The 288,358-nt window shown below is 45.3% G+C and overlaps 4 protein-coding genes and 2 long non-coding RNA genes across 12 annotated transcripts; 3 read left to right on the forward strand and 3 right to left on the reverse strand.

The window, feature by feature from the left end:
* The first annotated feature begins 39,404 nt into the window (after positions 1-39,404).
* LOC138812053 (probable G-protein coupled receptor 149) lies at positions 39,405-77,352 on the forward strand. The gene is made up of 4 exons (XM_070000003.1): positions 39,405-40,319; positions 41,327-41,519; positions 42,583-43,094; positions 76,702-77,352. The coding sequence occupies exons 1-4, from the start codon at positions 39,405-39,407 to the stop codon at positions 77,317-77,319; spliced, it is 2,238 nt and encodes a 745-aa protein (XP_069856104.1). The 3' UTR covers positions 77,320-77,352.
* A 6,165-nt stretch (positions 77,353-83,517) lies between these two features.
* Positions 83,518-118,905, forward strand: LOC138812154 (ATP-dependent DNA/RNA helicase DHX36). 2 transcript variants are annotated; one of them, XR_011367555.1, is made up of 26 exons: positions 83,518-83,812; positions 89,361-89,485; positions 90,156-90,390; positions 91,115-91,153; positions 92,638-92,808; positions 94,917-94,996; positions 96,283-96,357; positions 96,478-96,644; positions 98,091-98,172; positions 100,830-100,970; positions 101,191-101,293; positions 101,904-101,991; positions 102,603-102,658; positions 103,668-103,732; positions 104,344-104,487; positions 105,933-106,050; positions 106,791-106,889; positions 110,232-110,405; positions 110,558-110,644; positions 113,113-113,196; positions 114,570-114,669; positions 114,754-114,844; positions 117,156-117,276; positions 117,901-118,053; positions 118,305-118,563; positions 118,735-118,905. XR_011367555.1 is itself a non-coding variant. In XM_070000083.1 (25 exons), the coding sequence occupies exons 1-25, from the start codon at positions 83,600-83,602 to the stop codon at positions 118,488-118,490; spliced, it is 2,997 nt and encodes a 998-aa protein (XP_069856184.1). In that variant the 5' UTR covers positions 83,518-83,599; the 3' UTR covers positions 118,491-118,905. The 2 variants fall into 2 exon arrangements, 1 of the variants encoding a protein (XP_069856184.1); XM_070000083.1 differs by having other exon boundaries at positions 118,305-118,905.
* Positions 113,353-192,445, reverse strand: LOC138812155 (rho guanine nucleotide exchange factor 26-like). 6 transcript variants are annotated; one of them, XR_011367557.1, is made up of 15 exons: positions 191,039-192,444; positions 190,304-190,343; positions 187,027-187,175; positions 167,233-167,289; positions 165,121-165,281; positions 154,132-154,284; positions 150,298-150,427; positions 149,913-149,987; positions 147,378-147,467; positions 140,939-141,093; positions 132,822-133,028; positions 124,804-124,889; positions 124,427-124,531; positions 123,802-124,276; positions 113,353-113,744 (listed from the first exon to the last, which is right to left on the reverse strand). XR_011367557.1 is itself a non-coding variant. In XM_070000086.1 (14 exons), exons 1-14 carry the CDS (start codon positions 191,981-191,983, stop codon positions 124,134-124,136), a joined length of 2,487 nt encoding a protein of 828 aa, XP_069856187.1. In that variant the 5' UTR covers positions 191,984-192,445; the 3' UTR covers positions 123,361-124,133. The 6 variants fall into 6 exon arrangements, 4 of the variants coding, with proteins under 4 accessions (XP_069856187.1, XP_069856185.1, XP_069856186.1 ...); XR_011367556.1 differs by lacking the exon at positions 113,353-113,744 and adding an exon at positions 119,000-120,085; XM_070000086.1 differs by lacking the exon at positions 113,353-113,744 and having other exon boundaries at positions 123,361-124,276; positions 149,922-149,987; positions 191,039-192,445.
* Positions 168,394-168,718, reverse strand: LOC138812148 (small nuclear ribonucleoprotein E-like). Its single transcript, XM_070000074.1, has one exon. The coding sequence runs from the start codon at positions 168,700-168,702 to the stop codon at positions 168,394-168,396; it is 309 nt and encodes a 102-aa protein (XP_069856175.1). The 5' UTR covers positions 168,703-168,718.
* Positions 192,446-201,277: 8,832 nt separating the features above from the next.
* On the reverse strand, positions 201,278-205,702 carry LOC138812156 (uncharacterized). The gene is made up of 3 exons (XR_011367558.1): positions 205,572-205,702; positions 202,199-202,418; positions 201,278-201,365 (listed from the first exon to the last, which is right to left on the reverse strand). It is a non-coding gene; the product is annotated as an uncharacterized lncRNA (long non-coding RNA).
* Positions 205,703-215,563: 9,861 nt separating this feature from the next.
* Positions 215,564-216,503, forward strand: LOC138812091 (uncharacterized). Its single transcript, XR_011367547.1, has 3 exons — positions 215,564-215,664; positions 215,777-215,954; positions 216,044-216,503. It is a non-coding gene; the product is annotated as an uncharacterized lncRNA (long non-coding RNA).
* The last annotated feature ends 71,855 nt before the right edge of the window (positions 216,504-288,358 follow it).

The following is a 288,358-nucleotide window of genomic DNA, read 5'->3' on the forward strand; positions in this document are numbered from 1 at the left end:
GTGGCTGTGGCTGGTTGTGGCTGGGCCTGTGGCTGTGGTCTGTGGCCATAGTCTGTGCCTGTGGCTGTGGTCTGTGGCCATCGCTGGGCTGTGGCTGTGGTCTGTGGCTGTGGCTGGTTGTGGCTGGGCCTGTGGCTGTGGTCTGTGGCCATCGCTGGGCTGTGGCTGTGGTCTGTGGCTGTGGTCTGTGGCCGTGGCTGTGGTCCTGGCTGGCTGTGGCTGTGGTCGTGGCTGGTGTGGGTGTGACTATGGCTGTGGCTGTGGCTGTGACTGGGCAGTGGCAGTGGCTGTGACTATGGCTGTGGCTGGGCAGTGTCTGGGCAATGTCTGGGCAGTGGCTGTGGTCTGTGACAGTGGCTGTGGTCTGTGACAGTGGCTGGGCAGTGGCTGTGGCTGGTTTTGTCTGTGGCTGGTCTGTGGCTGTGGCTGTGGATGGGCTGGACAGTGCCATGCTATCAGGCCAGAGCTCTCTGGGAACACCAGGGTGTTCTCCTCTGTCCAGGCCACAGGATGGCACATGCTTTGGCACTTGAGTGTTCCTGGCTGTTTTGCCAGCGGTGCCTTTGTTTACAAAGATTTTGTGCTTTAGGTTGATGTTGGGGCAAGACTCCTCCCTCTCCGAGGGCTGGGGCAGAGGACGGGCTCCTCTTCCTCCCAGAGCTCCTGCTTCCCCTTGTGGCCAGGAGTCTCCTCATTCTGCCATAGGGCCACGAGGGATAAAGCGGAGGGGAACCTCCCATGGTGCCCTGGCCACTGCAGTTATTCCAGTCTGCCGCAGGGTGCGAAGTCACAATCTCTCCAGGCTCCCGGTGCCTCCCTACGAACGCCAGCCTGCGGAGCAACCTCCCAGGGGAGGAAGATGCCATTTCTGCTTTAACCCAGATCCAGACATACTGTCCTGTACATTCAGATAGTGCACCCAGAGAAATGAGGTTCCGTGTGCTCCAAGTCTGAGAACACCCGGCTCCTGGGTCAACACGTGACACTGGGTATCAAGAAGAAAATGGCTAAAAATGTTTCCCCGACATACTTAAGCTCTCCTCCTATAGCTACAAACCCAAGCCACAAGGATTTGGGGTGACACGTATTTTCCCTCAAGTTGGTAAGTTTAAAAAAAAAGAAGAAGAAAAAAGCATGAATTCTCTCAAGATGTTTCCTTGAGGAAACCAGGGCAAAGTCATTTATGCCAGTGAGAAGAATTCTTGGCAGATGAAGACCATTTTCCCCAGGAAACAGACGCACTATGTTTTCTTTTGCATTTTCTTTAACTTGTATTAATGTATGAAGTTTAATCCACTTTGAAAATGGTCCTAAAATGTATGGAAGCCCATCTTGGGTGAATTTGCTTTCCTAGCCACTTGTTTAATTTCCTCTTTCAAGATGATTGATTCTTCAATTTTCCAGCCCCAATATGAATGAAGAAAGTAAGAAAGTAAAGAAAGAAAGAAAGAAAGAAAGAAAGAAAGAAAGAAAGAAAGAAAGAAAGAAAGAAAGAAAGAAAGAAAGAAAGAAAGAAAGAAAGGCCAGTTGGCCAACACTGAGTTTTTTTCCCTGAAAATATTCTTCTAGGAAGAAATAAAGGCATTGAAAGGCACTGTCCTAAAGGCACAGTCACACAGTGTGTGACCCTGGCCTGGGAAGCCCAGCTTTTAGAAGAAAGCCCTGGTGCATGAATTGGGGACACTGTGGTTTCTGTGGAAGGCGCCCCACAGGGCTCTTCCAAGTGGCCTCTCTCAGCCATCTTCTCAGCTAGCACCAGAAATAGAGCATCTTCATTTGGAGGCCCCCAAATGGGATTTAATGCTTTGGAATTGGACAGACCCATTTCCCCTGCACAATGCTTTATTTCAGATGAGGCTTTCCAGCCCAGCACTCCATTATCCAAGCTCCATTTAGACCTGGGGAGGTGCAGGGGAACAGCCCAGAGAGGACCGCTACTGGAGCACCTCCTCACAGGCACCATGTGCCAGATGCCCAGCAGTCTAGCTGCGGGGCGCACACATCACCAGAGACCTAGAGGGAAAAGTCCTTTTAAAAAGTTAGTTTACAGATTAATTTTCGTCAACAACCCTGTAAGTAAACAATTGTATGGATACATCTCATTTTTCCTAAATGGTAATTTCAGAAAAGGCACGGGTTTGTGTTCCCATGGAAATGAAATCACCACGGAATAACATTTTCCATCATTTCACCCACCAGGTGCTTCTAGAATTTGTGATTGTGCCTTGTCCCATGACAATGATTAGGTAAGTCACAGGACACATGGGAAATGAGAGGCTGAAAAGAAAAATTATTCGCAGTTTACAATTAGTAGTGACTAAGGCACCCAGACACACGTATAGGTACACACTTCTTGTTATTTATTGCTTCTCCTTCGGCCACTTGCTATGCCAACGGCGGGCCCCTCCCTTGAGATTACTGACACCAGAGTGTAGTCTATCCTGATTCTGCCCAGATGCTGCGTTCAGCTGTCCTTCAAGCCATTGTCCTTGATGCCACTGTTTACCAAAGGCTGAAACATTCATGGGAAAAAAATCCTCGGTGATCATGGTACAGTAAGTCATTTGTTTTGTATTTGAAAGAAAGAGAAGCAAAATGGAATGTACATTTTGCACAGAATTATCAAATATGTGTATATAAATACAAAAATGGGTAATGTCATTCTTGAAGTGTAGAATAGAGAGGGAGAGCTGTTGTGAAACTTGATTAGGAGATGAAAATCAATTCTGTTACTTAATATCTTGTCCAATGGGACATATGACCCTTTCTCCATAGCTAAGACTTGGAACTTGAATTTTCCTTAACACACTAATAAACTCCTTTACCAAAAGGAGAATCTCTACATTCTGTTCCATGCTTTTCCTCTTTTGCTTGCTAGAGTCAGCCTCTATCCGAGTTCCATTCCTCAGCAGGCAGAAGACTTTGCTGTTCAGCCGACTGTTCATGCACAACTCACCAGCCTCTTCACAGAAGTGTGGTGTCATAGAACTTCAAGGGTTAGAAACAACAGCAAAGTCTACCAGAGGTAGAAATCCCTCCTTGTCTTGAGCACCATTTACTGATAGCCATCAAGTCAATTCCAACAACAGGAGCAGGAAACGGGAAGCAGGTTCTAGTTCACGTGAGGGTCTTTGCTTGCCTGCTAACTGCGTAACAGTGCAGCTTGCTAGCCGATGGCTCCATCACTTATTTGTCAGATAGAAATGAAAGCACAGTTACCTAGACACTTACTAAAACTCTTGTGTCAAGTTCTGCACTGTATGCGACATGATTTAGTTCCTTATTATTTCATGGTCCACATCACCCACTTCTCTTAACCTCTACGAATTGTCAGCCTCTCTTCCACTCTCTGAAAGAGCCAACACATTCTCCCCAAACTTGACCTTGACCGGTACAGACCAGTTCACTGCCACCGTGGCTCTGGCTGGCCTGCAGTGTGTCTTGATGTCAGCAAGAGCAGGCAGCTACAGCTCCACCAGGAGCGACACCTGCCAGAGAGCAGTGAGTTGTGGACCTGTTTCAAAGCTGGGGCGACACATTACAGACTGTGCTAATATGTAGATGTCTTTTGTCTCCTGATTTCGTTTCCTAAGATTGAACATAGAGGTTTAAAATAAGGAAGGCTACAAACGCGGCAGGAGTTGGGGCCGGATACCCACACCTTTGACCACTGTGTTGTGGATTGTGCCATGATGTTAAGTTTCCCAATACATCAGAACGACCTCTGGAGATACCTCTGCCTATCTCCCATCTGTATTCACTACGATGAACAAGGTTGGAACACTCTCAGTAGCAGATTGGTGGTGGTTCAAATCCTGCCAATCCATTGGCCTACGTGCCAATGCTCCTTCCTCTAGGAGTTCTGCTCCATCCTCCACTCCGGCTTTCTCCAGTGCTGAAGTGAGCCATTGGCTTGCCTGTCTTTCCCAATGAGTCACACACACCCTGGGTCCTTGATGACATCATACATGGCAATGCAAAGAGTACTTCTTCTTTTCTCTCTGCTGGGTCGTATTTCCAACCTTCTGTGCCCTCTGAATGAGATAATATTCCTGATCCTGGCTGGCTCATCAATACATCTAAATTTATTAATACTTATTTTAATTTTAGGGTCAAAATTCAACTCAGGAAATGGTTACACATTTTTTATGTAAGGAAGCATTAGAGACACTCAAAGTTAAAAAATGATTTTTGTTTTCTTCTGGAAATGATCAGTTGTTGAAGAGATATACTTTAGTGCATATTTTTCAGAGTTAAAGAGTATAAAAATTCATAGGATAGGGGCTGGGAAGGTGGCTCAGTGGTAGAGCACTTGCCTTGCATGCCAGAGGCCCTGAGTTCGATTCCTCAGCACCACATAAGCAAAAAGAAAAAAGCCGGAAGTGGCGCTGTGGCTCTAAGTGGTAGAGCGCTAGCCTTGAGCTGAAGAGCTGAGGGACAGTGCCCAGGCCCAGAGTTCAGGCCCCACGACCTGACCCCCCCCCAAAAAAATTCATAGGATAAATACATTGGATATGACTGGGTGATCTATTTACAGACTTCAGAACAATCATGTTTATAATTAAATAAGCATGAAGAAATCACAGGCTCGTGTACTATATATGTTGTGTTTATAATAAAAATGAGCAAAAGAAAGGCAGTTTCTTGTTATTTTACAATTACAGAACATACAAAAATCACACCTCTGACCATCACCAAGAACAATCTTTTGGTTTCTGGAAACTCTTGTTCCTTCTTGCCTGCAGTTTGGTAGAAAGTTGTAGGTCTATAAAAACCATTGAAAGTGCAAACAGAAGCTGGTCATTGGCACCCCTAAAGAAGCTAGCTCTCCACGTGTGATTGTTAAGAAGTAACCTTGTCCCTGTCCTCAGCCCTTTGCTTTCCTTCCTGAACTTGAACTTGGGGTTGGTGCACTGAGCAGACAGTGAACACACAGAGATACCTTCAACATGGCTGCTGGCTGAGCAACCAGGAAGTCATGATGGGCATGTGCTCAGATACCAAGATACAGTGCCACAGTGGGCAGGCCCAGGAAAGAGCGCTCAGAACCAGGTTCCTGTAGCAAATAGGTATACATTGCACTTTGGGATTTTAAAATTGAAAAATTTGGGGGAAAAAAAACATGAATTCTAAAGTCAGTTCCAGAGAAATCTTGTTCTGAGTTTCCAAACCTGTCTTGTGCAAATATTCAGCAGTTGCTCTGTGAGATGAGGGTTTTGTCAATAAATCTGGAGGTGGCTTCATTTGCATTGTGTTCTGGCAGAAGCAGTAAAGCTCAGAGAGATACTGGCAGCCACTGGCCCTGATAAGAGTAGCCCTGGGTTTTCAAACATCCACAGGCCACTGAGAAAATGGATTCAAATTCTGTAGTGCTTATTTTAAGAGCCATAGCAACCACAGAACAATTGGGGAAACAAAATATTTCAAGTTCTCTCCTTATCTCTCTCTGTATATACTGTGTATATTATATATATGTACATAGGTATGTACATATATATAATATATTCACATGGATTTATATTAAATCCAGTGCTGTGGATTTAAGACCTCTTATTAAATACATTACATCAAAAAAAAAAAAAGAAATACAGCATTAAATTTAAGATTACACTTAGGGTACTAAAAACCCGAAACAAGACCTTTTTTCAAGAGTCACTGGTAACTTCAAATGGAATCGGATTTTTACATGCTTATTGTTTTCAAAGTATTTATAATACTTTCAGGGGGAAAAAAGCCATTAGACATGGAGACATGTCAGTTGTTTGTCTAGATTGAGTTCCATAGGTTATGAGGGATAAGAAGATAAATCACATGAATAGACCTCACTAGGAAAAATTACCTGGATTTTTCCTGGATACTCGAATACCACAGACGAAACTCCCCCACAGCCAGAAATACTGCTGATACTCCAGCTTCTGTGGTCTCGTTCAAAGCATGAGCATTATGCTTTCATCATTCAAACTAAAGGTCAAAATAGATTCTCATTCTGAACAATTCTGTAGGATTTAATGCTATAATATTAAATCATTCAGTGTCCTTTTTATTCACATGGGAAGGAAGAAGAGTGAATTCTCAAAATATAATTTAAAAAGGAGGATTCTGCTTTCCTTAAAAACACATACACACACACACACATACACACACAAAGGCTAAATGACATATGGGTAATTATACATTGGCTCACCACTAACAACTACAATGTGTGCGTGCCAGTCAGCTTTTAGTAGAATTGTAGATTACTCAGGGCACTGTGTACATAAATTTGATTATTAATAATTTTGACATCACCAAAATCAATGTACTAGTCCTGGGAAAATGATGGCTTAAAATAAGTTTAGAAAATGATTCAGTTGGAAGATGATTATATCTAAACAAAACCTCTAAGTACTGGTGGAGCATGAGTCACAATACTTTTTCAGTCACAAGTGATCCTTTTCCCTCCCAGCCTGCATGGTAGCAGCAAGATGGAGCCGAGGCCTGAGAAAGCACCAGTCCTGTGCTTGTGCTCTGTGCTGTCCCGCATGCAGGCGGGAGAGTTCCAACGTGGTCTGCACACAGCGATAACCGCAGCTCATCGGGAGAATCCCCATGCTGCCCCCAGTGCTGCTGGTCTCCCTGGAGGGACCACCTCATTGCGAGTACTGAGGGCCTGCTCCACAGATGGGGCCCACACCACAGCTCCTGCCTTTCCTTCCTCCTCACCAGACAGCGACGCCTCTGTTTACTGTTTTGGTGTGACTATCATTCCAAAACAAAACCAATGTTATTTACACAGGATGCTGCTAGTCATCAACCTTGAAACACAAATCACAAACTCAGAATTGGTGGTCTGTGAGCAGCGGCTCACAAGGCACGGGAGCCAGACAATGAAGCCAGCACTGCCCTTCTTGTTAACTGTACTGAGTATCGGTCCGATAAACAGGTGTTTGTAAAATAAGACTTAACTGTTACTCTGGCATATTGACATAAAACAGGACAGGCACTGAGAAGAACTTACTATCTGTCCTTCCTCCAAGTTCCTACAAAACTCAGCTAAAAGCACAAAGGGAAGTTTGTGCTGCCTAATGGTGCAGACCTGTGATTTATTCTCTTCTCTTCTTTATAATTCAGTTTCTTTTTCCTTTCCTTTTATCTGGTGGTGCTGGGATGTGAGCCCATGCTTTGCGCTTGCTAGGCAGACTCTCTGGCTCTGAGCTTGGCCTCTGTCTTTTAATGGGGCCAGAAACCTAAAGAGAGCAACGTTTCTGACAGATGTTTCCAGACAACTATGAAATCAATAAGTCAGCTCAGGTGAGGGCATAGCGTGGCAACACCACGTCTGTCTGACTGTCTGACCTGGTCAAGGCCCTGGGTTTGATCTCCAGCACTAGAAGAAAAAATAAGAAGAGCAAATGCCCAGTAAATAAATCCAGGTTGATATGTGATAGTCTATTCCCAAAGTTATTCTTTTATACTCTCCACAGTTCAGTAAGTGAATTTGAAACTTACTATAAAAACAATCTCTTAACTATATAATAGAATATATATCCTATTAAGATTGATCAGACTGTGATTATTTTAAAGGTCTTCAGCATAGAAGGATAACTTTCAAGAGCAGATTCTTGGAGCACAGTGATGTGAATACAATTCCTTTCTCTCCTCTCCCAACTTAAAGCTGTTTGTCTTTGCTGGCCAAAAGCCTCATGGTATCCAGGACTCCAGGGATGTTTGGCCTTCTCCTGGCATGAAGGACGGTGAAGTGCTTTCTCCAAGTCTCAGCCGCAAGGTGAGGAATGGACCTGACCAGGAACTGAGGAGGTTTCAGTGCTTAGTTTCCAAGTAGGGCTGCTGAGGGACTCTTACCAGTCCTGGAAGGGCAGAGACAGCATGAACGGGAGAGGAGACTTCCAGGGGCCCCGGGTTTGGAGTGGGCACAGCACAATCACAAAGGGGTCTCATCAGGTGTGTCAGCAGGTGAGGGACAGCCATCCTGCCACAGTGCCACCATGTCACCATGTCACAGAGGGTCACAGTAGGAACCTCTACCTCTGAAATCCAGGAGAGATCTGAAGCCAGACCTAAGTCAACAGAGGGAAACCACAAGCCCCCAAAGGAACCTCAGAAGGAATTTCCAGTGAATGGAGAAAGGGCTCTCCCACAAGACAACAAAGAGAGACCTTAAGGAGACCCCAAGATGTGGTCCCCTCTCCCTAGTCCACGGCATCTACCGTGACCCCCACAGCCCACTTCCCCAAGGCCGGCCATCAGAGTCTGCTGCTCTCCGCTCACCCCTTCTGCGAGGACAAGCCAGATCCTCCTACAGAAAAATGGAAGATTCCGGAAGGTTTGGGCACTCAACATTTAGGTTATAAATCCCTCAAAACCCTCAGAAAAGCAGAGCAATTAGGAGTGTCAACACAAAAGCCCACAGAGAACATCTCTAACAGAGATGCCGGAAGCCGCAGGGATCTCTGCATGGGAGGAGGTGGTGAGGACTACTGAAGCCCGTGGGGCCGGCCCGCGTCAGCCGCAGTTCAGAGAGTGGGGGGGGGGGGCCGAGGCCCCGGGGAGACCAGGGGCTTCTGGGAGCTCTGAGGATCTGACTCAAGAGCCCTTCGGGAGCACTGCAGCTCCATCTAGAAACCACGGGGAAACCAGCACCTGACCACCACTCTGGAGAAGTCTGTGTCTTACAAATGTTGACGCTTAGCACCCAGCGCTTCTCAGGGCCAAGCCTGGCCTAGGGCCTCTCACAGGAAGGACAGGGGTGTGTGGAGAGGAAAAGGTGAGTCGCCCAGCAGCAGAGGGCAAAGTGATGAACACACGTTGAAATCACTGCCCAAAGGAGGGAGACCACACCACACCCTCGGGACTATAGTCCATGTGCTTTTATTTGCTGAACTTGGTTAGAGGTCTGCAAACTACAGCCCAAGGGTCAGTTGTGGGCCTGTGACCTATTTGTAATGGCCATAGGAATGGGGGAGGAGGAGGAAGCAGAAAGAGGAAGAGGAAGAAGAAGAAAGGAAAACTAAAGAGGAGAGACAAGAAGAGGAAAGGATAGAAACAGAGAAGGGCAGAAATAGGGGGAAGGAGAAGATGGAGAACTATGTGGCCAGGAAATATAAAAGATTTACTATGTCACCCTTCACGTGAACATAAACCTATGACTTGCACACAGCAGTTGTGAGCAATTTCCGACCCGAGTTAGTGCAATACTGCCCGCGAGTTCCATTATCAGTCTGCTGGACAGACACATTCTGTGCCTCCATTTGCTACCTGAGAGGAAACTGGATCATTGCCATTACCTGGTTATGAGAATAAAGGTGCCAGGTGCTGGTGGCTCATGCCTGTAATCCTCACTACTCAGGAGGCTGAGATCTGAGGATCATGGTTCAAAGCCAGCCCAGACAGGAAAGTCCATGAGACTCTTATCTCCAATAAACCACCAGAAAACTGGAAGTGGAGGTGTGGTTCAAGCGGTAGAGCACTTGCCTTGAGCTGAAGAGCTGAGGGATAGCGCCCGGGCTGAGTTCAAGCCCCACGACCAACCAAAAAAAAAGATATATAGAGAGAATAAAGGTGAAGTGAGCACTCATGTGCAAGTGGTGTGTGTGTGTGTGTGTGTGTGTGTGTGTGTGTGTGTGTGTGTGCGCCCATCTGTGTTGGTCCTGAGACTTGAACTCAGGGCCCAAGCACTGTCTCTGAGCTTCTTTGCTAAAGACTAGTGCTTGAGCCACAGTGTTACTTTTGACTTTTTGGTGGTTCACTAGAGATAAGAGTCTCATGAACCTCCCTGCCTGGACTGGCTTTGAACCACAAACCTCATATCTCAGCCTCCTGAGTAGCTACAATGACAGGTGTGAGCCTCCAGTGCCCAGCTCCAATGTGGTATTTTTAATTTACTTGAATTTATAAGGATGTGATCCCATCATGGGGTGAAGACATCTATATTTGTGAAGAAGAAGCTGAATGAAAAAGTGAGAATTGAATGGTGTTTGAATCAGTAATTACCAAGAAAACAAACAAGAGCGCTTATCACATTGATGAACATTGCAGCGCTTATCACATAGACCTGCACTTTCTACCATCTGTCTTCCACCATTGGCTCCAGAGAAGACAGACAGTGTGAAGGAAGTGTGCAGAAACAGGTCCCATCCTGACTGACTTAGCTGTAACCTGCAGGAGTCCAGCAGCAGGTCCAGCTCACCCTTGTTCTGCACTGTTGTGGGACTGCAAACGCAGCCTGAGGGCAGTCAGATGTGATCCTTGAAAATAACCAGAAAGTTACAGCAGATGCTCAAGACACCATTAGGAAATCTTCTGCCTGGCAGAGAAGAGATTCAAAGGGGCAGAGTTGTGAGCACTCGTTTGGAAAGAATCGCATTCTGGTGTGTCTCTGTTTACCCTGGCTCCTCCACAAACAGTCAGAACTGCTTCAGAGTGGGTTCTGCCAGTTTTGGGAAAGCAGCCCCGGGCATACCCAACTTCCTAGCGTCTGGTCCACTGGCGTCCTCACCAGACACTCGAGACACCACTATTTGCTGCAGCAGTACTTATGAAGTTGTGAAGGCTTAAAAGCAATCTTAGTGCTCGTGGGAGGTGATGGGTAAACATTGTGGGAGGTGATGAGCAACACACTCAAATAAATGGATAGAACGGCAGATCTGCTGGGAAGAAAAAGCGTAAAATATACATCAGTCTATGAAGTCTTGTAAATGTCTTAATACTAAGGAAGATGTGTACTCTGCCGTTGCTCAGCATGTATGTTACAACAGAAGCAGAAAAATATGGCTGGAGCCATGTACTCCAAAGAGGAGGGAGGGGTGAGAAAGGACTGAAACTTTAGTGTGCACCATTAAAAACAGCAGCAACAGCAAACGTGAAAATAAACCAATAATGCAAAATCAAGGCTATTTAGGGAAAAGTAAAGCAATTCCTTGCTCTCAGAGATACCTAATGTCCTAACTGCTCAAACAGCATCCCACGCACTTTCCGAACACTATAAGAACATGGGTTCCATCTTGGTCACTGTGAGGCCATCTTCCTAAGACAATGGTTTTCTCCAGCCCACAGCTGCTAAGCAACCTTCTGCCTGCCTGTGTGTGATTCAAGGCCAGCTCAATAGAAGGCAACGCATGCGTGTGGCTTCATTACGCAATTATTGTAAGAGACTTGCTTGAGGAGATTCTGATATTCATAATACTCCATGTGACTGGATGGAGGCTTGCCTCTGCTCTCCAAATGGACAGTGTAACTTGACACAACACCAATTTGCTTTCCTTGTGGAGAGACTCTTTCACTGAAGGGTATGTGGATAAGAAATATGCATGGAGGGTTCTGAATTTAGAATTAGGCTCTCAACATGTCTGCTTCTCCATTGGAATAGCCCAGAAGCCATGGGCTAACACACTAGCCATGGGCCTCTCAGATACTGGCAAAACAGCCATTCGCTGGAACGGAAGGCCAATTACTTCCCAATTTGCACTGGGTCAGATTTCTTAAAGTAGTTTTTAATGTAATTTAAGATTCTTTTAATGAGGGCAAACAACATTTTTGAAAAGTAACATGAGCAAGTTTCTCCACTAGCAAACTCACTGGAAAGTTCCCAGAATTCAATTTCTCTTGGAAATTGCACTGCCAGGAAGGTTTAAAAAAAATCCCTAAACTCGATAGCCCCAAGCATTATAATGGAACATTCATGCCTGTCCTTCTTAAAATGCAGCGACGTACACAAATTTGAAACTCATCTCTTGGGATTATCCAGTCATAAAAGAGAAAACAATCAAAAAAGACAAGAATTAGAGATTAGGAAAATATCCTAAATTAATGCAATTTTAAAGACAAGGGAACTTCAATTTATTTTGTTGATTTTCAAAAATAAAATAGATAAATATTTATTTTGTTAGGTATGAAAATACATTAAGGTGTTCAATTTTTATAAATCATGAAATCTTTATAAAAACAAATACTTATGGCATGATCTCAAGGAAGGAAGGAAGGAAAGAAGGAAGGAAGGAAGGAAAGAAGGAAGGAAGGAAGGAAGGAAGAAAGAAAGAGAAAGAAATGAAGGAAGAAAGAAAGAAAGAGGAGGGAGGGAGGGAAGAAAGGGAGGAAGGGAGGGAGGGAGGGAGGGAAAGAAAATTATTTTTACATAAAGTAATTTGGTGAGATTTTTTTCTCATGATTCCATTTTTTACCTTTGACCAATAGAATTGTTTTATCTTGTTACTAACCAGAAAAGAAGTAAGGAATACATCATTATAATAGAAGTGATTTCCATGCACCAAGCCAGTATACAGAATTGTTGCAAATACATCACAAATTTTTAAAAGCTCTAATGCTTTCAGTACCCAAGGGTTTTATTCATGCACAAAACCTCTCAGGTTACAATATAGAATAAGTGCTTTTAAATTCTGTTTTTCTTAGCTGGTTATGTGTTGGTGAAGGCAATGCAGGATATCATAATACCTAAACTAATGATCACTGATCGCTGAAAGATGATGTGATTGCTTCCACTCTGTCACTTGGGGTCGAATCCAGAGAGGAAAATCAGAGAGAGAAAACACAACATAGAGAATTCCAGAGACTAGAAAGATGATCATTGAGGGCTGCAAAGCAACAGAGAGGGCTGGGGGAGGGAGAGGAAGGAACTCCAGCAAGGCTGTGTCCTGAGCTTGCTGTGGAGTGGCCCTGGCTCACTGTTGGCAAAAGTAACCATACATTTGTGGCAGGAGAGCTGCGGGGCAATGTGATTATCCTAAGAGCGTGAGTCAGGTCCCACAGGGACCAAGCAGCCAAGAACAGGAGCAGAGGAGGAAGCTTGTGCTGCTGTACTCGCAGCTCCTACACCCCAGCTCTCCTCCTGCAGGCTCCTAGGCTCTTCCTGACCCACACTCCTCCCTCTGCCCACACTGCCCTTCCCCATGTCCCCAGGAGTCCTGAGTCCTCCCAAGAACCCTCTTTCCTGGCAGCACATGCACTACCCCACCTTAGACTCTCATCACTACTGTTTTGGATCCCCTCGGCCAAAGGTATAATTGGTTACAAACACATTTTACAAGACACCAGCACTGCCAGTGACCTTTCTCATCTCTTCTGGACCTGACATGATGACATAGTTTTTTTTTTTGCTCAAGTTGAGCACCTTTTTGGGGGGTGGTGGTTATGGGGCTTGAACTCTGGACCTGAGTGCTGTCCCTCAGCTCTTCAGCTCAAGGCGAGCACTCTACCACTTGAGCTATGGCGCCACTTCCAAGTTGAGTGAATGACTGGTGAATGCAAGGATAAAAATATTTCAAATGACAAATACTAGTGAGCACCACAATATACTTCTGAATACTGTCATCAAGTCCTAGGTGCGTGATCGTATCCATTGTAAAGTGTTTTGAAAAGCATAAAGCAGGACTTGCGTACAGTCAATCTTTAGTCTTTAGTATTTCCTGTTGCTCTCAGAAGAAGATTTCTGCTCTATTTGAGAATGTGGGCTATTGAAATGAATGTATATTGAATTCTCATTCTTTCTCTGATAAATTAATTTTGATCAGTAGAGTTTTCTTTAGAAACTGCAAGCAGTGGTTGTATGATTAATGGTAGATTAGTCACTTCTGTGAATTTCAATGTGATATCCTAATGAATGCATGCCAGAAAAAAAAATGAGTCTTTCTTTCTTACAGGAATCATGGGTCCCATTAAAAATATAACAAAAGAAAATTCTCTCCACATGGTGAAAGCCAACTACATTAGGATGGAAGTCCCAAGTCCATAACAAATGACAGAAGATAGACAGCCATAGGTAGAAATGCACTGGTGTGTTGGTTGAAATCTGATTTGGTGACAGAGAAAAAGTCAAAAGGAAAACCAGACCCATCACTAAGCAAAGTAGAAGACTTTCTACAGCTAAGGAATCAAAGACTGATGGATTTCTTCACACGAGATCTGCCGTTGCGTTCTTGACCCTTCTTTGTTTCACCAGCCTGGGGAAGAAGAGTCTTCTAACTCCACCTATGAATCTGCATCTCTGCAGGGAATGGGGAGGGGGAAGCTCTGCTCCTCGAATCCATTGTCTCCAGTGGGGTTTTCACTGGTGACTTGGCCCACTCCTGCTGGCGACACTGTGCCCGTGGTCCTGGTGGCTGCTCTTTCCTGTCCCAATGTGCTGTTTTGTCAGATCTCCTAAGATCAAGAGTTTACTAATCCCAGGCCTTTCTAACACACACCTGCTTTTCTTATGTGCCTTTGTTTTAGGTTCTGTTGAGCTAAAGACCAGGCCTTACCCACAAGGAGTTCATTCCTGCTGTGGCCATCTCTCTTTGGAAATGTTTATCTTTTCAGCCTCTCTACTTGATGACTTTCCACTGCTCTCAGATGAAACCCACTTCTAAGAGCTTGCCGGGCCTCTCCTCCCACTCCCCACCCCACCAGCCTCTGGGCCTTATTAGAGATCAGCCCCTGATGCTGCATAAGCCCAGGCTTTATCTTGGTGATCTGTAATTAAGCACATATTTATTTATAAAATTATCTAGTTTATATTAGCCATGGGATGGGGCATGGTGTGTGGAATGGACAGGGTGCGGTGCATTGAATGGACGACGGGGCGTGGAATGGGACTGAGAGCTGTGATCAGCCAGATGTCCGCACCCTTTGCCTGTCAGGTGACCATGGAAGATGGGGCTCAGTGACCATGGTGCCATTCAGCCACCCAGGAAGCTGGGGAGGGACTGCGGGCTCCAGGCCCTCATCTTGGGGGCAATTGGGACCCGAGAGATGCAGTGCTCAGACCAGGACGGCTCAAGGCAACGGCATTGGCGCAGGAGTGACCATGGCTGGTGACAGCAACACTGCTCAGCCATTACCCGCATGTGACAGTGTCCCAGTGACAGTGTTCAGGTGACAGTGTACAGGTGACAGTGTCCTGGTGACAGTGTACAAGTGACAGTATTCCGGTGACAGTATACAGGTGACAATGTCCAGTTGACAGTATCCCAGTGACAGTATTCCGGTGACAGTGTACAGGTGACAGTGTCCTGGTGACTGACAGTATACAGATGAACAGTGTACAGGTGAACAGTATACTGGTGAGCAGTGTACAGATGTCAGTGTATAGGTGAACGGTGTTCTGGTGACAGTGTACCAGTGACAGCATCCCAGTCACTGACAGTGTACAGGTGAACAAGCTGTGGCCCAAAGGAGTTATGTAAGACTTTCAGGTCGAGAAGGCCATTGAGACAGCACTAGGCCTCAAGCCAGCCCTGAGGTTTCCCTGCTTGCTACCCCCTGCCCCACTGCCCCAGGCCACACCTATGCTCACAGGGATGACTCCGGGCTAGGCACAGCCGCTGTCTCCCATTTCCTGCATGGCCACCCACTGGCCTGGCCCTCTAGGCCACTTGGCCAGCCTGAACCCTTCACTGACACCAGATGTCTGGAAAGAGCACCCTTGAAACCACACTGGTACCTTTCCCTCCGAAACCTCCATGACTATGTATAGTAATATATATTATATATAATAAAATGTAAATATGTATTTATTTCCAAAGGAAACAGTTTTAAAAAATCCAGAAGAAATCGGCCATCTCCAAATAATTGATCACCCTTAGGCTTTAGCCACTTGCATGACAACATGCCCCGGCATCCGTTTCCTAGCTAAACGTGAACCACTCTCCACAGGCAGGTTTAATGTTTTATACTGATTTTTTTTAATATAAATTATGGTTTCAGCACCCAGGACATTTTCTGAGATCAGTATCAACTCTACTCTGCACATGAAATCCAATGTTCTCCAATTTACAATTTAATAAGAAATCATGGAGACAGTGTTCTCCATCTTTGTTCCCTCTCCTACATTTTTTATTAACACTTGGCATCTGATATAAATCTGTAGCAGAATCGAGCGTGAGGGGACCCTGGGAAACTGGTAGGGCCAGTGAGCCTGGACAGGACGTGAAGCCAGACTGAATGTCTCCCTAGCATCACCCAGGGTCTGGCCTCCTTAACACAGCCACCTCAGCCAGGTTGTGAGCAGGAAAGACCACAGGGCACCACAGGGCATCACAGGGTGGGGAGTAAGAATAAGTCATCAACCTCACTGTGGAAAGCATGGGAGGCTAGAACTGGGAGAGGCTGCTCCACTTCCTACTGAAGAGACGGAGGCCATAGGGAAGTGGAGAGTCCCGCAGCTGTAATCCTAGTTAGCTGGGCTGAGATCAGTGGGGTCATGGTTTGAGACTGGGCTGGGCAAAGACCCATGTCGACAGGAAAAGGTAAGCTGAGCTCAGTGAAGGGCATCTGTCATTCCAATGATGGGGTCATAAATAGGAGGATGTGGTACAGGTGAACCTGTCAAAAGTGAGGCCCTGTCACAAAACAACCAGTGCAGAAAGGGCTGAGTGGTACCGCATCTGCCGAGCAAGCATAAGGTCCCACGTTCAAACCCAGTATCAGTGATTTGCTGTGGCTCCCTATCAGAGAGGGGTGCCTTCACAAGGAGCGGCAGGAAGCAGAGCAAGAATCAAGCCAATAGACAGAGAAGAGGGAAAGGACATGCAGGATCCAGAAGTGAAGAAGAGAAAGGACTGGGATGTTTTGAAAGCAAGTCGCCGTGTTTTGGAACACTACCCCAAAATAATGAGGGGATTGGGGGGTGGAACTTCTTCTACTTCACAAAGCCTCCTTCCAAGCCCACAAGAAGATCTCACAAGATTTTTTTAAGACAAACTGAAGAGTGCTAGAGATAAATTTTTGAGTGGTAGGAAGGCATGCTTGTAAAGCATCCCAAATGACTGGTTTTCTATTTTAAGCAGAGCTAGAACACATTAAGAAAATTATAGAAAAACAGTCAGAGGATAATATAAATTATTATCAGAAAAACCTCAGAAATGAAATCACAGAGCTTGGAAACAACATAAATAAAACCAAGAAGAAACCAGAGAGGAACACAACAGGGACCAAAGATACAAGAATCACTTTATGAGGGAAAGCGGTAATACAAATCGGAATTATGATATACAAAAGAATTTGGGAGAAAGTGATAAATACTGGGTAGGTTCAAAAGAATCCAACATTGAAGCTGGGCACTGCTGGCTCATGTCTGCAATCCTAGCTACTGAGAATCACAGTTCAAAGCCAGTCCAGGCAGGAAAGTCTGTGAGACTTTTATCTCCAATGAACCACCAAAGAAGCGGGAAGAGGATGTGTGGCTTGAGTGGTAGAGCACTAGCCTTGAGCAAAAACACTCAGGGAAAGCACTCAGGCCCCGAATTCAAGACCCAGGACTGGAACAAAAAAAAATCTGAATTTAATGAAGATGAAAAAAATCTCTGTCTACATAGGCAAAAGTAAGTAACAGATGACTTGCAAACATGAAAATATGGGCAGACTTCTTTAGAGTGCCACTTTTTTTTCATAACAAAATGCAAGACATATAAGGAGAGAAAACCTCAGCCAAGGGGTTTGGATACAGACAAATAGTCATCAACATGGAAATTTTCAACCAATACCATCACATAATCCCTTCCTGATGAATGGAGTGGAGAATGACCATCAGATAGCCAAAATGATTGAAGATAATTAAACTCATAGCAGTGACTTTGAGACACACGAGGTGCTAGTGATAAGTTCAGGCAATGCAGATACAACAGCCAAAGCAGTGGAGAGTGAGGTGATCATATACAGAAAGTATTGTAATTATTCTCAGTAACCGTGGCGGTGATGACGGGTAATGTGACGAAGAACAATGAAGAGTAACTGGGGAGGCTGGCTTTCCCACACAAACAGGGAGCTTTTAGAACAGGACCAATGGATGACCCCAACACCAAGGCTGGAAGGGACTGACACTACCGTCTTCTGGTGCTGGACCAGATGGCTCTGCCACTGAGCTGCTTGCCAGCCCTGACCCCTGGTGTGAGGCCCAGCCGAGCTCCCTAGGATGCTGCCCCTGCCGAAGAGTATGGTTTCCTTCTGCACAGGCATCCTGCCTGGGTCACTGCTTAGATGACCACACCACCTGCACCTCAGAACCTGGGAATGAAAATGGGAGTCCTCTGCTTACTCCCGTGACTCTCCAGGGCTTGAGCAGTTTGAGAAACAGTCTCTTCCTGCCTTCCTTTCAACACATGGAGTCAGAATTTAGTCTGGGAGAGGATTTCTTGCGACTGGGAGCACGGTAAATTGTCACTTGAAGCCCCTCCTCCTCAGGGCTGTCACTCTGATGAAGCCGCTCCCACCCCGAGCTGTCACCTGAAGCCCCTCCCACTCTGAGCTGTCAATGAAGTTTCTCCCACTCTGAGCTGGCGGTTACCTTTGCCTCTCCTGCAACATTCAGTATATTCTGGGCCCAGATTATATGGCAAGGTTCAGTAAATGTTCTGACCAGGTGGATGGATGCGTGGAGGGGTGAGTATGGTGAACCGAACCACGGGTTTGGTTGTCGTGTTCAACTTCATCTTCACAATACGTGGATTGTATCCAGGCAAGACAAAACCAAAACCATGTGTGTTCTGTTTCATATTACTTAACAGAATTAGAAGACTTCCCAGGAAGCCAACTGCAGCAACTACAGTTAAGTTTGTGCATAAACACAGCCCTGGCAGGATGGTAAAGAGATTCTCTAGAGTGAGAAAACCAAACACTTGTAGTTAGATCTTCAAAATATTTCCAGCTCCACAAGGTGCTGCCTGTATTTCATTAGTCTTGTTAACTTTTCGTTCCAAGATTAGTCTATTCATCTGTCCCTGTCCTATCCTCCCTCTCTCTCATTAATTCCCTGTAGTGTCCATACTCTACCATTCATCCTCCTCCTGAGAACAGGATGTAGGGGCCCTGCCGCTTATTGTACCACCCCTGTGGCTTGTCTCTCTCTCTCGTCTCGATGAGCAGACACCATTCTCCACTAATTCTCTTGCTCCTCTTCCCTTCACCTCCCTTTCAGAAACCCTAATGCTGGCTTGTTCACCTCTTTTTACCCATCAGATGGCCAAAGCAGAAGACAGACACGCCACTGAGGTCTCTTTTTAAATGTGAAAATACAAGTGGGTGTTCACCACATTGCCCTGCAATTTTGCTCCATTCTCCCGGAAAATTAGCTTTCTTCTTCTCTTAGAAAACCAATTTACACCTTCTTTCTTACACTCCAATTTCCATTATCTCCTTGCCCTTTCTCACTCTCGCCTGATGCCTTGCCTTGTATTTTTCTGAGAAAACTATAAGGAAGGGGAAGGGGGACAGAGAGAAAGAGAGAAATGGGGGGGGAGGCACAGAGACAGAGATAGAGTCAGAGAAATTCTTCAATTTCAAACCAGAATCTGCTGAACTCCCTGCTTCTCACACACACACCATGCCTTCCCGTGTGGTAAAATGTGTACTCTCAGCTTTGGCATGCCGTGAGACCCTGAGCAGTTTGGTGACCTGTGTAGATTTTTCAGGAATATTGTTCTTAATGTATCAAATAATGTATTACAGTATAAGTTGTGAAATCATTTTATCTGATTTATAATAAATTCATAACAAAATGTTAGGTATCAGTTCGTTTAATGTAAGTAAATAATCATTACAAGCAATTATAGTTTCAAATGCAAAGTCAGAAAGGAAGTTTGGAAAACTGAAGGAAAGACGCTTTTGATATAAAAAGAATGAACAAAAATATACTCAAATAAAATAGAAGAAGGATAAGAAAAATCTCCCTAGTACAAGAGCAATCTGTTAAGAGGAACTTCTGATAACTTCCCATTCTAACCACAATTCTAGCTATGAGCCCTGGGATTATGGGGTATTAATGCAAATGAAAGTCAAACAGACAAAATACAGTGCTGACCAAAGACAAATATAGTCAGTGTAACAGGTACCTGAATAAACACTTCAGCATACTAACTCATTTCATTTGCAGCTATTCTAAATGCACATAAATATTCTAATAACTCATTTAAATGAAATGAAACTGTAAAGAAATCTTGAATCTTTAATAGATGATATTTAAACAAAATACTCAGTCCAAGTTTAAGTGGCAATAACCAGCCATCAAATCCAGGAAGATGGCTCTGTTTCCACACATTTAAAAAATCAGAATATAACTTTAGCCTGTAATAGTCAGCACTTTGCATCCTGGAAATGAGACTGGCCTCACTGTGCACCTGTGTACGGAAGCTGATGAATCATAGTACAGTGATATGGGGAATTTGCAGCTCACCTGGCAATGCCTTCCCTTTGTTGTTGGGGAAACTGAGGCCTGGGGAAAACAGAAATCTTCCCAGGATTCCCAAGCTAATTTATGGCTGAGTTGGCAGCAAATTACAGAACTCTCTCCCCTAGAACTATCCTTAATCACCTCAAATAGATACTTCATGGCTGTGTCTGTCATGTCCAACACTGCCTTTCAAAGAGCCCGCAATGCAGAGCCGTTGGGATAGGACGCCTGTCATGTCCCAAATGCTGGCCACTGTACTTCACGTCATGTGACCCCGCATAGCCAGCATCCTTGCACAACCAAAGGCCTGTGAGGGGGTGTGCTGTGAAGCTGTCCTCCTTGAGGAGGGCAGAAGAAACCCCAGCACACCATTACTCTCCCCGAAGACTCCCAGGGAGAGGCGCAAGCATGGTCAGCGGGCACAGAGTAGCGGAAAGACAGTGTCACTCACAGCAAAAGTGGTATAGGCCTGTCAAAGACTTGTGATGTCACATGAAGGCTGGCTGGTGCCGGGGTAAGATCAAGTGTGGAGCTGAGTCACTAGCTCAAGGCTGCCTGAGTCAACAGAGTAGCCTTGATATTTCCAGGTCATGGAATTCAGACATGGACCCCAACAGAATCATTTGGGAACCAGTTAAAGTTGCCCATTTTCAGAGCCTACCCAGGTTACTGGGAGCCTGGTAAGAAGAGGCCTCCGAAATAAATAAAGCTGAGTCAGTAAGCAAGGCAGGATAAATAGAAACTTTTAGGTAAAAGGCATGTACAAAAAAAAAAAAAAAGGATTTGGCAAGAGAACCAGCTGACCGTGGGGTTGTAGGGTATCTTCAGGAGCTGAGCAGAGGGACTGACAGATTTGCTGAAGACACATTGTTTCAATCTGATCCTTCTTATAGCTGCAAGTTGGTAAACCTCTTCTGGAAAGGGAAGATAGTAAATATCTTAAGATTTCTGTAGCCTCCATCACAGTAATGCTCCTATAATGCAAAGTGAAAGATGTGTTTGTGTTCCCATTCAACCTTAAAATCAGGTGACTATGTATGTATGTATGTATATATATATATATATATATATATATATATATATATATATAATTATTTTAGTCATTCAGTGTTTTCATTCTAGTTACCACAGTAAGGGAAACCATGCAGCCTAGGTTTCTTTGGTTCTGGCTTACTTTGTTCAATATAATTTTTCCAAATATATATATATATATATATATATATATATATATTTACACATACATGCACATACCCTGGGACATGATAAATTATACAGAGCTCTAGACATTCACACACTGAGGCCAAAGAGGATATACATAGGAGTGGTGGACAAAGACTCAACAGCTATGTGCAGATGATCATATAAAATAATATTCTATGCAATGAACTTGGAGAAAAGGAAACGAGACACTCTTTAGTTGCAATTGTTGATGTGTTTGTTTTCTTTTCCTTTTGTTTGTTAGTTTGTTTCTATGGGGAGGGGAAGGAAGGGTACATAAAAGGTAGAACAAGGATGAACAAATACAACAGTGATACTCACAATACACTGTGTGGAAAATGAACTGGATATCTTGTGAGTGGAGACAGGAAGGAAAAACCAGGAGAGATCAAAGGAAGGGAGACATGGTTCAAAAAGATTGTACTTGTTACTCATTGCCTGAATCGTGTGACTATCACCCCTCTGTGAACCAACTCTACAGTAACAATAAATAAAATGAAATATAATCAGGTAATGGTTGGTTCCTAGCATGGAGCTACTACCCTCCTCCCCATCTCTACTCCAGACTCATTCTTCCCAAGGTTTCATCTGCATTCCAGCAGCAGCCACAGTGAAACTAAACATTTGTGAGAAATGTAGACCCTCAGACTCTGCTGCAGATATCCTGGATGTAAATCCACATTTTATTATAACTGGCTCGTTGGTTTGATTGCATGTGCACAACCAAGTCTGAAAATCCACCTGAAAAACTCCAAGGTTTAAAGCACAGAAGCCGCCTGATGGCTTTGTTCCCAGCTGCAGTGCAAGTCTTTGTGACGATTCCCAGTGGGGTGTTCTTCACAGCTGCTGTCAACTGGGTGTCAGCGCTAGCTCAGATCTACCTCAACCATGAAGCCAACTGCCACCAACCTAAAATGATCAACTCCTTCTGTGTTTTCATTGCTTTTCCTGACTTTTCATAGGCAAAATAATCTGTACACAGATAAGAACTTTCTGTGCATCCTTTACACAAATCTAAACAATGCAAAGCATGTTTAGAACTTTCCAGCAAAGTGAATGCCTTGGGGAAGGTGAGTCTGGCCCAAAAGCTATAGACTGTGATTCTGGCTGCCTTAGGGGACACAATCTTGTGCCCCACAGAAGCCAATTATGAGGGCTCTTGTTATGGCTTGGATATGAAGTTCCTCCTCTCATGAACAGATCACATATTGAAAAATTGGTCCCCACGTGGGGACATTGGTTGAGGAGATTCTGAGCATGTCTGAAAGGAGGGCCTGGCTGGAGAAGATTCTCTGCTGGGTACTTCACTATGGCAATGGACTCCGAATAGCACACCTGGGCAATTTTCTAACAAGTACCCTGGAGGTTGTATCTTTTCTGGGCACTGTGTGCTCTCCATCTCTTCTGTCTCTGTCTCTCTTGCACTCTTCCCTTTTTCTCCTCCAACCTGGCCTGTTATGTCCCACCCTGTCAGATGCTCTGTCTCACCCTAGCCTAGTGTGAACCTGACCACGGTGGACTGAAACTTCTGAAACGAGGCCAGAAGAAACCTTTCCTCCTGGAGCTGCTGGGTACATTGCCCCAGTAATGAATTTTTAACATACCTGCAGAATTCTCATGGTCTGCCTCTAAGCCGTAAGTCTGTTTTTTATTTTTTGCTTTTTGCTGCAAGACTCTTCCACAGAGCTGCATGACCTGAGACAGACATGTTGACTGCTTGGAGGAAAATCTAAGCAGTAAACTCCCTGATGTGTGTAAGTCTGGCCACCAGACGCATCCTCAACATTTGGTCTCATCTTGTCAAGAGACCTATACATTTCCAAACCAAACCAGAAAGTATAGACTCAGTCTACCTGGGACAATTGTGGGGAGTTTGTTGTACTCCCATTAAGACAAGCCAAAACTCACATCTGGAATCCCAAGTCAGCTCCAGTTCTCTTGACCAGGGGCCACTGCTGTTTGGGCCTGAAGTGTCCCCCAGAGACCCAGGTGGGCCTGTTCCTAGAACGGCACCACTGCGGAGAGGCGGTGGGACCTGCATGAGTAGTGGGAGGGCTTTGATCATTGGTAACAGGCCCTTCAAGGAGACGGCAGCACCTCTACCTCTGCCTCTTCCTCTCTCAAGGTGAGGCAATTTGTTCAGCATAGTAGACTTAATATGCCACCGCTGACCCAAAGCAAAATGTCCACCTCTAAACAGGAACCCAAATAATCTGTGTCTCTATAAGTTTACTGCCTAAAGTATTTGTTACAGCAACAGAAGCTGACTAATACAAGTTCATCCTGGAGGTCTCATTCCTATAACCCCGAGTCACTCTATGTGGAAATAAACAAGAGCTCCTAGTTTTCTAGAAAAAGTCTCCTGATGGGTTTCCCAGTATTTGGGGACAGGCATGTGTCTGGGATGAGTTCCAAAAGCCATAGTTCTAGGAGGCAGAACAAAGCGTTAGGGTGCAGAACCCACAGAAGGAAGAAGTGAAAGAGAAACCATCGGAGGCTGAAACCAGAGGCTGACTAGAAGGTTCTGTACAGGAGATTCTGGTGGCTTCAGGAGTCAGGAAGCAGGGCAGCAGGGCAGGACTGAGGGAGGGTGAGCAGGGGCCAGATGTGTTTCGAGTTGTGAGATGGAGGTGTAGAACTTCTGGGGGAGGAAAAACGGTTACTGTGCTCTACATAATGAACAGAAGGACTGTGTGCTGCATGTAATTCCCAAGTCATTTCAGGGACTGAAGACTGGATGCTCCACACTTTACAGAGAAAACAGCAAAGAGGGTCTCAAAACTTTCCCATGAAGAGCTCTGGGCAGCTTAAACTCATTGCTGTTAAAGGAGGGAATAGTCACTTCTCCTCCTGTCTGCCAGGCTCAGCTAGAAAAGGCCCAGCCCCAGGCCCAGGGGCCTCCCTGTGGGCTGAGGGCTGCCAGGCTCCCTGCCACACACTGCTCCCATACCATCAGAGCTGCTGGACAGAAAGGCCATCGGGGAGGCATTAGGAAGCAATGGGGCTGGCATTGTAGAAACTGCCTGTAAAAATGATACCATAAATTGTGGTAATGGAATAAAAGTGACCTTTGATTGAACACTTAGACCAGGTCTGGGAGCTCAGCGAGAATGACTTCATCGATTACTTACAAACCCCTCTCTAAAGGGAAGTGTCGAAGTGTTTCTCATGTGATAGATGAGGAGATGGAGGCAGCAAATGGAAGGCTCACTGGGATCTTTGCAACACCGCTTCTCTCCTCCACACAGTGCCGTAGGCTCCTGCCTGGCCATCCTGGCTGCTGATACAACCATCTGTCTAATATCAAAGTCATAAGCAACCCTGTGCTAGTAAAATAAAATAGAAAGTATAACACTTTTAGTTAAATTGGCAAACTTTTCAGCTTTCAATGACAGACCATTTTTCTTATTAATCCAACATCCATGATGCAAACTGTTTTGAAACCAGCCAGGGGAGAAAAGTCGGCTAGACTCCATCCCCAAAAATAGAAACCAGCAAAAACACAGATGCCCAGTTACCAACACAGAGTCAGTACAGTTTCCTAATACATGCAATTATCAGGGAAAAGGTAAGTCATTTGCCAAATGTCACGGCTAATAGGTTTTGGAGCCAAAAATTGAGGCCAAAGCTTTCAGATCCCAAAGTCCGTTCTTGAACTCTGCATTCAACATTGATGTTAACATCAGTGCTGGGAGTGGAATGGCGGGCTCCACAAACACAGCTCTGTTTTCTTGACTTTGGAACCTGTGGCTGTGACCACAGTTGGAAAGAGGACTTTGCAACGAAGGTAGTCAAATAAGAATCTCAACATAAGGTGATCCTGGATCAATCAATCAATGGGGTGTTGAATCAATCACTGGGGCGTTGAATCAGTGCCACCTCTCCTCACAGGGGAGCACTGAGGATGGAGGTGCAGAGATGGACACAAGGATGAAAGCAGGGTGATATGGCCCCCAGCCAACCCCGGAACCACCAGAGCCCTGGAGCTCAGCCCAGTGATCTCTTCACATCATCTTCAGCTTCCAGACCTGCTTTAGATGCTGCCAAGTTTGTGGCAATTTTCATGGCAGTCCTGAAAACTAATATAATATAATAGCTCCCTGTCCCCAGGCCCTCCACCTAGGAGCACATTAAAAAAAAAAGAAAGAAAAAAGATCTTCCTGAGAAAATCAACTTAGAGTAATCAGACCAACTATTGTTCATAAAAATTTCTTGATGAATGGTATTTAACGAACTATTACTAAGAACATTTTAGAAGGTTAAAAATGGCATTTTCATTTGAACTCAATATCAAGATCTCATAAATAATGAGCAAGACCTCATAAATAATGATCAAAACAATGGCTTTCAAAGAAAGCATTTGATTACCATTTATAACAAATGCTTTTGCAGAAGCAGTACATTTTCTTCTGAAATTTCAATAGTCTATAGAAGCATTGTCTTCTTCAATTAGCTCTGGTAAAAGTTTTTCAAAAAAGTAATTTTATTCAGTCATATTGAGGGATGTTCTCTCCTCGGGTAAAGCCGACTCTAGTTTGGAAATGTGTTCGTGTTGTGATTCCAGAAGCGTCCTGTGGTTAGCCAGGCACCGGTGGCTCACACCTATAATCCTACTCAGGAGGCTGACATCTGAGGATCGTGTTTCAAAGCCAGCCCAGGCAGGAAAGTCTGTGAGACTCTTATCTCCAATAAATCACTAGGAAACTGGAAGTGACACTGTGGCCCAAGCGGTAGAGTGCTCGCCTTGAGCTGAAGAGCTGAGGGACAGCATCCAGGCCCAGAATTCAAGCCTCATGACCAACAACAACAAAAAAAAGTATCCTGTGGTGATCCTGACCAGGGCTTCCTCCACGGGTCACATGCAGGCTTTTACACATACCGAGGAAAGACTTGCCATCTTCAATATCTAAAGTTTACTTTTGTGTTCTTTTCGTAGGCCAGGGATATGTTTCTTTGGTGAGACACCGAAGGAAGTACCCATTCCCTCCTGAAGTCTTCCGACAGGCCAACTGCACTGTTCCAGATCATAAAGGGTCCATGATTTCTTGCATTGCATATGTGCTTGTCTTCTCTTTCCTTTTGTGATATTAAATATTATAACTCACGCAGTGTAATTATGCTTGGTTTTGCCATGTTGCAGTGGAAAAGTTGCTATTGTAAACTGAATACACTCACAGTGTGAGGACCTAAGGGGTGAGAAGGTGGAGGAGCTTGGGGAGAGGCGGAGAGGTCTGGGGAGAGTCGGAGAGGCTTGGGGAAGAGTTGGAGAGCCCCTCAGAGAGTCGGAGAGGCCCAGAGAGAGGCATAAAGCCCTAGGGAAGAGGCAGAAATGCCTGCAGAGAGGTGGAGAGGCCTGTGGGAAGATGGAGAGGCTTGTGGAGAGGTGAGGCCTATAGGAAGGAGGAAAAAAGGAAAAACAATTTGCCCCCCAGGAGGCTGCAGCTACTCCTGGTTCTGAGGTAACCCAGGGCAGGGTTGCATCCAACTAATAAAACTCCTGTGTCACCTTTAACTGTGCCTCCATGGGTTTTCTTGCTTGGGGTTATTATAATACACTGAACATGAACATGTCACCTGGTTAACAATGCTTCAGAAAAAGGATGGATGCGGCTTTTCAGAGGCTTGCATCCATCCATGGGGAAGCCTCCCTCAGCCACCTCCCCATGATGCTGTGGCCACTAGGTGTCCAGGCCTCCTATTCAGGGTCTCTGTGCCTCTTACCCAGGGTCTCTGTCTCTCCTACCTGGCATCCAGGCCTCCTACATGGGGTCTCTGGGCCTCATACCTGGGATCTCCAGGCCTTGTACCCGGGATCTCCACCTCTCCTATGCAGTGTCTGGGCCTCCTATCAAGCACGTGGCCCTGGGTTCTGGCCCCTAGGAGTCCAGCCTGGACAGCCCTTCCTGAGACTGCTGGGCACGGCCCCGTGGCAGCCTCCTGCCTGGAAGGTGCAGCCCTTCCCCCCCAGGACTAATCCATGGGGGACCTGCCTCAGATGTCACCAGGATGCCACACCCACGGCCACAGAGGCTCCCACTCCACACAGCCATGGCCAGGCCTCTGCGTCCTCAGCCATCCCGTCTCCTGCCTGGGACCCCTACCCCCCCAAAACCTGCATGGCCCTCACTTGGACTCTCCTCACAGTCAGAGAGGCTTGAAGGAAGCTCAAGGCCTCTGGAAGTTGGAGTTCCTGCATTTGAAAAGAAATGTCTACCACTGAGGAAAACACCTGAAATGCTTTCATGTGAAAAGACAGGGTGTCTGGACTCTGAACCAAGACAGGTTAAAGGGCTGGGCTTGGGGCTCAGCTGTCATCCTGACTACTCAGGGACTAGGTTCTGAGGATCAGGGTTCAATGCCAGCCTGGCCAGGAAAGCCTCTGAGATTCTCATCTCCAATAAACTACCAGAAAACTAGAAATGGTGCTGTGACTCAAGTGGTAGAGTGCTAGCCTTGAGCTGAAGAGCTGAGGGACAGTACCCAGGCCCTGAGTTCAAAGCCTAAGACTGGCATAAATAAATAAATAAATAAATAAATAAATAAATAAATAAATAAATAAATAAATGTTTAAAGGGAATTAGTACAACACAAGAAAACATCTTAGACCAGAATCTGATCATTGTCAAAGTTAGGTAATTCATTTCTACTTGTGAATGTATTTCTAAAATTTTCATAATAAAACTGTTTTTGCTTAAAGTTCTTTTTTTTTTTTTTTGCTGGTTGTGGGGCCTGAACTCTGGGCCTGGGTGCTGCCCCTCAGCTCTTCAGCTCAAGGCTAGATCTCTACCACATGAGCCACAGCACCACTTCTGGCTTTTTCTGCTTATGTGGTACTGAGGAATCAAACCCAGGGCCTCATGCATGCTAGGCAAGCACTCTACCACTAAGCCACCTTCCCAGCCCCTTATTTAAAGTTCTTAACCTTGTTGACTTCCTTTTGGAAAACCTGTATAGCTGGAAACACAATTCTAAGGATATTAAAAAGGCATTAAAATGAGAAAGTATTTCTATGACCCCTGATTCATAAAACTGACATGGGACTTGAAACAATACACATAAAAATGACTACATCAAGGGCTGGGAAGGTGGCTCAGCGGTACAGCACCTGCCTTGCATGCATGAGGCCCTGGGTTTGATTCCTCAGCACCACATAAGCAGAAAAAAGAAGCTGGAAGTAACACTGTGACTTAAGTTACCACTAGCCTTGAGCTGAAGAGCTGAGGGACAACACCGAGGCCCAGAGTTCAGGCCCCATGACCAGACCCCCCCCCACAAAAAGTGACTACATCAGATCTGTCCAATAAACAGGTATTTTAAAAATCTGCTTAAACTGTGTAGCCCACAATGAGTATAACAGAAAAGCAAAGCGGAATCCTACCGGATGGTGGAAAGTTGAGATACTGCCAGGGTCTCCAGACGTGCCCTCCTACTACATCTTAGCTAGTCAGGAAGGGTTGATGGCCATGACACAGGGACCACTCCAAACACATCGCCTTAGCTCACTGCCTCTCCCACCAGCCCCATGGTATGGATGTAGTCAGGTCCTTTCCAGAGCTGAGGAAACCCAGGAGCTGCTGACAGATACTGAGGGGAGATGTGGAGAGCCAGAGCTCTGTTCTTAACTGTTAACATCATATTGCTTCTCCAGCATGAGAGTAACTAAAGACATGAGAATCAAGTTGAAGTGAAGTTAGAAACAATTTCAAATTGTGCTGCGTTCAGATGTTTTCCTAATGAACAAGATGGGCAGTGGAAATATCGAGGCAATGTTAGTCAAGAATAATGTCAGTCCCTCATAGAAATCTCATCTGTATTGCCCAGAGTTGGTTTAGGAATGAATCTATAAGGCAGTTTTAGTCAATATTTTATGAGAAGACAAATCAATCTTTGATTACATACAAGAGTTTACTCCTGTGCAGGTAGATGGTTGTGTAACAGTTGCATGGTAGTATCTCAAGACCCTACAGCTCTAAGAGACAGGAACACACTGGGAATAGTAGAGCTGAGATGGGAAGGGCCTTGGGTCCAGAATAACGTGTTACAGGATGACGTGGAAGTGGTGACCCCCACCCCCACATGCCCTTAGATGAGTGGCCTTCAACAACTTCACTTCTTATTGTACATGGACCATGTTTCAGGATCCCACCAGCGAGCAGCCATAGTGTTCCATCCGTCTGTGCACTCAGATGTGGAGTAAAGCACTAGAAAAAAATATCAGGTGAACCAAAAGATAGCACAGGCTTCAAGCACTGTCTCAGAGTCTGGATTAGCCTCGTTTTGTTCCTGATTTTAGAGGAAATGATTTTATATTTTCTCTTATTAGTTTGTCAAATAGAGCCTTTAATGTGTTAAAGCATGTTCCTCCTGTTCCTAGTTTCTTCAGGGAAGTTGGATTTTGTCAGAGGCCTTTTTCTGCATCATTTAGATGATCATGTGACTCTTTATTTTTGCTTGTATGCTACATTTATTCTCCATTTATTGATGTGTATATTGAACCATCCTATTTCTGGGGGGGGGAAACTATGATTCTATATGATCTTTTCAATGCTTTGTTGAGTTCTAAGAAATTTTTGAGGATCTATATACTTATTCTGTTGTGACCTTATACTGGATGTGTAGAAGGAGCTTTGAAGCATTTTTTTCCATTTCTATTTCATATACTAGCTTGAGAAACTTGTTCATTTTTTGAAATCTAGTAGATTTAGCAGTAAAACCTGCTTTGTAAGGTGACCTTATTTCAAACATTGTTTATATTATATCTATTTAAAATTTTTATTTCCTCTTGCCTCAATTTTGGAAAGTCATATATGTCCAGAAACTTATGCATTTTTTTACAGATTTTCCAACTTCTTGGTGTGCAATTTTTCAAACCATTCCCTAATGGTGATCTGGATTTCAGTAGTACCCATCATCATATCCCCTTTGTCATCCCGGATTTTTTTTAAATTAATTCTGCTCTTCTTTCTTTGGTTTAATTCAGCTAAAGGTTGTCTTTATCTTTCTTAATTTAGTTGGTTCCCAAGAAACTGACTCTTTGTTTCATTGCTCTTTTGTGTTAGTCCTTTGGTTTCCATTGCACTGATTTTGGCTCCAATCTTTATTATTTCTTTCATTTTACTATTTGGGATTTGGTTTGCACTTGTCGTATGAAGGCCATGAAGTACATTGTTATTTCACATTGCTCTGATTTTTTAAATGTAAAAACTCATCGTTACAAGCTTCCCTCTTAGAACTCAACTGATTATGATAATTGGTACTTTTACATTTATTTGGTTCTAGAACATTTTTAATTTCTTCCATGATTTCTTTGGTGACCCACCGATTGTATAAATGTATAATGTTCAGCTTCCAGAGTGTTTTTTTGTATGTCCTGTAGTTTTGCTTGATGTTGACTTCTCGTTTTATCCCATTATGGCTTGATCTTCATTCTTAGGACTTGCTATCATTTTAATCTGTGGCTAAAATGTGATCTATTTTGGAGAGAGTTCATGGGCTGCTAGGAACAGTATGTGCTCTACCGCTGATGGGTGGACAGCCTTAACACTTTCAGTATCTGAGTCTTCTCAACGCAAATCCCAAAAAGCTTTATTGTCCTCCTTCTTTCTTTATCCCCACTACTACTAGAAGTGGAATTATCTGTGCTTTCTTGTCACTCAGGTGGTGGATACTCACCCAGGTCTCCTAAGTTCACACTACCAGTGTTTAGAACCTGATTCTCTCTGTCAGTTTAAACTAAAGAGCTCCCAGCTAGATGGCAAGCAAGTCATCTCTGTGTAACTACACCTTATTTTGGATCGGCAAACATTCAGGTAAGTCTGAGCCTGCAGGAGGGTTTACCACAGATTCAGGGTGAGCCAGAGGCAGGGAAATGAGATGTGGAGAGTCACTAGGAAAAGAGGGGCAAAGACATAAAGCATCAGCAAGTGGTTACTGACTTTCCATCAGCTGAGCAGAATAAAGAAATTTCATAAACCTCAAATGTTTGCCAAGAAATTAAAGCATTACTGAAAATCGACAAACTTGGAAATGAGGCCAGCTCTGCCATTAGCTGGCTCCTGGCCTCTCTGGGCCTTGATGTTTCTCTTCTCCACAATAAAGGCACTGCCTTGTGATTGCACAGGTCCTTCCCGGTGATGCAGTCATTGATTCTAGAGGCAGAGTGAGAAATGAAGCTCTTCAGAGGATAAGTAGAAGCTTCCTTGTTAATTTATTAAGCTATTACAGGAACCCTCTTTCTCACATTATATGCAATAACACTGTCTGACTTCTAAATTCATTCTGTGTTTAGTCTTTATTCATAATGATAGGCACACGTACATAATGTACCAAGGCAGTTATGCACTACTATTCTGTAGTAGCTACGACAATACTAAGAGTCCTTAAAGGGCTTTTTAAAATTTAATCTAGCCTGAAAATACTATAAGTGCTTATACAATTCCTGAACAATTTACCAGCAAAACCTCCTCTCTCCTCATCCGGGTGCAGTTGCTCTCAAGGCTTAAAAACAAACAATAAACCAATAAAACTGCAAACAAAACTCAGCCACTAACTGATGTAACAGATAATATTGCAGTGTTTTATATATATATATATATATATATATATATATATATATATATATATATATATATATATATATATACACACACACAGAGAGAGAGAGAGAGAGAGAGAGAGAGAGAGAGAGAGAGAGAGAGAGAGGGAGAGATTGGTGTCAAACTAGGTGTCAATGGTGGAAATATGTCTGTTTTACTGTCTCAACCTATCAGTCTCACTCTTTGCAATAACACATTATTTTATCAAAGTGTTTTACTATCAAGCTCACTCAGCCCATCCTGTGCTATGTCTTATTGTCCCTAAATGAAACTGTAATGGGCAGAAAAGTTCCCCACAGGAGGGCCCACACTTAGCTCCAGGGAAGTTTGTCATTGGATTTCAGACTCGAGTAGATCTCCAAACACAGGCAAACCTCCAGGGTCCCCGTCAACAATTAGTCACAGTCCAGCTTCTGCAGAGCCATAAAAGGCACAGTGTCAGAACCACAGGACGAAGGCAGAAACCAATTTTTTATGCTGTTCACTCCTCGAGGAACATTTTTCAAGTTGTCAAGATCTCTAACGCCCTGTAAAATTTCATGCATCTGTCAAAATCAATGATAAATCAATGGTCTGAACATGAAATGAGTTTCCAGAGACTGAAAGTCAGTTTTCTCCCATATGTACTTGGGGTTCATACTCCCAGTGTTGAGTATTTCTCAGAAGTACCAGAAGATCAAGGTCATTCATTAATTCCTTAGCAGCTGGGCCCAGTTGGCATACAACTCACATTAAGTGAATCTAACTCAACACACAGAATCCCAATCTCTACCCAGTTTTATTTGAAAGTATAGCTGAAATATTTTGTTTCTGAAATATCTGTACATGTGTTTTCATGACACCACTGTTCACACAGTAGTAGAAACCTCCCACATATCTGCCAGGGGAGTAAACAAATGTTGCATATATAAATAAAGCAATGGAACAAAAGCCTCGAAAAGGAGTAGACTGTCTCACAGCTACAGTGTGAGACAATGGGTTGAATTATGCAAGGTATCTATAAAAGGATGGAGGCTGTATGATCCCACTGACATGAAGAGTTTGCCTCCTTGGGAACTAGGATTCGGTGTGAGGCACCGTGCCCAGCTTGAAAACCTCTGGATTCAAAGTCTATGCTGACTGGCTAACCCTGTGCCTTTTGGCACCTGCTATTTGCATGGAATGCCTTTTTATAGGCACACAAATTAGTGTATCTGTAATCACAGAGAACTATAATTTGTAAAACTCATTTCTAATAATATACGGATGGGCTTGGTGCTGGTACTGGGACTTGAACTCAGAACCTTGTGCCTTTTCCTTGACTTTTTTTGCTCAAGGCTAGTGCCCTACAGCTTGAACCACACCTATACCTGCACAGAGATGGACTATGATAACAAAAGTTGTGGCACAATTCCCTCAAAATAAAGAGTAACACTAAGATTAAATATTCCTGTCCCAATTCTCTTCCATAACTCCAGAAACACTGGAACCTGTCAACCACAGGGTATTCCTTTGCTTTCTCTCAGAAAAACAAGGAAAACAACAGATCAAATGAATCATTTCTGGAATGAGGATGTAGTGTGTGCACCTAGCATGCGAGGCCTGGCATTCAATCTCAAACACCAAAACAATAGCAATTTCTACTTCAAGTAGTTTCTCCTTCTATGTCTCATCTTTGCTATAGAGCCCAGTAAGAGATTGCTTTGTAAGAACAGCACAGGCTTGCCTTGAGTGTCTTTTAAGAACAAAACATGGCTAATTGTTTGAGGTATGAGGCAGTGTGAGGTAGTGTGTGCAGGCTGTGAATGGGGCACAGACAGGATGGAGACCTGAGTAAGAAGGAGAAGCAGAACTGTCTGCCTGCTGCCAGATCCTGAAGTGCCTGCTCAGCGGCTACAGAAACAATGCCACTTTTCACCTCTGCCAGATTTTTATTTCTCAGCCGACACCTTCTTCTATTCAAGGTTTTAAAGTCCTTCATTCATTACCTTTGCACTTCAAACACACCCCAAACCCGTGGTGTCTCTCCTGCAGAGACACAGGGCCTGTGAGTAGAAGAGGAGTTAGGACACAGGGCGTTGAGGCGTAGTCCACCGTGGTGGCCGACCTCCAGCTCACTTCCCATGAGTGATTTGCTCTCATATGCTGACTTCTCAGCTTTAGGGAAACTGCACTGCCCCTGGGAGGTGAGAGCTACTGAGGTAATTTCCAGGAAGCCTTTGAAGCTTAGCGGCACTAGACAAACAGAGGGACTGGGGGGTTATCTTCATCATCCGGTGACGGATTTAGGGAGTAGAAATATGTAGAGTCTCGGTTCTCTTCCCCAGCAAGTCTTCTGATTTATTAAGGCAGACAGGATGTTGGCAAAGGGAAGACATCTAGAGAACAAACAGAAAAATGAAGTGTGCAGCCTTCTGCCACTGTAATCATGCCTGTCTCTTTATAACCAAGTTCAAACTCTCATCCCTTTGTTAGCTGGCAGGCTGACTGGATGTAGGGTTACTTTCTCTCTGCCTTTGCTGCTTCGTCTATGAACTGGCCTAAACCTGACATACATGCCATGAGATTGTGGGATTAAATCACTTAATCCACATAGGGACAGACTAACTAATAAATGTGAATCTAAGAATGTCAGCCCCATTGTAAGAATTCAATAAATGTTGGATGCTGTGGATATTTTCACCATTGATGTTACTATTCATAATTATTTATCATTTATAGCTAAGCATGTAGGATGTTTCTAGATAGCCTGAACATTCTACCAATGAGAGAAATAAATGTTATTGAAATGCTGCTTTTTAACTCAAATGTCAATATTTTTCTGAAAAAAAGAAGACTAAATAGAAAATCCTTTTGGTTTCCTGGCTCCTGTCTCTTTCATAACGACTCAGAATTCACTTGTTACTGAAACTGAACGCTGCTGTGTGAAGATGTCATGGGCAGGCTATGGCTGTGAGCCCTGAAAACTTCAATCAGACAAGATGGACTTGCAGGTTGCCAGCCCCTAAAATAAAAGCAAGGAACGTCTCAAAGCCAGCATTACTTTTACCTGGTGAGGGAAGCTACGAACTTAGTAAGAAAATGTCTGCGATCACGATGGTCCTGAGGAACGGTGGGCTGGCTTCTCCATGGACAGAGGCTCAGCCAGAAGCAAGACTGTAGCTCTGAGCACAGAGAGAAGAAGCGACACCGGAGCCCATGACTGGCACCCGTTGCAAACAGCAGCCATCTTTGAGACTACAGATGGTGAAGTTTGGGTGCTTACGTCCAGCATTGACTAGTAACGGAAGGAGAGACTAAGTCCCCAGTGAGAGCGCCAAGAAAAACTTTAAAGGGGACCAGCACCCAAGCCCGCAAGGGGCTGGGACAGTGGGAGGAGTGACACCTCAGAGAGGACCATGGTCACATGCCTGGACCACGCAGACTAAGAGAAAGCTGGCATAAGGCAGTAAAAGAACTATTCTCATAGCTTGGTAGGAGATTTCTGGAATCCCCCATGGATTTTAAAAAAAAAAGGACATCTAAAAACGAGTGTCATTTATAGTGATAGAAGTAAGTTGTAACAGTCTTTCATTGTTGGGAGAATGAGGTGTTGGGACTGATTTGTTTTTTCATTTGAACATTAATCATTTCGCCCTTGGGGAGAAAGGTTATTCCCAACTATACAAATGTAAGAAAGACAGTGGGTTCTAATGATTCAGCCGTAAGATTCAGAAGAACAGGAGCTATGCCATTCAGTGTACCCACTTACATACATTTCTGAACTTTAGGCCCTCAGGTGCTGAGTAGATGGGGAAATGTTCATGATACACATCTGTGTTTATGGGAACTCAATAGAAGTTATACTTCATTCTATGGAAAGGGTTCAGCCACTTTCAATCCATACAACAGCTTCGCATGGTGCTCTCTCTCCATCACCAATTGTCTTAAATCTATGATGGAATGGAAACCACATAGCTACCCATGCTCAGAGATCTGTTTGGAATGAGTAAAATCCAATAAATAGCAACTGCTGCAAACATACCCTTTCATCTCTAGCTGATCTACATTCACACAATTTACACACACACATTACAAGTACACAAAAATGCCTGATTTTCAATTGGCTTACCCATGGAACAGCCCAAAAATTTGTCTCAAATCTCCCTCTTGAGACCCTACTGAAAAGATTCCCAGTAATGTCCATGCTGCCTTCGGGTTGGCAGGTTTATCTGTTGGGTCCTAGAGAGTATATTTACCTAATTGGTCTCTCTGGCATAGAGACAAGTTAAATTGTCCCCTTCCTTGTAGTTATTAGACATTGCAAGGAATTATAGGACACTGCAGAGACAATGAAAAACAAGGCAATAAATCAGAGCATCTGAGTTCTTATGACACAAAATCAACAGTCTCTATCTTGGAACCCTATCCACTGATGCAGGGCATGGACACATGCTATTACAGGTTACATACAATTACATGCACTCAATATATACACTGATATATGTATTATGCATATTGTATGTTATCGTTTGTAATATATGTTATACTACATATGGTATTATAAATTTATTGGCTCATTATATACAATTAATTTTAAACCTTTATGTTTTGTAATGTATGTAATACACTGATATATGTGTATAGAATCATGAAGCCTTTGAATTTTAGATGAATATATACTATTTTATAGTACATAATGAATAAAGGATATATGAATAAAATAAATACAAAATAATAAAATGAATAATAATTTTAAAAAATAAATGAATATAAGATCTAGGTTAGCCTGGTGCTGGTGGCTCACCCTGTAATCCTATCTACTCAGGAGGCTGAGATCTGAGGATTGCGGTTCAAAGCCAGCCCGGGCAGCAAAGTCTGTGAGACTTTTATCTCCAATAAACCACCAGAAAACTGGAAGTAGTGCGGTGGCTCAAGTGGTAGAGCACTAGCTTTGAGCTGAAGAGCTGAGGGACAGCGCCCAGGCCCAGAGTTCAAGCCCCAGGACTGACCAAAAAAAAAAAAGATCTAGGTGTGATAATGATCTACTCCTGTGCCTTTGACAATCAGGATACTGAGGGTATAAGTTTGGAGCCTGAGAGAGAGATAGTTGATAGCTGGATATTAGATAATACACACTATTAATTATAAAGTCTAGTAAAATAAACTTTTAAACAAGGCATTTCACAGATGCTGCTCAGAAAAGGAGCAGGAACACCACCTTGTGCACCTTTCTATCCACTGGGAAGAAGCTGAGGATGGAGTGAGTGTGCTGTGACGGAATGCAGATGCAGCTGTGTGTGAAGACCTGGTCTGCCGGAGTGCCCATGAGCCCTGAACAGCTACGCACCCTGCTTGTGTCTGTGTTTCAATCAGTGACCTGTCCGCATCTGTGTTAGCCTAGCATGTGGATGGTTTGAGTCTTACCTCATTTATATATTGACAAAGGTTTCTAGTCCTTCGCAACCAAGAAAGAGCAGCATGGAGTCCACGAGCGCACATACACACGCTGCCACCTGTTATTAGATGACCTTGTTCATTACTGTGAAGTAGTCAGACAAGAAAATCAAAATAAAGTTAATCTGAACCTTTCAAAAAGAATCATGCAATTCAGAATTGGGAAGGTCTCTAAAACCCAGTCAGGGGCTGGGAAGGTGGCTCAGTGGTAGAGTGCTTGCCTTGCATGCATGAAACCCTGAGTTCGATTCCTCAGCACCGCATAAATACAAAAAGCCAGAAGTGGTGCTGTGGCTCAAGCGGTAGAGCACTAGTCTTGAGCTGAAGAGCCAAGGGACAGCACCCAGGCCCAGAGTTAAAAGCCCCATGACCAACCGAAAAAAAACAAAAAACAAAAAAACCAGTCAGGCCTCCTTGTAATACAGAAGCAGACATCCAGAGAAGAGATAGGGATTTTCACTTAGGTTAGCTAGCAGCAGGAGTGGAATGGAACTCAGCTGTCTTCTCCCACCCTTCCTGGCTTCTGTTCCACTTCCCACCTTTGGACACCATGGCTCACATATCTGTATGGTGCTGGAGGACAGCGCGGTGGCTGAGTCCCCTTTCCACTCCAAACCTGTGTTCACCAAAAACTCTATAAAGGGTGGCAGCAAGACCCGGAATGTTCCAGGCCGGGGATGCTATTCCTGCAGCTGCTGTTCAATACCCTCCTTCCCCCGCTCCCCCCTCCCCACCCCCCCCACCCCCAGCTTGCCGACGTGACTGAAAATCTAAGAGAAGCTACCATGATGAAGAGCATTCTTGCTCGGACCAGAAAGGGTAAGCCTCGTGGAAGAGACACAATGGCATGCTTCTCTAAAGTCATCTTAAAAGCCGGTGTGCTCTGGGGCTCTCTGGATCCATTTGGGGTGAGATTGCACCCGAAGCTCCTGCGCCCGCAGCAGGGCTCTGTATCCGTGACTGTCGGGTAAATGCGGACGGGGCTCGCGGCACAGCATGGGGTAAAAACGCACCGGGCCTCGCAGCACAGCGTCGGGTGGAAGCCGTGGGCCTCCCGGCACAGCCAGGGCCCCTGCAGCACAGGTCTTTTCCGCGGGCTCAAACTCAGGCTCAAAGTGCAGGAGCACTGGCCTTGCTCCACCGGGGCCGGCTCGGGAGAAGCCCCGGCTTCTAGTGTCCTGGGACACGAAAACACCCCACCAAAGGTGGGCCAGGCCGACTTCGAGCCAGATGAAATCCAAGACAAGACTAGCGTCCCACGCCCAAGCCGGGTAAAAAGGCCTGGCCAACGTTCCCCTCCTCCCCTCCCCGGCCCCGCCCTCCCCGGCCCCGCCCCGTCCTGCCTTTCCCTCCCCTGCGCTCCCCTCCCCGGCCCTTCCGCTCCCTGACCGCCTTGGGTGCTTGCAGATGCCGCGGATGCCCCACTCCGTGGGCGAAGGTCGCTGCTGGGACACCTGGAGGAGCAGCCGCGGAAGCCAGGGGTGTGGGAGCCGCCGGAGCCCTCCGGAGACGTGCGGGGCGGGCCGAGCGCCCACGCCGAGGGGAGCAGCGGGCGGGAAGTCGAGCGCCCCATCCTCCCCGGCCCCCTCCGCTCCCCACCCCGGCGCGGCCTGGCTCCTCCCCTCCGGCTCCCCGACGCGGCTCGGAGCCGCCGGGGCTGGGACCCGCACCCCACCGCCGCTCCCGCCCGCTCTCCGCCCGACCCCGCCCCGGCGCTGCTTGTCTGTCTGCCTCTCTCGCTAGCTAGCTCGCTCTGTAAAGCCCACTTGCCTTTGGCTCTGGACCCCGGCGTCTCTCGCTCTTAAAAGTGAACCCAGTCCAGCCGCCGGGCACCGGGGACGCAGGCCGCCGCCCTCGGGGCGCAGGGGCGCCGGGGCTGCTTCCCGCCGCGGAGGCGCTCCCGGCCGGTGTCCAGCGCGGACCAGTCGGTGCTCGGGCATGGGTTGAGCGGGGTCCGGCGGAGCCGCGCCTGGCGGTCTCGGGGGCGCGCGGGGGCGCGCGGGGTCCGCCGCCCGAGGACCATGGCTGCTCCGCACAGCAACTCCAGCAACGACTCGGACGCATGGCCCGAGGCGCTCAACTCCACGGCGGCGCGCGGCGCGCCGGGCGCCCCGGACGTCGCCCTCTTCTGCGTGACGGGCGCGCTGGCGCTGGCCGCGCTGGCAGGCGGCGTGGGCTCGCTGGCAGCGCTGCTGCCCGTGCCTCGCCGGGGCGCGCTGCCCGCGCTGGTGGCCGCCTGCTCCGTGGACGACCTTGTGGGCGCCGTGGCGGCCGGGCTCTTCCTGCGCCTGCAGTGGCCCCGCGACGCGCCCAGCCACGCGCGGCCCCTGTGCGCCGCCGCCGCGCTGCTCTACACCGGCCAGGGCCTCTCCGGGAACCTCAAGGCCGCCCTCCTGGTGGGGTATAGCTTTGTCAGCCTGCGCCGGGCGGCGGGGACGCCGGCGGGCTGCCGGGGCCGTGGCAGGGCGTTGGGCGCGGCGCTGGGCGCGGGCGCTGCGGGCCTGGGGCTGGCTGCGCTGCCGCTGGGCGGCTGGGGCGCCTTCGAGCGCACGGCCTGGGGCTGCCGCGTGGCGGGGCCCGCCGTGCCGCCGCTCTGCGCGCTCTACGCCGCCGCCCTCGCGCTGCTCGCTGGCCTGGCCGGGCCACTCGCGCCGCCGCTCCTGTGCTCCGAGGCACCGCCGCGAGCCCAGGCCCAGTACCGGGCGATCGCCGGCGGCGCGTCCGCCCCGGACTCCCCTCCGCCCGAGCGCCGCGCGGTCTCTGCCCCAGGGTCCCCGCCCGCGTCTCCGGGACCTGGCCCGCCCGACGCCCCTCAGGCCGGAGCCCGCGAGCGCCAGAACCCGTGGGACAGCCGGAGCTTCGAGCGCAGCGTGGCGCAGCGGCGCTTCGCCCTCATCCTGGCGCTGACCAAAGCTGTCCTGTGGCTGCCCATGATGGTAAAGGCTCGGGGAGGGCGCAGGCGGGGGGACCCGCGGCTGGAGCCCTTGGCCTGGGCGGAGGGGCGCGCTCGGGGCCCGAGGAGACTCGGTCTCCCCCGGGGTGCGGCGCTGCGGGGGATCCCATGCCCCTCGGGGGAGTTCCGCGCGCGTGGGGCGGGGAGGGAGCGCGCGGGCGCGGCGGTAACTCGCGGACGGCGCGGGCACGGGATGGCGAGCTCGGCCTCCCCGCCCCACCGAGTCCGCCCAGGCCCCTGTGAGCCCGCGGGCGGCCAGAGCAGAAGCCTGTCACCGCCACATAGGTAAGGGGCGGGCATGTGGCTCCACCTGCGATCCCAGCTCCTCGGGAAGCGGGGAGCCGAGTGTTGCACCCGGGCGGGGAGGTCTGAAGCTCCGGAAAGCCGCCCGAATCTGAAGCGGAGCTGTGGGTCAAGTGGTAGAGCGCCAGCCTTGAGCAAAGAAGCTCGGGAATGGTGTCCAGGTCCGGCGTTCAAGCCATAGGACACAGACAGAGACAGACCGACAGACAGATAGACGGACAAAATTAATGGGGAAAGCAAAGGAAAACAAAGATGGAAGGTTTTCCTTCCCGCCTCCTCTTGCCTCTTTCCCTCTGCCTGTTGAAGAAGCCCCAGCCCCCGCCGGAGGAGAGGCAGGGTAGGGGGGAGAAGACGTCCATGCCAGCCTTGGCCAGCCCTGGCCAGCCCGGGAGGGGGCGGCAGCGCCTGCGTGGGGATGAGGGCCACGTGGGGATGAGGGCCAGGGATGAAGGGGAATTTGGAGACGTGCGCAGTGCCCCTTCCCCGTGACCCCGGCTGGGGGAGGGGTGACCCCATCTGTGGGGGGGATGACCCTGGCTGGGTGGGGTGACCCTGGCTGGGGGCGGGGTGGACCGGCCCCCTTGCTGATGGAGTGACGGTACGGGCCGGGGTCGGGGGCGGAGAGCTCGGGGACCCTGGCACCGGGGCGCTGAGCCCCAGGCCGGCCTGACCGCCACGTGTCCGCAGGCGCACATGCTGGTGCAGCATGCGGCGGGGCTACGCAGCCCCGGCCTGGAGACGCTCGGCTTCCTGCTGACCCTGCTGGCCGCCTCCGTGACGCCGCTGTTCGCGCTGTCCGGGCGCTGGGCACACCTGCCCTGCGGCTGCGCCGTCGACTGCGGACGGAGCCCATACACCGCGGCCTCGGACGGGAGGACGGGTGAGTGCCCCAGCCTGGGGCCGGCCCAGGGGTGAGCACGGGGTGGCGCCACGGGAAACACGGGGTGGTCCCATGGGAAACACGGGGCGACCCCACGGGAAACACAGGGAACACGGGGCTGCCCCACAGGAAACACGGAGAACACGGGGTGGCCCCATGGGAAACACGGGGCGACCCCACGGGAAACACGGAGAACATAGGACCCCCACGCGAGGCAGAATGAGAATACAAGTGTCGTTCGCAGCGACTACGCGTGGCCAGCGGCAGGGTGGGTGGACTCCCCCGCGCGGAGCCCCCAAAGCTGCTCCCACATTAAAAATCTAGAATGTTCTTCGCTATGAGAACGCCATGGCCTAACACCAACCAGCCAAAAAAGTCCGCCTGGGTCTGAGGAAGGCTCGGAGGCCTTCGTTGTTCGGTTCACACGGAACCCAGCCAGGCTCCTCAGTCCGTCGTTTTGCGTTCTCAGGAGCCTGCTTAGCCTAGGACTAGGACAAAGCTCCACAGCGCGGCAGCCCAGGAACCCTAAACCTGGAAACCATTCCGCGAGCTGCGCACTTTTACCTGCTACCAGTCAGACAACCCGACAGAAGTTAGGAATTCCCAGATCTGGTCACTCACTGTGCTGCATTAACTGTCGCCTTCCTAGTCCTTTGCACAGCCGGGCACTGGCGGCTAGCGCCTGTTATCCCAGCTACTCAGGAGGCTGAGACACAAGGATCAAGGTTCAAAGCCAACCTGGGCAGGAAAGATCCAGAGATTCCTAGCTCCAGTTAACCACCAGAAAACCAGAAGTGGAGCTGTGACAGGGTGTCAGCCTTGAGCAAAAGAGCGCGGAGACAAGTGCCCATGCCTTGAGTTCGAGCCCCTCAACCTTTGCTCAGAATAAGCTAGTGCATGATTCTTGCACAAAGAAGATGAGATGAAAGCAGTTCACCCGGGGCCATTTTTCAGTTGTAGAAGTTAATATCCGTGTACAGTCAGCAATCAGCTTCATGGCAGAATTACTTTAGAAATTTTCATGACCCGCTGACCGCGCGGCTTGTTCCCTGTTCCCCCCTAGCCAAGAGGAGAGGCTTCGAGTTCAGCCTGTCCTTCCAGCAGAGCTACGGCATCTATCGGCTAGCGCGGGACGAGGACTGCGCCCAGCACGGCCCGGTCCCGCCCGGCGCCGGCGGCCCCGGGGCTGACTCCAGAACGCACGGCCACGCCGCGGGCCGCGCGAGCCCGGCGGGGATCAGCACCGGACCCGCGGACAGCGCCGCGCGGGAGGAGGTCAGCACCGGACCCGCGGACAGCGCCGCGCGGGATGAGGTCAGCACCGGGCCCGCGGACAGCGCCGCGCGGGAGGAGGTCAGCACCGGGCCCGCGGACAGCGCCGGGCCGGGCGGCCGCCCAGCGGACGCGCGGGAGCCCGGCAGCCGCCCGGGGGCAGGCGCGCTTCCCAATGAGGCCCACGGAGACGGCACCCCGCGAGACGGCCCGGAGAGACGACGGTCGCCCGAGGAGAGCCAGAGGCCCGGCCTATCCGACTGGGAGTGGAGCCGGAGCAGATCGGAGAGGACCCCGCGGCAGGTACGGTGCTGTGAGGGCGCGCGTGGCTGTGGCGTGGTGGAGGATATGCACGGCGCGGTGGGGGTGCTCACGGCACGGTAGGGGGCGCGCGGTGGGGGTGCGCACTGCGCTGTGGGCACAGCACGGCCGGAGCACCGCCTGCCCCACTGACCTCCGCCCTTGGTCTGACAATGCACGGCCCTGCGGTGGCGGTCCAGTCTTGGCGCGGCCCCAAGGCAGCAGTCCTGTGTTGCGCGGCCCCTGGGTGGGCCCACTTTTATGGCCGGTGGGACGATTCCCTTCCGGGTGTCGTCTTGGACTTGGCGCCATTAAGGGATCCTGCCGGGCGGACAGGTGCTGGCTTTGGTGTCACGCACCCTCCTGGACCAGACCAGACCCTCGGAACCCAGGCTTCGGGCTCAGCTGTATAGCTCCCAGGCTCTGCTCCTCTCCCGCCACCCTAAGACATCCAGGGAGTCCAGAGAGAGCCACCCTGAACAATCCTGGGAGTACAGAGAGGGCCACCCTGAGTCATGCGGGGAGTCCAGAGAGAGCCACCACAAACCATCCAGGGAGTCCAGAGAGAAGTTTTCTTTTTAACCCAAAGGGGAATATTCAAAAATCTCTGGTGGGGAGAGCTGGCATGTCCTCAGCCACAGCTCCCAACCCGCCTGTCTGTTGCTTCCAAAGCCAGATTTATTCCAGAATGCACCCTAGGGAGACACAGGTGCCCTGCCACTTAGCCCAACCTCTTAAGTAAGGGGACAGGGGCTGGTAGTGTTTCTTTCAAAAATGGAAAGGGTTTGCACATAGTTTTATCTCATTCTCCCTCAGATGCCAGCCTGCTGAGAGTGATCATGGCTCTTCCCTTTTTGCATTCAGTTTGCAGGGTGGTATTGATAGTATTTTTCTTTCCTGCTACCTTGGGTCTGGTCATTAAAGTTCCCCCTGTCTTCCTCACTACTGATTTTCTGGGTAAGAGAGGCTTTTACCACGTGATTGAGTGGCAGTCTGTGTCTCCTTCTACCTGCTCTGCAGGGTCAAGAATGTAATTCCAGAAGTATTAAGATGGGAAGAGGCATTCATTGATGAAGGGGTTGGCCACCCGTTACCAAGTAAGCGGAATGTGAAGAAGCGAAGTGCGCACGCGCGCGCACACACACACACACACACACACACACACACACACACACACACACACACACACACACACACACACACACACCACATTATTAGACAAGATGATGGTTATACTATTTAGCAGTTAGGAATTTCAGAAAATAACACTATTTGCCAGGGAAACTAGAAGTCAGATGTTGCATATTTTTAGAACAAGATGATTGGAGGAATTCCACTCCATCATCACCAACGTGGCTGGTGTCCTGATGGTGTCCTTGCCCTGCAAATCAATTGGTATTCACGTGGAAGGGGTTGCTCTTGGCAGGAGGGGGGGGGAGGCGGAAGGAGACTCTCCACCTGCAGCTGTGCGGTGCCCCCTTCCCTCTCCTGATCAGATCACAGTGATGGAAGATCTTGCTTCTCACTGATCAGGAGCACATGCAGTTCTACCCTCCCTTCCCCAAGATGGCGCTGCCCAGAGGCAGCCTCCGGGAATGTTGTTGAACTCAACATTGCTTAAAAATAACTCCATTTCCTAAAATGCATCTTGTCAGAGTATTGAGAATTGTCATTTAAGTTTGAGTTATGTTTGTAAAGTATGAACAATTGAATTTCACTAGAAGAATAAGACAGAATGCGTCAGAGTTCACTTACGTTATTCTGTTCTATGAGAATGGTGAACTATGGTTTGTTCCCATATCCTCCTAAACTAAAAAAGTGACTGTGTGTGGAACACATGAACTGCCCTCAATTGGGGCTTCCCTCCACCATAAATTCACTTTTCTAGTATTCTTCTACTGTAAAGTCTGATGAAACATTAATGTTTTAACCTCTGTGGTAAGCAATAGGTTAGGAAATTTATCCAACATGATAGCTATGAGAAAAATAACAAGTATTTAATATGATGTTTGAGAAAGATAGACTTGTATAAGAAAGTGGTTGAAAATAAATAGTATTTTTTAAGCAGTAGTAAGGAATCATTAAATCATGGAGTGTGTGTGTATGTATGTGAGTGCGTGTATGTGTGTGTGAGTGCATTGTGATTGCGTGCGTGCATGCGTGCGTGCATGCGTGTGTGTGTGTGTGTGTGTTATGTGTGTGTGTGTGCTATGTGTGTATGCCTGCCCTGGAGCTTGAACTCAGGGCCTGGCCACTGTTTCTGAGCTTTTTTTGCTCAAGGATAGCAGCTCTATCTCTTGAGCCATAGCTCCATATGTGGCTTTTGGGTGGTTAATTAGAGATAAGTCTCACATATTTTTTCCCCCTGGGCTGGCTTTGAACTGAGATCCTCAGATCTCAGTTTCCTGAGTAGCTGGGATTACAAATGTGACTCACGGCACTCAGCTTAAACCATGCATGTAATGAAGTTGTTGGCCTGATACAGCCCTGGCAAAACTGCTTGTGGTCTTTAAGGGTACCACTAAATAAAATTGCAAAGTATTATTATTTTTGTTTACAATGCAATGACACCTTTAAAATGATCCTAACATGTTAATGGAATGTATTTGGAGTTGACAAGCCTATGAGAGCCTTCCTTTAGCCAAACAGGCCTTCACTGGTAAATATGCCGACTCAGCACAGGCTATATGCAGCAGAAGTGGAGGAAAGTTTTTGCCCCTTTCTTCAAGGAGATGGAAGCCGTATTTTCTTCTGAAAAGTGTCAGCTCGTATAGCGGTAACAGTCCACACTTTAGAATATTGCAGTTGCAGTACGAAAGCCTTAGCTATTGGGTTTCTGTGGCTCTATTTCTAAACATTTAGTCTGTGTTTCTGAGCTTATGTCTAAGGATACTAGGTTGACTACTGTTATTTTTGTTCTTGTGGTGGTGGTTGTTTTGCTAGTACTGACATTTGAACTGAGGGCCTCATTCTTGCTCAGCTTCCTGGCTCAGCCAGCTCTCTACTTCTGCCATGCCTCCAGGTTAGCATTTTGCTGCTTATTTTGAAAATGAAGTCTATTGGACATTTTTTTTGCCTAAACTTCCTTTGAATTATGATCCTCTGGGTCTCAGTCTCTACATAGCTGGTATTACACATGGGAGCCACTAGTACCCAACAAGTAGTTTGTTTTTGTACTGAATATTTAAAAATTAATAGCTTTGATTTTAAGTGTATTTTATGAGCTCTAATTGATTTACACAACATCTTGCTTAATCTTTATTAAAGTTTATATTAGTCAGATTCTTTGTATCTTGACAGAACTTATGGTCAGAGTGAGAATGTCACATCAAAGTTAATGTGTATAAAATGATGTTATTATAATATAATCACTTTCAGAGATTTGAATAATGGCTGGTAGAATGCATGAATTGAGGGTGTTTGTAAGACTGGAATTCAGGACTAAACTTGAATGCATAATTCCTTCTTTAGGAAGAATAAATACTTCATGGTTCACTGTTGAAATGTCTGAACGAATTACTCAGAAATGTTTGTCAGTTTAAAAGGTTTGGTATAGTATGATCACTAATGTATGACTTTGCTTCTAAGAGAAATGATGGTTTAGAACCCCATGTGATTAATGATCATCTATGAGTGTGGAAAACTGAACTTAAGATAATTTATTTTTATTTTTGTATTTTTTGTGCATTCTGTGCTTGAACTCAGGTCCTTCGTGTTATTCTTGCACTTTTTTCTCAAGGAGAGCATTCTGCCTCTTGAGCCACAGCTTCACTTCTGTCTTTTTTTGTTTTTCATAGTTAATTAGAGATAAGAGTCTCAAGCGCTTTTCTGATTGGGCTGGCTTCAAATGTTCCTTGGATCTCAGCCTCCTAAGTAGCTAGGATTAACAGGTGTGAGCCACCATTGCCTGGTTGAACTTAAAATAATTTAAAATATTTTTTCCTGTTTCAGTGATAAACTCAAAATTATCCATGAATCTGAGTGAAGTGGTTTATGCCTATAATCTTAGGTACTGAGGAGTCTGAGATGGGAGAATCATGGTTCAAGCCCAGCCTTGGAAAAGTGCCCATGAAACTCCTTCTCAACCAAATAACTGAGTGGGGCATATGCAACGGTCATCCTTGATACAGCAGGAAGCCTAATAGGATGAGAGTCCACAGGGGCCCACGCAGGACATCATACCTTATCGTAAAAGCACCAGTGCAGAAAGGGCTGGGGGTATGGCTCAGAGGTAGAGTGCCGGACTCCCTGAGTTCAGATCTCCGCATCACCCATGTAAGTGCCAGGGGATGCCAATTGATTTTCTTTGGATATCTTCTCCTAGGGTTCTAAAATTCCATGCATCAGGAGCAGATACATTGCATCCCTGCCATGCAGATACATCTATACATGCACGATACATCTATACATGATGATACATGCGTGATTATGCCACCAGAAGTGTGAAAGAACTTCCTTCACCCTGACAGTAGAGTAGAGAACACAAACTCTGAAACGAAGCAGGAGAAAGTGGTTGTGTTTGAGTCTGACCACAGACACTCAGCCTTAGGAGTAAATAAAGCCAAAAGGAACATGCTTTTCACTCACTTGAGAATAAATCTTTTTTTTAATTTTGAGGAAAATGTTGTCTTTAAAAAAATAAGTTAACAAAGCAATTCATTGTCAGCATCTGTTTCTATAATTGCCTAGAAAGCACTATTATTTTCCTAATGAGTTTTCATGGAATAGTAAGTAAATAGCTTAAAGTTAGCTGGACTTTGTATGTTCATATGAGTTAAATGGTGATTATGAAAATACTTATAATCCTAGCTACTCAGGAGGCTGAGATCTGAGGATCGAGGTTTAAAGCCAGCTTTGGTGGGAAAAATTGGTGAGACTCTTATCTCCAATGAGCCACACAAAAGCTGGAAGTAGAACTGTGGTTCAAGTGGTAGAGCACTAGCCCTGAGCAAAAAAAGCTCAAGGACAGTACCCAGTTCTTGAGTTCAAGACTCTTGACTGGCACCAAAAAAAACAAAAAACACACACACACACAGAGAAAAAAGAAAATTTGGGTTTTGGTCCTACTGACTATTTAGCTGTAGTATAAGAACAAAATCAATTATTTCAATTATTTATCTTCTCAGATAAAACAGCTTCTTGTGCCTTTCTTTTTACTCTACTGGTACTGCATCTAGAAGAACAATTCTGTGTGCAACATAAAATAAAAATACAAACAGCCGTGCACTTCAGTGTTCATATCCCACTTTCTCCAAGTAGCAAAGCGAATGTGCTTTGTACTGAGACGCTGACACCATGCTTGGTTGTACTAAGGCACTGACACTGTGCTTGTTTATACTGATAAGCTGACACTGCACTTGGTTGTACTGAGATGCTGACACCGTGCTTGATTGTGCTGAGAAGCTGACACGATGCTTGGTTGTACTGAGAAGCAGACATTGTGCTTGGTTGTACTGAGACACTAACACTGTGCTTGGTTGTACTGATAAGCTGACACTGCCCTTGGTTGTACTGAGATGCTGACATTGTGCTTGATTGTACTGAGACACTGACACCATGCTTGGTTGTATTGGGATTCTGACACCGTGCTTGCTTGTGCTGAGAAGCTGACACCGTGCTTGGCTGTACTAAGGCACTGACACTGTGCTTGATTGTACTGAGACGCTGACACCATGCTTGATTGTACTGAGGCACTGACACCGTGCTTGGTTGTACTGAGAAGCAGACACTGTCCTTGGTTGTATTGAGATTCTGACACTGTACATGGTTGTACTGAGATGCTGACACCGTGCTTGGCTATAAGGCACTGACACTGTGCTTGATTGTACTGAGACACTGACACTGTGCTTGATTGTACTGAGGCACTGACACCATGCTTGGTTGTACTGAGATGCTGACACCGTGCTTGGTTGTACTGAGACATTAACACTGTGTTTGGTTGTACTGAGATGCAGACACCGTGCTTGGTTGTACTGAGACGCTGACGCTGTTGGGTGTGTTGAATGGTGGCAGCTCAGTCTTCAGCAGCAGCTGTGTGGTGCACTGGGCACAATGAAATAAGCACCCACCATGGATCACTCAATGGCCATGTCTGGCACCAGAGGCCCACAGATGCCTGGGGCTGCTCCTATTCCTAAGTGTTCCATCTTCCCTATTTTCACTACAAATGAAGCTTTCACTAGCATCACGGGTGTGACTGGCTCTCCTTGTGTGCTTTGAGGGGGTTTATTGTTGCCTAGTACTTTTATACCTAAATTATTTATTGCTAAATTAGTTTTGTACTATCAGTTTTGGAGGCATGGTATAACACTTGCAGAAGTGGAATGGAGACTACTTTTTTTTTTGTCACCAAGTCATACGGCTCCCTTTTCACTTTCCGCCTGACTGTACTGTGTTGGCTACTTCTAGACTGTGTATGCTCTGAGGGAAGCAGGCGGCATCTGTTCCCGGACCTTCGTGGGGAAAAGGCTCGCATGTGCTCCCATTAAGGAAGCTGCTGGCACTCTCTACCTGGGAGACGGCTAACTTAAACTTTTGGTTAAGATGATGCAGATAATCGTGACAATTGGTGATGAGATGGTGATTAGGTAATTACTATGTTTCACCAGAGATTCTAAATGCTCTGTATAATTGCTCATTTAGCATTCATGAGGACTCTGCGAGTTAGGCATGGCAGTTGAGTTTTATATGGGAAAAGCAGACACGGGGAGGTTAAGCCTGTGGTGTGTCAGATCCAAGGAGCAGACACCAGAGACAGTTGTCCTATTCACTAGTCTGTGACTTCAGAGAGAGTTCTGATGGCCAGCAAATCCTTCTACACTGAATTCAAATGCATTCCTGTCTCAGTAGATGAATATCACCTGGGAAACCTTTAAAACGGTCCTGACCCCATCAAAAATTCCTATTTCATTGAGATTTGGTTGTCTATATGTTTAAAATTCCACATGGATGAATATTTGCAACATATATAATCAACCGAGAACTTGGGTTTAGAAGGTGTACTCAAGCACCAGTAAGTAATAAAATGATCAATAAAATACAAGCAGAGCATTCAAATAGTCATGAATATGCAAAACTACACTTTGTCATTAATAATCAGGAGGTATTAATTAAAATAGACACTAAAATAGTTGAAGTTAAAACAGTCTGACAACTGTGGAAAAATGTAGGGGGCCTCCAAATGCTGGGGGCATAGTGCTGGAATCTGTTGTGGCACACAGGTGTTAACCATCCAATCTCCAAAAGTGAACATGAATGTGCCCTGAGCTTCCCAGGGCTGTGCAGAATCGCACTTTGCATTTTAGTAGCAACCTGTCCCACCGGTTATTTAAATCCAAACGGATTAAAGTGTTAATAGCAATTTCCTCAGTTGCAGTCCCTTAAGTCAAGGGCTCAGTCTCTGTCCATGGTGAGCAGAGGGGCTGTGGGGGCTTCTGCTGGGCTGAGCTGCAACACATTCCTGCTTCCGGTGGCGCTGCCCTTAACACCCCGACACTTCGACGTAGTCCAGCAGCGGACAGTGAAGTCACACTCTCGGTCTCCTGCTTCTTCCCACTCGCTCTTGCTGGCTGCTCTCTTGTGATGCATTCTTTGCACACATTTTGTAAAAGTAACCGGACAAAAAGATTTCTGAGTTCTTTTCCCCCCAAAAAACCCACAGTCATGGAAAACATCAAGTGTCTCAAAATCTGGCAATGAAGCTTAAACTGAACCCACAGCCCATAAAATGAGTTTCACAAATACAGTGATATATTCGTAACGGGAAATAAACATACCCTGTAATAGTGACTAAAGTATGAAAGCAGACACACTGGAATGGTGTAGGGATGTGAACACAAGTGACAGCGCTGGAGGGGCGGTCGGAGTGGAGAATGGATGAGCAAGCGCAGGGCGGGGAGCCCTGACACAGAGCCATGAAGCCTTCCCCTCCCACGGGGCTCTGGCTGCACCCTCATGACTCTGTGTTCCATTTCTCCATTTTCATCAAGTTAAAAATGAGTGCAAGTTGCCTAGATCATTCTGCAGCACACCGCTTGCCAGGACCGGCTTCTGCCTCCCAGCCCACGGAGACAACTCTGCTGCCGCTGCACCGCCTGCACAACCAGGTCCCAGGTTCCCTGAGACTCCAGGCCCTGGAGGCCCGGGCCCTACTGTCAGGCCCGAGGACACATTGCTCTTTGAGCTGTTGCTCCTATACCGTAGGTTGTCATTGACAAATCTAAATTCAGTTTCGGGGCACTATAGGCAAAGTCAGAGACGTGTCAAAACAGCTAGCAAATTAACATCACATACTAACAATTATTACTGATTTGTGATAGGCACCAATTTTAAGCTGTTGGAGGAATTAAAAGGAAGGAAAAGAATTTCTGAGAAGAATGATTTCGCATATCCTTCTCAGTAAAGATAATGCTTGAAGCTGGCCTTTCTTCCCGTGAATCATAGAACCGTAAGTGGTAAACTCATAACACATTTATCTGGCAAGAGAGTCGAAATTCTGTGGTATTTTTCTACCTCTTTATTAGCATCAATTAGTTATACAAGAGGCTTTCATCTGGGCACATCTGATCATACTTAGTCCTACATCACTCTGCCTTCTCCCCCTCTCCCTTCCAGGACAACCCCAGCAAGCTCCACAGTTCCGATCTCATGCTTGTACATGAAGCATTTTGGCCATATTCTCTCTCTCTCTCTCTTTCTCTCTCTCTCTCTCTCGTTCTCTCTTTCACACACACACACACACACACACACACACACACACACACACACACACACACACACACACACACACACACACACACACACACACACACACACACACACACACACCTTCTCTCGCTTCTTCCTCTCCCTTCCCACTAGTACCCAGGGCCAGAGTGGACTGTCATTCACTGTATTTAGGGTCTGTTAATTGTTTAAAGGATTTCACTGTGGCATTGTATGCATGCACATACAGACTTCAGTCCTCCCCTGCTCTCCACCTCCCATCACGCCCAACGCCATCATCCAAGGTCTTCCAAGGCATTTCATTTTGTTGTCCTCACTCACAGACACCTTTCAGTAATGCTCACTGTCTCATACTGTCTTTCTATGGCATTTTACTTTGTTGTTTTACGGAGCACTTTACAGATCTGTGTGCCACCCTTGGGCTGTGCTGATCTTCTCTGTGTGATTCCAGTCTTAGTTCACGTTCTGTAGTATTTTCATGTAACATTCCAGTGTATATCTTACCAACCTAGAATGCTTTAGGAATAAACATTAGCCTGGACAAAATGGCAATTAATGACCGTGTTGGGTCTTTTGACACTGTTACAAAATTCCTAAGAGAAGCCAGCGTACTTCCGGGAGGATTGCTGGTGTGGGCCTGCAGCTTCAGAGGGTGCAGTCCATGGCCTGCAGGCTCTGTGGCCTGGGGAAGGGGTGGAGTATTATGGAGGCCACCATGGTGGTGGAGGGCAGCCAGGAAGCAGAGAGAACATGCAGCTAAGGGCAAGATAAGCCTTTCATTTCACAGCGGCTCCCTCATTTCCTCCAGCCTCCTGACTCCACTACCTCTCACTAATGCCATCAGATGATGAGCCTGTGGATGAGTGACTCCATTGATGAGGCAGAGGCCCAGGATACGGTCACCTCTGGGTGGCTTGGATCCGACAGCTGCAGACCGAACCCTACCTGCACACACGCCCAGGAAGAGTCCAAGCGGATTCTAAACACGAAGTAATGTTTATTACCCCAAGTCATGACTGACAGTTTTCAAATACTGGTGAGAAACGAGAGGCCCAATTTAGCCATATTTATCTTTGAAACAGTAGTATCGTACAATAATATAGTTCCTTTTCAGTGTGACTTAAGCTCAACTTTCACATGAGGATCCGTTTTCTTTATAAAGAGAATAATAAAAATCACTGAGGCTCTACTCTTTTGCAAGATCTTCTGATTCTGGATGTGGCCTCTGGTGTATTTCTCATGAGTCTAATCTTGGGAGAAGAGGCTTCTAGAGGAACACATCCCACTATCTGGGCCTGTGAGTCCTGTCCCCTCCTGGACATTAACATTGTATGAGGAGCCTTGAGAAAGTGCACACTTCAGAAGCAGCAAATGAGAATCGGAGCAGGCTGGCGCTGGCATTTGATGGTTTTTAAGTAATTAATTCCAATGGGAAGCTTCAGCTGAGCATCACCAGCCCAGAAACCAAGGTGATAAAGCAGTGGTAAGAGGAGCCCTGGTGCTCCTCACACCACACCTGCTCAGTTCCCAGTGCTGGAGTCTCACTAGCCAGCCATGGGATGGATGAACGCCTTGCCATCCTCGGGTCTGGGCACAGGTGCATACCACAGGGCTGCCCTCAGTCTGCCCAGCATCCTGGGGCCAGGCCAGGAGCACCCCAGAACAGGGTCAGTTCCCACCCCAACGGGGTGCACGTGGCCCTGGTAATTGTGTGAGGTCAGGAACACCACGGAAGAGGCTCGTCACATCCTTTCCACTGGTGACTCCACGTGCTTCATTTCCCCCGTGACGCTCGAGGGGGCCATGTTTTCTTTTCTTAAAAGTTATGCCCGTCGACTGCTGTTCCCAGCTGTACATGTTCGAGACCACACTGGCTTCCGTTATAGGAACAACTGTTCTGATGGTGTTGCTTTGTGCCTGTGAGACGGGAGAATGAATGCTGAAAGCAAGAAAAATACCAGAGACAGGTGCGATTCATACACTGGCACTGACTTCCCCATGGAGCCTTGGAGGAGTCAAGGTTCTTGCCTTTTAAAGTCTTTGAGGAGAGTGCAGACTAGAAGAAATCAAGAGATTAGCATCTCCCCGCCATTGTGCTAACTGCTCTCTCCTTGGTGGTCAGGAGCCAGGTAGACAAACACTGCCACACAGCTGCGAATCACTGAGGACGCTTCCCCCGGCTCTTACCAATTGATGAAAACTCCACAAGTGTGACACTGGCCCTGTGGGAGCACCATTTACAAACAACATGAGACCTCTTTATTGTGATTTCCATATAGTCACTCGAAGTCTCAGTGACACCTGACCCAATTTTGACCAAAATCTTGCATCCTCAGACAACCCTGCAGAGCCAACTCATCACTTCTGTGCACTAATTCCTAAGACAAAACTCACAACCAAGACATGTGAAGTTCCTGCTTCAGGGACATGAGACTTCACTCCCATCAGATAATATCTCTCAAATTTTCATGTTCTATGCTATTCGTGAAGCAGTTCCTAACACGGGGCATGCTTTTACTTTTCACATGTTTTGTTCACATTTTTTTTTTTTGCATGACTTCCGAAACTCTTGGCTACCAGTAAAATGAATCAAGCTCCAATATGTAGCATTTGCTGCCTTTCTTGGTGTGCATGGTCTCCAGGGTTAGTTTCACAATGCCAGTGGGAACAGAGTGGAAAAGAGATATACAGTAACACTATAGACACAGTAGGGCAAAAAAATCCCAAAGTGCCAGACAATAACAGAATAGAATAAAGTGGAAGTTGTAGGTTTTGATTTCTTGTCTTTTTTTTGAATATAGTTTATTAATATAGGTATATATTATATGTATTCTATATTTTAACATACTCATTCGAACTTACAAAATGTAATGTGCAATCTGTATTATGTTAGTATAATATAATATATAACACATGTTTTATATTATGTATATAATATAACTTTTACAACTGGATTGCAGGATTCCCAAGAATGTTGTAAGCCAGGTGAGGCTCTAATACCGCTTTCTTTCATGTGGCTGAGCAGCACATTCAGTGTCTGGAGTAAGCACTAGGTGCAGTCCCTCTGTGGGCTGACCTGAGCCTCTCTCCCCTGACTCATCTGACACTTTCTGTGTTCCTGTGTGTTTACTGTCATGAAATGGGAGCGGTTATATTGTCCCCTCACTCAACAAATAGGAATAAGAAAGCAAGTCTGGTTCAAATAGAAGTTTTATATGCAATGTATAAATTGGAGTTTATCTAAGAAATATAAATGTTTTGCCTGGAATGCAATGATCTAGCGAGTACCCTTCAGCACCTAACTCATCTCAGTACTCGAGATGTACATTCAGAAGTACATTCAGAACTAAACTCCGTCATTCGCATACTTAACACTCTTGTTACTCCTAGCTGAGCCTAAGCAGTCTGGAAAAGTCTTCAGTGGTTCAAGAAGTTACAGATTTAAAATATTGAATAGTTGTGAAGTCCCTGTGTTTGCTTTCCTACCAAGAAATCACTTCTAATGATGCTTGCCTTCCCATGTCTGTTTCTTTTCTTCTCTTTTTGGTACCATCAATGCTCTGGAAACGTTGCCTTTTCTTCTTAGACTGTATACATTTTAGGGTGTCTATGGACAAGGCTTGCTATGGGAATTATTACCAGGCCTGGTCATAAAGGTGTTTCCCTAGCTACTCCTTCAGCAAGTGCCCTGTCTGCCATTTGTCAGCCTGGTGTCTCAATCTTCGAGCCTGCTCGGGCTTCCTGGCAAGTTAATGCTTGCTAACTCGGTAACCTTCCCACTTCAAATCACTTCTTCCTCATTTTTCACATATGTGAACTATAGACTCTTTCCTCTGTGATGGTATATTCCAGCCTTAAAATCTGCAAGGAATCAGTGATTATTCTTAAAAAACAAGAAGGGAGGAAGTCCACTTGAATGGTGGAGGATAAACAGAAGCCTTTCAGTGAGTGCCACAGAGAAGATAATTACCATCACATTCTAGTGCTTCATAGCTGTAAAATAGAATTTGTTTAAAGCACTTGTATTTGGGTTTAGGTGTGCTATGTCCAGTTATGTTCTAATATAACTTACTAACTTAGCTAATCCAAACTGGCTCTACCATCTCAGTTTTCTGCGACCAGCCTTATATACTCTAAACATATACTAATAATACAGTCATGAGCCATATATACCTGCTGCAGAATACTATTAAATTCACAAAACTTACCTAAAACATGCTGGACATCAGTGGCTCATGTCTGTAATCCTAGCTGCTCAGGAGGCTGAGATCTGAGGATCATGGTTCAAAGCCAGCCTGGGCAGGAAAATCCATGAGACTTATCTCCAATTAACCACCAGAAAACCAGAAATGACACTGTGGCTCAAAGTAGTAGAGCACTAGCATTGAGTGAAAGAGCTCAGGGACAGCACCCAGGCACGGAGTTCAAGCCCCACGGCTGACAAGAAAAAAAGAAAAAAATTATGCAAAACTTAAAAGTATTTCTTGTTTTATTATTTTAAAAAAGTGCTTGTTACCTTCCATGAAATTTGATTACAAATGTTCCAGATGGATCGAGATGTAGATGACAAAAACAGACTAGCCGTGATTTAAATTTTGAAAAACAGTTTTGTGATTGACAGAACAACCTTGTCATTTCCCTTACATATCTCATTTTAGGATAATTAAGAATGACGGCATTATGTCAGCACCACCACATTCTTCTTATTACAATTAGCAACTCTAGACACAAGCCTGAAAACCACTAGCATTGCTAGCAACTTGTTCTGGCAAGTTTTTCCCCCTACATTTTGCATTCGGTATTTGGGGAACATGAATACATTTAACACACAAAAAGGTCCGAAACAGCACCACAGCTATAGAAATGTGATTTATTAATTTAGTTTTTAACCTTTGGAGTGAAATTTTGGATTTTTGCACTAGCCACATTTCCAACACTCAGTGTTGCATGAGGCTGGTGGCTGGCAGCTGGGCCGTGAAGTGCATGCTTATCAGTGCAAAACACTCTGTTGACTGGTGTTGACTGGTATTGATTGGTGTTGACTGGTGTTGCTCAGTACCTTCTCTGTGATAAACTTCATTTGATTAGCGGAATTTTTTTCTCAACTCAAATTGTCAAAATTAAGAGGTCATTCAAGAAAATAGAGAGACCCAGGATTGAATTTCCCAGCCCTCCACAGCCCGTCCAGGCTTCACACCAAGGCTTCACACCTGGTGGCATCTTCAGAACTCTTGTTTTGTATGTAGTCATCCAGAGGCATCAGTATCACCTGTGTTTATCTACAGGTCTGTGTTTAACTACATGCCTGTGTTTATCTGCAGGTCTGTGTTTATCTGCATGCCTGTGTTTATCTGCATGCTTGTGTTTATGTGTGTACTTATATTTATCTGCATATATATGTTTATCTCTTAGGAGATAATGTCATTTCCTAAAATCATTTGGGTCCATTTTCCAGAAAACTTTGGTGAGTGTAGATTATCCTTAGCAAAGGCAATTGTTCTTTATGTGTTTATTTCTCAAAGACTAGTTGACCAGATATGTAGGAGTTTTCTTTCTTAGCTCTCTGTTTTGTTCTATTGGGGTACATGTTTTTCTTAATTCCAGTGCTATCCAAATTAGGTTATGGTAGAGATTTTAATATATTTTGAAATTAGGAAGCACGATGCATCCAGCTTCCTTATTTCTTTCGAGACTGTTTTGGCTTTGGGGATCCTTTGTGATTCCACATGAATCAGGATTCATTTTTCTATCCACGTATAAAGATACGCCATTGGGACTGGCGGAGGGGTTGCCTTGAATGTGTACCTTGCTTCGTGTAGTGCATAACAATGTAAAGTCTTACCATCCATGAGCATCAGGCGTCTTTTCATTTGTTTCTGTATTCCTTCATTTCTTTCAGCTGCATTTTGTAGTGTTCGGTTTACCTTTGAACCTCCTTAGTTAGGTTCATTTGTTAAGACTTCTGTTATGACCTAAAATGTGGTTTATGATGAAGACGCCCACATGCACTTGAGAACTTGCCTTCTGTTGTCGATGTCTGCGGGGCTTTGTGCAGGCCTACAAAGCCCTCATTTTCTACAGTATTCTTTATGTCCTCTGTTTTTCTTTTTTTGTCAGTCGTGGGGCTTGAACTCAGGGCCTGAGCACTGTCCCCGAGCTTCTTTGCTCAAGGCCAGAGTTCTACCACTTTGAGCCACAGCACCACTTCTGGTTTTCTGGTGGTTAAGTGGAGATAGGAGTCTCATGGACTGCGACCCTTAGATTTCAGCCTCCAGTTTAGCTAGGATCACAGGCATGAGCCACTGGTGCCTGGTGACTCTTATTCACATATTGTTCAAATATTTTACCCATTACTTGCTATAGAAATACAAGTCTCCCACTATCATCCCAGTGTCCATTTCTCTCTTCAGTTTTCTTAGTTCATGGAGGGCCTGGGATATCCAGTGCATATGTATTTATGATTGTTATTTTGCTCTGATAATTGACCCTCATGGTCATTTCCCTCATTCTAAAGGCAAACACTGCCCAGACTTTTTGTGATAACCATTCACCTCCCAGATCTTTATGATTTTGTTATATTTTCATATGTCTCTAAACTATGTAATTTCATTAAGTCTGTCTCAAGCTTTATTTATATAATCACTGAGCATGTATGCAGCAAAAATAGAGTGAATACCTTCCTGGTTTGGCTTGGTTTTTCTTCTCCGAGTAGATTTTCCAACATTCTGCAGCTTACTTGATGTGATGGTAACAATGTGCTACAAGGAAGTCTGGCTCATTAGGTTCCCATCATTCCTCTGAGGCAGGAAAAGGCACAACCTTTTGAAGTTTAATGAGTCAGCCAGAGATAGTAGACAGTTGAACCTGGGAAATAATTTAGGCTCACTCACTCAAACCCTTCCAAAGGTGTTTAATTTTGTGTTTCCCAGGAGTGATTTTCTCACATCGAATTCACACTCTCTGTCAGGCAAGTCCTGATGGAATCAAAGTGGGAAACGGTCTCTCCTGAGGAATAACACTCGGTGCCTGAGAGAACTGATTACACCACAGTGGCTTTCCTTTGCAATCAGATGAGCACAGGGTTGGCCTTAGAACCCTGGTGTTTTAGAAAATATTTGTGCCTACAGCTCTTTATTATGATTATGAAGTTACACTGTGGGACTGTCCCCTGTTCACCCTCAGCAGGGTGTGCTCGAAAGACCGGGTCTCCGGTGGGGTCTTGTCAGGCTGAGCTCATCCTGGTGTAAGCCAAGGTGCACAGGCACTCCGGATCTGTTGGCTGTTATGAAAGTTGTCATCCTGCACCTCTGAGATCCGACTTGGGTACTTCTAAGATGGTGCTTTGTGCTTCTGATTGACAGCTACTGCCCAACTTCTTTTTTTGTTTTTTGTTTTTTGTTCGTCGTGGGGCCTGAACTCTGGGTCTGGGCACTGTTCCTCAGCTCTTCAGCTCAAGGCTAGCACTCTCCCACTTGAGCCACAGTGCCACTTCCGGCTTTTTCTTCTTATGTGGTGCTGAGGAATTGAACCCAGGGCCTCATGCATGCAAGGCGAGCACTCTTCCACTGAGCCACCTTCCCAGACTCTGCCCGACTTCTTTATTCCGCTTATAGGGTATTGGGGGGTCAAACAAGTACCTTTTAGATATTGGGTTTTTGTACTCATTAAATATGTATTTACTCATGCTCAGTATTTTTGTGCTCTATTACTCATTCTCCTTATCTGCATTGGATGAGTCAGAGTTACTAGAATTATTGTATGAGGTATTGCAGTGAAGCTCACTCAAAACTTGACTGTTAGGAGCTGGTCCCTTAACCCAAGTTCACATGTATTCTTGGTGGTAAGCAAACAAATGAAAACAGAGGTCCCCTAAAACAACGCAGCTAGGAAACTGTGTCGTCATGATTCTACCCCAATGCACGCCGGGGCCTAGAACTCACTTGCAACTCTGTTATTACCCCCCTTTGTCACTTTGAAAAGACCAGGCGCTAATTCAGTAGGAGGACCTTGCTCATTGTGTCTAATTCAGATGAAGAGCTTACACCCCAGGGGCACGGCGCCCGGTTACTGGCTCTCTTCTCGGGTTTAAGCTTCTGGTGCTCACACCCATGACAAAAAACATGAAAGCCCACTCTGGATTCTCCATCCCAGGCATCCCCAGGGATTGGAGATGACAATCTGATTAATGGCCTCCAGACTTCACCGTCCTTGGCCCTGCCTTGCAGTAGTCCTCCTGCAAGCTTCTTTCCTGCAAATTCTCTCTCTAGGTCATAATAGGTAAACTCCACATCAACAAGAGACAAACTAGGCCAGATCGAGTTCACATGTCTGAATGTGCTGCACATGTGTATCCGGTAAGGACACACATGTGGTGTAAATGTGGGAAATGTAGTCCATTTCCCACAGTGAGGCATGTGCTCAGCCATAATCACAAAACAAAGGCTATCCCCGTGAAGGCCATGATCGGTTTGCATGTGCATTTGGGATGAGCTCATAGAAATCGCTTAGTGAGCAGGTGAAGAGTGTGTAGCATTACCTTACATATCTTCCTCTTTCACAAGTGGTCATCCTAGTGTGAAATTCCAAGAAGAGATAAAGAATTCGCTCTATTCTGGCATAGAATTAGTGCACAGTTAGGCACAGAAGCCCTCAAGCCTGATACGACTCTCTTGTTACTGTCCAGTAATTGGCCTTGCCACTGATTAGTTATGTGATATGTGGAAAGCTTGGGTTTTTGCTTGTTTGTTTGTTTGTTTTTGGACAGATGAGGCATTTGACATGAAAAGATCCTCCATGAAGGTAGGTCTTTATCATCCCCAAGTGCTGGGGTCTGTAATTCTCTCATGTATCGCACTGGTCTAGATGCCACCGCAGAGAAGCTCCGCTTCTCTGTGAAAACAGAATGAAAAACCTGTTGAAATTATTTTCAGAAAGTGAGGAAGAAGGAATGCTAGAGGGGCTGAGATTGTTTGGGATGTATTGTAAGTATATGTGGAATCCTAACAATGAAAGCCATTCTGTGCAGCTAAGGTCAGAGCATTAAAAAAAGGCTAAAGGATTGTCTCTTCCAGTTTCTCTTGCTACTATATCAACCAGCTCCTCACCTCTGTGCTAACTTCTCCAGCTGCCTGCGCTGGCATTTCTTCTGGAGCTGTTTGTATTTGTCATGGAGCTGTATACTCTAAGGTGGTGGCTGATGAAATAAATGGGTATTTGTTTGAAATAATTTTTACATTTGATATGTTCCTGGTTGCGTTTCAAAGTTACAGCATCTTGGAAATCCAGACTCATAGAAAAATGATGCTGCCATAGCTGGTGGCCTGGCTTACAAACTACGCCTCTGACCCTTCACACTGTTCTAAAATCCCTTGGAACTTTCAGCACGCCAAGGCACTCATCCAGAATCTTGTATGTGACTTTCTTTCTGTTTTACAGTGATTGGACTGCTGTAACAAAATGCCATAAATGAGGCAAATTTAGTTCTCCTGGTTCTGGCATCTGAGTGGTCCAGAAGGGAGACGCTGTATCTGCTGAGAGCCTGCTTGGGCTCCTAGCGACCAGCACCTCTCTTCCTTTGTAGGACGGAGGGCAGAGCTGCTCCTCCTAGCCCACCTGGTGAGGATTTGACTCTCCTGAGGGCAGATCATGCCCCAGGTGCCCCATCTCCCAACACCACCTGGAGAACTGCAGTTCTAGTGTGTCCAGGCAGCAAACGGTCACAGATCCGGGCATGGCTGCGCAATTCACCATGAGAGCAAAAATCAGAACTCTGTCCTTAGAGAGGCCATATCTGATTTAGAGAGAGCCCATGGGTAACTAAGCCATTAGCAGATTTCTTTCTCTCTCTTTTCTTTAAATCTGTTTCACTGTGCCCAACGCTCAACTCCAGAATCACAGTGAAGGACTCAGACAAAATCCAAGTTAGAAATACACTTCCTCCCTAGGGAAGAAATCTGTCAACAAACAGGGGTCAGCCCCAGCCAAAGGCTACTGGAGTTACCTCCTCCCAGGGCCCCTGTCCCACCCAGGACTTCCAGGGAGCCAAGACTACGGGCTGTGGCCAGAGACATGGTCTGCTCTGGGGGAGACCATCCTTGTGTCTACCTCCCTGGCCTCCCAGGCTGGGCTCATTCATGTCATCTCCTGCAGACACAGACTTGCTGTTTTGGGGGCTGTTTAGGACATAAATAAGTAGCCACGGCCCAGTGCTTCCATCTACACAGGCTTTTTATAGCCTCCCTTCTCCTGGCCCCACAAATAGGGCACAAGCCCTGTGTGTTGAGTCGCCCTGTCTACCGTCCAAACTGAGGCCATTCCTCACTCACTTCAGACCTTGTCACCCATTCCAGAATGAAACTTGGTGTACTCCCACCGCGAGGAGCACAGAACCAACCCATCTAAAGTCTAGTCCCCCAAGGAGCAAATCTTTGGACAGCTAGTTTACTGGATTTAATAAGTGTACCCATCTACCAGCAGTTTGTTTCAAGAAACTGGGGAAATTCCTATCCTTTTGGGTAGGCAAGAAAATAGATAATTTTAACAACCCATTGCATTGATTTGGATCAAGAATAATATTTTCCCTTATTCCTTCTATGAATGAATGTATATTTCTCTTGCTCTATGAAGCAATATTTTTTTTCTTCCTGCCCTAGAGTTTGAACTTTAGGCCTGGGCACTGTCCCTAAGCTTCTGTTGCTTTAGATGAGTGTGCTACCACTTGAGTCACAGCACTACTTCTGGACTTTTCTGAGTAGTTTATTGGAGATAAGAGTTTCATGGACTTAGCTGCCCAGGTTGAAGTGTGATCTTCAGCTCTTAGCCTCCTGAGCAGCTAGAATTACAGATATGACCACCAGCACCCAGCTCTAAAGGAATATTTCTTTTTAAATGATATATAACCCAATATTAAAATTTAATTATATACTTAATGTGACCTTACTGTTGTTCCATAATGTAATTGTAATTATAAGTATTTTTCTTCAATTAGACCTTGGTAAGTTATTAAGATATTTCTACAATGCATCTCAGTCTGTGTGATGTCCTATCTTCCACTTCTACCATCACAAAATGTAATGACTTACAGTAAATACAGTAAAGCAATTAAATATTTCTGTTGTGCTATTGACCATTTCAAAATAATTACTATTTAAGAGAACAGATTAAACCCTAAAAATTAGAAGACCAAAACTAAATTATTAATATGTCAAATCAAATCATAAGATCTTATTTTGTTATCACTCAAGGAGAATATTTGGTGAAAAAGAGATTCATCCAGGTGCCAGTGGCTCACACCTGTAATCCTAGCTACTTAGGAATATGAACTCAGAATTGTTCAAAGCCAGCCTGGGCAGAAAAGTCTGTGAAACTCCCATCTCCAATTAACACCAAAAATCTAGAAGCAGAGCCGTGGATCAAGTAGTAGAGCACACTAGCTTTGAGAAAAACAAAAACAAAACCTCAGGAACAGTGCCCACCCCTGAGTTCAAGCCCCAGGAGCAGCACAAACACATAGATACAGTCTTCTCTCTCTCTCTCTCTCTCTCCTCTCTCTCTCTCTCTCTCTCTCTCTCTCTCTCTCCCTCCCTCCCTCCCTCCCTCCCTCTCTCCCTCTCTCTCTCTCTCTCTCTCTCTCTCTCTCACACACACACACACACACACTCCCCCTCCTTCCATTTCTCAGATATGAACTTTTATTTGGAAAAATAGTCGCTTAAAATCACTAGTATATGTCTAGGACAAGAAGAAAATGTCAAAAGCTATGTACCTATGACCATATAAGATGATGCTAAGTGAAATGAACCCCAAGATAGAGACACAAGTGGTTTTTTTCTTTCTTGCTATTGTTTTTTATTATTCTTATTTTTTGAGGGGGGGGGGGTCCAGTTGTGGGGCCTGAACTCTGGGCCTGGGCGCTATCCCTCAGCTCTTCAGCTCAAAGCTAGCACTCTACCACTTGAGCCACAGCGCCACTTCCGGCTTTTTTCTTTTTGCTTATGTGGTGCTGAGGAATCGAACCCAGGGCCTCAGGCATGCAAGGCAAGTGCTCTACCACTGAGCCACCTTCCCAGCCCCTCTTGCTATTGTTTTTAACTTACTTATAATGTACTATGTGATTTTTTGTTTCTTTTATAGGTTCTTCCCCCACGGTATAACCTCTGTTTAAACTGTATTTGATGTCTGTGCCCTGCATCTTGTATATACATTTTTCTAATTTGGGGAGGGGAAAAGAAATAACAAAATGCTGAAATAAGGATACAGGTTGACTCATTGTAACAAGGAGATGTACAAGACACTATGTTGAAAACGAACTTTACAACTTGGGGGGGGGTAGGGAAGAGTTGGAGAGGTGAGGAGGGAAGGGAGGGTAGGAGAAAAACAAAGGAGGAGGTAACAATGCTCAATAGGAAATGTATTCATTACTTTACTCATGTAACTGTAACCCTACTGTACAGTATTAAAAAAAAAAAAAGAAGTGGCTTATGTTGACTGCAGGTTTAGAATTACCTGGAGCATCCAGTCCATACCAGCACTGATTATAGACACTCCCAGGATGGAATCCTGAAGTTCATAGGTTCAGGGATCCAGGAAAACTATTCATCATATTTGAAAACAAGGATTTATAACATAAGCTCTGTGACATCAAAAAAATCTACAGTTCTCCCTCAGCTCTCCCCCTGTCTCCTGAGCTCAGCCATTAGCTTTGATGCTCTTGTTTTTAAGATTCTGTCATTCGCTTATTATTCAGAAAAGCAGAGCTCATGTTTCCTTGAGATGTTGACACCTAACCTAATTGCAAGTGATGGACTTTGCATAACATACACACATACACACTACATACACACACATTACACACATACATCCACAGAAATACACAAACACACATACACATACATATATGCATGCACACACAAACACATGCACATATATGCACTACTCATACACACAGATACCCCCATCACACACATGTGCATAAGCACACATGCACACTCACAAACACACATACACATCTATACATAAGCATGCATCAAGGTTTACTCCATGTTTAAGCTTTGAATTTCTTTTCCTGGAAAGGAAGTTATAAGCCTACAAAAGGAAGAACAAGAGAACTTCAGGATTTAAGTCACCTGATTTTGAAAACTTACTACAGATAGAGTATCTACACACATACATACATGGATGGACAGAAAGAAACAAAAACAAGCAGGGACCTGGACAGAAGGCTGGATAGAGAGATGACTCACTACAAGAACCTGCCTGCACTGTTACATCAGGCTGAGAAGTCCCATGCTGTGCCATTGTATTGTGGAGAGCCTGGAAAACCTTTGGTGTAATTCAGTCCACGTCAAAAATCCCGACAACTACAGAAGACAAGAGTTTGGGTCCCATCCCGAGTCCAAAAGGCCTCAGAGCTGGACAGTCTGCGTACGTCCTGGTTCAAGTTCAAAGTTCCAAGACACAGGAATATAAAAGTGTAAAGGTAGTGGAAGGTGAATGTCACAGCAAAAGCAGGAGACAAATTGGTTCTTTCTTAGCTTCCTTGTTCTGCAGAAACACCCTGGTAGGTACCCCGACAAATAATGTTTTATGAGCTATGTGGGAAGTCCTTCATCAAGTGATAGATACTCGTCACATAAACATGAACATGCATCTGCTTTTAGCATCCATCGATAATGAGCTTTGTTAAGGCTGACAGCCACCGAGAAACATGAGTTATGACAAAATAAGATTTAATTCATGATACATTTCATTGTTAGGATTGGCTCATCATCTTAAAAGCTAATATTCTGATTAGTCCCATGGCAAAAATCGTGTTCTGATTTCAAGTTAAAACAAAATGACCAAAAAGCACTTTGGGCCACATTCTAAACAGATTTAATATTGAGGAGACCGTCCTGTGGCAGGCCGTGCTGACGGGCTTCACTTGGGAGAGTGCATACTCATAAGACGAGGAACATCATTTGGAAGATGACAACATTCACGAAGACAATGCTCTTGGCAGGGAGTTAAGGACAAAACACTCTCCAATCGTTTGTTCAATGTTTTAGGCTCATATTTCCTAGTTAACTCAAATAAAATTGCCTATTAAGACAGTATGCCTTGGTAGGAAAAAAAGGGGGGAGGAACAATATTAAAAAGTAGTTCTGAGGTGAACATTTGGATTAAAGTTTTATTACAAACATTTCCTAAGGAGCGCCTGATATTTGAATTTCAAAATGAACATCAAAAGCTGCTAAACGGCTAGTTTTAAATATTCAACTTTTCTCCAAGTGCACTGCACGATCGTGCTTGGAAAGCCATCCAGAGAACGCCGTGGCTGAGGCTATGGCAGGGTGGACTGTTGGGAAGCAGGGCTGACAGGCAGACATGCCCACGTGTGCCCATCCAGGGCCTCTCATGCTCAGAGCCTGCCGTCTAAGGCTGGTACCACGAAGACACCTTGCAGCTGGCAGTTGGCTGCCCATGTCTTCCCTTGCTCACTCACGCTTGTTAGGAATGACTTCTATAATATTCCCTCCCGCCTTTATATTTCTAATCCAAGTAATTCAACCAGTCAGCCTCCCTCTTGTTTGTTATTAATAGACTGAGATGTGACTCTTTGGCCAGCCCACCCTTGTCTGAGAGTGCAGAACAGCCCTCTGTCCTTAAGAGTCATGAGTCCTGGAGGCTTCCGCCACAGCCTGACCTGTGGCCGGGCTCTGGGAGTTATTAAGATTGTGACTAGTGCTTAGGAAACGGACAACACTGGCGCTTGTCAGGAATCCTGTCCTCATACCTGACTGGCATGTCTGTGAATGAACCAGGAGAGCATTCCCTCTGTGACATCTCAGCTTTGACCCTCTGCAGTGCTGGTTCTCAGATCCATGTTAGAAGCATCTGGAGAGAGATCTTCACAAATATGCATTCGTAGTTCTAATACTAAACCTACGAAATTTGAATCTTCCCAGAGTGATGACGGTGAACCTACATTTTACCCAGCTCAGCTCATAATCCTGTGGTTAGTTAAGCATCAATTCCAAGACTAGTGTTTAGAAACTGACTTAAAGAAGATGAGCTGTAAGCCTGGGTCCCTGAAGGAGGAAGTTGAACTCTATGCATTTAATTTTCTTCAAATACCTTTATCATCTACAAACCATTAGCTCTGAGAGCCTAGCTGCTCTGCTCCAGTTGCCTGAACTGCTTGCTCAAGAGAGTCACTGTACCCTGTCACCCTAACAATTTCTGATGAGAAAAGTCTGCTGCCATGGACTGGCCCAAATTTGAAACAACCAACAAAGCAGAATAAAACCACAGACTGCATAATACCAGTAGTTCCCCCCCACTGTGAAATTATTAACTGCATTTGCACATGGGGGTTTCTGTCCGTTATGCAAGTAACTAATGTGAATTTTTTTTAAAACATAGAAATTTTAAGTTACATATTCTAGAAATACCATCAGTTTACAAAACAAATGAATAACAACATCAGCAAACCACCACTATCAGTCGTACTATGAGGAGTCAATATTTCAGCCCAAGGACTTTATCCTAATGCTGTATTAAGTGTGCTTGATTCCTTTTTGCACAAATTTGCTTTCCAGAGTTTTCATGTTCTGCAGAAACCTCAGTGCAGAACATTCAGTGGAAATTGTAGAAAGAAACAGATGATACCAAGACGATTTAAATTGAGTGTTCCTCTGCGGAGTGATGAGGTCTGGGCCTCCCCTCCCGCCCTGTGTCCAGAACCCAAGCCACCTGGCCACCCAGTCCCTTAGGAGCCCTTCCTCCTCAGGCCCCATGCCCAGATCAAACTCATTTTATGTAGGAATGGCCCAAAGCACCCGGGTAGAGATACTGGTGATGGACGAGAAGCCCCACAGCACGCCCTTCAAAGGAAAAGGAGAATGTTCTCAAGGTAATGATGCAGAAATGCTGTGGTCCCTAAGGTCTGTGATAGGAGCAAATTGTGCAATTGAAACAAGGAAGACATCAGTGCTGGTTTTGCTCTCACACTTCAGCCTGTGAATATTAATGCCATAGGGAGCACTTGTGCTTTGGTAAAGATGGAAAAGCATTTGAGGTGTATAAATCTGAATAGGAAAAGCATGACAGAGGTTCAGGGTCCAGTACTTTCTGTAGGAGTCATGGGATGGGGCGAGGAGGGGCTTGGTTGGGAGACAGCTGCAGGCATCAGCTATGGTGGTTTTCAGAGCACTTGTTCTTGGCAGGCAAGCGCTTAATTTCTGAACACTGTGCATATGAATGATGGATAATTTTACCATTAGCATTTTTCTTTTTGAGATTTAATAATGTGAGTAAGCCTTGGAGTTCATTGTTTTTCCAAAGGTTATTTGTTCCCATGTATTTTAAAATAGGAATGCTTTAATATTTGCTGAGTAGTAAGGGAAGATTCTGAAGCCCTTGACTTGTAAATGAGTTTTAGAAAACAGTTCTCCACACGTCCTGTTTCTTGGGTGTGTAAGGAGTGGGAGGAATAGCATTTAAGAGTCAGAAGAAAGGGAGGAGGCAGCCTTTTCATCTTCTTTGAAGACCTGAAATTTTACTTTGCATTTTCTTCATAAGCGAAATGAGTTGCATTCAGTTTTGTCTTAAGACTTAATTGTTTTTATATGAAACAATGACTTAATTGTTTTATCTAAAAATAATGACATAATTGTTTTTGTATAAAAATAGCCTATCTTATTAACATCCAAACAGTACAAAAAGGTACTGAGAGAGACAATTGAACAAAAATTATGCTGCCAGAGACTCACACATCATTCTGCATGTAGCAGTGGGTGACGGATAGACAGAGGGACGGTCTCCTCTGCCAGCTCCTAGAACAGGGCCTGGCTTACAGTAGGAACTCAGTTAAAATGAATGTGTCACATTGTTACTTTTTTTTTCTTTGGTTCCTGGGGTTTGAACTCAGGGCTTGGGTACTGTTTGAGCTTTTGTGCTGAAGGCTGGTGCTCTACCACTTGAGCAACAAGGCTACTCCTGGCTTTTTGTTGTCATTGTTTTGGTTTAGTTAGTTTGTTTGGTAGTTAACTGGAGATAAGAATTTCATGGGCTTTCCTGCCTGGATGACTTTGCACCATGATCCTCAGATCTCAGCCTTCTGAGTAGCTAGGATTACAGGCGTGAGCCACCAGCACCCAGCTTCTTGTAATCATTTTAAATAAGATTTTCCAAAGTGATTCAACATTCCATGATGTGTGTCTGTGATTATGTATGAAAAATGTGTGCCCTTGGAGATTAGCCCTGGGCCTTGCACACACTGGGCAAGTGTGCCAACACTAAACACTAGACAAGTACTCTACCACAGCACAGCTGAGCTACACCCCAGTCCTGAAGAAAATGATTTCAATCCTTGGGATTCACTTATTTCTTGTGAAATCTTATTTTTCTAATTAGTGCATGTTTCTTTTCAAATTAATTTATTCTCTTTTATCTTGTTAGAAAAGCAGGAAAATGGATAATCCATGGAAATAAACTTGGGTATGCACACTAGCTAAGTTGTAATGTCACTTTAGAGGTGAGATTTAGTATTTTACTAGAGCAGCTTGCCTAATGAAAGAACAGACTTAAATTCAAACTTCCCATATGACTTCTCATACCCTCATATTGTGAGGTATGAGCTCATGCACCCAGTGTTATGAACTGAAAATGTAAGAAAGTGAATTTCCATCTAAAAAGTAATTTTAACAAAGTGATACATTTATTCCAGAGGTCCTATTTTAGCTGTAAGTCAGTGAAAATGAAGTTTCATGCTTTAAACTTGAACTTTTTTTATCTGAATGGTTTATCTCTTGCAACATAAGTGAAATTTTAATTAAGTTTTGGAATATATTGAAAATATTTGAAATATAAGATTTTTGGTTGCATTCCATTGAGCTTTAAGGTTGCTTCATGGATGATTTCTATATTCTTGCAATAAACATCTGTCTTTGTCTTCTCTAAATTATTAACACTATAAAATGTATTTATTTATGTACCTATGTGATTTTGGTACTGAGAAGAGTCAAACAGATTCTAAATCTCTGGCTTTCATTCTTTAACCAGCCACCTTAGCATCACTGGAGAGCTTTGAGTAATTGCAGAATTTTTAGGTCCCATCATAAGCTACTATGGAGTCAGGTTTCGTATTGGTGCCTAATAAAGGTACTGGTTGTGCAGTCTTGCTTAGATCAGTCATTAGTTCAGAGGGTTTTTTTTGTAGAGTCTTTGAGATTGATTTTATATGGACATGTCATCTGTACTTAGCTGCAGCTTTATTTCTCCATTGTGACTGATATTACTTGCTTCCTCTTCCAGGTTCTTTTTTTTTTTTTTTGCACTGGCCATAAACGTCCAGTACTATGTGGAATAAAAATGATAAGTTATGACGTCATTACCTTGCTTGACTTGGGGAGAAAGAGTTTTTACAGATGTTTGTTATGAACCTGAGGAAATATCCTTCTACTCCTACTTTTCTAAGTTTATTAAAAAATCATGAATGGATGTGGAATTTTGTTAAATACATTTTTGTGTCAATTGACATAACCATGCAGTTAGTTCTTTTGTTTATTCACATGAGGGATTATATCAATCACTGTTTGAATTATAAACAACCTTACATTTCTAGAGTAAATTTCACTTGGTTCCAGTGCATATTTATTTATTTATTTATTTATTTATTTAGGGTCCGGTCGTGGGGCCTGAACTCTGGGCCTGGGCGCTGTCCCTCAGCTCTTCAACTCAAGGCTAGCACTACCACTTGAGCCACAGCGCCACTTCTGGCTTTTTTTCTTTCTGCTTATGTGGTGCTGAAGAATCGAACCCAGGGCCTCAGGCATGCAAGGCAAGCGCTCTACCACTGAGCCACCTTCCCAGCCACATATTTATTTTTATAAATTGCTAAATTCCATTTGTTCAAGGTGCTTGCATCTATATTCATGGGTTATTCAATCTGTAGTTTTTTGTTTGTACTCTGTGTAGCTTTAGTACTAAGATCAAATCAAGTCTGTAACATGAAGAAGGGTGTTTCCTCTTGTATTTTCTATAAGAGAATATATAGAATTGAAACTTTTGTTCACTAAATATTTGATAGATTTCTTCATCCTAAAGATACCTTTCTCTTTTTTTTTCATTTTAAAATCATGATTTTAATTGTGCTAATAGTGACAGGGCTGTTTAAAATTTTTTTCATTTTGGATGCATTCTGGTAGCATTTGTGTTTTTCAGGGAGTCAGTCCATTTTGTCTAAATTGTCAGATTTCTACTCCAATTACTGAGGTTTGTGATTCTAAAATGCACTTCTCTCCCTGCTCCACTCTCTCCTAATTCCTCTTTTACATGATCTCCAGTTGTCTCTTGCACGGTAAGAAGATGATAGAAGGTGTGTTTAGATGAGGGTCCAGCCCTGACCTTCCCATGCAACCTGGGCAGGTTGTCTCACCTCTTCACACCTACCTGACATTACGTGTAAATGACTTCATACTCTCAGAATGCTCTTACACTAGACTTGCTATGCAATGTGCAGAGTGTGGACTGTGCACAAGGTGGAAGTCCACATGGCTTCCCTTCCTTCTCTTCCGTATCTGTGGAAGTGAACAACAGAGGCCTGCTGGGTTTCTGACATGCAAACACAACTTTTCCTACTGTTCTGGGCTCTCCGAGGAGTCTACCCTCTGTTTCTAGCTCCCTTTAGCTGCCTCTGGATTTCTCCAAACCCCCATTTACCTTTGCACTTCCTTATCCTGAAACACATTCTTCCCATCCTTCTCCCTACTGAGATTATCTTCTAGGGTTGTCTTAAGATTTTCTTTAACTACTTTCTTCTTCATGTAAATATGTCCCTTTTCTGGCCTTGTTTCCACAGGACCCTGCAAGGTTCTCACTGAAGTACAAGAGTGAAATGCTCTTCACCTTGGCTTCGGGCTTCTGGTTGGGTCTGGAGAGTCAAGTGTCATCCACATTTTTACTGTGCTGTAAGCTAGCATCATTCCTCAGACCAGTGGGTTTGAGACAGAGAAGCTTGGGTTTGGAATCGGCTCTGACGTGTACTGACTTCTGTCACCTCCTGCAACTCGATCAAACTGTCTATACACTTTGGATAACTTAGGTCTCCATTTATAAAATTAGTGTGATGTTAAATAGGAAACTCAGAAAGCCTAGTAAGAAATCTGAAACATGGCTCCTGCTCAGTAGTCTCAGTAAAGTCTTAGGAGGTCAGTCAAACCACAGGTTAGGCTTTGCACTGCTGGAAAACAGGCTTCATATACAGGCCTGAGTTCTGAGGAGCTTCAGTGTGACACACACCACACCCTTGTTCTCTTTGCCCACTATTGTCTTCTGTCTGGAGCAATTCTTGTGTCATCTGATTTTACCTCAGTAAACATTTAAATGAGAATGATCATACAAGGAATATCTTGGGAATTGGACGTAGGCAAATGTAGCAACCCCGTCATTTAATATATTGAGCAAAATTCTCCAGAATAAATTATTTTAAATCTACTTTTGCTTTATTCAGTGTTCTGTCTTTTTTAGTGTCATTTTCCAATCAAACCATTTTTAAGATGTTTTTCTTTGACTTAAGTTCTTCAATGTGTATACTTTTCAAGGCCTCGTTCTCAAAAAATCTACTAGAGGTCACCTGTATGCGTTTTACTAGTGCTTAAATTGCTGCTCACTGGTTTATACATGACTTAATGATAAAATTCTAGCTTTCAGCACAGAAAACCTTGACCTGCTCCACCATCTCTGATAAAGGCTCTGATCCTAAGAGCTGTAATGTTGTTTTTCCTGAGTGATTTAAATAATCAACAGAATAGCTAACCTTGTTAGGAGACAAAATTAGAGAGGCTCTTTATAATTTCACCCTGAATTCACCTTCAGACTTACACTGAAGAACTATAAAAAGCATTTGGTATGCCCAAGGCCAATGAGTTTGAATCAATTATCATAGCAGCTTATTTGTGCTAATGTGTTTATATGGTGAGCTCTCTTTCCCTGAAGTATTTGTGTGATCTAGAGACTGCTTTTCATTTCCAGATAGAAAAGCTCCTAGCCACCCACACTCAGGAATGCAGCAATAATGGATTATCATTATTCCTGGCAGCATATGCTAATTCATTGACTTTTAAATGGAAAGAAAACACACATTGAAATGGTTTTATGCTCTAAATACATCATTCTGACCATGCAGTAAACTTTCAGGTCCAATTAAGTCTCTTAGACTTTATATAAAAAGATTGTTTTAATATGACTTTAATGTACTTATAACTCTCATTACTTATTATATAGGGTTGTTAAAATATAAACATCAAAGCTGGGTGCTGGTGACCCAGGCCTGTAATCCTAGCTACTCAGGAGACTGAGATCTGAGGATTGTGGTTCAAAGGCAGCCCAGGCAGGCAAATCTGTAAGACTCTTTTTTTTGTGATTCACTAGTAATTTATTTTTATTTTATTTTATTTGTGAACATACTGTACAGAGGAGTTACAAAATCTGTAAGACTCTTATCTCCAAATACCACCAGAACACTGGAATTATGTGGCTCAAAGTGGTAGGGTGCTAGCCTTGAGCAAAAGAATTCAGGGACAGTGCCCAGGACCTGAAGTCAAACCGCAGGACCAAAAAAAAATCGAATGAAAATATTTTCAGAAGTAAAATATAGAATCTAAAAATATATAAGGTCAGTGATATGTATTCATTGATTCATATACACTGATCATTTAATGAATATTTTTGAGGTGCTTTTGAAAGTAAAATATAGAATCTAAAAATATATAAGGGTCAATTATATGGATTCATTGATTCATATATAATGATCATTTAATGAATATTTTTGTGGGCCTGTCATGTTAGGCACTTAAAAGTGGCAAGGAAAATAATTATCCACAAGAACTATTCTTCTCCTTTAAGATTATATTTTCTGTGTATTTGGCAAAACTGACCATAGACCTAGTCTCTGGTAGCAAATAGACACTTATAAGAATTTACAAAAATTCACTTTCATGTATATTTTTGTACTGTTTGCAGAAAACAGTGTACTGTGTTTGTCCCCTAGAGCTACTACTGCAAATTACTGTAAACATGGCTGTCATGCCACTGAATCTGTTCCAATGAAATCTATTTCCAATGAAATCAAAGTATCAGAGTGATGGGACAGGCTGGGTCAGGGCAGTCTCTCCAGGTTCTCGGGGTCTGATACTTCCTTGATTCTCAGGGATATCCTAGCAGTTCTGGAAATGGAGGCCTGACTACAGCCCTTGCTCCCTCTACCACAGATCAAACCCCCTCCACCTATGCCTGTCCAAACCATTCCCTCAGAAGGACACAGCAGGCAGTGAATTATGAACTAGGGAGTAGAATCTCATCTTAGTGTGACTATACCTGTGAAAACTACTTCCATATGAGCAAACATTCATGTCTGAATTTATATGGGTGACACTACTCAGTCAGTACAAATGTGAACCCAAACAAAACCAGTATTAGCATATGTTATATTATCTGCTTTTTTCTTATAAAAAACTTTTTTAAAAAATAGATCTTGAACTTTTGTATGATTTACACATCCATGTTACCATGTAGTTTGTGACTTAGCTTGTTTAACATTTCTTCCTCTATTTTCCCCCATGAGGGAAGACTCTAAATGATAAGTTCAGGTTTATATTGACTGTTGCTAGAACCATTTTTTTTTCCTGAGGAGCCTGCCTTGGAGACTCGGACCACTTTGATAGTGCTACAAATCTTTGTCTGACTAGAACTAGAGGACTATTTGAATACCTTTCCCTTTTGGATAATTTAAAAAAATGTACTAACATTTTCTAGTTTTGCACAATGCAAACAAGAAATTAAATTGTATACCAAACTGAAACTGTCATTCTGATCAACCAAGGTATGGAGGCCAAGTTTCTAGAATGCTCTTCTCTGCTCCATTTAGAAAAATGATATATCCCAAATATGGGATGAACTCCAGTATAGAACCCTGGAGCTCCGGACACAGGCGGTGCATGGCAGGTCCCCACGTCCCGAGGGCTTTCCTGGCAACACTGGGCCCTATCTTCCTACTACCAAATAAATATCTGCTGGCAAAATCCTGACAATAGGAAGAAAGCAGTAATAACAGTCATATGTCCAAACTGTTATATTTTTTAAATTTACTGTAGAGGTGATGAACACAGGGGTTATTACAGTTACATAAGGTAATGAGTACATTTCTTTTTGAACAGTGTTACCCTCTCCTTCATTTTCTCCCACTTTCTCCTCTCTGACTCCTCTTCCCCCCAAGTTGTATAGTTCATTTCCAATGTAGTGTCTAGTGAGAACCACTGTTACATTGGTTCACCCTTTGTCCCACCATTTCTGTAATTCCCTTTCCATTCCCCAAATCAGATGAACCTATATACAAGACAAAGGGTACAGGAAAAAAAAAAACCAGAAACAAAAACAGGGACAACAGGAAACCAAAAAAAGAAAGAACTGCAAACAGTATACTAATAAAAGCCTCAATTCCATTTCTTGGATTTCATGTTAATAAGCATCATTTTATAAAATGCAAACTGTATTTTCCATGGTCCCTCATTCAAGGCAGGAGTATAATGCAAAGACACTCTAGGGAAGTGCCTAGAGAAGTTCACTTCTCTCCAAGACTCATTTGCACAAAAGAGAGCTCCACTGCCCTGGTCCCAAGCCTTCCTCACATCTGGTAGGTCCAGATCTGAAATTCCCATGACAAACAGGGTGCTCAGCCTTTGAACCTTCATCTCTATGATCACCTGCTTGGGATTTGAGCATTTCAGTTCTCAACCTCAGAAACAGTCACTGGGAAATTGGGAAGGTTAATTACCCAATTAGTAACTAGAAATCCAGTAAGCAGCCCCAGGATTTCCAGGGAGGGGGGACATGTGTCTGTTAAAGCAACCCACTTCCCCACTTTTTCTGGACTACAACTTCTTTTTAAAATGAGAATAGCGTGTCTCAAATTTTATCACGTAACAGATTCACCCAGAGGGCTTTTATTTGAAATAAACTGTTGGCCATTGGGTCCAGAGTGTAAGTTTAAGTTGGGCTTAAAAAAAATCTGCATTTGTAACAAATTACCAAGTGACAGTACTCTAGTTGTTGGACTTGGTTTTGAGAACCACTACTGGGAGAAATTTTGCATTCTTTCTTCTGAGACCAGCAGGTTGGGGTCAGGGGGACTGTATGAAGGCACAAACAGCAATACAGAGAGACAAGGCATGAAACTCCACCTGCTTTTAAGGGTCTCCTGGTGGTGACTGTAGTTCTTAAATACAATCTACAGTGTGTGGTCAAGGCTCAAGGCTGGCAGCGGCGGCAGGGGTGTGGTGTTTCTGTCTGCTGTGGGGATTACTTTAATGTCTGATTCTCATGGGGAGGACAAGGGCACTGCAGTGCAGCTCCACTGGCCTTTTGTCCCCGTGTATGCTCAGATCTAACAGCTGAGATTTCCTTTGTACTTCATTTGAGTTACTTTCACACTATTATACTTTCTTGGAAGCAAAGTGTGTGCTGTGAATACAGGCTGCAGTTCTTTCCATCCATCCAAGCTTTTAAATTAAACTGGATAGGTGACAAAAATATAAAACCAATTTCAGATTGGGACAAAGAACTTCATTTTAGGCCCACATTCTGCCCTCGGAATCATCTGTTGCTTCCCCTCAGTACACACATTTTGGCTTTACCTGTGGAAATACTTCTCTTATTTTCGATGAATTGTTCTTCTTTTAGGTGTTGGATTTGATCTTGGAGAAACGGAGCTGTGGGGCTTTGGTGTCTGGATTTAAATCCATCTGAAAAGTTGCTGGGAAACGGATCTGAGAAGTTTACCATTCTAAGGGGTAACAGACTTCCCTGTCCCCCTCTCAGAACTGTCCATAACTATTTTGTTTTGTTCTAGCGTTCGGGCGGCAGCCTTGCCACACCCCTGTGTGCATTCCAGGGGATGGTGTCTCTCCAGGCACCCACCGGAAAAACCCTGTCCCTTTCTACCTATGAGGTCAGCGCAGAAGGGCAGAAAATAACCCCTGCCTCTAAGAAAATAGAAGTCTATCGATCTAAAAGTGTTGGCCACGAACCAAATACCGAGGATTCTCCTTCTACGTTTGCAGACACCAGTGTCAAAATACACTTGGAGGTTCTTGAAATTTGTGACAACGATGAGGCCTTGGACACTGTGTCGATTATCAGCAACATCAGCCAGTCCTCTACCCAAGTGAGATCACCATCGCTGCGCTACTCACGCAAAGAAAACAGGTTTGTGTCCTGTGACTTGGGGGAAACGGCCTCCTACTCCCTCTTTTTACCCACGAGTAACCCAGATGGGGACATCAGCATCTCCATCCCAGATACTGTGGAGGCACACAGACAGAACAGCAAGAGACAGCGTCAGGAGAAGGACGGCTACCAGGAGGAAATCCAGCTGTTAAATAAAGTTTACAGGAAGAAAGAGGAAGAGAGGAAGGGCAGCGAGGGGTCTGCTGGTCCAGGCGGAGCAAGAGAGGCCACACAGCCTTGACCTGGGAAAGGAGCGCCTTTGTGTTAAGACCATTTCCTTTTCTCTGTTGTTCACATGCCCTGCAGTGGTTTACTAGTTAGCTGTTTTCAGTGTGGATGGCTGGCCTTGTGTGGACACCAAGTGCATTCTATGTGTTACCTGAAGATCACACACTGGTAATTGAAAGATTTTGTGTCTTGTCCAATTTCTAAAAAAAAAAAAAAACCTTTCTAAAATGGATCTTGTCCTAGTTCACTCCCATTTCTGCCTGCAATTGTCAAATGAATATAAGCTTGCCATACACATTTCTACACAGTGTTGGCCTGCAAGGGGGAAACAAGTAGCAATGCTTGAACTATATTTAAAAAGGCTTGCCTACGTGTGGCTAGCAGTGAGTTCCTCCCAGCTGCTGCTTTAGCGTTACAAGTCTGCCTAGAGAACATTCTAGAAAAGGCAAATTCATTTCTCTAACTTGGAACACACATACCCCTAAGTCTTAGACACTCATTTCATTTGTAAAATATGCGATTTAACAAGTGGCTCTTCATTTCCTTAAGTATATCAACAATGCTGCTATCTCATCCTGACACCATGGCTCTTAAACATGCTGGGTGTTCCAAATGAGAAAGTTTCATTGCTAGCTTTCCTCCACGATAACCAACATCCAAGATAGTCAACTTGGCTCCTCCCATGGTGATCCAGGGAGTAGAAGAAAGTGGGGGATAGGGCAGGAGAGTGGGTGAGAGTCCCACCGGCCCTTCAGCAGTATACCCTAATGACCTGAAGAATTCCCAGCAAGCCACATCTCCAGAGGTCCTGACTTCTGGGGACCAAAACTTCACTAAGTGAACCTTTTGAGATCCAAACTACTGCAAGCCACATGGTACCCTGAACTCCCCCTAGGATTGTTTTACTTGAATAGAAATTTGGAGAAAGACCACCAGAGAAAGCCCTGAGGGGGCACAACCCTGAGGAGCAAGCTTTGGCAACACAGAGTAAAATCCTGAGACTAAAACAAAAGTGCCAAGATTCTGGTCTCTCCTCAGATCTTATCTTTCTTCTTTTCAAAGAAGAAGTGTCTTTCCTAAGGCTGCACTGGGCAGACTTTCTTATCCATTCTTGAGACACAGAAAAATTTATTTCACAAAGGATTTCATGAGTCAGTGTGCTTTTTGCTTCTTCCCCATGGGCACCTATGGGGAAGATGAATACGCAGTTCCATGTGCACTTTGTTAAACGACTGTGAGGAAATCATTTCAAGATTAATTTTAGAATGCATTGCATTGAAAACATGCAGGAATCACCTTGTAAGAATATTAGTCATGTATACTTGAAATTTTATTATTTTTCTTCAAACTGGTTCATTCTAATATTTCTGTACAGATATATTAAATATGTTACTTAAATGTTCAATGTTCATTTTCCAAAGTTATTGTTTTGTATGGTCTTAGACTTTGTATATCCCAACTCACACACCTTATTTAGTTAGTTATACATTGAGTGATTTTTAGAATAGTTGTTTTTCATTTCTAGTTCAATATACTGAATGAAAAGTCTAAGTCATTTTCAGATTGTTTCATCCTTAAAGTGTTTTTGCCACCAAGAAAAATCATTTTAAAATAATTATCTCAATGAACTTTCTTCATCTGTCATAACTCCTCAAATACCTCATCAATTTAGGAGATACATGTAATGTCATTCAGGATGTTGTGAAAGTAAGCCTCAAATAATGCATAATATGTAAACTCAAATTCATGCATTCTCTTTACAATATAGTTCATTCTAAAATATTATGTGTCACCAAAATTAAGAGATTTTAACACAATGATAAGCAAATCTGTTTGATGGTGAAAATCATTATGTACTAAATGTGTACATGTACAAAAGAAAATGGAAAGTAAATATTCTAATAATTCTTGTAAAATGTTTTGACAAATCTGGATCCATGATATTCTGAAAAGGAAGGTGACTGACACTGCAGCTTTTCTGGCAACAAAGGAAACAGGAACATAGCAAAACTAAGAGAACAGGAAAGAACTGGATGTAAGAAGTCTTAACCACACAGCCCTCTGGATCAGAGTAAGATGATAGAAACCAGGGTGCAAAGCGCATAGGATTACAACGCTCACAGCTGTAATCCTAGTTACTCAGGAGGCTGAGATCTGAGGATCATGGTTCTAAGCCATCTGGGCAGGAAAGTCCGTGCGACTCTTATCTCCAATAAAGCACTGAAAAAACTGGAAGTGGCACTGTGGCTCAAGTGGTAGAGCACTAGCCTTGAGCTGAAGAGCTCAGTACTGTACTGCCTAGCAATGCCTATCTTCCTGCTTGTCTTCATTTCTTTTCAGCAGATGTGGGCTAGGCTCAGGGAACTGGAAAATGACGCTCTATGTGCCCACTTCAAGCCCTGGCTTGCTGAACTACATAATAGACCTACTTTAAAATTCCACTGCATTAAAGCATTGCAGGGTTTCTTAGTCCAGAGATGTGGGTTGAGAGGTTAATCAGTATCATGCTACTAACTTAACACTTCAAACTCCATGCCTGAACATGAGTGTGTAACAAGAACTTGTGTGGGCAGTGTGTGCATGTGAATGGCTGCTTCAGTTCCTTGTAAAGAGAGGGAACGCTAACTGCAAGTTCATTTAGGTTTACTCCTTAGTGTGCTCCTAATGCTCAAATAGGAAATGGCCCTATATACACTTCATGCTATATCCGTATTTCTAACGGATATAGTTACACAGCTCTTTTTAATATAAACATTGCAGTTTTTTTCTTTATAGATTGATGTCTGAAGATAACATCTTGTTAAATTAAAAGATGTCACCATCTGGTGGTGACTCATGCAAACTGCAAACACAAAAGGCTCTCTTAAGAAAAATAATCCTTAAAACCTCCCAATTTGTTTTAAGACAGCAAGCAAAGATGTTTACTCAGACTTTAGTTAAACAAACAAACAAACTTGCCAGGTGCCAGTGGCTCACACCTGTAATCCTAGTTACTCAGGAGGCTGAGATCTGAGGATCACGGTTCTAAGCCAGCCCGGGCAGGAAAGTCTGTGCATGCTTATCTCCAATAAAGCACTGAAAAAACTGGAAGTGGCGCTGTGGCTCAAGTGGTAGACCGCTAGCCTTGAGCTGAAGAGCTCAGGGGCAGCACCCAGACCCAGAGTTCAAGCTCCACAACCAACAAAAAAACAACAACTTGATTTTACATTATCTATAGGCTCTCAACAAACTTCTGTAGTAGTTAATCTTATGAGCACATTTTCTCTTAATTTCTTATGCTTTTGATGATTTTCCTCTTGGTAGTACCAGGGCTTGAACTCAGGGCCTTAGACTCATGTAGCATGCTCATCTGGCACATTATCACTTGAACCATGAATCCAGTTTCCTTTTGCTCATTATTTTGGAGATGGAGTTGCACACTTTTCTACCAGGTTGACTTCAAACCATAATTCTCCAAGTCTTAGCCTCCTGAGCAGATAAGATTATAAACCATGAGCTATCACATCTAGCCCTAGTCACTCATTCATTACTATTTTATTTTAAATGACTAATTGTTTTAATTACTCCAAATTATAACTGAGAATGGAAGATAACACACCTATAAATATATACATCTTATGAGTTCAAGCAAACTACAAGGTTAGTAAACATAGTCCACTCAAGATTTCCTCACTCCTGGCACCAATTGCAATCAACTAGATGGGTTCAGGTACCTCGTGGAAAGCTGTGAACACATGGTTACACTTATACCAGGGGAAATAAACAGGATAATGCCAGCCAAGGGAAGCTCAGTAGAAAAGGGAGTTTTCTCAATGTGGAGTTTGTGCTGTGAGTCCAGGCAGTGTTACTTTCCTGGCGTAAGCGTGTGCCAGCTGGGAGATATTATGGGATCAGCTGGGGGAAATCACAGCCCAGCAAAGAAAGCATACATTTCCTGAAATAGAAACAGCCTGCTGAATGCTCCATTATCAAGGAAGTTGTAGGAAGGCAAAGGAGGGAAGAAGTAGCTGGAGACTCAAACACTCAAAATTATTGCTGCTGTACAGCAACAATTGCAACAGCACTCCAGAACTCTGTCAGTTATCACATAGCTGGGATGTAGAAACTTCTGTGTATTGCATCGGAGATAAGGATGTAAGTGATGAGTCTAGTGAGCATTCTTGGCACTGTTTATTACTGGGATGAAGCAAGGTGAGCCAGTATCTGACACCTTCGGGTGCCAATAAACCAACTGGGAATAATAGCTAACTAAAATGAGATCCCAAACACCAACTGCTGAGCTGAGCGGGATTGGCCATGGACATCTGCAAAGCTCTGATGGTCATAAGTTGAGTAGCATAGACTATTAAATCCATGCAACTCTAAAGTAGAAATAACTTCCCTCAATCTCCTACATCAAACTTCATCTTAGGGAAATAGGAAGAGATAGGAAAAGGCTAAGAGAGAATGGAACTTCATGATTAACTCAAACAAGACTGTCTTGAAGTGAACAAGAAAAAATTGCTGGCAATTTTAAGATATTTCTATTCCCTTGCCTAGCAAGGAGAGGACTTAAGAGATGTATCAGGGATGATACTAAACTTGAAAACCATACATTTTCCTTGTAAGCAAATGGAGACTTCACTATAACAATTATAGTCTGGGAAAGTTGTCCTTTATAACTCAAATTCACTTTCAAGATAACTAAAATTTTCCAGTTTGTTTCAAAATGGCATGATAGGACAGTAAGCGTTTCCATAATCTTCCTTATGTATATTTTACCATTCCTCCTTTTCTGTTCCCCTCCCACAAACAGCTTGACTTTGACATTCCAGACAGGTTCCGGATCACCCTTAGAGCCCTTCCTAGGTCTGATCCCCACTTCCAGAGGAAGTCAAGTCAATTAAGTTCCAGTGTCCACAGGGAGCACTAAAGATACTCAACACTCCGGGGCTTAGAAAATATTAACCCTCAAATAATTACTATTGTTAGGAAAATGGAGAATGGAAAAGGAATAGACTGGACTCCATCGTCAACAGGTTAGGACTGTTTATTGCCAGGAAGGGGCACAGACCTTTCCGCGGGTTTGTGGGTTGTGGGAGGACCTGGATCTGGGGCCAGGTTTATCTGGGGCTTTAACAAGGAAGCAGAAAATAAAAACTAGGCTAAGGTCTCCCGGGGTCCCAGGATGGTGTCCTTGGCTGGGCCCAGAGTAGAATGCTCTGCCTAGAGGGAGGGGCCTTTCGGCTGAGCCCCAGATGAGCGCCTACCTGGTACTTCGCTTGACCTGGGTGAATAAGGCAGGAGTCAGTCCTTCCATACGGTTATGTCTTGTCCTGAGAGGAAGAGTATGGAAAGCAGGCCAGGTGCTGGGGCTGATGCCTGTAATCCCCACTACTCAGCAGGCTGAGACCCAGCACATCCAAATATATACTTGTTGGGTCTTCATCAGTCCCGGAAGACAGACGGGGTAGAGGAGAGAGGTAAGTGCCCCACTTGCCCGTTCCCCAGCCTCCCTTAGCCTCGGAGACAGACACAGCGGGGAGTCAAGTCAAGCAGGAACTCGTTTATTACCACACAGCAAGCACTTTTTTAAAGCAAAAAACCATGCCTCATGGAAGGAGAGGAAAAGGAACCAACCAATCACTGCAGAGGTCACCCTATCGGTGCCTAAACTTTCTATACTTTCCCTGCTGTACATGAGGTGTTCAGCACTGACTTGCCTGGTTGTGGTATCCAGTCAGTTTAACATAAACAACTGGCGCACTGCCCACTCAACTCCCTCTCAGCGCCATCTTTGCTGCCCAAGTGCCCCACATATACTTGCGTAGACGTATATACAAATAGACATATGTATATATGATATCACAATTACGCGTGCATGTACCTCATTGTGTATATATGCACATATGTATGTATATATAATACTTGATTGTACATGAGGACGAGGCAGGAGAGGAACGAGTTCACCGCCGTGGACCCCGCGCCGAGGCACGGCCTCGGTGAAGTTGGTACCGACTGCCCTGCGCCGCCGCGTCCCGCGTCCCGCGTCCCGCGTCGGACCCACAAGCTCCGACGGCCTGCGCCCAGCCCACCACCCGCCCCGAAGGAGAAGCCACGAGCACCGCATTCCGGACCGCTTCCGTCCCCGGCGTGTGACGTCACCGGGAAGCGCGCGGGTGACGCCAAGCGGACCCGCCCCCTTGCGCTGGGCGCCGGAAGCGAGGCGGAAGTGGCCGCGCACCCGCTTCCGGGCCCAGACGCCATTTCCAGCGGCGGCGGCGGCTTCTCACAGCTTGCGGCGCGCGGGGACCATGAGCTTCGACTACCACCAGAGCTGGGGCCGCGAAGGGGGCACCCGCGGCTCGGGCGGCGGCCACGGAGGCGGCCGCGGCCCGGGCGGAGGGCGGGGCGGCGGCGGGAGAGGCGGCCGCGGCCCGCACCCCGGGCACCTGAAAGGCCGCGAGATCGGCCTGTGGTACGCGAAGAAGCAGATGCAGAGGAACCGGGAAGCCGAGCGGCAGGAGGTAACGGGGGCGGCGCGGGGTGGGGCCCGCGGGCCGCGGCCTCGGTCCCGGCCCGCTGCCTTGGCCGTGCCCGTGCTTTGTGAGGCGCGAGCCGGCGCGCGCGGCGCGAGTGCCCGGATGTGCGCGGGCCCGGAAGTGCGCGCTCCTCCGCTCAGTGCTTGTGGGAGCCGGGAGCGAAGGCGGTACTCGGGTTCCCGCCGCCGGCTCCGCCCTCCCCGCGGGGTGCGGTCGGGTTGGTTTTGATCTCCGCGTTGACCCGGGTTCGCGCCGCTGGCCCCCCGAATTCCGAGTCCGCTTCACCCTTCGCCTTTGGACCAGGCCCCGTGGGATGGGAGGTTCCCCCAGACACCGCGCACCAGGAGAGGAAGCGGCGATGGGACGCGACTCGGGGAGTCTGCGGGGCCTGGTCGGGCTGACCCGCGTCTTGCAAATCCGTAGTAGAGGACGCAGCAGTCCGAGGCCCATGCGGACCAATGATAGCATTAAACAGGCCCTCGGTGCGGCCTTATGCCGCTCTGAAGCCACCCGGAGAGCACTCGGGACAGTGGAGACCAAGCGCAGTTTTCTAGTTTAACTCTCCTTAAACCATGTGATTTTCGGTCACGTCTCCATGTTCATGGAAGCCATTGGAGACCTTTTTAAGTTTGTTTTCAGTTGGTCACATTCTCTTTGCAAAGCAGGGGAGACGGGGGTGCGGGGGGGGGTGCCGAGGCGTGGGGAGGAAGCATTTCCCCCGCCCGGCTGTGAGGTCCCTCTTCAGTACCCCTGTGCAAATAGATATCTGACAGCAACCAAATAAATTGTCCTATAAAAAAACATGGCTTGAAAGTCTGGGTAGGCACATCTAAATGTTACTGAAGGGGCTGGGGAAGGTGGCTCAGTGGTAGAGCGCTTGCCTTGCATGCATGAGGCTCTGCGTTCGATTCCTCAGCATCCCATAAGCAAAAAGAAAAAACCGGACGTGGCGCTGTGGCTCAAGTGGTAGAGCGCTAGCCTTGAGCTAAAGAGCTGAGGGACAGAGTTCAGGCCCCACGACCGGACCAAAAAAAAAAATGTTATTGAAATTAGAGGAGTATTTGTGTCATAGCTGAAAGGATGTAGACCGTAATCTTATCCACGTCTTTCCTTGCCCTGTTTTTAAGCAGTGCTGTGTGCAGGTCGCTGTAGGAATCTGAAGTGGGATATTCGGAGTGTACAGTCCAGTTGGGAAAAGACTGGAACAGATGGAGCGTTAAGTCAAGATGCTCATTGCTTTCACATAATAAGCCCTAGATAGTATGAACACAGCAAGATCTCAGCCTGCATCACCAAACCTCCATTTCAGTAAACGTTGCTACCATCTATTCACTTGGCCACATGTGATAAAAATCTTGACTACTTTTTCATTTAAGTAAATCTGTTCGACTTTCTGAATACTTCCCATATCCAAACATTTATCTCTGCGGAAATTTTCACAGAACAAGCTAGTGTTGTTTTGTGTTTAACAGCCTTTCTGACTAGTTTTTAACTTCCACTCCTGCATTCATTCCATTTTCTCTGTCAGTTATATAGAGCTACCCACATTGTAATCTTTTAAAAGGAGAAATTAGATCATTTGATTCCTGACCTCACTACTTGAGATTTGGAACTATGTCATTTCTTTTTATCACTTTACCTGTTTACTTATCTATTATTTATTTAGCTTGTCCTGGGCCTTGAACTCAGGGTCTGGGCACTATCCCTGAGCTTCTTTGTGCCCAAGGCTAGTGCTCTATCACTTGAGCCACAGTGCCACTTTTAGCTTTTTCTGAGTAGTTTATTGGAGATAAGAGTCTTATGTATTTTTCTGCCTGGACTGGCTTCAAACCACTATCCTCAGATCTCAGCCTCCTGAGTAACTATGATTATAGAACACTGGTTCCCAGCTCTTATTTTTATTGGAAGTGACATTTGAACTTAGGGCCTTTTGCTGGTTTGGCAAGGTACTGTGCCTCTGAGCCGCCATATTTTTTGCATTACTTATTTTTGAGATAGGTTCTAGCATCCTACAAGGATGTGCACAGTCCACCTTCTTTAGACTTCCTATTATAGCTGCCATGAAGAGGGCACCTCCAGGCCTACCTTTTCCCTTTGAAGTGGAGTCCTGAATTTTTTTTCACCTGGGCTCCTCTGGAACTGACGTTCTCCCGATCTCAGAATCTTATGACCTTTGGATGGCTGGTATGTGTCACCATACTTAGCTGTTAGTTGAAGGGGGTCTCATGTGCTTTGTCTTAGATGGCTTCTACTCTGATCCTTTAAATCTCGCCCCTGAGTAGCAGCTAGATGACCACTGTGAGCCACCCCTTCCTGGCTCATGTCTCATCTTAACACATTATGGTGTCACATTGCCTTGTTTTGGGGGAGTTTTGGTAATCTGGTTTCAGCACAGAAGGTTTTCCTTTATGGACTTATTTTTCCCAAATCTGATGTCACCTTTGTAAACATACTTTATTTTTGCTTTTGATTGAGTCACATCATTTGGCTGTCTGACATGAATCTATCCATCATTAAATAGGAAAAATTTTCTTTGTCTTATTCTCTTATCTCTTCCCTTGACTCCTTTTTAGCTTTGTAGGCTTATGTCTCAATCCATTTCCATAGATTTTACTTTAGAAATAATCTTGGTCTTTACAAAATCAATTCCAATGATAGCATTCTTTCAGCAAATAATTTATGGAGAATAGTATCTTATGCATTGTAAGATAGCTAGGTACCCACTTTACAGAGACATTGGATGTTTGGGTCTGTATCCAGAATGCAATGTTAAAACAGGATAAAGGGAATAAAGACTGCCACTAATTAAGTGATTTTTTTTCTTTTTGTCAGTTGTGGGGCTTGAACTCAGGTCCTCGGTGCTGTCCCTGAGCATTTTTGCTGAAGGCTAGCACTCTACCACTTTGAGCTACAGCTCTACTTTGGGTTTTCCGGTAGTTAAATTGGAGATAAGAGTTTCATGGACCTTCCTGCCCAGCTAGGCTTTGAACTGAGATCCTTAGATCTCAGCCTCCTGAATAGATACCATTACAGGCATGAGCCACCAGTACCCAGCAGATGAAGAGATTTTTTTGAAAAGGATTTTGGAGAGGCCTTCTTGTTAAAACTGAAGCTTGAAAAACAGTAAAATAACATTTTGGTCTGCGTATGTTGGAATTCTGGGGTTTGGGCTTTTTTTTTTCAGGCAAGCAGAAGCCCATGACACCACAGATATGGAAGAGTAGATTCTAGGGACTGGAAGATGAAAGCAGGTATGGAGTTTTGTGAGACCAGAGTAGTAGACCACTTTGGACATAAAGGGATATATTGTTTTCTTTGCATCCTATTTACCAAACAATACATAACTGCCTGTACATTACTGTGAGGTGGGTTATTTGTTTTCTTGTTATTTTTCTTTTCTATTCTTTTGTTAATGCAGGCTGTGAATCCTGTATTTTCACAATAACAATAGCTCTGGTAGAAAAATAATTACAGCCTTGAAATTAACAACTTTCCCCAAGAAACTTAGCAAGCCATTGAAGCATAGACAAAGAGTGAAAAGACTGGATTTTTAACTTAAGACTTATTTAGGTAGCAATGTAGAAAGTATATTGAAGAGAGGCAGTCGTGGGACAGCCCAGTTCCAAAGAGTCCTGTTAAGATGAGAAATGGCAGCTTGTGTTGAGTTGCTGGCAGTAGAGATGGCGAAAGTAGGCAGATAAAAGTAGACTCAAAGTAATTTAAGGATTGGTTTTGTCTGGGGATTTGAGGCTAGCAGGTCTTAAGAGGTGACACTTTGATGGGCATATAAAGATCATGTTTGTCAGGGGAGGATGCTGGGTTCAGCAAAGAACACTGAGTTCAGTAGTGTTACTGGGCATGCACGTGAGGATTTCAGGATGGATCTGATATCCAGAGAAAGGTACACAAGAGCTGAGCATTTGGCAGTATGGGCCCTGGTTTGTCTCTTCTGAGAATGGACTCAGGCCTGAGCTCTGTAGAACATTGCTGTTCTAAATAGAATATGTATAGGAGCCTCCAGCCCAAGGTAAAACATAGAGCTGGGATTTTCAAGTACTGGGCCTAGCAACCTCATTTGCCCTCTACTACTACCACTCACGTACACAGATGCACAGGGATACATGGCTTCTACCGCTGCCACTCATGTACTCAGACACAGGGACATGCACATGCACAGCCTCCTACACTACCACTCACGTACACAGATGCACAGGGACATGCACAACCTCCACTGCTACCACTCATGAACACAGACACACAGGGACATGCATGGTCTCTACCATTACCACTCATGTACACAGATGCACAGGAACATGCACAACGTCTACCACTGCCACTCATGTACACAGATGCACAGGGACATGCACAGCCTCCACTGCTACCACTCATGTACACAGACACAGGGACACGCATGGCCTCCTCCTGGTGACCTTTCTGGTCTTCTCTCAGCCTGCCAGGTACTGTGTTCAGGACAACTGTTTTGCTTTGGTCTTTTTTTTTTTTTTTTTTACTGCTTTCACCTTTCTCCCTCTGCATTTCTTTAATCTGTAGACTTAATTGTTACCATTCCCCTTGTGCCTCTCATTGCCTGTGGATTCAAACAAACATTAAGTCTGGATCATAAAGAGCCTGAGAATTTTATTGGCCCTTCGTGTTGGAACAATATTTTTAAACTTTCTGTATCTAAAAAAAAAACAAAAGTCTCTAAGAAGTGGTTTTGTCATTCTTTTTTTTTAACCTTGGCCTGTAGTTGTATCTTGTAGGTACATATGATTTAAAGTTCCTAAAAGTTTTCCTGGCTCCCTAAGGATCTTGAAGTGGTATCTGAGGGTGTTGGCCTGTTCCGTGGTCACATGTTTAGTGGATGCCTCACTTGCTTTCTGGTGGCCTGCTTTGTGATCAATCGTCTTCCCAACTGCTACTTGCAGTGTAAGACTTTCAAATGATCATGGCCACCAAGTGTCCACTCAAGGCTAGTGGCTCACCCCTGTAATCCTAACTACTCAGGAGGCTGAGATCTGAAGATTGCAGTTCAAAGCCAAGCAGTCCAAGCAGGAAAGGCTGTGAGACTCTTATCTCAAATTAGCTACCAGAAGTGGAGCCGTGGCTCAAAGTGATAGAGTGGTAGCCTGGTAGCCTTGAGTGAAAGAGTTCAGGGGCAGTGCCCAGGCTCTGAATTCAAGCCCCCCTTCTACCCCCCTTCCCCCCTGCCTTCCTCCTCCCCCTCCAAAAAAAAAACCTTAGAAGTCTTACAGGAGAACATATATAGTAGTACCTGAGAGCAGCAATAATGGAAGTTGTAAGAGGCAAATAAGCTTTACTGTCTTTATAGATCCCTGATGGGAAAAAAAATCTAGAAGGATATATACAAATGGTAATGTTAATTAGGTTTAGAATGTGGAACTGGGATAATGGGAAATTTTATCTTTTATACATGTACAGTCAAGATATATCTCTTTGCCTTTATTTTTCCTTGTAGTTATCAGATACTTTTATGGATGCTTATGAAGATCCTTTTTCTTTTGTATTATAGAGAGCTGTAGTGCATATGGATGAAAGACGAGAAGAGCAAATTGTGCAGCTGCTGAACTCTGTCCAAGCTAAGAGTGATAAAGACCCTGAAGCTCAGATTTCCTGGTTTGCTCCTGAGGATCATGGGTAAAACAGCAACAAAAACTGTTCTTTTAAGGAATAGGCAAAGAATAATACCGCTTATAGCATTGGCAAGAAAAATAGTTATAAGAAAAATACCATGATTAGGTTTTCCAGGGAATGAAAGTCAGTCTTGCCGGAGAAAAAATAAGAAGAATTTAGACTGCATGCAGTCTGTGTAGGTATGAGATGTATGTTACTTGTATTTTGTATTCACAATTTTTGGTATTTCTGAAATTCTGGTGGGAAGGGTTTCATAGTTAAATTGTGCTGTTTTAGTAAGGTTACTAGAACTATATCTTGTATAGGAAAAAATTAGCAGTATTTCAGGCACTATATAATGTGGTATCTTATTTATAGCTAAGAAAAGAATATCTGGAAGAAAAGATGTGAAATCCCACAAAATCAGAAAAAGAGAAAACATTAGATAGCTGCAATAGGGGAATGACTGTTGGATTTTTATTTTTTAAACCAACCCAAGGGTGTATGGCAATATTTGTGTATGAGGAGGGAAAAATTTGGCTCTCTTCTAAGAATATACATGCTTCATAGCTGCTTGGAGGAGCAGAGAATATAAGCTCTCCCTGGGCTGGTTTTCAGATACTTAGACAGGTAGTGGTTTGTTTTGGGCTTGAGTGGCTCTCACCTTTTTTCACTTTTAATATTGTCAAACTAGATATGGTGCTGAAGTTTCTGCTGCGAAAAAAACAAACTCAGAGAAGAAAGTTGACAAACAGGAAAAGAAATTGATGAGCCAAGAAAAAAAGATACTTAGAATTAGGGATAAATCCACCTTTGAACGAGATTCTGAGTATCTTTTGCAAGAAAATGAACCAGATTCAACCTTAGACCAAAAATTACTGGAAGATTTACAAAAGAAGAAAAGTGACGCTCGGTATATTGAGATGCAGGTAACAGAAAACTAGATCATTCACTACTTGTATGTGAGGGCTGAGCAGGTATATTGATGTATAGAGTTCCATTAAAATTTTCAAAATTAGTAGAAATCTGTTATAGAAATAAAGGAGTTAGTCCCTTTGTAATATTCTAGTTTAACCCATTGTAATGTCAATTGCTTAGTATCTGGTTTATGTCATAAAGTGTTACATGCTTTTTAGATGAAGGTTTTTTCATTGATGGAAGAATCTTTGAAGCCTTTTTGCTTGAGTCTGGCTTCCTTGACATTGCAGTTGTGAAGTGAGTTCTGGGTATTGAGCTTTCCCTTACTCTCCCAGGCAAGCACCCTAAAATTGTCTTCAGTCTTGATCCTGTGCCTGCTGCACCAGGAAATGGTACACTGATGAGTGGGGAGAGGAATATGATGAAGACCAAGTCTAGGGGACATACAAAACACATTCAAGAGTGATAAAGTAGTGAGTGGTGTATCACTGTTAGATGATAGTTCAGATTTAACTTTGAAGAAGAGTTTCTATTAGATATGATGGAACTGTATAAATATTTCAAAAATGTGATTGTTTTTTGTAAGGTTTTTTAAAAGTCTGATATGTTACATATTCCTTATGGTAATGAAAATACTTTTGGATTCTAGTACATCTAATATATCCTTTGATTGTCATTATTATAATCTGATTCCATTTATTTTGTGAAAGTTGAAAACTTCCTTTTAAATTTCAGCGTTTCAGAGAAAAGCTGCCTTCCTATGGAATGCAGAAGGTAAGTTGCTTTGTACTTGTTAGCTTGATGTGCAAAATAGAGCACTTTCTAGGAGAGCTCTGTGCCAGGAAAAAAAAGTGGATGTTAATGAACCTTAAACGGAAGTCAGTCTAATTTTAGTGGTTTTGGGGTAAAATGGAAAAAAAAAAAAAAAACAGTCATAAAACAGTTACCTGGAAGATTTCCGTAATTTTAAATCTTTAGAGTTTAGAAATAGAACTTTCTTACATGATAACATGAATACTTTGCTCTTAATTCACAACTGAACACTTGATGAAAATCAAAATGCTGCTAAGCTGTAGCACTTGAATTTATTAGTGACCCTTCATCATAGCTATTATATAGAATAATGTCCTCTGTGCTGCTCGGTCCTCCCAGTCTTATTTATTTTATTTTTCTTTGCTTTTCATAGCCCACTTATTGCCACCTGACATCTGTGTCTTCCCCTCATAGTCCAGTGTAAGTTCTTGCGGACAGGGTGTTTTGTTCTTTTTCTGTCTCTTGAATCAGCAGTACCTGGTGTTACGTAGACATCAGTAAATATTTGTGAGTGAATGCATTCTGCTTTGTAGCACAGCCATGCCCTGGTGTCCTTGCAGGCTGGCTCTAAAATCTCTTAAGTGAAATGAGAGTGTTTGTGTGACGCCCAGAATAGCCTCTTGCAGTCTTCAGGTCTTCGTTATTTTATTTGTACAGAAGTGCTTAGGAAATGATAACAAAAAGGGGTTGTACCCTACAGGTATTGGTTCATTGCTTCAAACTTGGTATGGAGGGCCAACTGCATGTACTGGCCATAGTGTCCGTGTTCCCACTGAAACTTCCTGGCACATACTTTGTTAAATGGATGAGAATTTTCTTTGTGTGTGTGCCAGTCCTGAGGCTTAAACTAAGAGCCTGGCCACTGTCCCTGAGCTTCTTTTGCTTAAGGCTAGCACTCTACCACTTGAGCCACAGCACCACTGAGGAAATGAACCCAGGGCTTCATGCATGCTAGGCAAGCACTCTACTGCTAAGCCACCTTCCCAGCCCTGAAGTAATCTTGAAAGCAGGTAGCAGTTGGTTGAGTTTCTCCTTGTTGAAACAGTTCAAAACTTGTCCAGCAGCAAAGCCGAATCTATGAAATATGTAATGACTAGTGACATGCGCAGAAGCTGCTCAGGCTGAGGATTTGTCTTCTGTCCCAGCATCTCAGGTCTCAACATATTTTCTAGTTTTGCATTAATATGATTGACAGAACTCAGGTTTTAACACTGTTGTTTTGAGTTAATACAACTGACTGCACAGGGGGTATCATCCTGGTCTTTTCAGGGCATTTTTCTTCAGCAGTATCTTAGTTCTGTGTTTCATAACTTCCTTATGTGAAGTAAATACTTAACTATTGAAAAGTGGTAGAGCTAGATATACAGCTGCCACCTATCATTGGATAGAACTCTGATTAGCACCTTTTATGACATAGTCAACGTGATATCTTTTGCTTATTTTAGGAGTTGGTGACTTTGATTGATAAGCATCAGGTAACCGTGATAAGTGGTGAAACTGGTTGTGGCAAAACCACCCAGGTCACTCAGTTCATCTTGGACAGCTACATTGAGCGGGGCATGGGCTCTGCATGCAGGATTGTCTGTACCCAGCCACGGAGGATCAGCGCCATCTCTGTGAGTAAGCCTGCACTCTCCATGTCCCCTCCCTGGAAGGGGTTTCACTAGAGCATACTCACTTTTAACATTTGGAACAAGTCTTAATGAGGGTTCGGATTTGTTCCTGTGTGAGCAAATAATTTGATAGTAAAGATCAAAAGATTGGAGTGTCATCTCTCACAGATTAACTTGAAAAATGTCAATGTAAATTCAAAAACAATGAAAAGTTAATATAAAAATGCTCATATTATTAATGACAAGCTCTAAATAATCTTAATCAGTAGATGCTTTAAATTCTGCTACCTTAGACTGAATGTGGTGGTGCATGCTTGAAATCCCAACTCACAGAGATTGGAAAGATTGTGGTTTGAAACCAGCCTGGCCATATGGTTAGTGATACTAGTTCTCAGCACAACAAGCGGGGCATGGTGGTGCGTGTCTATACTCCCAGCTGCGTGGGACTCATAGGTACGATGCTGACCAGGGCTGGGCCAGGGAATAAGCTGAAACAACCTGAAAAATAGTAAAGCACAAAGGATGAGGAGTTTAGAGAGCATGCTTTGAAAGCAGGGCTTCCTAGGTTCTAACCCCAGTACCACCAAACAGGAAAAAATGTTTTGCCATTTGGCTTATTGTTTTCATGTCTTTGATTTTCAACACATAATATACTGGGAGGAGCTAAAGTGAGAATCCTTTCTTTATTTATGAAAGGTACATTTTTATCCCCAGCAATAATTTAAAAAAAACTCCAACTGTGCAATAAGATTGCTTTTTTTTTTTTTCCCCTCTAACACCAGGGCTTGAACTCCAATTTTTACACTCACTTGACTTGCTTGCTCACAGCTGGCATACCTTCTGTTGGTTAATTGGAAATGAAGTCTCAGGACTTCTATACTAACTAGCTCTGAACTTCAGTCTTCCATATCTCAGCCTCCTAAACAGCTGGGATTACAGGTGTGAGCCACTAGATCTTGATTTCAGAAGTCTATTATAACAAAAACTAGACCATTGTTTATTTAAAATGATCAGCATCGCTGATCAGTGTTAATCCAAAATTTCAAAAGAAAGGCATAAGTTATAAGTACATGTTACACAAATAACCTTTTGATGGCCTTTTTGATACTTTAAAGTCTTCTAGTTTAATTGTAAGTTTTATACTGTAAAAATGTTTGAGGTTTTTTTAGGATACTCAGTGAATTTATAAGTCTTTCATAATTCCATGTGCATATAAATTATGAAGATTTTTGGTTGTTCTTATTTTTATTTTTTGCTGGTCCTGGGGCTTGAACTCAGGACCTGGGCACTCTCCCTGAGCTTTGTGCCCAAGGCTAGCACTCTACCACTTAAACCACAGTGCCACTTCCAGCTTTTTCTCAGTAGTTTATTGGAGATAAGAGTCTCACAGACTTTATTGTCCAGGCTGGCTTCAAACTGTGATCCTCAGATCTCAGCCCCCTGAGTAGCTAGGAGTATAGACCTAAGCCACCTGGCTAGTTATTTTATTCTAGTAATTGAGTATAGAATTTGTGGCTAGGAACTCCATTACTGATTATGGCAATAGACAGTATGCATATGCACAGTGTACATTAAGTAAACTAACAATCTAAGCATTGTTTGGGGGAGTCATGTACCTATAAAACACACAAGACCACAGAAATGTGAAAATTGTCAATAAGCAACTATATAGCTACATAAATATTTTCATTGGTGGTATGTGTGTGTCAATCATGTATTGATAGTGAAAAAATGCTACATAGATTGTTGTGATAATTTTTATGATGAGGTGGAGTATAATGGTACATACTTGTCCTTCCAGGTTTCAGGAGAGTATGTCAGCCCACGCAGAGTTAGGTAGAGCCTGTCTCCAGAGCAGAATGTGATCTAAAGGGCTAGGGCTGGTTCCAGTGGTAGCTAATGTGAGGCTCTGGGTTCAATTGACAGTATTTCCAGGAGGGAAAAAAATGAAAGAAGAAAATTCACACAGTTTGAGATATCTTAGATTTTAATAAGTATCTCTTTTTAAACTCTGAAAATCAGAACTTGCATTTCAGCAATTCAGGATTTTCATGAATACTCAGAATATTTGGCCTAAACAAGTTTATATTCATGTTTCACTGGAATTTCAGGTTGCAGAGCGAGTGGCTGCTGAGAGGGCAGAGTCCTGTGGCAATGGTAATAGCACTGGATACCAGATTCGTCTCCAGAGGTAAAGAACACCAGCTCCTGTAGACTGCACAGTCTATAGTTTCTGCACAGGAACACCACCTGTTCTCACTTTGATTGTTGATCTACAGTTAACCCTTACAAAAGCTGTACTGTAGGGAGAGAACTTGCTTCCACAAATGCATACCATAAGCTTTGCCCTTTTGATGACTAGAAAGGTTTCCTCTTTTTTGGGGGGCGGGGGTCTGGTCATGGGGCCTGAACTCTGGGCCTGGGCACTGTCCCTCAGCATTTCAGCTCAAGGCTAGAGCTCTACCACTCGAGCCACAGCGCCACTTCCGGCCTTTTCTTTTTTGTTTATGTGGTGCTGAGGAATCAAACTCAGGGCCTCATGCATGTAAGGCAAGCGCTCTACCACTGAGCCACCTTCTCACCCCAAGGTTTCCTCTTATAGAAGGTGGTGTTCAGGATTTCTTGTTACCACCCTGATTGGTTTTGTTGTCTTTCTCCCTCCATCCAGAAATAACATTCCCAAACGTATTTGTACTTCTTCAGTAAATACTACCTTTTTTTTTCTGTGTTTGTGCTGGTCCTGGGGTTGATTTCAGGGACTAGATGTTGTCCTTGAGCTTTTGTACTCAAGACTAGAGCTCCACCTCTTGAGTCACAGCCCACTTCTGGATTTTTTTGATAGTTATTTGGAGATGAGAGTCTCACAGGCTTTCCTGCAAAGGCTGGATTTGAACTGCCATCCTCAGATTTTTAAGCCTACTGAGTAGCTAGGATTATAAGCATGAACCATCAGTGCCCAACAATATTATTGTTTTGTGTGTTTTAATGACACTGTCTAAATTCTTTTGTGACATGGTCCCTCAAAATCATGTGTTAAAGAGCTAGCCACACTGGGTTATGACATTCATGTAGGAGGAGGAAATTTCTGGGTCATAGGGAAGGCAGTTCTAAGAGAGTACAGTACAGAAACAGTCAGTGTTCTGAGAACAAAAAGATTCTTGCAACTTGTGAGGTCTCTTGTATAATTCCTTAGTTCTTGAGCTCAAGATCCTTCTTACTTAAACTAGCAGACTTCGCAGTCACCAAACCAGAAGGTTAGAGCTTAGAAGTAGTGTTATGTTTTCTCTGAATGTTCTTGGTTGTACCTTCCAGAAGAAACCATTGTCCTTGTGTCGTGATGGAATGAATGCAGTATATAAAGAAACATCCCATCACTCCATTCTGTAGGTGGATGGTGTTGCAACTTAAAAAGAAAGTGTGAAGGTTCTTCAGTAAATTATTAGGAAAGAAAACTAAAAACCTATCTTTCATTCACAGTCGGTTGCCGAGAAAGCAGGGTTCCATCTTGTATTGTACCACAGGAATCATCCTGCAGTGGCTCCAGTCAGACTCGTGAGTATGTTTCAACTGAAGAATTCCCACACTATCCAGAGATGCGATGCCATTATTAAACAGAATCCTGCTAGTTTCAGGTTTATATTCTGGCTTAAAAACTTCACACTTCTCTTTCAGGCTTTTGTCCAGTGTTAGTCATATTGTACTTGATGAAATTCATGAAAGAAATCTGCAGTCAGACGTTTTAATGACTGTTGTTAAAGACGTTCTTAATTACCGATCTGACCTAAAAGTCATTTTGATGAGTGCAACATTGAATGCTGAGAAGTTCTCAGAATATTTTGGTAAGTAAAAACTGCACTATAGGGACTGGGAAGCGGGGCTCAGTGGTAGAGTGCTTGCCTCGCATGCATGAGGCCCTGGGTTCGATTCCTCAGCACCACATAAACAGAAAAGGCTGGAAGGGGTGCTGTGGCTCTAGTGGTAGAGCACTAGCCTTGATCTGAAGAGCTGAGGGACAGTGCCCAGGCCCAGAGGTCAGGCCCCATGATCGACAAAAACAAAAACAAAGCATGGTACTACTCAGAAAAAGCAAAAGAAAACTTTCTGGAAAACTGATAGGATACTCAGCGTAGGTGAGTCCAAAGAAGTGATTAGTAGTTGATTTTACTTCAACAGTACCTTGCCCACTAGTTTCCAGGGTTAGAGAACTGGGTTTTTTAATGGCTTCACCTTTGTCTCACAGTAGATAGGGGAGTGAGGTTATTCTTGGTGAAGCCATGAGGTAGTGAAGTGGTGCCACAGAAGTCAGAGTGACCTTGGATGAACCCCTGAGATTCCCTGTGGTTTTTTGTACTGTGGTCACAAGCAAGGCTGGCAGTGTGCTGCCAGTACTGCTGGTGATCAGGTAGGAAACTGCCAACTGTGCTGGGGAAGGGTGTTTGCCACTGTCTGCATTCGTTCTTGGAATGCCTGGCCAGGGAAGTCTTCTCCTTACCTGTCACCATGAGAAAGCAGCCTGGTGACTTACCCAGGAGGAGAGATGATTCCTGTCTTCGTGGTTCTAGTTTCAGTGATATAAGTGGGGAAAGAGGAAGGAAAGTATTAACATAGAATACACCTATGTTAATGATCTGATTTTTGGCTTTTCAAAAGTGTCTCAGTTAATCCTTAGAGATTATGAGATGAGTTGAGGCAGGTGTCCCATCCTTTTTAATGAGCCCTCCAGAACTAGCATGGAGATTTATACCAGATCAGTTTTATACAGATCATCATATTTATGCAGAGGCAAAGTTGTGGTAGTAGCTCAGGCATTTTGACCCAATGCTGTATTGTGTTTGTGTTGTGTGCTGCTTAAAAAAGTTTAAGGTAAAGTTAAAGTTTAAATAAAAGATGCTGAGACAGCCATATTTAGTTACTTTAAAGTAGTAGTAATTTAAGATTTGTTTGGGTCTTGTTTTGACCCGTTTTCCCCTGTGGGCTATGCACGAATGACACGCTTGATTCAGGTGTGCATTGTCATGGCAGCAGAAGGAAAGAAGGAGACTTGTGATGGTTTTCTGAGTTTAACTTAAAGTGGCTGCATTCTTTGACGTTCTGTGCTGTGTAAAACTATGAGATGTATGTATGGTTCAGAAGCAAAATCCTAAGTTAGGCAAGGCTGCTGATTTGTATTGCACTAGATAAGGAACAGTAGAGATAATGCTGCTGTTCATTATGCTGTTGATGGTGTGTTGATTTCTCCTTTGTCACCAGAGGTAACTGCAATGATTTCTTCTTTATCACCATAGGAAACTGTCCAATGATACACATTCCTGGTTTCACTTTCCCGGTTGTGGAATACCTTCTGGAGGATATCATTGAAAAAATAAGGTAAAAAGATTGGGAAATTAAAGAAATGAGGAAGTAATGGCATGTCACCTTTCTCGTCAGAAAGTCCCAACCTGAGTGTTAATCTTTTCCTTCATTATTTTTCTATGTATTGGCTTTGTGTTAAAGTTACCTCCAGTTTCAAAATTCCATTTCTTCACTTATACTCTATATTTTAACTGCTTTACAAAGTTGTATGAGTAACCAAGAATCAGGTTTTTGTTGTTTGTTTGCTAGTTTGTTTTGGATGAATGTTTGAGATTAAACTTAGGACCTTAATAGCCACAGTTCCAGTCTTTCTGTTTTTCACATAGGGTTTTGTGCTTGAGTCCAAGCTAGCCTAAGACCCAACATCCCTCTACCTCTACCTGCCGAGTAGCTAAGATTTCAGGGTACACGGCTATTTCCAGCTTCTTACCCAGGCCATCTTCAAACCTTATTTCTCCTCTTTCTGTCTCTCGAGTAGCTAGGATTATAAGTGTAAACAACCATGCCTGGCAGAAGAGAGTTTTTTTTTTTTTAAGGATACTTGAATAGGAAAGTTTGGGATCTGTCTTGGGTGCTCATACTTCTCGTTTGGCTGTCCTGCCTCATCTTCATTCTCTCTTGTTGGCTTTCATTGCCCACCCTAGAATTTTCATTCTTTTCTCCATTTTCACTGTTTTATGTTTTTCCTGTGACCTTGGTTCTGTTTCACAGCTCCTTAGTGCTGTGGCTTTAAGATGAATTCTGCTGAGTAGGGTGGCTCAGTCCTCTAATTCATAGTTAATTGGGAGATGGTGATGAGGTTAGTGAGTTAGGATTTGAGGCCAACCAAGAAGTGCTCATCTTCCAAGTTTACAAAACTTCATCTCAGCCAGTGGCCGAGCCTGTCATCCCTGGGACAATGAGCCATCTAGTGACAGGTACAGTGATGTGAGCCTGTCATCCCAGGGAAAATGAGCCATGGAGTGACAGGTACAGTGGTGTGAGCCTGTCATCCCAGGGAGAATGAGCTGTGCAGTGACAGGCACAATGGTGTGAGCCTGTCATCCTAGGGACAGTTGAGCCGTGCAGTGAAGGGTACAGTGTTGTGAACCTGTCATTCCAGGGACAGTGAGCCGCGTAGTGACAGGCACAGTGGTGAGAGAAGTACTCAGGCACGGTGGGCCTAGCGTGCACTCCCCCACTCTACCACCCTGCCTGACTGCTATAACAACCCTTCCCTTCCACTGTGAGGTCTGAGAAGCTAGGGCGAGGAAGACAGTGGGGCAGAGGAGAGGCAAAGGGAAAGGAAGCTGCTTGAACCGTGAAGCTTCTCGGTATCTGGGAGACCGGGCAGAGAACAGGCAAAGAATAGGCAGAGGGCGGGAGTATAAGGCAGGATGGTCTGGAGAATGGGCAGAGGGCAGGAGTATAGTACAGGATGGTCTGGAGAATGGGCAGAAGGCGGGAGTGTAGGGCAGGATGGTCTGGAGAATGGGCAGAGAATGGGCAGAGGGGTTTTGGGCAGGATGGTCTGGCAGGTGTGCCTAGGGCTGAGGTGATGGAGGTTACTTCTGGTGTATGGTGATGTGTGAGCTCTCTTGCTCGCTTGCTCTCTCTCACTCTCTCTCTCCCTCTCTCTCCTCTCTATCTCTTACTCCTGAGCTTGGTACCTTAGTGCTAGGGGAATGAGTAAGAGGGACTGACACTTTGTGATGTCTTCTGTGTATCAGGCACTGTTGCTGCTGCTTGTTATTGCTAGAAGAGCATTAATCACTCAATCACCAAAGGCTAGAAGTTGAATATTCATGTGGGTCGCACAGCCAGCCACTGGTATAGCTTGGGACATCTATCTGGCTCCAAAGCTCATGCTCCACCCCCACTGCCCATTCTCTGCCTGTTTCCTGCCCAGTCTCCCAGATGTTGAGGGGCTTCACGGTTCAAGCAGCTTCCTTTTCCTTTGCCTCTCCTCTGCCCACCTCTGTCTCCCCTGCCCCAGCTTCGCAGACCTCACTGTGGAAGGGAAGGGTTCTTATAGCAGTCAGGGAGGGTTGTGGAGTGAGGGAGTACGCACTAGGCCCACCATGCCTGAGATTAGGGTGCTGATTGTGATCTCCATTTGCTCTGATGGATGGACCTGTGAGCAGAAGGATGGTGCTTCAGCCTATGTCTCTAGGTCTGCAGTAGCACTGCATCTCCTGTATTGCTAGTAAGCAATCAAAAGCGAGCGAGAAATGCTGCCTCAGAGATTCTCATCTGCATTAAAATGCAGGTTTGGACAACTCCTGTTTGTAAAGTGTGAGTCTTTCTAGTAGGCAGGCATTAACTATCACTTTGGACCTAAATTAATACTTTTGCTTTTGAGCCTAAAGATGAAAATTACTATTTTTTAAATTTTTGCTGCCAAAGATGTTCTAAAAATTATCATATATTTCAGTAGAGAAATTATCTGAAATGTCAAGTTTTATGTACTAACAGAAACTTAGAAATAAGTTATTTTAACTACCATTCACTGGAAAGTATAGTAAAAGTATTCTTTATAATCTTTTCTTCAAAATTCTTAAGGTGAACATTTTTTAAGAACCTTGCTGGACAGGCTGGCACGTGCTGTGGCTCTAATCACTGCACTCAGGAGTGGAGGAAGCAATTTCGAGCAAAGTACTTTCTCAGGTTTTTTTTCTTTTGCTTTATTTTAGATATGTGCCAGAACAGAAAGAGCACAGATCCCAGTTTAAGAGGGGTTTCCTGCAAGGCCATGTAAATAGAAGAGAAAAAGAAGAAAAGGAAGCAATCTATAAGGAGCGCTGGCCAGACTATATACGAGAACTGAGAGGAAGGTAAGGCCACATTCCAGGTGAGAAAACCATGGTTGAAATAGACACTGTTGCCTTCCCAGTTCTGAATGTTCTCAATAGTGTTGTGCATCTGATTTCACCCTAATACACCACATTATCCCTGTAATCCTTCCCTCTGTAGATTCTATTTCTTGGTTTAAACTCTCATAGAGACTTAAGCAAAATTACAGAGTATTTGCTGGTTTTCTGATTAACTTGGCAGGTATTCTCCAAGTACTATCAGTGCTTTGGAAATGATGGATGATGATAAAGTTGATCTGAATTTGATTGCTGCTCTGATTCGACACATTGTTTTGAAAGAAGAGGTGGGTTGTTGCTTTGCTTTCTTTAGATAACGCAATTTTACTTTTATTACTGTATTAAAGTTGTGGAAAAAATGTTTTTTAAACCTTTTTTAAAAAACACATTAAAAAAAGCGGTGGGCTTGAGCCTGAGCTGGCCCATCTTTCTTAAAGTCTGCCTGATCACTTTCTGGCATGGCCACTTAAAAAAAAAACAAAACAGGAATAGATTGTGAAAGAATGGTTTTTGTTTTAATACTGAAGTAGCCTCACGATATTATTGTTATTTAGGCATTTTATATATTAACAAAAAAAAGACTAAACAGATGGAATCTCTGTGCTAAAACCTTACCTTTTTTAAAGTGCTCTGTACTCTCTTAGGTGATACCCAAAATTAGCAGAGTTGGAGTGCCCCTTCATGAGTCTGGTGTCTATTATGTGGCCATCTGAGCTGTTGTGACCCTCGGTTATATGGGCCTCTGAGCTGTTATGGCCCTTCATTACGTGATCTTCAGAGCCGTTGTGACCCTCTTATGTCATCCTCTGAGTTGGCCTGGCCCTCTATATGGTTCTCTGAGCTGGTGTGTCCCTCCATGAGTATTGTCCTTGGTGATAGTTATTTCCTCCCACGCAGGATGGAGCGATTCTAGTCTTCCTGCCTGGCTGGGACAACATCAGCAGTCTACATGATCTCCTGATGTCCCAGGTGATGTTTAAGTCAGGTACGTGTGAAGGTCTTGTACTGCAACCTTGGTGAGCAGTAACTGAACCATATGTAGTACATGCTGCTCCTCTTCCTGCTCCCATCATTTAAAATGATGAAGTGTTACTTCTGCGGCTGCCTCAGTATAGGAATTGGGTGGGCTAAGCCCAGCTATGGCTTTTCTGGAGGAGGGGTCTTCTGTGAGCTCTGAGTCCTAAATGAACATGGGAGGTAGGTTCTAGAGTGTTTACTTAGCAGTGTGAAGCTACCATATTACAGTGTACCTCTTACCTTTGAAAACTTGCCTAGTAAAATTGAGCCTTGTTGGCCTTTGTGATTTTTTTCATGTTTTTTACCCTGTAGTAGTTTAATAATGAGGATAGAGTAAGTGATTCTGCTGATGTGATCTTAAAAGATGGCCTGTTACTTGAGCACTCCTTAAGAATTTGGAGGAATTTGTAAAACAAAACTTGTTTTTTTTTAGAAAACCAAAACAATTTTAAGTTGTTGTTCTGATTGGGTATAGAAATGCAAATGAATGACTAGGGAGTTTAGCGAGTGTATTTATTGTCCATACCTGGTTAGGGAACTTTTCTCATCTATATCTTAAACGTTGTTTTTAATTTTCAGATAAGTTTATTATTATCCCTCTACATTCACTAATGCCAACGGTAAACCAGACACAGGTATGTATTAGATTTGTTTTTTTTTTCCCAAATGAGCCTAAATTTAAGGATTGTTTATTGTATTTTTCTTTGTTTCCTTTTATTTCTTAATGAATATTTCAAATAGGCATATAAAATATACTTCTTGGAAAATCCTTGTGAGGCTATAGGATGATTGTATAAAAACTTAACTAGCAAATACTCCACAAGTCATGTTAGTTTTGTTAGCATTAGGGAAATGCATGAATAATTGCTTAGAGATATTGAATTAAAGAGAAAGATATGTGACTATCACTAAAACAGTGTAATCCAGATTTTTTCTGTGACATTGGAATTTGATGTTAGAGATTGTGATTTACCACAATTAGTATATTATCAGCTGGTATTTGCTGCTTCATCGCTGATGCATTGTAAATATTTGGTTCTGTCAGTACATGATTTTCCTAATTAGCACAAGCATTTCAAGAAGGACAAAACGTATCAGAAAATCCACATTTCTTCTCTTTCAGTTTCTTCACTTTCGTTCCTATAAAAAAAGTTAGACGTTGTAATACTTATTTTGCTGCACCTTGTTCCTAACAAAGACCCAGTCAGTTGAAAAAGATACAGAGTATGTTTGTAGGGGACCTTGTATCTTTGACCTAAACCCATATAGAAAGAGAGAGAGAGTCTTGAAACTTGAACTCAGGGCATGGGCACTGTCCCTGAGTTTTTGGTGCAAGACTAGCACTCTACCATGTGAGCCCTAGCTCTACTTCTGGCTTTTTGGTGGTAAATTGGAGAGACGAGTCAAGATTTGCTACATAATCAGTTTGTATGAATCTCATTTATGTTATTTATGTTAAAATTGTGCTGTGTCATCTTGGGAGATGCTTTATCCAAAGGCAATGTTGAAATTGATGTATACTTTATAACTAGTAATTAACAGATACGTATGTCAACAAGTAAACACAGAATGCTAAAAGTGAATATTATCTGAAGTAATCAATAATTGTAATTGGGGACTTTGATGTATTTATTCTTACTACAGGTGTTTAAAAGAACTCCTCCTGGTGTTCGGAAAATAGTAATTGCTACCAATATTGCAGAGACTAGGTAAAAATGGTTATAAATATCAACTATTAATGATTACCCATTCATTAAAATATGACAGTCTTCTCTATGAGATGCTTCGTAATTTCTTAAAAATATTTTCTTTTTTTTTAACTAGCCATGATAGTAAACTTTTGTCTTTTTTTTTTTTTTTTAAACTGCTTTGGCCCACTTTGTCAATATGCCCTTTTAAATGCTTTCCAGAGCGTTCCTAACTTATGTGGAAGCTGGGGTGTCTGCTAGTAGGGTGGAGTGATGTGCCTAGCTACTTATGAATCACAGTTTCCTTCCCTCGATAGTGCCAATATGCGGTGCAATGTAGTCCCTGAAAGATTTTCTGGAAGCTGACAGTAAGCCATGGCCCTTGGGTCCTGCAGGGCTAGATACCAAAAGGCATCAGGAGAACAAAGCATTTTGGCTTGTAGGCAAATGATCCTTTAGTAGGAGATTTTTGTTGAGCACCATACTTCTGCCCTTTGGGGTATAGGAAAACCTCTGAATTGCACAGATGCTGTGATCAGTAACAGTGTACTAGAACCCCACTGTGGGCCCACTGTAAGTGAGGAGTGCTTTTTATGTGTATTTAGTATTTTTTTTGTCTACTTTCTCAACAGCATCACCATTGATGACGTAGTGTATGTGATAGATGGAGGAAAAATTAAAGAAACACATTTTGACACTCAGAACAACATCAGCACGATGGCTGCCGAGTGGGTCAGTAAAGCAAATGCCAAACAGAGGAAAGGCCGCGCTGGCAGGTAGGGTGGGGACTGCACAGAGCCTGCAGAACACCTCGGGGGGGGGGGGGGGGGGGGGGGGGGAGTAGCAAACCTGTCGCTATGACCTAATGATATTGTTTATTGGGAGCATTATTTTTCATACTTTGGTGAGCTTACCACACATTTTTAAATGGGAATTTAAAAAAATTATGGGACTGAAATTAGAATGTAGTAGGACTTGCTAGGCAAGTCTACCCCTTGAGCCATTCTTCCAGCTTGTTTGTTTTAGCCCTGGCTGGGCTGGATCAGAATCCTTCTATTTGTTTCCTTTGTAGCTGACTAACTGACTGAGATGGGAGCTCACTCATTGTTTTCCTGACCACTTTGAATGGTGGTCTTTTTCATCTCCTCCACCACCTGATTAGCTGGGATCACAGGTGCGAGCTACTGCATTGGGCTTCAGGTTTTGGTTTTTTTTTTTTTTTGAGACAAGAGTCTCACTTTGTAACTCCAGCTTCCTTCAACTCTTGACCTCATGGTCCTCTGGCCTCAGCCTCCCAAGCACTAAGATGATAGATGTGTGGGACCACCGGGCTTGTCATTAATCTATCTGCCAAGCTTTCTACTTCACCAGTGCTTGCTTCACCTGTTCATTAGGGCCAGCGTTTTTGGTTTCTTACATTACTATTCCTTCTTTGAAAATATGTATTGCCTAACAGTATTTGAGCATTGGCTTGTCTCCTGAAACTGTGAATTATCTTTGCTTAAGCCTTAGCACATGCTGTGAAGGGACCATGTTATCTCATTTAGGAGTCAGGAAACTAAGACATAAAGAAATGGTAAGCAGGGTGCCGGTGGCTCACGCCTTAATCCTAGCTGCTCAGGAGGCTGAGATCTGAGGATCACGGTTCAAAGCCAGCCCGGGCAGGAAAGTCCGTGAGACTCTTATCTCCAATAAACCACTAGAAAACTGGAAGTGGTGGCTGTGGCTCAAGCAGTAGAGCACTCGCCTTGAGCTGACAAGCTGAGGGACAGCACCCAAGCCCAGAGTTCAAGCCCCATGGCTGACCAAAAAAAAAAAAAAAAGCAATGGTAATATATCACATTTTATGGAAAGCTAAGAGTTTGCACACAAAGTGAGCAGATGGAAATGTTTGTTATCATTACACAGTACTTACATATATTACAATATCACACTGTGCTCTGTTATGTGCAATTATTATAAATTAATTGAACAAAAAGTTGAAAAACTGGGTCACAAAAAGCAAAGTAATTTTGAAGACATTGAGGTGGGATGTTCCTTTTCAAACAGGAAGAGAAGGAAATAGAATTATTTCGTTAAATCTCATAGAAATGAAGTGAATATATGTGATCATCATGTGGCTTGTGAGACTAGATGCTCTTTAATTTCCTGTGCTACTTGTTTTCTGAGTTTCTGCACCATGGGTCTTGGTGCTCATTGTTTCTGTCCTTTCATCTTGAAGAGTCCAGCCTGGTCACTGCTATCATCTGTATAATGGCCTTAGAGCCAGTCTTCTAGATGACTATCAGCTGCCAGAGATTCTAAGAACGCCTCTGGAAGAACTTTGTTTGCAAATAAAGGTAAATTAGGTGGGGAGGTTTAAAATCAGCATGGAATGGTGTTCTTATTTCTAACCTGTAGCCCTCTTACCACCAAAAATATCTGTTAATTTAAACATCTGTATATGTCTTGGTATAATTAATCCCATTTTGAAGACAATCAGTAATCAATTTTGTTGAGATTTTAACTAGCTACTTGTATTACCAGTAGAGTTGTTGGTTTAAAAAAAAAAAGTAGGAAGTGGCGCTGTAGCTCAAGTGGTAGAGCGCTCGCCTTGAGCTGAAGAGCTGAGGGACAGTGCCCAGGCCCAGAGTTCAAGCCCCGCGACCGACAAAAAAAAAAAAAAAAGTATATGGGAGTTAGGAGCCTGTGGCTCACACCTGTAATCCTAACTATTTAGCAGGCCAAAATTTGAGGATTGCCATTCAAAGCCATCCCAGGCAAGAAAGTTTGTGAAATTCTTATCTCCAATTAATCACAGAAAAAGCCAGAAGTGGCACTGTGGCTCAAGTGGTAGAGTGCTAACCTTGAGCAAAAGGAGCTAAGGGCCAGTACACAGGCCCAGGGTTCCAGCCCCAGGACCAGCCAAAAAAAAGCATATAGGCCTTTAAACGTGTTTTTATGAAATTACAAATATAATGTGGACTTACTTGTATAAGAGAACTAACTTGAAAATGCTGCGTTTAGGTGATGAGCACAGAGAGCCTGATGTTACTTTATTCTTAAGTATAGTTTGATTAACTATGTTTGTCTTCCCCAGATCTTAAGGCTTGGTGGAATTGCTCATTTTCTGAGTCGGTTAATGGACCCTCCGTCCAGCGAGGCAGTGCTGCTCTCCATAAAACACCTCATGGAGCTGGTAACTGATCCCTTCAAGTTCTGACTTGGACTAAGAGTGGTCAGGCGTGCAAAGCTGCACTACTTCATAGGAGGCCAGGGAGATGCTGTGTAGGATTTTATTCTTATTTGACCTCCAGCATAATGCATAAAAAGTGGTGACGATTCTTTTGTCATGTGCGAATTCTTTATATATCTATATCTATCTATAGATATCTATAGTTATCTAGAGATAGATAGAGATAGATATAGAAATTTTTCTTGAAATGAACTGAGTTGATTTATTCTCTTCTAATTGCGTACCATAGTATTTTTTGATAAAAGCAAGAAATTTAATGATGGCATGGACATTTAAAGGCCATATTTACACTTTATTTTTTGAGTGAATGCTAACAGGTATCCTCCCTCTGGAATGCTGTAATTCCTCAGGCTGTTATTCACTCTTGGCTTACTTCCTTAGGATGAGGTTTTTTTACCTCAGAGCATCCTAGAAGTGGCGGCATGGTGGCAGTCATTTCTGCACAAGAATTTGAGAGAAGCAACTGAATTCTTGCATAGAGTAGGGAGAAAGGCACAGGGATGAGCTTAGTGCAGCAAACATGTACCATTTAAATTAGAAATTAAAAATTCAGGGTCTCAGTTCCATTCATATTTCAGCTAGCAGGAAAGACTAAGATCCATGTTGGTTTTTAAAAATCTTTTCTTGGAAATAGGGCATATACATCCAGGAAGACTGAGCAGAGTGAAAGTGTGTAGCATCTGGACTTAGCCAACAGCAACTAGTGTCAGCCCCTCTTTGCCGCCTCCCCCTTTCCTAGTTTTGCAGTTGCTCCAGCTCCCCAGGTGCAAATGTGGCCTTGGTCACTACTTCCTCATAATCGCCTGCTGTGTTTGGGGTAATTTGCATCTCCCGGAGGCTTGAGTGGTTTGAGCTTTGCTTTGGGTAGACACACCCAGGCTGCAGTAGAGCATGCTCTGGTTTCTTTCACTAACTGGGATAGGCTCTGCATTGTTGCTTTTAGCTTCATTTATCACATTTTCTTTTGCAACTATTAAAAACATTTGTACCTGTTTGAGGCTGTTGAATATAATTCAGGTGTAAATATCTTTTACTGTTGCATGTTTCCTGGTGCACACAGTCAAGCATCTGGATGTGTGCTTGGTTGTGAATTGGCTGGGTCCAGAGGAGCATGTGTGATGGTTGGGGAGCCCGCCTGACAGTGCGAGGTGGCGAGTGTGGCAAGAGGACTCTCCCTGTCCTGTACCTGACCCACCTCGCTTGCATCTGTAGTTTCACCCACATTTCCAGGACTGCCATTGAATGTGTGAGCAGCTTTTTTTCCTCTCAATTGTTCATTTGTAAGGTTTCTTCCGTGCTTGTTTCTGTGAGATTGTAAATCATTACTCATTTCTTGAGTACTCTTCATCTGAGACCTCTGTCACTTGTAGATTACACATAACTATTTTTTCCTTTTTTCTTTTTGTTTCTTTTTGCACAGTCCTGGGGCTTGAACTCAGGATCTGGTTGCTGTCCCTTGAGCTTTTGTGCTCAAGGCTAGTGCTCTGCCACTTGAGCCACAGGTCTTCTGGCTTTGGGGGTAGTTAATTGGAGATTAGAGTCTCACAGGTTTTCTTGCTTGGGTTGCCTTCAAACCTTGATCCTCAGAGGATCTCAACTCAGGTATGAGCCACCAGCACTTGGTTCCTTTACTCTTTTTAGATTATTTTTTTAAACTATATTTTTTTGGTCTTCTTTCCCTTTTTTGGTGTAGATGATCAAACCTAGGGCATTACACTTACTAGGCACACACTTTTCCATTGAATTGCATCCCAGCAACTTTACTCTTTGTAAATGTCTCGAGAGAAATTTCCAATTTCATTGTCAGATATGTGGGTGTGAAAGGTTACTGCTCTTGCCCCTTATAAATCTATGCTAGTATCATAAAGGTTTTTTAAACTTGTTTTATTTTCCACACTTAACATGTATAATCTATCTGCATTTTGTTTTATGTGCATGTGTGTTGAGATCTACTAAGTAGATCTCTTCATGGAGTACAATTCTAGAAAAAAGTCACCTTGTTTCATTCTTCAGCCCTGTCACGTGTTTATATCACAGATTATGTGGTTCTGGATTTGGGTACATGAGGTTTGCTGTCCTGTCTTGGTCTGTCACAATACATCATCCTTTAGTTAGGTATTTTCTTGTAAGTCTAATACAGAAATGGGATCAGTTTTGAATACTGCCCTTATGTTCATTGATGTTGTAAAAGTGATTTACTCTAATAAGTGTACAGTTTTTCATTATACTTTTTTTTTGCTTATGTGGTGCTGGGGAATCGAACCCAGGGCCTCATGCATGCAAGGCAAGCGCTCTACCACTGAGCTACCTTCCCAGCCCCAGTTTTTCATTATAAATGTATCACATTGCATTGATGTTTCATATGTTAAGATATTTTAACTTTTGAAGTTGGGTGGTGGTGGCTCATACCTGTAATCCTAGCTACTCAGGAGGCTGAGTTCTGAGGATCACAGTCAAAGCCAGCCTGGGCAGGAAAGGCTGTGAAACTCATACTCCAATAAACCACTCAGAAAACCCAAAATGGCACTGTGGCTTAAGAGGTAGAGCATTCTTGAGTTGAAGAGCTGAGGGATAGCACCCAGGTCCAGAGTTCAAGCACAACTGACAAATAAATTTAACTTTGGAAATAAACCCAGTAGCAGAGATGTTTTAATTCTTGTTTTACATGTATAAAATAATAGTGTTTCTCAAATGCTCTTCTCAAAGTTAAATAACAAGATTAGGAAGTCAGAATTTTGTTCTTAAACAAAATAGACTGTGGGCATTTCCTCTATAAATGTTTTGAAACCTGTGTCTAATTGTACGTGCATAGCTCCTTTTGTTGTTATTATTGCTTTTATTGTTTCTTGTTTGGATCTTGGATATCTAGCATAGTTACTTTAATTGTGTACTAAATATTCTATGTACAGAATGACTTGTTGACAGAACCCAAAGCCTTGTCTGGTCTTCTTGCAAACAGCAGTTACCTCAGGTCTGCCAGGAAAAGACCCCTAATCTTGTAGTGGCCACCCACCCCTGAGTGGCTGTCCTTGCCCACATTCTGGTTTGGAGTTCATTGGTTGTTGTCCCTGAACTGCTGTTTTAGCTGTTCTCTGTATTGTAGTTGGACTATATTTCTCATTGTTCAGGGTTCTTAAAAAAGTTTTTAACCTTTGCTCACATTGAACTGGTGTTTTTATGAGGAAAACTAAAGGTAATATTGGGGTGTTTGGGCTTTTTAAAAAAAAAACTAAAATAGCTTCAAATGTAATGCCTTTGTATGCTTGTTTTCAAAAAACTCTACAGAATGCTTTGGACAAACAGGAAGAATTGACCCCTCTTGGTGTCCACTTGGCCCGATTGCCAGTTGAGCCACATATCGGGAAGATGATTCTCTTCGGAGCTCTTTTCTGTTGTTTAGACCCAGTGCTCACTATTGCGGCTAGTCTCAGCTTCAAAGATCCCTTCGTGATTCCATTGGTAAGAAAGACGCTCTCTTTCAGTTTTACGTGCTGAAAGTTGTTGATTTGATACATTTTTCCTGAGGTTTTTATTAGAGTGGTTTTATTTATTATAGTATGGTTCTATTTATTCTAGTGTCACAACAATTCATTTCACTTTCTGTCTTTTAGGGGAAAGAAAAGATTGCAGATGCCAGAAGAAAGGAACTGGCAAAGGAAACTAGAAGTGATCACCTGACAGTTGTAAATGCATTTGAGGTAAAAAAGAAAAGGCTTGTCCTAGATTGTGGCACATTATTATTCAGTTAGAAACCTGATAATAGAAAAAAGGAATGTAGTTGATCTTTTGAAGTACTATAAGGAATAAGTTGCAGGCAATGGTCAAAACAGGTGAGAAAATTCATTATCAGTTTTCTTTTACTTTTAATTTTTATACATGACTCAGACATGAGAGTTTCATTGTGGTAATTACTTTATAAGTTCACCCCTCTACTACAGTCTCTTTGACCTTGTCCCTCCTCCTCCATCTCTACAGTGTTTGTCGTGCTCTCTTCATTTGTTTATACACGTACATGAACACACATGTGTGTGCAGTGTGCCCCTACCACCAATACACTGCACATGTTCGTCTGTATGTCTCCTCATGGTAGGCACAGCCTCCATGTATACAGGTGGAAGTTTGACTTGTCCACTTGTATTTGATCCAGGGCCCCCACTCCATCCATTGTCTGTACAGCAGTTTCATTCTTCCTCTAACGAATGTTTCATGGTGTGATGATATACCATGTCTTTACTCATATATTGGTTACTGGTCACCTTGGCTGATGCCAGCATTTATTGTTGTGTTCAGTTCTGTGAAAGATGTAGTATGCAGGTGTTTTTCTGGTATATTTGCTCATCGTTAGTTTTAAGGTTATAAGGAAGGTTATAAAGAAGATATGTCTTTAGTCTTTTCAGAGACCTCCTTGCTGACTTCCATAAGTAGTCTATATTTCTCATTGAGAACACATGAAGTATCTTCCCTCTCCCCCCCAAAAAAATCTGGTTATTGTCCTGACTTTTCCTATCCTGCTTGTTGTGTATATACCAAAAAGCTATTGAGGTTTTTAAATATGTTAATTTTGTATCCTGCTGCATCACTAAAAATATTAATCAGGTCTAGGGTTTATTTATTTTGGGGTGGGGGCTTAATCTCTAGGTTCTTTTAAGTGTAGAATTATATCATTTGTAAATAGAGATGATTTGACTTCTTCCTTTTCTTTTCCTTCCTTATTGATCTTGCTAGGAATTCCAGTGCTGTATTGAAAAGGAGTGGAGACTCTTGTCTCAGTCCTGGCTTGAGCATATTTCAATTCTGTTTAGCTTAGTGTTAGCTATAAGTTTGTTGTGTGTGTATAAAATTTATTATATTGCAGGCTATCCCCCATCCTAGTTTCTTCAGAGCTTTTATTATGAAATGATACTGAATTTTGTCCAAGCTTTTCCTACATCACTTGGTGTGGTTATGTGATTTTTGTCCTTGATTCCATTTATATGCTGGCCTTATTGATTTGTGATGATGAATCATCCTGGCACCCTTGAATGAGATCAAATTTATTGTGATGTGTCATCTTTTAAATATATTTTGAATTCAGTTTGCAAGTAAATACTTGCAAATAAATACTTGAGAACTTTTAGTCTAGGATTTTTATTTTTGTGTATGTACTCATCTGGTTAAATATTGGGGTAGTACTGAATCATAATTTCACATTTCTTATTTTCAGAACCCTAGAGATTTGTATAAAACACTTAAGGCTCAAGATGGCAGCTATCTTATCACCTTGTAAGATGTGGAGACCAGCAGAATGTCCCTTAGGATTATAGGCATGAGCTGCGGTGCTCAGCATGATGCCACGTTTTAACATTACTAAAAATGGTTTATATCCAGTCAGGTACCAGTGGCTCATGCCTGTAGCTACTCAGGAGACAGAGCTGAGGATCACAGTTGGAAGCTAGCCCAGGCAGGAGGGCCAGGAGATTCTTTTGTCCACTTAATCACCAAAAAGTTGGGAGAGGACCTGTGGCTCAAGCAGTAGAGTGCTAGCCTTGAGTGAAGCAGCTAAGGGACAGCACCCAGGCCCTGAAATGCAAGCCTTAAGCCTCAGTGTTGGCACATGGACACACAGCACGCACACACACATCCATGTACATAATTCAGATCAGGAAGATATTTTCTGTTTTGAAGTGTAAGTAATTATTTCCATAAAACTGAACTGTAATTTGCAATTTATAGAGGCAGTGTCTTTAACTGTTCCTCTGTGTTTTGTACTTCATGTTGCTCAAAAGATTTTTTTTCCTTGGAATTTATTCAGTTTGTCTATTTTACCCTTTTTGATGCTTTCTGAGAAGAATAGTTATGAAACTGAAGATAACCCCATTGAAATTTAGCAATGTGCTTTGCTTTTTTGACCAATACATATGCAATATGATGTTACTCTGAATAAAATACTGTAGGCATATAATTTGTGCTCACCTATATAGAAATCTTGGGCATCATTCCTCTGTCCCTTTTTGCATTATTTTTATATAGGGTCTTGAGCCCTTTTGCCTAGGCCAGCCTTGGACTATAATCCTACATGCTGCCTCCTATGAAACTGGGTTACAGGCAGACACCATCATACTAGATGCACAGATGGAAAGTGGTACGCAGTCTCAATGGTATAAACAGATTTTCCTTTTTCCCATAGGGCTGGGAAGAAGCTAGGCGGCGTGGGTTCAGATACGAAAAGGATTACTGCTGGGAATATTTCCTCTCTTCAAACACACTGCAGGTACTGTAAAAATATTGAGTAATTTGTATATTGCTAGGTTAGTACAGATATAAATCTTTTCTACATCTGTATATGTCATGTAAAGTGAAAAATACACAAAATAGATATTATATGAAAAACACAACATCTAATAAATCTCAATGAAAGTACCTGCTCATTAGCAGACTGAAAAGTAAGGTTGCAGCTCTGAAAGATAACTGCAGCCAGAGGAAATGGAAGGGACACAGTTTCTCAGTAGAGGATGCCTTAGCTGCCCAGCAGGAGTGTTCCTTCAGGAACTAGTGGGAAGACAGGACTGCCGAACTCATATTAGCGGGACAACCAGGAGAAAGTGGTGGACATGTGGCAGTAAGTAGAAATGAGAGGAATCACGGAAATTAGGGCTGATCCATCATGGGGATGGTTGGCATCCCTGTGTGGTTTTGAGTAGTGATCCAGAGAGAGACAGAAACCATTCCAGTGATTGATCCAGAGACAGACAGTCCCTTCCAGTGATTGATTCACAGATAGAGACCATTCCAGTGATCCAGAGACAAGATGTCATTTCCCTGAAATGGAAAGGATAAAATGAACCAAAAGTATGAAAATGGCTGAACACAAGTGTCACTTGAGATGATCAATTTAGACAATTTAAGTGTAAAGAAATAGGACAAGTATTAAGAAAACACTTATGAAGCAGAGTTCTGAGTTGAAAAACTCACTGGCAGTGAAAATGCTGCCTATTAGAATATGAGAGGAATCAAAGAGAAAAAAATCTTAGATAGTGCATGATGAATCAATCAACTGATAGTATGCATGGGAATATTTAAATACTGTGCTAATTCAAAATGTGGAATTCACACATGCAGAATAGCATTGAAAATGATAGTAGTCCTAAAAGCAAGCAAAAGACCTCTTGTGGTTATAAAATGGAGATTATGTGGTCATTCACACTCATTTCTGCAACTAGAAATGAATTGACGTGGAGGTACTTTTTTGTATGGATCTCCTTGATAGGATACATTTTTTCTGAACTCATCTTTGTTTTATGTATGTATAAACAGTCTTGTTTAGTTGATGTTATTTCTCAAGATTTGAGGTGAGAGAAGGCTCAAAGGGCTTGTTCAGCAATTTTGAAAATTCTGTTTGTCAGTCTTAAGTATTGTTGCTTCTGACAAGGGGTTAACTTTTTCTGTGAAAGACCATTGATCTCTGGGATAGTGCAGAAGCCGCCATTGATGAATGGGTATAGTTGACAGAACAGTTTTCCAGTTTGCCAAACTTTTCCTTCCAGCATCTTGTGTTTCACAGTTCCCCTAAAGCAGCAAGGTGTGCCAGGTCGCCCTGTCCCCGGGCTTGCCTGTGCGACGCCTTCTCTTCTGCTTGCTCTGTAGATGCTGCATGACATGAAAGGGCAGTTTGCTGAGCACCTGCTTGGAGCTGGGTTTGTAAGCAGCAGGAGCCCCAAAGACCCCAAATCCAATATAAACTCAGGTAAAGCACACCATGGTTCAGAGATGGCCCTCACTGCCCACCCTCTCAGTTTTTTACTTTGTTTTCTCTGCCCACATCCAATAGATAATGAGAAGATAATCAAAGCTGTCATCTGTGCTGGCTTATATCCCAAAGTTGCTAAAATTCGACTAAATCTGGGTAAAAAAAGAAAAATGTAAGCATTGAAGATTATTAATGAATATTTGCATTTCTTTAACTTTGGAAATCCTCTAAGTGTACCAGGGTTCTTGCTGTAAATGTGTTTTTCCATTTAGAATAAGGCTGCCTTTTACCTCAGTGTAGCTGTGGAGTCTCCTCTGCGGTCACCTGTTTGTCCCAGAGTGTTAGTTTAAACATATGACCACCAGTGTTAAGTCAGCCGTTAGAAATCAGTAGAATTGGCTCAGGAGAAATTGATGTAGATTTTTTTTTCTTTCTGTCCTTGCAAAGTGGTTCTTTTGGCAACAGCTCCTTGAATAAATTACGGTAGTTTCATGGTTTTAAAAAGTAAAATATAACTAGTAAGTATGTATGCAAATGGTGTCTGATCATTGGAGACACAGTAGTGAGGTATATTTCTGCCTTGGAAATGAGCCCACACTGTTAAAGCTTATTCTGACAGAGAAGCTGTCAGAAGTAGCTACTCTTCAGAAAGCCATCATATGTTCATGTTATAGGAAAAGTGATTAAAATGGTCTCTGGTTCAGTTGCCTGATGTGTATACATTTGTGTGTAGGTGCGTGTGTGCGTGCATGTGTGTTGGTGGGTCCTAGAGCTTGCACTTGGGGCCTGAGTGCTGTTCCTGAGCTTTTGTGGTCAAGACTAGTGCTCTATTACATGAGCCATAGTTCCACTGCCAGAATTTTGGCTTTACTATCAGGCTAGCTTCGAACTGTGATCCTCAGATCTCAACCTCCTAATTAGCTAGGATTATAGGTGTGAGTCACTGGTGCCCTTCATTAGTGCACATTTTGACTTGAGAAGTTTATCCTAAGGAAGTATTTGCAAACAGTACAGCAGTCATTAGCTGCGGAATCGGTTGTGTAGTAACGTGAAGTATAGTTGGTAGATAGCCTGGGACTAAAAGCACAAGAAACACAGAGCCATGGAAGACATCTTTTCCTGGGCACCGGTGTTCAGCTTGGGTTGCCTGGAGATGTTATGGTTGCTGTATGTCAGGATAGACATGTGTTCTCAGAAACCTGGAGTGTCCTGCTACGTGTCATGCAGTGTGCAGGACAGCTCCCCAGGAATGAGGCCCAGACCCGTGTCTGCACTGCTGAGTGGGCCTGTTCCAGGGTGAGAGGTCATGGCTACATGGATGAATTCATTACTGTGGCTGGATTTCCATATCCTAAATGGTACACGTGGTTCACGTGCTTTGCTCTTGTGTCAGTATTTTATCAGGTTCTGTCTTTACATCTAACTTCATACAGATACCTGTTTGAATGCACTGTTGTCTTCCTTTGTCACCCTGGGAGGATGTGTGAAAAACAGGGTGCTTGGTTTTGTCCTAAGTAGAGGGTCACTGAGCCTCGTCTTGCAGACCAAAGCTGTTTTCAGTGGGTTTGTATCACTTGGTCCTGTTGTTGTCTGCCTGTTTCCATCCTACACTCTCAGAAGTGTTTGAGATCACAGGGTCCAGAACCTAAAACCTTGACTGCCCAGGCCTCCACAGTCTGCCACCCACCCATGTGGGCTATAGGATGGCATGGGTTACACTGACCGTGATAAAAAGAGAACTTCTTGTTCTATTATGTGTAATCAGTCTTAACTGGTTTTGGTGTAAGAAGTACAACTGCTTGAAAAACTTGAAAAGCTAATGCCAGTGGTTCATGTCTGTAGTCCTAGCTACTTACTCAGGAGGCTTAAATCTTACCATCGTGGTTTGAAGCTAGCCAAGGCAGTAAAGTCTGGAAACTCTTACCTTGTATTAGCTACAGAAAAGCCTGAAGTAAAGTGTTAGCCTTGAGCAAAAAAAGCTGATGGATAGTGTCCAGACTGAGTTTAAGCCCCAGGAATAGGTGTACTTTCGCACACACACAACCAATTTGGAGGGTTTATGGATTATTAGCATATATGTGCTTTCCTAATAGAAGAAGTTAACACAACTGTATAAAAGATCAGGCTACCAAACATCTCCCTGTTGCATAGTATTGAAGATTTAAAATAGACTGAATCACTTTATTTTGGGCAGTCTTATTTTCCCTTCTGTAGTATAGTTTATGTTAATACTCTGGTATGTTGAGTAACTCCACCTGTAAGAGAATTTGCTATATTGTTATTCAGATGCACTGGCAGTCTTAATGCCATCCTGAGATTTCTACTCTGCTCACATACTAACTTTTAAATTGATACAGTGAGCATACCTGTGAGGCTTTTGTGCTTGTTTGAATTTTATTAAAAACTTCTTAATCTTTGAAGTAGTGGACAAGAGAACCCTTAGGAGACTTCATTTTAAAATCTTGTTTTAACTTGTTTTAAAGGGTGAAAGTTCATACCAAGTCTGATGGTCTGGTTGCGATTCACCCCAAATCAGTGAACGTGGAGCAGACCGACTTCCGCTACAACTGGCTCATGTACCACCTCAAGATGAGGACCAGCAGTGTGAGTGCCTGCCGAGTGCTGCCTGCCCCAAGGCCCCATGTCTCACTCCCCACGTCCCACAGCCCATTGCTCAGTCTGTGGCTTTGGACTTAGAAACTTTGCAGAACGGTGGGCAAGATTTTCCTGTTAGGAATTGCAGCCTTTTGAGCAGATAAGCTGTACTTCAACATTGGTCTTTTACAATTAGCCTTTGTGTTTTTACCAAGTTGGAGGGTCATGAGGTTTGAGTCATATTCTCTTAGTCTCTGAAGAAACCTCAAGGGTGTAGTTGGTTAGCACATTTGTGTTTATGCATTCAAGAAAGTATTTAGTGGGTTCTGTTTGTTTTCTTTGGTAGCTAATTCATGTTTGTAAATTCTGAAAACATGGATAAAAACAGTTTCAGCTATATTAGTGTTTTTGATACTCAGGAAGTACTTTGTTCAAAGAATAGTGCTACACTTTAAATTAAAAACATGAAACCTTTTATGACTTAGCAGAGAATGGTCACATAAAATATTTCTTGTAAATCAGCCGGTGTAATTTGGCTCACATGCACACACGTCTCAGGAGGAAAGCACTGTGTGTGCTTCCTGTGGTGGGTGCGTAGCCTGCAGTGACCGGGCATCCCCTTTCCCCCCACAGATCTATTTGTATGACTGCACCGAGGTCTCCCCGTACTGCCTCTTGTTCTTCGGTGGCGATATCTCCATCCAGAAGGACAATGACCAGGAAACCATCGCTGTGGACGAATGGATTGTGTTCCAGTCCCCAGCCAGAATTGCCAACCTCGTGAAGGTGAGTCAGGAAGTGTTTCGTGTTCTATTTTGACAGCTGGTTATGTTGGAAAGCTAACGCGATTTTCCAGATTGTTTTTGTGGTGGTGGTAATACACTTTTCAATGGCTCGGTCTGATGAAAGCTTGCTTTCAACTTCCCTTGAGTGGTTTGCTCACCAAATGTGCATGTTGTTATAATAGCTTGTGGCACTCCTCGTACCAGTCAATAATGCATCTGTCCTTGCTGAACGTGTCACTTTTCCAACCTTAGGAGTTAAGGAAGGAACTGGACTTGCTGCTGCAGGAGAAGATCGAGAACCCTCACCCTGTGGACTGGAAGGACAAGGCATCCAGAGACTGTGCCGTGCTCTCTGCTATTCTGGACTTAATCAAAACCCAGGAGAAGGCGGTTCCCCGGAGCCTGCCTCCCCGCCACCAGGACGGATGGAGCAGCTGACAGCTTCGCAGCGCATGGTCTCTTCCTCACACTTTAACTCAGCCCAGAGCCCTGGAGCCTGCGCGTGGCCCTGGTAGGTCAGAACCTCGAGTAGGTAGTAAAGACGTAGTGTGCACGTGTCCTCCCCTCGCCCTCGTGAGTGCACAAACACAGTCTGTCATACTCCTGGCTGGGCTTGTCCATGGGGAGGTGGGGGGGCATCTCTGTGAGTGTTGTGCCCGAGAGGGTGTGTATTCTCTTACAGGAAATGAATCTTCCACCCATAATGATTAAGTGTAGAACTAGGAAAAGCAACGTGGTTAGCACAAAGCAGCATCAAGAATGTGAACACAACCACATTTTTAAGAATAAACTTCTTCTAGAAGTACATTTCTTGTAATTAAAGCCCAGTATTTAATAAAATATGTAAAGCTCAGCTAACTTCTTGGCTTAGTATCCACATGTCCACCTCTCCCTGGTTTCATGTTTTTACTTTTAAAGTATTGTTTCCATTTCTTCTGCAGCAGCATGAGCACCTGAGTCGAGTTAGCACCTGATGACCTGAAGTTCGGTCCCATTCTGATTGTTCCTAAATGTCTTGGGTGTGTTGCTCGTTTTGTGATTTACTTTTCCTTGTCTCTATCCCAGTGGGGACTGTGGGGCTGAAGTGTCAGTAGATGCAGAGCGCACAGGCTGCAGCTTGCTGCCACGTCGTGTCCTCAGTCTCACCAGTCGTCCCTGACAGCATTTTGCTGCATAATAGTCTGTGACATAGGACTTCAGTGCCGCATAGCCTCCGACTCCTCCGTGAGCAGATGTCCTCTGTCCAGTCCCATCCATCGTTGAGGTACTCTTGGTTGCCAGCACCACTTTGTCACTTTTTGTTGCTGTAGCGTCCCAGCCTCTGTCATGTCCTCAGCAGCTGGACCTGCTTCCTAAGAGCAAACCCTTGCATAGGCCGGGGTGCCTGCCCTTGCCTGTGTGATTTACAGGTGGGCTGCAAGGGGCGGGGAAGGTTCTCTCCTGAGTAGACTTCATAGACGGGACTTCACTGCAACGTCCTTCACCAGTACCAGAGTTGGGCTGGTGCTCCTGATCGTGTGGAGATGTACAGAGTGCCCAGGTCTAGTCCTGCCATCCATGTGAGCCTACTGTCATGGTTTAAGCCACCTTAAGTAGGCTTATTTTTACATTGGCAAAAAGCATATTCACTGAAACACACACTCTCCATCATTGAGTGACTCTGAGGCCTCTTTCTGATAATTACTTTATGACAGAACAGCTGGAGCCCTTCTGTGGGTTAAAAGTGATAGAACTGGACACTACTGCAAAAGGAAACACCCATCTGTCTCCTAAAAATGGAGATTTATTGTGCTTTCCAGTAAACGAAAGGGAGCCAAAGGAATGGGATACACGGGTGACAGTGCTGGTTCAGTAGCTCCTGTTTCTGGGGAGGTGTGTTCTGGCCGGCCCACCTGCCTTGCAGTGCTCGCAGCATGTTACGCCTCGTCACAGTGCTGAGGACGTACAGGCCATCTTTAGCAGTTCTCAAAGGTGCCTTTTGTATTTTTCTTGAATTCATTGTTTAATTTTCAGTTCACATCTACCAAACACTCCTGGAAAAACAGATTTAAAGACAAATTTGTAAAAGATGCATGATCCCATGTGGTCATTGTTTGCTTATTTCTCCAGGTGAGTGGAGAAATGCTCCTGCTTTGTTGAATGGCAGTGAAAACATTCTGTCACCTGCTTGCAGCTGATGAGGATGGAAATCTTAGTTGAAGGTGCTGTTTGTTGTTTCTTTAGTTTACAGAACTGGGCATTGCCGAATGACATGCATTCCAAACTAAAAACCCACTGACTCTTCAGTAATTTTAAGAAATAAGACCTTAAGTTAGAAGGGAAATCTAGGCTGGGCACTAGTGGCTCACACCTCCAATCCTATTTTGAGGCATTGGTAGGATCAGGCTTTGCTGGCCAGTACATTGTGGTGTGGTGCCCTCCTGCCTGTCCCCAGCTGTGGGGAGGGGAGATCTGGAGCCTAGTGCTTCCTAGCTAGGTTGGACAGAAAGATCACTGACTCCACATAGACAGGCTGAGTGTGTTAGGGCATGCCTAACTGGTAGCTGGCCAGATGTATCAGGAAGTGTGGCTAGGAAGATGGTGCTCCACACCTACCAGAGTCCCCAGTGCAAAGGGGACTGGAGACGTGGCTCAAGTGGTACAGTGTCTGTTGAGCCCTGAGTTCACACCCCAGTATAACTATTTTTTTAAGGAAATCTACTTGTCTTAAAATGATTCTTGTCAATATAGAGAGTAAATGGGAAGAAATAAATTTAAGGGGGAATTAGAAGGAATAGAGGAACCAAGTAGGCAATGTAGAGTGCATATATAGCAAATACAGTAGAAAGCTGAAGCTGAATTTATCCTACTTAATCATGAGTCTTGGTTTTTGCTGCATTTTTAAAACAAAGTATGCTAAAAGTACTTGTGGAAAACTTTTAGAGAGAATGTATTCTCATTTCCCTAATCAGAATAGTGGCAAATTTCCTTCCATACTTACCTTTGAGCTTGTATTTTTACACAATTGTTATCATTTGTATATTCGTGATTTATGATAATGCTAAAATTATTTTTTATTCTGGACTTACAACATATGGAAAAATACTTGGCAGTTCAGCCTATAAACATGCTACATTTTTGATATATTTCCATGTTTTTTTGAAAGCTTTTGTTTGTATCTAATGAAGTGATTTTAAGTGTGTCACCTGTGTAGAATCTTGAGCTTTGTTTGTAGAGCATCTCCTGCGGGCAGCTCCTGCTCTCCTTTAGTGCTTTGCTATTTTTCTGGCCCATAGTTTTGCCATATACAATAAATGGAATTGTAGGCAGTCGTCTGTATCCAGTTGCTTTTACTGAAAGCTTTTGACATGAGTTGTGTTACGTGTCTCTTCTGTTTACTATTGTGTAGTGCGGTTTTACTCGTTTATTCTTCCATCAGCTGATAGCTATTGACTTACTAAGTTTTTTTGCGCTGATGAATAAAACTGATGCAAGTGTGTCTGTAGTCTTTGTGTGGCTATGTATTTTCACTTCTCTTAGGAAGTCCCTGAGATTGTGTGATCTGTTTCCAGAGTCTTCAGAAGTGACTAGAGGTGGTGCCCAAGTGTTTGATGCTCTTGGCAGAACTGTATTGTCAGTTTTATTCTGTTCGTGGCTGTGGACTGAGGTATGATTTTGCCTTTAGTTGGTAGTTATTTATGTAGTTGTGATGAACCATCTTGATTTTCATGTGCTTAATGCTGTTGCTTTCTGCCATCTGTATGTTAAATGGAATCTGAAGAGGGAGAATTACCCATTTTATGTTTGCAAAGTTGTTACTTACGTGCATTCCTTGAAGTTCATTGCAAATCTGAGCCACTGAAATCTTGAGCATGAGCTTGCTCCTGGCCTCAACACAAGTTCATTCTGGGGTGAAGAGCTAGGCAGAGAAACCCACTTCCAGATGGGGGAGATCCTCGCTCTTCCCACCAGTGCCAGTGAGTCCTGAGCAGCTTCACACTCAAGGCCGGCAGTCCAGGCCACCTTGTGAGACAGAACTCACCAGAAAGTGTGTTCTGTTGCCCTTCTTCTTTGGTCCCATTGGGGCTAGAGAACATTTTGGTGCATTCCTGTTCCTTTGCATTTCTCCATTTAGGATCTAGAAAACATCTCTTGCAATGAAGACTGACCTGTTGTTGGGTGGAGTGGCTGTTATACAGCTCTTGGGCTCCTTTTTGCATTGTTTTTCAGAGAGGTCTCATGATAACTTCCCCTGTAGCTGGGATTGCCACCCTTGTCCACCACACCCAGCCTTGTAAATTCACTGTAGATCTCACCGGTTGTGGCCCCATTATGCTGCCAGCAAAGAACTTATTACTATTGTTAGTCCTTTAAGAATTGTTTACACTTGGTGCGGTTCAGGAGAGTTAAATGTAAATACCTTATGTGCTTGAAAAGACTATGTTCCATTTTCACTAGGACTGGATTCAGGACCTTAGACTCATACCCAGCTGCCTTGTTCACTACTGCCATGCTAATTACTTGATCTCCACTTCTGGCTTTTTTTTTTTTTTTTGATAGCTAAAGCTGTAGATTGGTTCGGGCTGGCTCAGAACAGTGTTTCTTAGATTTCAGCCTCCTGAATAGCTAGGATTATAGATATGAGCCACCAGTGTCCAATAACTCCAAGTAACTTTCTAATGTGAAGTTAAACCCAGTTCCATACTTTCCTTCTCTGTGTTTCTGCTGCTGTTCTTGTTACTCTTTGTAATTTTGTTGTTCTGTAAAATGTGTTATCTGTTGCTGTCACTCTGGTTTGGATTTCAGTCTGGCTTCTCTGTACTATCCCCTACCCCACTGTCATGTTAGTCCTCTAGAGGGGTTTGTTTCTACCAGGACTTCAGTGAACTAGAATCCTAGAAGGCAGGTTCACACTCCAGTCCCCAGGGTTCAACCCACAACTCCTCTGCCTGTGCTCTTCACTCGTCCAGTGCAGCAAGAGTTGTGCTTGGCTGCTTCCCTGAGGCCTGGGGAGATGAGGGCCCTTCTTCCTTCCTGCTCATTCTCCTGCAGCTTCCCCCTCCAGTTCCCCTCCTCCCAGGATCTCACTTTGATTGATGTCTGCCGACAGACATCTACTGTCATCTACTGTGGCTTCAAAGAGTGTTAAGAAGCTGGGAAACAAATAGCCTCTTAGATTTCAGGTTTCCCTCATCTCCAGAGGTTTTCCAGTTTGCTCTTCCACCCCTTTAAATACAGCTGCAGAAAACCATAAAAGAAAAATAATTTAAAAATAGTAATGACACCAGCATGAAAATACATGTACAAAACCTTCATAAAACTCCCAGACTTTGTTGGAAGTGTACAAGTAGTCTCACTGTATTGGAACAGAAATGACATTTTTGTTTGCTGTGACTGAAGAAACTACAATTTAGAGAAGGTATTTCAACAACCAACTAGTTCTAAAAATACTGTTTTCAGGCACAACTTGGGGCTGTGAATGTGTTAAACACCTGCTACACATTACCTAACAGACTATTAATCTGCTAATGAGGCCCTATCGACACAGGCATTGCATATTTCAACACGTAGTCATCCTACGTATAAATTAACCCACTGACTCCATAAGGTTGCTTTTTAGGTTCAATCTGGTATTAGCAAAGTAATACCCCAATAATCCCGGGGCTGGGAAGGTGGCTCAATGGTAGTGTTCACCTTGCATGCGTGAGGCCCGCGGTTCGATTCCTCAGCACCACCTAAGCAGAAAACCCATGAGTGGTAGAGTGCTCACCTCGAGCCGAGGGACAGCGCTCAAATCCAGAGTTCAAGTCCCACGACCGACACAACAAAAATACGATCCCCTCTGAAGCAAGCGTCCGGCCTTGCTAGCCTTCCCTGCTGCCCGCCCTCGGCCAGAGGCCGACGGGGACTGGCGGGGTCCCTCCCGCGCGCTGGCTCTTCTCACAGGAGCCAGGCGCCTGGGGCGCGCCCCGGTCACCAGGTCCGGCCCCTGCTCGGACCAAAGTCCCGAGTCGCGGCTCCACGTCCGGGGAAGAGGTTTGAAGACACCGCGGCTCCCTCTGCCTCTTGAGTCCGAATCCGGAGGCGCCGGGCCGCTGCAGGCTACACGTGCGTCTCCAGCCCCAGCAGCCGTCCCATCCGCTCCACGTTCCGGTCGATGGTGGCGCGGCATGTGATCTCCCTGGCGCACTCCGCGGGGAACCAGCCCCGCTCCCCGTCGCGGAGCCGCTCGCCCTCGTACCAGCCTGTGCGGAGGAAGACAGCAAGGAAGATGGCTCCACATCGCCGCCACCACAGGCCCGCCACCACTCGCCCGGCTCGGGGCATGCTGGGAGGGAGCGGGGTCACCGCCGGGACGCAGGGGGCGGGGCGGGGTCACGGGCCAGCTGGCTCACCGTCGCCCACGTGCTGGTAAGTGAGCACCACGTCGGCCACCTGCAGGGAGAGCTCGTCGGGCTGCCTGGCGGTGAAGGAGCGCACGACCTCCACCTGCGTGAGCGCTGAGGGACGGACGGTTCTGATGGGGTGACCTCACGGGGTGACGGGGGGGGGTTCTGACGGGGTGAGGAGGGGCAGGGGGCGTCCGGTCCCCCCCCCCCCCCCCGCCTCGCCGAGAGCGTGCTGGAGCTGCGGGGGCTTCAGCTGGGCTCCGCTCACGGCCCGGCCCTGCGGTCACCGGACCAGACGAAGCCGCCCCGGGATCGGCTCGGCGCTCCCGCTGACTCCGCAGAGTCAGGGGCCGCCTGCAGGGCCCGAGGGAGCCGGGACTCACCAGTTCGGTCCAGGTGCCGCCTCCCGCCGCTGCCGCCACAGCCACCACCGCTGCCCAGCGCCGTCACCCAGCGCGCGCGCTCGCTCCTAGACGACATGGGGACTGAGGCCACGTCCGCTGGAGACCCGGGACGGAGACGCCGGGGCCTTCCCAGGGCTCCCTGCTCCACCCCTCCCCTCCCAACCACGGCCACGCCCACTGAGCTTCAGCAGCTCTGCGCCTCAGCCCCGCTGCCAGCCCAAGAACCACCAGCTAGTCAGGAGGCTGAGAGAGGAGGATCCGGGTTTGAAGCCGGCCTAAACAGGAAAATCCAATTAATTACCAAAAAGGCAGGAGGAAGGAGACGGGGTTCAGTGGTAGAGTGCTAGCCTTGAGAGAAAAGGCTCTAAGTTCAGGCTGACACACACACACACAAAACAAAGGGGGGGGGGGTCTAGAAGTGTGGCTCAGAGGTACAACTGCCTCATGTGCACAAAAACCTGAGTTCAAACCCTTCATGCTGAAAATGAAAAAGCAGAAAGCGTGGGTGAGGATGGGAGGAAGGAGCTCATCTGAAAAATGGGGTGGGCCTGGAAAGCTGGGGTTACACAGATGGTGGACTGTCTTATTTATCAGGCAAAAGGATTCACCATAGCTTTGTAAGGACAAAAAATGGCTTAACTTCCTTTGCAACAGTCGTTCAGCAAACACTGAGCTGGAACGTCTCTGGGTGGGATGAGGGCTCTGTTATATTCAGGTACAGGTGGAAATCTCCAAATACAAATTCTAGCTACTCAGGAGGCTGAGATCTGAGGATTGTGCTTCAAAGCCAGCCTGTGCTTATCTTTAATTAACCACCAGAAAACCAGAAGTGGTGCTTTGGCTCAAAGGAACAGTGCCCTGGCTCTGAGTTCAAGCCCCACAACCAACAATAAAAATTATAAGCTAGTATTTCACTGTCAGAAGAGCTAGTCACCAGGGGAACCTGTGAGGCTTTTTGTGCATCAGTCAACAACGCTCAGCACCGGGTTCCCACAGTGGTGTCTTTACCAGCGGAGGGGGGCAGAGAGGAGGATGCCTTCAAGGAACACTCTGGAACCATCTGGAGCCCAATTCTGCCTGACATGGGCAAAGGTGAGGCCTGGTTTGCTTCTCCCAGTGGGCACTGCCTGGAGCTCACTGCTCTCAGACACATCGGCCCCTGACTGGGCTCCCGTCCACAGCACAGGAGAGTGCTTGTTGCCTGGCTAAAAGGGTGGCCTCTGGACATGCTTGGGTGGTGACCCCACCCCTCTCAGTAATGTGAGCCCTACCACCCCCCCACCCCCAGCCCTGCAAACAGGAGCAGGGAGTCCGGCTGGCTCTCCACAGCAGTGAAGGGGACACAGGCTCAAGAGACAATGTAAGGACAAGAAACACCAGGACACAGACACCATTATTAGCTATACTCTCAGACCCACCATGTGTTCACAGATGTCTGTTTGTAGCAAGGACAGTGTGAAGCAAGATGGATTTCCAGTGTCCTGTATACCCTGTCCAGACTCTTCCCCTGGCCCAGAGCACCAGGCTCAGGCAGCCGGCTGCTCCTCTGGGCATATGGTGAACACCTGTATTCCCAGCACTTGGGAAACTGAGCACTATGGGTTCTAGGACAGAATGGGCTACATACTTTACTAAATCTGTCTCAAAACAATAGACAATGGAGGCCCTGTGCTGCGGTCATTCCTCCTCTCAGCCCTCACTCGCATTGTGTCAGGTTAGTAAGATGAAAGCAAGCAGGATGGGATCACTCGATCCCAGCAGTCAAGACAACAGAGCTGACAGCAGGAAACAAACTGCAAACCCAAGGCATGAGTTCGAGCCATGACTAAGCAGTCTCCTTAAAATACCCGTGACCCAGGAGACTGACAGCTGACAGCACCCAGGCCTTCGCCCCAACAGGCTGGTGAGTCGCAGCTAGGGAAGAGACCTCCTTTATCCTTCTAACCTGGGGCATACAAATTACCTTGTGCTACCTTTAGAAACTTCTCTAGCCCCCTGCCCTGGGGTAGGGAGGGCAGATGAAGGCAGACCCAGACAGCCTGAGCAGCAGGACGCAGTCCATGTGTCACGCCAGCCCCACTCACCTAACGTAAAACACCTGACCCACGTACAGCAGTGTTCCCTACGACTATGGTCCAGGGTCTGTGGCATGCCGCACAGCCTGCTCTGGAGACTCAGTCGGTGGGAGCTGCGTGGCCAGGTGCAGGCAGCCTTGGAAGGCCCTGCCACTGCCGTCCTGCTGGTCTGGGTCAGCATGATCCTCACCAGGACACAGAAGCTGCGAGAACAACTTCTGGTGACCAAAGCTGCAGCTGGCTGCACCCGTGCTTCGCCTGGTGCACTGTCACCTTCCCACCAAGAGCGGGGTGGGGGTGGGGGAGGGACAGGGAGGACTGGCCACCAGGCTGACAAGTCCACAAAAGCCCCTGCTGGAGAGAGGAGCACAGGCACAGGGGTGGGGTGGGGTGGGGAGAAGGGGGCAGATAAGGAGGGCAGGTGTGGGGTGGAGGGCAGGGGGAGAGGGAAAGCTGACAGGGCCCAAGGCTGGGACAGGAAGGAGCTGCAGACCCTTGTGACAACATAGCACCGTGGTTCGAGTGTGGAGCTGCATGCTTCTGAGGAGTGTCTGAAATACTTTTATCTAGTTTTATAGACAAGTTATGAAACTTTCATTTTCTTTTTTCCCCAGCTATGTTGTTAGCACACATGTCCAGGAACTCCTGAATTTCCAGACCTCCAAAAAGCAGGGCTTCCTATTCTAGCACGAGCGTCCTCGGGTTGCTAGTTCTGCCATTTTCATTTCATGGCCTGGAAGACAGGCTGGACATGGAGGAGCACGTGTGATGTGCCCGTGAACTCAGAGGAAACCATGCAGATCTTCCCATGAGGACTCCTTGGGCCTTCTCTGGGCACTAGGGTTTTGGCATTCCACCCCAGAAGGCATTTCACACCGCCCCCAACCCTCACCCTGCCATGCCAAGCAGGGGGAAAACCATGTCTTTAATAAGACTGGGTGCAGTGCAGTTTGGCTTGGACAAGAAAGAGGGTATACTCTCAGAGGTACCACCGAAATGTCAAGGATCCTTCTTGACAGTCTAGATTCAACAAAGAAGAAAACTATGACCTCACAAATACATGTTCACATAAACTGTCTTTGATGCATTGTGATGGAGTCTGGGACACTATTTACAACTTTCTTCCATCCCTGACTTCCTGTTCTTAATTGAATCATTAACAGAAGCAGGAAGAGCACAAAGATTCCATCTAAACAAAGCCCCTTTATCAGAGGCCTGGGACCTGGATAATGGCCTCATTCATGAAGCAGGCATGTGGTCTAGACTGTTCTATACTACAGCTACTACATGACAGCTACGCATCACCAGCAAAGGTGGCTTGTGTCCGTCCCTGCACGTGAGCCCATGACATCCAAATTGCACTGGAAACTGGGCTGGCTTGTCGGTGCCAGCTGCAGCTGTGGCACATCATTTTAATGAAGGAGGACAAAGGACGCCTGGGCTCCCACGTTCTTCCTGAAAAGCCCAGAGGGAAAGACAGGACCCAGCAAAGCCTTCTTCCTCATACACTCAGACAGTATTTGCCTGGTATTTTCTAGCAGCACAGTGGGTAAGATCTGAAACAGGCCAGCAGACGGCAGTGTACATGGCTGCATGCTCACCCTCAGCACCACGTATAATGAGCTCCTCTGTAGCCAAGCAGCAAACAGGTGGAACCTGTGGAGATAGGCTCGGGCAGCAACTGGAGCTGAGGAAAAGCAATTTCCTGTAAGTGCCTCTGTCTACCTTGCTGTGGATGTAGAAAAGCTAGTTACACAAATTCAGGGTGAATCTCTGAATTAGTGTCTACCCTCAGACAGGGGTGGGTGTACTGGGGGCAGCGGGCAGGGAGTGACTAGGTCCAGCACCTGCACCTCTGAAAAGCAATGGAGTGGATGCAGATGTAGGAGACCACCGAGGAAAGAGCACAGGAGAGACGCTAGGAGACAATGGCACCACAGGGCCTGTCTACCGGCCAGAGCTTCCCACTCTTAGAGACTAGACTGTCAGTCAGCAGGATGGCTCCTGTCAGCAGACAATGCCTGGTTCTAGATCCAACTTTGACAGCAACTCACTTCCTGGGTGACTTTAGACAAATCATACCTTCCTGACATTCATTTTAGATACTATGTAAATGTATATTGTACATTTCACTTAGTGTTGTGTCACCCTGTCTCGTATTTCATTTCGTAGAACTATATATATTCATAAACTCAGGGTTCACACAGATACTACTGTCTGAACAGGATACCTCAGAAAGTCAGAGTGGCTTTCCTGGTGGGATCCTGGGGAAACCAAGTGACATAGCTGCCTAGCCTGTGTGCTTCCTTCTCTCCAGGCCTCCCTAGGACCCTTGTTTGTGTTCTGTGGCTGGATCTGTGCCTGGCAAGTCCGGGCACCCACTCAGTGTCTGTTGTCCTGCCTTCTCCGAGTCTTCCTGCGGTCTTCATGTCATCAATGCCATTGGTCCTTCTTCCACAACTCACTTCCTTCTGCTGTCCTGTGCCAAACAGCTCCCCATGCTGCTGACCTCACTTCCTGCCAATCCACGTGGGCTACCCCTGCTGCTGACCTCACTTCCTGCCAATCCACGTGGGCTACCCCTGCTGCTGATCTCACTTCCTGTCAATCTACGTGTCCTCCACAGCCACGGTTTCTCAAGGGAAACAGACATTTATGTGTGAACACTGTTCTTTTTATGTCTAAGAATCAGTATTTAAAGGATTAGTCTTCAGTTCTGCAATAACTGAATGTCTCAACTAGACTCTGAATGGATTGTACTGATCAAGACAGAAAATGGAGAAAACCTACAAATGCATAGCAACCCCTATGCATTTTACAAATCTTAAAATAGCAAAAAATGTGTTTTGCATGGACTAAAGGCAACCTACACAACCAAGAATGATACATGCTTGCAATAAATATACTTAACTTGACTTAAACATTACACAATATATGTACTCTGATCACTATAGATACCTGATTAATATGTCCAGCTCTGTATTTTCATGTGTCAGTTTAGTGGTTTTACACACACACACACACACACACACACACACACACACACACAGAGGCAGTCCAGTGCTGACAGGCAGATGTTTCATCACATTGCATAATAATTTCCTAGTCTTTTAAACAACCTTTTCTGTTGTTGTTGTTGTTGGTTGTGGGGCTTGAACTCGGGGCCTGAGTGCTGTCCCTCAGCTCTTCAGCTCAGGGCAATCACTCTACCAATTGAGCCACAGCGCCATTTCTGGTATTCTGGTGGTTTATTGGAGATAAGAGTCTCATGGATTTTCCTGCCGGGGCTGGCTCTGAACTGCAATCCTCAGATCTCAGCCTCCTGAGTAGCTAGGCATGAGCCACCCACACCTGGCTTAAACACCATTTTTTTCAAGGAGATTAAGTACTGGTGTAATATATTGTTTTGAATGACAGTGGTATTTGGTGTCTTGAAATGTTTGTCAATTTATTTCCCAGAAAAGGGGAGAAGGAAGTAGAATAACAGAGTCCTGCTCCCCTTTCTGGAATGTTCTCTTGCTATTAAAGAATCATGAATATGAGTCATTTGCAAGTGACCCAACTCGTCTGAGAACCATAGACCATTGGTCCACAGCAAGGACATAGCAGGCCTGTGAGCCGGTGCTGCACATCCCAGTAAAGAGTGGGGTTTGGGTGTAAAACCAACTAAAAAACTTGGTCTACTTTCTTGGAATAATCTAAGGAATAAGTGGTGGAGATTTCATAAATTATGAGATGATGGGGAAAAGCTGTGGGCAAGTTCTGAGTAAGGAACAAGCAGCCTTGTGAGGGAAGAGCCAGCTGCAGGCAGGATCGCGCAGTGCCCCTCATTCCCTGCACCAGAAAGCTGGCTGGCTGGCTTCTGAGGTGTCCCCAGAGTCTGTACAAGTACTCATCCTCCACATGCCTCACACCTTTCACTCTGCCGCTGTGTAAAATCTAAAGCTTTCTTGTGTTCGTTGCTCTGATTTCCTTATTTTTTTTAAATTAAATACCATATTGTAAAAACCCGTTTTCATCAAACAAAGCAATGCTGTCAGGAAGGTCAGGAATTGTCTCTCCCAGCTCACTTCCGGTGTGACTTTGGGCACAGTACTTCACACCTTCCTGGAAAGAAGTTCTATCAGAGGGAAGTAAGATGTCACTCCTATCAGAGGGAAATGAAGTAAAATTCCCACCAGAGGGAAATGAAGCAAAATTCCCAGAGAGAAATGAAATTCCCACCAGAGGGAAATGAAGTGAAATTCCTACCAGAGGGAGGGGCCAAGGACTTGCAGGGGGAAAGCACCTTCTTGCCTCAGGCCTGACCCTGGGCCTGTTGCCCCAGGTGACTTCACAGCCTGGAAGAAGTACACCACTACCCTACTCTGGCCTTCCCCCCAGAGCAGTGGACACAGGAGGCCACGCTGGCCTTCCCCCCAGTGCAGTGGACACAGTAGGCCACGCTGGCCTCCCCCAGTGCAGTGGACACAGGAGGCCACGCTAGGATTTCTCAAGGGCTGTCAGTGGCGTCAGTGGAGTATCTGTCTGGGACCTGAAGGATGACTTTTCCTTCTTTTCCCTTTTGTTTTCTTCTGTTAGAAACAAACTATTAAACACTCTGGTATGTCAACCTGTTCTTGGTTTTCTGCAGCCATTGAGAAGTTTCTTCTGCTGCCAGCAAACAGGAGGTGACCCTTGGACATTCTGTATGGATGCCTTGAAATTCTGTTTCTCTTATGTGACCCAGAAACATGGTTAGAAATCACTCCCAGCAGGTGGAGTGTGGGCTTCAGCATCGTTTCTCCACGGTTTACCTGCAGCCCTGGGGCTGTTCACCAATTGCAGATCCATGTTAGCCACGCCATGTGGCAGTGTGGGTAGGCATGAGGCCGGGATGTTCGCAGGACTGAGAGAGGGGAGCTTCTTTTCCCTCTGCTCCACCCCTCCCCAACCCAGCCACCAACAGCCATCTCCGAGGGGAAGCTTCCTGCTTCTGAACATATTAATTGACCAGCTCTCTAGAATCAAATCAAACCTCCGGGCGGACCTCACAGCACAGTCCCTTCCCCTCCTCTAGTGTGGGGACGGACAGCACAGGACCGGCTCTGCCTCTGCACAGCTGCGCTTTTGGTGATTGAGGAAATGACTAGTTCCATTGTCTCTGAGACCTCACAGCCAGATGCAAACTACTATTGAGTACTTTTACTGATGGCTGATGGGGCACATATTTGTCAATAAAAAAAGAAGATACTTCTTTAGAGTTACAGAGGTTTGAACTCAGAACTTTGATCTTGATGGACCAATGACTGGGACAGGCACTAGGGCCCCCCATTTTTTGCTGGGTATTTTTGAGATAGGGTTTGCTTCCTGCCCAGGTGTGTGCTTATTCCTAGTCTGCCTATTTTAGGCTTCTGTTCAGAGCTTCAGCCCATATTCTTTTACTGTGACAGAATCCTGTAGTCCTTCCTGCCCAGGCCTGGCCTCGAATGGCCATCCTCAAAATTCCAGCCTCCTATGAAACTAGGAGGACAGGCATGCGCCAAGCCCAGCTATTCATTAAGAAAGGGTCTCACAAACTTTTCTGCTAGGGTGGCCTACAGCCTTAATCCTCTGCCTTCCAAGTAGGCAGAACTGTAGATGTGAGCCATCCGAGTCCAGCTTAAAATGTTTCCAAACCACTCCAGAAAAATAAAACTCATCAACTCACGCACAATTCATCCATCAGGACTTACAAGAAAAAAAATATGACATGCCTCTCTGTAGCTGCTGGGGTCACGGTAGACAGAGGAGCACCTCCCCATGGACAGAGGAGCACCTCCCCGTGGACAGAGGAGCATCTGACCATGGACAGAGGGCATGTGGTACCCAGAATGCCCTTGCCCACAAAGGAGACAGCAGGGTCTGCAGAGCCAGGGCAGCCTGGCTCTCACCATTACTTACTGCGTCTCAGCCCCCAGCAGCATCTCCACTTTCTCGTTGGCATGGTTACTGAGGATGGTCAGTGTGAAGAGGTGACTGGCTGAGCTCTGTCTGGAGTACAGTGCGGTGGAGCCATTCTTCCCTGGAGAGTTCAGCTCTTCACTGTCACAGGGTTCCACCAACAGCTGTTCTCTCAGGGAGTAGTCGTTGACATTGTAACTTTCTTCACTAAGAGGAAACAACACATGGGATATTCAGTACACTAACGGTGCAGGCTTTTAGGCCACACTTGAGGAGCAGAAGGGGAGGAATGACCTGTGTACACTATGAACGAGAATCAGAATGCACCGACTTACTACGTACTAGTCGCCACCTCCCACTGAGCCTGTCAATCACCATGATGTGTGCAACACACTAAATTGCATCTCAGTGCCAAGAGAAATGCTCTACTTTCACTTGGTTCTGAGGCTGCAGCAGGCATCTGCCAGTTCTCAGACAAGGCCCTCTGCTCCCAGCATGCACAGCGCCATCCACAGAAGGAAGAGGAACGGAGACTATGGGTGCTCTGGGTTCCTCCTGCTCGAGCACAACACCCTGCCATTCTCTGGGTTCCTCCTGCCCATCCACCCACTTCAGAACCGCAGGGCTTAAAATCCCGCCATGCCCCTCTCCTGGCCACCCCAGGCCTCAGCTTCCTCTGTTCCTAAGACCCTCTGGTTTCCCCTTGGCACTGTGAGCATAGCTCACCTTCCTCATTCTCTATGGCTCTAACACCTCCCACCGTGACCTCCCAAGTCCACAGACACCTGGATGTCAGCTGGTCTCTGCACTTTCCCTCTGTGCCTCCTTGCAGGTGAGTTTCTCCTCTTGGGGAGGACAGGGGACCCTGAGTCCTCTGCCTGCCTAAGAGCGATCGCCATGGTGGCCTCAGCCTTGGAGTCCATCCTTCGGTCTCCCACCTCAGGCTTGGGGCACTTCCCCACCCTCAAGAGCTGGCTGATGCTGGTTCCCGGCCTCTCTCCAGGGCTACTTTCCAGAATTTCCACTTGAGGATCCTCCTGTTGCCCTGGTCTCCTAGCCTTGACTTCGTCATCTCCAGTGATCTTCAGTGATGTCCATGATCTCAGTGATATCCAGTGATCTCTGGTAATCTCAGTGATATTCAATGATGTCCAGTGATCTCAGTGCTGTCCAGCCATCTCAATTGATCTCTGGTGATCTCAGTGATCTTCAGTGATGTCCATGATCTCAGTGATGTCCAGTGATCTCTAGTGATCTTAGTGATCTTCAATGATGTCCAGTGATCTCGGTGATATCTGATGATCTCACTGATGTCCAGTCATCTCAATTGATCTCTGGTGATCTCAATGATGTCTGGTGATCTCAGTGGTGTCCAGTGATCTTGCTCTTGGTCTTCTATGGCCACTCATCCATGGACATGCCACAGTTCCAGCAAATGCAACTTCTCTTTCCTCCCAATGCAGACATACCAGGCTCCACGCAGTGGCCCTGCCAGTTCTACCCCAGTTCTGTCCCTCCTGCCTCCTTCATGCACATGAGGTCACAGTAGTGCTGGGGGAGTGTGGGGGAGGAGAGGGGAGCAAAAGCAGAGGAAGGAGGAGGGAGGGTGGGAGGGGGAGGGTTGACAACCGGATGCCTCTATTTACAGCCCTGGATGTGTCTGCTGCTTTCTCACGCATGTCCAGCTGAGTGTGGTGGGCTGGAAAAGAAACCCCTTTCCTGGGGGAAACTGATGCTAATCACACTTCCTCATGTTTGTCTCCACCATCTCACAAACATATGGCCCACAGAGTCTCCGACACAATTTAGATCGAGTAATGAGGAAGCTAAACTGCTCAGAAAGCAGCAAATGGCAAAACCACCTTTCCTCCTGTGGAGGAGTTTACTTGGAGACTTCCGGTCATTGTCCCCCAGGGTCCCAGGTCCCCTCAGGGCTGACAGCAAGCAGGCAAGCCCAGACCTCTGCAGCTGAGTGCTGGGGCCATCTTTGAGCACTTTGTTCTTTCTTTCTACAGATTGAAAGAGCCACCATTGGAGAACGGGGTACCACGATCAACCTGCCTCAGGAGGAATTCTCAGTCAGGCAGCTCAACGTGTGGCATCACCGAATAACCTCCTCGTGAGCATCTGGCTTCTTTTTCTGTTAGGTTGCTGATCAACCCCAGGGCCTCGTACACACTGGGGAAAAGCTCTAGCATTGAGTAACACCTGTCATCCTTGCTTTCTCTTTCCACATCTGTATAAGCATCAACTAGTCATACAAGAAGGCTTCATTTTACATGTCCAGATGTGCATGCCATGTACCTTGATTGGACTGCCTTTCCATAACTCTCCCCTATCTCCCTCCCTCCCCACTTCCCAAGCCAATCTCAAACTTCACACAGGTATGGAAAGTATCTTTGGTCCTTGCTTTTTAAAAGAGATTACTACAGAGCAATTTTAACTTCCTCTCTCACAATTTTTATATAAAGACTTGAATCGCTCACACTAGGCATGTATTTATGTGTTATTTATATTTTTAAATCAGAAAAACATTGAAAGGCTTTAAAATACCAAACCCGGGGCTGGGAAGGTGGCTCAGTGGTAGAACACATGCCTGAGGCCCTGGGTTCGATTCCTCAGCACCACATAAGCAAAAAGTAAAAAAAAAAAGCCAGAAGTGGCGCTGTGGCTCAAGTGGTAGAGCGCTAGCCTTGAGCTGAAGAGCTGAGGGACAGTGCCCAGGCCCAGAGTTCAGGCCCCATGACCAGACCCCCCCCAAAAAAAAACCAAACCCAAAGTGCTGGTGGGTGCGTGCATGCACATGCATGCGCGTGTGCGTGCGCGTGCATGCGCGTGTGCGTGCGCGTGCACGCACATGCATACACACACACACACACACACTCTCTCTAACAGCAGTGATCATAAGCACCAATAGTTCCTTTACCAAGAGGAAGATATGAAGTAATCCACATTCTTACATCTTTTGTTGTTGTTATTTAAAAATGGGATGCCTGCTGGGCACTGGTGGCTCACACCTATAATCCTAGCTACTCAGGAGGCTGAGATCTGAGGATCACAGTTCAAAGCCAGCCTGGGCTGGAAAGTCTGTGAGACTCTTCTTTTCAATTGACCACCAGAAAACTGCGAGTGGCGCTGTGGCTCAAGTGGTAGAGAGCTAGCCTAGAGCTGAAGAGCTGAGGTACAAACACCCAGGCCCAGAGTTCAAGCCCCATGGCCAAATAAAAAAAAGGGACACCTAACTTTACTATGTAAATCTAGACAACAGGCAGTTTAGTGTTTGATAATCTGCTTTTTGTTTAATCAGTGTTATAAGTAAAAGTGTAAAGAGAACATTTAAAAGTCATCAATGCCCAGCTGTGGGGACTGCTGTCATTCAGGGTGAGTCCTGAGCAGGCGAAGGGTCTTTTCCTTCTGCAAATCACAATCCTCAAATGACAGCAGGTAGCTGGGTAAAAACAAAGCCCTGCTACACACAAACATACATATGTATTTTCTATATAGCTAGAAAATGCAATGCACTTGTTTAGACTACCACAAAACCTGTAATTAGGAACAAACTGAACAAGCTTTATTTTCTATTCTGAAATGACCTTAAAATGTGTCAGAAATAGATGTGAATTAATAGGAAAGCCTAGTATTATCAAGGTACCTATTTTTCCTAAATAAACCTGTAATTTTAATTAAAATAAATATATTTTGGGAGGTGATGGAAAATAAACACAAGGAAATATCTTGAAAATCACGGAAGCACCTAAGGATGAATGAGCTGGTCCTGTGAGAAATCTAGAAATTCCAGGACGGGAACCAGGGCCCATACTGTGGGTGTAAGGGTGCTGGAGTGAGCGCCCGGACTGAGTCGGACATGTGAGAACTCCACATGCAGCACAGGGGCTCTCCCCCGTGTGAGCCACTCAGAGTCACTAAGTCATTTGAGGAGATTTGTGGAAATACCCCATCTTACTAGCATTTAGACGCCAACCTCCCTCCTTCCCAGGACACTTGCCCCGGCTCAGGCTAGCGCACAGAAGGTGGATGAAAGGTAGGTTCAGGCTGTGCTCATGGTCAAAGAGCTCTTCAGAAGGCATGTATCTCCGTGCTAGACGGCACAGGCTTGAACTCTCTTTTAAAAAGCCCAATGTGAAAGATAGAACACTAATCATTCTTTGTTTTGAAAAAGAGGTAAGTTTGAAAGGAAAAAGTACCACCGAGATTTGCCCACACCCGCAGATAGGGACTCAGTGCATCCTCAGGCAGCGCCTCCGGTGTGATTTTAACAGTTTCAGCAGTCCTTTTTCTGTTGGCTGTGTTTAAAACTCCCACACGCCAGATGGCAGGTGCCTAAGTTAGCAGGACACTCTCTCTGGGCCAGTGAAATGTCCTCAGGGTCACTGAAGCCCAGCTCTGACCGACCCCATCCCCGCTCAGACCCAACTTCAGCCCCTGGGCTGGGACATCTGGCTCTCTGTCTTCTAAAGCCATGGGCATTTCTAAGGCCCCCTTCTCGAAAGGTACTCTTGTCTGCTAGGGGCTTCACGGCTTCTTCCTGACACCAGAGGGCGGGGATTCATCAGATTACAGGGGTTCTTCTCATTCAGCTCTTCTAAAACCTGCTTCCCTTCTAAGTCTGCATTTGTGACCTTGTGCTTAACTGGAATGACAATTCTCTAGTCACTGGACTGTCCTGAAATTTTCTCCAAGTTAAAGGACTAAAACACCCGCCAACTGAGACTGGTTTAACTTGTGAGCACGTGTGTGCATGCATGTGCATGTGTGTGCCTACATGATGCTGGGACTCAAACCCAGAGTCCTAGAAATGCTGAGCAAGCACTGTACCACTGATCTGCATCAGCCACTTTTTTCTTTTAACACACTGGAAGTCCACGGGCAGATGGGGGAAGGGGCCACAGAGCCCAAGCTCTGTCCCCTGGAAGTCCATGGGCAGATGGGGGAAGAGGCTATCGTGACTCTCCTCTAGATTCTGACATTGAGCAAGGGATTCTGAACAACTTCAGAGCACTTGAGCACTCGCACCAGTGTTCCTCTCCATCTAGCAACACTGCAAAGTACTTCATAAAATTCTGCACTGAAAGGGTGCTTCTTAAACAACCAAAAAGTTATAAGTTTCTTCCAAATGACAACAGGGAATAGGGAGAAGATGTTCTATCAAGATAAAATAAAAATGAATGAACACAAACTGAGCTTCTGGGTCTTTTTGACTTCAAGCTTTTAGAGGATTTTCTGTAATAGATGCCAGGAGCTTAGAAGAAGCAGACCAGAGGACGATCCCACTGGCAGGTCCTGAAAAGGATGCTGGCTGAGTCAGCCTGGTCCAAAACCTTTGCACCTGAAATGTTTTGGATCTGGGATGTTTTTGGATTTTGGAGTATTTGCATAATGAGGTATCGTGAAGATGAGACCACGTCCTCATCCATGTAGCTCACACTCGTGAGGTATCATGAAGATGAGACCATGTCCTCATCCACGTAGCTGATAGGCAGAGCCTGAAGGACTCACATTGCTTGGTGGCCTGGCCCTGGGTCCCAGCTGGAGGAGGTGTGTGACTGGGTGCACCAGGGGTGCGGCTTAACTGCCCCTCACCTGGGTGCCGTATACCCCCACACCACGTGGTCTGCTCCTGTGGTGGAAAGAAGTTTCTAGTCACCATCCAGCACAAAGAATGCATGTCCTCACAGGGCATGGTCCAAGCACGTGAGTGTCCTTTGACATTTGGTAGAATGTCAAAGTTATTTAAGAATAACTTAAACGCGGCCTAATGGAAGACGCGAATGAAAGCTTCCTTTTAATATGAAGAAAAAGTAAACATTCTTCCCCTAGCTGACCCCATGGACCCAGCCATGCCCTACTCTGTGAACAGCGGTAGTAACAGACACAGTCCCGCTAGGGCCCCACCTGCGAGGCCCAGTGAGACCTGCTGAGCATGGTGCACCTGCACATGCTGGGGAGGAGGGCGGCCACCTCCCAGGACCCCCTCCCATAGCTGTCATGGGCCAAGAAGCCCTGAGCCCCAGCAGCTAAGCCTCTTCCTGGGCCCTAGAATAGGGCAATAGGTGGCTGGCTCCGTCCCACAGAGCTGGCACAAGTCAGGATCTCTTATCTCCACTTGGTAGCAGAGTCTACGTTTCAGCCTCCCTGGAAGCTCCCATCTCCTCTGTTGTGGCCTCTGGTATGCAAAGCATCTGGGGTTATCTCCTCGCATGGTTGGGCTGTGCGCACTGTGCACTCACCCAGCTGGATCAGCAAGGGCTTGGCTCACCTCCACCGTGCGCTAAGACCAGGCCATAAACCTGCGCAGCTGCACGACTCCCTTGTTCAAGAGCACCCTTGAAATATTCTGGACTAACGGGTAAGGCAAGAAACTCCCAGTTTGGGTCAAAGTTAATTAGGTGCTCAGGTGGGTCTCTTCTCTGTCCTGAGTCATATAGGTTCAAGTAAATATGAACTATGATGGTACCCTGGATGGAGGCTCGCACACACCAACTTCTTCCCACACACCAAGCCTGCTCACTGGCTGCTGCCGAGCAAGCTCAGGGTAGGGTGTGTTATCCTGGCTTAAGTATCCTAAGGTCAGCACCAAGTTACCAAAACTCACCATGAAAACATTAATAGTTTACATCGGCTCAATCCTGTTAGTATTTATTTCATTGTTTGCATCAAAAGATCACTTAAAACTTTGACCCACTGAGAAAGGAAAATACTAGAAGTATAGGATTTGGGCATTTGGGCCCAAACAAAACATTTTCAAGAAAGCCAAGGAAACCTGCTGTCATAGGAAACTAACACAGACATAAAAAGAATACAAAAACTTTAATTTTTGTGCAAACCTTATTTATGAAATTTACTGAGTTACTAGAACTATTTAGGTAATCTCAGATAAGAGAAATAACTTCATCTTGGAGATGCAGAGCTAGGATTTTGCTAGGTATAAGTAGAATTAATTGGCACTTGATGTGTATATCCTACACAGTGGAGATCCTGGGGCAGACCACACCAACTTCCACTTCCCAGAGAGCTGCACTGCTGAGTACATCATAGCACAGTCCAATCAGAAAGAAAGTTCCACTGGATTTCATGTTACCTTCAAATCAAGCTACAAAATCAGCAGCTTAGAACTAGCAATAGAATACATTTCCTGTGATACACATAAGCATTTTCCTGGTCTTTCCATCAGGGTCTATATCTACAGACCCCATTGCTGACACTATGGTATGCAATGCCTTGCCTGTCATGGACCACCAATTCTGACTGTCCCCATTCCCTTCACGTATGGAGATGACACCTGACAAGTGCATGGCTTCCCCCATGACCACATGCCACCAATTCTGACTGTCCCTTCTCCCCTCATGTACAGAGATGACACCCCACAGGTGCATGGCTCACCCACATCCACATGCCAGGAAACATGCAATTAGCACAGGGCTGGCCGAAGTATATTCCTCCTTTCTCCGTGTACTGGGTCATTTAACAGACATGCTCCTTTGGGGAATCCCAGAGGAAGGTGGCACTGAGGACAGGTGTGTGCGTGCACGTGTGTGCATGCATGTGTGCAGGTGCATGTCTTGCAGGTGGGAACAGTTTGAGAGAACAGTACTGTAAAAGGAGGCTCGTGTAGTTTTCTGGGCATCTATCTGGAATGGGACTTGATTACACCAGCAGTCGCCTCCCATAAGAATGAACACTCCAACTGACAGCCTCTATACCCTCAGAGCGAGGAAGGCTCACACCTTCCCGTAGGGGAGCTTTTTAAGAACCACTGTGCGTGAGCTGTAAGCATACACTGCCATCCACATCAAGTGGACCAGCCCATCCGCCACTGCAGCGTCACACAAGCCCCAGGATGGAAATATGGAAAGCACTTACTATAATGGGAGGAGGAGCATGCCGCCCAGTGAAGGCCAGAGGTCTGAACGCTGCACAGCATTCAGCTTTGTGCCTGACACTGTGAGTGCTTCCCAGAAGCTGGTGAGCAGGAGGGAGGCCTTAGGCCCAGGCAGCGGACACCGCACAGGAGGAGGCCATGCTGCGGGCAGACCGCACGCCTAATACTTTGATGGCAGCGCCTGCATGAAGGAGAGCTCGCCCCACCCCAGGCTCACCTCTTCTTCTTGGTGATGATGAGCACATCGTTGAAGAGGAAGAAGTAGACCTGCTGCCTGGACGTGCGCCGGGAGAAGAGCACCGTGTCCTCCACGTAGGCCGTCAGCTCGCCTCTCTTTACCAGCCACCGTGAGGAGGAGACCAGGGGGAAGGGCTGCCAGGAGAGGATGCTCAGTGTGAGGGGCAGTAATTAGTGTTCTTTGATAAGGGGATCAGAAGATGGCTGGGGGCGTGGCTCGTGGTACAGCAACTGCCCACAAGGTGCAAGGTCCTGCCTGAGTTCAAACCCCAGGACCACCAAGAAGATTAGTAGAAGATACAGGAATTACAAACTATGTATTATGGAATGCACCACTATTTTACAGGTATGTAATAAAATAGCAAAATGCAATTAGAGATATTCATACCTTCTTTCAGACAACAAAAAATAATTGAGTTTTCAATATAGTAAACTATTAACTTGACATTATGATGTTAAAGATGAGGAAATGTTACCAAATCAGAAAATCCTAACCATTCTATTAACTTTTTTTTTCTTGTGCCAGTACTGGGGCTTGAACTCAGGGCCTAAGAGCTGTCTTATTCTACCATTTGAGCCGTGGTTTTACTTCCTTTTTTCGGTAGGTTGAAGATAAGAGTTTCATGGATTTTTCTGCTTGGGCTGGGTTTGAACCACAATCCTCAGATCTCAGACTTCTGAGTAGTTAAGATTACAGGCATAAGCCACTGGGGTCCAGCTATTCTATTACCTTTAAAAATGAAAAGAGGAAATGAAAATAAGGAGTCATCTTAAGTTTAAAATAATGAGTCCTGGAATCTAACATACTAACTGCAATTACTTTACATAACTCAAATCAGAATTTAATCATTACCATAGACAACTGTAGTTACCTAGAGAACAAATGTCTGCATTTACTTTCTAAATTAAAAAAGCTATTTAAGAGGACAAAACCCTCACAAATTTATGTTTTTCTGCTTCTTACATTACCATATTCCTCAAAGCACCTATTTTTTTAGGGGAAGGATGGCTATTGGGGTTAGAACCCAAGACCTCTTGCTAGGTAGGTGCTCTACTGCTTGCTTGAGCCATGCGGTCAGCCCTTTTTAGTGTTAGGCTGTTTTCAGATGGCATCTCGTGTTTTTTGCCCTAGCTGGCCTCAGTCACAAGTACTCTCAACCTGGGCCTCCTGGGTGGCTGGGATCATAGGCTTGCTGCCCCACACCCAGCTTGTTTGTGGAGATGCCTGGGCTCATGACGTAAAAAGTGGCTTGTGTGACTTGAGGGTAGGGGTGGAGGGGAAACGGGGAGAACAAAGCTGAAGGAGTGACACTGACCAAGAAGCACTGGACTCATAACCTGACTCATGGAATTGTAACCTCTTCACACACCTACATCGTGATGATGATGATGGTGATGGTGATGATGATGATGATGAAGCCTGGGCTGGCCCTGAACCACAGTCCTCAGGATTTCCACCTCCCGGGTGCCTAATGTTCCAGGCATCTGACCCCATGCCTGGCTCCCCTTCCTAACTTTACGGCCATCTTCTCCTGTCTCCTTCCTCCCTGAAAGCCTCATGTGGAGTTCTTCTGGGATAATCTACAGAACTCATAGGAAAGGCTGTATCTGAGGAAGCACATACTGCTTTTACCTTCACTCAGTTTTATCCAAGCTGACTGGAGAATTCTCAAACTAACCCTGGCCCTTGAGGACTCCTCTCTCTCTCTCTCTCCCTCTCTCCTTCTCTCCCTCCCTCCCTCCCCTCCTCCCCTCCCCTCTTCCTCCCTCTCCTTCTCCCTCTCCCCTCCCCCTCTCTCTCTCTTACCAGAAATGCACAGTGCCAAAAATGTGATCTAAAAACAAAACTCTGTGTCCATCAAGTTCTTGGATACAGAACCCATGAAGGCAGTGATAAGACAAAACGTCATCCTATTCTGGGAATGATTAAATAGGAAACTGAGGGACACTGGGAGAACTGGGGGGCTAAGGAAGGGTTGTGTAGCTGTTTCAGACCGTTTAGAGGGCTTTTATGAAGGTTGTTCGCCAGTTACATGTAAGTCCAAAAAGGAAGATTGAAAATGATGGTCGAGGGTCTAGGAAGGTGGCTCAGTGGTGGAGTGCGTGCCTCGCATACATGAAGCCCTGAGTTTGATTCCTCAGCACCACATAAGCAGAAAAAGTAGGAAGTGGGGCAGAGGCTCAAGTGGTAGAGCTCTAGCCTTGAGCTGAAGAGCTGGGGGACAGCACCTAGGCCCAGAGTTCAGGCCCCATGACCAACCAAAAAAAAAAATGACAGTCGACCCCAGACTTTCCAGAAGTCATTATTCAGTGAACTTGGGGAATTTCTAGCCTCCAATAACTTGGACCAGACTATTAGCTAACAGGAGCAGCCAAGATCTAAAGGGGCAACAGTGAGATGTGAAGAGAGTTGAGAATGAGAGAGGGGAGGAGAAGGGAGGGAGGGAGGGAGGGAGGGAGGGAGAGAGACAGACAGACACAGGAAGAGACCCAGCATGGCTCAGGAGGCCCTGGCACACCTTGCTCATGTGTCAGCCATGTGGCTCTACCACTTCAGTCTCGGCTCCATCTTCAGTTTTTTTGCTGGTTAATTGGAGAGAAGTCTCTCACAGACTTTCCTGCCCAGGCTGACTTCAAAAAGCAATCCCCAGATCTCAGTTTCTTGAATAGTGTGGATTACAGGCGTGAGGTACAAGTTCCTACTTAAGCTCCTCTGTGGCAAATGCAGAAATATATTCCAAAGTCAAGTGAGAGTGGTCCTGATTCAAGTACCAGTGCTGGCACAATACCCAGGAAGCATTTTATTGAGAAAATTTGCTTTATTTCTATCAATCTTCTATGGGTTTTGGTGTCAGGTTTCCTGGAATGAGTTGCGTCTCATTCCTTCCCTGTTTCATGGTGTACCCCAGGAGCACTTCTGTTAGTTCTTGACTCTAGCTACTGCTTCAGTCTCACTACGTGTTCACAGATTTAGTTTGATTTGTCTGTGTTCAATTTTGGTAGAAATGTATCCATTTCTTCTAGAATGCTATCCATTTCTTCTAGTGTTTCAAGCTTGTTAAAATACAGGATTTTAAAATATTTCTCAATGATTCTCTGAATTTTCTTGTTACTTGTTGTGATATCGTCCTTATAATGTCTAATTTTATTAATTTGGGTCTTCATCATTTCTCTTTTGATTAGTTAGGGGTTTACCAATCTTTTCAAAGAATCAAAATTTTTATTTCATTAATTCTTTGAAATATTTTGAGAGCTCCATTTGATTAATTTAAACTACTTGTTGTATTATTTATTATTTTATTCTGTGTGTGCCGGTACCAGCTATTATTCTACTCTTAATTTTCTATCTGCTAATTTGGATTTTGACTTGTTCTTAGTTTTGAAGGGTGTTCATTAGACCACCTCTGTGAAACCTCTCTGTATCTAATGCAGATATGCATGGCTACAAACTTCCATCTCCACACAGCTTTCGTTTCATCCCAGATGTCTTCTTTCAATTCTAGGAAGCCTATTTCCTCTCTTACTTCTTTGAGGACACACTGTTTACCCAACAATGCATTGTTCAGTCTTGGTGCCTATGAGTATTTCAGCAGTGTTTTGTTGCTCTGACGCAGCATGCTTACCTAGCATCCTCACTTTCCTCCTCCCCCAGTTCCTCTTCACTCCCCCCAATCTGGACCCTGAACATCACAGACGTTATGCTTGCTGCCCTTCTGGTACCCTAATTGTACAACACTAAATGTCTGCAGTTCCTGGGCACAGGGGCACTGTCCTGTCAACCTTCTCAATCTTCCAGACCCCTTCTTCCTTACCTTTCAAGGTTAAGCACACACACACACACACACACACACACACACACACACACACACACACACACACACACACGCACACACGCACACACGCACACACGCACACACACGCACACACGCACACACGCACGCACGCACGCACGCACGCACGCACGCACGCACGCACGCACGCACGCACGCACGCACGCACGCTTGCTATGGAGCCATTCCTGAATTCCTGAGTGCTCCTGGCGCTCAGCTCTAGAGTGTGCCCCCTCCTCTCATGGGCATCTCCCTGGGTTCTTCAAGTCTGCTATCTACCTACTCACCAGCTGTGGGCCAGGCTGGCTCCAGAGTTTTAAAGAAATGTTGTAAAATTGTTATTACAAAGCTGATGTACAAAGCTGGGTGCCGGTGGCTCATGCCTGTAATCCTAGCTACTCAGGAGGCTGAGATCTGAGGATCGAGGTTCAAAGCCAGCCCAGGCAGGAAAGTCCATGAGATTCTTACCTCTAATAAACCACTAGAAAACCAGAAGTGGTGCTGTGGCTCAAGTGGTAGAGCGCTCACCTTGAGCTGAAGAGCACAAGGACAGCGCCCAAGCCCAGAGTTCAAGCCCCATGACCGACCAAAAAAAAAGGTGATGTACAGAAGGGTACAATTACATAAGTCAGATAAAGAGTACATTTTTTGGGGGACGATGTCACCCTTTCCTTGCTCTGGGTTTTTCCCTCCCATCCCCACGCACAAGTTGTGTAGTTCATTTTCAACATGGTGTCTAGTGAGTGTCACTGCTTCATTTGTTCACCCCTTGTCCTTCCATCTCTGTGTCCCCCCACCCTCCCAAAGACAGATAAATGGACAAACAAGACAAAAGGGAAAGAAAACAAAACAGCAACAAAGATAAAACCTCTGTTCCCATTTCTTGGAGTTCATTTCGATAAATATTATTTTATATAATCAGATACACATAGTTATTACGCCTTTGTGATCCTTTCCTAAATGTATCCTTCTTTGGTCTCACTATGTGTGAATGCCTAGGATCCTGTATAATTTATATATTTTTATTTTGTTTAAGTATGCAATGTGTTTACTTGTAGATTTGTAGGCACATTCTAGCTACCATAAATGAGGGAAGGCACGCAGCCTTTTTTTCTCTGGGTCTGGCTTACTTCACTTAATATAATTTTTTACATGGCCACACACTAAAGCTACCAGCACAACCATGACCACTGAAGCATTATTTATGATAGCCAAGATACTGAATCATCCCAGGTGCCCCTCATGGACAAATGGATCAAGAAAATATGGTAAACCACACAAGCAGAAACAACAACAACAAAAAAAGAAAATGTGGTACATATATATAACAGAAGTCTAGGAATCAACCAAAAGGAATGATATTGTACCATTTGTAAGGAAATGGAAAGACTTGGAAAAGATTGTGTAAGTGAAGTGAGCTCCCAGCAGACTTATCTCCCTGCTCCCAGAGGACAGACACAAGGGTTTTGTTTTCTAGATGAATTCTAAAATGAAGGTTCTTGGCCAACTTGTTTTAATAATGTCTGTGCTTGGACAAATTATGTCACCTCCAGCCTCTACTTTCTTTTTTGTTATGGGTTGTAGGCTTGAACTCTAGGCCTGGGTGCTGTCCCTCAGCTCTTCAACTCAAGGTTAACACTCTACCACTTGAGCCACAGCACCACTTCCAGTTTTCTGGTGGTTAATTGGAGATAAGAGTCTCATGGACATTCCTGCCTGGGCTGGCTTTGAACCTCAATCCTCAGATCTCAGCCTCCTTAGTAGCAAGGATTACAGGCTTGAGCCATCAGTGCCTGCTCAGCCTGTACTTTTTTATCTTCAAAATGAATTGAATGAAAATGACTGGCCATTGTCATCCACCAGCAGTCAAGGATATTGCAAATCTAACTAGTGTAATTAGCATCTCTAAGAGGTGTGAATGAATCATCCCCTCTGTTCAGTGAGTGCTGTATGTACATCCACACCACAGGTGTGTCCATCTGTACTCACATCCATAGGCAAGTGAATGCTGCCAGCTCTGCCCTGACTTTACCAGGCTGAGAGCCACGTTTCCCTCTTTCATAATGTAAGGGAATCCCTGCACCTCTCCATGGTTCCCCCCCACCCCACCCCAAGAACTACCTTCCACGGAGCACCATGAAAAGCAGATCAATTAGATTCACGTTACCTAAGTTAGGTGGAGTTTTACTAGGAAACCATATGGTTGCTTTAAACTGCATCATTAAACTTGTGTTTTGGAATGAAATAGAATTGCAATAGTGAGCTCTGATTTGGTTTGGGACACACTCTGTCCCAGCTCATGACACTGTTTTTTGTGGCACTGGAAAGTACCATAGGCGTCTCAAACTTCAACGCTGAACTTCAGTTCCAAACACAACTGTTCCAGGGCTGGGGCGAGGGGAGTGGGGGGGGGGATTGGGAGGGGGGAAGGCCAGCTGAGAGAGGCTGGACTCCAAGGCCGAGAGAGGCCCTGTCTGGTACTGCCAGAGCAGGGTCACCAGGCATCACCACACCTAGCAAATACCTTCAACCACCTCCTCTTATTTAGATGAGCTTCCCACTAAAGCAAGCAAGGACAAACACAGCTACCTTGATCTTGAACTCCAGCTGGGAGTTGATGGTGTACATCATCTCTGTCCTCTCCATCTTCCTGGCTCCCTCGTTGCAGAGCCGAACCAGCTAGGAACACAGAAGAGGGAGGGTTGAGAGTCCCCACAACTAAATGCAGATCGCTCTTGGGAAATCATGAAGCCCTGGGAAGCCCAGGGGTGCATTTTTTTAAGGGACAGAAGTTCAGACAGGACTCAGGCCTGTAATCCTAGCCACTCAGGAGGTGAAGATCTGGAGAATGGCAGTTCTAGGCTCTGGTCGTCTCTGTTAGCAAATAATTTTGAGGGACACAATCACAGGTGGTGCTCTGTATCTTCTGTCTCTCATTTAGATTTTCCATATTATCTGGTGCTCACACACAGGAGCCTGGGCATTAATGTGAAATCCACATCTCAACTCACCACTGGATGGGGTAGCATGCGTCTGCTGTCCTAGCCATGTGGGAAGCATCTGAAAAGGGATGACCAGCCTGAAGTGTGTGTGTGAGGAAAGCAAACAAGGCCGGGGGCTCACTCAAGTGGTAAAGCCTTACCTAGCCAGCCAGAGACCCTGAGAGCTGAGTTCATCCCCAGTAAGAAAAAAAAATCCAAAGATTTAGGAGAGTTCCCAGGTAACTGGTGCCTAATCTCACACAACCCCACCTTAGGCTCCAGGCCTCCCCTGCTGTGTGGCCATTTGCATGTGTGTTTCCTTGTCTGACCCCACCTCCACCCCTGATGCTCAACCACCTGGCTTTCAGGACTCAACCTGGGCACTGCCACTGCAAGAAGTCCAGGGCGCAGCGTGTAGACACATGGTGTCCATTATAACCAAGCCCAATCAAAAAATAAGGCACAAATCCCTTAGAGCCATCACTGTTTATAAATGAAAGGAAATGGCATTATTTGGTCTGAACGAGTTGCCCCTGCACTTCTTTTGCTCAAAACTGGTGTTCTAACACTTAAGGCTCCACTTACAATCTTTTCACCAAGAGTAAGAGTCTCACAGACTTTACTGTATGGGCTGGCTTTGAACTATGATCCTCAGATTTCAGCCTTCTGAGTAGCTAGTATTATAAACATGAGCTGCTAGCACCTGGCTTTCCCTTATTCTTAATATAGAAATTTATGTTAGAAAAATAAACTAACTCAAAATATCCATGATTTTGTAATCACTGTTAACAATCATCAAGTCCTCCGCCATTTGCCAGGCCATTCTAGTTTTTCTTCTTTTTCTCTGGTATAATTGATTGACTAAACTGTTGCCAGTACTGAGGTTTTAACTCAGGGACTCATGCTCTCACTCAGCTTTTTCTGCTCATAGATGGTGCTCTAACAATTGAGCCCCAGCTCTGCTCCTGGCTTTTTGCTGGTTGAGGCATGACGTCTCATGACCTTTCCTGCCCAGGCTGGCTTTGAACTTCCACCATCAGGTCTCAGCCTCCTGATTAGCTAGGATTAGAGGCGTGAGCACCTGGATTGTTCTATTACACTCTAAGACTTCTCTGCTGGTTCCTGTAACTATTGGTTCCCTGTGGGCCTTAGATCCAAAGCTCTCACCCTCACCGCATTCCAAACCCTCCCTAGACAATCCCACTTACATCCCAACCTCCAAGAAGGCAGCTCTTGAATCCCGTCTCCAAGTTGAATCTCTCGGGAGCTTCTGACTTCTTTACTCAGTCAACTTGGCATATGTTTTAAGCCCTCAGTTACAACATATTCACACGAACTCATCAGCACCTGCCTCTGTTACTGGTGCCTCAGTTCCAGGCATAAATAAGAGCATCCACCCCATTTCCCTGACACCTATTCCCAACTGTGCTCAGTCAACCCATTTCCAAGACACTTACCCCATGTACTGGTCTATTTCCCTCTTCCTGTCAGGCTGCTCATCGTCTCCCAAATCAGCCATAGTAGGGTCCATAACTAGATTCATAATGGGTCCCATCTCTTCACAATACATGAATTTGTAGTTTTCACATCACTCCCCAACATGGTAGGCAGGGGCCCACACAGCTGGCCCCCAAGGCCCTTCTCTCTTGGATAATTCCCAGCACTTACTCCTCAAGCACATGAATGTCTGCAATCTGAGACGTTGCTCTTCCAGGCTTGGAAGACTCTGGCTGTGTCTCAGCTGGGACACTACTGTGTGCTGTCCTGTGTCACCCACCATCACCACTGTAATTTTCTTCCATGTCTGCCTTCCACACCATGAGAGAAGTAACCACATCTCTCTATCCGTTGCCCAGTGTTCAAGTCCTGGCATTATGCCTGGCAGCACAGTTGATACCCAATAAATATTTGTGGAAAGGGAGGGTGAATCAGCAGCTATTCACACACCAGAAGACAAGAAGGAAGCTACAGCTCCTTCTTGTAAACTGTCTGACACAGTCCACAAAGCAAGTGCACTTGAGCATAGCAAATGCTGTTCTGTTTCCAACAACCTTTAGAACACTGTGCAAATGTTGCCAAAGTCTATGGACTGTGTAAACACACAGGCAGAGACTCGCCTGGCTCAGAGTCCTGCCGCGCTTACCTTGCTCACCTCCTTCAAGGCCCTCTTGCAGACTTCGTACTTGGGAGAGTCCTTGGGTGTCTTTTGGCAGATAGTCTGCAATGAAGTAAAAGCAGACACAATCAATATGTTCACCCAATTAAAAATAAAACCAATAGTCAATTATTTCCTCCTTTTCACAAAAACTTAATGTGGACACAACACTGAGGATGATGATCACGCTAATATTAAGTCGAATTTGAAGAATCAGGAACTGATCTTTAAACATACAGGCCCTAGGTAGGCCTGGGAAATAAGAGGTCAGACCTGTCACTTAATCTGGGGACTTTACAGGACGTGCATTCATGGGGCAGAGTCGCGAGGGTCTATTTTGTCAGCATCTAGGGGCAGGTGCGGCGGCTCTTACGTCCATGAGCAGTGGCAGGCGAGTGACCCGCTGCATGGGCAGGATGAGAAAGGAGATCATGGGCAGGTTCCTGCAGTCCTCGTGGGACTCGATCCGAGACAGCACTTCCTTGAAGGAGGGATTGGTAGCCCTGGAGGAAAGGAAGCAGAGCAGAATGGACTTCAGAATGGCTCCCTTGCTAGCTCAGACACAAGTTAAACTGAATCATAAAATGCTGCAACCCCTTGTCCACAATGTTTAAATGTATGGAAACATACAGAGAACATGGCTGCCATTGTGGGACCGAGGGGACAGAAAGGGGGAGAAAAAGAATGTTAGAGGGTAAATAATACCGAAATAACACTGTGCACCTGTGAGCGAGGATGGCAAAATGAGGCTCATTGAAAGCTGCTTGAATATCTGGGGGAGGGGAGAGCAGGGCAAATCGGAGCTTCAATCTGATGGAATGCCATGTACACCTGTGAAATACCATGGTAAAACCACTTTGAATAATTGGTGTATACTAAAAATAAGGCGAGTTACACGAATGGAGTTCCTGGGGGGCAAGAGGTAAACAGAGTGGGTGAAGGAGATAAATAAGGTCAAAATACTTTATATACAAGGGTGAACACAGAACAGAGAAGCTTGTTCAAGTTGGGGAGGGGAGGAGTGGGAGCGCAATGGAGGGTAGAGTGTGATCATAGATCATATGCATGTGAGGACATTAGAAGGAAACCCCTTGTGGGAAAATATGCAAACACATTATAAACACATAATGACCTGGGCACACAGAGGGCTTGTGTGCATCTTTATACTCCAGGTTGAAGATGCAATATCACTCAGTAATATTAACGGCAAGGGAAGATGAATGAACTAGAAATTTGTAAAGCTGGCCTAAGATAGTACTCTGAGGAAGGGACATCAGACTGGAGTTATTAAGAGTCTTTTTGCTTTTTTTTTTTAAGAGTCATATACTTGTCAAACAGCTGCTCTACCACATGGGCCACAGCCATAGCCTTGACCCACAATCCTGCTGGTCTCTGCCTCCTAAGTAGCTAGCGAGGATCACAAATGTGAGACAACACACCTGCCCTCCTTTGGTTTTACAAAGAAGCCCCCCTCTTAACAGCCAGGCAGACCTTCTCTCTCCATGCTTCTGCTCCCCAGTGCTAGTATGCCAGGCAAATGTGACCAAGCCAGCCAGAAAACCTCTGACTGCAGTAGCCAGAACACTGCTCCTCCTCTTCTGGTGATGTAAGAAGTACACTCTGACAGAGCTGAGCAATCTCCCCACACAGCATCTCCAGTGGGAACAGCCACATGTATGTGCAGAGGGGCTGGAGAGGACTCACTCCAGGCCGAGAGCAGGCCCAGGAGGGGTCCAGCTTGCCACAGGATGCAGACACAGGGACTGACTGAAGCCAAGTCTCTGAGTCTCTGTGCAGTGCTCCTGGGCACCCTTACCCAGCCCTGATATCTTGGGAAGAGGGATGAGGTGGAGGGAGGGACAGGGAGAGGGTCAGGGAGGAGAGAGGGACAGGTGACACCGGGCACTGCACACCAGGATAAAAAGAGTAGACAAACAGGCCAGCAGCAACACTGATTGTTTCTCCAAGAGATGACTCGAAAACTTTGATTTTGTTCAATGCTATGGACTGAAAGTAAATTGAGAAATACAGGGGATAGTAAATTAAGAGAAATTACATAGAATTATCTTTTTGGTTGCTCAAACTGAGAAGCTGTATGCTTTCCCTGAGATTTAAAGACATCTTCTGATGCTCCAGACCACCCAAACTCCACCTTGGCGGGGAGCTTCATTCCCTGCTGCCAAGGTTGGGATTTGAGTCTGGTGTCCCAGCTGGTCTGCTCAGTTCCTGGTTCCCAGGCTCTGCTACAGGTGAGTTCACACATCGCCTGCAAGGAAACCCCTGAAGACACAAGTTCTCATCTCCAGGTCTGACTAAGGCAATCAAGATAACATCCCTATCTGGGGAGTCCCATACACACAGCATCACTATTCACACTTGTTTCAATCCTGCAAAATAAGAACAGCCCTCGGCGCTGTTGAGTTGGAGACTCAAGGCTTTGTTTTCAAACATGACCTGTGTCAGTGCTGGTCACAAAACAACTCTGTGCCCGGTCAGGGGGCCCAGGGCTTGGGGAAGTGTGGGGGGGACATTTCCCCCGGGGCACCTGCCCTAGCATCTGGAGGCGCTCTGGTACTGAGTGGACAGAGGCTAGGGATGCTGCTACAGACCCCACAGTGCGCGGGTTGGCCTTACAACCAAGTCTTCTGGTTGCTAAAGTCTGAAGCATAACAAACTTTCACACTAACACCCTGGCCTTGAGCAGCTGTAGGATTTCCACCTGGCCATCAGAGCCTTTCCAGAGGGTGCTGAGAGGATGGAACAGTCGGTGCTCAGCGGTCAGCCCGCCTTCAGCCAGGGGGCTTCTCCAAGAGCGGAGAGGCCCTCCTCTACCAGTAGACCAGGGCCAGAGAGGGGTTACCCTCTCAGAGCTGATGAGCCCCCCGTTGGGGGCTGGGATCTCTGGGGGAGGGGGAAAGTCTGGCACTTCCCCAAAGTGTGTTTCCAGCAAGGAGCAACTACTACTCATGACAAAGCAAATTGGGGCAGACTGTTCAACCATCTTCCAAAGATGAGGTGGCCTCTATCTCTTATCAAAACTCTGGGACATAAGAAAAGGTGTTCTGAAAATTTAATGCTTGGCTCTTTTTTATTGTGGCATAATTAAAACCTTCAAGAACATCTTTTTTCTTTTCCTCATATACCCTTCAGCTCTTTGGCCCTAGCTACCTAAGTGGGAGAGAGTGGGAAGTCAGTTCTCAGAGAATAGGTAATATGGAGGTTAGATGAGTTAGAAAACCCTAATCTGAGCTTCTGGCTCCATCTGCTTAAGAACTGGCCTCAGGCAAATCACTAAATTAGCAGTGTGGGGTAGGGGAGTGACCATCACCCACTTTGTCTGGTGACAGCTAAGGGGGAGAGACAAAATAAGCCAAGGACAGGGCTGGGAAGGTAGCTCAGCGGTAGAGTGCATGCCTTGCAAGCATGAGGCCCTGGGTTCGATTCCTCAGCACCACATAAACAGAAAAAGCCGGAAGTGGCGCTGTGGCTCCAGTGGTAGAGCGCTAGCCTTGAGCTAAAGAGCTGAGGGACAGTGCCCAGGCCCAGAGTTAATGCCCATGACCAGCAAAAAAATAAAAAAATAAAAAAAAATAAGCCAAGGACAGAGACCAGTTGCAAGCCCCTAAGTGCCTAGAGACCAGACTTTCTTCCTCAAACATCTCCATCCTCAAAGTGGTCCTTTAAAACCTCTCTCCCCTGGGAGAAAAGGTTCCATCAGGAGGAACTTAGAAATCTCCTGTTATCACTGTATTTGATTTTGGTACCCTAGGTATTGTACATGCATTTATCTGAATTAGAGACGGGAAGGGGAACAAAAAATGATGAGACAAAAGACAAACGAGGAACCAATGCAACAATGGTACTCACAAAACACTATGCTGGAAATAATCCGTACAACTTGGGGGGCGGGGAGTGGGAGAAAAATGAGGGAAGGGGTGACAGGTTCGACAAGAAATGTACTCACTACCTTACTTATGTAACTGTAACCCCTCTGTCCATCACCTTGACAATGAAATTAGAATTTAAATTAAAAAAATCTGATTTAGGAGATGAATGAATTGCCATCTGTGAGCACTGAGGAAGGATGGAGGGAACCCTGACGCGAGTGTGCGGGCGAGCCCCACTCACGGCAGGCCCTGTGAGCACTGAGGAACGGTGGGGTGGTGGGAACACTGACGCGAGTGTGCGAGCAGGGGCCCCCACTCACAGCAGCCTCTGCAGAGTGCGCTGCTGGTAGACTTCATTAGTGCAGTACTTCACATAGGGGTCAAACGTGGATGCTGTGTGCTTCTCCACAATGTCGCTGATGTCATCAATGATGATGCTATTCTGATGTCTTGCTTCCAACTCTGTAAAGAATCTGAGAAAAACAAAGAGAAGCCTTTATACGCTTCCTTCTATATGCACTAACAGACCTCACACCAGGCTGTAATGGGAGACGTAAAATATCAACAACACACAGCATTGACTCAAAAAGAGCGAAAGAAAAAAAAAAGCCTATGAAGGTTTTGTCTAGAGTCAAATCCAGCACACAGACACATTATTACCTAAAGCTCAAATGGACATTTCTGTCTCTAGGTCCATTTAAAATAAACCAGCCAGGCACTGTTGGCTCACATCTATAGTCCCAGCTACGCATGAGGCCTAGACCAAAGATGGTGGGTCAAAACCAGCCTGGGCAGGAAACCCCTCCATACACCATTTCTAATCAACCAACAAAATTCTGGAGTGGAACATTGCTTAAGTGGTAGAGCACCAGCCATGAATAAGAAAGCTGAGTGAGAATGTGAGGCCTCAAGTTCAAATTCTGTCTCCAGGACCTGCCCCCAATAACAAGAACAAACAGCATATGTCACTATTTTCAAGAATAACTTCAAAACAGAGAAGGGAGCAGTTCAGGCTGTGTATTTTATTATGCTGGAAAATACATAAGCAAACCACTCTAAGAAAAAACAACTTCAAAATAAATCTAACTCTGCATGTTCTTCCCCTGAAAATAAAAACATTAACGTACATGGTATTTAACTGTTTCCATAGTTTATTTAGATTGAAATTTAGTACAGACAGATAGGTGAACAGCAATTTAGGTTTGACAGATTGGCTATGTGAATGCATCCACACACACACAGTGTATACACAGTAACACATGTGTATACCTCTACATACATATGTTATGTATACACACACTGTACATGCACATTAATGTATTGCATACCTCTACATACATATTATCTATCTTCTCTCTATATATATATACACATATATACATATATACACATACATACATATATGTATATAATATATAAATATATATAAAACCAGTGAGTCAGCAAGTATCCATTTGTAAACCAGAGAGTATCCATTTTTAAACCGGCAAGTATCCATTTGTGGAGATCTAGGTGGTTTCTACCTTCTGACCAAAGCTACACTGCTATGATGCCTGTATCTGTTTGAGTCTCTTTTCAGATCTCTGGGGGATAAACGTGGAGACAGACAGGCAGATGATATCATAATGCCAACAACCCACACAGACAAGTCCAGCTGCAGCCAAGGGGCAGGTGCATGCTGGGTGGGGGCTGAGCAGGGGCGCTCTCTCCCTCTGGGCACTCACAGCTGGGCAGCTCACCGTTCGGTCAATGGCATGGCAGAACAAAAGGTGATTGCTGACTTGCAGCCCTGGCTCCTGGCACACATCCCTGGGCCCCTTTGGTGCTGAGGAGGTAGGGGGTGGGGCTTCGTGGGAGGTTCAGGATGGGGCCTGGCAGTCAGAGCTGGCAGGCTGGAGCTCAGTTTCTTTCTACTCCCGTCTAAGGCGAAAGAGGGCTGGAGTCTGAGTTCATTCACCAAGGGCCTAGGACTCGCCATACCTGTGAACCAACACCTTTTGAAACCTCCTCAGCAGAAGGGGCTGGAGGCCAGCAGGCCCTGGAGGACCTGGGGCTCTGTGGCCCTGAGCACCCTCTCCCTGGCCTCCCTGAGCTGCATGCTTCACCATATAGGGGCAACTGTAAAATACCTCCTGCATTCTGGGAGCTGATCTAGAAAGCAATCAGGCCTTACAGTAGGGCAGATGGGGTGGGCAGGACAGAAGTGCAAGGCATTTGGAGGCCCCATACTTGCTACTGGCTTTGAAGTTAGGGCTGTTTCATGGAACTGAGCTTGTAAACTCCAGGGAGCCGGGCTGGCTCTGTGAAGTTCACCTGAGAACAGTACACATCCAGCTAGCACCTGCTGATCATGAGAGGAAAAAACTGAAATATTCATTTAGTGTCAGAGGTGTGGTGACACTGGTAAAACAATGGCAATGGCACAGGGAAGGCTGGGAAGCTGCCCGACAAAACCCACGTGGCACAGGGCAGGCCGGGGACTGGCTGGTAATAAACCCATGTGTTACAGGGCAGGCCGGAGACTGGCTGGTAATAAACCCACGTGGCAAGGGGCAGGCCGGGGACTGCAGGGCAAACCCAGGGCAGATGGTGATCTGGGTGACAGGCCACCAGGAGACCAGGATGGCTCGATGGAGCCTGGGCCGCTCTGACTTATGTAAGGCAGGGTACAGTGCACAAGAGGCACAAGCAGTGGTGAGGGAGACTGCCAGGGTTCCTATGGGTACAATGAGCTAGTGGAGGCGTGTGGAAAATAACACATCTGTGATGCAAAGACCCACTTTGCCCGGTTCCAGGTGGATAAGCGGATGGCCGGATGGCCAGCTGGATTCTAGAAAGACCCAGCAGAGGGAAGTTGAAGAAGATGCTACCATGTCTAGCCAAGCATCCTTAGTGGGGACAGGGGCGTGGGAGGAACAGGAGAAGCAGGAAGGATGTGCATGTGTCTGGAAGGAAGGCGGAGAGCCGACATCTGTGAGAACACAGGGAGCTGCACAGGCAGGACCTCCAGCTGCATTTCAGAAATGTGCAAGGTATTTGCAATGTGTTTGTTTGTTTGTTTTGGTCTGGTCATGGGGCCTGAACTCTGGGCCTGGACGCTGTCCCTCAGCTCTTCAGCTCAAGGCTAGTGCCCTACCACACGAGCCACAGCGCCACTTCCGTTTTTTTTTTCTTTTTTGCTTATGTGGTGCTGAGGAATCGAACCCAGGGCCTCATGCATGCAAGGCAAGCACTCTCCCACTGAGCCACCTTCCCAGCCCTGCAATGTGTTTTAATTCCTCTTGGTTTTCTAATGCAAGTCTTAGGGAAAAGCTCAATGAAAACAGAAAAAAGAAGAAGCCATTATGAGAAGCTACCTTTGGTGGACCACAGCCCACCCAAAGGATGCCCTGCCTCACCAAGGCTCTGGTGGGAGCTGGTGATAGATAACGTGCCTGCAGCCAGTGGGAGGCCTGGTGTGGGTTCTGTTAGGTATTCTGGTGTTGGTTCCAAACAAACAGCAGCTAGTCACAGGAAGAGGACAAGATTAACATTCCTTTCTTGCTCCAATCTCAGGAAGGAGAAGCAGAATCCCAGGGAACCAGTCTTCAAAGCGGAGAATTCATGTACGCTGTGATCAGAAGGGAACAGGTAAAGCAAGCTGAGATTCTACAGCTTGAGCATCTGGGTCTCCATGCACAAGGCCTTTGACAAGCCTGGGAAAAGATGTTCCCTCCAGCAGCAAGTACAGGGAGAGAACTGGAGACTAATAATTATGTATTTCCCCTCCTTCTGTTGGAAAGAGTATTTTTAGAGCACTAGTATGTATCTCTCAGAAATATGATAGAACAGTCTCCACATGTTTTTTTCAGTTGTGGGGCTTGAGCTCTGGGCCTAGGTACTGTCCCTGAGCTTTTTTGTTCTAAACTAGCACTCTACCACTTTGAACCACAGCTCCACTTCCAGTTTTCTGGTGGTTAACTGGAGATAAGAGTCTCATGTATTTTCCTGCCCAGGCTGTCTTTGAACCATGATCCTCAGATCTCAGACTCCTGAGTAGCTAAGATTACAGGTATGAGCCACCAGTGCCTGGCTATATCAGTATTTTGATTGCTTAATTAATAAATGAGTAAGATGACATTCTGATATCCTAAATTTATAAGACTACATATCCTGATTACAAGAGTAGTTTTGTGGATATAAGCTACACATTGGCAGGGAAGACAGACAAGGGAAAAGTACAAGTTCAAAACAGAAGTCTTTCAACGTAAGGTCCGGGGTGGCATGGGCAGAATGAGGTGCCCAGTTCTGATACTGCCCATTTCTTAAATCCCAGCAGACAGGGAGTCTTAAATGAGTCTATCAGATGCTCCAAAAATGCAATACAACATGGCTAAATCTGTGGCACAGCTTTCAACAGCAGCCTCTACAGCGACCTCAAAGAACACTGCTAAGCAAAGTCCACGAGCACACTTTTACCAGGCATGCACCTGCACTGCCTCTTCCGCAGGCAGTGCAGCTGGGGTCAAGCTTCGTACTGCAAGGGCAGACCAGCCACTGAGGGCACCCTGGGACATTCCGTGTAGGGACACACATTGCACACAGACAGCCCAGAGGCCTTCTCCAAACACACAGCAGAGGGGGGACAGCAAGAAGCAGATAAACACAGCTCCCATTGTGCCCCGTGGGGCATTTGTTCCGATTACTTCTCGGCTGGAAAAGGAATTCCAGTGCTCTCCCAATACAGAGACAGCTTTTCTCACTACAAAGCGACTTTTGTCTGAGTCCCCCACAAGTGACCAGGTCAGTCTTAGCCAATCTTGACATTTCTATGGACTCTTTCCATCAAATTTTTTTCCAAGTCGAAATCATTTCCTGAAGCCCTTTGAAATCCAAGGAAAACATTGTATAGACAAAATATCTGTTAAGCTCTTTTACATGCCACTCACCATCCACACTCCTCAGGATATTTTACTGTATGTTTTATTTTAAAATCTACAAAGAGGAGGCAGGATGGTTAAACATTATAGAGAATGATCACAGTAAATGCTGAACTTATACTTGACACAGTATTTCATTTGCCTTCTCAGAATATAGAGAGTGACCTCAGAAGTTTTAAAGAACATAGTATTTTCACATCCTTCACAAAAAATTCAATTTTGATAAAGACTGTTTGGTGCTTAAATTACCACCTAAGCGTCAAGGGATTCTTTCACTTAGTCTTGAGAAAAGACGTGCAAATGTTTCTTCCAAAGTCTATTTGGGAGGCATCAAATTTTTTTCAGACCAAGAGATGGAAACCTATGAACTGAAGTCAGTGCCTTCTTGATGCAGAATTCATCATCAGAGCACTGGACAAGACAAGCAGCTTAAGGAATTGGACATAAATCATTTAGGTATTTTTTAACCAGACGGATTATGAACTGTGGGGCACAGGCTGGTCTGCAAAAATGGAGAGAGATTCCAGACTGCTTGTGATGAAGCCATGGGATAGCAGCCCTGCCCTGTGTGCCAGGGAAACCAGGAGATACACACTCTGAGATGCTCACAGAAACAAGATGCTCTTGCCACCCCCATTTGAGGTCAACAACATTCCAACAGGAGCCGTGAATATGTGACTCTGGTGAAAGCAACATCTATTAATTTTCCAGAGATGTAATTCCTAGCTGAACCCTAAAGTGACATTGAGATCTTTAGACTAAACTCTTCTCTGCGTTTAAAATATTATACATGAGCTACTCAGATGGCTGATTTCTGAGGATCTGAGATCTGTGGTTCAAAGCCAGCCCCACTAGACAAACCGGTGAGACCCTTATCTCCAACTAACCAGCAAAAAGTTGGAAGTGGAGCAGTGGCTCAACTGGTAGAGTGCCAGTAAAAAGCCAAGCAGGAGCTTGGCTTTTTGAGTTCAAGCCCTTGTGTTTACTCTTGCACATGTGCATGTGTGCATGCACATACACAAAATTAAACTGTACACACATGTGTCTGGACAAACAGTCTCTGGTGAATGCATTCTGAAGCATCAAACCCCACAAGTTTCAATCCCACTGAAGCAAACTTCAAGCAAAGCCACAAAGTTGGCCTGGATCAAAGTCTCCTTACTGAAAAGGGGACACATCGCTTTCTTCCAATCCTGGGAGGAGTTAAATCCAATAGAATAACAATAATGCTTAGAAAAACACAGAATCATTAGAAATAACACTCCATGACAGGGAGGCCACGGCTGGACCCTAAAGAACTTGCTTTAGAAACTTCATTCATCACCTTCTTCCTCACACTAAATCAAGGGCTTGAGGTTGGCCAGGCCACTGTGTGTACATGAAGGCTTTCCCCAGGTAGGAACGCTGTGTGTACATGAAGGCTTTCCCCAGGCAGGAACACTGTGTGTACATGAAGGTTTTCCCCAGGCAGGAAGGCTGTGTGTACCTGAAGGCTTTCCCCAGGCAGGAACACTGTGTGGTCCTGCTCCCTTCACTCATGACTGGCAGAGTCAGAAACCCATGGAATGGTTGAAAGCCCATAGTTGAAACGCAATGCAGATGGAATACTGCAACCAAACTCCACCCATCGCTCCTTTTTCCACAGATTTCTGCTTTGGCTTAAGACTGGGAATGTTGGGGCTGGGAAGGTGGCTCAGTGGTAGAGCACTTGTTGCCTTGCATGCCTGAGGCCCTGGGTTCAATTCCTCAGTACCACATAAGCAAAAAGAAAAAAGCCAGAAGTGGCGCTGTGGCTCAAGTGGTAGAGCGCTAGCCTTGAGCTGAGGGACAGCGCCCAGGCCCAGAGTTCAAGAGTTCAGGCCCTACGACTAGACCCTCCCCCCACCCCCGCCAAAAAAAAAATTGGGAATGTCTAGTGACTTCGCTTGGTAAGACTTGAGTCTGTGAATACCCATTGGGTTTACTTTTAGATTTATAGGCACATTCTAATTCTTACAAATGGGGGAAGGTTTGCAACCTATGTTTCTTTAGGTCTGGCTTACTTTGCTTAATGTAATTTTTTCCAAGTCTTTCCATTTCCTTATGAAGAGGGGAGTACCATTCTTTCTGATGGAAGCACAGAATTCCATTGTGTATGTACACCACATTTTCTTGATCCATTCATCCACTGAGGGGCATTTGGGTTGATTCCATATCTTAGCTGTGGTAAACAATGCTGCAGTGAACATGGTTGTGCTAGTAGTGTTAGTGTGTCCTCATTTGTGGTCATTTGGATAAATGCCTGGGAGTGGGATTTTCTTTTCTTTTCTCTTTTTGCTGGTCTTGGAGTTTGAATGCAGGGCCCAGGTGTTGCCTCTGGGCTGCTTTTGCTCAAGAACGGCACCCTGTCCCCTGATGCACAGCTCCACTCTTGGCTTTTTTGGTGGTTAACTGGAGATAAGAGTCTCCCAGACTGTCCTGCCTGGACTGGCTCTGAACACTGATCCTCAGTTCTCAGCCTCATAAGTAGCTAGGATTACAGGTATGAGCCACTGGCACCTGGCTTGCTGTTTATTTGTGTATCATTTGTGCAAAGGGGTTTCTCCATGGCATTTTGCATGTGCACACTTTATCATTTAGTCAGATTACCCCCTTCTGTTGCTCTAACCCTTGCCCATCGCCCAGCGGCTGGCAGGGAGTGTCCCTATGCACCTTCTTACACAGACATAATGGGCCGTGATGAGCCTATTTGTTGTTAAGTTTAAAAGGTACCAAATACTCCTATTTTCACTTCACATGATCAGGCCTCTCCAGTGGTTAAGGGTCAGAGATCCTGCAGCATGGAATTCTTCATGTGAGATGGCGGGAGGAGGTCGAGAACAGGTGAGGTACCAACAGTGACCCAGGGCTGACCCAGGACACAAAGACTGTCCAGGTGTTGGGTGGAGCCATGCCTGTGCCATGAGAGAGTGGTGAGTTCTGCCCTCCGAACCCCATAGAATCGCAGACCGCCTTGGTGTCTGCAGGATTCCAGCTGCCTTCCCACCATCCTGACTCACTCTCGGTGCCAGGCCCAGGACACAGAGACAGAACATGAGCCTGTCAGCCACAGAGCAGACTTCCACAGCAGAGGGATGGGAGACCGATCCGGGTCCTGAGCAGGTCCTGGTCTCCTCCAGCTAATGCCCGGAGAGTCACTGGGGCAAAGAGCCCCAGGGTAAATGCCCATTGCTACCACCACAGTTAACCCAAGCCACACCACCCAGACCCACAGCAACAATACAGCTGGGACCAAACCCACGTCCCAGCTCCAGTTTTCTGGAGTTCTCATATTCTTTCTTTCACTGAATGCTTCTGCTTTTCATCAAGGCCTCAGGCATCCAGGTTCCAAAGATCTTTCCAGTCAGGTTCTTCCTCCCTTTGGGGATGCTGGCAGGACCCCAGAAGTACTGGCTATTTCTCTCATGGCCTCACATCCCTAGCACCTCCCTCCAATGCTAGCCCTGCTCTGTCATAAGTGCCCACACACCACCCTCTTACTGCCAAGTCCTCTAAGTGCCCACACACCAGCCTCTGATTACTGAATGAATGTCTCCACATTAGCAATGGTGAAATCCTTCAGTAAAATGAGAGGACGCCATCTGTTTTCTTGTCTCTTGGTTCTGGTTCTGGTCGGGGCCCTTGCACCTTCCCCTGCACCATGACCCACGCCTGCCCTGTGGGAGGAAATGCCCTGGCCTGGAATGATTTGCACACAAGCTGGGTGTGTACCTTCAGCCACTCATGGCCCCAGAGGACTACCAGCCACAGGACCACCAGCTGGAATGTTCTAGAAAAGGAGGCTCCATAAGTGTTGACAGAAAGAATGCTTTATAAAGGAGAAAAGAATTCGGTAGGAACATTCCACTGATAAACACACACCCAGGGGCAGCGATATCTGTTCCTGCAAGGACCTCTTTGTATTATTTACTGGCAACCATGAAAGCCCTGGACCCTTGGACCTCAAGAGCCCTTGTTAACCTGGATGTGCAGAATGTTCAGACAACTGCACTGAATATGCCATAGCCTGGCTGTGACGGGAAGAAGAAAGAGTGTTCTTCAAGGCAGTTTCTACTTGCGAGCCACCCCTGTGCCACGTGTAGTGGCACAAGCCTCTAATGCCAGCACTTGGGAGGCCAAGGCAGGAAAATGACATGAGTTCAGGAGCAGCTGGGCTGCACAGAGACCCTGTCCCCACAGAAGGAAAAGCCACGCTTGGCTCCACAAGCAGGCATGTCTGCACTAGGCCACAAAACGAGTCTGACAAGTCTTCTGATGACTCTGAATTTTACAAAGGCGGTGTATGAACTGTTTCAAGTAAGCCATATAATGTGCCTTACACTGACACAAGATTGTCCAGTGAAGCTGGACACCCTTGGCTGGAAGATAACAAGAGCTACACACCACAGGCAGCTACCCAAAGTAAAGCATTTCAAGTGAAAACAAAACAGCAGTGTAAAGGATACAGATACTTCTGGCTTTATCTTTTAATGGAAACTCAGAAGTCTATGGAAAATATACAGTAATAGCTGGAGAGTCTTGCATATTTTATAAAAGACTTCTCAGAAGGGTGAGAGCTAGAGGACTATGGTATGAGGCTAACCCCTGTATCAAAGTCCAAGAGACTCCCTCTCTAGCTAGCCAGCATAAAGCTGAGTTGGGGGTGTGGCTCAAGTGGTAGGGCATAGCCAAGCAAGCAAGATGAGCAAGATGAACCCTAAGTTCAAACCCAGTATGTGATAGATATGAATTTAAAGAAGGCTGAGAAAACTTGTGTGGATTCGATTTCCACTTCTCTACGAAAGGGAGTAGATACAAAACTCCATTTATATGTGCTCACCCTGAAGACAGAGACAAACCTCGTGGAGATTGGTTACGTGAGGAAGGAGCAGCTGTAAGAACTAGACTACTTTTCTGTAAGAATTGTTAAGTTCTTTGGAGTTTCAATTGATATGTAAAATTGCTCATATTTACCCTTTATGTTTGTATAAGTTTGGAATACCTATCAGCTTCTTTGAACATGTCTTGTTTTACAGATTTGAATTTGTTTTACTTTGTCTGGCTTTCTATCGAAACTAAGTCTTTAAACACTCCTGTACACCAAAGACAGCAGAGAGGTGGTGCACGGCCAGGCCTAAAGCGGGAGCCTTCACACCCTGAAATGTAACATAGCAAGAAAATAGCCAGAGACAATTGAGATTGAAACTCAAGCATTGATATGTAATATGACTTGCACTTTGTCATAGGTTATACTAGTAGCTGGAGGTTCATTTCCCTTCACAGAAATAGTCCAGCTGATAAGTGAACAAAGAGGGATGAACTCGAGTGACACCATTTTGCAATCCTTAATGAATTCATAGATCTGATATTGATCACCAACAGTACACTGGGCCTCCTGGGTGCAGCTATAGCACATACAGCCTCGGGTCCTCAATAAATGCGCAGTGAAACAATCTGAAAATGGGATGAGAAACTATGGCACAAGTGTGTCATGACCTGTGAGACTGTGCCGGAAAAGTAAAGGGAGGGCTGGGCTTACAGTATGCCACTATGTATATAAAATGGTGTATTTTCTTATATAATCATAAACTATCTAAAAAGATAAGCAGGAAAGAAAATGCTTGCTCCAGTTGTTTTCCAGGTGGCCAATACACTGTACACAAAGGGATTTTTACAACAGAACCTCTGGATCTTGGAATTTTAAAACTGCCACTATTATTCCCCTATACACAAATCAATCGAATAAAATCATAAATGATCATACCTAACAAAATGAATTGTCCGATCCTAACATAGTGTCAACAGAGAGAATACTTAAGTATTTATGAGAAAAACATCATGCATGCACACTTGGAAACATTTAAGCAAAAAGAGAAGAGAAGCAAATTCAAAATAATTGTTCATACAATTAGGGCTGGGAAGGTGGCTCAGTGGTAAAGCACTTGCCTTGCATACAATTTTGAATACATGACCAAGTACCATTTTATCTACTTTTTATGAGAAAACATGAAGCACAAAATAAATGCAAGAAAAATAAAGTACTATCACATTCTGGTGATTATCTAGAATTCATATTCCTGATACATACTGGCCACTGTTAGCCATTTACTAACATGGACAGAACCCCAGAGCAGAACCAACCAAGGGTCTCATGGACATTATCAGAAGGAGGAGAGTGAGTGGATGTGGGAAGAAAAGGGAGAAACATCAGGTGGCTGTGTGCTGAGACCATAACTAAGGGCTTTGTTCACCAGCAACTCAACCCAGCCTTACAGTTCACTTCCAGGAATGAGAACCACAGCTGGATGAGCAATGGATGTGAACTTTACAAGCCCATCTCCTTTTGCGATAACCCAGGTGCTGGTCACTTACTTTCTGCTTGCCTCGCAGACGTCTGAAATATTGGAGAAGAGATGGTGCCTCTCAGTTTTGGTCATGGTGTCACTCAGCTCTTTAGAATTCTTAAACATTCGTATCAAGATTTCCAGGCTGAGAAGGTAAGAATGTTCAGATGAGATGACTTCAAAGATTGCCTGGCAAGAAGGAAGGAAACATAAATGCCTTATCATTCAATTGAAGGACTAAATAGCGTGCTTTTTGGGCTGCAAGAATAGCATATTATCTTAAGAAGCAAAATTATTGCCAAAATACTGTCTTTATAGAAAAGATATATTCTAAACCTTGAGAAACCGTGAGTCTATTGTATAGATACTTTTGAGAAAAAGAGGAGAGAAAAAGAGTATGACCAGCTCTGTATCCTGAGGTCCGGCCTTTGCTGAGTAGAGCTGTGGCAGGAAGTCAGGCATGTCATAAAATCTCAGGGTTAACCTCCAGGTCACCCCTCAGCCCTGCCACCAAAGCACACTGCCGTGGAGTCTGTCAAGACCAGGAGTGTCACACATCTATCCCCTTGCTCTTTCTTGCCTTGTGTGTGTTCGGGAGTGTCACACATCTGTCCCCTTGCTCCCGCCTTTTGTGTGTGTTCGGGAGTGTCACACAGCTGTCCCCTTGCTCCAGCCTTGTGTGTGTGCTTTCTCTCTTTGTATTTTAACCCGGCTGGCCTGCAGTCAGGAACGGCAAACACTTTGGTACAACTGGACCTGCCCACAAAGTCTCTACCCAACCACAGGAATTCTTTTCTCCACACTCAGGCTATGAAATCACTCCGTCCAGTCAGACAGCCTCCCTGTCCTCAGCATCTCAAGAAGGAGCAAGGCCCCTCTGCGGGTGCCTTTGGTGTCAGGCCCATAGTGGTTTCACTGATAAGGGGACTGGTAAAATGCCAGCTCTGTCTGTGGACAGACAGACACCAACGCCCTGCATGAGGAATGCATCTAACTTCTTAACTACATCTAATTTGGATTCCCCAAGAACAGCAGCACAGGGAGCACTCTCCTGGCTGGTGGGTAGCACCCTTGCAGGCCTGAGACTCGGGGTCATCTTCAGATCTCTCACTGATCGCCACTCCACTGACCTCTAGGGCTCCTGCCTGCAAATCCCGACCCTAAAGCAAGGAGGACGCTGGAGGCACAGATCAGGGGAGGCCTACCTCCCTATGGGTGGGCTGTCTCTTGGGCCTCAGGGCAGTAATGCTAACCTCAGCACTCAGCTCCCCTCTTTCTCTGTGAGCTATTAGAAACCTGGGTCATACAGGTGCTGGTCTAGCCCTCAGCTGTGCCGCAGGTGCCCTGTCTGAAGAGTAAAATGTCAAGACCTTAGTCTCACTCTGTCAGCACCATTCACCCAAGAAATACTAGGTGACTAGAGAAAGTCCTTCCTTCCTGACCAAAAATCATGGATGTCAGGCAGTTCGTGGATACAAAGACCTTCAAATATTTCCAGCAGCAAAAGCTTTTATCTTTTATAATCAAAGCCAAGATATGAAGACTGACACCTCCTTCTCTACTAAGAAGACCGGATTAATTACACAGAATAGTCCCCACGCAAAAGTGAATAAATGGTCATTCCAATAGAGCAAGTTTAATGTGATAATTGCTAAAATATCCTGTAATAGAGACATTAAAAGCAAATCAGGTTGGAACTCCTCAAAGAACGAGGTAGGAATAGACAGGACTGATGAAGTCAGATTGGAGGTTATCATTATTTTTTGTATGGTAAATCTGAATATTTTTAGGATATAACAGAAATTGATAATTCCAAATTGATATGACTTAAAAGAACAATAGTGTTTGAATGTCCTTAAGACCTTGGAGAAGTTCTTCAATTTGTCCACAAAGAGAGAGAAATGTGTATGCCACAATGTCAACAAAAAGGAAGAAGTTACTATCCACCATCCACCACCCAGGAAATAGATACAGAACCTAAGAGGTGATGTTTACAGAATGGAAAACTACACAGTGGTTGGAACAAATGATTAGATGAGCAAACACTGGCATTGGTAAATCTCAAAAGTAATGTTGGATAAAAAAAGCAGAGCATTATGCACAGAGCTGCATCACATGGGAGCCATAAGTGGGGCCGTACCTCTTGTCTTTTTCTTTCCTCCTGGCTCACTGTCTGCGATAACCCATTTCTTTTCACCTGGAAGAAAAAACAAAATCAAGTTGAACCCACTGACTTTTGGCATTTTTACAGAAGGCCAAAGCTTAACTCTGCTTGTCGAGAAGGAATTAAGGACTGGAGGCATGGCTCAACAGTAGAACACCTGCCTAGCAAGCTGGAAAACCTTATTCAAATCCCCACAGTGCCAAAAAAAGGAAAGAAATTATTCAAGATATTGAGATAGACACATATTAATTTTTGGTCCTCAAAGCTCTCAATTAACAATTAATCCTGTTAATAAATTGCCATCGTTACACAATCCTTTCAGCCCGATTTTTGTGGTTACAGTCTTGGGCTACCTACAAAATACAAATCAAGTTAACCTCCCAAATCAAAATTGAAGGAATCTGATACTAAAGAAAGGGAAATGATGGCCCTGAGATTTTACAGTCCAGCATTACACAAATGTCACTTAACCCTATTTCCCACCAAGACACCAATGGAATGCCAGTGCTTCTGAGAGAAACCCGGTCCAACAAGAAAACAAACTCTCCCCCATTTCAACATGGGAAGCCTTGTGACACACTTAACTTCCTTTCACTGTGTTTAAGCTTGACCAATAAAGAGTTCAATCTGATATTGTCTGGAACAGTAACAGACTGACAAACACCAGCACACACGAGGAACCAAATTTCACTACTCAGAACTAAGTCTTGAAATGCCCATCTCAGCTGATCACCATGCTTTCCTTCATTTGACTACTGCAGACCCCAGAACGTGGGGTGATCCAGGGACTCTAGGGACTGGCTCTGTTCCACTTCTGGCACAGAAGTGACATGCGACAGACATCTGTGTTTCTCAGCCAAGGATGAAATAAGCAAGCCGCCGATAAGTAAGTACTCAGAAAGCCTGCATAGAGTCCAGTGTGCTCCTCCCAGTCAGCAGTGAAACCTAACAATGGCTTTCAAACTTCTTTTACTTCCTAAGCATTTTTTTAAAATAAAAACAATCCCGAGGCATTTATTTATTTATTTATTTATCATATGATGATAACACTAACAACGGGGTTCATCAAACAATATAAACAGATGTTTTCTTAGATCCCCAGCAAATAACACTTAAAAAAAAAACTGTATAAGATTCTTAATAACTTCTCACTTCATTGGTCATTTCTAGTTGGGAGACACTTTGTAGTAGAGTAATATTATCTCCTTTTAACATGATCCGATCCAGTTGTTTTCTTGACTTTGTTTTAGAATGAACTTCTTCTGCATCATCTAATATAAGGTTTGTGTATTTGTCAAAACCAGCGATGTGGCCCTCTACCAGCATGTTCACTTGCTCAGAGAGCCACACCTGAGTCCGAGATGTATTCTGTGAACATGTGAAAATGAGGTTGATTGGCTGCACCATCACCTCCTGCACCCTTTGTCCCTGGCCGTGGTATGCCATGGTGGAATCTTACCTACTTCTTAAACATTTTTTTAAATTTTTTATTGTAAAGATACTATACAGAGGGTTACAGTTACGTGAGTAAGGTAATGAGTACACTTCCTATTGAGCATTGTTACCCCCTCCATTGTTTTTCCCCTACTATCCCTTCCCTCCTTACCTTCCCTGAGGTTCTTTTTTTAAAAAAATTGTGATTAAGTGATTACATAATTTCCCAAATTTCACAATATTGTGGAATAATGATGTTCATTTAAAGTCACAAGCTCATTTTAACTTCCTAAACATTTTTAAACATGCTTTCTCTATACTTGTTTTTAAACTTAAAAGCTTTCATCACTAGTGTAAAGAACTAGACAAATGTATGTTCCTGCTGTTAACTCTAGACTGTGATGTGTTTTTATACTTCTAAATGCATCCAATATAACATCATCAGATGACCTCTTCTCTTCCACTTAATACACTTTCCTAACAGCTTGGGGCTTGCATTATTCTCTTCTCTCCTTGAAATCCCCTATACCATCAGGGCCCCAGGGCCCCAAGATAACACAATGTTGGGTGTCAGGGAAGTTGATAATAATCTCTAAGTACCATCAATAATCTATGTCTGGAACAACACGATTACTTAACATTTTCATTCATAAAATATTCAAAGCAAAATTTTTTCAAGAATGGAGCCATTGCTGAGATTCAGGAGATTCTGCTGAGACTTTGCCCTCTTCTGGGTAGGTTGGGGGCAGGGCTCCTGCCCACCCCACAGAGACATGAGAGGGGAGAGAGAGGTCCCTCCCTGTGAGGGCCAGGGCCAGACCACCTGTGCAGAAGTGGAGGGGCTGGAGGGTGGCGTCCTGAGACCACGCCCAGTTCTGCAGCGCCTCCATGAAGCCCCAGCACCACACACGCCCATCTGAGGACCAGCGTGCACAGGTCTGGGGCACGGGTCTGGGCTTCTGCCCTGTTGTGGAAATTGAATACAATCACACAATTGTCTCTAGTTTGTTTTAGAAAACAAGTTAGAAAGCAATTGGTAGAAAGAGTCCTAAAGCAATCACGTACTGAGCATTTTTTGGACACCAGAAAATGTGTTAAATGTTCCATTTCATGCTCCTTTCCATTGCATCAAAATGCAGCCTTCTTTCCTTCCCTTTCCCCTCCCTCCCTACCTCCCTCTTTCCTTCCTTCCTTCCTTTCCCCCACTCTCTCCTTCTCTCCCTCTCCCTCCTTTTCTCTTGGCAGTACTGGAGTTTGAAGTCAAGGCTCTCGCTGGCTAGCCTGGGAAGGTACTGCTGAGCCACAGCTCCAGCCCTGGTTCTTGCTGGTTCCTTTCAGGACAGGGCTCCACCACCTTTCCCACATGGGTGTGAGATCCCCCCACAGCGGGGGTACCACATTGCTGGGATGACAGGGGGACTACTGTCCAGTTTCCGTTCTTGCCCCAATGTGGCCTGCTACTATGAGTCTCTGAATCTCAGCCTCCCGTGTGGCTTGGGAAGACAGTTGCACCATGTCCAGCTATGTATTAAGACAAATGTCTCAAAATCTCTTCTTCCCTCCCTGGACTGGCCTTGAACCACCGTCCTCCCCTTCTCAGTCTCCCAAGTGACTGGGATTACATCAACACCTGCTTTTGTGTGTGTGTGTGGGGGTGCTGTTCTGGGGCTTGAACTCATGGCCTGGGAGATGTCCCTGAGCTTCTCTGATTAAGGCTAGTGTTCTACCACTTGAGACACAGCTCCACTTCCAGCTTTTTTAGTAGTTACTTAGAAGAAAGTCTTATGAACTTTCCTGCTTGGGCAGCTTCAAACTGTGATCCTCAGATCTCATCCTCCTAAGTAGTTAGGATCACTGGTGTGAGCCACCACTGCCCAGCTGGGCCATGCTTTTTATCCTACTACAGGAGTTAGGAACTCCTGGTTGGGCTTCCATCACTAGGCCCTTACTCCTGCTGGATCAGGGCCAATATGTTACACTTTTTTGGGGGGTGGAGGGGATGGAGGAGGGTACATTTATATCATGGAATGTTCTTAGCCTTACCACCCTGCTGACCCTGAGCCAGCCTCTCAGCACTCACTCAGGGCACAAAGCCTTCTTTTTATCTGTGTTTCTTCAATAAGGGAGGAGACTGGCCAGATGCACCAAAGCCTTCAGTGCTCCATCTGCTGAACCTCAGCGGGAATTTCAAAGCATTTCCTGCCGGGCACACAGTTCTGTGCCAAGCCCAGCGTTTCTGCAGGTGAGATCATGAGCAGGACTTCCTGCACCACTTGCTTCCCTGCCCATGGGGCACAGGTCTGGAAGGCTCCTGGGAAGGATGGAATATCTGTGCCGAGAGACCTGCCAAGGTCACAGCTGGTACCCCTGGGGTCAGGGGTCCCATCCTGGCACCATGGGTCCGACCTCAGCTAAGGGGCTGCTGCTCTGAAGGGAAGAGAGGTACTTTTGAGAAAGGTAAAGCAGCTATGCCTAGAACTATCACTCACTACCAGCACTAACTCAACAAAGACTAAAAAAACATTCTACTAGCCAAACTCCTGCAGCCTATGCACAATCACTGTAACAGGGAAAGAAGAGGCTCGGGGAACGTTCTTGAGTCGTGACTAAGGAATCTAAGCGGGAGCTGGAAGGTGGCAGCTGGAGTTAGGACAAGGCAGTCCCTCATGCTTGCCCCTCACTGCTGCCCTGTGTCCCCCAGCGGCCTGGACAATACGGTGCCGACTGCTTCCACCAGAGAGCTAGCGCCATCACCTCCTTCCACGGTGGCTGGAGGTACAGGTGACAAGAGTCAGGGGAGGGGAGGGACTATGACCAGACCAAGGAGAAAAAGAGTCATCTGCTGGACACTCTCAGGAAGCAGTAGAGACAGAGAACAGAAACAAAGAAGAATGTAACAGAACTACCTCAGGCAGAGATGGACTGAGAGCGAGGGAGGAAGGAGAGACAGAGGAAGAAGGGGAGGAGAAAGGAAAAGACAGACAGTAGAGGGAGGAATGAAGAGGAGAGAGAGAGAAGCCAAGAAATGGGAATGAAACAGCACAACTTCAGGTACAGATGTGGAGGAAGCGGGGAGAAAAAAAGGGGAAGAAAAAGAACACGTACAATTATTTTCATACCAAATACCTCTTTTCCTTTGTTAAACAAGGACACTGTCTGGAATTTTTCTCATTCAAAATGGTGACATTATCAGTAAACTTAATTCAAAGTCACTTGAAGACACAAGGTGAGTTTGGACACAAAGTATCCAAAATGTTTTATCTGAACAGTTTCAAGACATACAAGCTTTTGGCATCTTGCAAACATTTGCTCAGATGGTCTGAAGGACATCCAGTCCAGGTTATCACATGCCCTCCAGTTGTCATAGAGAGAAAACAAGCCAGCAGCCTCTCAGACCTGGGGTTCAATGTGGAGGGAAGGAAAGGCTTCCCACAGGGAGACTCGACCGCCATTTCTTACTTCATTTCAGACTCCTAGCTCCAGCTGGGCTCAAATGAACTCAGACAGCCAAACAACCCAGCTTGAACTTTCTTATTCCTCACTGGATTAAATTTAATTTCAAATGTCATCAGTAAGTAGGATTGCACTTAGGCATGGTGCTTAGCCTGTAAGCTCAGTTACTCAAGAGAAGGAAAACAGGAGGGACCAGGTAGAAAGCTAATGAGACACCCAAATCATCCTCAATCAATAAACTGGATTCCGTGGTTTACACCTGTAACCTCAGGTACTCTAGAGAGGAAGACTGGAAGAATCATGATTGGCAGTAAGTCAGGGAAAAATGTGTGAGACCCTATCTTAAAAAAATAATAGAGTGAAAGGAGCTGGGGCTCATTGGTGGACCATCTTGGGAAGCAAGAGGCCTTGAGTTCAAACCCCAGAACCCCCCAAATTAAAAAGTAGAACTGAAAATTTAGAATAAAAAAGCACTGAAGCCCAGATTCAGTTTGGGGCTCTTGACTTTATACAATCTGACTAATTCATGAAACAGCAGACTCTAGACCAAATTGAATCCACATTAGTATCTAACACTTCAAGTAATAGAAATTACTCCAAAGAAAAGGATAGAGTATGCAGGACTCCAGTTCTGACCTATTTAACATATGGAAGTATTTCTGTGGCTTGTTAAGATATGAACTTAGGGAGTACATGCAGCTGTTACAGAAGTTCTAAATTCACAACCATAAATTGTACAGTCACCACCACAGAATTACAGTGACCTATATATTCTGCATCTGAAAGAGATAGAAATTAGCATCTAAACTTAATGAAGAATGCTGTCAGATACATCTATACATCAGATAATGTGTAGTTATTTCCAAAAATGCAACTTATAAAACTTGTAAGACAATAAATGTCCTCATGCATAGTTCATCTAGAACACGTGCTAGCTTCCTTCTCCGCACCTTGTTCTGTGGTCCGAATGCTGGTATTAACCCCCATGCTCGGATGCTGAAACCCTAACCTCCAAGCTGGTGGGGAATGACTCCCATGAAGATAGATTCTTCCTCACTGAGATCAATGCCCTTATAAAACAGCCCCCTGGGAGACCATGCACAACAGTGGAGAGCGTCCATCTATGAGGCAGAAAGCAATACAAACACCAGACTCTAGCTTTACCTTGATCTGAACCCCAGCTGTCTGTCCAGTTAGCATAGAGACTTCTGCAGCAGAAGCCTCCCCAGACTGCTCTGGGAAGGCCAGCACCGTCCTGCCCAGGGTCAGCAGGAAATCCAGATTTTGCTCAGGGTCATAGAAGTGCCATGCGGAATCCTGCCGTGGCCACTCTCAGGGATGGGATACTGCCTGTGCAGAGCCCATCCTGCTGGGGAGAGGCTAGGGTGAGAGCCCTTGCCCCGACTCCAGCGGCTCACCCGTCCCTGCAAAGCACACATATGCTCCTGCCCGCTCTCTCCATCCCTGTGAAGCATGCACGTGCTCCTGCCCTCTCTCTCATACTACAACCTGACAGTGTTTCTGGACAACAGTCTTCTGAGTGCAGAGATAGTGAGAGGACCCACAGTGGCTACCACCCAAGACTCAAATGCAGCTGGTTAAAACAGGTACCAGGCATTTACAAGGGAGATCACACTGGCAAACCACCACCTACACTGGACGCCCAGCAGAGTGAAGCCCTTTAAGTTTCCACAGTTCATTCACTTGCTGTGACTAGGCTGATTATGCCTGCCTCATGGCGATTCTCAGCATGAGTCCACAGAGGAAGAGACTGCAAAGAAGAATTGCACGCTAGCTCAGCATCACTCCCGGCTCCTGCCACAGAACCCACGCCCCGCAGCCACCCTAGGTGAGGAAAACCTGGAATTCCTTCACTGAAGGTCACCCACGGGGATGATCAGATGGCCTCTGAAGTTCTGAAAGAGAAGAAGCTGTCCTCTAGAACAGACACCAGGGGTTCGTTCCAGCCTACCTCATCCACAGAGTGGGATGCAGAGACACTGCTTGGCTTAGCTCTGAGCCACCCAGACAGCTCTTTCAGAGGGACAGCACACAGCTCACTGTGCACAGACCAGATGGGAACAGAGCCACTTTGTGGCAGAGGAGTGTGAGGAGAGGAGGGGCAGGCAGGGAAGGAAAGGACAGGAGGCGAGAGAAGGAAGGTAGAAGAAAAGAAGAAAGAATGAAGGGAGGGAGGGTGGGAAAGAAGGGGGATTATAAGGGCATTTAATAAAGTCTTACCCCATTTTAATTAAAAGTAAGTCAAGTAACAAGACAGCGACTTCCTAATTCATCTGCTCAAAACACTGGTCTGACTGTTCACTTTTTATTGTATAATTCTCATGGAAGTTCTTGAGTCTCAAGAGGCCCCAAGCAGGGAACATCAGGCTATGAGAAGGACAGTGAGACCGTCCAAGCAGCTTGGCGTTCTTCCTGACTCGTGTCTCATAGGCAGAGCCCAGGCTTCTAGAGGAGCTGAAAATACAAGTAGGGCAGAGGGATGGCCAAGGGTGAAGTGCTGGGCTTGGAGGGGTCCGGGAGGTGAACGAGACAGGAAGCGTTCCCTACTCCCCCAGAGTTGGCCTCCGAGACTGCCAAGCCCTGACTCTTTGACTCTCACTTATCTCCCAAGCTTCCCTGTGTCCAATGCTAACCACGCAGAGACACTGACTTTCCAGTCACTGCACCTCTGAATCCTGTAAACGATTCCCATCCCTTACAAATGAAACCACACAGAAAAGTCTGTCCTTCAAAGCCAGGCCTTTAGCCTACCTGGCCAAGACCACAGCTCAGACTCCTGCCCCTTCTCCAAACCTCCCGAGCTGCGATCTGTAACTACCCTACACTAAGACCACCCCCTACCCCCCAGACCCCCAAACCGCATGCATCCCTCTGGGTTCCTGGCCACTGCTGGAGTGAGGGCTTCAGAGTGAACAGCTCCTTGGAGATTTAGCCAAGGATCATTACTGGGCTCATGGCTCTCCACTTCTGTGAGACCACACCTCTTGGCCTGCGCCCACAGGACAGGGAGCACGGGGGCTGGCGCTCACACATCTATCCAGTTACAAGAGAAGGCTGATGGCACCAAGCACAAAGAGGCAGGAACTGCAGGGAGTAGGCGATGCTGTCTGGTTATCTAGGGAAAGAGAAACCAGTTCCCAAAGCACAGTATTTAGCTAACCAAACTGATGGTCCAAGCAGGTGTAACCAGCTAATGGTGGTGTGGCCATGTATAATCAACCAATCAGAATGTTTCTGAATTCCTTCTGTGGTTCAAAAGGTAATATAAAGAACTTCATCAGCTTTAAATTTTGACTTTTAAATGGAAAAATGTGGAAACAAGCTAATGACTAAAAAGGGATTAGTTACAAGAACCAAACAACCAGTTATTTGCTGAAATCATGTAGAAGCTTTACCAAGGTGTAGAAGGAAGCTTAATGTCATGGAGTGGCACTGGTGACATTGAGAAGAGCCTGAATCACACTGTGCAGCTTTAACCATGTGCAGAGGATATTACCACATGGCCAAAGGCAACAAAACCACTACTCTGTTGTAGAAGTTTTGCTTAAGAAATTACTTCTACAGCCACAATATCTCTCTCTCTCTCTCTCTCTCTCTCTCTCTCTCTCTCTCTCTCTCTCTCTCTCTCTCTCTCTCTCTCTCTCTCTCTCTCTCTCTCTCTCTCTCTCTCTCTCTCTCTCTCTCTCTCTCTCTCTCTCTCTCCAGTCCTGGAGTTTCCACTCCAGACCTGGCCACTGTCCCTTAGCTTCTTTTGCTCAGGGCTAGTGCTCTACCACTTCCAAGGCTTTTTCTGTTTATGTGGTACTGAGGAATTGAACCCAGGGCTTCATACACGCTTGGCAAACACTCTACCACTAAGCCACATTCCCAGCCCCTACATCCACATTTTCTTAAGAGTTATAAATCAAACTGTCAACAGTGATTGGAGGGGTAGAGGTCCAACTAGACTTTCTTCCTATTGATATTTCCAGGCTTTACTCTTACAAACATGCTTTGAAAGAATCACTTTCACTAACATAAAATGTATTTCAACATCCTCCCTCTGAAAAGAAAAAAAAGCCAAGTAGAATTGTCTAAACATAAACTGTAATTTTTGCATTGCTTTGCTGTGGCCTGAAGGGAAGCCAGTGAGGAGAGGTGGCCACCAGCCGATAGAAGAAAGAGAGACACTGAGGTCAAGGGAGAAATACAAAAGATTCTGGGTCAAGTCCAAGCTGAGCAAATGCTTATGAGGCCGTGCTGAAAACCAGAGATGACAGACAGCCAGAAGCATGAGAGAGAAGAGAAGGGAGACCAGGAAAGGCTCGTACAACTGGGCAGGATGCCGTGACAAGTTTCTATGTGGTGGCAGGTGGATAGGAATGGCAGACCCCCCACCCCCAACAAATGATCATTTAGAACAGCACAGGTTACTATAAAAATTCAACGTGAACAAAACCTGTTTCAGAAAAATGGATGATAAAAAAAACAATGGCATGCATTAGATGTACAAATGTACAATGATTTGCTTGGGCAGGAATGATGTCATTGTACAGATACCTGGAAAACTGGCACAGAGTTACCTTTCTTCTTCTACTTGCCTACATTTCAGACTTTATTCACAGCACTCAAATCTGTGCTGGTGCCCACTCTGTCATTGGCCAACGGGGCTGGTCATATCCTCCAAAAAGCACTCTTCTGACCTTTATGCTCTCTGATCTCTGTGTCACTCGCTGGCATTCTAAACAGAAGCATTTTACATGCCTTATTTGTTTTGCTTCCTCAGCCACATTCTGGAATATAGGTTGGGTTTAGGCCCATGGCTTTTCCTACATTGAATACCATGCAGTAGAAAACAGGCAGTATCAGATATGAGCATTTTTCAAACTACAAGTTATTACCTTTTAATGAATAAGACAATAAAGTCATGAATCTCTAATCATTGTCTATTAAAGTAACAAAAGGAACAGAATAGAGAATACCACAATAAATTCCCAGTATGGAGGACAACTTCTGCTTTGTCCAATTCTTATTACACACACACACCACTCACACACGAGTTGTAATACAAGATGAAATATAGTTCTCAGTCACTAAAACAGACCACTGTTGCAATGCCCATTCTACATGCAAATTGGCACCAGACATATTCTGTCAGTCATGTCACTTAACCCACTCTCAGAGTGGGTAACTCTGAGGACAGGGAGTCACATTACCCACATCTTCTGTAGAAGAAACTGCCCACTGCAGCCACACTTCAGCACATGAAACATCATAAAGCCAAAACTGAGCAGAGTAGAGCTCATCAGACACCTTCCCATGTTCCAGTGACTAGTCCAGGGTGAAATGTGGCTGATCCACTATGATTCACTCTCTAGACTGTAAATGGGCAAGTTCTACCTGCAAGCTAAAAAGAGAACATGAGGGAAGGCCAGGGCTATGCCAGCCAGTGTCAGGTCTAAGCCATGCCACAGCAACTCCGAGTGCACAGGAGAAGGATAGGCACACTAAGCCAGCTTGTGAGGAGAGAAGACTGTCAACAGCAGTCACTTGGCTGGTGGAGATCCAAGCAAAACATGGAGCCTGATCTTCCAGAGCCCTGGGCATAGGTGCCCACTACCTGGGCACAATTCAGAGGCTCTGCCGCAGCACATTGCAAAACCTAACCAGAGGACCATAGGTAGCAGACTCCGCTGCCTTGACATACAGAGAGAAACAATTCCTGCCGGGCACCAGTGGCTCACACCTGTAATCCTAGCTACTCAGGAGGCTGAGATCTGAGGATCACAGTTCAAAGCCAGCCCGGGCAGGAAAGTCCATTAAACTCTTATCTCAGGGACAGCACCCAGGTCCAGAGTTTAAGCCCAATAACCAAAAAAAAAAAAAAAAAAAAAGATTGCCATTGTTCTTGAATATAGCCTACCCGCCTGCCCAAAAGATCTACCTAGTTGAAAATGAGTTGGTTATTAAATTTGATTTCCTAGTAGGTAATGGCTTGGAAGTCATCATATTACTACACAGAAGACAGCCAGGGCCCCAACCCAGGGCCCTCTGAGCCCAGGGCCCTCTGAGCCCAGGGACCTCTGCATCCAGGGACCTCTGCATCCAGGGACTTCTGTGTCCAGGGACCCTTTGCCATCCCAAGATTAGAGGGACGAGCAGCAACTCATAAGAAGCCCCAGATGAAGCTGGGCACCAGTGGCTCACATCCATAATCCTAGCTACTCAGGAGGCTGAGATCTGAGGATCACAGTTCAAAGCCATCCTGGGTAGGAAAGGCTGGGAGACTGTTATCTCCAATTAATCCCCAGAAAATCAAAAGTGGAGCTGTGGTTCAAAGTGGCAAAGAACTAGTGTTGAGCAAATAAAAGCTCACGGACAGTTCCCGAAGCCCTGAGTTCAAGCCCTATGGCTGTCAAAAAATAAATAAAAGTCCCAGCTGGGAAGCCATATCTCACCCCCTCACCCACTGTCACCTCAAAGGTTCATGCATGTGACATGCACTCAGCCTCAGCTTCCTCCACCCTGTCCTGTCAACCCCATCCAGGCACCTGTCTCCATACTTTTCAAATGTCAGAGGACATCACTTTCATCAACACCTTCCCTCCAGGATGGGACCTGTCCCAGACAGACCTGACAGCAGAGTCAACATGCTGCTCCTGACAGCACTGTGATTCTGTGTTTACTCATGAAATCACTTGATATCTGATGTTCCTGTCGCCATTTATGTATTTTCAAAGACAGGAGCACAAGGTGGAGTCTGTTCTTGCTCTATCTCCAGTGCTTAACATAGGTCCTCAATGAAGACTTGAAGTCCTTCATCTGCTTCTACACAGTGCGGTAACCAGATACTCTTTTAGGTCCCAGGTCTGTTCCTGGCCGAAACATCTCCTTTTGTGGTTATGCTCAACAAAACTAAATAACTGTGTGCCTGTCTCTTCCCACTTTCTTGAAGCACTCTGCTTTACCTGGGGAACATGACACAAACACAACATCAATTGTTTTGTTCTCTCAGAACCATCGGTAGCACAAATACTGACACACTACCGGTCAGCTGCCTCGGTCACTCAGCTCAGCCAGAGGAGCTTTGTTTCTATTTTTCTGTATTTTTCAGAAGGGGCTATGCAAAGTTAAGCACTGCTGTAATTCAGATGAGACCTTTTTATTTGTCTTGGTGCTCAGGATTGAGGCCAGAGCTGCATGCACGCATGCTCAGTAGGTGTTCTAACATTGAGCTGCACCACCAGCCCCAAGGAAAGCTTTAAAGATATCCACAGCATGCAAACTGTACTCAATGTACTGTAGCTCATGTGTAGACATGAAATGATGTGTATGACATATCATGCAGAAAAAGCAACTGCACGTGCATTATAATCTATATTCTTTATGTAAATAGATGTAATTTGTATTTTTCTTAAGAGTGTATGTGGAAAACAGACCCAAAGACCAATGGAATAGAAGATCCAGAAATAAATCTACAGGCCTACAGCCAGCTGATATTTGACAAAAGAGCCAAAGACATACAATGGAAGAAACACAGCCTCTTCAACCACTGGTGCTGGGAAAACTGGGTGGCCACATGCAGAAAACTAAAAGTGGACCCCAGCCTATCACTATGCACCAACATCAACTCAAAATGGATTAAAGACCTTAACATTAAACCTGAATCTCTGAAACTACTGCAGGACAGAGTAGGAGAGACACTTGAACTAATAGGCACAGGAAGGAACTTCCTGAACAGAGTCCCAGGGTCACAACAAATTGGAGAGAGACTCGACAAATGGGACTACCTTAAAATAAAAAGCTTCTGCACAGCTAAATCTATCGCAACCAAGCTAAAAAGACAACCAACTAATTGGGAAAAAATATTTACCAGCAATATATCAGACAAGGGGTTAACATCCAGTATATACAGGGAACTCAAGAAACTAATCCCTCCAAAACCTAACAAACCAATTACTAAATGGGCAAGGGAACTAAAGAGGGACTTCTCAGATGAAGAAATAAAAATGGCAAAGAAACACATGAGGAAATGTTCATTATCCCTGGTGGTGAAGGAAATGCAAATAAAGACAACCCTGAGATACCACCTTACTCCAGTCAGAATGTCCCACATCCACAAATCAGCCAACGACAAATGCTGGAGGGGATGTGGAGAAAGAGGAACGCTATTACACTGCTGGTGGGAATGTACACTTATACAACCACTTTGGAAAGCAGTCTGGAGGGTCCTTAGAAAGCTAAAGATTGACCTCCCTTACGACCCAGTCATACCACTTCTAGGCATCTATCCTGAACAACAGGAACCAATATACAAGGACACATGTACCTCCATGTTTATTGCAGCACTGTTCACAACAGCTAGGATATGGAAACAACCCAGATGCCCCACCACAGATGAATGGATCCAAAAATTGTGGTATCTACACACAATGGAATATTATGCAGCCATTAGAAATGACAAAATAATGGCATTTGCAGGGAAATGGATGGAGCTAGAAGGAATCATGTTGAGCGAGGTAAGCCAAGAGCAAAGAGACAAACGGTACATAGTCTCCCTGATAAGTGGATGCTAAATCCAAAATGTTAGGTGATATGACAAAACTAACAGGACTTAAGAAACAAAGAACTTCCACTCATCTGGTCAAACCACTACTAAATATCCCCATGCTGCTGATCACATGTATGGTGTATAACATGTGTACACCGTTATATGTTATAGACTGTGATAGACAATTTGCTTCAGGAAAGTTAGAATGAACTTGTGACTTTAAATGAGCATCATTATTCCACAATACTGTGAAATTCGGGAAATTATGTAATCACTTAATCACAATCAAAAAAAAAAAAAGAACCTAGGGGAAGGTAGGGAGGGAAGGGACGGTAGGGGGAAAACAATGGAGGGAGTAATAATGCTCGATAGGAAGTGTACTCATTATCTTACTCATGTAACTGTAACCCTCTGTATAGTATCTTTACAATAAAAATTAAAAAAAAAAAGTGTGTGTGTGTGTGTGTGTGTGTGTGTGTGTGTGTGTGTGTGTGTGGTAGGGGGAAAACAATGGAGGAGGTAATAATGCTCAATAGGAAGTGTACTCATTACCTTACTCATGTAACTGTAACCCTCTGTATAGTATCTTTACAATAAAAATTTAAAAAAAAGAAAAAAAAGTGTGTGTGTGTGTGTGTGTGTGTGTGTGTGTGTGTGTGTGTGTTGAGAAGAGTGTTGCCAAATGAAGAACAGCATGATCTACAGAGCAGGGGAGAAAGACTGGGATTGCAGACATGATCAGAGAAGACCTCCATCCTATCTGAACTACTTGGCTTCTCTTCTGCACGTAGCACAGTCACATCCTGCTTCTGTAAGAGTGAGTCTTCAAACATGGTAAGAGAGTGCCTCCATCTATTTGTACTTCGTGGTTAGAGAGTGCCTCTATTTATTTGTACTTCATGGTAAGCACCCTCAGCATGGGACAGCTGACCTCTACCTCATCTCAGAGCTACAACAGGATGATAATTAGCATCTCAGGTCTAGGCTCATGATAAAGACAGGAACACTTGAGAAGTCACCGCCCAGAATGCAGTGTGGTGTGCATGTGCCTCAGGTCTAACTGTATCCACCTCTGGGGGTAAAAGTAAGCCAGATGTGAAAATGAAGGTATTTTTTGTTTTTAACACAAAAGATACATAGCCCAGTGCTAGTGGCTCATACCTGTAATCCTAGCTACTCAGGAGGCTGAGAACTGAAGCTAACCTAGGCAGACAAACCAAAGAGACATCTTTATCTCCAATATGAAGCCAGATAGAATTAAAGATATAAATTAACGATGGTAAAAATAACTCTGAGGTTGTGGCATTAGACAACCAAAAATGAAAAATTATGTGAATGTAGAAATTTACTATTTTAAGCGATTCATCACTGAACCTCTGCCTATTCATATGCATGTAAAAATGTAGGGAATGGAAGTGTTCTACAGCCATTCAATGCATTAAGCATCCCTATAAAAATGATGCTATTTCAGTTTCTGTTTGTTGAGCAACAGGGTGTTAGCAGAAAATGATAATGCTAACAATAAATACAGCTTATACCCTAAAAGAAAAAGTTGTACTCAACTGCTAAGACTCTGAAAAGGTCTGGGTTTTTTATTTTTTGAAGCAAATGAAATTTTGTTTATGGACTTCTCATTTTTCAAATGTTCATTTCCCATTCTGCAATTCCAAGAAAGTTTCCTAGAGAGAAATGTATGCTTTGAAAGCTGAGGTTAGCACGAAGGAGACCCTGGTCTTAATTCTAGACCTCTATCACCCCAATGCCAAGCATGCATGATCTGTGCCTATCTCCATCAGTCTTGTGCTAAAGATATGAGAATGCACCCCCAGCTGATTTTTTAAAATCTGCACATAGGCTGAAGAAACATTGGAAATGCTATGCAGTCACTAATTTAGTCACAGGTTGGCAAGCACAGAGAGAGCTGAGCTCAAAGATGGCTATATTAGGTGTGGAAAACACTCCAGCCACTGCGGCCTATGCCTCTGCCTCTAGAGCCAGAACACCCTTTTCAAAGGTACCTGGCATTTCAAGGTGGTAGAAACTATACAAACACACCCCATGGCAAACAAACGGGATCAGGGCATGGCTGGCAAGCAGGGCTCTGGTCCTGTCACTGACCTTAACAAAACAAACATGGGTTTCACAACAGTCATTGCTTAACAGGGCAGAGCAGTAGGAGCAGGGAAGGGTGGGGGAAAAACAAAAAGTTAAAGGAACTCGAGTTCATCCAAAGAGGCAGCCAGTACTTCTGGGCAGACCTTCGGGGAAACTGTGACACTCACTTTTCTCTCAGTACGCAGCTGGCCGAGCACCTTGGCGTTCCTCTAACAAGTACCCGGTGTTCTGTCCTGACAGACACAATCGATACCTTTCTACAAACCCACAAGCTTTTCCCAGAGACCCAAGAACACTTGGCTCACTCCACAGGCTGCCAGTGTGGGTAGATTCACCTGTGTGACTTGGGCACTCTTCCAGATAATTCTCCTTCCAGGTGAGAATGACTTCTCAAATCCAAGACTCCCAAGGCCCTTCTATGTATAACCATGTATAACCTTCTATGTATAACCATGGCCACTTCAGTCATTTCAAATGCATTTGTGTTCCCAAGGCCTCAAGTCTAGCACCAGTTACAACACTGGAGTCAACAGTCCTGCAGGTCATACACCACCAGAGACAACAAATCTTGTGGGTCCCATCAGTAAACTCCGACAATCCAGAGAACTAAGGCAAAGCCTGTCCCTATCCCAGGAGATGAGGGAGAGCCCAGGATGCATTCCTGCTGCATGGCCAGCTCCGCCTCTGCATGGCCAGCCATCGAGGCTAAATACACACACACTTAATTCACTGTGGGCCAGCTATGGAAAACTGTGGCCATTAAGTGCTCCTGACCCACAAGGCACAACTAAGTGCCCCTCTGACACAGTGCTAGTCCTCCTCTATTCCCAGATGACCACAGCTGTAGCATTCAGTCTGTCCAGTGCTTGTCCTCCTCTATTCCCAGATGACCACAACCCTTGCATTCAGTCTGTCCTGTCACGTGTGCCTGAGCACTGCATTACCCAACACTGTCCTAAGAAACCAAAGGAGATGTAAATAAACACACTCCAGCAAGTTAAACTACACAATGAGGGTTCAAAAGCCTTATATAACAACTATAACTATGGCAAATTGCTGCACATCAAGAGACTAGAACCTGGACCACTTCTGATAGTCAACTAATAAGGGCATTTCACCATCTCAGGAGCAGCAGGTGTTTGTAACAGCAATAAGAGTCTTTGGAAAAGCAAACAATCAACCATGGGTAACACGTGGGCTCACTCACATGATCCCCTCTTAACTAGATAGATGCTCACCAAGGTGAGACCAAACCCACTGCCAGAAAACCTTCTCCCTCCTTACTCTGCAGGCAGGGTTAAAGCCTTAATCACAGAAGAGGCTGGTATCGAAGGGACACACCCAAGATTCAATGGGCCACCCTAGTAAGTTCATGTATTAAAAGCTAGGTGTGGGAAAATGATGCAAAGCACATATCAACAGTGGAAGTTCTAAGAGCTGCCCTTTGCCCCACAGCTCATCCTCAAAGAGGGAGGACAGGAGCAGAGACAGGTGAGGAAGGTGCCAATGGCATACGGGAAGCACCCTCACAACCTGCAACTCCACACTTACTACCAGGCTAACTTCTACAGAAGCAACAGCTATGTTTTGGTATTAAAATACCCACTTTCTTAAAATCCAGAGGTGGTTGCATTTTTTGGATGGGCACTGGGCAGAAAAGCCATATGGGAGGGACAGGGACAAAGGAGAAGTTGTAGGATGGTGATTATTCCCAGGAAGGCAGGCAGAGAGAAGAATGGGAGAGTTGGGGATGCTGAGTGGGTCTTTCAGAAACCAGAGGCTGAAGCAAACATCAATGATAGAACTTTATCCATTTGTCCTGTCTGGGTAATGGGTACCTTTACTTTTCTATTTATTTAAATCATCTTGGAAGTACCTCATAGAGGAAAATTTAAGTAAATTGTAGAAATAAAAGACACAAAGAAAATGTGTGTTCATACCTAAGCAATGCTAACAGGCAAAGTCCATCTGTGCTTCATTGATTAAATATGATTACCAAGCAACACGATAAATACTCTCGTCTCTGGGAAGGTTACTCCAAGGTCATGCACACTCAAGGCTGATCCCACTTTACAGCTCTCCCTTCAACTAGCACAGCTTCTGATGTCACCCTGGTGATGAACATCTCTGTACATTTTTCCTCTGCTGGATGAAAATACAAGCTCACATGGGAAGCTGTACTGAAGGGTGACGCTGGAGTCCAGGAGTCTGCCCATGGTGGCATTGCATGCAGAAGCTTCACTGGACCCCTGTGTCAGTGACACCGGCATCCATATTCTGCTGATACTCAGAAGCCAACAGCTGTTATCGCAGACAGAAAATGCCCCAGATACACAGCCTCCTCCTCCCGGGTCCCTACCAAACGGTCCTCACCAGCCCCAGAGAGTGTCAAGGTGGCCTCTGTGGCCCGTCAGCAGTCTGTCCAAATACCTGCTTGGATATCTGCCTTCCGTGAGGACACCAGATTAGGAACACAATGCACGAAGCCTAAGGAGACGTACTACCACCTCACCACATTAAAAACACACAAATACCACAGAAGTAGCACACTGCTGAGGCCCAGCCCACAGATAAGAGTACAAGATTCCTATGTTTATTAATAAGACTGGCAACATTGAGCCGTGGCAGTTATTAGCCTGAGCTAAGTGGTAGGGGCTCGATTTCCACAAGGCCTGCTCACACAGCCTACCCGACCATCACTAACTCACTCCACTTTCCACACAACATTTTGAAGGTACTGGCACCTAACAGATTCTCCACAGAACAAAACTGGAAGGTGGGAAGGAGACAGAGGGAAAGGAGCTGGTTTCTGGAGCATTCGAAGAGGGAGGAAGAACGTGAACCAGAGTCATCCTCACCACCGGCATGCCATGGCCCCACCATGACGCTGGCCACAGCATTCCAACCCACATAGCTCTTTTCCGATGCTGAGTGCCTGCTCCAGACTCTCTGTACAATACTCTGTGTGGCTTAAAGGGAACTCTGCTCTGACTTTGCCTCAGGACTACTGAAGGTGTCCTGGCTTGTTTTGGATGCAATGTGACCCCTACCCAAGCCAGCCATGAGAATGCCTTCCAGCTTGCTAAGGCATGAGACACCCATAAAGGCCAGGCCCAAACTATGAAGTAAATTCAGCACCACACTGTGACGTTTTGTATGGCTTTAGAATGGAATACAAGGGCTGGGAAGGTGGCTCAGTGGTAGAGCGCTTGCCTTGCATGCCTGAGGCCCTGGGTTCGATTCCTCAGCACCACATAAGCAAAAAGAAAAAAGCCAGAAGTGGCCCTGTGGCTCAAGTGGTAGAGCGCTAGCCTTGAGCTGAAGAGCTAAGGGACAGCGCCCAGGCCCAGAGTTCAGGCCCCACAACTGGACCCAAAAGAAAAAAAAAATAGAATGGAATACAAGTCAGATATACACACAAGATGCCCAGAGACTGGATGTTCATAAACTGACTTCAAGAAAATATCCACATCCAAGGAATCTTAGGAAGAACTGTACTGCACTCCTTGTGTGTAGACAGAGCAACTGTGATAAGGCTCAGAATGTGTCACCCTTATATCATACACTGAACTCAAAAGAAGCAGGAACAGGTGCTGAACAAGGAGACTTTCCTGAACCCACAGCCTATCAGTCTTAAGACAAGTCATTTTGTCAAACCTACCCTTTGGCATTAGTGTCAGAGTTTGTGGTCATATTAGTGTCTGCAGAGTTTTGAGAAACCCTGCAACCTAAAGAGGCTTTCTCCTTAGGGTTACAGGATCAATAGGCCACATTTATGCCTAATTCCCACAATGTGGTCTTTTGCTCCCACAGATTAAAAAAAAATCAGGGAATCCAAGCATGGAGGCTCATGCCTATAATCCTAGCTACTCAGCAGGCTGAGATCTGAGGATCACAATTCAAAGCCAGTCCAGGCAGTAAAATCCACGAGCCTTTCCAATTAACTACCAAAAATCTGTAAGTGGAGCTGTGGCTCAAGTGGTAGAGTGCTAGCCTTGAGCACAAAAGCTCAGAGACAGTGCTCAGGCCCTGAGTTCAAGTCTCAAGACCAGCATGAAAGAGACAGAGATAGAGGTGGGGGGGAGGGAAAAGGAGAGGGAGATGGAGAGAGAGAGAAACAGACAGACACAAGAGAGGTAGAGAGGAAGAAAATCAGATATAGAGATCCATGAATGACCTTCAACAAAATACCCACACCTAAGGAAGCCCTCACTCACCGCAGAGAGCTGGCTCCAGGTGGACCTCAGGGGCTTGTGGTGGATCACGATTTTCCCTTCTGACTTCTGTTCTCTGGGCTCGGACTCTTCATCAGAGTCAATGTCAAGAGCCTTTTCTTTGTAGTTTTGATACAGGACTGCATTTTCTGCTAGAAAACAAGGCATCAATGACTCCCAAGCATTAGCTCACTTGTTCTAAACCTTCCTGTTCACATGTTGGCCTCTGCTTTAATGAGTGACGGAAGAAGAGTCAAAGATATTCTATCACTGAAGAATGACATAAGATGTTCCAGTTGAGAAGCCCCTGTGTCTGTACCCTGCCCCCAGGGCCTCTGACCTCCTTGGTCAAGCTGTCCAGAGAACATGGCCCCAGTTCCTCCCATCCACCACTTCTTATCTGTCCAGCAGCATGGCTACCAAGTCAGAAAGGAGAGCAAGACACCTCCCAGGCCCTCAGGAGCTGGGATTGCAGTGAAGAAAACCGTCAAATTCATCTGCTGACATTAGAGAATGACTCTGCATGCCAGCCACTGCTGCACACTGGGAGCATGAGGAACAAAAATCTTAAAAAAAAATCTCAGTCTTCATGTGGCAAACTTTGGTGGTGTTTTAGGCGTGGATCTATCTGTCATGGTGGGGTGGAGAGGTCTGAGGACATGCAGATGGTAAGGAGCATCGTTCAGACAGCCTAAGGCAGTGGACATTTATGACATGACACAGAGGAGTGGGAGCCAGGCAAATCCAGGGAACAAGCAGCTCCCAGGAGCCAATGACAGGCTTGAAGGCTATGGCAGGATCTGCTTGGTAGGCTGTACGTACAGAAGAGCAGGGAGGCTGGAGAGGCTAGCGTGTCATGAGGGAGGGGATGGACAGGATGGAGGGGAGTGAGAGAGGAGGAAAGGGTAGATCGTGCCTTGGAAAGAGCTTTGATTTTTACTCTAAGTGTGAGAATAAGCTATTGGAGGCCACAGCAGCCTGACATAAATACACACCTACACAGGGGAGGAGGATTTATAAACATAAGCCCTGAGATCAGACTGTCAGTATAACCTAGCTGGGGGTTAGAGAGGGGTCAAAGAAGAAAACCCCAGATGAAAATGTCTGTCAGCAGCAGAGATGCAGAAAAGGAAAAGCAAGTATACAAACTGAGAGGCCAGAGCAAGCTCTAAAGAAGTAAGGTTGGTGGGGCTGCAGCTCAGCAGTCTGAGGCTAAACAGTGCAAGGCAGGTTTAGGGAGATGAGCCAGTCCACATCCAACAAGGCTTTTTCTGGCCATGAGGAAGAATGGGACAAAAAGACTGAGCTTGTTCACAGTGTAAGGATTGTTATCTTGCCCTGACAACTGAGTCCACTGGAAGAAAAGATCTGCTTAGACTGGAGAGTAAAATACTAACTACTTAAGGGAGTAATTAGGGTGCATTTAGATGCCTAATGAAAACTTGACCTGTTACTTGGAAAGAACTCCTGAAAGCCGGGCGCTGGTGGCTCACGCCTGTAATCCTAGCTACTCAGGAGGCTGAGATCTGAGGATCGCGGTTCAAAGCCAGCCCCAGCAGGAGAAACCGTGAGACTCCTATCTCCAATAAACCACCAGAAAACCAGAAGTGGTGCTGTAGGAGAAACCGTGAGACTCCTATCTCCAATAAACCACCAGAAAACCAGAAGTGGCGCTGTAGCTCAAGTGGTAGAGCGCTCGCCTTGAGCTGAAGAGCTGAGGGACAGCGCCCAGGCCCAGAGTTCAAGCCCCACGACCGACCAAAAAAAAAAAAAAAAAAAAGAACTCCTGAGATGCTGGGGGGTGGGGGGAAGGGGCGGGGGACCAAGGGGAGCTAGAGGAGGGAGGGGGAGCTAGAGGAGGGAGGTGGTAAGAATGGTTCCTCAGGTAGGAGACAGTCAGAAGAGAGTGGGGATTCAGGTTGACTGGGGAAGGTAATGGATTTGGGATTTGGAGAGTTTACAATCTGCCTCTATCACCAATTGGTTTTCTAAACCACATGGTTTTCTAAAGCCATGCCAGAGGCCATGCAAGGCTGCGTTGTTCTCCAACTGTTCTGCATATGAAAACCAGATTTGCAGGCTGGAGTTTCCCTCCAGTCTTGGAAGGTCTTTGCTCGGTGCCAGTCCTCTGACAAACAGAAGCAGGTGGGTGACCCGTCCTTCAGACAGGGACAGGCACAGGTCCTCACTGCTGCCCTGCCCATGCTGCTTCCTGAGCTGCTAAGCATCCTGTATTCTCTGCAGACATGTATGTGAGAAAGAACTGTCTGGGTTCTTGACATTCTTTGTATTACCCTGTGTTCCAGTTCCCTCCATGATAAGATCTGGGCCATGAGTTTGCCTCAGCTAGCTAAAATACTAGTCTAGATCTCTCTACATAGCAACTGTTGGTCGTAAGACAGGTGTAATGAGTGAATTTTATAAACCAGTCATCTTTACATGCTCCAGTGACAAAGCCATCTTCACAGAAGTTATTTAGGGAATTGTGCTTGCCAGCATCCAGGTTACACAGTTTGTAATTCTGGGGTCTCACATTAGCATTACTGGTCCAAGGGTATGGTTTCCATCTTTCTTTCAAGCTTTTAAAACATGAGCATTTCAAAGCATGACAGAAAGTAATTACAATCCTTAACCGGGGGCTCTCTAGCCCCAGCAGGGGGCAGCTGACAGGCTCTTCCAGTCCTTCAGTGGACACTTCACCCGTCTATTTACAGAATGCCCACTAATCTGATTAGGGTTCTGACACCTGGTGGAAGCTGCCTTTGTTTTCAAAAGCCTTCATAGAAATACTACAGAGGTAACAAATCCTTCAGAAGATGTGTTTGTCAGCCAAGAGAACTCTATTTCTCCAAAGCTGAAACTTGGTAAGGAAACGGGAAGTCAGCAATGAAAATAAAACCTGGAAATACGGGGAAGAGAATATCAAATCAAAGGAAATGAGACTCAAGGAAACAGGCCATGAGATCCAAATGCCAACTACAAAGTTTTTAACAAAAAAAGGTGCAACTTGCTCTTACTTTTTCTGATGTTTTGAAGGAAATGGGATGGAAATTATCTGGAAGAGTTACCAACATACAAAAATGCCAATGTTTCATATGTTGTTGGCAATTAGTAGAAAAAGAATCAGCCTCCTTGCACAGCTTTGTAGTATATAATGTGGGAAGAGCTTAGGCATATCATTCATCACCTGTGGGTTTTTTTTTTCTGCAGTTGGATTTCTACGAATAATTTATATTCCACATTGAAGCCACAGTAAAAGTCTGGAAAAATAAATGCTTACCTTCTCCATCAAACGTTCCTTGTCCTTTCAGCATTTTTTTCTAAGAGACAAGAAAAGCAGGGGAAAAAAAAGAAAAGAGAAAGAAAGAAGAAAGCAAAGCAAACTGTATGATTGAGTCCACATAAAACAGAGCTATCACAAGTAAAGTAACTTCTTTGTGGTTGCACTCAGCAAGGCGGCAGGGCTGTGGTCCCCTGAGGAAGACAGCAGAGGCCCGTGCCCCTCCCCACCTGCAGGTCCTCATCTGGGGCACAGAAGTGAGTGCAACTCCTGGGCTACAGCAGGCAGTAATACTCTGTACCCTGATCTGAAGTTCTGAGCTAGTCGTTTGTTAAACACACCCAAGGATTAATGGGCAGAAAGCGGGAGGGAGGGGGGGGGTGCTGAACCAAAGGCCATGGTGACAAAAGCACCGAAAATGACAGTATCCCAGATCTTCTGTGACTGGTTTTAAAACTGGTCAGGAAACCAGGAGCATAGCAGAAGTGACCGAGCAGGCTGACACGGGGGCCAACGCTGACCTGTGCCACACACCCCCACCCCCCGCCGCGGGGTGCGGGGGCGGGCCACCCCTTTGGCTCTCTGAATGGGTCTGCAGCCGATTCTTACACGTGCTGGAAAGCTCTGGTCCCCAGACCTTAGTTCAGAAGTTAGACAAGGACGCTTCCCTTCTTTCCATGAAGTTGCATTAACCCCTTACCCGGGGGCCCCGCCGCGCGCGCCCACCCACCTCACCTTGACCCGGCCCAGGCTGGAGAACTTGTCCCGGTCCTCCGCCACAGCCTTCAGCAGGGGCTGGGACAGCCGGTTCTTCTTCTTGGAGCTGGTGGGGTTGTCCAAGTCCAGGCCACTGACCACGGCCCTGCGGTAGGAGGTGGAGCGCAGGCCCCGGCGCAGGGTCCCCGGGCTGTCCGCCTCGCGCTCCGCGACGTCCGCATCCACGTCCGCGGCTCCGGCCCCGGGTGCCTCCGCCAGGCTGCGCACCTTGAGCGCCCTCCGGTGGGGCTCGGCGCCCGGGCCGCCCCGGCTCTCCGAGGCCAGCGCCCTGGGGATGATCTGCCGCCGGCCCAGCTTGAGGGCGGCCGGGCTGTGCGTGCTCAGCACTGCCGCGGGCGGCTCGCGGGGCGGGTCCGGGTCCGGGTCCGGATCCGGGGCGGGCGACCCCGACGGCGAGTCCGCGGACGGCGAGTCAGCGTCCCGGCACCTCCGCGGGGGGGTGTGGCCGGGGCTGCGGGGCCCCCGACCCGGGTCCTGCGTCCCCGCACCACCGGGCGGCACGGCGAGGCCGGCGGCCGGCGCCCCGGCGGGGTCTTCCCCGGGAGTCCGCGGCGGCGGCGGCGGGCTCACGGCGCCGTTCGCGGGCGGGCTTGCGCGGGAGGCCCGGGGCCGGCGGGGCCGGGGGGAGGGGGCGCGGGGCTCCGGGGAGCCGCGAGGGGCGCTGGGCAGCGGGGGGCTCCCGTGCCCCTGCTGGCGGTCCGCCCCGCCGTCCGCCCCGCCGCCCCGGGGCAGCGCCCCCAGCTCCTCCAGCGGGAAGTCGGTGACCAGCAGCCCGCCGGCGCTCTGGTAGGACCGCGGCCGCGGCCGGTTCCAGCTCGGCGGCTGCGGCCCGGGGGTCGCCCGCCTCCGCCACAGCGGCGCCGCGTTGGGGCCCCGCGCCTCCACTTGGCTCTCGCCGTCCATGGCGCGGCCTCGGGGTCAGCCGGGCACCGAAGCCCGGTGTCGCCCGGAAGGTGGGCCGTCCCGGAACTCCGCGCCCCCGACTCCGGTCCCGGGCCCCGGCTCCGAGCCGGGTCGCCGAGCCGCGGCGGGGACACGACCGCTCACTGCGCGGTTTACACCGCGCGGCCCGGAGGAAGGCGGGCGCCGCCGGGGCGGGCCGACCCGACCCCACCGCGCCCCGCCGCACCCGGCGACCACCCGCGCCGCTCGCCCAGTAACAGACCCGCCCGGAACTCCGGACGAGTCCAGCTTCCTCAACAAGTCGGCCGCAGGACGCTCCCCTCCGCTGCCATCCCGCCGGCGGCGCCCCAGCTGTCCGCGTTACCCCTTAGGGCGCGCAGACCCGGCCGAGGAGCACGGCCTGCCGCCGGTGGCTGGCTGCGGTCGGGATCGTGGAGCCGCGCAGTCCACAGCGTTTCGCTGCCGCCGCCCGCGGCGCCGGCCCCGCCCCGCGGGCAGCACCGCCCCTGGGCCAGGCCCTGCCCCTGTCCCGGCCCCGCCCCGCCCAGTCCCGCCCCTGTCCCAGCCCCGCCCCTCCCAGGAGCCGCGTGGTTCCCGCCTCTAGGCCAGGTCCCGCCCCTGTCCCGGCCCGGTCCCTCCCAGGAGCCGTGTGGTTCCAGCGTGTAGACCAGACCCCGCTCCCCACCGTGAGCCGCGCGGTTCCCGCCCCTAGAATAATCCACGCCCGGCCACGCCCCCTATAGTCCCCGCCTCCAGATACAGGACCCCGCCCCTTTCAAGTCCCCGCCCCTCGTCTCGGCCCCGCCCCTCCGCGGGAGCCGCGCCGTTCCCTCCCCTCGTCTTGGCCCCTTCCCTCCACGCGTGTCCCGGAGCCAGGCGGACCGGGCAAGTTCCTGATGGTTCGAGAACCAGACCCCGAGCTGGTGGCCTAACGGGGACAGGTGGAGGAGGTGGGGTCGTGATCAAGACACTGCGTGGGAAGGAGCGAGGGCTCGTGACCCCACGTGACCCGGAGCCCGCAGACCTCCACAACGCCATGTGAGTGCGTCCCGCAGTCCCCGCGGTGCGTGGGGCGGGCGGTCTCGCGGTTCCCGCGGTGACTACAGCAGGCTGCACCGGGAAGCAGCGTGGCCTGAGGAGCTGGGCCCCCGCCCCGTCCTCCGCACCCTGTCCTCCCCTGTCCAGGCTCCGTCCTCCCCCGCCCCGTCCTTCCCCCCCCCCGCATCCAGGCCCCATCCTCCCCGTCCAGGCCCCGTCCTCCCCCGCCCAGGCCCCATCCTCCCCCCCCCTCCGGCCTCCCTCCCCGCTTACAGCGGGGGGTCCCCGGCCCGGAGCCCTGACCACTGCCCGCCACCCTCCACCATCCGCAGGGATGCAGCCAGGTCTGGTGAGAGGCCCAAGTGGGGCCTCTCGGGCCTCTCTCCGTCCTGCCCTCCCTCTCCGCGCGCCCCTGTGTGCGCACGTGCATGTGCATATGTTGCCTGCGCGTGCCTGTGAGTGTCCTGGGCCTAGCGCCCCGCGGTGCCCTCCGGCTCCTGATGGTCCGCTGGAGGAGAGGCTGGGCCTCTGGCGGGCTGGCCCGGACCTGAGCCGTGGCTCTGGCTCCTTGGTCCCACTTCCCAGGAGGCCTAGGGCGAAGAACCGCGGCCCGGGAGCGCCCGGGTCAGCGCTTCCCTGGTGAGCCTGGCGTCAAGATCAGCCCTCCCTGTGCGTGCGGGACCCTGGCGGGTGCAGGGAAAGCCAGCCACGCGTCCATGTCCATCCACAGGTACCTGGCTGGAGGCGTTCGTCACACCCCACGCCCAGTCACACCCACGCCTGTCCACAGGAACAGCCAGGAACCGGCTTTCCCCAGCAGCCTACCTTCAGAACATGTAGGAGCTGCATGAGATGAGTGTGTGAGAAGGTGGTGTGCTGCACCCAACCACGGGTCTAGTGTTACCCGGACAGGACAGCAACTGGCACTGCCTTTGTTCCCCAATGACCCTGCTCTCAGAAATAAGAGGAAACATGGGCCAAGTGATCATTTAAAAAGCACAGTCCTTCTGCATTAGTGAAAAACACATAAATCCGCAAAACTTTAGGAATATTAAATGGAAATTTAAGATTATTTAAATGTATATTAGGATAACAATGTTAATAGGAAAATAATCAGGAAAAAGAAAGGAAATATGAACAGCCTGAGAAGCAGCATTTAAGAGAGGATACCAATCTCCCTTACAGAAATACACTGATACTAAAAATATATTCAGCCTAAGCAATCAAAACAAACAAAAAGGGCAGGGGGTATAACTCAAGTGGCAGAGCACCTGCCTTACTTAAAAACTTAAAAACTGGCTGTTTATGGTAGGAAATTAGTTAATGAGCCACACAACCATCAAAAATAGTGGCACTCAGCCTGGGGCTGGTGACTCATACCTGTAATCCTAGCTTCTCAACAGACTGAGATCTGAGGATCAAGGTTCAAAGCCAGCCAGGGCAAGAAAGTCTGTGAGACCCTTTTCTCCACTAAACTACCAAATAAGCTGGAAGTGAACCCACAGCTCAAGTGGTAGAGAACTAGCCTTCAGCAAAAACAACTCAAGGATAGTGCTCAGGCCCAGGGTACAAGCCCCCCACCCCCCAAAAAAAAGTCACAATAATTAATATGTAGTTATTTGTGTATAACTTCCAAAAAATGCCAACCAGTGAAAGACTTGCCTCTGAACACATTATACTAATGTGCTTTGCGTTTTCTAGTTATTTGCTATCATGAAAATAATATGTATATGTACTTAGAGCTTAGATTTTCAATATTGACCAGATTTCTACCATTTACCAGCTTTACCATTTCTACCTGTGGACACCAAAGCGAAAGTGATCTTTTAGTTTTGTTTAACTGTGAAACAAGTTGCCAGACAGTGACATAAAATACAACTTTTATTAATTTTGTTTCTCATGGGTCTGTGGCTGCTTTGGCATTTTTTCAGCAGGAGCATCTGGGTCCTCTGGGGTGGCCAGCAAGCCACGGCCTAGCCTGGTCAGGGCCTTGCCTGGGCCCACAGCGAGCTGCGGCCTTTCCTGGTCGAGGCAGTGGAGGCTACCACCTGAGTCCACAATCCTCTGGTCCTCAAATGTCCAACGTTCTGGATCAGATTGTGTCCCTGATGCCTGAGACTTTGGAGTCATAGGTCAAAATGGCAAAGAAGAATCTAGAAAGCTCCCTGGGGATTTTTGGAATTGACTAGCTCTCATTGCACAAAAAGAAGTTCATAAAAGGAGACTTTCAACAACGCAATAATGACATACACTGTACAGTATTTTAAAAAACATTTTTTAGAATTTGAGATTTTTTAACTCATCCAGGCCGCATCACTTATGAGGTAAGAACTCTCTTCATTTCACAGGGGAGGCCAGGAAAGCACAGAGAGCCTGTGTCAGTGCTACTACACCATGTTGCAATGGTGAGTCCATTTTTCATTATGATATTTGAAAATGTAAGCATCAGCAGTCGGACTGGCTCCTTTCTCTATTTCTCACAACTCTTTTATAATAGGTTGATCACTATAGGGTAACAATCAGAATTATCAACAGGAAGAGCAAGAAAGGTCTTCCAAGAAGGAAGAGGACCCTAAAAGCCAAAGGAAGGACAAGGTACATGAAGAATCCTGTTAGTGCCTCAACTCACTCAACTGCTTGCTGGCTGCAGGCCCAGGGCTAGCTCCCAGTACAGTGGTGAAGAATGCTGAGGCTTGCTGTGGTCCTCCAAGAAAGACCAGCCTGGAGCAGTGTCTGTTGTTAGCAACACCGCTCAGTTCATCCATATCTGGGGTGGGAAGCCCAACATTGAGCTGAATTTAATGTGAATGGCAATAGCCAGCTAATCTCTTTGCAGGGACACCTTCACACTTGATGGACGTGGACTCCACCTTGCAGGGCACATGGAAAACACACCCAGAGAGCAGAGCAGCATCTACGGCAATGAAAAAAAGGAGAAAATAGGGCAGAAGCTAGAATGCGGGGGAGAAATAAGCAGTTTTAGTTTCAGTACTGGAGATGTTTGTCAGGAAGTCTGGAAGTGGGTTTCAGTTTGAGTTTACCACTTTCCAGCTGTGGAAATGAGGACAAGTCATGTGACCCCCCAGGACCACGGATTCCTCAACCACAAAAGTCGTGCCTCCTTGCCAACACAGCTGGGGAGCACTGGTACAGATTAGACCAATTTAGATGTGGTTGGCCTCGTGGCTCAGAAAGCAAAACACAGAAATTAGGAATGGAATCGGCCTGGAAAAGACCTGGCCAGGTAACTGCAGAAAACTCAGTTTTCAGTTAATGTTCCCCTTGCTTGGAATAGCGAATATAATAAAATCCTGTCATTTCTAACTCCAGGGTAAGAAAAAAATGATTATAATGAGAAAAGGGTCAGAATTCATGGAAAATGGCCAAGAGAACTCTTGGTGGGAACCTAAGGGAGATCTTAAAACCTGCTGTAAGGAATGGTTTGTTCTGTCTGGTCACCTCTGCCCAGAGCAGCACGCTGTTGGCTAGCCCAGGATCAGGGAGAATCGTTCAGATTTGATGTGGTGAACCTCCAAAGACTATCATTATTTGGAGTGGTTATGTTTCCAGATAAACCACAATGTTAGTGGAGAGAAAACTTTGCAGGGCTGCTCTGGGAGTTCTTTGAATTACATGGCTTCCTCTGAGCAGTAACTTTTTTCATTTGTCTCTCCTCTGAGCTCATGGTATGGCTGGAATAGAATCCTCAGTTCTTTCAATAGTCATTTCCTGGTGGTTTTGGTTTTTGTATTGTTTGCTGTAATTTTTTTGATGAATGCTTTTGGTAAAAAGAGGCAGAACAACATTTTAAAATTCTCTCTTACACTCAGTCCCTGCTTCCCTCCTTGCTCCTCTTGAAGTCTCTGCTTCCTTCCTAGGTTCTTCTTGAACCCAGCCATTAAGTTTATTGTGTTATGCAGATAAGCTTAGGTATCCCCATGGACTGGACCATAAACACTACTAAGAAACTGTGAAACTGCTGTTTTTGTTCATCAAAAACAGTCAAACCCAGGCATCAGTGGCTCATGCCTGTAGCCCTAGCTACTGAGGAGGCTGAGAGATGAGGATTGCAGTTCAAAGCCAGCCTGGCCATCTCTAACTACCAAAGAAGCCGAAAGTGGAGATGTGGCTCAAGTGGTAGAGCGCTAACCTTGAGTACAAAAGCTCAGGGACAGCTCCTAGGCTCTGAATTCAAGCCCGAGGACCAGTATAAAAAATAAATTAAAAAGGCAAAACCCAACACATTGAAGACAGGAGCAAACAGAGTTTCACTGGGTTCTATCTGCATTAACAACGGCCAGTCAATGGTAAACTGCTGCAGAGACATCTTCTGAGCTGGCCTGCTCCTCTCTGGAAGTTAGCTCACAGGCGCTGTTGCTTACATCTCCCTTCTTTGGGCAGTTACTCCTCAGTGCTTTTCCCCCTGCTTTCTCTGGCTGAGCAAAACAGCCAGGTGTGTGTGTGTGTGTGTGTGTGTGTGTGTGTGTGTGTGTGTGTGTGTGTGTGTGTGTGTGTGTGTGTGTGTGTGTGTGTGTGTGTGTGTGTGTGTGTGTGTGTGTGTGTGTGTGTGTGTGTGTGTGTGTGTGTGTACAGAATCACAACTCCTGTTTCATGAAACCAGGTAAGTAACATGAACAAAGAGGCCCCAAAGAAAGATTATTTTCTTGCTGTTCCTTCAGGGTGAAGGTTTTGGAATTTGCAAAAGAACTCAAGATAAAACAAATTCTGGTGTGTGCATTCCGTTTTCCAGGTAAAATTGTATCAGGAATCACGTGGGAATACTTAAGACAGACCAGGCCTTTCAAGTTTTCTCTTGCCCAGATTTCTTTGGAAGAAATCCAGTCTTACCTAACTCAGAACTCTAGCAGAAAAAAAAAATAGCTGAAATAAACTAAGCCCCTGGGTTATTTGGTTGTGTGTTTACCTAGGTATTCTGGCATTTGGCTCTCAAGATAAAGCTTTTCAGACTTGTTATTTGAACTCAGGTTTGCCATAGACTTTAGATTGGAAGAATGAAAGCATGTTAACAGTCAGTCTCTCTAAACTGTGTACACCGGGGTCACTACCACACTGCTCAGGTCCTGCAGCATTAACAGAGGAGGAAACATTTTTCCCTGACTGGAGATCTACCACCTAGCAACCACTTTGAAATGTGTTCTGTTCTTCCCAGAACTCACAAAGCCCGGTTGTGGAATGGGAGGATTAGAACTTTGTTTTCAGGACAACGCCATGCTGATCAGGAGGACTGTTTAATTCAACTGCTCAATTGATTGTGGAGTAGGCTTCGCAGATACAGACAGACAGGAAGAGTACAGGACATCAGATGTGCCACACTGGAAATACAGCCCTCCAATTCAGTTGGGTATGTTGTGTTTCTGCTCATTAAACATGGCCCCTCTGTTTTGGAGAAACTTTTGGAGGGCAGAGCAGATGAGGGCTAGTAAAATATGGGTCACATATATTAATGGGATCCCTTCAAGGCCCCTGACCTTGAGCACTTAGCACACCTTTCTCAGAACCCTGACGATTAGAACCTGAGCATGCAGCCATGAGTGTGAGCAGCACAGGGACTCACAGAACAGATGGCCCCATTCCCAGGATGGTTCCTGGGAAAGCTGAATGGAGGCGCACCAAATAGGGGTCAGGCTAGGAACTATTGGATCACAATTGTAATTCTATCTACTAGGGCCACAGAGATTGGGAAAGTCCTGAGGCAAGCCCAGGCAAAAAATTCACAGGATCCTCATCTCAAAGAAGAATGGAGTGCAGCGGTTCACATCTATCATCCCAGCTATATGGGAGACTAAAAGTGGGAAGATTGGGCTTCTAGGTCTCATCTCAGTGGGAAGTGCTGGGCACATCAGCAGGTACATGCCAGCTACTCCAGGAAGCAAAATACTACCCAGGGAGGGATGGAGGGAGAAAGTATGGAAGAAAGGAAGGGAAGGATTGGTGAGGAGCAAGTTAAAGGTATGAAACCCCTCCGAGGGAGATGGTCTGTGGTAAGGAGTGAGAACTACTCAGGAATCTGAGAGGAAGCAGAAGTGGCATGACATTAACATCTATTTTATTTTTTAGGTATTTATCTGGCTGACACTGGGGTGTAAGGGACAGACATGAGTTCCAGCTCCACTGCTCTAGCCAGGCCTCCAGCCTTTTCTGCATGTAGGTTATTGTTCAGATACAGTTCCTCACTATTTACCCAGCGCATCATCCTCTTGTCCAGCGGGCACGTGCGCCAGTACTGGTTTGCTGGTTAAGATGGGGGGGTCTCCCTAACGTTTTGACTTGGCTGGGCTAGAACCACAATCCTCCCAATCTCTTCCTCCTCAGGAGGCTGGAGTTCAGACAGGATCTCCAGGCCTGGCCTAGTGTGCCAGGAGGAGCTGTTTTGTTGAAGAGGAAGGAGCAGAGCAGAAAGCTCCCTCTGACACGTCATTAAGGTGGTGGCCTTGCACCTAGCCATGTTGCTGGAAGGCCTGCCAGCTGCGTCCACCTGTCACCAAGCAGTCCTGAGCCTGGGGCACCGGCAGTGGCCAGGCTGGGACCTCAGAGGCCTCATCAGGGCCCTGGCAGCTTCACCTGCTCCCGCTCAAGCTCAGACTGCTTTCATTTCTTGGGATAAATTTCCTTCCTGGAATGTTGTTGTTTTTTTATGATACTTGACAATAATACCTTCCCTTTGGACTTGTCCTCCCTTTATTTGACTATTGAGCATTTTTTCTTGTCGTGCTGAACTCAGGATCAGAACGTGGCCATTGAAACTTGGCTTTATAGTCTCTGAGGAAAGGCTGAGCAGAATGCCATTTTCTGTTGTTTTCTGTGCTAGGTTATTGAATTAATGCTGCAGATGGAGCTTCTCAGTTGTTCTGACTAAGCACTTGCTCTTCTTAGCCATAATTTACAGCTTTTCGTTTCTTTTTTCTTTTTTGCCATGTGGTGTCCAGAGTCCGTCCTGGGTAAGCAATCATAGCCATAGCAAGTGTGCACACAGTAGGTGGGCAGGTTCGTCACCAGGCCTAAGACCTGGTTGGAGACTAACAAGTCCACAGATGCAAGGTGGCACAGTGTGTGGGCAGGTTCCCGGGGCTGGTGGCATGGGTGTTCTGCAGCTGCTTCAGGGATCCGGCAGAATTCCCCCGTGGGAACATGCACCGAGCCTTGCCCGAGGGAAATTCTGATTCAAGAGCTGCCAGAAATCCAGATTTTTCTAATGCAAATTTTTTCCCAATTTTCTAAACATTGGCCAAAAAATGAAAATAAAAAGTAAGTATTTTGTAGACCCACACTGCTTGGTCCTAACAAACCCCATCTGTGTCCCCCCCCCCACTGCCCCAGGCCCCTCCACCCCAGGAGTGTTCCCGAAGGGAGGCATGGGTGCAGGGAAGTGTGCTCAGTGGTCACTAGATGAGCTTCACACCCAGACGCCCAGCTTCACTCTCGCAGCCGGCAGTGGGGCAGCTCAGGTGCCTTCTGCAGCCAGCACCCAGCTGCTGGAACCCTGTCCTCCCCTGAGGAGGGAAGCACAGAGCTCTGAGTGCAACCGGTGGTGCTCTCCCTCCCCGCTGCCATCGCCCTGGGCCCTTTTGAGCCCAGCAGCCCCATCCAGGCCTGAGCAACCAGAGAACAAACCATATTTCCTGCACAGGCCAACCAGCCAGCAGGGACCTTGCCAGCTGGGGCATCAACGCTGTAAGGGACACTGGAATGAAACCACCAGGGACGCTTCTTTTCAAAAGAGCCCTGAAGAAATGACTTGGTCAAGGCCCTGTGGCTGTGTGGTGGTAGAGCTGAGGCAATATCCAGTTTCCCTCTCTCTCTGTAGAGTTTATTTAAATTATACTCCCTTTAAAAACCAACACCTTCCTAAGGGCTATTCACACTGACTTTCCTCTTGCAACCACTATTATTGAGGTACTCTAATAACAACTTGATTCTTTTCCTTGTACCATAGAAGTGAACCCCACTTCAAGATATATTGTTGATACTTTGCAATGAAGACTCTTCTAGTGACTAGAAACAGGAAATCAATCAACTATCTCTAGCTAAGAACCAATTGCTTCTCAGAAGCGCTGGCAGCTCTGGCTTCAGGCACTGGCTGGCTACAGGGCTTGGTGGTATCCTCTAGTCTCTTGATCTTCCCCTGCTTGCTGTGATTATTTTCTTGCTGCTTCAGTCTCCTCTCCTGGAGCCCACCCTCCTTCATTCACCTGGCATCATGGCTGCCAGCATACCTGGCTTTAGGACCCTTCCTGGGTCCTGTGTCAGATCCTCGGATGATATCGGTGGCCAGAACAGCATGGTATTAGACTGAAGTTAGAATGGAAGCTTTGTGTTTTCTTACCTATCAGGGAGAAGGAGGAATGAATCAAAAGAGGCCTCTCCATCGGACCACATAGACTTGTTCCCTAAAATAAAGGAGTGAGAAAGCAGACAGATGCTTTTAAAGGAAGAATGGGAGTGGAAAAGGGTATTGAACAATTAGAAACAGTATCTATGACTCTGCAAGCAGCCAGCTGTGCTGCAGCCTGCAGCGGTTGTGCAGGGGAACTAGAGTGGGGCCCTGCTCAGCCCCGGGATTTCTGGAAGACAGACCGTGTCCAGCCCCAGTCCCAGGACAGAGTGGCCAGTGCTAGCAGGGATAGTTACTTACAAGAGAAAACCAAGAATGTCCCAAAGAGAGGCTTAAAGCCCTGTCAAGGGCAAAATCACAGGGAAAAGGCTAGGGACCAGACAGGGGGATTGTTGAAGAGGTCTGCACAAAGCCTGCATGGTTATTTGTCATCAGTCCTAGCACAGTGCTCCCTACAAATGGAATGTTAAATGATTAGGAAACTCCTGATAGAGAACATCCAGTTTTTATGATGCCGTTCTTAGAGCAGTTGCTGGAGGAAAGTGTAAATGGGTTTAAACTTTCCCAAGTTTACAGCGTGTGATTCACGCAGCTTTTCCTGCAGAAATGTCCATCCTCATTGCTGTCCTAAATAGTTGAAGGATGGAAGTGACCTAAATGTTGTACCATAGGATTAGATAGGCGGAGAAGTGACTTCAGACACAAAGGAGTACATCAGACTCATTTAAAATGCTGCTGTAAGACAGTTTTAAAGGGTTGGACTGCTATTCATATATACTGTGATGTAATCAAATAATTTCCAGACTGGTTTAATATAAACTAACCTTTATCCTGCTCTTCTGTGTGGCAGTCAGTTTCATCAGCTGGTTCTGTCATTACAACCAAGTATGGTAGACGTCACAACATTTCCCCCAATAAACCTCTCTGAGCTTCCTTTTCTCATCCATCAGTGGTCCTCATGTTCAGGATTCAGAATTATTCACAGTCCTCACTCGGAACCAGTTACTTCTTTCACTGCAGGCCAATAGAAAGATATTTTCCCATCTGTTGAATAATAGGGTAAAGGAGGGATCAATCTGACTGTAGTGCTGTCCATGCATGTGTGAAATACCACAGGGAAACCCCTCTGAACAATTAGAATCACTAAGAAAATGGGTGACAGGAATTTACAACGATCATTTATCTAAGAGAGCAGACGAATTCATTCTGTATTTCATTATATGCTCAGTTGTCAATGGTGGCAGTAAAGAAGTTAGAGCTTTGCTCTGGGAGTTGGTGGAAACTTTATCGACTGAGACTTGAGACATGTCAGCCTTCTTTGAGTTGCCAGTGTTAAACACTAGCACCAGGCTTAGGGGAAAGAGAACTGGGCTGAGACATGGAAAGACATAGCAGTGGACACACTGGCTTCAGGCACGGTTGGGTCCAGGTGTTCAAAAAAGCCCTCAGCAATCTGATTTTGTTGCTATCTTTCGGCTACACTTCGCAGCTTGGGCCTCCTCCTCCTCCACCAGGCGCTTTTGAAATAGTGGCCTCTGGCAATTTCAGCTCTAAATCTAGAAGAGGGAGAAAGTTTGTGTTGCCAAAACCCAACGAAGTCTCCATCCTGGCTCTCTTTGCTTTCCCTTGCTCCTTTTCCAGATCCGACAACTCCTAGCCACGGGGTAGGTCTCTGTGACGGCGCATCCCCACGCCCAAGGAATGGACAGTAGGAGGGTCACCAAGAAAGTCACAAAGCTGCTCCCAGCAGGGAGGGGAGCTGGAGACAGGTTGGTCTGCTGTGGGCAAGTCCGAGTTTAGAGCCAGACGGGGCTGTGAGTCCGGCAGGCAGACAGCAGACACCCGTGGGAGGCCAGTGGTGGTCCCAGCGGAGCAGCTGCCCACAGCAATAACAAGAGAGCGTCCAGGACCGGTGACCTAAGTTTTCTGTCGGCTGGCGTGTGAAGAGAGATCAGCACCCCCTGAGGTGAGGAGGAAAAAGAGACCTAGAGCACAGAGTACTACCTCACTGAGGTAAAAATGGATGATTCCGCAATCCCAGCTTCCCGGGGGGCTGAGACTGGAACTGCAGTTGGAGGACAGCTGGGAATATATGTGAGACATCTTCCTAACCGACACCTGGGCCTTGTGGCACACACACACACAGTACACAATGCTAAGCAAAACTGGAGGTGAGATTTAGATGACTGTGTTTCCAGGCCATCCAGCCAGAAGCGTTGGAGAGTCTCCATCCCAATGGGAAGAAGCTGGACATGGTGATGTGTACCCACTACCCCAGCTGGTGCAGACGGCCTAGAGTGGACAGATCGCAGTGGCAGGAAATAACTTCTGTCTCAAAAGTGGCCAAAGTGAAAAGGGACTGGAGAAGGGGCTTGGAAGTGGCATTCCTGCCTAGTGTGCTGAATTCAAATTCCAGCACTGCCAGAGGATTAAAAATTAAAAGGCTGTGTTAGAATGTGTAGGGTTGTGTGTGGGTGTGCGCGCGCACACACACACACACACACACACACACACACACACACACACACACACACACACACACACACACACACACACACAAAGAGCTCTGGGTAAACGTCTGTCCCTTGCTTATAGGTTCAGCACATGTTTTCTGGTTTATGGGCCAGAGACAGGTGTGTACAAGAGAGTGGGTGTGGAGTGGAGGGTGGGGTGAGTGGCCAATGCGGCATTGGCCATCAGTCCTACTGGAGCCATTTTACATGTGTCCCGCCCTGCAGGGGGCCAACACCGTGGGAGCTGTGGGAGAAACGTGTCATGTTCCTCTGATTAGCAGAACAGAACTAATTAGAAACAGAAAATCCTACAGAATACTGAGTACTGAGATTCCAAAACCCCACCACTCAGCATGGAGAGCAGCATGGAAGTGATCTGAGTTAGTACGGATTTTGTTTTAAATTCCGTAAATTCTGGGTGAAAAGCTGTAAGTTAAAGTAAATGGAGAGACTCCAGGAAGGAAATGGTTCCCCAGTGCAGATACAATAGCATTTATTCAAAACAAACACAAAATAAATAAAAACAGACAATGAGACATGATTCAAAAATGGATTTATGAAGCAGGAATGGTATGAATTTCCTTTAGACATAAAATTCATTTTCTTTTATTGGTGTCTGAGAACAATCTAGCTCTGCCCTCTAGTGATCATTTGGTTTGAGATTGCTTTATCAGAGAATTGAGAACTTCCTAAAAAGTTGACCTTGGTCTTTGAGGTCCGTAGGAGGAGAGGTACTGTGAGGAATAGTGCTCTACTGCAGCCAGGGGTAGCGGATGAATCCCAAACTTTCTTCTTGTTCTTGGATGTTCCATTTTCCTTCACTTTTTTTTGGTTGGTCATGGGGCTTAAACTCTGGGCCTGGGCACTGTCCCTGAGCTCTTCAGTTCAAGGCGAGCACTCTACCACTTAAGCCCAGCACCACTTCTGGTTTTTGAGTGGTTAACTGGAGATTAGAGTCTCATGACCTTCCTGCCATCTCAGCCTCCTGAATAGCTAGAAATACAGGCGTGAGCCACCAGTGCCTGGCTTCCTTCATGTTTTATAAAATCCTTTTTAAATATATTTTTTCTGCCATTGTTAAAGCTGATGTTTCAGTTCAGTCATCAGGAGATTATACTTAAGGACAACGAATGTTTCATAGATCCAGTATTGCAAATACGGTGGATCCAATGAGGGCAATTATTTTGAAGGGGCTCTTAATTTTCCCTCAATAGGTGTGCTACAGGGTGCTGTAAATACTCTGTAGCAGTCTTCATTCAAAGTTGACCTTGGGGTTAATTGACTTACTGAATACATATACATATATAAAAACTTCTTTTCTGGGTTATAAATTCCTTGTTCCTGGATCTTATGGCTTCTAGAACTTGTATTTTGTATCCTATTTCGAAATACACTTCCCACATAGAAGGTTAAAATAAAGTATATTAAAAGTAAAACAGTATCAAACTTGTGGAAAAGTTGCTAGTACAAGGAACTAATTATTATGTTATTTCTGGACCATCTAAGAAGAAATTGTGATGCCCTTTGCTCTGTAAGTATTGTATGTGCATTTCCCAACTGCCACAGCCCTCACCTGACCCTGGGATCTCATCCAAGTTCTGTCAATTCAACTCCACATCCTACTTTGCAAAACAAATCTACAGTTGAGTCTCACATTCAGTAGCTTTATCGCGTCAGTACTCACTTAGAGCAGCTTTTCAGCCTTGGTGCTTTTGGAGATTTCCAGGAGGTTACTTTGTGGCATCTTGTTTGTCGGTGGACTTGCAGGGCCTGCCCCAGACTGACTGTCTCCCACAGCCGCCCTGCGGATCACAGTGTCCCAGCATGCCCTGGGGCTGGGATTTTCACACTGTGTCTTCTTCACGTGGTCCCCTCCGGTCTCCTCCCTCTGAAGGCATTAGCTGTTCTCTGTCATTTCATAAACACTTTGTTAGGAGTTCAGTTAGACTTTCATCTTTAAGAGGAATGGTGCCTTGTTCCTCACCTATGCTCTTTTGCCTGCATCGCTTTGGATTCCTGGCTGTACTTTGTTCAGTGAGCTGCCATCTGTTCATATCATTATTTGCTTTGGTGATCAACAGTCCCCTGTTTGGTTAACAGGGTCCCTGCAGGCTGATTTCCAAGTGAGTCCTCCTGACTCTATCATTTTTGAGTCCTTTAGATGTTTTCTTGTCTGAGCCCTGGAATCTGCCATTTCCCAAGAAGTCTCTGTTTTCTTCAGTGGAGAATTGAATTTGAAAACAAAGATGAGATCAGTGCAGTAGGCACCCTGTTGTCTCCTCAGAGAACAGAGATAAGGAATGTGTGTGTGCATACATGTGGATGCGCGTGTGTGTGGGTATGCACACACATGTACATCCTTAAGTTTGAACTAATTTGTCACACAGTAACAGAAAATAAGTACAAGTATATATATGGCGAATCCTTTTAAGGAAGGTCTTTGGGTGGTACTCTGAAATTTTGTTTGTCTTAAAGGCATTCTCTCCTATGTTTGGAAAAGCAATAAAATAGCTTGTCTATGTGCCCAATTGCAGTTCTTCTGTATCACTAAAACCTTCATGGGTTTTAGCTTCTAGCTAATGATTTTTTTTGTTGGCAGGTAATGTATCTTTATATATTTTATATTTTTCTTAAAACCTTTTGTTGTTTACGCATTTATAAGATTATCTCTTTGTTGCTTTGTATGTCCCTCCCCCACAGTATAACCCCTGCTTTCACTATATTTGATGTCAGTATAACTTGTGGAGGAGATGGGGAAAAACCAGTTGTTTAAGGATACAGGTGGACCTGTTGCAACAATGAGAAGTACAAGTTGTCATGTCCAAAACGAGCTTTACAACGTCGGTGCGGGGGGGGGGGGGGGGAGGGGGAGGGGGAAGGGGGGGGAAGGAGAAGGATTGGGATTGGGGGGGAGGGGGGAGGCTGGGAAGGGATGTGAAGGGTAAACACAGGAGGAGGCTGCAATGCTTGGTAAGAAATGTATGCATTATCCTGCCCATGTAATTGTAACTCCTCTGTACAGTATGTTCACAAATAAAATAAAATTAAATTTAAAAAAAAAAAACCTTTTGTTGTTTATCTCTGATGCCCTTTAGCAAGAATGCACTGGGATAGATATCCCCACCCCACAACCTGGCTGGTGTCAAGGTTTGAGGTCAGGACTTCCCTCTTCACTGGCAGTCACTCCAGCACTTGAATCACACCGCCAGTCCTATTTGCTCTAGTTATTTTTGAGATAGGATCTCAGTTTTTGTCCAGGCAGGCCTGGAAAAGGACTCTGTTTTTTTTTTCCTTCCTGAATAGCTAAGATAACAGCTGTGTATCACAGAACCCAGCCTTTTCTGTTGCGATAGTCTTAAGAACTGGTTTCCCAGGTTGTTTCCTCTGGATCCCAGCCTCCTCAGTATCTGGGTTCACAAGCATGAGCCACCAGGTCCCACTTCTTTATTCTCTCCAGGCCATGTTCTCAGCGGGGGTGGGGGTGGGGGGGTGTCTTACTTTTTTGTAGCTGATGGCCAGAGTGATGATAAAGATTGTCATGCTCTCAGTCTAATATTTCTTCATCTAAAAAAAAAAATTCTTCCTTCTAATGCTGACTATGGCGTGAATGCTTTTCCATCCTGTTTTTATTTAAGCGCTTCTTTTACTTATTTATTTATTTATCTTTACTGTAAACAGGATAAAGAATAAGCAGGCAATCTGTTGAGTTTTCATTTTATTGATTGTATTTTTATTAATGATACGGCTAATTTTTCTTCTCGTTGTCTGTCATTTTGCATGATGGCTGTTTTCACAGCAGTGTTTTTCTGTTTATTCTGGATCACTACTCTGTTTCTAGCTGTAGTGTATACGTCCCTTCAGTGCATTCATGTTCTGAGTTCTGATTTTGCTTCCCCAGGTTCCTAGCCCTGGGTTTCTTCCCGTACTTTGGAGTCAGATGCCTAGGCTCAGTTTGACTGGGCAATTCGTTCTATTGTGTTCCCTTGCTTGTGTTCTCTTTTCCCTTCTTGCTGAGGTCTCGAAGTTGTCTCTCCAGGATTCTGTGCATGCAGACAGGAGCCAGGCTGGGTGACATGGCTTTGGTGGCACTGGAGGTCCAGCCCCAGTTGCCCGAAACAGCTCCTGGCCCCAGAACACACCCATGACTTATCATGTCCACGGTCCCCACCACACTGTCGTCTTTGGCAGCAGAGCAGGGACCTCAGTCTTGTTGTACTGGTGAGGGGACCCCATCCTTGACAGGTGCTCAGAAGTGAGTGCAGACACCCTGTCTCCCAGGTGAAACGTTTGGAGTGGCCATTTCCCAGTGGAGGCTGGAGATCCAGGGCCACGGCTGCTCTGTTCCTGGGGTCCCCGGGGCCACAGGTGCAGTTATCCGTGGAGCCTAACAGAACGGCACACTGCTTCTCACTTGGTATCCACTTCTGATTCAGATGTGAATTTATTTGACCATGAAGATTACATATTCATCCACCCTTCTTTGAACACACATTTAACAAGTACATATTATGTGACAGGTATCTGTGAGTGAAGAGTGCATTGCACCTAAATTCTGTTCTAAAGAAACGTAGTATCCAGTAATTGAGAGACAATAGATATACCCATGGATAATTGGCATTTTACAGCGTTCCCCTTTCATCTGTGTTGATTCCCCTGATCTCCATAAAAACACAATGAGGTGCTGCTATACTTATTTGTCCTCCAATTTTTCTGCTTCGCTTTGGGGAGTGTTGGGGGTACTATGACTAATGTACCCAAGATGGCAGACATACAGCTTATACATGGTGCTGGGCAGCTGCAGATGCCAGAGGCAATCAAAAGGAAATTCAGCTGGGACCAGATGATTGAGTGGCAGGCACTGTGACGGCTGTGCTGTAGTGGATGAAGAAACACATGAAGGCTTTGCACAGGAGTGTGCTCAGAGGTGTGCAAGGTGAGGCTGGGTTTAACCACGGCAGGCAGCAGATTAAGAGAAACTGTGGAGATGAGTATAAAGCAAAGTTGGCCCTGTGGGCACAGTGGCCCTGAGAGTGGCACAGACATCACAAAACCGTGCTGAGTGACAGGTTAGAGCCAATGGAAAGGGCAAAATGTCGCCAGGAGCACACCGGGGTTGTGTGCCAGTTGTTGCCTGCCTTAGGGACTGGGAAGACCCCAGGGCTGGGTTTGGAGGACAGTGATTTTTGAGCAAGTGAGACACATTTCTGAAACAGTTCTTCAGAGCAAATCCCAGCGCAGAATCCGTTGTGTGTCTGGAAGCATCTTGGCCTGGTTTCGATCACTGTCCCAAACCACCTAAGTAAATTTCCTGTCACATCTTGGTAGAAGCCAAGGGTGTGCTGGGCAAATTGAGCTTTGCCAAAACTCCCATACTGTTCATTTCCCAAGTAAATAACTACTCTGAGCCCTTCACATGGAAGTTCGGAAGCAGCCACTAAATGTCATTTTCCAGAAAAGCTTTAAGAATTAAGTACTTCTCCCATCTCCAGTCTGGCCTGGGCGTTATCAGTAGAGTCAATAAAACCTTCGTAACAAGGACAGAATACACGTGGCTGGGTATGCTGGTCTGTTGGAGCGGGCGTTTTGACAATGGAAGAAAAATATCAGACTCTGTGTAGCATCTGGCTTAGGTGTGTGGGGAGGACTTGTGGTGAGGCAGGAGAGACCTTGGGCGGTAGGCAGTAATAGATTAATGACTGTATCCTGGAGGCCCTGGTCCTTTTCCTACGAGAGGTCATGTGGCACCCATTAACTTGGGGTGATTGTTCAACTCATTTCAGTGCGAAATAGCCAGGGCTGTTTCCTTATTTACAATCAAAGAGTCTTGATTTCCAGGCTCCTTTCTGCCCTGCAGTGTGGTGTAGGTAGAATCTTTGCAGCTGACACCCAGGGATGAGATTTGGATTGCGATGGACCCTCACCTGAAAAGCAGTGAAAAAAGAGAGACTAAGTTTACATTCCTAGCTTTGAGCAGATTCTACACTTTGGTTTCAAATGTCCAGGGTGGTGAGATTTTATATATATATATAAAACATTTAACACTTTCAACTACACAGGACTGGTGAAACTATGGCAAACTCATTACAGGAGTCAAGGAAAACATGGATTCAAGAAGTAGGGAGCTTGCATAGCATGTGCAAGATTCTTTTTATTTTATTAAAAATTTAAAAAAAAACATCGTTTAAGCCCTAAAGAGTGAAATCAGCTGAAACAGGGCGACATGCTTCTTGTAGTTGAATCAGAAAAAATTTTTCTTTCTTTACTTAAAATATGAGTTTTGTGTGTGTTTCTTTTGTTGAGAAATATGAAGCTACCTACATAAAACATTGAAAGCTAATTTTTAATATTTCCATGCTCTGGTTATGTTAGATCAAGGTTGTGTAACTAATACTATGGGAATATGGCAAACAGGGTGGAGAAGGAAATAGTTTATAAAGTTTAGAGTCGATGCAATTAACAGAAGGAAATACACAAGCCATATTCGTGTAATTGAATACACATGGGCAGTTAGCGCATGCATGGGTACGCATCTCAAGGAGACACAGACTAGAGAAGGAGCCAGCTTCCAAGATGTTTATTATTTTGGCATATGAGGGAACATGTGGGATTAACTACGTAGAGCATGCATCTGAAAGCTAAATAACTTCACCAGCGAGGTAATATTCACTGCTTTGAGGGCAGAGAGAGTTTTATTCCATTTTCAGTTGTTTCCAAGAGTGCTCGTTACAGAGGTATTTGGTACATTTTGGAAGAGGTATGATAGCCTTTATTCATAAAACAGTTGGGAAAAGGCTCCCCGTGGTTTGAATCTGAAGGGGAACAAATCATTTTCAGAAAGCATTAATAACCCACAAATGAGAGGCAGATCACTCTAATGTGTGTGCTTGAAGCTCCTCTTTCAACAAGCATTTATTCTTTCTCTCCAGTATGCTTACTAATGTACCAAGGCTGAGATAGCTAAGAATAGAGAACAAAAAATAAGGCTCCTCTTGCCCTTAGGGAATACTGGATCCAACTAAGGAGATAAAGTTGCGTCATAAAAAGGTCACAGAACACATAAAGATTGGTTATGTCAGGGAAATGTTCAAGGGAGGTATAAGTTTTGGCTGATTAAATCCCTATTACATGCTAGCACTTTAAAAATAATTTCTCTCACATGGCATATGTTATTGTACTTGCTTCATAATGACGAAATGGAGACTCAGAAGGGCATTCATGTCAAGAATTTGGAGCTGGTATTTTATGCTGGATATATGGTGAGTATTTATTTCTCCCTAAGACACATGCTTTTTAAATTACCACACAATGCCTTTCAGGATCGGAGAAGTTTAATGTGGGAAGTAGCCCAGGCTGGGCCTTGTCAGATGCTGTCCCAGTGGGGGCCCATCCTGCAGAGCTGGCCCCGGGATTGACCCTGAGGCCTGGGACCTCCATCCTCTGCAATGGCTCCTGCTCAGCCACACCACCATGTCCTCTCCTGGAAGTCCTCAGAATGAATCCTAGAGAATGAACACAGTCACTGCCCGTGGGGTACTCTTGGGCCTCTGTCCCATGCTGTGTAGGAGTAGATGACCATCAGAGGGTAGAGGAAGCCATGTGCCAACAAGAGTAGACAGGAATGAGAATGGCACAGACAGAAGGGGGAAAGAAAGAGAGGGGGGAAAGAGGAGGGAAGGGAGAGAACCATTTCTAGTCATTGTTAGGCCTGCGACCCTCTCCTCCCTCTGCCACAGGAAATCCCCCTGCATTCACCCAATCTGTTCGACTAACTTTGCTCATTTGTGTCTCTACTTCTTTCAGCCAAAAGAGGTAGTCTTTGAAGACATACAAATACTATAAACAGAAGTGGCGAAAGGAGAAGTCTAAGAGACATCTGAGCTTGAGATTTCCAGCAGACGAGCTGGAGGTGTGTGGGACACCTTACCTGACTAGAGGGTGAACTTATGCATACTTATACAAGTACACACAGACATACAGACATGTATATATACACACATACACATGTATATGTAGAAACTTAAAGTCCTAAGGAGGCTGAACATATGTCTTTTTTTTTTTTTTTGTCGTCGTCATGGGGCTTGAACTCTGGGCTCGGATGCTATCTCTGCACACTGCTTGAGCCACAGCACCACTTCTGATTTTTCTAATGATTTATTGGAGATAAGAGTCTCACAGACTTTTCTGCTCAGGCTGGCTTTGAACCATGATCCTCAGCTCTCAGCCTCCTGAGTAGCTAGGGTTACAGGCATGAGCCACTGAAGCCTGGTTGAACATATGTCTTTTAAAATATTGACCTTAACAATCATTGAGAGCAGTCAAAACATGTATTAAAATTAAAAGACACAGATGGTTAAGTCTGTACTCTATTTGGTTTCATCTACATAAAGCAAGAAATGCATTAATATTGCCACTTGGAAGGAATCATGTTTGAGGAAGCAAGGAAAGATTGTCAAACAATGACATTTTTATCTTGTCAGAAAACAACCACATCAGAAAATGGGAAAAATTATCTTGAGTTCAGTTGACCTTCATTGGTAACCAGGCCTTGTATTTATTCTTCGCCTTGGAAAGTGGGGCTGGCCTCTGTCATATGACATCACTGTCTTTTGTTTGGTCAAAGTTACAGATATTATCTTCATCAGATTATAGGCAACTTTTATAGTTCAGTGGCAAAAGTGACCAAATGTCTTAGCAATGCCCTTGAAAAAAACCTTTCAGATGTCAATCTTTTTGAGATCTGAAATTAATTTCCTTTTTCATGAAAATGACAATATTTTGTTTTTAATAGTGACAGAAGCCATTAGAAAGAAAACGGAATAAATGTATAGTTCCAAAGCACCAAATTAACTTGGCACTTTACCAAATAATCATTGATGAATACTATGGAAAACTTGAAACAGAGCCACTCATGTGTTTTGGTGCTGGAGGATGAACGCAGGGCTTCCTCATATTACCCTTGAGCAATACCTGTGGCCCATCAACTATGTTTTCTTCTTTTTCTTTTTTTCTTTCAATAAAAAACCCAGATAAGCAGCCTTTTAGGGACCATCCCTTGACAGGAGACAGTCTTCAGGCCTGAGAATCTGCCTCTCAGATACTCACATAATTCTGATTTCAAAGACTACTTCTTGGTACTATAAAATGTTAATACTTTTGGCTTTGGTTAATTCATAATTTATAATAACCAGATGGAACATAGAGTAAAATCTGTTCTTGAACCATTTAAAAGAGGGGTAGAGGATTCTAAAACAGCTTAAGATTATAAATCAGATGAGATGTTTAAGATGATAAACAAAGGAACAAGTTGTTCTCAAACACTCTCAAAGTATGGACATATGTAAACACATGAGCCATGGGCCAATTATGTAAAGCTGTTCTAAATCTTCTCCTACTTAGAACAAGCTTGAAGGTTTACGCAGTGGTATTTGACTTTCATTACTTTACACATCTTCATTTGAAAATACTTTGCTTAAGATAACACTCGTAAATGATGAAATTACTTCTCCTAAGGCATGCTATAGTTTTTACAGCCCTTTTCAGAAAAGAATTTAAATCAGCATTTTACAAAATAATGTCTGTAGATTAGTTTGAATAGCTTTATTTAACATGATTTCAAAATTTTTGTGCTTTCTAAATGTTTGCCTTTAAAAAAAATTTTTTTTAAAATCTGGCCTCCCTGGAAAGCTCTGGCAGGCAGGCCAGGGAAGACAGTGAAGCTGGAGCCGGGCCTGACACTGGGCCTGTGACCAGACCTGGGGGTAGGGTGGTGTGCTCTGACCCTTCTCATCCTCACAAGTAAGAGTACCCAAAGCAGTATGGGAGAAGACCCAAACCAGCTCCAAGAGGGCATTCTGGGAGATCCGTGGGGCAGAGTAATAGGAAATTACCTGATCCCCGATGATCAAAATCCCAAACAATTGTCTTCTGGAGAGTTCGCACCTTCAGTACCCAGATTCCTGTAGCAGGCTAAGATTTGGTGCTAAATAGTGTGAGCAAGAAGGCAGAGAACCGTGATAAATGACGATGGGGGTTGAATCATGGAGGAGAAGACGGGGCTGTGCCTCTGCTGCCTATCTGGGGGTGCTTGCCCACACCACGTGGCCTCCATGCCTTGGGTGTGTGTTAGTGTGCTACTCAGGCCCTCTGTCCAGGCTCCCTCCCTGTCTTCCTAGCACAGGTCTGCTTCGGGAATCAGCCACACAGTAATCGTGAATGGGATCCTACCCACCTCCTAGGGTGAACCCTGACTAATCCCATCGGCACAGTGTCCACGACCTGAGCTGGACCACATCTAACGGGCACCAGGACTTGAACAGAGATGTTGACAATGCAGACGCTCTCATCTGTTTCTGGCTCCATTGCAGTTGGTTTGGGTTCCACGAAGGGAAACATGGGGAGGAAAACCGTGGCTCAGAACCTGGCAGACAACTGAACATGAGGCGTGAACGTGAGGCTAGGGTTGACCTTGGCTGTGCGGTTCCTCATGCTGGCGTCTCCTCTGTGCTTTCACCTTGCCTGGACAGAACATTCTCTGTGAGTGGCTGGCACTTGTGCTGGGTTTCCTGTCACGTGTGTTTGGCAGGAAGTGCTGCACCTGATGTTGTCAGTGGACAGCGAGAAGAGTGGGAACCACATTGTTGGAGGGCAACTCACATGTGCAGACGACTCAAGGATCTTTTGGGTACTTCCTGCTAGAGGTCACTACACGTGAAACGCCAAAGTAATGGAATGTAAAGTTGCCATGGAGATTTCCTTTGCTGAAGGTTAGAATGGAGGCTAGAACTTAATATGAAAGTTGAGCCTGAATGGACAGCAAACTGAATGGAGAGAATATGAGTTTCATTTACACCGCTCCTATGTCAGACTCATTCTTGGAATTGGGACCAAAGTCTCTAAGTAAGACATAAGTTCTAATTTTATGAAGTATGACCAATAAAAACACAAATAAATAGATAAAAACCCTTCTTAACTAATTTTTATGCCAGTACTGGGCTTGAATGGGGGACTGTGTGCTAGCTCTTCACCATGTGAGCTATGTCTCAATCCCAGGTTTTTGCTGGTTAATCCGAGATTGAATTCACAGATTTTTTTCTTGTAGGTTGGCTTTGAACCACAATCCTTCAGGTTTCAGGCTCTGCGTGTCTAGGATTCATTCCTTTTGCTTTCCTTCACGATGTTCTTTTCCTTTTTTTCAGGGTCTGGGTGCTGTCCCTGAGCTTTTGTGCTCAAGGGCAGTACTCTACCACTTGAGTCACAGCTCTACTTCCAGCTTTTTTGGTGGTTAATTGGAGATAAGAGTCTCACGAATCTGCTTGAGCTGGCTTTGAACTGTGATCCTTTTATCTCAGTCTCCTGAGAAGGTAGGATAACAGGCATGAGCCACTGGTGCCTGGCTTGTTCTTCTTGTTTTAACTGGTATCAAGATAAACACATGAGATTAAAAAGTTTGTAACAACCATTAGAGACTACATTTCTTTATCCTTTTTCTGAGAGTCTATACCTATCTGTTTTATTTTTTGGTGTCTAATGGGTTTATTGTTTGGCAAGTTGAGCAGATAAACTGGTTGTTGTACTTTGGGTTTCTCCCAGAGCTGCCTTTTGACACAGGACCTGAATAGAAAAAAATTTATTTGGATATAAACTTAGACAGCCAAGCAAGGTGGCAGGGAGAAAAAAAAAAACCCATCAGGAAGTCTTCTAAGAAGCTACTATTTCAGCTACCTGGAGTCAGTCCCTGTAGACACCTGAGAAGCCACGCTGGGTACGACTGAACCGTGGTGAGGCAGAAGCTAGGGTTTTACCTACGTTGTCCCGTCCTCCACTGGGTGGGCATCGATGTTCTTCCTGGAGATTCACTCATCTATTCTCCGTGTCCTTCTGGCCTGGTAGCCAAGTTCCCACAGCAGGAAGAACGCCTTCAGGCAGAGAAACGGGAGCCAAGAACTTGGGATAGGAGGCTGTGAGTGTGCCAGACACCACCTACACAGCGCTGAGAGGACTCGGAGCCGGGTCAGGAGGGCGCACGTGGGCACCCGAGGCGTCAGCCACCCTTGTCATTGGGACACTGGTCAGTTCCACCCCGCCCTTGTTTCTCCTCCACTCATTCGGGTCCTGACCTCTCTCCTTCTTTTGGTGAGCTTATGCTTCTCCAAACAGTGCATGTATGGAGTGTGTGCTGATCAAGAACTGCTTGAGAACAGGTCGAGAACAGGTCGAGAACGGCTCTGCTCCATTGCAGTGTTCTTGCCATGGATGCTGACACAGAGGATTGCCTTTTCCGGGTTCATCTGACAAGAACGCTCCTTCATAACATGAAATCTAGACCTAAAGTGATACTGATGATGATGATGATGGTGATGATGGTGATGATGGTGGGGATGAGCAGGAATGTAGAAACGAGACACTGGGCCTTCAGAACCAGGGGCTAGGCAGCAAAGAGAGACTGCAGGGCTGGAGGGGGAGAGGACCAAAGCAACTTACACTGCATCTTAAAATAGCATAATGACACCTGCCAAATATTGTTTAAGAAAAGGAGGGGCACACGGGTTTAGGGGAATAGAATAGAGAGGGTGAGCTTTTACACAGAACATTGCACATGTTCATGTTCATACCACAATGAAACCCTTCGGTATGCTATATGCTAACAAAATAATAAATTAAAAGAAAAAAATATAACCTTGGATTTTGTGTGTTATTTTTACAGATTTTTTAAAGGAAGTTTTTTTAAACCAAATAATGCAATTAATAAATGGTTAGTGAATTGAACCAATAGTTCTCAGAATAAAAAGCATATATAGCTAATAAATACACACAAAAAATTCAGTGTCAATAACCATAAAATACAAATAAAAATACACAGAAATTTTATCCCACCCTGATCAGAAAATAACAAATGTTGTGAAGCAGTGGGATTGTTGGGGGAGATGAACTAATTCAGCCACTATAGAAACTGGTGTGGAGAGTCCTCAAAAAATTAAAAGTAAAACTACTCTGTAATCCTGATATACTAGTTCTGGACATAAATCCAAAGAATGTAAGTCAATGTACAGTCAAGATAATCTGCTCACCCATGTTTGTATTGGGACTTTTCACACTAGCTAAACTTTAGAATTGGCCTATAATACCTATCTATCAGTGAAAGGATAAATGTGATATGTTTATACAGTGGACTATTATTCAGCCATCAAAAAGAATGAAACTATGTTGTTTGCAGGGAAATTGGTGTAACTAAACATTATCATGTTAATAGAAATAAGCCAGACTTGGAGAGGCAAATATACTACACAGTTCTTTCATAGACACAATCTAGAGCTAAAAAAATCACATGGGTGACTGTTTGTTCTATTTTTCTTTTTTAGTTTTTGAAGTAGGCACTCATGTCTGAATTTTCTTCTCAACACTGCCTTTGTTGTATCCCAGAGGTTCAAGTAGATCATATTTCCATTTTTTGTTATTTTTTTTACTTTTTATTTTTTGAATTCAGGGCCTGTATATTGTCTCTGAACCTCTTTGTGCTCAAGGATAGCACTGTACCACTTGAGCCACAGTGCCATATCTGGCTTTTTCTGATTAGTTTATTGGAGTTAAGAGTGTCACAGACTCTCCTGCCTGGACTGGCTCTGAACCATGATCCTCAGATCACAGCCTCCTGAGTAGCTAGGATTACAGGCATGAGCTACTAGCACCTGGTTTTTTTTATTAGTTTCTTTAAGAATTAAAAAAATTCTTTCTTCCTTTCTTCAGTGATCCACACTGTTAGTCAACAGTATGCTTTTCTGTTTCCCTGGGTTTAAATATTTTGTGTAATATCCTTTGCTGGTGAGCTCTGATTTAATTCCCTTATGATCTAATAGAACACAAGGAGTTACTTTCTTTTATTTTCTCAGACTTGCTGTATGTCTTAAGATAACTGTTTTGGAGAAAGTTTCATGGACTGCTAAAAATATTCATTATGTAACTCCTAGCTGAAGTGCTATGTATCTGCTAATTCCATTTGACAATTTTTAAATTGACTTTTTTGTTTGGATGACCTATCTGTATATTAGTGAGAATGGGGTATTTAAATATGCAATTATTATTGTGCTGGGTTCTATCAGCACTTACAAGTCCAGAAGTATTGGCTAATTAACTTGATGCATGTATGTTGATAACTGTATCATAGATCATTCTCTTTATTTATATTAAGTAGTTGCCTTGTCTCTTCTGATTGCTTTTAAGTTGAGTCGTTGGTGAGATATAAGTGTGGCCACTCCTGCCTGCCTTGGGGTCCATTTTCTTAGAAGGTTTTTTCTGGCCCTTTGAGACTACATTTGTCTGTCATTGGGATTTGTTTCCAATGGCAACAAATGGTTGGATCTTGTTTTTTGATTGGAGAGTTAAGCTAATAATATTTAAAGCTAATATGGAAAAGTATGCTATATTTCCTGTCATTTTATTGTTTTTGTGATGTTGGTTTCCTTCCTTTGCCCACTTTGCTAATCTACTCGTCTAATAAGGTTTATCTTTCATGTATTTTGCTGTTATTTTTTGTTTTGTTTGTTTTTTGTTTGATTTAGGATGAGCTATTTTAGAATCTTTTTCCTGGAAGGTTTGTATTTCTCCATCAATTGTGAGGGACAGTGGACAGCTTCCCCTCGGTAGAGTAGCTTAGGGTTTCTTTCAGAGCTTGAATTAAATCTTCCCAAGCACTCCTTGCATTTAGAGTTTGTGTTACGGAACTTGCCGGCATTACCCTGTATCTGTGCTTCTTGCCTCTGCACACATTTTTTTAAGGCTCAGCTTAACTGTCATATTCTCCCAAGAAATGTTCTTGGATCTGTCAGCCAGCACAAAGGAATTCGATAACTCTAAGGTATTCAGAGTAGTGACTATTATGTAATCTGTTATTTTACCAAGTTAAATTCCACTTAACAAGTCTCCATGTGACAGCATTGGGACGTGGATTTGTTCCTCTCCCCTCTGCAGACGGACATGCTGCTCTGGGGTTCCACAGATCCTCGTGGGAGTGTGTGGCGTGGGATAGCTCTGCTCTCCTTCCCAATTCCACGGCGGGAGTGGCTATGAGGATGCAATCCCTCCTCTCACTGGGGCTCTGATGGTGCGGCGCGACCACAAGCCCGTCTTCAGGCCCTCACCCTTAGAGGCAGCAGCCGTAGCGTGCAACCTCTAAAACCAGATCGGGAAAGAACACATGCTTCGCTTTCAAATACTTTCCACTGCCATCCCCCCACTTGTTAAGTGAAGTCTTTTCATGTTCCAGCTCTAAGAAAGATTAAGCACATTCAATCTAATTATGCAACCTACTGGCAGAAGCGCCCTGAATGGGAATGACGCGGTGGTTGTATTTTACAGTTGCCACTGGAAACAGAGATGAGTTTGGAAAACTGCATAGTGAATTCTGCCCAAGCCTGGGTATTACCATGCCTCTGTGGGAAGACGTTCATTTCCTGGGTCTGTTTTCTTTCCTCCACCACTTGTATGACTGCTGTCTGCATCCAGCACATTTCTTCAATGAAAGAAAAATGAATTACCACGAAGGGAATTAAAAACTCAAGGAAAACAGACAGTAAAAATGCAAGAGAAACCCTGAAAGTTACACAAAACAACCACTCCCTAATAAAAAAAAATAGCTTTCCAAGGAGTCTGAGACTCTTCTTTCTGTAGGTAGATGAAACGTAAGTTATCTGATGTTAGTGAAGCCCAGTTCCCCTGGCGTTTGAAATATTCCCAATTTTGTTTCTCCCCGAAAGTGCCCTCAGATGAACCCCAGCACTACAAATGAGAGCTATTAGCTGTGCCTTTTGCTTCTTAGTCATGGTAGAGTGTTATATTTAGAGACAGGGGGAGTTATTCTCTTTCAAAAAAATTAATTATTTATATTCACTTTAGATTACAAGATTAAACTGTTTTCTTCCTAAAAATAATCTCACTGATTATTTTGAATTATAGATCAAAATATCTTGGAAGTAGACAACACACACACAAAACCAAAAACCTGCTGGCATGGGTGCAGGGAACATTGAAATGCACGGAGCAGTGTCCTGCAAGCCTCTTGCACGCTGGGCAGGCGGCCAGCCCAGCCAGCTTCTGGCCTTCTCTGGGCTCTCGTGGGTCTTATCTGATGGGAAGGTCTCTGCAAAGAGAGAGCAGGAATGCCAGCAGAGCCCTGCGGTGACGAACTGCGCTCTGTATTCACCTCTCCGTCATCTCTGAAAACCCAGGGTTCATCTGGCAGCATGGACAACGTCCCTGAGCCCTCACTCCTCAGCAGACGCTGCTCGGATGCGCTCTGGGGAGGGGGTGGGCGGAGAGGGAGGGTTGGCAGGAGAGAGGCCTGCTCCCTTCGGTTTGCATGCTGAGGCCTCGGGGAGAAGGCCCACCCATGGGGCTGTTGGAATAGACGTTTACATTTGCACAGATCTTGAAATCATTATAAGTTGGTTTCTGCATTCTACTTTCCATCTTCGTCTTGTACTGTGTCCTCCACCCAAGACCTCCTGCTTGGAGTTGCAGTCTCCCCCCAGCTGCAGGATCAGCTCTATCGCCTCTGCTCCCTCTGTTTAGTGGATGTGTTTGCTGTGCACATGTGGTTCGTGAGACGCAGCGCTGTGTAAACACGGGTGACAGAAGTGGTGGTCCTTCCCAGGTAGTGTACAGACAGCTGACGCAGAGCCAGAGCCTCGAGTGCTAAGCCACGTTATCTGTAGGGAAGACAGCCTGTCCGGTGCACTCGGGGTTGGGGAATGAGTGGCAAGTTCTCCGAGATCAACCCTGCTTCTCTGATAGGAGCTCTGCAGGAAGAGTTGGAAGCACAGAGGATGGGTGGAGCAGGAGAGCATTTCATGACCAGGGCCCGCTCAGACCTGCTCTGGCAGGATGACTTGGGGAGGCCGGCGTCTCCCAGGACCTAGAGATTGCATGACAGGTACACAGAAAACGAGAAAACACAGGAGTGGGGTGGCACTCTGGCGGTCTTGGTTTACATTACGGAAGGATTCTGATCAGAGACTACAAAACAATCGAAGGCTTTAAAACCCATCACCTTGGCTACTAAGTTAACAGTTCTGGTATTTTGAATCCAAGGCCTGTGCCTGCCGGGCAGGTGACTCGGATGAAAGCAGTCCAGTCCAGAGGCCAGCCAGTGGCAGGAGATCTTATGTCTCTGCATCCATGCGTGGAGCTGAGGAATTCAAGAACATGTGAAATACAAGAAAGAAAAAATTGGGGGTGTTCTGAAGCCGGGCTGCCGGGTTGGAGCAGAGAGAAGAGGGTCCATACTCCCTTCAGGCAGGGGGTGGGGGGGAATGAAACCCATCCCGACTGTGCTCTGGGGAGGGGTTTGCATTTCCCCCCATGCGTCAGAGAGTCGAAGGAGAAGCTGGAGGTGAAGGCAGAGGAACGCTAAGGAACAGCAGCATGTGGTGGAGACTGGAACTGGCATCGTTGTCATAGGTCTAGCGCCAGCGGGCAGCCTGGACCATACCTGGCCATCAGGAAACATACTCTAGTTCCATACCGGCTATGATCCTGTCCTTCATTTGCTTCTCTCGGCAGCAGTCTCTTGATAAAAGTAATTAGTAGTTCATTTAGTGCGAATAACAACACTAAATGGCTTCAGGATTCTTCACTTGTAAAATATTCGCTGCAAAGGTAAAATTGATTGAAAATGACTAAAACCCGGTTTTGAGATGTGAGGAGTTAGTGAAACATGAATAACGAACCCATCCTATAATTATTGTCCACTTCTTTCTTTCAGAGTTATTGTTGAATCTTATAATCCATCAAAGCTGAAAACTTCCCTTTGTTCTGTGATCTTCCCTTGAGTTTGCTGTGCTGTTCTGCACAGCTCCTGTCTGAAGCTTCTCTGTGCTGAGAAAGTTCTATCCGTGAGTCTGGGGCCTGAGTGACTAATTAAAGAAGTGTAAGTAGCGAGTTCTGAGTTCATTTATAAGTTTTAAGTGACTCCCGTCCAACGCTCCCTATTACACGCCTGCAGCTTCTCACTGCTCACCCGAGTGGAGTCTCTTCTTGTTTGCTGGGGGAAACTTTTGGTTTCCCTTCCTCTTCTTCTTCCTTGTGTCCTGTGTGTGTTAAGTTGTGGAGACTATTTTCACCTACTTGTGTCCTGTGTGTGTGTTAGCTCCTGTTGTTTCTGTGTCCTGTGTGTGTGTGTGTAAGCTCCTGTTGCCTCTGTGATGTGTGTGTGTTAGCTGCTGTTATCTCTGTGTGTGTAAGTGTGTATGTGTGCACATGTGCATGTAAGCTCTGGAGTTGCCTCTGTCCTCTGTGTGTGTGCACGTGTGTGTGTAAGCTCCCATTGCCTCTGTCTTGTGTGGGGGCGTGCAGAGGCTTTATTTCACCTGTCGCGTGCTGGGAAAGCAATGTGCACTTTGTGTCTGATCTGAGTAGGACTCTATTTGGTGAGAACAGGAACACTGATCATGCCTATCTAAGTCTGCTAAACACCCTTCTGGTGTGCAGGGGATCAATAATTTACAGATGCATTTTAGCACTATTATCTTGAGTGTTGTGTGGATACCAAAAGATAGATCTACACAAAGGAGTTTTGGATATCCAAGAAGGAGTTTTACCACGGAAGGCCATAGAAAAAGAGCTTTAATCTAGATTAAGGATTCAAAGTCTGTCCCGGTACAGTGCTTCAAGCTGCTTGGGAAGCAGAACTGAAAGGACTGTATCTCAAGGCTGGCTCAGGAAAAATTTCATGAGACTTTCATCTCAATGAAAAGTCTGGGCATGGTGGGGCATGCCCAGCATTCCAACTGTGTGGGAGGCATCAGGAGGAAGATCACGATCCAGAGCGTATGTGCAGGACACTAAAAAGGAGCGAGGCCATGCACTGGGGGCATGGTTCATTGGTAGAACATCTGCCTCACAAACAAGAGGTCTCGAGTTCAAACTTCAGCACCACAAAAAGAAAAAGAGAGAAAGAAAAAGAATTCAAAGCTCATAGGTTCCAGTTCCAAACAGTTGAAGTCTCCAAGTAGTTGTCTATATTGCTAACACTATTTTGTACTCTTTTTTTTTACAGTGGGTATAGTTATTTATACTGTGTCACACATTTTACAAAATAGTTATAGTGACTATTACTTTAATAAGGCTTCTCATAGAGCAGAAATCCTGTGAATTTAAAGAGACCTACAGAGACAGAGCACATTGTCATCTGTGGAACTGGATTGGAATTACCCTTCTGGCTTAGCCATATATTCTCGCTCAGCCTGTGGACTGGCGTGTGGGTGCCAGCTTCCCAACTGCCTTTTGGTTACTGTAAATTCCTAGGCTGGTTTCTTCATTATACGGACCCTCCCCATGCACTATTTACACTTGTAACAAGAACACACACGGAGCAAGAAGGGCACTGAGCTTGAGAAGCATTGGAACATGAAAACTGGTCAGTAAATATGATCATTACTGTATTAACAGTAATGATAGTTGGCATATAGTTGGCATATAGTTCTACTCTCCTCACCAAGCATAAAACCCACAGGTTTTATACTCATGAATATTTAATTTTTCTAGAGGACTCTGATGGCCTCTTGCAGGGCTTTTGCTGCAGGCTCCATGAAGATCCCCAAGCATCCAGTCTGGACAATGGAGTCCAGTCAGGTTTTGAAAAACTATAATATAGAGGCTGGGAAGGTGGATCAGTGGTAGAGGCTTGCCTTGCATGCATGAGGCCCTGGGTTCGATTCCTCAGTACTACATAAGCCAAAAAAGCTGGAAGTGATGCTATAGCTCAGGTGGTAGAGCACTAGCCTTGAGCTGAAGAGCTGAGGGACAGTGCCCAGGCCCAGAGTTCAAGCCCCATGACTGACAAAACAAAAACAAAACACTATGATATAGACTCTGTTCCTGAAGCAGAACCAACTCAGAGCATACACACGTGTGGAAGGCACGGACAGGCAGCACCCGATCCCAGGGTCTTGTACCCACTCCTCCCCCAGGAAAGGGAAATGTCTGATGTGGAGGGAAGAGCCTGACCTTTGACATTTCCCGCCTCATGAGCCCCCAGAACAACTGCTAGAGGCCATCTGGCTTCTTTCCCCACTGCCCTTGGCTGGACTGTTGTTTGGGTGCCAGGACAGGAACGGATGCTTTGCCCCATCCAAGTGTCCCATTTATGTCTGCTTAGAGACGTTCTGTGGACTTGCCTGGCAGTGTGGCCACCACACCGTCAGGAGGATATTAAAAAAGAATTCTTGGAAAGGAGGAAAGGAAAAAGACAGAAGAAAAAAACATACCAGTGCAGCACTAATTTCTGCCAAACATATGCAAATATCTTTTATTATGTCGAGAAAGCTAATGAAAGAATGTATGTGGAAACATTCTGACAAATGGACTGTAGCCCTGGATGTATTTGATTCCTGTTTTTCAAATTATAGTTTTCAAATATCCCGAGTGAGCTTTATGACAAAGACACAATCTCCTCTAGACAGCTGGGTTTGCAGACACTTCTTGTATTCCTCTGTCCTTGGAATTCATTTCTGGCAGAATGAGCAAGATAATGTCTTACTTGGAGGCTGAGCTTTGCTTACTAAAAGAAAATTATTGTGAAGAAAACATAATTAACTGGAACTGTGATTAACTGTAATTCTAGAGTGGGATTTGGCTATGATTATTGCTCAATTAATAGCGTGCATTTTCTTTGAAATGAGCAAAATATGATTGATCCGCATTCTGTTCCACCTTTATCTAGGACACTGAAGGAAATCATCAACAGTGATAAGATTAAAACCTTGACTATTTCTCTATAAGCAAAGCAAGTGTTTCGGGTCCTCTTTTATAGTTAGCATGTTTATTTTCCTGTCTAGTACAACATCGCCATCCTAAGTATGAAGAGATGGGCCGATAAGCTGGTGCCTCTCAGTAATGCTTCTCAGTTTGGGGACCACTGGGAGGAGGGAAATATGGAAGGATTCTAGTCTCTGCACAGTTTGGCCCACGACTAGCTGAATCTATCTGTGACTTGGCTGATGGTTAAGGTACTGTCTAGAAAAGCTCATCCGCTAAAACTATGGCCAGAGCACAGCATTCCGCCACGCTTACCAGAGCCTTGTCTCCCAGGTATATCTATCTGCATAAAAGAAGAGAAGGAAGAAAGAAAAATTTGTAAAAATGCAATTTGTGAAATATGATGACCGAAAGCTTAAAAAAACTGATCAAACTTGCAGATCTGTAGATTGAGTCATCACAACACATTCTCATTGTGCTTGGATACATCATGGTTGAAAGAAATGTAAAAATGAGATTTTTAAAACAGGGAAGGACAGAATCTATGAAGAATGACAAGTAGAGCAGTAACAGATTGTCAGAGGCCTCACCAGACTCAGGAAACAGTGGGATAATTTGTTTAAACTGTTGGGAAAAATAAATGTTTACCTTGAATTTTAAGCTTGATTAGATTTTTTGTATGTTTTTTATTGTAAAAATATTGTACAGAGGGGTTACAGTTACATGAACAAGGTAATGAGTATATATCCTATTGAGCATTGTAGTTTTTTTTAAAAGAAAAAAGCACAATACATGTTCAGGCATTAAACAAATGAAAAACTTGATCACTAAGTTTTTACTAAAGGAAATTTTGCTTCCAGTCCTGGGGCTTGAACTAGGGGTCTGGGCACTGTCCCAGGGCTTCTTTTTGCTCAATGCTAGCACTCTACCATTTATTGCTTTTTCTGTCTATATGATACTGAGGCATTAAACCCAGGGCTTCATGCATGCTAGGAAATCACTCTACCTCTGAGCCACCTTCTCAGCCTAAAGGAAAAATTTAAAAGATGAATTTGAAAGTTCAGGGTTCCTTTTGGGTGATCATGAAAGTATTCAGAAATTGATTATGGAGATGGTCACACAGCTCTAAGTATACTGGCTGCCGTTGAATTGCATGCTTTATTCCACACAAATGGATGGATTTATGGTTTGTGTAGAGAGTTGAAAGTGGGTCCCCAAACTCACAGCCACCTGGATTCCATAATATGAGCTTACTGGGTTTGCAGATGTAATGGGGCGAAGAGCTCAAGAGGAAATCATTCTGGATCTAGAGCAGACCACAAACTCAATGCCTGGTCCTTTTATAAATGGTTAAGACGCAGAGAGACCAGGTAGAAGTGGTGCTTTTAATTAACAGAAATTGAAAGATGTTCTTCATTTCAAACAATGCCAATGGCTTACACCTGTAGTCCTAGCTGCTCAAGAGGCTGAGATCTAAGAATCAGGGTTGAAAGCCAGCCCAGGCAGAAAAGTCTGAGAGACACTTATCTTTAATTGACCACCAGAAAGCTGAAAGTAGAGCTGTGGCTCAAGTGGTAGGGCAGTATCCTTGAGCCACCCCCCTCCCCCCAACAATAACATCAAAAAACCCTCAGGACATCACCCTGGCCCTGAGTTCAAGCCCCATTTCTCTTTTTACATTTCACCATGGTCCATTTGATCCATTTCAATGTTTTCTGGTTTTTTTTTTTTCACCTTTCCTATTTAATGGACCAGCTCAATCAATCAATCAATGGGATGGATGAAGTGGTGACCCCAGGCAGACGTCTGCTGTCATCTGTGATGAGTTGCTCTGACCTCGGCAGGAAGGCGTGCCCTGCTTTCCCAGCACCTGCAGAGCTGAACCCCCCCCCCCCGCCCCGATCGAGAGCAGTGGACAGGAGCTTTCTCCAAAGAAAGGCTCCTGTGTGTTCACCCCTGTAACGGATGACGAACTTGCCAGCACCCTGTGTTTCTCCTCAACCAGTGGCTGCCTTGCTGGAGCTGAGCCATGTGTGTTTGGTGCACAGAGCATCTGAGAATGGACACAGGGTCCACTGAAGCAGAGCTGCTTGCTACCAGGCCCTGATTTTAGACTTGTGACATTAAAAGGCTCACCGGCTGGGCTCATAGGTATTTTTTTCACATTTAAATCTGGTTCCAACTTGGAGGCAGAGGGTTAAGAAACACATTCTAACACTGACCAGAGAGAGAACAAACTGCTTAATCTCCCTGCCCTGTATTTGACCTGTTTTCTTCACACCCCATTTCAGTAATCCAAAAAGTTCTTCCTGCCACCCGATATTACCTACAAGGCATTGCAGCGTTGATGGCAAAGTTGTTTATTTTTTCTGGGGTCAGGGAAGGGCTAGGAATCCTGGGTCTGGATTTTACTCCCTTCTAGGTCTCCTGAATCATCAATTGCATCAAAATACTATTTGGAGTGGATATTTCTCCATCAGTGCGTCAATGCACTCCGACAGGTTGCCCATGCGTGTGTTCTCAGCCCGCCTTCATTAATGTGGGCAAGCACTGAGGAGATCAGCTTTGCATTTCCACCCAGCATCCCTTCAATCTAGAAACAACCTTGTCTTCCCTCAGAGACGGTAGGGTTTCCCCTGCTGACTTACTGAACCACAGGATCTGCGGTCCACGCCAGTGATAGCCTGCGTACAAGCTGGTTGTTCTTTCTAAGTGCCCACGGGTCCATGTGTGTCGTCCCAAATTCACACGTGCAGCTCATTTCTGTTCTGCTGAATGGAATGAGGCTCCGCCGTGGCCAGCAGCTGCTGTTCCCAGAACTTATCTCCTGAAGCCCAGCCACCACCAATGGGTCCCAAGGGCACTTGCTGATATCCACTAATAGCTCGCCTCTGACCGAAGCGGGACAGGCCTCACCGTCTGTCTCTGTGGCTCCCTTGCTGTAAGGACAGGAAATGAAGGTCTCTGGCATCTTGTCCCTGCCACGCAGCCAGACTCTGCTCACCAGGGAGGTAGAATGGGGTTCCCGCTCAGAGAGAGGTGGAGCAGGCCCACGCAGGGAACGGGGGCTTGGAAAACGTTTCCTTACCCTACGTGAGGCGTGCACTGGCAGTTTAATCGTGATATGTTCATGCCTACACAAAACGCACCCCACTCACTACTCTCTCCTAGGCCTTTTCACTGTGATTTCAACATAGCCTCATTGTGCTATTTCACAAATGCATATAAAGTACTTTAGCCACATTCACCTGCGTTCACCCTGACCATTTGCCCTCACCCCTCCTGCTGACCCTAACCCTCTTGCTGACCCTCATCCTCCTGCTGACCTTCACTTCTCCTGCCAACCTCCACCTCTCCATTGAGCCTCACCCTCCATTGACCCTCACCCTCCTGCTGATCATTATTTTTGGTGTGTATTAATTGTACGTAGGATTTTTGCCATATTTCACAGATGTACCTATTTTATTTTAATTAGATTAATGCCTCTTTTTTAACCTTTTCCCCATGTTCTACAACTTTGAATGAGGGGTGGGATTTGAACTCTGGTTTTCAATGAATCCGCTTGATGCAAGGACCATCCCTTTATTTCCTGTTTTCCCAGCCAGGAGATTTGCATGTTCATTTTTCTTACCTGAAGCTATTGCATTGGCTTTGTAACTGAAAATGTCCCGACTAAAATAAGAAGCAACAACAAATTGCAATGAATGTCCAGAAAGTTATTTTTGAGAATTTACTAATCCTTTGAATTACATAAAAGCATTTTGTGAGTAGGGTGTAGATCTAGACAGTTTCTTTTATAACTTGGTTTTATATCAAGATCCCTTTCCTCTTCATGCAGCCAACATATACAAATTATTACTTCTTGACTATGGAAGTAGGGAACTCAGAATGTTCAGTTTAGATAAATCTCAGAAAAGTAGATTTCCAGAAGAGTCTTTCCTTTAGGACTTGGCTGAAGTTTTATGTTAAGGGTTGGGAGCCAAAGACCAGTGTGGAGAAGCCAAGGAACTGAGTAGTTTCTCAGACACCATGATTCATGCCTCTATTTTTTTTGGGGGGGGTGTCCAGTCATGGGGCCTGAACTCTGAGCCTGGGCGCTGTCCCTCAGCTCTTCAGCTCAAGGCGAGCACTCTACCACTTGAGCCACAGCACCACTTCCGGCTTTTTTCTTTTTGCTTATGTGATGCTGAGGGATAGAACCCAGGGCCTCAGGCATGCAAGGCAAGCACTCTACCACTGAGCCACCTTCACAGCCCCGTTGCCTCTATTTTTTGAAAGCAATTCAGGAGGAAATTTGCATTTGATGCAAATGAGATGTTGCTTCAATGCCTATACTTTCTGCAGATTACAGGGAAGACATAGTGGGTGCTGCACACAGATGCATCTCCCTCGACAGCCGGGCCTGGACAACACATGGATAGCAGGGCATGCTGGGTAAAGACCGCCCGTGGTCACCTGAACTAAACATGGCTGACTCTTCCTAGGCCAGCAGTTTGTAAACTGCTTCCCCTTTAGAATTGTCTGGGAAATTTAAAAAAACAAAAAACAAAACAGAGAATCAACTGTAGTCCTTCTGTACATCACCTTTATAATTACAATAAAAACATTTAAAAAAAACCTTAGGAAACAAAAAAAATACAGAATCTAGGTCTCGATCAATAGTTTGAAGTTATAGGAATTTCATTTAAAACTTGCTGTGTGATTCTAAGATGGGTACAGGTTTGAGGAATCCAGCACAGAGACTCAGCATTCGCACTCACATATATAAACCCAACTCTCAGAGGCAAAGATGTGCTCCCTCTTCTGTTAGTAAGGCGTGTGATTTTACGCAAATAATTTTCTAATTTCAGTGGTTTCATCTGTTAAAAAAAAAAAAAAGGCGGTGGGGATGGGGTTGGGGGTGGGGCGGCGGTATCCACAGTCATTCTAAGACCTGTTGAACTCCAGCACTGAACCAACCTGATCCTTCTGAAACATTCTTCAAGGGATTAAAAACCCTTGCAGTGGAAATCCACCTGCCCGCACTTAGAGCATGCCATGCCATTGCTTGGAGCAAGGACAAACCACGCTCATTTTTTCAGGTCTGACCATTGTTTTCAGTCTTAAAGATTCTTATTTTTTGACCAGAGTTATAGTTAGAAGCTCTCAGAAGCAGCCAGGCTTTTGTTCTCGGCAGTCGGTTCCTGGCATTTTCCTTTGGCTTGCTTTATCATCCTGGCCAAAAGTTCAGTATGTATTTTTCCTAGTGTTGTTTCTTCACAGCAATGCACCGGTCAGGTTAATTTTTAAAAGCCAAGATCTGTGGCATTAGTGCAATGAAAGGACATGCCGTTTGAGAACACATAGGTGTTTGCATGCCCATTGGGAGAACGCGAGACCTACAGCCCACAGGTGATTGAGTAATCTCAGCAATCTAGTCCAACGCTGTATCTGACCCCTGAAAAGATCACTGATGCGGTGACTTTTCCCAGGAAGAACCTTAACTAGGAGGCGTTGTGTTTGGCGAGTCCTGATAATGGCCTTCCTTGTTGTGTTTGTTCTATGAGTGAAGACAAAATGGGGTGTGTGTTTTGTCAGAAGTAGAGGGCCGGTGAGCACAGTAGTGTATTTTCTTGCATCTTTTACGATTCGGTTTCTCGTTTCCTTTGAGAACAAGCTACCTCAAGGCTTAAGGATGGCATTGAATCTATGAATTGCAACCTCTTCTCTCCGCTGGGTTGGTGCGGCAGGTAGAGTGAGGCAGACCACCCCTCCTGGCCTCCTCACCCCCACACCACCAGAGACACCTAATCCTCCAACTCACCTGCAGGAGATAACCTCTTCCCTTCTCGACCAACCAACAGGAGAGGAGCCGCCTGCCTCTTAGCATGTCATTCCCAAGTTCGTCATAGAGTCTGTTTGTCAAAACCACTTTAAAGTTCTGACTAGATCTTCAGCAACATTTGAAGAGTTATATTGCTGCAGGTTTTTTTTTTCTTACATTTCTCTATATCAGCCATAAAATAATTTTCTCCTTCTGCTCAAGTCTCAACTCACTAGAACTTTCTCTCTTGGCAAGGGTATCACCAAGAACTGGGAGGGGAAAAAAAGATTAAATTCATTATATTGTTTATAACAGGCAGATTACATTTTTCTTGGCGGGACAGCCCCACATGCATTCTATCTAGCTGCTTGCAGGTTTGTTTTTCCCTCTTTCTGCATGAATGGTCACTGATATATAATTCTAAATTTTTTCTCTTTAATTTGTGTGCGTGTGTGTGTGTGTGTGTGTGTGTGTGTGTGTGTGTGTGTGTGTGTGTGTCTGTGTGTGCATGCCAGTTACCAGGGCTTGGACTCAGGGCCTTGCACTTTCACTCACCGTTTTCACTTATGGCTGGAGCTCTGTCAGCTGAGCCACCCATCAAGTTTATACACACAACAGCTTTTGAACGTTGGCGTGACTCTCGCACTTGGAGCAAGGTTTAAAGCCTCCTCCATAAGAACATTTAGCTCTTTTTGAAGCACTGATTTTTGAGAAGATTGTCTTTGAGAGAAACAAACCCAAGCCATTTCTGAGAGTCTCAAAGTGTGTTCAGAACGTTTTCCAAATCCTTTCTTTCGAAAATGCCAGCAGTTCTTAATAAATGAAAGGTCATGTTAAGAGTTTTGGCATTTAAATCAGCAGTTCTAATGTGATTAATTGACTTGGCATTTCATATGATTGTACTCACATTCCACTGTTATTATATGGAAATACTGGATCCAGAAGAGTATTAAAACAATTATTCATTGATTATAATTGTGCTAATTTCCGCATTCAGTTTTCCTTCATCAGTGTAATGACATGAAGTAACTTTTCTGTATAAGATGTAACCCACTTTGCATTTTAGCTTATGTCTTTGATAAACAAAGGTTCAGAGATAGTCTCATGCTATGACATTCCTATGTGAGAATCATGTGGTCACCCCCAAGGCATAAAGTTTTTCAAAATAATATTTATTTTCAAGGAAAAAAATCGCAGAAATGTAAGTTTTACTCTGTTGTCCTTGAGAGATGGACTGGGCTAATTTAGATAATAGAAATTCTGTTATGTATTTTATTTCCTATCTTTTATATTTGGAAGAATGAGATAGCTGACTTTTGAATAAAGCACCAGCAGCTGATTAGACCTGTACTTCCTCAGAACATTTGATTCTCCTTAGTGGTATGTCCTGAGCAGAGTGTCTAACTTTATCATTATGGTGAATAATGCTTGACTTCATGCAACACTCGAGTCCAGCATTGCCCCTTTTAAAACAGCCTCTGACTTTCCTTTAGGAAATCCTTCAGCCCCTATCTTAGGTCTTTGTCCTTTCTCTATGCATCAAATACTCTCTGCCTGGATAGAAGCCAGTTCAGACTGATTTATTCTTTGCATTGATACTCTTGAGAGATTGCCTATCAATTTCTACTTTCTAGGTCCTTCCCACTACTTGCAAAATCCTTCTACTTTCCTGAAGCTTCCTAGATCCCTGTCCTTCCTGAAACGGTGCCACAGCTTTCCCTTTAATGTTTTGAACCTACAGAATTCTAGTCTATTTCTGACCCTCCATGTACCAAGAGTTGCTTTCTACTGGTTGTGGCCAGACAATTTGTGCACTTATTAACTATGCAGAAATTCTGTCCATACCCACGGGAGCTATCCCGTACATATGGCATTCCTGCCCTCAAAGGCCCTGCTTTGAGAGGAAATGGGGTGGAGTCTGCTTTCATAATTAATTAGTGGCTCAGATGCTGACACACAGCAAGTATATTCAATATACTTTTTCTTTTCATTTTAGTGAAAACCCAAACACTAGTTCTGAAAAATAACAAGAGACTATGGAGAACAATCCAGGTGTTTTATTTTATTTTATTTTTTTGTACATCAGCCATGTCAAATCATCTAGAAGGCTGAAGAACTTCCACAAGTTATGAAAGTTAGATGCAGGTGTCCATTAGCCCAAGGCAGACCAGTTCCAGAAAAGTCTGGGCTAACACCACACTGTTACATTTCTCAGATATTTGTCATAGTTGACTTGCATTGGTATCACACTCGGAGTTTCTAAAGATTACTATAAGAAATGCACAAATATTTCTTTGTGCTTTTAGCTGTAAAAATATCTTATGTGAAATTTTAGTTGGCTTTAGAAAGAAGCAAACCTTTTTTTGTTTATTGTAAGTTATATCCTTGCTATAATTCATCATAAAGACATATTATGCCATTGCGGTACTACTGTAAAAATTACATTTGTAAAATATTTCATTGCACACAGAGATGTATTTGACAGATGGTAGTAAGATTTATAACTGAAGAAATCATGTTATGAAATAAAAACCAATTTGAAATGATACAGATAACGAAAGAGAGAAGGTCAGGGTATGGGTGTAGTGAAATGTTTTAAACTAGCAAGTGGAGAGGGGTGTGGTGTTGGGGAGCATGGCTGGCTGATAGGCAGCAGGCCGCGATTCTTCATCATGGTTATATAATGATTTTAGTCATTTTCTCAGTGGGACTTGAAACATTTGCACGCACTGTTGTGTTTTTTCTCTAGCTCCATCACATCATCATGAACTTGAACTCATAGAATCCAGGATGGTGGCTGTGGGCTGGTGTCACGCCCTCCACCCTCCACCTGTCTGACATTTTCTCTCGTGGGTTCTTGGTTGATTTGTTAGGGTATTGATTAGTTTGTTTTAATTTAATTTTATTGTCAAGGTGATGTACAGAGGGGTTACAGTTACATATGTAAGGTAGGGAGCACATTTCTTTCTTTCTTTCTCTCTCTTTTTTTTTTTTTTTTTGGTTGATCATGGGACTTGAACTCTGGGCCTGGGCGCTGTCCCTCAGCTCATCAGCCCAAGGCAAGCACTCTACCACTTGAGCCACTCTGCCACTTCTGGTTTTCTGGTGGTTTATTGGAGGTAAGAGTTTCATGGACTTTCCTGCCCAGGCTGGCTTTGAATTGTGATCCTCAGATCTCAGCCTCCTGAGTAGCTAGGATTACAGGCGTGAGCCACGGGCACCTGGTTCTGTGAGCACAGTTCCTGTTGAATTTGTTTTTGATGCTTTAAAAATGACTACACAATCCCAAGTGACAGTTGTAATGACATCTGTCAGTAAGCACAGAGGTTGTGTTTGGGGTCAGCTGAGCAGGGCTATGTACAGGTGTGCTCCTTATCCAGGCTGGGCCTGCTGGGCCTGTGAGGAGCCTTAGCTGGCACAGCTCTGAATCGTGGCTTTCTTTTCTGGGAACCGGGATGGATTCATGTAGAGAAGAAAAGTTCCATCTCTCGAAGCCAAGCCTTAGAACAGCGGGGATTATTTTGTTGGCCGAAGTAAATCCCATGGCTGAGCACGGTGTAGGAGTGGAGGCGCAGAGCGCATTTCATGCAGATAACGCGTGCGATGGCTACAGGAGGTGGGAGAATTAGGGTCTTTGAAGCAGTTTGCCACTGACAGAATGATACCACACCACGGCTCCTCATTATAAGGGATGTTGGAAAAAGGCAGGTTTTTACCTGGGGACATTGAACTTTTTCTTCTTTCGCCCTCCCTTCTTCCTCTTTTCGTCTTCCTTCCACTTATGTCCTTTTGCAAAGTAAGGGAAATAGAAACAGATATTAGGTAGGGAGTGGACAGCCGGCCACCGACCTCTACTCTTCTAGCTTTGTGGTGGGAAGCAGCCTGGTGCATGCGAGGATCTTGTGAGGGTTGGTGTAGTTGGGCACAGAGAAAGACGGGAGGAAGGGCTGCCCCAGCTGGACAGCTGACATTTTAAAGACAATATCGGAGGCAACTTGGAACCATTTGGGGGGCACCGTACTTTGATGTTGTTTATGTATTTCTTAGGAAACTGAAGCTGTCTATCAAATCTTAAATAATAGGTTGGTTCTGTGCTCTTCCCAATATTTTGGGCTATGTCAACTATAAATAGGATTGTTAACACCAAGTCAGATCTTTGGCTATCAAAAAGGATTCTAAAACTATGGCTTAACAACTACGCCTTAAAAACAACTTTTAAAAACCAGATCAAACAATTTCCTCTCTTTCCAAAATTTAAGATTGCTAAGCTTGTCTTGGAATCCTGGCCACATCCAATCAAGTATGTTTGTATTTACGGTATAAATGGTGATTAAAAAGAATTAACCATAAAATAAAACCAAACACTAATTGAGAGACCTGCACATGTTCTTGGCTGTCCCACTAATATGCCATGTGAATTTATATGTCACACAGTGTCTCTGGGGTCTGTTTACACATCTGAAAAGCTGACTGTGGAATCATACCCTTAGTAATTTATCTTTAGCAGATGAGGTGATTATAAATTATGATCAAATTCATAAAAATTCATAGTAATAAAGTCACATGGTATTGACAGGAATTTTGTCTTCTCTAACCCCTCGTTAACTTCTGTTCATGATCAGTAGTCTCTCTGACCATACCATGTGCATGGTCGGTAGTACCAAGGTGCGAGCACCGGAATTCTTCCTCCTGTGCAGGTGGGGAACAAGGGTGGGTCACTGTGAATCTGCTGCCCAGTGCAGGACGCCCAGGGGCCAGCCCTGCAGCTCGGTCTTACAGCCGAGTTCTCATACCGCATCCCACCCTGTTAACCCCCTTGGGCTCGGTTTTCTTTCCTCCAGTGTTCTGGCTTTGCACTCTGACCTTGAACCACAGTCTGTGGCTGGCTCTGCTGAGTCCTGATGGTTTTTTCCCCAAGCCAAGCACCACTTTGCACCCCATGTCTGGGCACACCCCGTTCTTTTCAGTTCCAGCCAGTCTCCTCTGGGCACTGGGGGGGGGTACTGCCAAACACAGGGATCATGTCATGTGAAGATGCCTGATGGCACGGCTGGCTATTTTTGGTCTGTGATTTTCATACGCACCCTGTACAGTTGGACCATAAATGGGCACCTCGGGCCCGCGCGATCGTCCGGAGACCATGACTCAAGTACGGTGGTGTATAATTCATCCCTGAGAGCTTCCCGGCCTGGCCACAAACCATCACTTAGGACTTTATAAAAGCAAACAGACTGTTGGCTGCCTCTGGGTTCCAGCTCAGAAGCTCCAGGAACTGACATAAATGGAGTGCAGACACGCCAGCCAGAGCGCTCGCTCTGTGTGAATTCCAAGCCCTCCGAATATTGACAGGCCTTTCCCCAGAACCTCTCCGGGAGTGATGCTTCTGTGCCAGCTGACCCACAGGGTAATAATCACGTGGGGCTATGATGTCACCTTTGCCAACCTTTGCTCAAGTCTATCTTCTCCTGAAGTGATCTGTAAGGACTATCGGATAGCCCACTGCTCAGAGAACACAGGGTGTGCACAGCTATTCCCCCCAAAAGAAAATAATATCGGAAAGATATTTAAGAAAGTGACTGCTTTCCACTTAGGTGGTAAGTAGAAGCATGAGCTCCATCGTGCTGGGTGTTTGCCAGTGCTGCATTTACTAATGGCAGCTTTTGTGACTTGTGTGACTCTGTTATCGACAGAACTCTCGCCTATCACGACATCATAAAAATACTCGCTTTTCTTTTTCAGGTGTTTTAAAATTTCATTTCAACATTTCCTTGGGATTTATTCTGGTATGTGGCATAAGGTGGATCTGATTTAATTTTCTTTAAATTAACTTTGAGATTTGGATTTTTTCTTTTTTGGGTCCGGTTGTGGGCCTGAACTCTGGGCCTGGGCGCTGTCCCTCAGCTCTTCAGCTCAAGGCTAGCGCTCTACCACTTGAGCCACAGCGCCATTTCCGGCTTTTTTTCTTTTTGCTTATGTGGTGCTGAAGAATCGATCCCAGGGCCTCATGCATGCAAGGCAAGTGCTCTACCACCTTCCCAGCCCCGAGATTTGGATTTTTCTTTACCACGGGATTATCAATGCCCCAGCTACTGCTCCCCCTCCCCTGACACCACCTTGCCTAACTTTATCCGCTGTACATGGAATGAAGACCTCCTGTCAGACTCAGCTGTCCCCAGGTTGGTAATGGTCCGTCCACTCTAGGATCTGCTCCATACAGGTCTGTGCTAGGAGGATGGATGGCTTTAGCTGATGAGTGGAAGACACCCCCCCCCCCGTAAACCCCCGCTCCCGCCCTGCTGTTCTTCTCCCCACCTCCCCAGGACAACCGGGCTGGCCCTTCCAGCCTGCCTGCTATTTCCCTGAAATGCTGGGACCCTCCCCCCCTCCACTTCAGTAGAGGTGGAAATTCTCTGCTGGACCTAGATCTCAGAGCCGCTCCTCACATTCTCCTATTGTTGTTCTGTTGCTTTCTCCTGGGGTATTTACTTATGCAGATGTGTATGTACTTCCCCCCTCTAGCTTGAACTTGCTAGGTGGGTGCTGTATTCCTTGAGCTATGCCCCTAGTCCTTTGTGTCCTGGGCATTTTTTTCAAATAGGGTCTTGCATTTCCCTCAGGCTTGTCTGGGTCACAGTCTCTGATACTCTTCCTGGGGCGTTGGGTGTGTGCCACGGGATGCCATTGGTCGAGATGGGGTCTCATGGGCTCTCCCCCAGTCTCAGCCAGGTGTGAGTCTCCACACCTGGCGAGAACATGTTTTCTGGTTGTCTTACACTGTGTCTTTGACATTGTGGAGAACAAAGAAGGGGGGTGTTGCACGTGGAACTGCACAGCTTTCTGGTCAGAAGTCCAGATTCACACTTTAGAACGATAGATAAGGAATACACTTTTAGTGGCTCAGTGTACACAGAGGCTGAGACATAGTTCTATTGGGCCATTCCAGGAAGCGGGTAGGGAGCCTGGGGTGGGAGCCATGAAGGAGGCAGGAGTTGCAGGGCTCTAGCCTTGCGCCCAGGAAGGGGAGAGAGGCTCTTGGTGGGCCTCTGCTGCCCCCTGGGGGCTTCCTCGGGAATGGAAGGGAGTGGGTTGGCTTACCCGGGAGGAAGGACTACCACAGCTTGCTTAGTGTCCTATCATGTGAGGTAGGACATCTTGGGAAACAGTCTGAGATGATGTCCCAGAGAGAGACTCGTCCACATGGGATGACAGAGCAACTATTTAACTGTTCCAAGCGAGGAACCGTTTTCCACGTCAGCACTCTCAGTACGTTGTGCGAGCATTTTCTGCGTTATTACTCCATTCTCCAGGATGCACATGGCCAGAGAAGGTTTTTCTCTTCTTGTTAGGGACCGCATCAGGAATTATTCCAAAAGGTTTTGTTCTAGTGTCACCCATACCACTGGCTTTTGTTTCTTCTCATCTGACTCTTCAGCAGAACTATCTTTTGAGACAAGGCCTTGTTGTGTAGTTACTCCAGCCTCTCACTTGAGATCCTCCTGCCACAACCTCCCAAGAGCTGCGATTGCAGGAACATGCTACAAGACCTCCATTACAGGTGTTTGGATCACATGAAAACATGTGCCTTATGGAACTTAAGGAAGCAGAGTATCAGGCAATCTTTTAGAAAATGAACATAGGCATTGTACGTGTAGGTGCGTGAACTTGTTTGGGTCTCCGTCAAGAGAGCATTCTAAAGCATCTGTTCTAAAGGGAGTTTGGCAACGTCCTTGAATAATCACAGATAGCCACTTCCTTCTTTGTGGTTCCGCCCCCAAGGCAGCTCATGGGGCTGTGGATTCAGGGTTGTCCTATGGGCTCAAGCCAACACAGATAGACTGCCTCTCGCTTGCTGTAGACAAGTTGGGTGAGGCAGGCTGGTAGACGTCTGGTGTGCTGTGGACCAGTGGGGCAACGCTACACAGCTCCACCTCTCTCTGTGAGGCTCTGAGTTCAGATGGTGCTGGTCCACACGGCCTGCAGAGCTGACACCCACGTGTCTGCCTGTGAGAAGCGACCTGTGTCGGGCCATGAGGCTGAGATACTAAGATCACACTCTGTCTTCTTGGAAAGACAGAGTCTGTCTGTCATTGTCCCTTTAATTATTTAGAAAAAATTTTTTTTGTTAGTCCTGGGGCTTGAACTCAAGGCTTTGGCATTTTCTCTGAGCTCTTTGTGCTCAAGGCTGGTGCTCTACCACTTGAGCCACAGTACTACTTCCAGCTTTTTCTGAGTAGTTTATTGGAGATAAGAGTCTCATGGACTTTTTTGCCTGGGATGGCTTTAAACCTCGATCCTCAGATCTCAGCCTCCGGAGTAGCTAAGATTACAGGTGTGAGGCATTGGTGCCTGACTTTGAAATATTTTTAATGCTTCATTATAAGATAATGTATTGGCCGCAGAACTGATTTACATTGAGGGTTAGCTGAGCTCTTCAACACATACACATAAACACATAAGCAATACATTGGTTATTACTTAGCAATCTACATAAAACCTATGTTCCGTGTCTCTGTATTTGTAAGTTGGGAATGCACATTCTCAAAGGTTCTTTCCAGTATTATAGGTCTTCCAATTGCAAGACAAATTTAGAAAAAAAATCTCATTTCATTTCAGATGCAAATTATACCTAGGAAACAAAAAGCATATAAAAGCACAGACAATCTCCCAGCCATCTCAGTAACTCCTGCCCCGAAATGTAAAACTGTCAAAGGCAAAGATGGTATCGAGTAAAGTGTATTTCTAGGAAGTTTATCAAGTGTTTCTTAACTTTCATCACCAGGAGGAAATGGAGTTGAGTGGAAGTTGAAGTAGAGCGATGACTGGAAAGTCACTCATGAACGTGACTGTACTCCAGTTACAGGAGACAATTCAAATCTAGTCAGTGTAGGTAACTGTGATTGTTGTTGAATTTTTCCCTCTAGTGAGGAGGAGATTCATTGTCTAGGAGGCACAGCATGGAGAACAAACAATTCTCTGTCTCCTGTAATCAAGGTATAGGAGGCAAAGAGAGGGGCTAAATGTTGAGAGAAGGTAGAATGAGCAGGGTCCCGAAACCATGCTCAGCCGACGAGAGCTGCCAAGATGGAAAGAGCTGGCAGGCTTTCAGAGGGGCGGAGGTGGGCAGGAGCACATGGAGGCTTGGAGTGAGTCAGACTTTATAAAAGGAGCACACAGCAGAGCGAGCGGGAAGCTGCTGAGCACAGACGGCTGCCTGGGCGGAGGGGAAGGGAAGAAGAGGTCAAAGCCCAAAGCAGAGCCACCACCAGTCCAGTGCTCCCCGGAGAAGCCACCCAGGAAAGAGGCTGCTCGGGGGACTGGGTCAGTCATGGATGGACGGTCCCTAGCAAACCGAATCCACGCATCCATCTGAGCTGGAAAATAGGACCTCCGGAGAGCAGCCAGGGGGCAAAGGCGGATGTGGCAAGGAGCAGGGCGCCAACAGCGCTCGCACATTCATGGCTGGAGATGGGGCAAGACCACAAGTGGGGAGCATGCACGCCGTATGTCTACATGCTTTACAAGTTCCTAATCAAGCCACCAATGGCTCTGTGCAGTGTCCTGTCCACCCGTCCTGACACAATGTCCTCTTAAACACATGCCAGGCCAGGACTGTGTCTTCAGTTCTTTGACTTTTTGGGGGAGTAAGACAGAAGGGAGCCATATCTGGGAGCTGACTCGTGAGCAGAGCCTGGGTTGGGTCCCCTTGGTGTACAGACATATCACACGACCTGAGCACACGTTTGTTGTGCTCACCTGCTCCACGCCTCTGTGTTAACTCTGCCTTAGGACTTGGCTCACAACTGCACCTCTTCCCCCAGTGACACCCGGGGTTCTCAAACGCTTCTCAGCCTAGGACCCCAGCTCATGCAGAGGCTGTGAGCACTGTGGCATGGGAATTTTGTCTGTGAGCCGATCCTGAGTGCCTGGTCAGGTGAGAGGAGGGTGGGAAGGACAGAGCACACTGGTATCTGTTCTATGGCCGCCATCTTGTGTGACTTCATGCCTCCCCCGCTTGCTGTGGGTGAAGATGTTGTATAAGTCACCTGAGCAGTGTGTGTGTGTGTGTGTGTGTGCGCGCGCGCGCGCGCGCGCGCACGCACGCGCACACGTGCATGGTCTTCCCAAACTCAGAAACCACTGCCCCTGCTCTGACTAGACACAAACATCTATCAGTGCACCGTCCTGCAGTTTTGCACACCACTTGTGCATAGCACTAAACAGGTCACGTGACCTTGTGAAGGGCTTTCATCTAGGTTTCACTTGCTTATAACTCTAAGCCAAACCCAGAATTCCTACAGGCCGTGGTGTATTGCCTTTGTGATATGATTCTGCAGCCGTTTCCTGACTTCAACCCGGAGAAAGCCCCATCCCGGAGGGCAGGTTGGTACAGCATACCTTTCTTCCTCTTGTACTCAGGATGGCTGTGAAATGGACAGGATCTGCATCACAACCATCCTTTGGGGGCTTTGAATTTACCTTTTGATCTCATACTGTGGGTTGTTTTAAGAAATGTCTCCTTTGGGGCTGGGAAGGTGGCTCAGTGGTAGAGCTCTTGCCTTGCATGCATGAGGCCCTGGGTTCGATTCCTCAGTACCACATAAGCAAAAAGAAAAAAGCCAGAAGTGGCGCTGTGGCTCAAGTGGTAGAGCGCTAGCCTTGAGCTGAAGAGCTGAGGGACAGTGCCCAGGCCCAGAGTTCAGGCCCCACGATCGGACCCAAAAAAAAAAAAAAAGAAATTTCTCCTTTGATGCTTTAAAAAACAATCTGGTTAATTTGTGCTTATAGGTAAGGTTGGTGGCTCACACCTGTCATCCTAGCTACTCAGGAAGCTGAGATCTAAGAACTGCAATTGGAAGCCAATCTGGGCAGGAAAGTCCATGAAACTCTTCCTCCAATAAACTACCAAAAAAGCCAGGAGTGGAACTATGGCACAAGTGATAGAATGCTAGTTTTGAACACAAAAGCTCAGAGCCCAGGCCCTGAGTTCAAGCCCCAGTACAGAATGAAAAAAATAAAGCATATATTTTCTCTGTATTGAATATACATAATATAATAGCAATAGTAATGATTATGTATAGTGTGATATATTAATATAATATTGTATAATTTCAATTAGCATTATGCAGTTATAAACATAGTAAATAATATAAAAATTATATAATTATAGCAATACAATAAATTTTATCATATGTATTATATACATAATATTGCAAACAAAAGAATCATTGCTCTCCTTACCTTCTTTTCATAAGAATAAAAGGATATACACATAAAAAATAAAAGGATATACACAGATCTTGCATTATGATGGTTTTTAAAGGTCACCTAAGCTGGGAGTGTATCTCAGTGGCAAAGCATTTGCTTAACATACATGAAACTCTTAGCTTGATCTCTAGCCCTGAAGAACAAAGAAACAAATCCGTAGACAAAGCTACCAAACTATTATTCTCCTTCTCAGTCAGTTTAAATTCAATTCCACAAATACTCTCTTGACCCCATTTATTGAGAAATACCACGGGCCCTGTTCTCAGCCCGAAGTTGATTGTTCATCTGCTTTTTTATTTTTTAAAATAGTTTTTATTGTTTTATATGTCAAGTTCTTCATATTCTTTATAAACCACTTATGTGGTTCCAAGGAATCAACCCTAGTCAAGCACTCTACCACTAAGCCATATTCCCAATCCCTACACATTCTTTTATGGGCATGGAAAGGCATGGGAAATAGTGCACTTGTGTCCAGTATAGTGGTGCCCAAAAGAAAAAGACTGCTTTCCCTGGGCTTCGTGGTGGGATCTTTGGCTTTCTCCGGGCTTCGTGGTGGGATCTGGTATTATGCAGTGTTCGGTCACTTGCAGCAGGGGAAAGAGGTCCCTAGGGGAGACCCTTAGGGGCAGCCGTGTGTTTGTTCCTTGTGTCTTGTGGGCAGGGGCTGAAGCAACTATTCCTGCTCAGATCTGCTTGCCAAAATGTGGACCCTTTAAAGAGGGTCTGGTTGCAGAACTACTCACCACTTGGGCTGCCAGGAGCGAATTTACCACTAGAAGGAGCTGCGTGCCTTCTTTTTAACCATGTGTTCTATAGTTGAGAATTTGTAAGCAAGCGAAAAGAAGGAAAAGGAAAAACTGTGAGTGACAATATGTCTCATGAGATGGACTGTCCTAGCATCACACTGGTATGATTTTTTTGAAATTTGTTATTTATTCTCTGCTTTTTAAAAATTTAATTTTGTTGTCAAGGTGATGTACAGAGGGGTTACATATGTAAGGTAGTGAGTATATTTCTTGTTGAACTTGTTACCCCCTCCCTCATTTTTCTCCCCCTGCTGTTACTTTTTCCTGTGAAAATAGTCCATTTTATAAGCACCAATTTGCAGATTAGGTCATGTCACTTGTTTTATTGACCCAGGAATATTTTACAACTATGTAGAATACACTTGTAGAAATAGATTTCAGCCAGATTCAGCTGATCAGAAACCCAGTTGACAGAACCCTGAATGCTTCAGGTGTGGTTGAAATTTGTTCAGAGAAAGGAGCTGATCAGAGCTCGTGATTTTTCCATGTGTCAGTCACTTTTACTGTCCACGGGTCTCCTGCCCCAACCCATGGGCCTCACCTTGCACAAGCAGCCTGGTAGCCCCTGGGAACTTGGTGCTGCAGATTACCTGGTCTGTCCTGAACCTTCTGGGCCCATCACTCTGGGGTGGAGTGCTGCAGTCAGCGTGTAAAGTAGCTTTCGGGGATTCAAAGGTGGTGAAGGTCTGATATTCCAATGGAAAGAGGAAGTAAGATAAAATAAAATAAAATAAGAGGGAGAAAACTGGCCATGTCCCAGAGAATGCCCGTGGAACTGTGATTAATCCTCCCAAAGACATCTAGGGGACTGCGGTGGAAGAGGACAAGCCCTCCTAGAAATTAAATGTATAGTCAGCACCTAGGTAAACAAGCAAAATAATTCCTTTTGATGTGAACTCAATGAATTGAAAATACCATAGAAATGTTTGAAGATAAAGTAAAAAACACCAGTAAATGAAAAACAAACCTAAAGGGTTGGGAAGTAAAGACTCAATAAGAAAGCTAGGGGTAACATAAGAAGTTCAAGTTCTAGACAATGTGGGAAGATTTCTGAGGTGACAAAGGTAATGGGATGGAAATGGCGCTCAGTTCCCAGCCTATGAAAAACTCACTGTGCACGAGGAAGAGGGAATTCTAGGAATTGAAAAGTCAAAGTGTCCCATGAAAGTGAAGATGGAGTTGGGCACCTGTGGTCCTCGGTGCCTAGGGGGCTGAGGCCTGGAAAACTGAAGGTTGAAGCCAGCTCGCGTAGAAAAGCCCTGCGGACTCCATTCCAAAGTAACCGGCAAAATGCAGCACCCGGAGCATGGCTCACGAGGCTCAGACCGCATGCCAGCTGGGCAAACAAGCCACGCAGGTAAGCTGAGCAGCTGGGAAGGCTGGAGCTCAAACCCGGCAGTGGCAAAAAGAAGAAAAGGGTATCCAAATGGCATCTGAATGCTCATTACATCGCAGGATAGAAAACTGACCCGCAAAGCTCGCAAAAACTGGAGTGAAAACAACTCTCCTCCGTGAGTGTCTGCTGAGCCGCGCTCCAGTACTGCTGAGGACCAGAGACAGTTCCCACGGGACTCATCCTCAGACCCCAAACAGCAGATTAATAAGGGAAACTATGTTTAGTACAGCTTCCTGAAGACTCCCAGCAGTGTCTCAGGAGGGGGGTCAAGCAAGATTTAATTGAAGGGCGCTGGACTCTGAGATTAGTGGTTGGAAGACAGGATTGGGCCGGGTAATAGGGTAGAAGGGTCACGAAGGGCGTCTTGGCGAGTGAGTTTGGTGTGACGAGCAGGCGTTTGCTTGGCGGAGCAGATTCTCACGTCTGATCATTGCTGTGTGGAGATTTCCCAGAGCAAACGCTGAAGTGAGCTTTCAGAACATCAGATCTTATCTTTCCCAGACTAATTCATGTTCAATTAGGTAAACGCAGTCTCAGCACTCATATCTTTGGACTGTTCTCATCCCTGAGCTCCTGGGGATGTTTTGTGTCTTCAGAGTGGGATTTGAAGAGGAAATGACGGTGGACAGCCAAAGACCGGAAGAGCCACTGTTAGAAGGTGGACCGCACGTGGCCTCGCGAGAAACAAGGATGACAGAAAACACTACTGCACAGGTGTGTGAGGCCAAGCTTCCGTCTACAGAACTCCCAGACACAGGCTTTGTCTTCCCTTCCCTGGAAAAATGAAACGCTGCTCTTCAGCAATGGAAAAAGAAGTCTCCTTCCCCTGTGCACAGACTCCTCTTCTGTGCGTTAGTCAGGCCTGGTGTTGGAGGCTGTGGCAGACAAAGGGAAGGAGAAGAGAGGATGTTGTTCAACATCAATGCTACTGAAAGGAAGCCAGGAGAGGACATTTGAATGGCCTGGTCGGGGATGAGGAGGAGAGCAACAGGACTTCCAGTGTGGCCCCCTGGTGTGCTGCCATGTTCTGGAGCACTATCAGAACCCATTCCACAGGTTGTAAGATAAAATACAGCTTCTTCACAAATCTTGAGGATGTCATGCTTGGCTAAACGCAAATCCAAGGCCATAGGCTTGAGAAATGCTTTCGTGTTTTAGGTTAAAGAAATGTAAGTGACAGGGCTAGGAAGGTGGCTCAGTGGTAGAGCGCTTGCCTTGCATGCCTGAGGCCCTGGGTTTGATTCCTCAGCACCACATAAACAAAAAGAAAAAAGCTGGAAGTGGCGCTGTGGCTCAAGTGGTAGAGCGCTAGCCTTGAGCTGAAGAGCTGAGGGAAAGCGCCCAGGCCCAGAGTTCAGGCTCCATGACCGGACCCCCCCTCTCTCCCCCCCCCTAAAAAAAGAAATGTAAGTGACAGAAAATATAGGCCCTGCAAAGCCAGGGCCACAGCTAGGGTAATATTTCTATCCTGAAAGTAGCCTTGGGAGTCTGTGTCTGTGCTTGAACATCTTTCTTTTCTCTTTTAAATCTTGGCTCTATGGTAATTCATGTTTTTGTCTTTGTTTTTGAAATCTACTTTTAATAATATGTAAATTTATTTGTTAATCTGTCAAGATTCATCAAATTTAACCCCTTCCTTACAAAACAAGGTAGGATATTTGGAAATTACATGATCCCTGCTTGAGAGTTAATATTAATATTTGAGCTCACAAATGCTTGCACAGGGTTCTCAGGTCTGTGGACTAAGACTTTCCAGACTCACTTTACATGAAAAATTGTGGTACTCCTTGATTAAATATATGGATTCAACTCTATCTGGAGGCACACATACACCCCCTAAGTCTGTGCGAGGTAAATACCAATGCATTCAGCTGGAATTTGGTCCAATTATACTCTAAAAACAATTTAACTTGGGCCAAATGGAACTGACTAGAACTCAGGAAAGTGGAGAGATTGGCCAGTCCTTCTGCCTTTCTCTTCTGAATGCGTCTTCTTTTCTAAGCCAAGATTCTCTTTCCAGAAGAGGAAGGCGTTTGTTGCTGTGACTTCCAGGGTGAGGAGTACGTACGTGTATGGTGCTTGAGTTTGTGGAACTAAAATGTTTCTTGCCTTGATTTTTTTACACCAAACTAAAAATGGCCACATTTGACTTTCTGACAAGCCCTAGAACATAACATTCTACTTGTTTTGCATTAGTTCCTCATTGGCTGGATGGATTTTTTAAACATGAGGTAAATCAGGCTGGAAGATTAGAATCAGATGGTTTTTCAGAGCCTAACAGTAATGAGGGCTAAGATGGGGGGCCTCTTCAACTGCTTATTATGCTATTCATTTTAAGACTTGTTTTTAAGGCCAGAGTAGAAGAGTTGGAAAATATTGCCTATGTCCCAAACAGAAAGCATTTCTTAGTCATTTCTGTAGTGAACTTTGAATCTGCAGATGTCTACATGATCAAGTAGGTTTTTGTTTCTTCCAAGAGTTTGTGGCAGAGGCCTCTCAGGCACTGCGTCTCTGGGAGCTCATGGGAATTTTACCCTTGTCTGACTATGTCTGCAGAGGGCGGCTGCATTCCTTCTAGGTGTGGGGGAGACCTGGTCTCAACCCTGCTACACAGATTTCCTTCTGTGTTTTTATTTATTTATTTATTTTTGTCGGTGTGGGGCTTGAACTCTGGGCTTGGGTGCTGTCCCTGCGCTCAAGGCGAGCGCTCTGCCGCTTAAGCCACAGCGCCACTTCCTTCCTTCTGTGTTTTTAGATGTTGAAGTCCTACTCATCTTTAAAGGTAAATGTGTGCATCCAAAGTTATATACTATGTATTAGAAGCTATATATGTATAGTAAATATATATACTTATATAGTATATAATGTATGGAGTGTATCAGGAGGCATCAAGCAGGTTATCCCAATTATTGTTAATGACATGACTGCGATGATTAACATACAATTATAACACCCTCTCCCCCTCCCCCCTGACTTAGATCTCCTACAGAAAGCTTTCTGTCTTTGTCAGCCCAGGCTCTGCATCCATTCGTGATGTAAAATTAGAAAAACTAAATGATAGAGGAGGATGTGAATAAAGGTGCAAGAACAGGGGAAAGGCTGGGACAGAGTCCTCACCATTGTACTTCAGAGCTGGACTGTGAGTGACAGGAGCCCCCCTGCCACACCCCCGGGGGGGAGGGGTATGAGGGAGAGGGGGAGGACTGTGGGGCGGGACTTCCTGCAGCTCCAGAATTGTCTCTTGTGGGAATTGCCCATGGGAGACAGCCTCTGTGGGAGCTGCTGAGGACCACATGTAGCAAATGTGACAGTAACTGTAAATTCAGTTTTATTCTAATTAATGTAACTTTAAGCAGCCACATTTGGATGAGGATGCTTTATTGAGTGATCAACTCTAGAAAGATCTAGGAGATGAAATCCATGGGGTACTGGAGAGCAGAAGGGGAGATTTCCACAAGAGCTGACCTGGAGGGTGAGCTAGATCCTCCCTGGTTTTCTTGAGATATGCACCTGAGAGTGGGGCTCTCTCTTGACGTTAGTTGTGATAGCTGGGTTACAAACACAGTGTGTGTGTGTGTGTGTGTGTGTGTGTGTGTGTGTGTGTGTATGTGTGTGTGTCTGTGTCTGTGTCTGTGTGTGTGTCTGTGTGTGTCTGTGTGTGTGTGTCTGTGTGTTTCTTTTTCGGGAACTGTCTAACATGTTACAATAGGCTTTGCACCAGACATTTCCCGTTTTATTTCTTTCTCTGCCCTGAATCCGATAGTTCCTCATACAAGCACTGTTCACACCACCGCAAGGCTTGAACATACCAGGCCTGTGCTGTCCATGCCTCTCACCCCGTCCAGTGGAGAAGAGCATTTATCCCTTACTTTACTGATGTAATTTGGGAACTAGAGACTCAAACATGCCGGCATAGCAAGAGGGCCGTACCAGCCTCTTTTGTCATTTTCTTTCAGATATTTGAGCATTTAAACATACACAGGCCTCTACTTCTTCTCCTAAGTCTCCCCTCAAGTCACAATCCTCTTTTCCTCTTCTGAATGCTTACCAGTGTGCGTGAAGCATGAAGATATAAATGAGCCATAGAGTGTGGGACTTCATCTGCTCACTCTGTTTTCATGTTGCGGGACCTAGCGTCCTGTCCTCTCCAGTCTCTGATTCATCCACACCAGCAAAGTTCATATCATAGCCAATGCCGCAGGCTGACAGAAAACAACCCTGGAATCATGCCGGTTGTCTGAATAGTGCCTTCTCTTCTTTTTGACAAGCAGTACTGAAAGCATGGCCTAGAACGTCTTCCCTGCACTTTTCTTTCTCCCTTTTACTTCGGACATTTCCATGCTTTCTAAGCTGGCTGCAGGCCTTCATCTTACAACTGGCAATCCTTTCAAGAGTCTGGGCTGAATGCAGCGAGCTGAGCTGTCAGACAGCTGGGCAGGAAAGGGTGTAAGTGACAGGCTCGGTCCCCTGCGGGGCAGCTCCTTTTCCCTCCTCTCTCCCTCGATGTAAAAAGACTTGGGGCCCTCAGATGCAAGACTGTTCATGTCTCCCAAGAAGCCGTATGCAGGTTGTTAGCAAATCAGAACGTTCTGATGAAAGCCCTTCCCATAGGCAAGGTGTGAAAGCTTCGCTGCCGTGTAGTCGTTGGCTCCAGGCTCCACCAGGCCAGCGAGCAGCCCCTGCACAAGAGCTGGAGTGGCACTGGAGCCCAGGACAAACCTACCCATTACCACGCTGTTTCCTGCAACTTCTCTTTCAGTAGAAAGCCAGATTCCTGCTGTGACTCCCAGAAGAGCCTCCGAAGACGCCCGGGCAGCGGCCAATGCCTAGACGCGTAGGCATGGATGTCTGAAGGGAGACAGGCTCCAGTTTTGGGTAGCTTAGCGTGGTGACCCTGTCAGCCTGTGCAGGAGGGGCTGGGATCCCGTGTGGCTCTAAGTGGTGTTACGGGCTGATGCACACCTGGGCTGGGCATGTCCTGTGGAGTCAGGACAGGTCTTTGCGGGGCTTCTTCAGGGAAGGTGGGAGGAGTCCCTCCCATCACCCAGTGCCCCGACTTCTCCTGTGCAGGTTCCCTCGTCGGAGGGTCAGTGTCTGTTGGTCGTTAACTTAGTGTCAGCTTCTCAGCCGTCAAAAGAGCAGATGACAGGATGGCATGTGTTTGACGGCCATGCAGCCAGATCGAAGCCTGCTGGCTGACGTCAGAGCCATCTGGCTGTGGAGCTGAGCAGGCCAAGTTTCCATCAGTTGCAGCAACCTGGAGAGTCACTGGCAGGAGCTGGAGCTGGGTCGCTGGTATGGAGGATGAAGGGCGATGCAAGCACTCTCTGTTCTGTTCTGCTGGTGTCTTCACACATCTCGATGGCTTGCATAACCATTTTCCTGTCTCCTCCAGAAAGAATAGACGTGAAAGAAGCTGGATTTCATCTTTCCACTGTTTCTCAAACTTAAGCCACTTCTGAATTTCTTTCTTTTTTCTTTTTTTGTTTTTTTTAGAACTATGCACTTTGCTGAACGTAGATTATGTCCATTAAGCACAAAAAGATGATGGGAAGGGGACAATTTGGCTGTCAATTACAGGACTGTCCTTGGAGTTCTGGATGGGGCAGAGTCTAGGATCACCCCTAGCTCCTGAACTCTTTTTAAATATATATTTTATTATTATCTTTAAGTAGTTGTCCACAGCAGTTTATCAACACAGTGCAATCTTGAGCAACGTCATTCCTGCTTCTGAATTTCTAACCTAAGTTTTCATCAAAGCAGTGCTGAACTATGGAATCGCCTTCTCTGTTTGCAATTCTGATTACCAGCAAGAAAAATTTGACAGATGCTCCATTGTTACTCAAAGTTTCCTTAAAATATTGAGTGTTCACATGGGAATTTGTCAGTGCTATGCTCGGAAAAGTGCCAACTATACCTGTTTGGTTTTGGTTCCCAGTCTCCACGTCTTGCTCAGTGCTGCCCTCTCTCTGAAGGGTCAGATGTTATGACAATCACCCCATTTCACAGATGTGCAAGGAGGCTCAGAGATACTGAGAAACCTGTTCTGGGCTCTCAGCTGGAATGTAACTTCCAAGTTTGATGCTGGAACTGAGCTTTCTTTTCCATCCTGAAATGCTTGAGAGGCCTAGTGTTCAGAATTTCTGTGTTTCCTCCTGGGTCCGGTGGGGCTTGTGGCTTTGAGTGTATTTGTGTGATGAACGGGAATAGTGCATACAATTACTAATTTAGATCTCTAGGAGGTAGAAATAAAGTACAGTTTAAGTTAACTATGAACAAACATTCATTGAGTCTAGGTTTGTCTGATTTCATTATGATTCTCAACATTTTATTTAGAGTTTTATTTTCACCATGTCAAGCTTCCATAAGCCTTCATCAGGTTTAGAAATAACTTTATTCAAGAACCCAATTCTTCTGGATAAAGCTAAATGCCATGATTCTACACAAACAGTATAAAAAGCAGGAAACAGTAATAGCAAGATTACTTCTGGGGAAAAATGATTAAATGGCTTATGGCTTAGAGGAATATTTTGGGTCAATGAATTCCAGTTGCTTTTCAGTTAGAAATAAAATTGGGCAGTTGAAAATTCCCAGAGGGTAGCTTTGGAAAATATTTTATAATGCAATTTTCAAAGTCTAGCAAGTTTTCTTAGCAAGAAAACAAATGTGTTGGTAACCACTTTTATAAATGATCTCAACTTTCAGTTGGGCTGGGGGTGGGGTGGGATTATAAAGTCTGTTGGGATCTGGAGCTTTTAGCCTGTTAAATGGTTTGAATAATGGTATGGTTTTAATGCTTTATTAGTTTTTGTTTTTCATTAACGTAAGCTTTTTCAGTGGTCACACTGAATCTTTGTGTGTGTGTGTGTGTGTGTGTGTGTGTGTGTGTGTGTGCACAGGCATGTGTGTGGGCATGTGCTCATACTTAAACTAGGTTGAATTCAGGATCTTGTGCTTGCATTTAGCTTTCTTAGCTTTCTGTGCTCAACGCTAGTGCTCTACCACTTGAGTCACAGCTCCATATCTGGATTTTTGGTGGTTAATTTGAGATAAGAGTCTCAGGAACTGTCCTTCTCAGCTGGCTGGCTTTGAACTGGGATCCTCAGATCTCAGCCTTCTTAGTAGCTAGGATTCCCAGCACCCAGCCAGCAGCTCTTAACGTGACAGGCATCATCTTCAACCTGGTGGTCATTGGGGGAACACACATATGACTGGAGGAAGACAATCTCATAGTATGTCTGGAATGTTGGCTATGATGGAATGGCTAGTGGAACCAGGTAATGGGGACAGGGACTTGTTTGGGCTCCCCTGGACGTCTGAGGAGATCCTGGGACCGTGCTCAGGGTCTAAGCTGAGCAGGCTTCTGGCCTGGGCCACTGGTGGTCTGGATAAACCAGTTTGTGGGTCTCCTAGGGCTCTGTCCTCTTAGCTTCCACCCACCTTGACTTCCCTTACATGCCTGATGCTTCTTACCACCTAGTCTGTGGCTGGAAGGGTTCATTCTGGAATTCAGGGTTTCAAGCTTGCTTGGGCAGCAGCCACCCCAGCACTCCTCTTTTGAGGGACTTGATTTTGAGATAGGTCTCGGGTCATGTTCAGGACCACTTCCAGGATTGTGATCCTCCTATTGTTCACTTCCCACTGTAGTTGGGATGTCAGACAAGCATCACCACTCCTAGCTTCTTCCACTGAGATGGACTCTCATGGATATCTGCTGTGGAACCAAAGTCACTTTCCTCTCAGCCTTCTGAGTAGCTGGGATTACAGGTGTCCACAGCTGGCCCCTGGCTCAAATCTGTGCTTACAAAGTAGTACAAATTCCTCTTAGTGCATACAGGACTTCACAGACTTCTACTCTAACCCCAGTACTTATAGACTCACCGCTGTGCGCTGAATTAGGTGTGAGCTGCACCACTGGGACAGAAGTGCACTCCTCAGAATGGGTCTTCCTTACCAATCGGATTATTTGGTTATTTAACAAAGCATATGAATAGTTCTGCCATCTTAAGACATGATCTTCACTTTCCTAAAAGAGCTGTCTCCTTTAACAAGAGTATTTCAAGTACTGGTATGTCCCCAGTAGAAGGAATGTTGAGATAATTTAGTCCTGTAATGACAAAGCTCATGTTTCTTTTTAATGCTAAATTCTACTCTGAATTACAATTACGAAGCTAATGCGATGTCATTATTTAATGAAGAGATAAGATTCCAGGAGGTTAAAGCTTGCATGGCTAATTGTTATAGGATTAAGAACTACAGGAAGATTTTCCTTCCCTAAGAATGACTGTTTTCTTGCCCTAAAATGATTAAAAATGGCATACCTGTGCAGAAAGCACCGGAGAAGGCATAGGTCAGTAGAAGGTAGTAAAAAGCCCTACCTGAGCAGAAGTCACTTTTTTCCCTAACGGTATTTTTTAAAAGCGAGGATAGATTCATAAGTTTTTAATTTTCCTTCTACTCTCTCTGACATGCTGTCTCGTCACACAGCTTTTCCAGAGCCCATGGGAGCCAAAGCTGGTCACAGCAACAGGGACATCACACGTGCAGTGACAGAGCTGGCGCCTTCGCAGGCGTCTCTCCATGGGGGGCCCGCCATGGCCCCCTCTGTGGCTCTCCATCCCTCTGGCGGCAAGCTGCATGTGGCTACCACCTGCCAGGCCCCCGGCCCACAGGGTCTGTACAAAACTCTCACAGAGTCGAAGATTAAACTTCAGCCTCGTGCTCTCTCATACCTGGCCCGGGCCCTGCCTCTCCTCGGAAAATACTGCCAGAGTCATAGTTCTGTCATCTCCTTCCTTCCGTCCCGTGCACACACACACACACACACACACACACACACACACACACACACACACACACACACACACACACACACACACACACACACACACCCTCAGAATCAGAGAATAACTTGCAGGGCAACTGACAAAAACAAACCTTTTCAAGATTCCAAAGGAAGGTTGCTTAGATTGTTTTAACATCTGAGGTATGAAAACTTAAGTCTAATAAAGGATCTAATTGCATAACATATTTATATTAAATACAATTAAAAGTTTTCTTTAGTTCTAGATTAGTGTAAAAAAAAGAGGTTTTTTTGGAGAATAATGAGGTTTATACCTTATAGTAAGAATCATAGCCTGTTTAGACTATGAAACACCAAGGAAGCATTTCATAATAGCTAAAACTTCAGTACAGCTTTGTATTATAAGAATCCTCCTACATGGTGGTGGTCTCCCTCCTGTCCCCTCTGTCTCCAGGGCTCAGTGTATGACCAGAGTGGAAGAACTGGCAGTCACCTTGAGTTCCTGTCACTGAATCTGCTTGCTTATACAAACCCACACTTGCTTTTCTGTGTTCCTTCCAATTTTAGCTCTGAGCTCCTGATGGGCCTAATGAACAGAAAAGGCACACCCATACCCTGCATGTATGTCAAGATCATGTCTGCTCCTTTCTGAGTAGTGCAGTCCAAAGTGACTTTCTACCAAGACACGTGTCAGGGCTACGTTGCTTGAGTGGCCAGCGGGTTGAACATGTACATGTCAGGGCTGCATTGCTTTGTATGGCTGGCAGGTTGAGCATGCACGTGTCAGGGCTGTGTTGCTCTGCACTGCCCGCGGGTTGAACATGTACTGTGGGATGGCGTAAGGTTATTCCTACAAAGCAGAGCTGATGCTATTGGATCCTGTATATGAAGGGTCTACCTGCTCTGAACAAGAAGACAAAATGGGAAAATACAAGGACAGGTGGTATTTCAGCTCTAAAGCAAATCTGGGAAGCTGGACGGATGTGTACCAAAGAGGAAACCAAGGCAGAATGAGACTCTTGCCCTAACTGCTCGAGTGAGTGGGAATATCATCTCTCACTCGGAAACTTTGAAGCCCCAGAGACTGTGCACCAAAGTAGCTCTCAGTGTAGCCATGACGTGAGAGCCAGAGTGAGAGGAGATGAAGACATACATCAGTTCTTCTGAGAAGGGCTGGGGTGGACAGCGGGCTGGCCTTCATTCAGTATTTATGGTGCAATGTCAACAATTCTGGTTGGCTGAACTTAAGTTTTATCCTGATGTTTAGATATTACATAGAGGCAGTTTTTAAATCTTCTGAAAATAATATCAAATCTTTTAAAAGCATTGACAGATTTTTTGTTTCTTCCTTTGATTATAGTACACTTTGAACAAAAGGTTTTAAAAGTTAGAAATTCAAACCTCTGATGACTGTACCCACATCATCCAGTCTCTTAATTCTTGCATTCCAAGAGTCAAGAGAGATAGAGATCTTTTTCTGACATCAAGGCATACCAATTTCCAATACCTCAGTTCACGCTAGTATATTTTATGCATGAGCTCATCTCTCCTTTTACAAGAAGTGTATTTCTTGGTGCTCATAAAAGTTTCTCAACACAAGACTCATTGTATTCCATTGCTCATACGTTCTAGGGGACCAGCGGCCCAGGCTGGAATGATCTCATAGTTGATGAATCAAGTCTTAGACAGAGCACGAAAAGGACAGATGATTGCTGGGAGAACCAGCGACATGAAATGCAGTGGTATTTTACATTTTGAGTTATACATGTATAAATAATAGAGTGGCTCAGTGCTGTCCAATATTCATGAGTATACATAGGAAGGTCTTTCCTTTTTCATTTGCATGCCCATTATTTGCTTATCAAAGTGAAAATATAAGCCAGATAGCTTCAATGAATATGAAAAACAGTATTCTCAATAACAAAGTTTTATTTGGGAAACAATAGAGCTTTAGTTGTAGCTTGGCATTCACAATAGCTGTGTTAGAATGCTGTATGAATCCATTAAATGTCAGGAGAGAATGGAGATAACTCCAGCCAATGCCTTTCGTGGTTTCAAATCTACATGCTGTTTAAATGTTTCCTGTCTCCTGGTGCTAAAGATTCCTTATTTATCTTTTATCTCAAGTGTATATCTGCTTTGCCTCACTCTCTTTACCTGTTTTTTGTTTTTTTTTTATTTTCTAAACAGAGAAACAAAAACAGTATTTCCTAGTGTTGATGAAAATAAAGAGCGTTCAGAATTATTCAAGATGTCTCTGACAAGATGGCTCAGAGAAATAACTCTGAGAATATGTATGATATTGAAGTCTCATGGAACTAGTCCAGGAGTTGTTGGTAACTGTTATTAAGTAACTATGTTTTTGTGGGGGTTTTTTTGGTTAGAGTGCAGTGGTTGTGTGGATTTGGTACTTTGGATAGTTGTTCCAACCGTGGATTATAGATGCGCAGGCAGCGTTAGTGATCGAGAGCTTTTTGAAGTCACTGGTGATATTTCATGAGTGATTAGTATGCTTTACAAGACTGAAATAATTTTGATATTTTAATTTAACTTTTTTTCAAAATTATACATGCACATAATTTAAATTCAGGAGTAGTAAAAGGATTGCCACAAAACAGCATAGTTGACTCTTTTCTTTTTCTTCCTTTCTCTTTCTCTCCTCCCTCTCATCCCTTCCTTCTGCTCTCCCTCACTTTCTCTTTTTACCCTTCCTTATCTTTTCTTATTTCTACTGAAGTTTTCTACTTCCTAGGTTGATACACACTGCTGAGCCATGCCTCCAGATAACTTCTCCCTTGGTTCTCTTGGCTCTTTCCTCCTTCTTTCTTTCTCCCAGAGGCAACCACTCTGACCCTTTCAGTGATTCTTGTGTCTCCATTTGTTCTTAACTGTTGTTCATTGAGTTTTCAGGATTTTTCTTTTGTTTCGGCCATTCTCTATTGAATACCCATGCAGTGTGACACTCTGTGTGTGTGTGTGTGGTGTGTGTGGTGCAGATGGAGTGCGGAGTACTTCTTTCTCACCCAGCTCTTACCATCCTCCCTAAATATTGTAACTCTGCTCTGATAAATCTTCCACAATTATACTATTTTAGTGGTGAAGTGCAGCTCGCAGCTGCACCTTGGAATGGGCTGTTGCTTTTCCTATCTTTTTTAAAAATACGTTTTTTATTGTAAAAATACTGTACAGACGGTTTACAGTTACATGAGCAAGGTCATGAGTACATTTCCTATCAGCTGCTTTTCCTTTCTACATGACTATCTTGGCCTTGCAGTCATGTATCTTCTGTCTTTATTGCTTGTTGTGCATTTATGCTTCTTACTGTTTTGCCCTCAAAGATTTCTGGCAACTTTTTTCTGGATAGAGATGTAAGTCTTTTGGGCTTTTCATCCTCTAGACCTTGCAGTCTCATCAGAAGCACTCAGTGCTGGGGCTGTGGACCTATGTTGGCAAGCCGTGGTTTGTGGACCTCCCATAGCAAGTGTGTTTTAAGAAGTCCATCCCACGACTTCTGCAAGCCCAACTTCCTCCCTGTGACCCTTGACCCTTGACCCTCTGGTTGTTCTCTGCTCCTCTGTCCTAGGATCTTCTCCAGTAACCTGGGGGCTTTTCTTTTCTTTCCCTTTTGTTGTATTTCCTGTTTCCTGTATCCTGCATCCTTAACTTGACTGGCGAATTCCCTCGTTTTGGTGGAAACATTTTCCTAGAAGCTTTCAGAGAGTGTAAGAGATTTTTCAAATTCTTTCTTTTCCTTTTTATTTAGTTACAAATTTCAGTGTCCATGAGAGCTTGCCTGATCTATTTTGAATTCATTTTTTTTCGTATGGTTTAAAGCTAGCAATTTTCAAGTTCCCAGAAGCCTTGAATTTGGGGGTCTGTCTCTCATTTTCTTTCATTCTGTCTTTGTAAAAGTTCCAAATACCATCATTCTCTTTAAATTTAAGTAAAATGGTTCCTTGAATATACTTTAGAATGCCAGTGAATGCATTATAGTCAGTAAACTAGCAGTTGTCCTTTTTTTTTTTTGTTGGTCGTGGGGCTTAAACTCTGGGCCTGGGCACTGTCCCTCAGCTCTTCAGCTCAAGGCTAGTGCTCTACCAATTGAGCTACAGCGCCACTTCCAGTTTTCTGGTGGTTTATTGGAGATAAGAATTTTACAGGCTTTCCTGCCCAGGCTGGCTTTGAACTGTGATCCTCAGATCTCAGCCTCCTGAGTAGCTAGGATTAAAGGCATGAATCACTGGCACCCGGCTAGGAGTCTTCTTTTTAAAATAAAAATGATAGTTTAAATTACTTAATCACCCTCATTTTGGCCAAATATAGATAAAATCAGAACTTGTTCTTTTAGGGAGGCATAACTGACTTCTAAGGCTGACAGTCATAGAATATATTGATAAAAATCATTCCCCATTTTAAGAAGCTGACTTCATTCAACTCATTCCCAAGCATGGAACCAATGGAGACCACTCAAATGGGAGCAGGCAAGGATGAGGGATTTAGGGTTTTCTGTGGTGAGAGTCAGCCATCCTCAGCGGCCGCAGACAGGGCTTGGGAGTGGGAGGGGCCTCGGAACGGAGCTCAGGGGCCCATGGCAGGTGCTGGGGCGGAGATCTCAGGATGGACAGCTCCAGGAGGGACATCCGGGAGATTTGTTAGGGTAGCGTCCTCTGCCTTCTCGTGTGACTGCCATTTAGAAATGGGGTCACTGCATGAGCTTCTGTGAGACACTCACCCGGTAGGGATGGAAGGTTCATTTAGGCTCTCAGTTTGGGAGGCATCAACGGGTGATGGCATGGCCCCGTGGGGAGGCGGAAGAACAAGGTGGAGGCAGGCTGGGCCTCAGAGCCAGGATGCACACAGAGCACACACGCAGACGTCCGCGCTGCTTCCCCATCACTGAAACAGAACGTCCTAGTGTGATGGTTCACGGTAACTAATGAGCCATAAACAAATAGTAGGCATCTGTGTGCATGGTAAGCTGGCAGAATCCGAGCTACGCACACACATCAAAGAGAAAACGCCGGTTTCCTCTTTCTAAAAACACGGGATTCTGATTTTATCACTGTAGTGGCTGCACACAAGCACTGTTTATAAATTGTATGTAAATACCATCATTACTCAATTGTATCTTTTTGGCAGAAGGAATATGCCAAATATGGAGTCTCTAAGTGCTTCTATGAATATTTATGCAGGCAACTTTTAATATACAATGCTAGCCTCCACCTTTTCTTTGTTGCTTCTCACTTTCTATCAGGAAGAGCAGGTGTTAGTTCGCTTCCCTCTGTGTCTCTGTAGAACGCAGAGTGGAGAGACGATGAGCTCATTTTGCCTTCCTAGGGATGATCAGTAATTCAGCAATGGAAGCATAACCTCCCAGTACGTTTTTGAGCTACTGTTGGGCTAATGTCTTAAATAAGATGGTCTCCACTTTGAACATGGGAAGCTGACATTAAAGACCCTGGGTATGGTCTTGGCATTAGCTCCCCTCTGAACAGGGGCAGTAAGCGAGACGAGGTGTTAATGAGGAGAACTGCCAGTCCAGACAAGTAATGGAGCCTGTGCATGGCCAGTGACAGCCTGTCCCTCTCCTCTGCACCACTCTGTGGGATCTGCTGATGGAATCTCAGTTCTAGAACTGAGAACAGAATAATGAGAATTGGGAGGGAAAGGACCAGGGGACCCCCATATGAACTCCGTCAGCCAGTCCTAATTAGTTTTTAAATACTGTCAAACAACGCTTAATGAAAAGCTTTTCAGGAACACGAGGCAATCGAAGGTCACAGCACATATTATTTATTCGACAGCAAAGGATACCGACTAAATACTGAGAAAAGGCGCTTTGTGAGACGCTTCCTAATCAGTCCGTGTGACACAGCGTACAATGCAGCTTCTTCACCCTGACCTTCAGCCACACACACTCAACTCGCCATGAGGGTGAGGAGTGGTGCAGGAAGGCTGGTTGCCACCCATGCTGGAGGAGGTGCTCAAGAAATAAACCTTCGTATGACCTTTTCATAACAGTCTTGGGCCTATCCTAAAGGAGGGTAAATCAATATTCCAGAAAGACACCTGTATAGATAAGTTTATTGCAACACTATTAATAATAGCAAAACAAAATCAGCATCATTATTAATATAAGCCCTTTCGCCTTTTTTGTATAGAATATATTCCCAAAGCCTTCTGGTGTGTGTAGGGCTGTTTTTCTTGCCTTGGGATGGAATTACTTTTGTCTTTATGCTGCTGTTTGCTGTTTGCTCTTCTGTTCAGGTCTTTGTGTCTAGGCCTGTGTTTTGGTTTTACAGGTGAACTTCAGATGGGTGGAGTGCAACAGTGAACTTACTAGTAACACTTTCTGAGATGTGTGGCCTATGCAACACAAAAATTCTATAAAATGTTCATAGTTGCCTCAAGGAAAAACAAACCTATCATAAAAAAAAGCAAGGATAAAAGAAGTTAAACCTAAAAAAGGTTGAAGGCACTTTTATACTCATTTGCTCCTGAAGGTTGTCAGGCCCTGATGTTAGTGTGGTTTATTGCAAGCTTTGGTCTTATCTCCATACAACATTGCTCTGCTGCGGGACCTCACTCGACACTTGTGACATTCTGGTGTCCCTTAGAGTGGCCACATCAGCACGGGAGCTGTGAGCAGAAACTAAAGTCCTAAGGATGAAGGAGTGAAATATGGGCAGGTGATTTACAGTTGGGCTGAAGTTAATATTGTATATGTGTGTGTGTGTGTGTGTGCGCATGTGTAAATCATTAATTTTGGAGAAAATTACTTGATAATAACAAAATGTGAAAAGCTTCAGGACACTGATTGGGGATGGTTTCTACCTTAGAAGTAAGAGTTAAAATTTCTTAATGTTAATGCACTGAAAAGAAGTAACGGGTCAAGGTGTGGAACCCAGAGTTCTCTGGATAACTTCAATGAGGTGATACACTAAGGGCTACATAGAATCCAACATCCTTACCCATGAAGGAAATGCAAATCACATCCACACTAAGCTTCCATATCTCCAGTCAGAAGGGTGCGCACCAGAAAAGCAAATAGCCCAGGCTGGCAAGGATGGGAAAGAAGGGCCCACGTATGCGGCCTGCATTAGGTGTAAACCAGCACACCTCCGTGGAAAGCAGCACGTGGAAAGCTCAACAGGTAAACATGGAACCCTCTGGACCTCCCCTGTGCCATCAGTACTAAGAAAGGTACCTGCACACTCAAGGTTATTGTGGCTCTGTTTGCTACACCCAAACCATGGAATCAGCTGAGGGCCCAACAACCGATGGGTAGATGGATCAAATACAGGATACAATGATGTAAGTTAATCTTCCTCAAAATAATGTCAGGTATTTCTACTCTCTTGGATGTGTCTGGGAGAGGGGAATTGAAAATTAGATCTATTTCCCCAATCACATGACAAGTAACAGCCAAGGCAAGATTTGACTATACCCATCTGACTCCATCATGCTATTGTTAAATGTAAAAGGCTCCAAGACGCCACTTAGAAAAGCTTTTAAAAAACATATCCCCCTTTTATGCATCTGGGATTATTGAAACACAATTTCTAGAAAAAGGAGAAAGAAAGAAATGTTCAGTTTTGGAGACATTTTTTTGTAATTTTTAGAATCTGATTTTAACAGCTGATGCTTAATTTCTTTTTTTAAAATAGAAGCTACTTTTGAAAAACGTATCTGATTTGGAATAATGACTTAATGGGAATTCTTAAGTATCTTTTAATTCCTTTATAAAATGTGAACAGTTCTGGATGCACGTCTGTGGCCATCTACTTTCATACGTTATTTTAAACTTAACTGACTGCACTGGGAATGCATTTTTCCCCATGACACGGGAAGATTCTCCACCGTCAGGGAATGTCTGTTTGTGGTGCCTGGACTATCACCGCCACTTTGCACGATGGCTCGTGAACATCATGACGTGTCCATAGCTTATGGGTGAAATCCACGCACGTATCGTTTCGGTCTCGTAGACACAGTATGAACTTAGAAGAAAGGAGGCCTGGCTTCTTTTAATCACCAGCAAGAAACCAGCGGGCAGAAACACAATGTATGAGAAAATAAAACGCCTCCTGGTCTTAAATTTTAGGTGCATTTCCGATGCCTGTGGGCAGCGTCCACTGCTCTGGGGCCCAGTGCCACCTGAAGCTCACAGCTCCGCAGTCTTAGTGGGCAGTCCACAGGCGTGTGCAGGAAAGACTGTCCATGGAAGCCGAAGGATGAAACTGTAAATGCCCCCAGCTGCCTCACCTCAGTGCTCCTCCCCCATCAGAGGCAAGACCAGGTTCACTCCAGTTGATGATGAGCAGATCACTCATCCGAATGTCACTCAGGTCCTGGGAAGCAATTTCCTTTCCTAGAGATGAACTTAGATAAGAGGGTGATGATTGAAAAATAGCAGTAGCGAATGCTTTTAAAATGGAAAACAAAACAGATAACAAACATTACAAGAACACAAGATGAAATTAGATCATCTTTTAAAAAGAAGAGAAGGCTCAAGGTCAGGGCACAGGAGACATAAGGCTAATCGCATATAGACATATGGTGTATATTCCAGCGAAGGTCGGGCATTAACACCTCAGGCCTGGTTGGTGTGGGCAGGCGTGCACCATTTGCACCCTGCTGTTCACAGACAATGAAGAAGGAGGAGCTGTCTGAATTCTCTAAGTGCTAGATAGAGACCATCTGGCAACCAAGCAACATTAAGTTAAAAAATAGCAATTATCTCAAGATTTAACACACTTGGTAGCTTAGGCCATGTGGTCTATTGCACAGTTTTTAACTTCTTTACATTTCTGCTCTACTCCTGGCATCGCCGGTGTCTGCATATCAGCTGTGTAATGTGAATGCAGAAATGAGCAGAGAGCAGGCTTAGAATCTATTCTTCATGTGGTGTGCTTCCTTCCTTAAATGGTAACAGAGAACAAGATTGCAGGGAGAAAGAAAGGAAGATAAGCTAGATGTGCAAATGCGAATGGGACAGGGCACAGGATGTGTCCTGACTTAGTAAACACAGAGGTGAGCTTAGTCTCAGAATCACAGACCGCTAGCTACACCTTTTCTTCTTATTCTTTCCCTTCTTGTTCTTTGTGACACTGATGTTTGAACTTAGGGGCCATATACTTGCTAATCAGGCTCTCTGCTACTTGAGCCACACCTCAGGACCCTTTTTGTGTTGGTTATTTTCAAAGTAGGGTCTCCCTTTATGCCCACCTCAGCCTGTGCCGCCATCTTCCCACTTGTACCGCCCTGTGTGTGCTCATCCACTGTGGTTCTGCGGTAGCTGGAATAAAAAGTGTGCCCCAGGCCCAGCCACAATCTGAGGTTGAGGTGCAGGACCACTTCTGGATGATTCCAGGACTGGCCTCGAGCCACCTTCCGTTGAGAGCTCTGGAAAGAGCTCAGAGTAGAGGCTTGGGCCACCACACCAGCTAGCACACTGCCTGTGTGACTCAATTTTGATTTGATTGCCAATGACTCAAGGACTTCAAAAGACAAAGAGAGCTGGGAAGGTGGCTCAGTGGTAGAGCGCTTGCCTTGCATGCTTGAGGCCCTGGGTTCGATTCCCCAGCACCCACAAGCAAAAAAAAAAAAAGCTGGAAGTGGCCTGTGGCTCAAGTGGTAGAGTGCTAGCCTTGAAGTGATGAGCTGAGGGACAGCGCCCAGGCTCAGAGTTCAGGCCCACGACGAACAAATAAAACAAAACAAAAGACAAAGAGAAATAGTTATTAAAGAACACAGCAGGAATTACAATAGCAATCAATGGCTGGGTTTCAGAAGTCAATACTCGTTTCAATTCTTAGCAAAGCCCTGATAGGGCCACTATTCTTTACAACGACCACTGGAGGTATGTGAAGGTTTGGATCATAAAAATACAAGAGTTTTGCCCCTGATATTCTCCAATATGAAGGAACAGGGCTGTGTGGAGTAGAGATGGATGATTCCAGAGTCGGAACAAGAAACACGTAAAGAGTCCATAGCCTCATGTAGTCCTGGGAAGAAATAAAGGAAGATGTTTCCTCAAAACCCCAAGCACCCAAGGGACATGATTATGTCGGTGACCTGAAACCCAGTTCAGCTTCTGGTGGTCAATGCTGATCAGTGGCTCCACACAATGATAGCACAGAAAGTGCTGTCGCCTAAATATAAAACAGGCGTCCTGAGTAATATTTCCATTAATAAACAAATGCATAATTAAATAAACAAGGCAGAATTACAAATAATTTATGGCTTTAACTTTTTTTGTCCTTTCATGTGCTGTGCCAGGTAACTTCTCCTAGAGAGTCCTGTATTGGGAAAGGCAGAGTAATAATGCTAATAACTTTCCAGTGAGGAGCCTGGGCAGTGCTATCTCTGTCACGAGGTCAGGAGAAACACTACCTTTTTCTGGAACGTGACACATAGCACTTTGCCTCTGTGGTCTGCCTACCTCACAGGGGTCGTTTTGGTTTGAGAAAGAAAGCATGAAAGAAATCCAAACAAGGATAGTCTAAGGAGCTTTTCCAGCAAGCAGATGACCCAGGGAACATGTAACTGAGTCTGCCATCACCAAGAATGAAGGACAATCCAGGGTAAAAAAATGATGCATCAACGAAGTGCAGAGTTCAGCGAGTAATAATGAGCTGATAATGGTTTATTAGTTGGGAGAAGAGTGTGATACAAGTGCAACTGGTATCATACTCATATGAAGTGTGAGTGGTTAGGGAAACCATTTTGTTTTTGTAAGTCTAAACATATTCCAAAACCAATGGGTTTATTGTATAGAAGGGATTTGAAGGTTTTGTTCTCTGAGTTGCTTGTGCTGTGACCTTTTCTAATCCTATTTGATCTAGTTAATGAAGACTTTTGGAATAACTGGATGGTAGAATACTTGTGGGATGGCAGCTTATATAAGTTTCAGAGAGAACAATAAATTGTGTCAAACTACAGGGTCCCTACTGCAAAGCCCAGAGCACTGTCTGGCAGTGTGATTCATTCTCCAGTGTGACCAAGCTTACAAGAGGAGACTGTAAATTGTAGGAGACTATAAACCTATGCCATCATTAGTTTTATTTCATAGTTACGATCATCGTTATTCTTGAGTGCTTAATAATGTGTGTTACCAAAGGAGATTTCTATAAGTTTGAGAATATCTTTACCTTCATAAACTATAAAAGAAGACCTCATTCACCCTATAAAACTATGATGGTGCAATTTTAATGATATGAATACAACTTTAGGAAAATTCAGTGTAATAATCCCCTGGTTTTGGTCCACCATGGATCTCACATGCTGAGCCTGTGCTGCGGTACTTGCCAGTCCCCGAGATGGACGAGGTTGGTCCTGTGGTCAGGCCTGGCCTTGGGCGCGCCGAACACATCCAGAGTGGCCAACACCAAGGCAAGCTCATGGAGTCGTTCTTTCCTGATCATGCACTCTTTCTGAGGAGGTGGGGGTGGTAGGAAGGCTGCTTTGAAAGTGAAGTTAGACTCTATCATCTTCTGAGATAAATTGGTGGAGGAAGTAGGGGAAGTGTGTCTATCAGAGTGGCCGGCGGGCCGGCTACTGGTGGCTTCATATACAATGGACTGCATGTGTTTAAGGCTACAGCTCAAGTTTAACATTTGGATTTGCCATGACCAGCACAATAAAAGGATGAATATTTCCATAATCCCAACATCTCCCCGTGCCCAGTTTAGTGAACTTTTCTGCCCAGGTTGGCCTGGACCTGTGATCCTCAGATCTCAGCCTCCTGAGTAGCTGGGATGACAGGCATGAGCCACCAGCACCCAGCTACCTCACTCACATTCTTACCAAGACTTGTCTTGAAATTTAGTTTTCCTGGGGATTTTAATTTTAATGTCCGTGTCATTTTAATAAGCTTTCTCCTAACAACTAGTGCTGCTGGAGGTCTATTCACGAGCTTGTTTCCCAACAGTATGTCCGCACCCGTGCCTGTCCATGTCTTTAACAGATTTTCCTTTTTGAGCTGTTCTTTCTTATGATTAATTTTTTAAGAAAAATACCTGTTTGGGGTGAAAGTGCAGGTTTATGGGTACTATGTCCTGAGACCTTGATAAATGGCTTCCTAGTTGTAGAAGATGATTCCTTTTCATTGGATTTTCCTGCTTTCCTGCTGTCAGAATTTACCCTTTTTCTGTGGTTCTATATTAAGAAAACAATACAACAACGGGGAAAAAAGAATCATTCTAACTTACCCAGAGGTTGTACCAGAAGAGCAAGAAGCATGTCCTTTATCGATTTACTATTTTAGTGAGGAGCTTTTCTTAAGTCCTGTATTATTTTCACCAAGAGTGGCTGGTAGAGTTAATCCTGTAGCTTTGCTTATTCTAGTACAATTAGCAAGTGTAGCGTGCCATAGAATTTGGCTATCTAAAGGCTTCTCAGATTTTGAATTCTTGGTAATCATGCAGAGTAATGGGCTTCACTGGGAGATTTTCACGCACACATGTGAAACGTGCTGATCCTGTCCATCCTTCTATCTCCCCTCCCTGGCTGCTCCCCATCTCTCTCTTGGTCCACACTCCCAAATATTCTCCCTTTCTTTTCCGGGCCTCTCACCACCCCTATCTAACCTCTGGAACATTGCCTGAAGGATGGAGGCCCCTGAGTTTCATACTTCTACCATGTGTTCAATGATATCATCTTTCCAACAATGCGCAGGCCCCGCCGGGTAGCCAAGCCCCTCCGGGTGGCTGTCTGCCATTGGGGTCTTGAAGCCCCCCAGGACATTCCGTGGGTCACTGAAAGTATTCTCTGAGTGCATTCTCTGGACATGACTGGGGTCTTGCTAGAAGTCTCAATTGCTGACCTCTGGCATAGGCTTCTTTGAATCAGGATCTTTGGGCTTTGGAGTGACATATGTTTAAGGAAGGTAACTCCGTTATGCTCAGTTATTTCCAAAGCTAGGCAGAAATGTAACAGCAAGTCCTGATTATTGTTCCTTCCTGGTTCTCAGTGCGAGGACAGTGTGCACAGTTTCTGTTTTGCATCGGTCCACAGTGGCACGCTTGCTCTCCAGACTTGCTTGCTTGTGTACCTGTCTCAGGCCTGACCTCGGCTTGTTTGGGTCTTTGCCGTCCCAGACAAGGAGACTTCCCTGTTCATCTGAGGATCACGTCACCCCCCTCCATTTCAGGGGAGTGTTGGCTCCATAAGAATTCTAGAAAATTAGCTCTTTTAGAAACAACTTGTAACTGGAGTACTCTGGAAGATGGGCGGGCAGGCCAGGAATGACAGGAGGGGCGGGTGGGGGTGTGCACCGAACCGATCTCCCTCCCTCCCTCCCTCCCTCCCTCCCTCCCTCACTCCTGCTGTGTGGCTTGAGTTCTGCTCTGTGCTCACTTCCAGATCTGCACGAACCCAGACAGCTCTCCCTCCTGCAGGGCTGGACCAGTTAAGGTCCTGTCCTTGTTCCTGCATCCATGCTAGGTACCACTGGGGCTTACAAGGTCCTGTGGTCACCATCCCTGCATACTGTGAAGATCACCAGGAAGCATTTCTGTATGCCTGACTGACAACTCATTTTTACACTGCTACACTTAGAAAGGGGAGGATGATTTTTCCTGCTGAATATTTTTTTGTAAACTGTGAACATGGTAAAAATGAGCTTTTAGGGGATGGGGAGCAGGTACTGAGGTTTGAACTCAGGGCCTTGAGCTCCTCAGGCAGGTGTTCTACCACTCAAACCATGCCCCAGCCTCTCTTATTCTCATGGCTTTGAACAGGGTCTCCTCTTTGCCCAGGATGACCTAGACCTTAATCCTTCTGTTCATGTCACTATGTAACAGGCGGGAACCATGGCCCCTGGGAGGCCTGGCAAACTTCCATCCCTGGATGGAGCTGCTTCTGATCCCAGCCTTCCAGCTAGATGGGATTACAGGCATGAATCACCAAGCCCATCTGACAGGACTTAAAGTCACAAGCTAGTACTTGCTGATAGCTACCATACAACTGGAACTGTTGTGGGTGTCTCAAGCACATCCCTCTGGAGGTTCCTGGGGAGAATGCACTTCTTGGCCATCTCTGGCTTCAAGGCCACCTTGATTCCACGGCTGGTGTCGCTCCTGTCCTTCAAGTCCCCACAGCAAGGTGAGTTCTCCTTTTGCATCTCTTTGGCCATTTGTCCTGCCTCCCTTGTCTGCTTTGTGGAATGTGGACCTGGAGGGCATCCCAGGCCTGGCTGCAGGTTCTTAAATAAGTTCTGTATTTAACAGTCAGCTGTCGGGCAATCTGTTTCCTTTTCCTTTTGGTGTTGGCACTGGGGCTCACACTCAGGGCCTCACGCGCCCCTCAGCTTTTCACACAAGGCTGGTGCTCTACTGCTTGAGCCACACCTCTGTTTCTTGCATTCTGATGGTGAGTTGGAGCTTAGAGTTTCATGGACTTTTCTACCTGGGCTGGCTTCAAACCACAGTCCTCAGATCCCAGCCTCCTCAGTAGCTAGGATACAGGCATGAGCCGCGGATGCCTGGCTCATGGTATGCTTTGAGTACAGCTTGTGGTGAGCTTTGAGTAAAGCGGGCTCACAGTGTGCTTCCAGTACAGCCTGCTCACAGTGTGCTTCTAGTACAGCCTGCTCACAGTGTGCTTTGAGTACAGCCGGCTCATGGTGTGCTTTGAGTACAGCCAGCTCATAGTGAGCTTTGAGTACAGCCGGCTCATGGTGTGCTTTGAGTACAGCCAGCTCATGGTGAGCTTTGAGTACAGCCGGCTCATGGTGTGCTTTGAGTACAGCTGGCTTGTGATGAGCTTTGAGTACAGCCAGCTTGTGATGAGCTTTGAGTACAGCCAGCTCACGGTGTGCTTTGAGTACAGCCGGCTCACGGTGTTCTTTGAGTACAGCCAGCCACCAATCCCCTTGGATCTGGACAACAACATTCCTCTAGTAATGCAGTCCTGTGTTGCACTGAATTAATTTTCACAATCAGTTACACACTTCACTCATTCAAGAACATATTGGAGTTCAATTTGAACATGTAGAATTTTAAATAAGGTACAGCATCTAGACCATGGAAAAAGAAGAATTAAATAAGGCTCGGCATGCTAGGGTGTGAAAGGGTGAGAATTAATTCTGGACAACATGCTGCTTCTTTAGCAGCTTTCTGAGAACTTTATGTTCTCTCCGGGTCTCATAGTTCTCACCCGAAGCCAATCGACCTCCTGCCATTGAATTTAAGATATATACCCAGCCATAAAAGTGATCACCTATGTTCTTATCTTTGGCTCCAGTTGGATTGGAACTCAGGACCTCCTGCTTGCTGGCCTGGAGGTCTGCCCTCTAGCTCTGTTTCTTGCTGGTTATTTTTGGGATTGGGTCTCACTTTCTGCCTCAGTGTGTGCACAAGCCATGCCACCTACTTTAGATCTCCCCATGCTGCTGGGATCGCAGGTCTGTGCCACAGTGCGCAGCTTCCCCACGGACCTTTCTACCCACAGTGGCCTGGATCTGAAGTTCTCCCTGTCTCACCTCTCCTGCAGCTGTGCCTGGCACGGCTCTCTGCGCCCATCTGCGAGCTGAGAATGGGTTGTTGGGACTTTTCTGTCTGGGCCGGCCTGGCACCGAGGCTGTGGTCCTCCTGTTCTGAGCCCCTGAGCAGGTAGGAGTACAGGCCGGAGCTGCTGACACCTGGCACATGATCAGGTGACATTTCTGGAAATTCTCATAACACTGCCCACAGACAGTGACCTGCCAGTGCGCTTTTGCTCCATCAGTACCGCACGTTCACATTTAGGGCATAAATTTTTTTTTTATTGAATTCTAAAATTAAATGAGGATTGTAAATTTTCAGATCAGTTGGTATAATATTGTAAATCCTCTGTAGAAAACCCTTGGGATACTGTTAATATTTAAGCATATTAATTAAGCAGAAAACAGACTAAATAGTTTGAAATTGGCCTACTCTTCAAAGAATACAACACAGACAGAGAAACAAGCGATCATTTCTTTTCAAAGATATGCTAATGGGTTCTTTTGTTTGATTTGGTTTGGTTCATAAAATCACAAGATTTCTGGACTGGTGTTCCTCTCATGAGAATAATTACCCCCAAACACGCTATAGACGAAGCAGATGTGGCTTTTCTTCCTTGAAGACTGAGTGGGGCTAGCACTGTTCAACATATGTCTGAGCTTCATTTTGTCACTGCAATTGGTCGTTGCCTTTTAATTGATCAAATTGAAAAAAAAAAGTGAGACAAACACTATGAGTCATTTCTTAGTACACTGATTACACAGATTCAGCATTAACAGACATGCTAGTTTGTGCATACAACATACTCCTTTTGACAGTAAGAGAGACGTCAGTTGTGGTTGAAAAAGACAAGGGCATTTTAGGATTTATGTGGGAAGTTTCCAGGGAAAAGATGATCTCTGCTTTATCACAAATTGAGTGTCATAAAGGTAGCCAATCAGAACTCTTCCTGTGGGGACTGTGGCTCTGAGGAACCAATGGAGGTGGGTGTGACAGAAAGGAAAAGGTTCAACCAAGACCCAAGTTTGTGTTCGACACAAGACCTGCAAAACCCCCAGAAGTGCCACTGGCTTCTTTAGGCTTCTGTTTTCTCATTGCTAAATTCGAGCTGTTTGGATTATCTGTTGGTGTGTGTTCCTGTGCACTACAGTATTTGATCTATAGGCCCTGTTTATTGAGTTATGTGGAGTGAGTTTGTGATCTGAACACCTGTTAAGCAGACATGAATTTGGAGTCAAACGGCCCTCACGACAGGTCATGGTAACTGAGAAAGGTTAGGATTGAGAGCCAATTTATTTCCTGATAGCCTTCTGTGTATGTGAGAACTTGAGTTCGAGGCCCAGGATGGGGAGAAAGAGGGTGTGGTGCCACTCACGCTTACAGCTGGAAGACAGAGCCTGGAAAGGAGACTGTTTGGACTCCCTCGTTTTACCTGTAATAGAACCAACGCCCAGTCAAAACTCTTGCCAACCTCCATCCACGGTCCCTGGCTCCAGGTGAGGCCAGCCCATATCAGTTGTGATTTTCGTTTTCACCACAGCATTCATCCAACTTCTGAGACATCCACCACTTTCTTTTTTTTTCTTTTTTTTTCCGGTCATGGGTCTTGAACTCTGGGCCTGGGTGCTGTCCCTCAGCTCTTCAGCTCAAGGTGAGTGCTCTACCATTTGAGCCACAGTGCCACTTCTGGCTTTTTCTGCTTATGTGGTGTTGAGGAATCGAACCTAGGGCCTCATGCATGCGAGGCAAGCACTCTACCACTAAGCCACCTTCCCAGCCCCATCCACCACTTTCTAATGGGAAGCTTTGTGTTAGACAGTTTCCTCCAACTCCAGGTGAATGTAAAGGTTCTGAGCATCTTTTGGTAGGCCAGGCCCAGCTGCCCCTGCAAGCAGCTCACATGCATCAGACACACTTTCGGCATACTCCTTGTCGGCTCACACATTCTCCAGAATGTGTTCTTGTCATGTTTTACTTGGCCTTCCATTATAATCTATGTATTATTCGCAGCTCTGCTTTTATATTATCCTCTTGCACAGTTTTGTTGGTTTCTTAGGTCCTCAGTCCTAGTCTTCTACTTGTGTGTTTTTAACTTTTCTTCATTTTTTTTACCATCTTCCCAACTCCTAGACCCCATGGTTCAAACAGAGTACACAAAGAACACACATTTGCCAAATGGATAGTTGCACACACACATCATTGAACTGGAATAGTTTCTTCACGTAAATGATCAAGTTCACAACAAATGATCCACTTATTCTGCAGATACAATCCCTGAGTATTAGCCTCATTGCTCAGAGTGAATCAATGTCCCACCTAAATTCTAACAGCACTCCTCTGCAGCAATTGCTATCCATCTTACTGGTAAGGCTTTCCTATTCTATCAAAGGTGCTCATCTACCTACGGCATGCTACTCCCTCTCCCTTCCTCTCCTCTTCCATCTCTTCTCTCTTTCCCCCACTTCTCTCTTCCTTTTGGTGGTACCCCCATTGGAACTCAAGACCTCCCAGTTGCTAGGCAGACACACTGCCACTTTAGCCACCCCCCCCAGCCTGGCTTTGAACTTTTTTTTTGTCGGTTGTGGGGCCTAAACTCTGGACCTGGGCACTGTCCCTCAGCTCTTCAGCTCAAGGCTAGTGCTCTACCACTTGAGCCACAGAGCCACTCCTGGCCTCTTCTGCTTATGTGGTGCTAAGGAATTAAACCCAGGGCCTCATGCATGCGAGGTAAGCACTCTACCACTGAGCCACCTTCCCAGTCCCAGTTTTGAGCTTCTTGAAGGCAGAGGACCATGACTTCTCTAGCTCTCCACATTCACTGCCTGGCAGGCTGTCCAGGGCTAAGCCTGAGCTCTATCAATATTCATGGATTGAAACAATCCCTATCTATGAGCAGGACCAGGATTCAGTACAATACCTTGTGGAGAAAACAATAAATCAGTATTTTCCTGGATGAATTTTAAAAAAGAAGAGACTTTCAAGGACATTGAGGAAAGATCACCAATCTCAGCAAACCATAATACTTACAAGGTCTTTATACGAATTCCTAATTTGCCCCAATTTAGTAATATAGACTGTGAATCAACTCACATCAAATAAGTGCGAGGCTCTGTGAGATACAAAGAGAATCATACCAACATTCTAGATTAAATGATCTGTTTGACTATTTTCAGATTCACCTGAGATGTTGAGAAATAAAGTTGTAATTCTTAGGCACTAAGAGAGTGACATGTTTTATTCTTTTATATGTCACTCGTGCAGAATTGGTTTTTGTCAGGCAACCATGAGGTTATCCTGAGAATAGTGTTGAGAAATGAATTTATAATTCTTTTTTCTCCATCCTAGCATTGGATTGGGTATTTCTTCATTTGATGACTTGGTAAAACTTTGCTGGGAAGTTTCTCTTGGTATATATTTTCCAGTTCATAACAACCATTTGTAAAGCACTCCCACTAGATGCCAATAAAGCAAAAATGAAAGAAATAGTGCTACTTGCATTTTCACTGCAGGAGGAAAATTAGGGCTCCCCATGTCACCTCAGTATATTCTGAGCTCACGTTTATTGCTGGAATGAGCCTTTGGGTAGAGTCAGTGGGAGGAAAGGTTGATTGCTTCCTCTTCTCTACCGTTCCTCTGGGGCCTGAGTATGTGCAGACAGGGTCCTGAGTGTGTGCAGACAGGGTCCTGAGTGTGTGCAGACAGGGTCCTGAGTGTGTGCAGACAGAGTCTTGAGTGTGTGCAGTCTTGAGTGTGTGAAGACAGGGTCCTGAGTTTGTGCAGGGTCCTGAGTGTGTGCAGACAGAGACTTGAGTGTGTGCAGACAGGGTCTTGAGTGTGTGCAGACCGGGTCTTGAGTGTGTGCAGACAGGGTCTTGAGTATGTGAAGACAGGGTCCTGAGTGTGCAGACAGTGTCCTAAGTGTGTGCAGACAGGATAAAGAGTGTGTGCAGACAGGATAAAGAGTGTGTGCAAATAGTGTCCAGAGTGTGTGTGCAGACAAGGTCCTGAGTGGGTGCAGACAGGATAAAGAGTGTGTGCAGACAGGGTCCAGAGTGTGTGCAGACAGTGTCCTGAATGTGTGCAGACAGGTTACCATGCAGTTCTTGTTAAACTCTCCCATGTATTTCCCACAGAGAAGCAGGTGGAGATCTTATCCTGTCCAGGGCTCGCTGCTCTGTCTCTGAAGTCTCACCTGAAAGTGTAGGTAAGAAAACACTTTGCTAAGGTTCTAGAGAACCTTTCGTTTTTCTCCTAAAGAACTGGCATTCTTTGCGTAGATTACTGTTGTCTTCATGTTATTCCTGATTACTAAACAACAAGTGCACACTGTCAGCCAGAGAGGGAACGTGTGGCTCTGGGGCGGTGGGGTCTGCATCTGGGGATGCGACAGCTCCTGACCTCGTCCCTGCCCTTGGGTGTCACCCTTATCCTTATCCTCAGGCCGGGTCAGTCACACTGGTGTGGCAGCTCACGCAACAATGTCCTCCACCTGTGATGGGTCACAGAATGAAACATGCAGTTTCTTTGCCCATTCTTGCTGATGCTGATAACCCCTGTGTCCAGCATGGGTGGCACACGGAACTCACGTAGAATGGCGGCCACCAGCATCCAGGATGGCACAGGCAGTTCATGTAGAATGGCAGCCACCAGCATCCAGTCCCAGGCAAAGAGAACGAGACCACGCATGTCCTGGTCGTGCTGGGCCAACATCACGGCCTGGGTGGAACAGACAGAAACGTGTCTCCTGTACCTACAGCCCTGGCACCGGGCCACGGCACTGGCACTCTGGCTTCCAGCGAGGGTTCACAGACAGCAGTCTCGGTATCTTCCAGACACAGGAGCGTAGGGCAAATGCACATGGCCCTGCTTAGCAGAGCATGGACTTCCATTCCTGAGGGAGGAGGATGCCTCGCCTCCTCCCCAGGCCCAACCCACATGTCCAACACTAAGGGTCAACAGAGGAATGTAACGACTTTCAGTCCTCCATGTACCCTTCATCGACATCATTATCAGAATAAAATGGGGCTGTGTTAATAAGGAGAAGAGGTTAAATCTTTAGTAAAAACCAGCAGCGTTCGTTAGAAATGCTCAGGAGTCTCCATCTTGAGCTAGGATAAACATCTTGACATTACGGTCTGAACACGCAGTGTTCCCGCAACTTGTGTCCAACATTTGGTCACTCCTGGTGACATTATTTGGGTGGCGTGCGTCCTTTGGGGGGTAGAGAAGTGGGCCTCAGACCTGTGCCCTTGATGGTTATACTGGACCCAGTGCTGCCTCTGTCCCACCTCCTGCCAGCTCAGGTGAGCAGCCTCTTCTGCTCCTTCCCTCCTCTGTCCTGCCTCCTGCCAGCCCAGGTGAGCAGCCTCTGCTGCTCCTTCTCACCCCACAATGCTCAAACCCACTGCAGACCCACAGCCAGGGCTGCCAAGGCCATGCCCAAAACTTCCACAACGGTGCATGAAAATACAGCCAAGTTAGACTAGATGGGGAGGAGAAAGGAGAATGGAGGAGGGCGACTCAGCTGAAGACATATCATACACACAGACATGTTGAATTGGAACTCCTTTGTCAACTACTTAAAGATAATAAAAACCACATACTTAGAATTAAATTGGTTATGTGTATGTCTCTATAGCCTTAGTTGAAATTTACTTGTTTCGAAGACCTTGAAGTCAAAGCATACACTCTGAAAACATTACAGGATGGAATAGGAGAAACCCTAGGTCTCCTTGGCTCAGGCCAAATTTTTTTGAATAGAGACCCGGAAATACAACAAATCAAAGAAAGGCTGGACAAATGGGATTGCATAAAGTTTCAGAGCTTCTTCAGGGCAAATGACATAGCTAGCAAGATCAATAGAAAGCCCACGGATTGGGAGAAGATCTTTACTAGCCATACAACGGACAAGGGTCTCATATCTAAAATATACTTGGAACTCAAAAAATTAACCCCCCCAACAACAAATCCTCAAAGAAACAACTGCCCAATAAATAAGTGGGCGAAAGACTTAAAGAGAAACTTCTCTGAAGAAGAAAGAAGGATGGCCAAAAGACACATGAAGAAATGTTCAACATCCCTAGCCATAAAAGAAATGCAAATCAAAACAACATTGAGATATCACCTCACCCCAGTTAGAACGGCAAAAATCAAGAACTCTAACAACAACAGATGCTGGAGGGGATGTGGACAGAAAGGAACCTTACTTCATTGTTGGTGGGAATGTAAACTTGTTCAACCACTTTGGAAAGCAGTATGGAGGTTCCTCAAAAGACTTCACATAGAACTCCCCTATGACCCAGCAATCCCACTTTTGGGCATTTACCCGAATGTTTACAAACAAGACCACACTAAAGCTACCAGCACAACAATGTTTATTGCAGCATTATTTACCATAGCTAAGATATGGAACCAACCCAGATGCCCCTCAGTAGATGAATGGATCAAGAAAATGTGGTATATATACACAATGGAATTCTATGCCTCCTTCAGAAAGAATGACATTGCCCCATTTGTTAGGAAATGGAAAAACTTGGAAAAAATTATATTAAGTGAAGTAAGCCAGGCCCAAAGAAACATAGGTCCCATGGTTTCCCTTATTTGCAATATCTAGTATATGTATGAGTCAAGCGGAAAAGGTCAGATAATATGATATCAGGAAAATGAACCCTTAGATATGTATCTTAAGGTTTTTTTCTTTCATGCATGTATTTCTAACGCATTTATAAGATTATTTCTTTGTTGCTTTGTATGTCCCTCCCCCACAGTATAACCCCTGCTTTCACTATAGATGTCAGTATAACTTGAGGAGGAGATGGGGACAAACCAGTTGTTTAAGGATACAGGTGGACCTGTTGCAACAATGAGAAGTACAAGTTGTCATGTCCAAAATGAGCTTTACAACGTTGGTGCGGGGGGGGGGCAAGGGGGGGAAGGAGAAGGATTGGGATTGGGGGGGAGGGGGGAGGCTGGGAAGGGACGTGAAGGGTAAACAAAAGGAGGAGGCTGCAATGCTTGGTAAGAAATGTACGCATTATCCTGCCCATGTAATTGTAACCCCACTGTACAGTATGTTCACAAATAAAAAAAAAAGAAATTTACTTGTTTCGGTCCGTGTTTGTTTTTTTGTTAAATACTGTTCTGTCTCATAGTTCTGATGTTCTTTTACTTCATGTGTTCTCAGGGTGATATGTAACATAAAACAGTACATCTGACATGACGGGTGAAGGGAGGAAGGGTGGGTGTCTGCCCTGGGTTTGGGTGTTGGGGAATCACTGGCGGTCCAGCAGGGTACCTAGAATGTGTCAGTTCAAAGTGACTTTGGCTCAGGCCTTCAGAAAAAGGCTGTAGTAACAGACTTTCCGGGCATGGAGACACTGAGCATTCTCACGTAATCATGTACTAGACATTTCTAATTTACAGATGTGTAATGGAGGCACTTGCTGTTAATTAGGCAAGACAAGCAAATGAGACTTCACCCTTCCATCAGGAGCGTGGCATTGCAGACATCGGTCTGGAAACTTCTCACACCACTGCAGACACCATCTGACCACTTCAGAAATCAGTGTTGCCCAGCTGCCATTCTGCTCTGTCATAAGTAGATGGGATGCATCTGTATGGCCAACTGGTTTGTTGTGGTGGACGGGGTGTGCTCTGCCTCCTTCCCATGTGTAGCCTATCCTGAGGTCCAGCTGCAGAACAAAGAGAGAGGACCCTCGTGGGGCTGCCCTGTGTCCATTGGGCAGCAGGGAGGGAATGCTTGCAGAACAAATACAACCCCAGCATCCATCTTGCTCTTACCACACAGGGATCCTTGTGTGCTCAGAACCACAGGCTACCTCTCTGGTATTGAGTGTGGACGAGGTGAAACAAGCACTGGGAAAGCGATTGTACACTCACTTTTATACAGACCTAGGCAAAACTTTACAGAAGTCTGGAATCAGGTGCAGCTGCCATGATGCGATGCCAGGACTCAGCCACAGGGAGGTGCAGCCGAGCCCTGAGTGCCCAGAGAGTCTTTAGAATTGGGTCTCAATTGTACATTGCACCCACCAATGGCCTTCAGCGTCCAGACTCTCCTCGAAGCCAGGTGAAAGCCTGCATTTACCCCGGAGGTCGAAACGTCCAGAATCTCAGCATTGGGCAATCTGCTGGCCCAAGACCCGAAGCAAACAAGCACATTCCCACCAGGCAGGAAGTTCCAGGGACCCAAGTTCACATCCCAGGAGGCAAATGACAGGCTTCTTACTGGGCCACACAGTTACGGAGTAGTACTCATCCGAGTGCCTGCTGACTGTTCCGAGGCGGTGGGTTTGAAATTCTCCTGGGGTCACTGTCAGCATCATATTCCTGTGCGTTCCTAGAGGCTTTGAGGTCTGGATCTGTGGATGTTCTAGGCAGTTCTCACAGAGACAGTGGGATTGCTGGTCTAGAATCAGGCTCCATCTGGATTGGCCAGATTCACACGTGGACAGGAACCTTGCCTTCCTTATCGTTCAGTGAGTAGCTATTCCCGTCTTCTGCAGGGTGGTTTGCCGCTGGTTCTGACACAGTCGACTTTGCAAGAGACATGCAGCACATTTTCATCTGGTGGCAGTACCTGTGTGAACTCCCTCTGAGCTCCCTCAGCAGTGGGTTGCACGTAAACGATTCACACTAAAGTAGTAATGACTGAGCAGGAGGCTGTCCCTGTGGGAGCTCTGTGGAAATGTTCGGAGATTTGATTCTAAAAATCTCGGTGACTGCATGCAGTGGCTACTGCACATTCACAACACAGAGCCACTTGTTTGCATGGACTTTGAAGGGGTCATGTGTGCACACAGCTGGGCAGGTAGCTGTGTGGTACAATTCATGGCACTGTTTGGTGGATAAGACAGCTCAGCCATCCAGTCAGGAATCCCAGCTCTCCCAAGCTCTGCCTGTGTGGTCATGTGCTGTTGCTTGACCTCACGGCTCTTTAACTCACAGATTTGCAGAGCCCTCTTTTCTTTTTATCTTCAGAAAAATACCTTCCCAAGATTATGTGCTGATGCGTTTTAAAAAGCTATATCTTTTCAGTGTCCGATGTTGATTTAACCCCCACTGTTAAAGAGGAACTTCAGAATCGTGACGGGCAGAGAGCATGGCCCCTGTTCTGCATCAGCAAATCATGTCTGACAGAAAGAAAGCCAAACTGGCTTCTAGATGGAGGATTGAAGTGAAGAATTAGGGATGGGGTGGACAGGGAGAAGGGGGAAGATGGAAGGAGGGACTGACCAAGAAGCACCCAGCACTTAGATGGACATAGTAAGTCGTAAGCCTCCCTTGTACAACCGTTAAAGTTCAGAAAATTAAATTTAAAAAAAGGATTAGTACATTTGTGATGATTCCTCTTGATTCCACTGGCTGTAAGCTTCTAGCTCCCCAAAACATCTAATCCTCCCTCTCCCAATGCAAATTAAAAATGTGAATGGAAGAATCAGTGCATAGGAGTAATGTGCTATTTCTATGAAGTAAAACACATAAATTATAAAGAAACCACTTGTATGGGAACTGCTGTGCCAAGCCCCTTCCCCACACGTTTGCACTGTACATGGTGTTCACATCGTGAGATGGATGAAGTCCAGGCGTCCAGTAATTATTTCTAAGCCTCAGTGAGCGTTCAGTGCTCACTCCAAATACTGTCAAGTGACACAGGCACTGACCCAAAATGGCATGGGTTATTCAGATCTATAAAAATCAAGGCACAGCCTTTTCCCATTCAAGTCTAAAGACACCCAGGATTATCAGGGGTTAAAATGGCAGCGTGAGAAGCAGATAATGGAGCAAATATGTGAGCGAGAGAGGGAGTGAGTGTGTATGCACAAGAGCAAGAGAGTAAGGTGCTGTGGGACAGAGACAGTGCAGGAAACTTGCTTCCGACTGCCAGCGGCTCTCTTTCAACAGCTCATCCAAGTGAAGCGGGAGTGTTTCCCACCGTGACTTCTCCACTTCGTCTTCATGTCTGTTCTCAGTCCACTCCCTCCAATTGCTCAGCAGAACAGACAGTGGGATTGCTGGCTTTGTCTTGAGGTCTAGAATCAGGCTCCATCTGGATTGGCGAGATTCACATGTGGATGGGAACCTTGCCTTCCTCATCATTCAGTGAGTAGCTGTTCTCGTCTTCTGCAGGGTGGTTTGCAGCGTGGTTCTGACACGAGCCGGCTTTGCAACAGACACGCGACACATTTTCATCTAGTGTCAGTACCTGTGTGAACTCCAGAGGGAGCCCCAGAGTGGTGGAGAGAAGAGAGAAAAGGGACAGGACTGCGGGACTTTGGGGGGACAGGCTGTCATGAAGCAGCCCAGGTCATAGAGGATGGGAAATTGGGAAGTTGGTTCTAGAAGGTGAGCCGAGGGTGTGTGGTCTGGCAGATAGCTTAGCATCACACGTTGACTCTTGACTGTGGCCATCAGAAAATGGTCTACTATAGGAACACGGTGTGTGCTTGAGTGGTGGCCTTGTGTGTCAGGACTTGTGTGGACTCTCCTAGAAAAGCCAGAGTGTGCGCACTGTTCCTCCCCTAGGGAGATAAAAGCACGGAGATACAGAAATGTCCAATGCTCATCTGAAGTTACATCTTTCATAAGCAGCAGAGCCAAGCTCAGAACAGAACACTTATTTATTAGTGCTTTTCCATGTGGATGTGTGAAAAACCTAAAGCTACTCAAACCTAACCTCTGCTCATGTTTATATGGCTGCTCCATGGATTTCTTGAGATGCACTTTTGAATCTGAATTTTTTGCGACTGTACTGAATCTCACACGCCGATGCTCTGAGGCCAGACGCTGGGTAAGCGAATGGTTCCCAAAGCTGTCAGATGAAGGGAATCCCCCCCCCGCCCGAGCTAGTAGGCTGCATGCTTTTGAACACTGGCTCTTTCCAAAACAAAGCGAGAAGCCTCTTCTGGCTGCCCACACACCCCTCCACACTTGTTTACCCACACTCAAAGCAGAATGCTCAGGTTAACAGTGCATGAAGTTCATTAGAGAAAGGAATTGGATTTGATTAATTTTTTTCTAAACACTGATTGACTAAGACAGTCCATTTTGCTAAAACTTATATTTGCAGTAAAGTTTAATTATGAGTTATTTGGCTACAAGGCAAACATAACTGACGTAGAACAGGGAATGAAGATTACAATGCATTATAAATATCTATTCCCAATTTTCTGCTCCAGGCCTCTCTTATTTATGCTTTTCATCACATTTTTTTTTACAAATACACAGAATTATGCTCTCAGAATAAAGTATTTTTTAAAAATTTAGGAAGGCACAGGAATAGACCACACACAAACAGTATCTGATATGAAGATTTCTATAATATGGTTACTAACTTACTCTGTCGGTTGTGCTGGTCAAAGCAAAGAACCACGGTGTTATCGGACAGGTGGTTTTGGAATTGTGTTTCCACTGAGGGGAAATGGCAGACGTTTCCAGTGATAGGACTGTGGCCAGCTACGCTGTCCTCAGACCTTTCGCCTTTTGTTCAGCAAACGTCTGTAGTGACAGGTGTTGAAAGATCGCCAATTTAGGATGCTAGTCCAAGATAATTGTTCTTAGTTAAGGAGGAGTCATTTTGTAGCGTGGAAAAGCTTTCTGTATAAGTGACTTGAGTGGGAAAAGGAAGTCCTAAGGGAAAAAATTCAAATTTTACCTGTGTGCTTGGTATTTATTGTGCTTGTGCTTGGCGATTGATTGATTGTGTAGTCGGGCACGCATGTGTTTCAGTGAGGTGCCAACCACAAGGAAGAGGAGTCAAACAGGGGAGTATAGACATTTACACATGTGTGTGTGTGTGTGTGTGTGTATCTGTTAGTCTTAGTTCAAACATGTTTGTTGTCTTACCAGACAACACTGAATGTAAAGTAAGAATATCCAAATTGCAACTCTGGAGTTAGTGACTTCAGCTCACACCTGTGTCAGAATGGATCACGGGGACCCTTTCATAAAATGACTTCTTGGTTTGATGGTGGTAACTGACTCAGCTCATCATTATAATTAGCAACAGGGTTTATAGCTTCCACAATAAAAGTTACCATTCATAGACAGAAGGAAGTACTAATTATCTAGCCTGTGGAGCACAAACCTGGAGTGAAAAGGTTTAGGGATGGTGCCCAGGCTCTGGGTAAAGCCCCAGGACCATCACAGGGATGAACAGAATATTTTAGTAATTGTAGGTTTTGATAATGTTTTAATATGTTTGAATTTATATAGAGAAAAATCTACTCTGATTACTCCAGGAGCATAAAGGTGAATATATCTGACATCCAGATTTTTTTTATGGGTTCTCCTGCCCCGGTCTAGTTAGCTCTTTGGTTCACTCTTTCCAATGATATTTGAAAACCTTTCTTTAGAACTATGCTTACACATGACAGAATTGTTAGAAAAGATGAAAACATTTCATATTTAAGAAGAAACATTTCCTAGAATCAAGAAATTCCCACTCAGATCTACCACATGACAAACCACAGGGTCTGATGGTCGAATATGTCCAGTCATGAAAACCATTCGCGAGCATCGTGATAGATTCTATTTGGTAATTTAGGAAATACATTCCTCATCCAAAATTATCAGCTTTTATAAAGTTCACTACTGTCCCTTTTCACTATTGAATGAATTAACTGTAATAGGCATTCTAGAACAGAGCCTAATATGCCGTGAACGGTTTGAATCCTAGTGACTCATTACTCTCTAAGTGACAATTAATTCACTGTCAACATTTACTTCGGTTAAGCAAATTAACCACCGGAGGTGCACCTGTCTGAATGCCCATGGTCGGCCTGCATATAAAGTAACCTCAGGGAGGAGCTGCCCAGCCCCTTTCTGCACCCAGCAGGACCAGCACACATAGCTACCGGGGAAACGCTCTGTGATGCTTTGCCTCCACCCAGAATTTTGTTCAGATATCAAGACATACATGTACACATACACAGGTATGTGCACACACACACACACACACACACACACACACACACACACACACACACACCATATGAAAAGACTTATTACAACCTCCCTCACAGGGAAATAATGACTTTGGAAATCAGAAAAGGGAGTCGTGCATGGAGTCATGTTAGACAGGAGATGGGGCCTGGTGGGCTGTCCGTGCTTGCGCCTACCTGCTGGAGAGAGCTAGAGGGAGGACTTTCACCTTGTCTTTCTAGAATCTAGGAAATTGAGAATCTAGAGGGCAGAAGGAGAGCGCAACTGTATAACCATGCATCAAAGATGACTGACCCCATCCTGGAAAATGTATGCACATGCCAGAATGTTGTAAGGAGAGGGCCAAATTTGTCTTGTGCTGTTTCCGTGGTCTCCTCGGGGTGCCTGAGAGTCGTGTCTGTGGACTTCTGGGAGACCGCAGGGTGTTATGTGGCCCTGGTGGGTCTGGTCCTGAGCACTCTCCTTTCCCGTGTTGGTCTTCTCGCCGCAGTCCCCAACCCCCTCCTGCACTCTGGAGCCCCACTCTGTCTGGACAGCTTTGTGTGCCCTCTTCCCACTCACTGGCCATGTGGGTTTGAGCTATTCTTTAAATCTAATCCTCAGAGGTTCAAAGTTGGGTGCTTACGGAGGGTCCCGGTGGTTTCCGTATTCTTTACTCATTTGTTTTAAAATGGTGGTTACTGGCAAATATTTAAAATGGTGGTGACTTAGGAATGTGTGACGTCTTGGGAGAAGGCACCCACAGGTTAGGATGACATCATGAAGCTAGAAGCACAGGCTTCCTCACCTAGAGCCGGGTCTTCCTGTTGCTCGTTATTTCCACAGCTTCCTTGCAGGTATGCCCTTCCTTTCTGAGGCTTCTCCCCTGCCACCGACATCCACTTGCTACTGCCATGGCCCCTTCGCCGTGTATTACGCAGACCCTGAGAGAAGGAGGTGGGGTGTGTTGGGAGAGCCGCATAGGGCCGGCATTTGGCTGTGCACACGAAGAGACAGAGAAGAGTAGTTCAGACCCTGCACCGGATGATATGTGAGTTCATAGAATGCTCAGGATTACAGATAATAAAAACAGGATCAACAGTGTTTTAAAGGGAAAAATAATAATACACAGGTTGTCTTTCTAGATCCTGTATCACACCGGCACATCCCCGGCCTTCAGCAAAATAGGGCAGGTAACAATAGGGTGACAGAAACAGTAAGTGTTTCCAGAGAGGTTCAGAAAATGGATTCTTCAAAGATGAGCAGCTTAGTTCATTGGTTGGCTTTTTATTTTTTTTAATCAGAGAAACAGGACATTTGAAATAGTGGAATGGCGACCTAGGGATTCCAGGTCGCATGAGCAGGTGGATGGCAGGGCCAGAAGGGAGGGCTTGCAGGAGTCAGAGCTGCATGGACAGCCCTCTGTGGACTTCTGTCCCTATGCTTCAGCTAATAAAGGAGTGTCACACCTGTTTAATCCTAACACTTGGAGATTGAAGTGGGAGGATCCAGATTCCAGGCCAGCCTGAGCTACTTGATGAGACTTTGCTTAAAAAAGGAAAAAATAGGGCTGGGAAGGTGGCTCAGTGGTAGAGTGCATGCCTTGCATGCCTGAGGCCCTGAGTTCCATTCATCAGCACCACATAAGCAAAAAGAAAAAAGCCAGAAGTGGCTCTGTGGCTCAAGTGGTAGAGTGCCAGCCTTGAGTTGAAGAGCTGAGGGACAGCGCCCAGGCCCAGAGTACAGGACCCATGACTGGACCCCTCCCCCCCCCCAAAAAAAAGGAAAAAAATAAAAAGGAAATAAAGCACTTAGCAGCAAAGACAAGGAATCGGAATTGTGTTTTAGGTTTTTTTTTTTATAAACAAATATTAACAGGGGACAGTAACATTTCTTCAGTAGTCACACTATCGACTGGAGTCTGTGGCTGAGCTCTGTGACTCCTCTGGGTTTCGATCCAGCCCTGGTATTTTGATATATTTTCAAACTTTACCAGTATAGACACTACAGGATTGTTAGATAATTGAATTTCTGTATTTGAAGTTTAAAGTTTTCTGTTATAAAGAAAGATGTTGATTGATAGGAGCAAATGAATTGATTTTCTGTCTTATGATGAACCATTTCAAACACACAGAATGAGACACCTGTATACATGTTATCCACAATATTTAACCATCATGATATTACACACCTGCTTTATTGACTTATACCAGTATGCATCTGTAAATACAGACATATCACTAAATGATTCAGATGCTTTTACTACTCAGAAACACTGTTACATGTCTCTAATGATTGCCTGGTGTGCATTTAGACTACTTATAGTTCAAAGATTTTATAAGTAAACTCATAGGAATTAATAGATAAAGAAATAATTAATGTATCATTTACAAATGTATGCATACTTTTAACAACATTAGAAAAAAGTATATAGAGAGCTTGTTTTCTGACTCTGAAGACATTTGTGTGATTTATAATTCTCTTCCTGTAAAATGGAGTACCATTGGCAATAATGAAGAGTTCCCACTTGGAAAATCAACGCTAATGTAAAAACCTTATCCACAGACTATGTTTGAGTGTGTTATGTGTAAATAGTTCTGTCTTCAGTGGATTAAAAGCCACTGGCATTGAAATCCATGATGAGACCACAGGCAAAGAGTGGGAGGGAGAGGAAGTGGGGAGGGAGTCCTGTCTACCTTGGCTCTTTTCACATGCCGCTCCTGGAGGGCAGTGGCTTTGTTCATAAATTAGATACACAAATAACAAAGGCTTCTTGCTGAAATTGTTTTTCATGTGAGTGTAACAAACTACTCAATTCAAAAATGTCTTCATCCTTGAAACTGACCTTACCCTCGTCATGGATTGCTGACACTTAATATTCAAGGCTCCTAATTCTTTTCTGAGAGACTGTCACAGGAGAATTTCATGTGGAATATATAATGACTTATTCAGTCTCACAGTCCCCTGTGTCTGGAAACCAAAGGAAAGAGAAAGAAGACATGATGTCTCTTCCATATTAATGGGAACAGATGCATAGGAATGGATTTGAAGGAAGAGATAGAAGAAAATTGAAATGATAGATGTAACTTTAAAATATTTCCCATTTTTCATACTATCCATCCATAATTTGAAGAATCCACATCTGCTTCAAGGTAAACTATTTAAACCTTGAATAATTTTCCTGAGAAAGTGCTTACTCTCCATAAGGCATTTCGCTGAGTTTAACTGTATTTTTTTTTGTCTTTTCTTTTTTGGTACTGGGGATCGAACCCAGGATGTTGCACTTGCTAGGCAAGCGCTTTGCCACATCCCAGCCCTTCGCTGAGTTTATATAGAAGTCTAACACAACAAAATAAAGAGTGGAAAGTGCATCTCCATAGCTAAGTGTTTGAAAACATCAACCAAACAACTGATTGCCTTTCACAGGGAAGAAAACAAGAAAGGATTTCATTCAAGAAGCTCGTTAGCTGAATTTGTGCTCATTTTGCCTGCCCATTCATGAGTAAATAGGCATAGATTGATAGCAAGCAGGCAGCCTTGTGTTGTGTGTAGGACACAGAAAATGACGGAGTTGAAGGCTAGGCCCTGCCCTAGTGTCCAGGCTTAGATTTTAGGACTGAGAAATAAACAAACACCTTTCTAGTTCCTCAGTCACCTGCTTCCCATACCCTTTCTTCAGCAGTGTCTGGCAGAAGTTGGTTCTGATCAGAGTCAGGTTTCTGGAGGTGTGTATGCATGTTTGCATGTGTGCATGTATGCGTGTGTGTGTGTGTGTGTGTGTGTGTGTGTGTGTGTGTGTGTCTATGTCTGTGTCTGTGTGTATTTCTGTGTTGGTTTTGGGACAGTCATGCTGTCTCGCCCAGGCTGGTCTTCCCCTGCCCTGCTTTCTGTCAAGCCCATCTTTGAGATGGATGGAAGAAGATTCAGATTGTAAACAGGCTGTGGGTGACTTGAAACCCCTACTAGCGTGTCCAGTACAAAGTTCCACCAAATCTCCTTAGGTGATTCTTTCTTCGACCCCAGCCAGCAGCTGGTATGTCACACATGCCCATGTAAGGGCCAGACTTTGAAATAGACATCTTTCTTCCCTCTGGCCGGGGGCAAGAGCTGGGCCACAGACAGGTCAGTGACAGCTGGACACTAGCCCTAGCCTCCCTCCTCTGTGCCTTTAGCAGCAGGATGATGACACAGGATGCCTTCAGCTCCTCCCCTGGGCCCTCACCCCACAACAGGGAGAAGGAGGGCTGTGGTGGGGAGGGATGGGCAGGCTTCCACCCTGCCTCCTGGCCTCAGGCTGGGGCTGCAGCTCCCCATCCATTAACCCAGAAAACATAACTCCCACAAAAGCAAAGCTAAGTCCTTTCTACCAATTGTCACGGAGGGTTTGTCATTCCCGAATGCAGCCGTTCCCCTTCACGGCTGCACGGTTCCTCCGGGGGCAGATGATCGTTGGAGGGATAGCCGGGACTTCCAAAAAAATACCTTCCTAATGACTCAAAACATCCACAGCCACTGCATAGCTCAGAGGTGGGATTCAAAGCCGTCTCACAACGCCAGACACTCACAGGAAGAGGTGGGAAACTGTTTGCCGGTCCTGTGACCCCTGGGGCCCTGTCCACCAAGGGCCCATTCCCTGGACTTCTCTGCTTCCAGGCCTGGCAGGACATTTGCATCCCTTGCTCCTCGTTATTACTGACCAAGGCATGCTGGCCAGATGGGACCACCAGACCCTGGAGGGGCTCTCCATCCAGAGGACATAGTGATCCTTAATATCTATGCACCAAATGCCGAAGCCCCAACTGTGTTAAATGCTACTGGACCTTGAAACAAAGGCTCCCCAACTCAGTGACGGTTGGAGGCTTCAGTGTTTCACCGTCACCGATGGATAGGTCATTCAGACAGAGCAGAGTGAGGAGCCATGGCGGACCAACTGGCCCTCCCATACAGCTACAGGACGTGCCGTGCAGCAGCCGCACTGATCCTATCCCTGCAACAGCCCAGGGAACGTCCTCCAAAATAGACATCATCAGTGCCAGCACTAGCCAGCTCTGGGAGGACAGGCCCAGACAGGATGCCCTGTGATGGGAAGGAGAGGAAATTAGGGTGAAGGTCCCTCAAAGACCAGATCCGGAGCTGTGCTGTGCTCCCATGACACCATCCTTGGGCATTTACCCCCAAGTATTACAAGTCAAGATTCAGTAAAGGCACCCGCGCACCCCACTGTTCACAATGACCAACCTATGGAAAACAGCTAGGTCCCCCACAACTGACGAGCTGAGGAAGAAACACACACAGATACACCTACAACAGAATTTCATTCATGAATCAGGAAGAATGATAGTATGCCATTTGCCAGAAGATGGATGGCATTGGAAAAATTGTGTTGTGTGAAGTAAGTTCATCTCAGAGACAAGGTTGTGTGGCAAACGTGCAAATCTGATCTGAAATACAAGCATCCGTGAAGACAGGCAGGGCCAAATGCATGGCTACGTGACCAGGCTGGCTGGAGGATGGTGTGGTCAGGGATGAGTGTCTCTGGTAACCTCGGAACTGTCAATGGACAGTTTAACTAAATGGTTCCCCTAAAGCTGAAGCATGTCTTGTCTGCAGGAGCTGGGGGTGGGAGGGGTGCAGATGAATGGTGGCTGCACTCACCATGCTCACGGTGCACACAGAGAAATGTGAGGAGTACAGGGGATTGGGATGCCTGGGGACGTGGGGGGGGGAGGAGGGGCAGATCAAAGGGCACAGTGCACCTACTTGCACATTGGAAAGCCCTTTGTACAGCTAGTGAAATACAGTCATGATACTTTATAAAGAGATGCTGAGAAAACGTGGTTAGCTTTCAGTGTCAGGTATATTGTAAGTGTGGACCGAGGAATGAGTTTCTTAGTTTCTATGTAATTTCTGCAGTTTTATATTTCAAGGGCTTCCTTGAGAATATATGGGTAGAGAAGTAAAACACGAATGGCATTTACTAAAGAATTTCAAATGCACACTAATTTTACTGCAGAACAGTCATAAACCAAACGAAGATTTCTGATGATGTAAGACCAAATAAAAGGTTAAGGTTTCATTTTTCATTGTTATATAAGATGCCAACATTAAAATCATAACATTTTGTTTTTCAAGCATCATCTCCCTTTGAAAATTATCATCATAGATAGAATTTCGCTATAGTTTCTTGTTACTTTATCCCTTTTTTAAAATTACTCTCTTGTGTGGCTTTTCTTAAATTTGAGAGGGCTGCATTTTTGAGCACAGATGGAAGGATTTCTCTTTCAGTGACACAACCATCACAAGCCCTGTCTCTCCACCCAGTTAACAAGCAGCATTTTAACACTCGGTTTGCAGGTGCAGGAATTAGCACCGGCACGTGAGCAATGCTGCTGCACAAGCACAGAGGAACTTGGTGGCCCCTGTGTTGCAGACACATTCATCAATCACACAAATGATGGAGGAGACGGCACATAGTCCCTTTCCTTTTATTTTTAGTGTACTCTTGTGTGCTTCTTACAGTACTTCAGACCTTGTCAACTATCTATAGCTCCCAATACCATTGAGTTTGGCTACTGCATTATTTGGAAAATAATTACTTTTGAGAATTTTTTCCTTGCTTTAATGTTTTCCACGATGTTCACTTCAAATTCAGCTTATGTTGACCAAATTGTGTGGTCATTGATTCACTAGCTTTGTCTCCAATGAGTTTAGCTCACTTTGGTGCTTTGGGTAATCCTGACACATGCTGCAAAGAGTCTACGGGACCTTGGTGTATAATCTTAGATCCTAATTCAAATGGGGTGAGATGTCAGCTCTACCCAAACGGAACTTTGTGTGACTTAAAAAATGTTGACCTCCTTTGGAACAAAAAGTCTAGAATGGGCTGGAAAGGGAATTTCTGTAGCTCTTCCCTTCCTTCAGGAAATAATGAAATGGGTGAACTCAGCATTGCGCAGTTCATTTCTCTTGACCACAATTCCCATTAGTGGGAGTTCTGTTTTGCTCAAAACATGCTTAGTTAACTTTCTATTTAAGCAGGAAAGGAGTTCCATTTTTGAGGCATGTTCAGGACAGGAGGGGGTATAATTGTACAGAATACCACATTTGTGTACATTGTAGAAGTCTCAGCAGGTGAGGCTGAGTACTTTTTAAAAATATATCATTTGTCCCACAGAAGCAGCAAGTGCCTATAAAACACAGATGAATGTATGTCCTTTCTTCTACCA

The sequence above is a fragment of the Dipodomys merriami genome, unplaced genomic scaffold (assembly GCF_024711535.1).
Source record: "Dipodomys merriami isolate MVZ:Mamm:240054 unplaced genomic scaffold, mDipMer1.0.p SCAF_56, whole genome shotgun sequence".
NCBI lineage: Eukaryota > Metazoa > Chordata > Mammalia > Rodentia > Heteromyidae > Dipodomys > Dipodomys merriami.

Coding starts and splice junctions, on each gene's coding strand:
- LOC138812053 (XM_070000003.1), top strand. CDS start 39,405: ATGGCTGCTCCGCACAGCAACTCCAGCAACGACTCGGACGCATGGCCC. Junction 41,520..42,582: donor GGCCTCGGACGGGAGGACGG/GTGAGTGCCCCA, acceptor GTTCCCCCCTAG/CCAAGAGGAGAGGCTTCGAG. Junction 43,095..76,701: donor CGGAGAGGACCCCGCGGCAG/GTACGGTGCTGT, acceptor GTTTTGTTCTAG/CGTTCGGGCGGCAGCCTTGC.
- LOC138812154 (XM_070000083.1), top strand. CDS start 83,600: ATGAGCTTCGACTACCACCAGAGCTGGGGCCGCGAAGGGGGCACCCGC. Junction 91,154..92,637: donor CTTCCTATGGAATGCAGAAG/GTAAGTTGCTTT, acceptor TGCTTATTTTAG/GAGTTGGTGACTTTGATTGA. Junction 96,358..96,477: donor CAGTGGCTCCAGTCAGACTC/GTGAGTATGTTT, acceptor CTTCTCTTTCAG/GCTTTTGTCCAGTGTTAGTC.
- LOC138812148 (XM_070000074.1), bottom strand. CDS start 168,702: ATGGCATACCACGGCCAGGGACAAAGGGTGCAGGAGGTGATGGTGCAG.
- LOC138812155 (XM_070000084.1), bottom strand. CDS start 191,983: ATGGACGGCGAGAGCCAAGTGGAGGCGCGGGGCCCCAACGCGGCGCCG. Junction 150,428..154,131: donor CGCACTCTGCAGAGGCTGCT/GTGAGTGGGGGC, acceptor CCTTTCCTCCAG/GGCTACCAATCCCTCCTTCA. Junction 124,890..132,821: donor CTGCTGGGGGCTGAGACGCA/GTAAGTAATGGT, acceptor CATGTCGTCTAG/GAGCGAGCGCGCGCGCTGGG.